Consider the following 288,358-nt stretch of genomic DNA (forward strand, 5'->3'; position numbering starts at 1 on the left):
TTTTTCCGGCATATTTCCCAGGAGCTGGACAGACAGACAGCGTATTCAGTTCGTCACTGGCTTTATTTCTGGTGATGCAGCATTATGGGGAACGGAAATGGTAGACACGTGTAGGAATTATGAAGAGTTTGAGAAAATGTTCTTGGCAAAATTTTGGAGTAATGGGGTACAGCAACGATTAAGGAAGGAGGTGTATGGTGCGGAAATTTTCAATGAGAAGCATGGAAGTCTCCGGCGATACTTTGAGAAGTATCTAGCAAAAATTAAATTCTGGGATTCTCCGATTTCTTCCAAGGACGTAATTATGATTCTCAAAAGCAAACTCCCTGTGTCTATTAGAGAGAAATTAGTAAATGTGTCCGAAGAAGACACGGATGTATTCCTTTCTGTGCTGGATTCCTTAGATTTAATTAGCGAGGATGTGCGCTCCAAGGTTGGCAGCGGCAAATTCTTCCCTGGCAGCCAGCAGAATGCATCGCACGCGGACAACAATGCGCCCAAGGAGAGAGCGAGCTACTGCGACCGCTGTTGCCAACCTGCCAGCGGTTATCAAAACGCAAACGGCAATAACTTTAAACGGAAGCAGAAAACCAATTACAGTAATCAGCAGAGATACCACCCAATTTACAACCACCAGGTACAACATCAGTACGGAAACCCACCCTTTAATTCTGCGCCTGAGCAGCATGGAAATTCTCCACAAACTAGTGGTAATTTTTCAAATGGACCAGTGTACAATCAAAGTTATAGGTCGAAATATAGCAAGTGGCATGGGCAAGGCGGAGGCCACCCAGCACAACATAAGAACAACTATTCACAGGATAGAGGACCGCGGAACAATTTTCAAATGGCACCAAATGCGAACTTTCCTTCACAAGGAAATGGTTTTGCCGGCAACCAAAAGATCGGGCGACATCAGCCTTCTCAAGTATTCTATTCACAAGTGAATGCACCCAGTGGATTTTACCCCTTTACACCGGCATTTGTACCACATAACCAGCACCAATATGAAACGGAACAAACACTTAAGGCCACAGGTTAAACATCCTGCGGAAAATTAGAGGCAGCACCTTTCAGCCTCCTAGAGGTCGCTGCCGGTTCCAGTGGGGGTACTAACGAATACTCTGATTCTGAGTATGTTAATGCGATACGGTACGACCATGAGACCGACTTACGAGATGACCTTGCACCTGACCTAGAAGCTCAAGACATTAATGACATTTATGATGAACAGGTCCAGGCTTCGATTAAGATTTCTATTGCCAACATTCCTGTCACAGCCATTGTTGATACAGGAGCAAACATCAATGTGATGTCATCATGTCTCTTCAGACAGGTGTCTTCTGTTTCAAAAGTTTTATCATTGCCGATTCAGGGCTGCTCCATATCGGGAGCGATTGGTCCATTGAAACAGAGAGTTAGTTTACAGACGCAGCTTCAACTGCAGATAGAATCTGTTTTGGTTTTTTGCCACTTTCTAATAGTAAAGAACTTGTCAGTTCCATGTCTCTTGGGGATGGAGTTTCTTCGACAAACAAAAGCAGTGATAGATATTGAATCTGGAATGTGTACCTTTATCGTAAATCAACAACAAGTTGTTGTTAACTTGTTAAGGAGTAAAGTGAAGGCAGTGTTGACATTGCATCAGGTTTGGAGACGACAGAGGACCGCCAAACCGTGCTTTGATCAGACAAATGACCTGAGTAAATGGGATGACATAAATGACAATGAGTATGAAGACTTACTTCCTGACACAGACGAGATCGATGCTAAAGCCAAGGAATCGACTGAACTCAGGGGGGAGCAGAAATATGAGTTGTTCCATTTATTAGTAAGTTACAAGAAAATCTTTTCAAAGAAACCAGGAGTAATAAAAGGGTTCGAGTATAAAATGGAAGTGCTTCCCCACTCAACGTTCTGCAAAGCAAGCTATTCAGTACCCTACGCCCGACGAGAAGCTGTAAAGCATGAGATTAGGAAAATGCTGTGTTGGGATGTTATCGAGTTATCGAATTCGCCGTACTCAAGTCCCTTGTTGTCTGTACTTAAACAGGACGGTAGTGTCAGACTAGTACTGGACGCCAGATCAATAAACAAAATAATTGTACCGATAAGGACTCGGCCTGAAGCACTTGAGGAGCACTTGCAAAAATTTCATGGCATTAGATTTTTGAGTACACTCGATTTAAGAAGTAGCTATTGGCAGGTGAAATTGGCCAAGGAATCCAGAAAATATACTGCTTTTATATTTGCCGGCCGCTCATATCAGTTTAAGGTCATGCCTTTTGGTTTAAATGTAAGCTCGGGAATATTTATTTCTGCTCTCGATTTTGTGTTAGGACCTGAACTTCTGGATGAGGTAACTGTTTATGTAGATGACGTGTTGATAGCCACTAAGAACTGGGAAGATCATTTAGCTATTCTACGAAAGGTGTTTCAGAGATTTCAAGAACATGGTGTTACAGCGAATCTGAAAAAGTCAAAATTTGGAAAACGTGAGGTAAAGTTTTTAGGTCATGTGATTACACCTGAAGGGATTAAACCCGACCCGGAAAAGTTGTCTGCGATTAAGAATTTCCCTACGCCGGTAACTAAGAGGATTTCTCGGTCTTTCGTCTTTCTTTCGACGATTTCTGTCTGGTCAAGTAATGAACAATCCCGCTTTGCACAATCTTCTGAAGAAAAGTACGCATTGGATTTGGACACCAGAGTGTCAGAAAGCTTTTCAGGCAATTAAAGATGGTCTTGTAAACAATAACATTCTCTGTCATCCACAAATGGACAAAGAATTTTGTATCACCTCAGACGCTTCGTTTGTTGGAATTGGATCTTGTTTGTTTCAGATTGAATTAGTAGACGAAACAGAGCAGATCAGAGTGATTAGTTTTGCGAGTAGGGTCTTAACAGAATGTGAAAAGTCCTATTCAGTTACTGAGCTGGAGGCACTTGCAGTTATTTGGTCCTTCAAGAGGTTTAATTATTACATTTTTGGCAGAAAGATAAAAGTGTTTACGGACCATCAAGCACTTTCGTATCTTTTGACCTGTAAATTACAACATCCGCGTCTGACCAGGTGGTGTTTATTTCTGCAAGAATACGATTTTGATATTGTGTATATAAAGGGCAAGGATAACATTATTGCAGACGCACTTTCTCGTTCACCAGAAGGTCTGCCTGAGACAAGTGAGTTGGTAGAACAGATGTCGAATTACAAAGTTCTTCTTATGCAGGATCCCATTCATAGAAAATATTTCTTGGAACTGTGCAAGCAAATCCAGACACTACAGACCACAGATCCTAAGTGGGGAAAAGTAATCAGACTTCTTCAAGAAAATCCAAACCATAAGTTGTCCAAATTCTTCAAGATTCATAATCAGGTATTATTTCATCGTACCTCTGTGTCATCAGACAACTGGCTTGTTTGTATACCTAGCAGTTTTGTCGAACATCTTTTGTGGTATACCCACATTTCTTGGGGCCACTATGGTCCAGAGAAGTGTAAAAAGAAGATTGCTACTTACTGTTATGTGCCCAACCTACATCGTCGGATACACAAGTTGCTAAAATTCTGTGTCATCTGCCAAAAGGCGAAAGCTCTGAATATTCCTACTTTAATTCCATTGAATCCGATCATCGCAGAAAGACCTAATCAGCTCATTAGCATTGACCTGGCTGGCCCTCTACCGATGGGTAGGGGAGGTGTCAAATACCTCGTTGCTGTTCTCGACAACTTCACTAAATACGTTCGAATGTATGTTATGAAGACATCTTGTGCTCCGCCTATTATACGCTGTCTTGAAAATGACTATTTCCCTCGATTCGGAGTTCCCGAATCTATACTTTCAGATAATGCATCCAACTTTACTTGCCGCAAATGGCGTGAGTTTTTGGCCCATCACAATGTCAAGCAGATCTTAATATCACGTTTTAGGCCTCAGTCGAATTTGACTGAGCGGATCTTCAAGGAGTTTAACAGATTTGTTCGGACGTACATTCCAGACAAGCAAACTCGTTGGGTTGATTTTGTGACACCTTTTGAGGAGATAGTTAATAATTTGCCACACACTTCCACAGGTTTTACTCCACACGAGTTGATATCTCGAAAGAAGGAACAGAATGAGTGGGTTGATCCTCTTCCCAAGATACCTAGCCCTGAGGTAGATCTAGATGTCAAAATTCGAGAAGCTTTAAGTTCCATTACCACCAATGCTCAATTAAGGAAGAAAGGCTATAATAAAAAAGTAAACAAAGTTGTAAATTACCATGTAGGTGAAAAGGTATTACTTAAGACTCATTTCAAGCCATCATTAATATGTAAGAAAAATCGCAAGTGGCAACATATGTACCAAGGTCCTTACCTTATTTTAAGGAAACCGCACATAGGGAGTTATTTGTTAACTGACCCGGCTACGGGGAGAGTAAAAGGCTTATTTCACCATCAAGACTTAAAGAAATTTTATAATGGTAGTGGTTAAATACTGTCGTGGAAATGAATTCTTGCTTACTGGAAATTTCCTTGTGTGAACTGTTAATGATAAGTATTGTGTTGAACAGCGCACTGACTACATGGTAACGGCTATTACATGTAAACTTTAAGTATTAAATGCTATGTATGAAAAAATTGTTTATAGTGATGGACATGAACCGATATTTCTTCAACAAGCTGAAGCAGGAAACTGGGGTTGCACCAAGAATTTCAATTTAATTTTAAGTTAGTATTAAAAAAAAAAAAAAAAAAAAAAAAAATGCTTGCGAGGCGATTGCCCGGAGCTATATAAATATGTAAAGGTGAGAAATGGAGAAGGATGCGTAAATAAGCACTTCTCTCAAGGTACAAGAATATTTATAGATTTATTTTTAGTAATGTAAGTACTTGAAGTTCTGTAGTAAAAGCCCAAATTACCTGCTTAAAAAAAAAAGGTACATGGTCAAACAGTCCAGACAGTGGACAGGAGTAGAAGAAATAGCTTAAAGTTCAGTTAAAGCGTGCTGTTAAATGGAAAAACAAGTGGTAACCCGCATGTGTTCACGCAAGGAGACAAAAAGCTGTAGTAAACTAAGTAAGGTGAAATACAGTACAAATGGAGGCAAACCATGAAGCATCAATAATGTAGCGTAAGTACTCCACGAGGCCATTAATTGCTATGAAAGTAAACTATTTCCCTGTGATCGGAGCCCAAGGTAAAGAGTATATGAGGAATGTTAGCTGACGAATTGATTTCAATAGAATCGAGGTACTAAATAACCACACAGCAAGCCACCTGTATCATAAATAAGTCCAAGTAAAGATCTTCAGAAGATCTGTAGTGTAATCTAGCGACCATTCAATACCCTAATTGAAGGCTAATCTAAAGAACAAGCAATGCAGTGATATTTAAACTTAATATTGACTATAACCTGAGTAAGACGTAGAAGTAGCAAAGCATGCTGTAAGGAAGGAGGTTGAAGTTTATATATGTGCCTATGTTTATTAAGATAATTTTATTTACATGCAGATTTTATTGCAAAAATGTCTCCTAAGACACTCCTCTTATGAAATCCATTTTCCTTCTGCCCGTTCCTTTTGATCCTGGTTCATTAACCCAGACCAAGGGTCGACTTGTAAAAGGCACGTGTGCTTCGAAGCAAAGCAGTGCTTATGAGAAATGAGACACGTAGCGTGATGAACTTCGCTAGCTTTGGTAATGTTTGTTATGGACCGGTTGCGTAAACCCAGTGAACTGTCGGTAATTCCATTCATGCAAAAAAAAAAGTAGACACGCGTTACCCTATTTTTTTTTTTTAACAGAGAACGATTGCTGAGTACATGAAGCGAAGAGGGAGACCTATTGTTATCCAGTCTGCCCTCAAATATAAAAACAAATTTGGCAAGCAAAAAAAAAAAAAAAAAAGATTCAGCGTTAAATGCGTACTCGTTATGTAGTAGATATGCTGCGTGGCAGTAGAAAATGATCTTGGGTGCACTAAAGAATAAATGCAACGAGTGTTGCGAAACCTGTAGTTTTCATAATGAGGAGATGAGCACTTAAAAGAAAGTTTGAAAGAATATTTTTAGGTTCACTAGTGAAAGCAAATCTTGAGATATAAAGAGTCCATTCATAAAGCAGTTGTTCACTGGACTTAACAAAAGGAGTGACCATTAATTGTAAATATTAGCTCGTAAGTGATATTTTGTAAATAGTAGAATATAAGTCTTTCTATACCAGTGGAGGAAACGTGCAAAATTGGTTGTTTTGTAAATGAACTCTATCGGCGAAGGAACTAAGCACGAATGCTGTGTGAAGATGCACACTAAAGTGCGACGTGCATAATAAAAATAACTGTTCACTGTATACTAGTGGTAGTGTTGTACTGCAAGTGTAAAAAAAAGAAGTCAAGGCTACGACAACAGGTGCAACGCAAAGTTCAGTGTTGTTCTAAGTGCAGCGACAGCTAAAACATTCGTCGTCACTTACCTGTGAGCCTCATGGGAGGCAGTTGACAGAGAAGTATGGAGGCAGCTTCAGTGTCTGGCTCCTCCGATGGAAAACGCGCGCGAGGTGTTTGTATCGATGCACTCGTGTGATACGAAGTTCACAAAAAAAGGGAGCACTCGACGACCACCAGCTCTGTTACAGCCTTAGCGCGAACGGATACTGAGTATTGGAGCTCACGCAACACTGTGCAGCCGCTGTGAGTGGCTGACGTGTGGGTGACGAAACAATCCAAACTTTAAACTGCTAACCGCCATGACTTCAATCGTACATACTGGAGGAAAGACATTTGTACACTTGTGTGACTACATTTTCATATGTAAATTATGCAATTTTCTTGAGTTAAAGTTAAGATGAGTGAGAAGTAGATTGTTAGATTACTCAGACCTTAAAGCCATTAATACCGGCACTCCTGAACACTGCTAAAATGAATTATAATCCTGTCTCTTGATGGACAAAGAAAATGAATGTGCACTATAGGAAGACCCTAAACTCCAGACCAGTTCCGATCCTTAATAAATGTATCCAGTAGCTTGTAAGTCATACTAATAATTTTCCACTTCTTCTGTTTCATATTGTAAATAAAAACCCGGGAAGCCACTTGAATTCCTGGCACCACAGCGGAAAGGACAGATGTACTGCATGATGAACGCCGTAGACAGCTAACACAGAAAGTGAAAGCATCACGAAGTGTAGTGCAACGTTATTAAACTGTAATTGAACCACAAGGAGTCAACAGATGCTCGAACATTGTCCACTCTAGTTTAGTGAAAATAAGCACTCACTGTACTCATGTATTAGTTGTTAAGCTCAAGAGAAAGTAATTCCTGAATTCTATCCCCTGAAGTGCGAAATGAACGTTCACTTATTGTTATAAGCAAATATGGACCAAACTTAAAAATGCACATAAATGTTAATCTTGGTATTATGGAATGAAGTGACTGATGAACAAAGAATGAAAAACTTTATTTTGAAAAATGATAAATATCTGATATATGTTTATAAATGTGATTTCAATTTATGTACTTTGTACGCCAGTAACGTTATGTAAATGTCACACCAAAAATCACGAATATCTCATGAGGACATGAGGATCGAGGTAATCCTTCGGCATTCCCTCTCTCCTCATGGGAGGCAATGTGATATTCGCTATTTTTGGCTTAATTAAAACAGCAAATTCAGCCAGAAGGCAAATACTTGTTTATAAAGAATGATTAATATATAATAAGGCGTCGCATAGCGACGGTGGAATTTTCTAGTGATGTAATTTGTCGTCTTTGGGCGGCAATAAAAACAGAAAAATACGGATAGATATACGATCCTTCACTATTTTGTTCGCTGGAGAACAAATGAAGCCTTCAGCGCTAAGAAGACTTGTACTGTTTTTCTGAAGTAAGACGGACGCAGATTTGTGGCAGTCTGATCTAATTTTTTACTAAATGTATAAAAACGTGTATGTCTGAGTTGAGTGAAGTGTAAAGAACTGTTATAACTTACCGTGACGAAGCACGAGCGACTCAAGAGGACAATGGCTATATAAAAGAGCGCTCAATGGACATGATATGGACATAAAAAATCTACCGTCATTGTAGTATTAAGCTTAAGGTACGATATATGTTTAGTTATAATAAATATTTGTTCTGGGAATACTGAATCATTTAGCAGTGCTCATTCCTATTATCTCCTCAGTATTATTTTCATTTTAATTATGCATTTTGCTAATATTACAGACTCCAAGATCAGCAGTCCAATGTGCGTGTTACATTGATAAAAAGAAAACTGTTTTATCGTCTTCTTGCATCAGCTTTAATATTGAATTTCTCTTTTGTGTGATGTTACAGTTGTTTTTGCGCCCTTAAGAACTTTCTGGTCCCTTAGGAAATTTTTTTTGTCATAACAATAACTTCACAACCGGGTATGATCGCATCTACGATCATGAAGTAATTAGAAAGACGATAACGCAATTTCTTATTCAACAGCACGCTAGTTGTGACTGCCTCAAGCCACGCGAAACCGCAAGTAAAAACTATTCACATCTCATAATGCAATATTTTATGACAATGGTCAATCCATGATTCTTACGCCAATTGTGATTGATAAAACAGTTAGTTAAATCTCAATTTCCAACTTTCCATTGAATAGCAACATCACTTCTATTTTGTAACATCACAAATCGTACCCAGGCTACCGTGATCTGTAGTCAGTAACGGTAACCACTTTTTTTTTTTAATCATTGTTATTGATCTCGGCATTTGGTCTGGGCGGACGTCACATGACAACTGTTCGTGATGGTTGTTGAATACTGCACTCAGTTTTTTTCTTTACAGAGGACAACCAGCCCTCTGATCGAACACGCTGAGCTACCGTACCCGCTACCACTAGACCACGAGCTGCTGACGATGGGAAAGGAACTCGATTGTATCCTTTTGAAAGGAACCATTCCCGCATTTGCCTTAATCAATGTAGGGAAACAATAAGCAACCCAAATCTAGGTTCTGGGACGTGTGTCTGAACTCCGCTCCTCCCGAATTTGAATCTAGCTTGCCTCGCCCGTTAAAGATAAAGTTAATCAAAATAATGAAAATCTCTGGACGTGACTGGGCATGTGTTACACTCTCCGTCGAATATGCAGAATAACTGGCCCTTGATCTAGGAACAGTCTATTACCGGTCGCTGGACCAATAGGTCGCTCCCCGTTATTAGAAAAAGGTAGGATAGGTTGGACAGTTAGCTTGTTGTGGTATTCTTGTCTTCTCTTCTTCTTCTTCTTCTCCTTCTTCTTCGTAGCCATTACCCCATATCTTCACAGAGTCAGCAGGTTCCCCCCCCCTCCCCTCCCCCCCATCACACATCAAAGTGTGTGAACGTTTTCTGAATGTTCCTTAATCGTCTAACTCAGGTGGGATGTGGAAAAGTCCTTAACATGAATGAAGACGCGTCGAAAGTGAAAGTTTACCACGGCGTTAGTTGTAAGTTTCCATTTCATGTGGTTTCCGATAGGGGTCTACATGGTGCAGCTAGCTTATGTCGATGTGGTGATGATGCAGCAACGAAGGACATTTTGTGTTCTCCGTTTCAGAAGGTGCATTTCTGTTTGATGTCCTCCCTCATGGTGCAACGATTAACTCAGAAGTGTATTGTATAACCCTCAGGAAATTGAGGAAACGACTTTAGCGTGTCCGTCGCCACAAAAATGCAAACGAGCATCTCCTTCTCTAAGAAAATGCAAGGCCTCACACAAGTCTGCGCTCCAGAGAGGAATTCACAAGACTTTTTTGAACAGTTCTCCCTCTTCCACCCTACAGCCCAGATCTCGCACCTTCCGACTTCCATCTGTTTGGCCCAATGAAAAATGCACTCTGTGGGAAGCAGTTCGTGGTTGGTTGGTTTTTTCGGGAGAGGGGACCAAACAGCGAGGTCATCAGTACCATCAGATTAGGGAAGGGTGGGGAGGAAGTCAGCCGTGCCCTTTGAAAGGAACCAACCCGGCATTCACCGGAAGCGATTTAGGGAAATCACGGAAGACCTACATCTGGATGGCCGGACGTGGGTTTGAACAGCCGACCTCCTGAATACGAGTACAGTGTGCTTACCATTGCGGCACGTCGCTCGGCAAGCAGTACGTAGATCATGGGAAGGTTACGGATGCAGCAAGACGCTGGCTCCGACGTCGACCAGTGAAGCGGTACCATTCTGGTGTACAGGCCCTCTCAGTAAGATGGCATAAGGCCATCGCATTGAACGGAGATTATGTTGAAAAATAACAACCAAACGAAAGGGGAATGATATGGTGGATTAGAATCCTGAATAAAATCAACCTGTTTAAAAAAAAGTGTTGCATTACGTAATAAACGCCCCTCGCATTTTTTAAACACCCTGAGCTGTCTGAGGCCCTTCACAGATGATGCAGTTACGTGCTTAAGAAATAACGTTAGAAAACTGATGCAAAATTCAGAAAGAGTTTCAACTAATCGACATTTTATGCAGCTGACGTTAACAAATGTAACGTAATGTGGGGAAATACAGTAGATGATGGAAAGCTATATAGTTTCACTGTATGATCAGCGATGAGGCACTGTAAACGGATACAGCTGTCAAGTATCTACCAGTACCTAGCAGCAGCAATTTAATATGCAATGACCACACATCTCTAGCGACGAGAAGGGCAGATACCTGACTGAGATTTATTCTAAAAACCCTAAGAAAATATAGTGCATCCACGAAAAGAGGTCAACTGCAAAATCTCCAGTCCACCTATTCTTGTGATTTAAGAATCGAATTTCCATGTACAAAACAACTAAAAAATTCTGTTCACAAATGAGTTAAATATTTGCTTTAAACATGTAAGGGAGAAAAACTGTGGAACGGTTTGAAATTATGCTTAAACTTTGTTAGAAGTCACAAAGTGCCTTCATTATGACACACTGGACGAATATAAACTGGGTAATTTGCGCTGCATTTTAATCAAAAGCTAGTTTATCACGTAACTCAATGTTTATGACGTCACATCTCCTGAATTATGTTTCGTACAATGATATAATTTTACAGACACATTCAGTGGTATACATGGATACTGTCTGCAAACTGTGTTAGGAATAGAGTTAGTAGCAAAGAGGTAATAAATTAAAACGTCATTCTTGATGCTGAAGTTTTACTACATGAACAGCGGAAATGTAGTAAGCGATAATTTTTTCCCCTCTTATCACTTGGGGGGGGGGGGGTGAGGGGGTGGATTTCGGCGAGTAAAACTGAGCTGTGGCTCGCTCATGTTATGCGTTGGATTTAACCTTGGTTGCTATTCTGTGTTTAGTCTCCCGCGGTTATCGCGATTATGCTGTTATCCTCTCTCTCTGCGAGTGGCAGTAGCGATGTGTATCGATATTCGCACTTTGTACTATCTTTGGCCTGGCGCTTATAGTTTCCAGCTGTGCTGTGTGCGACCAGTTGGTCGGTTGGCGTGGAGCAGCGAGGAAATCACTGCGGCGCGTGGTTTGGCCAGGACCGCTGGTGGCGTCTACTCGCGGTCGGAGTGTGTGGTGCTGTTCCCATTGCTATGAGGTCTGTGGATCACCGATCCTGGACACGAAAGCTGAGTTTTGACTTAATCTACCAGCAAGTCACGACTGTTCACACTGTGTCGTTTGGATTTCGTTGTTGGCTGTTGGGACATATCCGCAAGCAACAACGTGTGTTTTCAAGTTGGCAAATTTTAGCCACCCTCCGATGGAGTTTAACTGTATTTGGTTATCTTGAATTGAAGTGCACCAGCGGAATCTTCTGCCTTGTGGCCGTTAATGTTCCGGTTACCTGCCCTCGCCGTTGACGTAAATTCAGGTAGTGTATTTTCCTCATCGTGTTGTCGCTGTCCAGCATGGTGTAAAGTTTGACAGCTCAATGTATAATTGGTTGTGGGCGCCAATACCTTCTACATAGTTCCATTGAACTTCCTGTTGTGTGCTGGTCAGGTGGAGCGGAAGTTATCTTGTGGGTGGGTCCGTTGACTATCTGTCGGTTGAGTTGTCGTCGGATCGAGAATGGTTGGGCCGACTGCCTGTCTCACCTAAGTGAGCATTAGTGTTTGTATTCCAGGCCGATCCTTGGATACTTCTGAGCGACATTGGGTGTACTGCTTTTCTTATTTGTTCTTGCTGTTTGTATTTGTATGGCTTCTAGCCGATTTTTAAATTAAGGCTGTTTTGTCCTTAAGATGTAAGCCACGGTCTCCGAGCTGATAGTCCATGCTGCTGCAAACGTCGTCAAACTGTTTGTGCAGATGGTTGTTATCTTGCAAACGTCCTCATCTGTTGACTCAGGGATCAAGACGTGGCTGCACGATCCATTACAGCCATGCGGATAAGATGACTGTCATCTCGACCGCTAGTGATACGTGGCCGTTGGGATCCAGCACGGCGTTCCATATTACCCTCCTGAACACACAGATTCCATATTCTAACAGTCATTGGTTCTCAACCAACGCGAGCAGCAATGTTGTGATACGATAAACCGCAATCACAATAGGCTACAATCCGACCTTTGTCAAAGTCGGAAACGTGATGGTACGCATTTCTCCTCCTTACACGAGGCATCACAACAATGTTTCACCAGGTAACGTTGGTCAACTGCTGTTTGTGTATAAGAAATCGGTTGGAAACTTTCCTCATGTCAGCACGTTGTAGGTGTCGCCACCGGCGCAAACCTTGTGTGAATGCTCTGAAAAGCTAATCATTTGCATATCACAGCAACTTCTTCCTGTCAGTTAAATTTCGCGTCTGTAGCACGTCATCTTCGTGGTGTAGCAATTTTAATGGCCTGTAGTGTATTATCTCAAATTGTTCCCCACCGGGTGCAACAGGTGTCTAAAATGTGTTTTAAGAATCTTAAATTTCTCATTAAACTACATTCCAAATATTACACATATTGCTATGACATAGTTCTGCAAGATTTGTTGACATTTTTGAAAATGCAGTTGGATCAGACGCAATGTGAAAAATTTCTGTAAATGGTATTTTTTGCTTTAGGGCAACCGAATTTGATTTGGTATGGTTTTTGCCGTATTGCTGTAGATCGAAATCATTTTGGTCGTGGGCTACCATACTACAAGGTAGGAGTGCCCCAGATATGATAGTCAGTTAAGTGGGTGGAGGTTACTATTTGTGCTGCTACTATCCCCAAAGGCTGTCTGCGGTAGAATATTAGAATCAGTTTTCTGGGACCTATTCTATGGGGCTGGCATACATTCATCCTCTGGCCCACTCAGCAGAGTACATCCCTGGAGGTATCCTTGAGGTGGGGTTTGGGTCATGAATCTGTCTTTGGCCTCATTGCCTTCATTTCTAACATCCGTGTTCTTTTTTTCCTTTACTGTTCCACTCCCTTAGGCATTCTGTAGTTTACGCCGCAGAAACTCTTCTCTCGCCAGTTTACTTATGCCTATTATCACAGGATTGCTAGAGACATAACATACACCCCAGTAGCTTTCACAGAAAGTTCAGGTAATCCTCATTTATAATACTAAAAGGTGGTGAACTGTTGGTGGGGTTGTAAGATTTTGTCCATGTACATTGGCCTGGCTGGACACAGAACGTCTCCAAGGTGGAACGCCAATGGCAGTTTTGCTACGTGTACCTGTTGGTTGAGCAATTATTTCGTGCTACAACATCCCAGCTCAGAGAAGTGAGGCAAGCAACGGAACAGTGCATACTGTGCCAAAGGAAGCAGTGTCACAGAGGGGGAGATGTAGCTTAGCTTTTAGATAGTTCAATGCTGTAATTTTTCCTTGTCATACAGATTCAACTCCACAGCAAACTGATAAACATTAACAAATTTACACAATGTTTTAACTTATTGTAATTGAAGGACCATTATAATCATATTCAGAAAAAGGACTTTCTATTACTGGTAGAAAGTTTAAGTTATATAACAAGTTTTCAGGTTCCAGCACAGATGATGTTGCATCTGAAAAGAAAAGTTCACCTTAAAAATAAAATACAGTATCTGAATGTAGAACCAAAAAGCAGCAGTTGACAGTAACAGCAGTCATAGTCTAAATACACTGTTGTTTCACAGAAGTTAAACACTTCAAGCTACAGTAAAATTAACCAGGCTTCTGCTGAGGAACATTGACAAACTTTCTTCATGCCACTCACAAATGAAAAGGAAATTGGGATTAATTATTCTGGTATGCTGTGTACAATGCACTGCACATTTCACCATGGCTTGTGGAACACAGATAGGCTTTGTTGTAATCACATACAGTTATGCCTCACACTGGACATTGTCTTATGATGGTCAATTTTTTTAAACAGAAGTCATCCATGGGTCTGGCTGCCCTTTAATAGCAGTACTCTCCACTGAGACTTCTGCATTTAATTAAAATCCAGATAACCCACTTCAGTAACCTCACTCATTGATGCTTGCTAGTGTATACTCACTCTAGTACCCAGTTAAGAGTCCTGAAGAGATTTTATCATCAAAATTTAATTGGTAGTGGGTGGTATAGTTTCTGGTCACCAGTGTTCTGGATAGCACCCCAGAACTCTTCACACTGCACATTGGTGTGCAAGTGACACTGTTGATAATACATCAGTTGGAGAAGGATGAACAGCTCCTTGTCGCTACTAAGTTGTGGGTTATGAATTGGTACATTGCTTTGGGCTTTCCTTCCATTCTCACAATAACAACGAACAACACTAATACATTACAAATGAAACTTATCACAGTAAACCACACGATGTTGACACACTACTGACGTTCCATTAACAGGTATTATGATGACACTTACAAACCTTCTTTGCTAAAAACTTAGTGCATGGTTCTCAGGGCAACTGCAGTTATGATATTACATTCTACTTGAAGACAAGTTTTTGCTTCACTATGTTCACTTGTTTGTCTGCCAGTCTCCCTAGCACATCCGGCATTCTTGTTCAGCATCTAACAAGTATGGTAATAACGAGCAGTGATTTTTTAACTCAATGTGAAGTATAATTTAAGTGATGTGAAAAGAGAACTTCAGCGTGTCAACAAACTAATGAATCGTATCAATTCATATCCATCATACAGTATGGGATCCAGAACACGTTATACCTGAGTTAAATTACACCTAAAACACAAGCTGATTTAGTATTTATGATCTGGATAAAGGAAAAAGATTTCTGCTGAACTCATTTACATCATAATAAACTTATTATATGTATGTAGGCAACTTCATGTGTGGGTTAACATACTTTTAATTGTCTAGTATATCAACAAAAACAATCAACTTTTGAAAATATAATGTAATTGGAACATAAAAAACTTATGCTCACCAAGTGGCAGCAGGAGAAAAAACATATAAAGAAACTGAAATCTGCAAAAATTTGGAGCTAATGGCTCCTTCTTCTGTCAGGATTGAAGTGGAAGGAAGAATGGTGAAGGAGGATGACTGGTGAACCTTAAGAAATGGGGAGAGTTCAAAAAGAGTCATCCAGAACCCCATGTCAGAGGAGGCATCCCATCAGTAAGTCTATCAGGCTACAGTTTGGTGTATCAACTCCTTTATTAATCTATTCCTTTCTATAAATGGAACATTCTGAAAACATCTCAATCAGTAGCATTTGACAATCTTCACATATAATGTGACTCATGGTCCATGATCTTTCTGAAGAATCAGAAATATGCCCCAACACTTCCTCGTACTTGTACAAGGAAAAGAACTAGAACTTTCATCTTCGTTCCGCAACATTGCTGCTGCCTTTATTTCACCTAAGAGGTAACTTTATGTACAATCTCTATAATGATGCTCAACTTACCAAGTGAAACTGCTTTTCCAGTCTACTTTGGACATACAATGTGTCACAATTTGTTACACATCTTTGCTTTATTATTAAACAAAATTAATAGTTAAAACTTCATTAACAATGTGAGTGTGACTGGTAAGTATTGTCGGAAAGCCAGTAACGTGAAGCAAACAACATAATAAGATGAACCATAAAAGAACAAAGAAATGTTCTCTGTAAAAATGGGCCTTCATCCTTCTACTTTAGCACCAAGTGGACCTTGATCATTTTTCACAAATGCATCAACACTTCAGCACAGACTTTCAGACATCTAGATCATTTTTACAAAAAACAAACACACTGTAGTACTTACATTCCTCTATAAGATGGTGGTATTAACCAAATTTCAAGTTTTGATGGACCTTTATCATTACTCCATGTACCCTTAAAATCTATTAATTTATGAAAATATTTCACTGGTTAGGTTGTATCTAATACTATACCGTACAGCCACCAATCATTTTGGTATGCCTGTATTTTAGGTGTGTAATGATTTATGCTTTTTTATTAGATATATCAAATGAAATGTACCTTTCAAAATACATGACGACATTTTTTTTAACATACTGTGTTTCATTACATTTTCTGAGTAAGAATTTATAACCATACCAACCTGCAGAGTGAATGACTGTTTTTCCAATACTATTGATTACATTAAATCCAGGATTTGCAACTATCACATTTAAATTATAAAAATGTTGGTTCTTTTTTCTCATTTTATTAAATCAACAAAAACTGTTTTCATACACCTACAAGAATAATACGAACATTGCACCAAGATTTTTTGCTATTATCTGCACATTAATGTTTTTGACATATTAAAATGGTATCGAATAATTTGTATAACGGTTAAATATACACTAAAATACAATTTTCTTTTATTATTATTCTTGTAAACTCATACTAACATTTTTGTAAAAGGATGTGTAATATGCTGCAGTCTTCCATTGCATTGACATTATAGGGACAGAAAATTTACATTTACAAAAGTGTTACACAATTGTTACTGAAATTTGACTCAAAAATATGAAAACGAGTGCCAAAGTAGATCTGTATTAACCGAAAATTACTTCATTGTCACTATCATTATTGCAACCACTTCCACATGCAGCAACACTGGTCTACAGATGTAAAGAACTTATCAATTTCATTACAAATGTAAATGCATACAAATTTCTTTTTCAGTATAAGAGACCAGTACTGTAGCAATAATAGCAAAGGCAATTAAACCCTTCTTGTTTTCCTCTCATAAATAATATCAAAATTTTGTTAAGTATTAATTAGTACAAAATTACTTGATACAGGTATTTTCCAAATTCAGGCATCCAACCATGATTTCAAGAAGGGTAAACGGGTGTGTAATGTTTTCAGCACATTTTGAAACCATTTGCATTTCTAATTGTATTTGCTTAACAGACTTATAATTTCATGCGTAAGAATACACTCACTGTAAAAACAAATCAGTTTGAAATGAGGGTGCATTATTTTATATTTCTAAAGTCAGATCTTTTTCCACACCGTCTCAACATCAAAGTTTGAAGGCAATATGACAATTGTGTGTTACTCAAGAAACATTTTGCAAGATAGGTGAAGAATTCTAACCCTGTAAGAAACACCAGAGGATGCTACATAAAGAAAGACACACAGAAGTGTCAGATACTAAACAGATTTTTATACAACTTGCATCGTGGAATTCCCATTTCAGTAACTTTTTAAGGAAAATTTTCCATCTTTCCTCTCCTTACATCACAAAATGAAAAAATAACAATTTACAAAAAGGTTTTTTTGTATTTATTGTGAATAGGAAACTGACTGTTACAGCTGAGAACATTAAAAATGATAATATCCTTATAAAGAAGATTTTATACATTTTGACAAATAGGTGAAATTAGATAAATGTCCTACAGCCATTTATTTGAATTCCATTATGTATCTCAGTAATAGTCTGTTGATTGTGCTGCATAAGTTAAGTTTCACAGTGAGGAATTTCATGTAAAAACAACCAGTTTACACAAAGCCTAACTCCTGATTGACTTGCCAAAATGGTCCCCTTCGACAAGTACAAGCACAAAATTCTATATGGCCCCATTTGCATTTTTCAGTAGTTTGTAAAGTCCTCAACTTGCCTAGTCAGTTGACAATAAGGGAAGCGATAAGTTATGATTTATCTTGTTCATAATTCAAGTGCCATTGTTCACATACTAAAAATGTAAATATTTTTATAGGAAAGTATTGTCAGCCACATAATTTCTGATATTTAGAAATTAATTCTGATTTGATTGTAAGTTAAGGCCTGTATCCTCCTCATATTTTTGTGGTAATGCAAATAAGCAACATAAACACAAGTGAAAAGCCACAATGCTTATTCAAGATGTACAAATTACCAAATATAAAAAGCACTGCAGCAAGCGTATCTAATCACACTGTGTGTAATGGGCAGCGTATAATTATTGTGCCACGTTCCAGTAAAATAGAGATCACTACAGAACCATCAATGCAACTCGCATATGGTCTGCCATGCACGGCAATAATTTATCCTGAGCACATGCAGCACAATTAATATATAGAGAAAGAGAGAGGTGGGGGACCAAGTATGGTGAAGATGAGATTTGCTTACACTGGACAATAGAGGGAGCTCTTGTTGTGAATAACAATGAATATAACTTTGCAGCCAATGAAGGATGGCCATGTCATAGGCTGGAAGGGAGCAGTTACTGCCATTCAGTAGTCTTGACAGTAAGTGTCCAAAATGGGACAAACTCACTGGGCTGCTGCTTCAAAATTGTGCCCTCTTCCAATGTGACGTGAAATGCACACTGTCATGACATTAACTTCAGATGGGTAAGGACAGATTTATGAAACTCAGAGCTTTCACGTGTGAAAAATGTGTACTGCAACAAGGGAAAATGTGGCAGGTACTTCAGCTAACCACAGTCAAAGCACTACTACTGTCACAAAGTACCAATCAAACAATTAACCATCATCTTGTCATAAGGCTGTTTCCTTCTCTTCTAGCAATCTCAGCATAAGAGAAAATTATAAAAAGGTAATTAGGTTAGAGTTAATATCCCATCAACATCAAGGTCATTACAGATACTCACAATAAGGCAAAAATCAAGCATGAAACAAGTTCTGCCTAGCTGGAGGAACAATCCTGATATTTCGTTGAAGTGATTCAGGAAAACCATGGAACTGGAATCTGAAAACCTCAGCTGTGTGTTTAATCTAACTTCTGAATATAATGTTCTACATTAATCATTGCACCTTTTACCAAAGGTTAAGACAGAACATCCATCTGTACATATATTGTCCACAGATAAATTTGCCCTACCCACTCTCCAAGCACAAAATCTTGTCATTGATGGGTGCTCCTGTGATACTGTCCCTAACAAATGTAGCATAGTGGCTTTCATGGGTGGAATTAAGGTTTTTGAATTTGTAACTGCAGTAATAACTTATAAGATGGAAAAAATTAATCATTTCTTTAAAGAAGCCTGAGATCTGTACCATCACTTTTGTGTTATTGTAATTCATTTATGAATAGAATACATTGCAGTCATCAATAATTATCTGCAAAAGGCTCGCTTAGTGACTGCATTCAGAACAGTGGCCCTTAATAATTTTTACTGCCATAGGTGCAATAAATCCTATAAATATTCACCCAGAGTTTCTTTCTACATCACGTTCCACTTTCTTGAACCCTTTCCTCTCCTCCTTTTGATAGATGAAGGATATACATTTGTAACATCAGTGTATCTACGGGCTTCCATTCCCTTTGTACATGTCAGTTTTCTGTTACCTGGTAAAACTACTCTTTTATCCTTATATACTTAAAAATTCTGACATTGTATTATACACATTAAGAGCGAAGTCAGAAAGATGTTTCCTCAGGCTAATGTTTTAACAACTGCACAAAATAAAACACTTCAATAATTAAGAATTTAAATCTCTGCACTTGCCATGTAAGTCTTTATTATCCAACAGGAAATTAAGTATGTTTTAATTTTGCACAAACAATTAGGATTAACATGCTATCAGAGCTCAAAGTAGCATCAAGCAAGCACAGGAACAAAAAGCAGCACTATAAACGATAAATTTCAAAAATAGGCTACTGTTAATGAAGTGATGGGCACAGTGCTGCTGATGGCTCACAAAGCTCAAAATGCACTGTTACAGATGAGGTAACTGAGAAGGGAAGGATATTCAATTGATTGGCGACAGTGAATTGAGAATTTTTTGGTAACCACGGAGAGAACATAATTTGGTACTTTGAGGTACCACTACTGAACTGTAACAACATCAATTCTTGTATAAACTGCTTCTTAAGTAGTAGTTTTGACAATGCTGTAGAATTATCATTCACTCCAAAGGAACATATTAAACGATTTCCTTTTTAATGCCTAAGATAGTATCTACTTCTGCCAGACTCTCAGAGCCAAACCCAGTCTGAATGTGTACCAGAATGCTATGCTATAGCACTGGATTCATTAAGGCTGAATTTTCACGTAATTTTTTTCATAACACAAATTTAAACTGTCAGTGATAATAATTTATATATCAGTCTCCAATATCAGAATGTTTTTCCAGAAAAAAAAAAACAATCCTTGTTCTACAAGACAGATGTAACCACTTGCTAAAAGACATTGTACTGCCACTCCCCACAACCCTTACTTAAATCACGAAACTTCTTTTCTTATGATACAGTATGTTGCCAGTCTGTGAACAGAAGGGCAGAATTTCAGATATAACATTCATAAGAAACTCATCACAGATGTTATCACTGACAATCATTTATAATAAAACGAAGCTACACTATTGGTTTGAAGTCACTAGCTCTCTTGCATCACAATCTTGAATAATGCTATCATAAGCTTCTCATAAACAATCCACAAAACACACTCACAAATAAGACTGCAAGGTTTTCAATTGGAGTAGCATGACATGTGTGTGGACGGACACACACACACACACACACACACACACACACACACACACACACACACACACACGAGAGAGAGAGAGAGAGAGAGAGAGAGAGAGAGAGAGAGAGAGAGAGAAGGAAGGAAGATTCACCGCCTGTCTCAAAGGGTAAATCATATGCCAGTGCAGCTAAATGGTGCCTTACAAAACAATGTAAGTTCCTAAAAGCCATGAATATTGTGTACTTTTTGTAATTCTATCTGGGCATTTTTCCATGTAGGGTGTTGCACATGCTAGTTAAATTATGGCATTCTAGAATGAAACTGTTGGCTTTAATCTTAGAGATAGTAAACAGAGTGTTGCTTTATAGTTAAATTGAGGGTACAAATCTGACGGTGGTTAATACAATGTAAGAGTGGATTATCGTAACTGATCATCTCCCTTTATGTATTATTACAAAATGGTTTGTAATTTTCAGATAAACTTCATGTAAAATTTTATAAAGTAAGAACTTTTATTAAGTTAGTTTTTTTTATGGTCACAGTAAAGGAAGCTCACATTTAAATCCATTTTTATTGTCTTCAGCATTACATGGATGCAGTACAATTGGAAACTTGGCATATGGTTGGAAACATTGTGAAACCAGTTTCTTTACAAAATCATTGTGTAATAGCCTGAGGTAACTCAGTTTAGAACAAATGTGGTTCTGCATTGCAAAAGAAATAAGCCAGTGAAAATGGGGTACTGACTGCAGAGCATTTGTCAAGTTATGAAGTGATAGTGACATTTACAATGAAATGAACACCCTTAGCTGCTTACAGGCATTGACATACGTCAACACCTGTAAGCGGCCAAGGATGTTCATTTCATTGTAATTTCATTCTAGCGAGCTGCATGGTCACCGATGGTATCTGTTCTTTCGGACATGTCTGAAAGAACAGATACCATCTTAGTATATAGACAGTGACACTGTAACGCATTAATCATTTTACAAAATTAGTTACTATGACAAGAAATTTCCCAAAAAGAATGGTATGCACATGAAGTTACATGTTTAATTCTGGTAATGTGAAGATTTCTCTTATCACTTCTTTTGGGAAGGAAGGTTTGGAAAAAGCGACAAATCAGCCTACGAAGCCAAATGTGGAGTTGTTTGATTATGTATGCCAGTGCATTTGCATATTTAATGAAAATAATATAGAACTTCAGTGCCTTGGATTCAGTAGTGAGCTGAACTACATTTATAATAAACAAATTACAGCACATAAAAATGAATATTTCTTGGCTTGTGCAGAAATCACACATCGAATTATTAAGCTCTGTATCAAAATTAACAATTAATCATACTTAATAAAAGAGAATGTATATCATACCTAGCAGCCTTGATTTCAGTTAAGGACTTTGAAGTAGCTCTAAGTGCAATGATTGTTACAGCCATTCTTGCAGTTAAATGACTCATTTTTAATCAAGACCTTATAGTTTCCCTTATCATTTTCCCCATACAAACACAATAAGAATCACAATCATAGGCTCACAATTATGGAGAGGATTGGATTAGGTGAACAAGTACAATGAAATCACAGGAGGAGATGCCAGGAAGAGCATGCATTAATCAAAAACAAATCTGATGAACAATGTAACTGCATGGAAAAAATTTAACACATGCAAAGATATAAGTATGTCAAAATTTGCTAATGAGAAACAAACAGAAATACAGAATTTCACACTTTCTAGAAGTGACTAGTGAGTTAGGACTTTTTTGTCATTTGTTTGAGTGTTGTGTAATGTTAAGCAACATAGGTTTCCAATTAAAATGATATTTCCATCTCTGTACCGATTACCAGCAAACAGAGAAATAGTTTGTTTCATTAAAAAATTAACAGCATGCTTGTAGTTTAGCACTAGTTTACATATCTGTTGGCAAGCTACTCTTTATAAGCTACAGAATAACATCTGCTCTAGGTCATTACTAAGCATTATATGAGGCTTGGGAAAGTTCCAGAATTATTTTTTGTTGTAATACTTTGTGTGTCTAACATTGTGTTGTTCTCCTACTGAAAAACAGGAGCCAAATCTTTACGAAAAATGTCACGAGCTTCAACCTGATAACACACTTCCATCAATAAGGTTTATAACAACAACTGAAGTTTATAAAAATTCAAATTCTGCACATCTGATTCACCAGTGGTTGAAGAGGTGCAGACAGGATAAAGGGTGGGAAGGATTTAAACTGCAGAATAATCGAAGGTTCACAAAAGAAGCAAGTCATAATTCAGTGCATATCTGTTTACAAATTGAAGTTCAGCTGCATTAGGGGGCTGAATGTTCTTTACAGTATCAATCCGATAAAACTCAATTATTTTAACTGTATAACAGGCTAATATTTTAAATTTCTCAGCCTGTAAATAGATGATAACTATTTGTTGTGCAAGTAACTATTCATTATAAAAGTAAGCTAACTGAGGAACTACAGATCTATGCTAATGTTTCAGTAAGGGAAGTTGTAATAAGCAATTTTTGTCTACAGTACACACACTTCAACTCACATTGTATTTTATGAAAAATTACATTTTATCTCCATATCGTTCACACCTTTATAAAACATGTTAACATTGCAAGAAGTTCACAGCTGCATGTTACTTTATTTTGTATGTTACACTAATACTGGTAGTTCTATGAACACATCACTCTAAGTGCAATTAATAATACTAGAAAATGTCAAACTACACAGTTCATTATGGAATAAACTATGTGTTTAAGACATTTCAACAATGTCTTTGTCTGGACAACATGTGCAAGGCACTCCTGTACTGGTATTGTGAGATATGTTGGTGTCGCTGGTGGACGAGCACACATGAGAAATTGAAGTTCTATAACAAAGATAAAACATTCCGAACTGCTTCACACTTTGCTGCTGGCTACAGAGCAATGAAGTTACATGTAATATTAAAGCCAAGATTATTTAGAGGCAATAATGCATCTATTTATCTGCATCAAACCATTGCTTCAGTATAGCAGATTATGAGTAAAAGGGAAATTAAAACTTCTTTATTGGTTTCTGACAACTTCATATTCTCATGTGCATCATGCAGTGACATTTACTTTTTTTTACAAAAGTGAATAAAAATTTACAAAATAACATAAATTCATATTATCACATCGTTACTCTTTAAAGAGTTAGTTGCATGTTAAAAATGTACAAAATTATTACAAAATCCTATAAGATCAAGTAAAAACTATTTTTCACATGATCCTAAGGCCTCTGTTAGGCGGCAGTAAAGAAGCAACACCAAATGTGAGAATGCAGAATTATAACTCTGACACTGTCTCACGAATATCTTTCAACGCCTTTTGGACACAATACACAATGTTATAAAATTTACATTTACAATTATTTTCTGGCAGGTAAAATGTCACTGGTATCCAAAGTAATCTACAGCATCCATGACAAGGACGTACTTTAAAAGTACAGTCATATGACACACACAATTCACAAATTTACAACATTTAATGCACACAATTAATAGATTTAAAATGGACAGATGTTTCTCTGACCAATTCACATTCACTGCTAACAATGTACACAGATTGCAAAACTAATGTACTCTATATAATCGACACTTGGCAGTAATGCTACATAGCTTCAGATTTAAGTCTGATGCCGGCAACACAAAAGCGATATAAAACAAATAATGGTCATTCCAGATCACACAGTTTATATCACAAGTAAGTGGTAGTCATTGCCCAATATCCAGGTAATGACTATGAACTGGACGGCTGGGGGGGGTTATATCCCCAATTGCTGCTGGGAATTGTTTCCTCACACCTGTACTACCAGGACGGATCCCCAGGCGCATTCAGCCTGACTGCCAAAGACATTCACGTTCTCTGCAGCTGAGAATAAAGCTAGCAGCAAACTGCTACTGGCTATACTAACTGCAGGTAACTAACTTAAAGCCATATAAATCTCTCAGAGATTCAAAACTGGTAGTAAGATAGCCCTCTTTTCTCATGTGAATTATAACACTATTTCACTGACAGACATATCAACCCAGAAGCAATAGGGTGGCACACACTTTAGAGGCAGCTACCCTAAAGGTAGTGGCAAATTGTTACGTAACACAAAGTATAAATATTTTGTATCAAATTACGAATAGTATATCTCAATGGTACAATCTCACACCACTTCAGATTACTCTGTCTACAGTGAATATAAGTACAACATTTATCTTACTCCAAGCACCTCACCTCTGAAATTCTTCTAAAGGTTTGACAAGGCCTTCGCTATAAGCTCGATGAACACTCTCACAAACAAATCTATACTGGGCCTGCAAAGAAATGATAAACAAAAACAGCTTGTTTCATTTGAGCAACTGATGTTTGTTTGCAAGAGAAAAAAAAATCTTCTTCATATAGAAGTAGAATTTACAAATTAATGACTACAAAGAGGAAAAAGAGACTGGGAAATTAGTAGCAGCACTATAATAACTGGAAACAAAAGCAAAGCTCTGCATACTGGCCCTGATGGGCCAATCAGGAACAACGGATCCCCATGTGTCCTCTGCCAATGGCATCACTGCATGCAGTATGGAGAGGCATGAAGTCCGCACACCACTTTCCCGGCCATTGTCTGCTTTCTTGACCTTGGTGCCACTAATTCTCATTCAAGTACCTCCTCAATTGCTCTCACAAGGCAGAGTGAATCCCATATCAGTCCCACTAACAGAAAACCCCTGGCAGTACCAGGAATCAAACCTGGGTCCTCAGTGTAGCAGCCAGACATACAAACCACTGAGCTATGAGATGCACATAATAACTGTAAGATGAACATTAAACAACAGTTATTGTAATCATGTAATTTCCTAATCAGTTCTCTACACATGAAATGTATATTACAGTGCAACAGGGTAATATGCCAGTTATTTAACATATGTTTATATTTGAATCCAAGTAACTAAATATACTTTCATCAGTTCAAACACACACACACACACACACACACACACACACACACACACACACACACACCTTCCTAGTGGAGATGTTGAAGAACCAAGCTCAGCTATCAAACCTGGCAAATTCGTTTGTGTGAAAATATTTTATTCTCTAGTCAAGATATTTGAACTTATTATAGTCCATTACATTAGTACCACAAACAATCCTAGCATTGCACTAAATGCTTCAATTAGCGATACTACCCTTTACAAGATTGACTGGACTGCAGGATAGCATTTGAGGCCAGTCAGCAACAGTATGAGCTATGTCGCACAACCTGCCCAAAATCATTAGGTTACAAAATAAGATCTACTCAGCGCTAACATTCTCCACATTTCACAGTACTCTTTCACCTCAGATTACATGTCTCATTTGGGCGTAACTCAGCTTCCTGTGAAGGTAAGTCAAGAACCACTATTGTAGCCTGCTCAGAAAATCCAGAGACCTCATGTGTACTTGTGCAAATAATATGGAAGTGGATCACAACTAGATAACATCACACGCTCGACTACATGAAAATCTAATAACTTTGAGAGTACAGCTCAATATTAAAAAGAATGCCAGCTTGTACAGACTGTGTCTACTGTCCACCTGAGCACAAGATAGAACCGAGAACATTCCACGCATATGGAGAAATGTAAAGTGGGTAAAAACGAGGCTTCTGAATATCTAGCCACATGCAGCTTCACTTGATTGTTGCCAGTCACCGGTAAAAAATCAAATTACTGTATATGGACCGGATATGAGATTTCAGAGCCAGAGACCCAGTTGTGTAACCTTGATGAGCGCACGACACAAAGCTTCACGCCTCACCTGGGCCTGTCAGCACCTACCATGGACTGTTGATGACTGGAAACATGTTGCCTGGTCCAACGGGTCTCATTTTAAATTGTATTTAGTGGATGAACATGTAGGGGTATGGAGACAAACTCATGAATCCACAGACCCTGCAGGTCAGCAGGGGACTGTTCAAGCTGAGGGAGGCTCTGTAATGGTATGGGGCAGGTGCAGTTGGAATGATATGAGACCCCTGATACATCTAGAAAAGACTCTGACAGGTCAAACGTACATAAGCATCCCGCTTGATCATCTGCATCCATTGATCTCCATTGTGCATTCCGACGGACTTAGGCAATTTCTGCAGGACACATCCAGAATTCCTACAGAGTGGCTCCAGGAACACTACTCCAAGTTTAAATACTTCCACTGGCCACCAAACTCCCTAGACGTGAACATTATTGAGCACATCTGGGGATGCCTTGCACTGTGCTATTCGTAACAGATCTCCACCCCCTTGTACTCTTACAGATTTATGGACTGCCCTGCAGGATTCATGGTGTCAGTTCCCTCCAGCACTACTTCAGACATTAGTCAAGTCCATGCCCGTCATGTTGCAGCACTTCCGTGTGCTCACAGAGGCCCTACATGATATTAGGCAGAGAGTGTGTGTGTGTGTGGGGGGGGGGGGGGGCGCAAAAAATAAAAAAAAGACTAGGAACCCATTAACATTAACAACCATAGGCCCTGTATACACTTTTAGTATAGTGCAGACACACTAATTGCACTGTGAAGTCTGAGGCCTGCAAACAAATATGATGGATCTTACAATTTAGGCATTACTTTCAATTACATTTCTGCAGATTCTTTGTATTAACTGACAGTATATATTTGGCAATGTTTGTACCACGAAAACCAAACATAGTTTTTGTTAATGAGATGAATTTTCGAGGAAATTGAGTAAAGAGAATCTTCCCTGATTTACTTTGAACTCTGGAATACCAGGTGATAGGTCTGCACACGGTCATTGAGCTACAGGAAGAATGCTATACAATGTCAAGCATAAGTGGAAATAGATGAAGGGGGTGGGGTGGAGAGAGAGAGAGAGAGAGAGAGAGAGAGAGAGAGAGAGAGAGAGATACTTCAAAGGATACATATCTTCTTTGGCAAAGAAGATAACTACAAATAGTACAATAGTATAAGTGGGGTTGGGTTGTTTTGGAGGAGGAGACCAGGCAGCGAGGTCATCGGTCTCCTACGATTAGGAAAGGATGGGGAAGGAAGTCAGCCGTGCCCTTTCAAAGGAACCATCTCGGCGTTTGCCTAGAGTGATTTAGGGAAATCACAGAAACCCTAAACCAATATGGCCGGACACGGGACTGAACCATCATCCTTCCGAATGCAAGTCCAGTGTGCTAACAACTGCACCACATCGTTAGTGTAAGGGCTACAAGGTACGGAGTGGTATTTATCACAGATGGAGGCAATCTTTATTCTTCTCAACAGTGATGTTATCTATTCTGTAGCAGTAATATCTCCCTTCACTAAAGAGTGAACGTTTTCCTTATAAACATCAAACACAAGGGCCATACCCAATGTAAAGTGCATTAAAAAGAATATTCACTCAAGAAAACTAAAATTATGAGATGGCCAAGAGGCCAGTATTGCTGATACACACATGTAAAAGTACAAACACAATGAAGTTTCAAGAACTAACAGTTCGGGAAGGTTAAAAGGGGAGGATAGGTCACTCAGACCCTAGGATGAGACAGATCCACCTGTTGTAAGCACGAGAGACCCTTTACTTTACTGTAACCCATTATTTTTACACTGAAGAGCCTAAGAAACTGGTACAGCTGCCTAATATCCTGTAGGGCCCCTGTGCGCACACACAAGTGCCACAACACAGCGTGGCATGGACTCTACTAGTGTCTGAAGTACTACTGGAGGGAACTGACACCATGAATCCTCCAGGGTTGTCCATAAACCTAAAGAGTATGAGGAGGTGGAGATCTCTTCTGAACAGCACACTGCAAGGCATCTCCGGTATGATCAATAATGTTCATGTCTGGGGAGTGTGGTGGCCAGCAGAAGTGTTTAAACTCAGAAGAGTGTTCCTGGAGCCACTCTGTAGCAATTCTGGATGTGTGGGATGTCACATTGTCCTGCTGGAATTGCCCAAGTTCCTCAGAATGCAAAATGAACATGAATGGATGCAGATGACCAGACACAATGCTTTTGTACGTGTCACCTGTCGGAGTCATATCTAGATGTATCAGGGGTCCCATATCACTCCAACTGCACACGCCCCACACCATTACACAGGCTACACCAGCTCTAACAGTTCCCAGCTGACATGCACAGTCCATGGATTCATGTGGTTATCTCCATACCCGTACACATCCATCCGCTCGATAAAATTTGAAAAGAGACTCATCTGACCAGGCAACATGTTTATAGTCACCAACAGCCCAATGTCAGTGCTGATGGGCCGCAGTGATGTTGGAGATTTGATGTTTTACTGGATTCCCGATATTCACATTACACTCGTGAAATGGTTGTACGAGAAAATCCCCACTTCATCACTACGTCGGAGAGGCTGTATCCTGTCGCTCATGCGCCTACAATAACACCACGTTCAAACTCACTTCAATCTTGATAATCTGCTATTGTAGCAACAGTAACCAATCTAACAATTGTGCCAGACACTCATTGTCTTATGGAGGCATTGCTGACTGCAGTGCCGTATTCTGTTTGTTTACACATCTCTGTATCTGAATACGCATGCCTATACAAGTTTCTTTGGCGTTTCAGTGTATTTTACCCAAGTAATTGGGACACATTTAACAAAATCAAGTTATTTGGAAGGGCTACATGCTGACAAAATCCATGATGAGCAACTGCAGCTCCACAGACTTAAAATAACATATGGACACCTCTCAAGCACAAATTTCTGACTTGGCAACAGTACTCACCCCACATCCAATCCCAGAAGAGTAAAACAGAAATGGATGCAGGGTCACATTATCTTCTATGCATGAATCAAATTCAGAAAAGTCTGAAATTTTTAATACTACACACAGTGTTATCGTCTCCTGGGGGAGCCTTAACCCTACAGAGCATATCACTAGGTGGTAGAATGGGATGTGTCAGCAGCAGCTGCCTGTTGAAGTATAGAAGGGAAATAAAACACCTTCTCTGCTGGACCAAAAAAAAGCTAGGTAGAAAACTACAACAACAAATCCAGCTACAATCGGCCTAGCAAACCAGTAGTGGATAAAATACACGGTTTCAAACACGGAACAAGTCTGGGAAACAATGCATATAAAGGATGATACAGTTATTCACAAGGATTAATATTTAGCACAGTGAACATACAGAGGAAACAGGGAGGGGTGCTGGACTTCAGGATCAGGAGGAGACTGGTGGTGGTGGTGGTGGTGGTGGTGGTGGTTGTTGTTGTTGTTGTTGTTGGGATGTTTAAGGGGGACTAAACAGCTAAGGGCATCAGTCCCCCAAGAGGAGACTGGATATTCTAGCTTCGTAACTGAAAAGTCGGTATACGCTGTATTAGAATGGGAATGAGGAAAACTGAGGACATGCAGTGGCAGAGGAACACTGAAAGAGGAGATGATGAGAATATGTGACAGAATGATTGTCGTCACAGGTAAAGTGAGGAAATGGAAATTCTTCAAGTACATGCATAGACAACTGGCTGGACAGATCACGATATTGGCAGACCTAAATGCACATACTGACAAGGAAAGACAAGAGTATGAGGAAGTTTTAGAAATGGCATGATGGGGAAGGAAAAATGAGGGAGAATGAAAACTGTTAGAATTTTGTAAAAGGAATGGACTAGCAGGCCGCAATAACTGGTTTAAGGATGAAAGTCATAAAGTAACGTGGTACAGCAATCAATTTGTTGAATAAATGTGTGGTAGACTACATAATATGTGAACAGAACACAAAGAGAACAGTCACTGATGTCAAGGTAACACCTTCCAAAGCCCTAGATGGAAATCAGTATCTTTTTGCAGTAAATGTTGTAAGTATTAAAGAGGAGAAAGGAGGGTGAGGTGGGCAGAAAGACAGAACAGAATGTTAAGGGTGCGGAAATTGAAAGAAGTGAAATGCAAAGAAAATTTCAGACAACAGTAAAGAGCAACTTACAATGGGATGAAAAGCAGACAGCAGAGGAGGATTGGGAGGGTTCAAAACAAAGATTATGGAAGCAGCAGAAAAAGTGTGCAGAAGAACCAGAGATTAAGAAACAAGGAAGTTGCACAGAAAAAAGCACTCTGTATATGGTTTCAACAGAGAACACATAAAACAAGAAAGGAATACACTGAGAAGAAGGTGGAAGGGGAAAAAGAAGAAACGGATGGAAGACAACATTATTAGTAAAGCCTGCAACAATTTGAATGATTTTTTTATTGTGATTCAAAAAGCTGATAGGTCAGAAAAAATAGTCATTAGATGTTAATGGAACTGCTTTATTTTCATAACACTATTTGGGCATAGCCCCTCATCAGATGACCTGCTAAATATTTTATGCCATAGTTTGTATAAAAAAATTTGATACATTCAGTCATACTGTTGTTAATAGCATTAGATGTGGGTTCTGTGACAGTATTTACACAAGCCAAATGGGAACAGACCATGAAAGAAGGAAAAGATCTGGACTGGAGAACAGTAGGGAAATAAGGGAGGACCATAATGACTGGAAAAATGGAATCATACTGTCAATTTTTAAGAAGAGTTGCAGGAAACTGTCAGAATTAAAGGGATATTACACTGACGTGTCATGCTATCAAGGAATTTGGGAAGGTCTTGGAAAAGAGAGTATGGAAGATGATAGGAAGACAGAGAGGTAGACAACAAAGGCTGTCAGTGGATCTACTTTTTACCATAAGGCAGCTACAAGAGATACATTAAAAATATGATAAGGACTTAGTATTGTTGTTCCTGGATATTGAAAAGGAGTGTGATAGTGTGAGGAGAGGCACGATTTGAAAAACATTCAGGAAAGGCAAATCTGAAGACTGACTAGGAGAAGAATGAAGGAGATGTATAAGGAAGTGTGAGGCGTGTAAAAGTAAGAGAAGGGAAGACAGACTGGTTTGAAAAGAAAATTGGGCTGAAGCAACGGAGTGCACACCCCCCCTGTACTTTTCACCACCATTAAGGATGGCATAATGGCGTGAGTGGCACAGAATGAAAATATGACAGCAATGGTGTTTGTAGATGATGGAATAGTGTGCGGAAATGGAGAGGTAGAGGTATAAGAAAGGCCAAATGTATTGGTGGTGGGACATTATGGATTAAATTTAATGCAAAGAAGTGTGAATTGAGGGTGTCAATAACAAATGAGATGATAGTAGTAATGGATACAAATATTAGAGGCCAAGTACTAAAGAAAGTGGGAAGTTTGAAGTACCTGGAGAGCACAATTGATAACAGTGGGAGCAATGATTGGAGATTAAACGAATTGGAAAGCAAGTACACGAGTTCCTGTGGAGTATATGAAGCCCAGTATGGAGTAAGGATACACTGCCAAAAATTAAGTAAATTCTATACTAAGCATGTTGTTCTCCAATATTCACATATGCAACAACAACATTGATTTTTTTGAGGCTTGCAAGATGAAATTTCAAATATGCAGAATTGGACATACTAGAATGGATAGAATAAGGAGTTGGACAGCGAGAGAAATAGTAAAAGAGGACCCCATACAAGATACCATAGAATATACATGATTAAAATGCAAAGGGCATGTTACAGGAGTGTGAGTCAGCAATATACTGAAACAGGCTCATGAAATGACAATAGGAGGCAAGATATCTAAACGAAGACCAATAGATAGATGGATCATTTGGATGTGGGACAGAGTGCAGAAACAATTGGGAAGGGGGGGGGGGGGGGGGGGGGTATGTTCTAAACTGATCCCGCCAGAGTGTGGGAACTGTGGATGATGTACTACAGTCACAAAGACTGCTTTGATTGATCAAGAAACTCTCACCCTGTAACATCATGTGACCAGAAGACATAAGGAATCCCTTCAAGAACACATTGTGGTACTGTGGTAGAGATGAAGCCTCAGAGCAGGGCAGAATCTGCATAAATAGCTTATCGACTGTATACATATCATATATGTTGTTTATTTTTGTGGTATTCCTACATATTTCTGAATAGAGATGAGCAGTAGCCGATTATGTAATGGTTTATAGTTGTGCTATTTACTTTTGTTGTTAAGAGTTTGCATATTTTTTCATTGCTTGTGTTCAGTGAGTTTAATTTTTTGCTTTACTGTTGCATCACTTGCAGTTCAGACAATAACTGATCAAAGATGGATAGGGACTGTGCCTGATGTGCAAGGATGCTGGGGTAATTGACCACTGTTCATAAACAGCTAAACACTGTGTGGCCATGGTCAACAGGATTCAGGTTGCTGCAAAGGCTGCACTGAGACATCCAAGATGAATGGTTTGCCACCTTTGGAGCCTGTAGTGTCATTTGGTATCGCTGCTGCTGCTGCGTCGTCTTCCGACTCCCATATCCCGGCCGGTCGACACTTACTGACTGCCAAACATTGAGAGGTTGCAAATCTCTGGGCGGAACGTGAAAGTGGGTATCGGGCACACTACTGTCACTTACATCTTAAAAATTCTACTGCTGAACATACATCTGACCCAGCACAGGACACCTTGCCTGTTGGGACTGTGGCCAATCTTCCTAAAAGGTCTGGACTAGTGCAAAGGATAGGAATGCTTGTCACTGTATGGTCCAGGAGGCTCTGTCGGCAGTGACTGAGGGTGTATGGTACACCTGGTTGCAAATGATGGCTGCTGCCTGGGTTCAGAAGTCATCCTTGGTTCCTGCAGGCAGCTGGCCGACTTGGTGAAGATAGTTTGCCTCACCCGTGGGGTGGAAGCAGAGCTATCATTCTGCAGTAGCATTACCAAAACCAATCACGATCCTCTGGTTTGGAGCAGAGCGGAAGATATAAACCAGAGGCTCAAAACGATTCTGCCCTCTGCTGCCAGGTGGAGAACTGTCGTCTTCTCCTTAGTAGGTCAGACATGAACTACAAGCAGGACGTATATGTGACTGTAGGCTTTCCCGGCGTAAACTATTGATGAAGGTTTCTCGGGTCTCCAGCCGGATAGTAGTGTTGATATCTTGCGACATTTCGGGAAGTGTCATACTACCCATCTTCTGGCGAAGTGTCAAGATTCGCGGATAGCGGGCTATTTATATGCGCGGTCAACCCCCCTCCACTGGGCCTCGGGTGGCTGTGGTTGACCAGCGGCGTGCGCGCGGTGTTGGGGATGGCGAGCGCCCCCGGCGGCAGCATTCGGTTCTCAGTGTAAGCATTCTGTCTGCGTCCGCGGCGGAGGACGTTGACGGGCGCACTCCCAACGGATTGCCGCTATCGCAGGGTTCCATGCTGCGCTGAGTTGGTATCCCTCATCTCTATTGACCAGATTGTCGTGAATCCTTATTTCTATGGATTCTTTGATAACGCTTTCCCAAAAGCCAGATGCTCGGTACAGTACCTTCGTGTTTTCGAAGTTGAAGGTGTGTTGTTAATTGATGCTGTGTTCTGCTATGGCCCACCCGCAGCTGCTCAAACGAATCTAATGTAAACAGCTGCCACCCACATCACACTCATCGGAGGAAATTTGTTGTTAGGAAGCGTTGCATAGTCTTCTTAAAGCCTTTGAGACCCTTTCCTGTTGGCAGACGCTTGTAAGAGTACTGTGTTTTGTTGTTGTATATGGCACATTTCCTTTGTGACTTAAGTTTTATTTTCGTAAGGCTTCTGCTTTAGCCTTTTCCGTAAGATTTTCCAAACCATCGGCTGTGGTACGTTTAGCTCCCTGCTTGCTTTATTCGTCGACTTCCGCAGGCTACACGTGAAACTTGCCCGCACGGGTTCAACTGTTTCTTCGCTCACTGCAGGCTGACCCATTGATTTCCCCTTACAGAGGCATCCAGAAGCTTTAAACTGCGCATCCCATCGCCGAATGGAGTTAGCTGTTGGTGGATCTTTGTGGAACTTCGTCCTGAAGTGTCGTTGCACTGTTATGACTGACTGATGTGAGTGCATTTCAAGCACAACATACGCTTTCTCGGCTCCTGTCGCCATTTTGTCTCACTGCGCTGTCGAGCGCTCTGGCGGCAGAAACCTGAAGTGCGGCTTCAGCCGAACAAAACTTTATGAGTTTTTCTACGTATCTGTAATGTGTCGTGACCATATGTCAATGAATGGAGCTACAGTGAATTTATGAAATCGCTTCAATCATTTGTAATAGCCCTGTACATTAAAGTAGTATTCATTGTCGTTTTGCTACTCGCAATATATTATCTGATTATATCAGACAAATCACGTTTAGTTGTTGATTACTGTGTAATCAGTAAATATACTGTTTTCATTAACATTATCAGTGAATTATTCTTTATGAACTTTCACACACTGCCTGATGACTTTTTAATAAATAAGAACTACACCCAGACTTATTACTACCATATGTATTATATTAGAACCTGAGAAATTCACCGAGTTTTATGTTGTGTTCTCAGTTTTCAACTGGGCCGTTTGGTTTAGGACTTACATATTATTGTGACTGATAAGAAGAAGGGAAAAAATTAACATTACTCTTAATTAATGTCTTAACTTCAGGCAGTTCACATAGCTGCAGACAGTTACTGCTATTTTGATATCTTATTTCACACTGCCGTGATAACTATTATTTTTTCAACTTATATTGACTTAAATTAGTGATTGGTCTTCAGAATCAACTTTCTGGTTCTGCAAATTATGATCATAAAAACAGAAAAAAGAAACAAGTGCTGTCGAAGAGTGCTGCACGAGGTAGGCAGTTCCAGCTCAAGAGCTCACTTGGGGGCAGCCGAGCAACAGCAGGAAGAGATAGACAAGTATGAGGAAACTGCTCACATGTAGCCAGTCCACACTTTGTACACAAGAGTACCGGCTTGTGAAATGACCAAGACTTAGCAAACGCAATTGTAACAGGATGTGTTTAACTGAAAAATTCTACCAAGCAATAAATGCTAACATTTTATTGCATTTGTGGAACACATTTCTTTTCAGTCAAAAGTGACAAAAAATTCTGCTATTGACCTCTGGTCTGGATAGTCTAGTTAAATGTGGTGCACAGTGATCTGTACGCAAAGAGCACCCACATATCGAATGGTCCTCTCGCTGGAGCAAGATGCCATGCGTCAAAGGGCTATGCCCTATATGAAGAACCTCATCCTCTCTGTGCGGTGAAAAGGAAGTACACCGTGAGCACGTTGTGAGCTTTACCAGATGCAGCTTAACGTCTGTCACTCCAGTCATTCTTCTTCCCACCTATGTGTGACTCTGTATCTCAACAGTTAAGTGTTAGCAAGTACAGCTGGGGCACACTGAACTAATTGAGGGCCACAACATGCCTTCTTGGCAGCTACATCTGCCATTTAATTTCCTGCAATACCCATGTACAATTTCATCCAGCAGAAAGAGACCTTCTTACCCAGCCTTTGTAGCTGGAGTAGGCCGTCCTGGAAATTCTGGACTACTTTATCTGGCGGGGACAAGTGTTGTAAAGAATGAAGGGAACTCAGGGAATCTGAACAGACCAGGAATTTAGCACTCTAAACATGTCTCATCTGCTTCAGTGCCTGCAAGGTCATGTATAATTCTGTGTTGAAGACAGTCAAGTCTTCAAATCCTGAGGACACAATCAGATAAAACAGAGCAATCAACAGTGTCCCCTGTTTAGACCTATATGTAAACACAGCCAAAAGTTGGGGTGTTCACTTCAGATGTCATAAATAAATGCACTAAAAACACATGCATGAGTTCAACCTCTCCTGTATTGCATTAAATCAAAAATTACTCTGGGTTTCAGCAGCCACCAGTATGGCAGGTGGCTGAAACCCCAAATTTGGTGTGCCACTTGATTCACACCAAGGGACTTCAGCACACAATTTGCACACATCCCAAATGGCCTCGTTGCCTATCAATGTATGGTAAAGGGCATTACACAGCTGGACAAGCAATGGTATGGCATGATGGTGAATTGGGAGTAGTGAGAAACTTCCAGGTCTGACGCACCATTAGGAGCTGCCACCCAACGGCAAGTGGTGATTCATCAGCCTCAGCACAAACTGGGTTTAAGGCTGGTCCTGTAATCGCCCATGACCAGTGTAATCCCCCAATGGTGTATAGGGCCAATGATCTTCAGGTAAGATGGTCTCGCTAACCTGTACACTGCACCCATAATCCAGTCACGATCCCATGAAGCCACTATAAATCAGGGGCAGACATGCCATGTCAACTGCCCAAGACCTGTGGCTAAGGCACTTCAAAATATTCAGCACCTTCTGGGCCCTGGTCTTTATGCCCTTGAGGCGTGGTAACCACAACAGTTTGGGGGTCAAAAATGAGGCCCAAAAACCTCAGACAGTTTTTGTTGATCATTATCAAAGAAAGCAGCAGTGTCCCAGGTATATCAAAAAGATGATGAGAACAATGAAAACACAAACACACACACACACACACACACACACACACACACACACACTTATCTGTAGAAAATGTAGAACTACCGTATTTACTTGAATCTAAGCCGCACTTTTTTTCTGGTTTTTGTAATCCAAAAAACCACCTGCGGCTTAGAATCGAGTGCAAAGTAAGCGGAAGTTCTAAAAAATGTTTGTAGGTGCCGCCACAACTAACTTCTGCCCTCGAATATATATATAGTGCTACACAGGGGTGCTTTGCAGGCACAAAGATAAATACTGGCTCCAAAACCTCTGCGATAAAAAAAAAAAGGGAGGTGGAAGACGAGTTTTTTTTCTCCGCCACGAGTTTCGACCACTGCATTTGGGTAAATACAAATTAAGAATTGTGTATTCTTTCGTGTTTGCTGCTATCTCATTTAAAACCTGTCTGCCTAATAAACTACGAAACTAGAGTGAGACAACAGCAAATGCGGAAGAATATACAGGGTGTTTCAAAAATGACCGGTATATTTGAAACGGCAATAAAAACTAAACGAGCAGCGATAGAAATACACCGTTTGTTGCAATATGCTTGGGACAACAGTACATTTTCAGGCAGACAAACTTTCGAAATTACAGTAGTTACAATTTTCAACAACAGATGGTGCTGCGGTCTGGGAAACTCTATAGTACGATATTTTCCACATATCCACCATGCGTAGCAATAATATGGCGTAGTCTCTGAATGAAATTACCCGAAACCTTTGACAACGTGTCTGGCGGAATGGCTTCACATGCAGATGAGATGTACTGCTTCAGCTGTTCAATTGTTTCTGGATTCTGGCGGTAGACCTGGTCTTTCAAGTGTCCCCACAGAAAGAAGTCACAGGGGTTCATGTCTGGCGATTAGGGAGGCCAATCCACGCCGCGTCCTGTATGTTTCGGATAGCCCAAAGCAATCACACGATCATCGAAATATTCATTCAGGAAATTAAAGACGTCGGCCATGCGATGTGGCCGGGCACCATCTTGCATAAACCACGAGGTGTTCGCAGTGTCGTCTAAGGCAGTTTGTACCGCCACAAATTCACGAAGAATGTCCAGATAGCGTGATGCAGTAATCGTTTCGGATCTGAAAAATGGGCCAATGATTCCTTTGGAAGAAATGGCGGCCCAGACCAGTACTTTTTGAGGATGCAGGGACGATGGGACTGCAACATGGGGCTTTTCGGTTCCCCATATGCGCCAGTTCTGTTTATTGACGAAGCCGTCCAGGTAAAAATAAGCTTCGTCAGTAAACCAAATGCTGCCCACATGCATATCGCCGTCATCAATCCTGTGCACTATATCGTTAGCGAATGTCTCTCGTGCAGCAATGGTAGCGGCGCTGAGGGGTTGCCGCATTTGAATTTTGTATGGCTAGAGGTGTAAACTCTGGCGCATGAGACGATACGTGGACGTTGGCGTCATTTGGACCGCAGCTGCAACACGGCGAACGGAAACCCGAGGCCGCTGTTGGATAACCTGCTGCACTAACTGCGCGTTGCCCTCTGTGGTTGCCGTACGCGGTCGCCCTACCTTTCCAGCACGTTCATCCGTCACGTTCCCAGTCAGTTGAAATTTTTCAAACAGATCCTTTATTGTATCGCTTTTCGGTCCTTCGGTTACATTAAACCTCCGTTGAAAACTTCGTCTTGTTGCAACAACACTGTGTTCTAGGCGGTGGAATTCCAACACCAGAAAAATCCTCTGTTCTAAGGAATAAACCATGTTGTCTACAGCACACTTGCACATTGTGAACAGCACACGCTTACAGCAGAAAGACGACGTACAGAATGGCGCACCCACAGACTGCGTTGTCTTCTATATCTTTCACATCACTTGCAGCGCCATCTGTTGTTGAAAATTGTAACTACTGTAATTTCGAAAGTTTATCGGCCTGAAAATGTACTGTTGTCCCAAGCATATTGCAACAAACGGTGTATTTCTATCGCTGCTCCTTTAGTTTTTATTGCCGTTTCAAATATACCGGTCATTTTTGAAACACCCTGTAGATATCATGTCATGTTTATATTCGTATTATTCTTGTGCCTAATAGTGATACAGTCAGAAATGAAGCACAGCAATTGACTAGATTTTTAAATCTAAGATGACTCTAGTTTCTGTGCAGAATGTAATGTACTAAAGAGGCGTCTGTAAAGATTTTCAAATGGAGAAAAATTTTCGCTAAACTCTCGTTCAAAACATCTTCTATCATACGCATTCTATTATTTGGTTCTTGTTGATCATTATCAAAGAAAGCAGCAGTGTAAGTAACTACAAATAGCAGTCTCTTGCCATTGTTTCGCTAGTGAGACGATTCCTCTCTCTCTTTTTTTTAAATTGTAAGCGGCAGTAGCGTGCACAAAAGCAAGCCATGCCACGAGCGGCGACAGGCCATAAACACAGAATGCAACCAACAATGCATGACACAGTATAGTAATACATTTTTAGCTTAGAGTGACGTAAACACCTGTAACAAAGAGAACGGCACTTATCATATCACAGAAAAATAAGCAATCAATTCAAACCAGACGAAGCACGTGAAAAAGGAAGGGTACCCGTATAAATACAGACGGAGTGCCTGATGCTTAGCAACGGCTACCTGGTATAGCTAAACTGCTAAGCTTACGACTCGAACCAAACAACTGTAGCTGTATCGTCATTCATTCGACCTAAATTGTGTCTCATATTACAATGGACCAACATTGTTTCGATTTGGAAGCGCGGCCTAAAACTTTTCTCTCCCCTTGAATTTCGAGTCTCAAATTTCAGGTGCGGCTTAGATTCGGGAAAAATTTTTTTTCCTTGATTTCGTGTCTCATTTTTCAGGTGTGGCTTAGATTCGAGTGCGGCTTAGATTCGAGTAAATACGGTAGTCTTTGAAGCCCATTTCTGCAACCCTCTTCACTGCAAGTTGCTTCTGATAACTCACTGCTAAATGCTGCAGTACTTGAGGAAGAGCAGAAGACCACAAAATCATCCACAAATAATGAGCACCGGACACGACTCCTTACTGTGGATGTTATGCCGTTAACAGCTATGGCAAAGAGTGTGACACTTTAAACACAGCTCTGTGGAACACCACTCTCCCACATAAAACTATATCACAACATATCACCAACTCTGTACCTAAAAAGGCATATTGACAGGAAGGACTGAATATAGACGGGGTAATGTCCATGAATGCCCCATTGATGTAGCTGACAGAATACTGGGCCTCCAAGTAGTGTCATACGCCTTATGTCAAAAAGGACATCTACACAATGCTGATTACGGAGGAAAGCCTGCTTGATTTCTGCTGCCTCTAGCAGGGTCAGGTACTTGACATCTCCTGAATTCACACTGACAGTGGGTAAGAAGCTTGCTGGTCTCTAATAGCCAAACTAGACAACAGTTGAAAATGCACTCTAGGGTCTTTCCCACATAGCTCATTAAGGCGATGCTAACCACTCGGACTTGTCTGGTCCTTCCCAGTTTGAGGAGAGGTATCAAAAAACTGCCTCTCACCACAAGTTGGGAAATTGGCCTGTCAGCCATATTGAATTAAAACATTGTAAGAGGAGTTTATTTGACACAGTTTGCAAGTGCTACAGCATGCTGCACCAGATATGGTCATGACCATGAGCATCAGACAGTCTACTTGGCAACGGATGAATATGAAGGAGCAGAGTCCCCCCAGTGTATTCAGGAAATCGGGATGAATGCTGTCCTTTGCTTTCATATCTTTCTTTACAAAATACTTAATCATTGCTCCAATCTCGATTTTTTCCATTTTCGCAAATCACTACGCAGGAACAACAGAGCACGTCACCGCCACAGCTCTCTTCCAAGAACACTGACGTGGCACAAGTTTACAGGCAACAGCCCACTGAATATCACTTGAACAACTCGTTGCACTAGTGCTGACCTCTCGTGGCGATTCCGAGAACTTTTCAAACCACCCTCATATATTGAGCAAAACAGTGATCCTCTAACACATATGAATTTCAACAGCAACTTTTTGCAGGTCAGTAGCTAGGAAAAGTGAGCAAGGGAGTAGTATGCATTACTGATAAATATGGTGACCCCTCCCTTGACTCTTTCCCCAGTCAGGTCATGTTTGTGATGGAGGGTACAGCCCCATAGTAAAGGAGCATCAGATGCTTTACAACGACTTTCCTGCAAACACAAGCACAGGGGACAGTCCTGTTGTAAGAGTTCCAATTCCGCCACATGTGTCCTGAACCCATCAATGTTTTGCTGCTGTAGAAGTGCTCTCTGAATTCCATGCTGGAGGTTACTTTTGTTACAGCTGTACTTCTCACCAAATGCTGGTCGCCAGGGCTTAGAGACGGTGTTCTGACTGAAATGCAATAGCTATCTGACTTTGAAAAAAATATTAGGTGAAGAAATTAGATGTCTGTACATCTTACAGTCCCATATCTTCACTCAGTAAAAATGTGAATTTCTCTTTGTTATCCATCATACATACTGCACTGCATCAAATTAAGTATAGCACAGCAAAAGAGTTTGTAGAGGTGAAAATGCACTATGTAAACTTTGTGTATGGATTTTAGCTCATACAGTGCAGTGCACGACGTGTGGATAAGCTATCAAAATTTTATTTATAACTGAGAGCAGAAAAATCTCATTTCATTCTCGAGTTATCGTATTTTTTATCTGACAGGCAGCCGCACGCAGCACACCCATTCACATTCTTGTCAATCGCAAATCATTGCAAATGAGGCACATATGTTGCATGATAAATAATCGAAACTGTTTCATTCTTCAAGGTATGGAATTTGAAGGTACAAAAACATGAATATAATTCAGGAGTTCGTAAAACACCTGTGTCAATAACAGGTGATATTATTGAGAAATCATGGTTAATTGGTAGGCAATTATGTTTAAGTTAGGACATTAGGGTTAGTTCAAGTATACAATTCTAGGTTTGTTGAGTCTGGATTTTTTGTTAGAGGTCCTCCTGGGGTGTTGAGCGGTGGAGAAATACCGTCTTACAATGAGCCTGTATGATCGCAAGTAACCACAGGGTCACCAGCACAATGCGTTGCACCATGGAACCCCTCCATGATGAAGTTCCACAAGATGGTCAACGCTGACCTAAGAGTGTTGAATGAAATGAAGAAGGATTCTATCAACTAATATTACTAATGAGTTGTAACTTAAGTTGCGAATTCAAGCATTTTTTAAATGTTGCAAATAAAACCAGATAATCTTCCAGAACAGTTGAATTTTTGTTCTTTGTAAAAAGCAATTTTCAGAAGGAACTTCTGGAAGAAGTTGGAAGTTCTGCTAGCTGAAGTTTTACCTTCAGCTTTCAAGATTGCTAAATCCTCCCATGTGGTGAACATGGGTCTTTGATAAAAAGAGAACGGCAATATGGAAATGATGTCTTGAACCTGACACTGTAAGACAACAATATTACACAGGAACATGTGTGTGGCAGCCTTTCAAGAGGTGACTGCATTAGTAACTGAACTGATAGAATTGATAATGGCAGTGGAAATTTAGTAAAAACAGAACAAGTGTTAAAAAGTAGAAAAAAGTGATACAACTCTCAAACAAGCATGATGCGCGTGCATTGATACCAGTAACAGTGTTGCAGTGTTAGTAACTGTGCAACATTATTAGTTAAGGTTACAACAACTGCATATTATACAGTGAATTATTTGCCTGAACACTGAGTAGGGGTTGATCAGAAGAAGAAAAAATTGGCAATAAATACACAAAGTTTCACATGGCAACAGCAATAGAATTCCCCGGCAAATAAACAAAAAGGCAAACCATTGATACAACATACTGAGAAGGGTTTATGCAAGATTAATTCACTGGACACGACTGAGAAATCTTCCAGAAGATTATTTTCACAACAATAAATATTATAATTGCATTATTCAGTGTGACTGCTGTCAAACCAAATTGGTGATTTCGAATTTGCCAAATTGGCACTATAATACACAACTACAGTGACAATAAACATAGGTTAGATCATCGGTTGGACATTGTATTCAAGCATATTGCAGAAATTGACACCAAACTAGAAATAGTATAGTATAAACCAGAAATCAAGCTAGAACATATACATGCCATTCAGTTGACAGAAAACAAACACCTTCAACATACTAATGTGTTAGCAGGAGAAGTTACTTCACAAACAAACTATTACATCACACTTACTAAAAATAAGATTGATAGTTGAAGCTACAGTATAGCATAAAACTACGAACCACATGATAAATAAAGAAACCAGACTAGATCAAGCGGACACTGATAAATAGTTTCACCTCCTCACTAAATGGTAAGATAAGTAGTGATAGTGGAGGAACTGATCATTATAGAGATTTGTTAGTTAATATGTTAATATCTTCTGTTACTGCTATAAATTTACCTCTTTGTATTGCTACTGAAAACCTACCATCATCTGTAACTACCGATACATTACTAACATCTGTTACTACTAATAAGGTACTATCTGCTGTTACTAATGTAAGTTACCATCATACATAACTGTTGCACAAGTTGAGGTATAAACCTCACTGCATAATGAGGAACATGAGAGTTCTTTTATGCACTACTCACACAGCAATATTTACTTACACTTTGAATATATCAGACATGAGATAAGCAAACCATTAGAGGATTTAATATTTTGGCACAAGGAAGTTTATGATGCAGATAAAGGAACATTATTTTAAGATTATGTTTACTATTATAAGCAAAATAATGACAACATGCAGCCCATGTCATAATAATAAGGGACCGTTACTTTAAGAATGTATATTTCAGATAACAGCATACAGTTTAGGGTCTATCGGTTTTGGGAGTTCTTAGCCTAGGGAATATGGACACAAACACTTGTCATAAGTTACCATTTTAAAATGTTACTTCTTTATTATATCAGAAGCTTGTAAGATTTCATTCCAAGAGGAATACATTTATTGAGATTGTATGGACGACATGTAATTATGCTATAGTAACTACACTTAGTCCCAATTACCACAATTATTCAATTATGGGGAGGGGGTGCAGATGTGATGTTACAAACTGATAATTCAACAACAAAAACAATTTTTGACAGAATAATTGAATTGGTTAGATAAAAAAATTTACTTTCCAACTGGCGGCAGAACACACAAACATAAAAGAAGGTTGTCATTGAGCATGCTTTCAAAGCCAGTTGCTCCTCCTTCAGGGAGAAGGGTTGAAGGGGAAGGAAGAGGGATGAAAGAAATGAACTGGAGAGGTCTAGGAAAAGGGATAGATTTCAGGAAAGTCGCCCAGAACCGGAGTCAGAGGAGACTTACCATGCGCAATTACAAGGAAAGACTGATTGTTGGGGACTGCCTTGGAAGAGATTTGAAAACCTGAGAGCTTATAGGTGGAAGACAGGGTACTATGCAGGATATAGATTACTGTTTAAACATCATGTATGAGTTAATAAGAGTAAAAAGGCGCTGATGACCATGCTGTTTAGCGCCCGAAAACCTCAAACCCACACAATAAGAGTAAAAAGCTAAGTGCATTGAATGTAACAGAGGTGGGCGGAGCAGTGAAAAATAGCCGATAAGACAATGAAGGATGCAGAAAACTAAAACGGAGCGAAGAAAATAGTTACTGTGAAGAAATATTGAGACGAAGAAACTAACGTAAATTAAGGCCAGAACCAAGGACATGTTGTAGTGCTAGTTCCCACCTCCTGAGTTCTGAGAAACTGATGTCTGTGGGAAGAATCCAGATGGCGCGTGTGGTGAATATGCGCCGAGGTCATGACTGTCATGTTGTCGAGCATGCTTTGCAACAGGATATTGCATGTTGCCAGTACACACCTTCTCTATGCCCATTCATCCTAATTGATGATTTACTGGTAGTCATGCGGGTGTAAAAGGCCAAATAGTGTTTACATAACAACAGCTGGTACATGATGTGTCGTTTCACAGGTGGCTCTCCTTTTGATAGAATTTGTTTTGCCAGTTACAGGGCTGTTATAGGTGGTGGTAGGAGGGTGCATAGGGCAAGTCTTGCAGCAGGGACAGTCACAGGATTAGGAGCCATAGAGTGGGGAGATGAGTGCAGAATGAGCATAGGGTTGGACAAGAATATTGTGGAGATTGGGAGGGTGATGAAAAGCTATTCTAGGTGTGGTGGGCAAAATTTCAGACAGGATGTATTTCATTTCAAGGCATGATCTTAGGAAGTCATGGCCCTGTCGAAAGCAGCCGATTAACACATTCCGGACAAGGAAAATACTGGGTCACCGATTGTGTGCTCCGAAGCTGTTTTTTGGAGGGATTAGCAGTATCAGGATTGGATGTGATGGCCCAGGAAATTTGCTTTTTAACTACGCTGGCCGGGTTACTACGTGCAGTGAAGGCTGGAGTGAGAATGTATTGTATTGCTGTAAGGAATCTGCATCCGAACAAATACGTTTGCCTCAGATGCCAAGGCTGTATGAGAGGGGACATTTGACATGGAAAGGATGGCAACTGTCAAAATGTAAGTACTGTTGTTTGTTGATAGGTTTAATGGGAACAGAAGTGTGTAACGGGCCTTCGGAGAGGACGAGATCAACATCAAGGAAAGTGGCATGGGATTCAGAATAGGACCATGTGAAATTTAACTGGGAGAAGGTATTCAGAGGTCCAGGAATTTTAACAGGTCAGTCTCAGCATGAGTAAATATGGTAAAAATGTCATCAATGTATCTAAATCAAAGCAGGGGCTGATGATTTATGGATCCCAGGAAAGGCCCCTCAAAGTGATCCATGAAAAGGTTGACATAGGAAGGAGCCATCCTGGTTCCCATGGCTGTATCCTGATCTGTTTGTGTGTCTGCCGCTAAAAGGTGAAGTGGTAGTTGGTAAGTATAAAGTCGTATAAATAAGTAAGTATAAAGTTTTTACCATATTGACTCATGGTGAGGCTGACCTGTTAAAATTCCTGGTATCTCTGAATACATTGTTACTTTCAATGCATTTAGCTTTTCACTCTTATTAACTCACACATGATATTTAAATAGTAATCTCTGTCCTGTAACTTGCCCTGTCTTCCACCTTTAGGCTCTCAGGTTTTCAAATCTCTTCCAATACAGTCCCCAACAATTAGTCTTTCCCTGTATTCCTGTGCATAAGTCACCTCTGACCCACATTTCTGGGTGATTTTCCTGACATCTACCCCTTTTCCTAGACCTCCTCAGTCCTTTTCCTTCATTCACCCCTCTTCTTTCCCCTTCAACCCTTCTGCCTGAAGGAGGAGCCACTGGCCTTGCAGACTTTGCAAACAACAAATAGAAACAGTAGATCACATCACAAGCGGATGTACAATACTAGCAAATACAGAATACCCCAAAAGACATGACAATGTAGCAAAAATAATACATCAACAACTTGCCATACAACATACACTAATAAAACAACACGTTCCCCACATACAAGTATGCACCACAAAATGTATTGGAGAATGATGAATACAAATTATACTGGAACAGAACCATTATAACAGATAAAACAACACCACATAACAAACCTGACATCATACTCACCAATAAAAAGAAGAAATTAACACAACTAATCGAAATATCCATACCCAATACAAAAAATATACAAAAGAAAACAGGAGAAAAAAATGAAAAATACATCCAACTGGCTGAGGAAGTCAAGGACATGTGGCATCAGGATAAAGTAGACATTATACCAATTATACTATCAACTACAGGAGTCATACCACACAATATCCACCAGTACATCAACGCAATACAGCTACATCCAAACTTATATATACAACTACAGAAATCTGTAATTATTGATACATGTTCAATTACCCGAAAGTTCCTAAATGCAATGTAACATATACCGTACAGTTAAAAGGAAGTCACGCTTGATCAAGGTCCGCGTCACTTTCCATTTTTGACCAGACATAACGTCTGAGAAGAGAAAGAATAATAATAATAATAGAATTAATAATTCATAAAACATCTGTCCCAGCAATAGATGATAAAATCACGGTATTTGGTAGGCAATTAAGTTTAGGTTGTTATTACGGTTGGTTAGAGTATTAAACCAAGTCTGGGTTCATTGTGTTTGGACTTTTTGTCAGAGGTGTTCCAAGGATATTGTGCGATGGAGAAAGACCATCTCATCACGAAACCAAATCATCAAAGATAGTCACAGAGTCTACAGTGCCATGCGTTGCACCATGGAGTCCCTTCATGAGTAAGTTCCATGACAATGGTCAATGCTGACCTAACAGTGTTTAATGATGTAAAGGAGGGTTCTGTCAATAGCAATGGAACAGTTCAGTCATACCTGTATTACTAAAGATTTCGAACTTGAGTTGTGTATCCAACTCTGTCTATAATCTGGCAAATAAAGCCAGATAATCATCCAGAGCAGTTGAATAGTTGTTCCTTGTAAAAAGCAATTTTCAGAAAGAACCTCTGGAAGGAGTGGGGAATTTTGCCAGCTGAAGGTAAATGTGTGCATCAAGAAGACAGGAGCCTTGCAAGAAGTAACTCATCCACAGCAGAGAGAGGTCACCAGCTCAGGACATATAAAGACATCTGTAGCACTGCAGGAAAACCCAAGCAGTGCACATAATCCACAGAAGAAAAGGGGTTAATGTTTCAATACTGTGGGAGCCATGTATCATGGAGGTTGCACTTTCATCCAGTCTTTCTGACAGATGGGGGTGCCCACAAGGCACAGTCTTGGTGCGAGATGAGTGCCCCAGGCCAACATAAAGGTCCACTGGTTCAACAGACTAATTGTGAGAGACATCAGATAGGACATCAACATCATCACACTCTTTACTTCTCTCTCCGTCAGCAGTTGACACTTTACCTTTGATTTTTTGGCCTGGGAGGCCTCAGAGCCATAACTACGGCCGTGGTAGCGGTAGCAATGGGCAGTGGACCAGAACGAACCTTTTGATGGCAATCAAGGCCTTTCCTTATGTGCTGGGGGAAGTTATGGGCTTTGAAATAACTACAGCAGCACAAGTGCATTGACAAACACAAACACTAGTGCTGACACCAGCAACCTCTGTTTGTGTAGCAGCATTAGTTTTCTGAACAGGCTCTGTAAGTGCTGAAGCGAAAGAGGTAGTGAATGTGGAAGACAACACGGTCTTACACCTCCACACCTTTTTGTCCTCACAAAATGGACTGTGCTGCCAACGGCCTTGCCACAGTAGTAACACTGGTTCCCGCCAGATCACTGAAGTTAAGCTGTCACACTGGGCTACCACTTGGATGGGTGACGATCCGGTCTGCCGAGCGCTGTTGGCAAGTATGGTGCACTCAGCCCTTGTGAGGCAAACTGAGGAGCTAGTTCATTGAGAAGTAGCGGCTCCAGTCTCAGAAACTGACATATGGCGGGGAGAGTGGTGTGCTGACCACATACCCCTCCACATCCACATCCAGTTGACGCCTCTGGGCTGAGGATGACACGGCAGCCAGTCGGTACCATTGGACCTCCATGGCCTGTTCGGGAGATTTTTTTTCTTTTTTCTTTTTTTTTCGTACAGAAAATGGACTGTGCTACATAGTTTTGAGTTCTTTGTGTCTTCCGTTCTTTAAGATATACGCTGCAGTTCCTACTCCAGACAAGGTGACCCCAGAGCAATTCACACTCTTCAAAGGAGGTGAACAAACGACTCCTTGGTGAATGGCCTTACCACATTTGTCACAAGTGGCTTCTCCCTTACATCTGCAAGAAGTGTGCCCAAAGCTCTTGCATGCACTCACATTTAAAACAGCTTATTGGATTGGGGCTATAGGGGCACACATTTAAAGAAAACCCTGCCCTCACATACTCTGGTATCTTCGTGCTAATGGAAGTGAGAATGAATGAGTAATTTGATCAGACAACCATACCACCCTTTTCATGATATTCCATACATCAACAAAGCCCATTCAATGTTCAGTTCTTCTTTGGTAATGTCCACCAGATCCCTGCATGACAACACCTTTGGTTTAGTTCAAGGTGGTGCGGAGCTCACTTTCAATGGCATATTCCCAAGACTTTTCGTTTTCTCCAGTTTTGTCACTGCGTGCAGTTTTTGACCAATAATGTCTCATTGTGCAACCAGCTGACAGACTTCAATATATCTTCTACGTCCTCTACGCTATCTGGAATGTAAAAAAAAAAGGGGGGAACTTTCTCAAAGCTTCCATCCCTTTGTTTAACTATTAAAAATACATTCTGATCTGCAGCACGCATTCTGTTACTGAATGTCGTAGTGACCCCTTATCAGTTAGTGGGCCCACACAACAGACAAGCAAGTTGCTGGCCCTTTATCAGTTAGAGGGCCTGCACAACAGAAAAGCAAGGTGGGCTGCTGACCTCCTTTCAAGAGCTCAGATTGAAACATCACCAGTGGATGTAAACAATAACAGGCTTTCCGCATAAACATGGAACTGCTTCGCGAAAAGCCATGTGGCAGTGATCCACCAATTGGAACTCAAGTGACTGCATGTGGGACTCCGCCGAATCAGCATTATAAGCATGCCAGGAGATTCAGACCGGCAGTGTGTACCTACAGCTAGGACAGCTCCAGCCAATACTTACACCAGCTCTAGCATGGTATACATTCGCTGTAGCATTCAGTAGAATGTTATACCTTTGTAATTGCTAGAGTAGTATTTTGGTCATTATTTTCTTTTCATTGTTTTGTACTCTTATCTTGTTTTGTAACCACAAGAATTGAGGAGTTTCTTATTGTTATTGAATTTGGGATTTAGAGCATGCCATGAAGGCTTTTTTTTATTATAATAAAGTGTGTTCAAACTAGATTGTTAGTTTTTTCCTGCTGACCGCAGGTCACTACACTAAAGACGAAAATACCCTGAATAAATCCAGGACTCTTCACATGAGGCTTCTCGAGAAATAGGTGTTGATACCTAACAGCGGCACATCCATTCCATTAGGAGGTGGAGAAAAAAATTTCGACACTACAATTTGTAAAACACCATGCCCTAGACAACAATCTGGATTTCTGGCTGCTTGGTGCACTGCCACCTCAGTGAAGAACTAAAATGAGCATGAGACAATATATCTTAAACTGTGGTATTACTTTTATTTTCATCGTAAACACTTTAGAGGTGCAGGAAAGTACTAAATTGGCAAGATCAAGTAACTCTTAATTCTCTGGTGTTAATAAGTGTCTTGCATACCACAGTACCAAATACAATAGGAGATATCTGAATGTGAAGCAAATTATTACTTTCTAAAGAAAAGCTATAATGCAAACAAAAAATTGTTAATCTCAGCAACAGAAGTTCTACACAGTTACACAATCTATTAACTTAACAGAAACTGATATTTTTAGTTTCTTACCGCTGTTTGTATCATCATCCCACGTTGATCTCTCATAGCTCGTACAATATCAAGAGGGTAAACTGGTTCATTAGCTTCAATGAGGCACATTGCAGTTTCCATGAGAATAAGAACTCCAGTACGACCTATCCCAGCAGAACAATGGACAATGGTGGGCTCAACCATTCCAGTCCGAGCTTTGCGCACACGCATTGTGAACTCCAGGAACTGAGTGGGATCCTCAGGAACACCATGGTCTGGCCATGCCAAGTACTGCATGTGGCTGATGTGCCGCTCCTCTTCAGTCTGTTGCCAAGTAGTATCAGTACACAATGATCTATTTCAAAATCATTTATATTCTAAGCTAGTGAGGAACGACATTTTATATTACTCAACATAATGAATTCAGTAATGGAAAACTGTATGCGAAATATAAAAATACAATGTCTGGGTGCCTGTCTCATCACCAAATGACTGCCAAATCTTTCCTCTATCATTATTATCAGCATCTTTATTCCATGAAAAAGATTACGGAATTCATATTTGTCTAGTTCAGTTCCTTATCAAACACTTATAAGCATTCTAAATTTGTTTCTTAAGTAATCTAAATACGTTTTCAGGAAAGAACCTTCTAAGGATACATACCTCCCTTAATTGCAAAAATTAATATTACATAAATTATGCACTCTTAAATTACAACTAGTAATTCCAACTGAGTAAACATTGTGCATGTGTGTGCAAATGTGTTTTACTTCTATGCGGTGGTGTAGGTTTAGGTCTCGGTTATCACACCCTGCAGCCATTCACCCTGGTGAGCCCTTGTTTGCAAGTAATCAACGACATAAATTTCGAAATTTTGCACGATATTCTATGGCTGTGATTATGAAGTATGCACTACATCAGTTTCACAGCATAATGTTTAAGGTTTGGCCGCCTATGCAAAAGGTGGTCGGCACAAAATGCATTGGCTGCTATCAGTTTTTATTTTTAAATCCTTATCAAAATGACTTAGTTCATTATTTTTATTCAATTAACTGGGTTAGATGTAATTTTTTGATTTCTATTCCTTTATCACATCATGGTATTAACTTGTTCATTTGCTCTCATTTTTTTCTTCTTTTAATTTTTTCTACTTGGAATCTTTGCCCATGTTAATTTAATTCATTCTTATTTACCTATCATAATATTTATTTAAATGTTTGAAACTGCTGATGTATCGATTAAAAAACAAAAGATGAAAAATAATTATTCATACTGACTGTGCAATGGTGTCGAAAATGTATGTTTCCTTACAGTATATACATTTTTTGAATTGCACTATGGACAAAGAAATACATATGAAGATTCAGACAAAATAAATGATTTTAAATAAAACAAAATTAGTGACACAAAGAATGAGTGATGTACGCAGAGAATGAGTGCAATTACATGGTCAAAAATATAGGGTAATAAAATGGTAGAAATGAAATCTAAAGATTTAAAAATACAAAATTTAGACAGCACCCAACGGGTTTCAAACTGACAACCTTTCGCATGGGAGGCTGACACCTTAATCATTATGCTATGCAACCGATCTGCTGAAATTTACTTTTTCACAGCTATAGAACATCAAGCATAATTGCAATTTTTTTTTCCTCCTTTAATTACTAATAAACAAGGGCTCACCAGGTTGAATGGCTGCAGGGAGCAGTCCTTGCGTCCTTAACCTTTGCAACTGTAAAGACGATTTCAAAAAGTCTATCACGCCACTAGGGACCTCTCCCTGTTAATGGGGAATTCCTTAACACCAGCAACACCACCATTATCTCCAGTAGACAAGCCCTCTCACCTGATCGGTACACAAGGCAAAATAGAGCCAACTCTGCCACTTCCTCATTGACATCTCAACCTGACACTATTGTTGCAAGTGTACTGCTGACTTGGATTCTCCAATGGCAGCTATTTGGATCAGCACTTAAACCTGATAATGACATTGTAATTCCCCATGACTTCCCTCGTTAAATTTTTGAGAGTGACAATTGTGCTGTTCGTAATGACCTGCTTGTTACTGGTTGCACTGTCACTTCTTGTATAACATATTTCTGCAATAACTGGCAACTGAGCCAGTAAAGTTGCAACCACAGGTTATGGAATTCTGTGCATTTGCAACATTAGTTGATATGGACTCTGCTTTGCTGAAGTACTTGGAACAGCAGGCTGAACAACTTTATCAAATCTAGGCACAACAGGAGCAGTTGCCTAGACATTATATGGAATTACTACATCAACAGCTTCCTCAGGAACTGGTGCCATGGAGCAGCATGTCCCAGCCTGCATTCCCACTCTTCCCCAAGACATGGGATGTTTTAAACTAGAAGATTCACTGGCAGCACCAGCATTTTGCTGCACTCAAGGTTAACAACCCAAATCCTCAGATAGTGTTTTAACCATGCTTAGACTGCAGTTTGCTTTAGGAACAAACTTCCTTATTGATAGACTCCAATATATGGAATCCATAGCCAGCCAGGAACACTTTTAGTGAAAGTGCCATGTCATGTTACACCACCAGCATAAAAAAAAATAGCCAAGAAATCTTATTTAACCCTCCAGCTGCAGGCAATGTGGATGTGTGCATTCAGCACTATTATTTTCGGACAAGTTCACAAGCCCAATGACTTTTGCATTGGATGTAATTTCTCCTGTTTTCATGTCTGAAGTCAAAGTATTCCTGTTGAATACTTTTCTTTTGCTTTGGATCATCCTAGACAACAATTTTCCTGTCAAATCTTTTTCTGTTGCTCCAGAACTACGGAAAGTCACCAGAGGTTAAAGGGTTAATGTGGGCAACTGACATTTGCAGCCTCAGCCAGGAGGGTAGTTTTCACTGTAAACAATCCTATGCAGAGTGCCTTATTCATGGAATGATTACCTGATTTGCTCTGACAAGGAAACCTGCCACAAAGCATTCTTTTCTGCCAAATCTACTTTCGAGTAAGAGATGTCAATAGCACAGGCATTTGAATTAATTACGACCAGAAGTTAGCATTTACAGCTCCCTAAAAATGTAGCAACAGTACAGGTTTCGCAACGTCTGAGTTCAGTTCTATTCACAGATTCCTCCTCTAATTTAGCACAGTAGCATCTACACACTGCTAGCTCAGGTATTACCTTCATAACAGAACTGTTTTACACATCGTGACAGAACAGACAGCAGCAGCATTACTCGATAGCCAACAACTGAGTTTTTGGCTTAGATGACTTCTTGTTTTTTTTTTTTTTTTTTTTTTTGCAAATAATCCCTTTTCAGCCTACAAGTACCCTCTGCACACAATTTTAAGGCCTCTTTTCCACTGGGTCAGGGTTGAGAAAAATTCTAAATGATTCCTTTAATATCTAAGACCCTGACAACTTTTCCTTGTATAGTCTGCTCCAACTTTTTGGAAGTATGAAATCTGAGCTAGACCAGCCTGACAAGAATATGTTATCAAACCAAGCACGCCAAGAAAGGCGGCACACTGTTGGTTATCATCAAGAAACCCAAACAAACTACCCCTCTCCCCCTGGTGACTTCGAAGCAACTATCAACACGAGCCTGTAGGTGAAAGCTCTTCAAGACCGATCTAACCAATGCATACTTACAAATACCTCTTGATAAAGGCTCACAGTGTTGGAAATGATCAACACACCCTTCAGCCTTGCCATTTCTAACAATTAGTATTCAATATTATTAGCACCCATGGATTGTTGCAATATATCTTAAGCAACTCGGCCTATTCCTTCATGTATCAAGTATATATTTTTAGCCCCCACTGACAACTAGCCTATACCACAGAACTTCTGTCCTCCTCGAAGAAAATACATTATTGTGCAAAATTCCAGCCACACCTTCAAATGGATCGCTAGTCACACTTTAACTATTTTGGGTCTATTGCAACATAGTAAATAAAACGAGATCATGTCACAGCATCTACAATTATGAGATTCACTTTTCACCAACCAGTGAACCCACAAATGTTGACACGATGTCACATCTCTTTGTTGCTCCGTTCTCTGCATTCAAGCAGCTTGACAAAAGTTTGTTCCTATTTCAACACCAAGTAAGTTTTCTCATCACTATGGCAAAGATAGTACAGGAAATTAAATAGAATGGCATTCTACTGCAGGTCTTGTGGTTCCTGCCTCATCAAAAGCTCACGTGGGTGATGTGTGTCATCTCAGGCATAGGTCATGTTTGGTACTTTTCGTATGCTGAAGCCATATCCCTGCTTTATATAATTTTTTTTTCATTTATTTTTCAAGCATAGTAAACTATGGTGTCTGTTGGCACAGGTCCATCTGCAATGTCTGAAAAGCAATTTCTGTGCTTGGCTTGCTTGCATTTCTCCACTTGGCAAGAAATATTCTCTTTCACCCAAAACACTGTCCCTACCAACAATCAGAAGTAATTATGCCAACAGCACCTTTCCTTATCCATTCTTTTGCATCTTTTATTTAATATTCATACAAATCAAGCAGGATTCTGCCTTACAGATTCCTTCTATTGATCTTTATGATCCCACAGTATTTTTATTCTGGCCTTCCTCAAACATGGTAACTCATTTAATTCTGTTCATGAACACAGACTGAAAAATTTTTCTACCAAATTTAAGTACAGATTATAGGGTAACACATTCAATGCATCTGACATGCACTCACTTTCACATTAAGATACCCTACTATTGTGCTGCCACTGAAGCAACTGGCTAACAAGTGAATGGACAAATTTACTTTACCTCTAGATTGGTGAGTCGAAATTCTCTGAATATGAAGCTGCCTGTAGGTTCAGTCTCCTCTCGTGTACATGTGATGTGTAGATGAGATAATTCCAAAGTTTGTGTTAGGGCAGGCCAGTATTTGTGACACTTTATGCGACCCCGTTCCACAACTGGAGTTACCATCACAATTAGAGTGCTCTGAGCTTCCACAACCATCTGCCAAAAATCAGCAACTGTTCCTGGCAAAGGACCTGAAAGAAATCGCTATATTTAGTTGGTATTTAATGAGACATGCTCATTGTAATTCTCAACTTTCCTAAAGTGTGTGAACTGGAGCCAATACATTTATTCTATACTCTGAAACAAACAAACAACAGTGAAACAAAAATTCAGAAACACAACTGAATAAGAATCAATTTTTCACTGAGCACCTACTTACTTATATAAACAGATGCTTCTACTGATTCAAATGTGCAATTTTGCTCATCATATTTTACATTTACTGCAATAAACATTCTTTTGGTTGACACCATAGAATATAAATTTTGTCACGATACATGCAAGATAAAATGATCCAAGTCTGTCCACAAAGGTAATCCAAACACCACATCAAAGACTGCAAGGGTACAAGCTCAGGCAACAGTTTTGTGCTCCCAAGATCCACACAGTGGTACAGTAGTTAGCGAGGGTCAATATATTTTATGAACAAAGGGAACTTTTATTTATTTATTTTTTCATTTTCAGTGACAGCTGTCTATTCAAAAAGAACACTTTGCGTAAAACAGTTAGCCTGACACTCGAATACAGGAGTTCCAGTAATGGAATTTTTCAGTTACAGGCATATAATTTGAAGTTGGGTCCACTAGCAAACTTCTACAGCGAACTAAATGTCCCTATCTTCTGTAAATGAAAGTGAGGTAAAAAATCATTTGTAATTTACACACTGGTCGACAGGCCAACATATTTAAATAAAAGTGGTGTGTTTGAAAATGGTTTGGAATACCATCCATGAAGAAATACAAGACAACAATGTTTGGCAACAGGTGAGATTCAAAATTACATGCTTAGCAATGTTGGGGGAACTTCAAACACATTTTCATAGCTACAGATTCTTAGACCCTATCGACAAGGAAACTAGCATTCCAGAATTAATGACTATGTAAAACAATTTCAGAGACAATTTTTGAATGGACTCTACGAAACTCTCAGGCTGGATCACAATTTTTATGTTATTGTATTCCGTAGTATTTCCTGTCAGAATTAAAGGGGTCCCAAAGCTCTTTTTTTTTTCTTTCAAAAATGAGCATCGATATGACTCACATAATTTTACTTTTCTAATCTTATTTTGTCTGTCCTAGGTAGCATATGACCCAGTCAAAATGACTAAGTGGGCTTTTGTAGACAAAAACTGTATTCAACTGAAGAAAGATATCAAAATGAAGTATACCTCTTATCAAAATTTCTCATATTTTGTCATCATTGCTCAAAATGTTTCCTGTTGGAAGAAAACACCACCACACATTGGGGGGGGGGGGGGGTGTTTCTTTCATGTTCTCTTCACATCTGTTGTTCACGCTAATCACTTACGATAACAAAAATAAATGTTATGTGATACAGAATGTTACCCTCATACGCCACCAACTAACTACAATTTTGTTTAGATTCAATTTACTTAAAAAGCGCCATTACAGGTTTCTAATTTAAAAATACATCATCACAGAGAGAATTTGGTTTATCAAAACACATGACCATGCCATGTTATTATAAGGCAGCATGAAGGAAAACAGGTCTACTAATACTCAGGCACTAAGAGAAAGCACACACATTTCTCACTGCCAATCCTTATGAAATGTTGTGGTGCAAAACTGAATGAAATCTGGTTGACAGTATGTGACACAACAATGCGACAGCTGGAGGCAGCCAGCGCGAGCCATCTAGCGACAAAAAGGTGACGCTAAGCGGTAGTATTAATATAAAATAATGTCGAGAGAGGGTAGCAGGGAATGGAGACAGCCAGAGAGAGGCATCTAGCGCCTTAAAAGAGAAATGGTACTGCTAGCCTTACCCGGGAACAGTACATCCCCCTTTGAAAATGTAAATAGTGTATAAGGAAAATAGATAAGTAAATGAGTAAAAATAATAATTAAGATGTACTGATGGAAGAAAAATAGATAAAAGTAAATAGACTATCAGTAAATGAACCAGTAATTTTACAAGAATAACAAGACAAAGAGGGGATGGAGGCACTGTTCAGCAGTGGAGAAAAACACTAACAAAGCCAAATAAGAAGAAATACAAGTCACTGATGCAAACTGGGGTATCTGCTACAGAAGTCAGTTACTCTAAACAATGTTCAAAGCTTCATTATTCATGACATTCACTGTTCAAAATTATCAATTTTGCTCTGTTATTCTTTGCTAAAGGAAGCATAACATGGTACAGCCAAATAAACACACAGATATAACAAAAATTCATTATCTTCTAGGCTATTATGATGTATATCAGTTACAATATCTGAAAACACAATGTAAATGGATAGGTAAAAAGAAATCTGCTCACCATGTGGTGACAGGAAAAAGTATTAAAGTTTGGAAGCTTATGGAACCAGTGACTCCTCCTTCCAGCAGAAGGGTTTAAGAGGAAGGGAGTGGGTAGCAGAAAAGAACTGGTCAGTTTTAAGAAAAGAGGTGGAGTTTGGAAAAGTCACCCCGAACCCTTGGCCACAGGAGGCTTACCAGACGGTACGAGGAGGACAGACCTCCCTTCTCATCCCGTCCAGTAATTTTCCCCCGACTCAAGGTTCTGGGCAAATTCTTCTGGACTCTACCCCTTTTCCTAAACCTCACCAGTCCCTTTTCCGTCACCCCTCTTCATTCCCCTTCAACCCTTCTACCAGAAGAAGGAACCACTGACTCCAAAAACTTGCAAACTTTAATAACTTTTATATGTGTGTGCTCCTCCCATTGCTTGGTGAGTATTTTTTATCTGTCCAATTACATTATAGTTACAATATCCAGGTTCACTTCTTTGAACATGAAGAATGAAATTCCGAAGTGGGTCAACAGTGAATAATTTAATGGCTTGACTTTAGAAAATGTATTGTATAGAAGTGTGAAAATTACAAGACTCAGAACAAAAAATTTTATATTTTCTAGCTCTCCATACTCTAGAATTATTGACCCACATGATACTGGGAACTTCACTCAATTTAATGTATGTGGTAACCTTTAACTTCATTATTGGTAGCACTAGGGGGGTAAACACTTGGCAGCCCTGCTTAAGCAGATAATTGTTTTTTTAGTGGTGCTGATTTCATGGTTGTTGCTATTTTAGGGAGAGTTTAATTCGTTTGGAAGATGCTCTGTGTGTGTTTTATCTTAAATTCATAATAAAATGTGTGTATATTCGTATTTTAGCTGTACCACACAAAACTGCCAACACAATGTCCTGAAGCATGAAGAAGTTCGTTACCGCTTGCCGCGTATCCTCATGTGAGAGGAACTGTTGACACTTCAACACATTTTTTTAAGGGACCAAATGTGTGATATTCAGATGGCTAGAGATCAGGGCTACAGGACTGGCACTCTAGTGTCCCCCACTTGAGGCTCTCCTTCCAGATTGACTGGTGTCTTTTGTCTAATCACTACCAGCATCACCATATCTATATTTCTTCATTATTTCATTATCTTGTTAGCCAGTTTTTTAATGAATCAGAGAAGAGACCCTTTGCGAAGAAAAGTTGTGACAATAAAGTTGTTACTGTATTCAAAAACTGTACACAGCATTTTTCAGGCAGCAAAGCAAGGTCTTAACTTCAGTGATGTACAACAAGGGAAATGTGGATGCAAGAGCAAATGAAATCAATGCAAACTTATTCAGATGACCAAAGACAACAGAAGAGCTACCAGTCAAGACTTGAAGAAGTCCCCAGAGAAGTATGGAGTGGTTGTGCCTCCATGGTTTTCAGGCTTATTAGCATAGAATTAGTTAGTTACTCAGTACTTAGGTAAGCAATGAGAAAACTTTTCCATGGATTGGAAAAAGCTCACACATGAAACTTATGCAGAATCTATAGGCAATTGCCAAACAAAAGTTGAGGAACAGTAACATTTCAACAAAGTAGCAACTCATCATGCAATTTATCCAAATTCAGGCATCATGGTGACGGTATCATAACTTCATGCTCATGACTTATACAAAACATGCCAAAGCATGTAGAACTGCTCATGATGATTAAAGGCCTGAACACAAATTCTACTGCTTTGTTCAATTGATTAAAAATTACTCTTAAACTATAAAAAGAGTTATTTTAAGGAACAAAAATTTTCACATCTCTGAAACAATTCCGCATATAATATGGACCATGTACTATCCTAAAGTGTACTACTTTCACACACCTCAATGAATAAAAACGGAACCTTTTCAGGAACAAGTAGAAGTATGAAGATGAAACTGATGTCAAATACTAAGGCCTGTGGTCCTTTGGCGATGTAAAGATTGAGCCATGTATGTTGTCCTCGATGGCAAGTGTTCAAAGACAAGGGTACCATCAAGAGTGCCAAGGGAAGTGTGATAGGAACATTCTTATTCTCTGTACACATAAATTATTGACAGATGGGTTGAGCAGCACTTAACAGCTGTTTGCTGGTGATGCTATGGTGTATGGGAAGGTGTCGTTCAGTGGTTGTAGGAGTAAACAAGATTACATAGCCACAATTTCTAGTTGGTGTGATATAATTCCAGCTTGTCCTAAATGTAGAAAGATGTAAGTTAATGCAGATGAGTAGGAGAAACAATCCTGTAGTGTTCGAATACAGCACTAGTAAGTTGCTGCTTGACAGAGCCCCATCAATTCAATATCTTGGTGTAACTCTGCAAAGCAATATGAAATGGAATGAACATGTCAGATTGGTAGTACATTGGACAAATGCTTGACTTGGTTTTCTTGGAAGAATTCTGGAAAAATGTGGCTCATTTGTAAAGGTGACAGCATGTATAATGCTAGTGTGACCCATTCTTGAGTATTGCTCGAGTGTTTGGGATCCCCACCATGTTAGATTAAAGGAAGACATGGACACAGTTCAACACTTTGCTGATTGGTTTGTACTGGCAGGTTTGATCAGAATGCAGATATTATGGAGTTTCTTCATGAACTCAATTATGAATGCCTGGCGGGAAGACGACACACTTTTCACAATATGACACACTATTGAGGAAATTTAGATAAACCAGCATTAGAGGCGAACTGCAGAGCGATTCTACTGCTGATAATGTACACTTTGCGTAAGGCCCACAAAAGATAAGATGCGAGAATTTAGGGCACATACAAAGTGTTTTAGACAGTCGTTTTTCCCTCTCTCTATTTGCAACTGGAACAAGAAAGGACATTACTTGTAGTATGTGGTACCCTTCGCCATGTAGGGAATAGTGACTTTCAAGATATGGATGTAGATGTAGATATTTTGATATTCGCAAATTCACTCATCAAAACCTATATATCAACTATCTACACAAATAATTAAGTTTGTACAGAACCCTCGGAGCATAAGTATTAAAGCCTACTTGCACTTTGAAACCTCCCTCCCCCCCTTTCTGACTGTATCTAAGTAAGAGTGAAATCTCATTATCACATTTTTGAAGGGACCACGGCATTCAAACGACATAATAAGAAAAATGAACTACCAGAGAATACTTAGTGGTATCGATTTGAGTTTTTTCATTAGTGAAAATGTAGAATTAATGGTACCCTATTTGGGGAACTTGTGATCTCTAAATGTCATACTTCATGCCATGCTATCTCAATGAATTATAGTTCAAAATGAGCCTTTTTGGGAACACGTTCAGAACATCCACCCAGCAATTCTCAAAATTATGTGTTAATATACAAGTAGCAAAAATGTGTTAAATGTGGTGACATTGGCTAAATCCAATGTGTTGGATGTGTGCACTTCTGTCATTGGCACAAAAATCACATGATGTCAGAGTGTAGCCTCTAGTGTCCAAAATACAAATCTGGCCCATGATGTAGGAAAAATAATAATACACTAAAACTGCAATTTCAGTAACATTTCTCAACACAAATTAATGTCATTCTTTTTTTGTCACTCCATTAGTGAATCACAAATGGTAATAGAACAGGGGTTGTCATTTTAACAAACTATTGGTGTATTGTACATCTTAGCCAAACTATACCACAATGTAGTACAATACACTACATAGTCCTGTCTTAATAGAGGTTTGAAGAACATAGCAATAGCTGACACTTTATTCTGTCCTAATTTTAGTACAATATTGTCTATCTCATTTAATATGTTCTACTTAAAAACTCAACACACATCGCTCAACTGTGTCCATTGCTTCAAAAGCTTTTGATATTGTACGAACTGGCAAAGGTTATGGTTCATCCTCGTCTTCAATTTCTTCATGTTTCTCTCATTTATTATAACAAGACTTCATCAGTTGTCACAGACTGACTGACCTCAGCACATGTGCCACTTTCAACATATGCATAAAAGGTAAGGTAGCTATTATTTTTCTTCTTGCCCACTATATGCTGCTACTGTTCAGCTGAAATTCCTTTGTTTTTTGGTGTGATATCTTCTGCAAGTATCTGATGAAAGCTATAGTTGAATTCTTTTATCTTGGCGGCTCGCGCATGCCCGCCCAGACACGGGAGATTGCTGCGCTGCCAGTTGCATGCGCCAAGAGAAGCAGCACCATAGTATAGCATATAGTTCACAAGCTTACGTTTAGGGGGGAGCGCACAGTTTATGAAGTAAAGCCACCATGGCCGCATTAACCCTTTCGCTGCTACAGAGACGTGCTCCCCGCATTCCGCGCTGTGCGCGATTTTGTCACTGCACTGCCCACCTGTGCAGACACATGGTGTTCCCACTGCTTTGACACACTTATCATTCGATTCCACAAAAACTATTTGGCCCAAAAATTTGATTTTTACACATCTTCTTGACTGGTACCTTCCCCCCATAAATGACTTAATTTTGTTTCAATGTTCAACGCAGTTATTATGCAGCATTAAATGTAGTAAACCATTGCACGAAATTTTGAAGAGTTTGCAGAGGTAAAAGTGCATAGAGTATACTTTCCGTATGGTCGATTTTAGTTGCCATGTTGAAAATTAAATGTGGACAAGATACCTAAATTTCATATAAAAATTACTGTATAACAATATCTCATTTGATTTAAGTACCACAGCGGTGTCGTATGTAATATTGAGAAATATTCCGTCTTTTGCGACTGTAAAGTTTTATTTACACCAGGCTCGTTTGGCTTTATTTTAAAGCACTTCAATCAATCAAAAGGAAGTAGACCAAATACATTAAACAAAACTGTGGACTTACAAAAACATTAGGACTTGAATATACCGTCTATCAGTGAAGTGCTCAGAGCTATGTCAAATGTAATTTTTGTGTGTGGCACACACAAACAGCATTTATTTGCTAAAACACTGAACAGCCGACACAAATGTTGAATATTGTGTTACCGCAGCACAAAACTACGAAAGGTGACTTGGCAATGGAGACAAACTACTGTCTACTGAAGATGCTTCAAAAGAGAGAAACGCGTCTGGTCTAAATAAGTCGCTTATTACAGTTGCAGAAGAGGAATATATTTCAATATCATTGGTAAAACTGCGACTGTGGAACAAAAACAAGAAAGAGAACATGAGTACCATTGTGTATGTACCATACCTTTCATTGATTGGCGTGCTTTAAAATAAAGCCAAACGCGCCCGGTGTAAATAAAACTTTTATTACAGTCGCGAAAGACGGAATATATCTCAATATTACATAAGACACCTATGTGGTACGTAAATTAAATGAGATATTGTTATACAGTAAATTTTATATGAAATTTAAGTACCTTGTCCACATTTCATTCTCAACATTGTGGCAACTAAAATCGACCATACGGAAAGTATACGCCATGGACTTTTACCTCTGAAACTCTTCAAAATTTCGTGCAATGGTTTACTACATTTAATGCTGCACAATAACGGGGTTAAACATCGAAACAAAATTAAGTCATTTATGGGGGGAAGGTATCAGTCAAGAATGTGTGTAAAAATCTAATTTTTGGGCCAAATAGTTTTTGTGAAATCGAATGATAAGTGTGTCAAAGTAGTGGGAACACCATGTGTCTGCACAGGCGGGCAGTGCAGTGATGACAAAATCGCGCACAGAGCGGAATGCGGGGAGCACGTGACTGCAGCAGCGAAAGGGTTAATGAAGAGACAAAGCACTAGAAATTTCAAAAAATTGCATTCAAACGAATAAAATTCGTCAAGTAAGACACTTCGATATTATTTTTAAATGAAGAAAATATTTAGCATCGCTCAAGGTTTGAACTCTTTACCTTTCGCTTACTAACCCAACGCCTTAACCGTTATGCTAGCGCAGCTCGTCCTGCAATGTACTTCCAGAAGGACTCTAATATCTCACGCAAAATTCTGACAAACACTGTTGGTATGCCTATGAATTACTCGCACATCGTCGAAGTACAATAGGAAATAAACAATTACCGCTGTTCTTTATTGCGAAAAAGCGGTTCGTGAAATTGATACAAACACCTTTCCTTGCTATCGCCTGAATTAGGAGTCTTATTGCTTGTTTGGTTTAATTAATTAATAGAATATGAAGCAATTGGTATAAAGCATGGTTTTTCCAAACTTTCTATAAAACAAAGTCTGCTATCAAGACATTGCTTTTGTTCTATTACTTTATTTACGACTGAACGTTTCTAAAACTGAAGACACTCGTCCGTGCTCTGCTCTGCAGTCGAGATCTGGCAACGTCGTTCTCTGTTCATTGGCTGACTGTATTTTTTGACGTCAGACGCGCAGAACGAACCTAAACTCGGCCGCCAACATAAATGACGCGCACTTTAGCATTCTTGAAGTAGTTTTTGACTGTTTTCTTGCACTGAATCCCAGACACGTTTTACAAAATGCATACCATCCAAGATTTTTACCTTTTTCATTGTAGTATTATGACAGGCCAGCCTCATGTGTTTTGTAATACACTGGTCAAAGGTCTGAAGGTGGTTTGTGCAGTTGGGAGGAAGAAACACTACACTTATATTAGGTACATATGATATATCTTGGGGATGCACTGCTCATTGGTCAATGAACAGGATGGTTTTTGTAACACCAACCTTGTATCCCAGGAACACAAGAACTGTTAGAAAAAAGTTGATGTTACCCATAATTTCACATATGATGTATATTTACATGAAAATATATGCAACTTTTTAAAGCATTGTGAACTTTTTACCTTTCCAATTATTAGTGGAACAAACCATTCTGTTTCACTTTCATTGTTTCACAGCAACATAATAAGACAGATAGCTTCTCTTTATTAAATCTTCCACTGTGGCTTTTCACTCCTCTGAAGTTATGTCAGGTCCAAGGTGAAAGAAAAAGCCCTTTTCCTCTGCATTAAAAACATCACTGGTGCTGTACCTTCCTATGACTGTTCAGTCATGGAAAAATACTCTCCATCAGTCTCAATGTTTAAACTTCCAGTCTAATTTCGAAGACATTTATACATTATGTTGGTTCTTGAAACTTTCAATCCAACTACTGGATGCTTTGAAATTTGTGGAGTCCCATATTTTGTGCCAAATATACCACTTTAGCACAAACCACAGTAGCATTACTTTAAGTATTCTAAGCACAATGTTGTTCTATCCACTTCAACAGCAGTTTTCCCCACTTCTAGAAACTGACAGTCACACAATCCTCCTTCCAAATGTGCTGCTTCAATTACTTCTCAGATCACCACTATTGCATTTATTGTTGATGGAAGAATGTTCAGTTTAAAAGCAATATCAACACGCTTCACGTGTCAATTTTTGCCCACTTCCTGAATAATGTTTCACTTTTCTTTTGTTAACTGTCTCACTGCATTTTTGTTCATGACATGTAAACCATTGAACTCAAAACAATCACGGACTGAGAGTCAGTCAAACACTAAGCACGAACAAAGAACACCAATGACTGAGCTATACACCAATAAACATTCAGTTTATCGTCTGGCCACCACAACTTTGCTCCACCCTCCGATCGATACTTGGTGGAAGTCTACTGCCACCTATATTAACTACTTCCACACATCATAACTACCATAGCAGACAATCTGAGTAATGCATAAAGCTGCCAGCACTGAACAGCACTGTCTTCCTGCATTCTTCCACACCCCAGAGATGCAAATGTCCAGCACCCACCACTCCCAGAACTCCTGATGGCAAAAATTGCAGCCAAATAGTACTGATAGCGCAAAAATTGAAAGTGCCATTTGGGGAGGGAGAATGTACAAACAAGTCATTTTAACAAGCATTTAATGCAATTGGGACTGGGACTTCCAAAAATGGAGGTACTTTGCAGCAAAATGCTGTAATGAGGGACGTATTAATGCGATTCCACTATACGCACATTACCGAATTGTCATTTGATTTTAAAACTTAGTTTACAGAATTTTATCTGTACTCGGCTCTGTTTAGCCCAACACGCTCATCCTCTACTGCTCCCTGTAACCCCCCCCCCCCCCCCCGGAACAAATGAGAAATGATAAAACACAACATAAGGAGAAAATGGTGATAATATTCAAATTGTATGACCTTCACCATAGATGGACTCCAGATCAGAGGCAAAAAGAGGAGTTTGAAGAGGAATTAAAGAAGGCTGTTGTGCCTAATTCACCATGCCAGTGGATGTCTTCTGCTGCCACATGCTGAGATAAGCTAGCACCAGCACCCTGAGACAACACGCCATACTGGGCACTGATTACTATCATCATATTAATTCTGTTAAATCTTATTGTTATTTTCACTGCCTATATGATTCCACAACAGCTGAGGCACTGGTTCATCATACCTGCTGCCCTGTCTACCATCCTGCACCATCATCTTGGCCTGTAATTATCTCAATAAGACTAGGCATTCCTGACCCCATTTCAGCTTCTAGCACTTTCTCCGAATAATTTGGTCTGAATTTTGAAAAAAAGCCTTATTAAACTGACAGTCTGGTAATATTTACACCTGTCAGAACCTGCCTTATTTGGGATGGCATTATTACATTCTTTTTTAATTCTGAGGTTATTTCGCATGTCTCATATCTTGTACACTGGGTGCAACAGTTTTGTCATGAGTGGATTTCCCAAGAATCTTAACATTTCTGTGGGACTGTTGTCTACTCCAGGGGTCTTGTTTCGAGTTGGGTCCTTCAGTGTCTTGTCAAATTTTATTGTAGTGAAGATCTCCTATCTCATATTCATTTACTACCTCTTACATTTCTATAAGCTATGCCTTTTCTCCAGAGGTCCCTTTAATTTTCCTATAGGCAGCATGAATCTTTCCACCAGTCAAGCTGGCTTCAAGAGCCTTATATCTGTCTTTCAGCCACAGCTTCTTAGACATTTTGTACTTTTCTGGCAATCATTTATCAGAAGTCTGTATTCCAATTAATTTTTATATTTGCTTCTTTCATCAATAAAATTCAATATCTGTATGTTTTTATCCAAGGACTTCTGCTAGGACTTATCTTTCTATTTGATTCCTGCCTCCCCCCCCCCCCCCCCCCAAAAAAATCCCCCGCTTCACCTGGTCGTTGCCTAATGCTCCATTTCAAACTATCAACAGCCTCTTGTTCTGTCTCCTTTCATGTTTATCTTGGCTATGATGTGTTCACTGATAGCTTACACACATTACTATTTTCCCATTCATCTTCAGTCCTACTTCTGCATTACCCTTCCTTGATTTTGTATTTGTAACCCTGTATTCACCTGAACAGAAGCCATGTTTTTCCTTCCACCACACTTCACTAATTCCTACCATATCTGAATCAAACAGTTTCTTGACCATCTGAAAATCAACCAGTTTCTTGACCATATGAAAAGGAGATCAATAGTACAAATGTCACTTCCATCAACGCTTTATGACCTGTCAATGATACAAAGAAGGGGATCTACTTTACCCCACAGTGAGCAATATATGAGCTCAACATACTACCTGACAAATTGCCTGGCATCTCTTTCAAGCCCTTTGGTATGTAAATGTGAAGATCGCATTCAGAATTCAAAGGATTTTATATGACAACTAAAGAACCTGTGGTATACGCCAAGCAATTTATTAGAGATTTTGGATATGACCCCTTTGCTCACAGTTAATCTGTAAGAGGACATGTTACATCTTTTCAAGGAAGTGCTTCCCTCAACTTACTTTTCATTTAATGACCAATATTTTGAGCAAACTGGCAGTCTTGCTATGGGTTGCCCTCTAATTTTTTGTTGAAGACTTCAAGGATAAAGCACTTCATTAGGCAGTTCTGAAACCTAAAGGTTTTTGGAGGTATGTATAGAATACCCTTGTTGTACGGCCATATGGGTCAGCAACACTACTTCCATTTTTAGAACATCTTTACGCCCTTGAGCGACTGCTCCACCATGGAAGTGGAGAAAAATGGAAGCCTCCTGATCCTGGATGTCAAAGTTCTTAGAAAAGATGACGGCTGCTTGGGTTACAGTGTGTTTCATAAACATACACAGACCGACCTGTATCTACGAGGCACTTGCTGTCATCACCCAATGCAGTGGTGTATTACATACTCTAATACATAGGGCTCGAGTTATCTTAGATCCTAAGAGCTTATCAGAAGAGCTTATCAATCTCTGCTCTGTGTTTGTCCAGAACTGGTATTTGCAATGCATTTTGACTAGCAAGCACTAAACCTCAAGAGCAATCAGAAGAAATGGAGTACTCCATGATTATTTTTTTTCTACCCTATGTTCACAATGTGTATCCTTTAAGATTGACATGTTATTCAAACAACATTGAATAAAGTGTGTCTTCCGCCCTAAACTGTTATTGCAAATGACCTATGTCTATAGAGATCAAAAATACATAAAATTCTGTAACTGTGTGGAAAATCTTACATAGGCCAGATACACTGCACTGTTAAAGACAGATGTGATGAATGTAGACATTACACCAGATGGAGCAGCCAGAAAAAAATCTGCTATTGCTGATCACTGTCCTGGCACAGAACACAGCAGGAACTATGGAGATCATGTGTGTGTATAATTACGTGTGTGTGTGTGTGTGTGTGTGTGTGTGTGTGTGTGTGTGTCAGGGGCATCCAACAATGAGGTTTTGAGTGCCCTTATGAAATGAGTAGAATTAAATGTGGTTAAAATGGAGGAGATGCGAGGAGAGAGATAAAAACCAATCCGAGATAAAACTGCATTCACTTTCACCCAATCTCACCCATGATCACCAGCACAATCACATCACAATGGAAAATGGCTTTAGAAGTGTTCTCATGTTCACAAACTGCTATGTAAAACTCAGGAATATGAGATGAAACCTAAAACAGAGTCACGTGAATGTGTGGCTGGCTGATCACTTACCAAAAACACAGATGAGCCGACTACACCAATAACACATTAAAAATGTCGCCATAAAATTTTAGGAAACAAATAAGACAATTCACAAAATTTTAAAAGTCTTATCACATTCGGTTAATTGTTAGCAAAAATAGAGGGCAAATCTGTCAGCAAATGAGTTGCCACAGCTCAACAGGGAAGCGATAGCATGCATGGGGATGCCACAGTGAACTAACTGAGGATCATGACATACCTCCTTGGATGGTACATCCTCTCTTTCATTCCCTGCAATACTTTTGTGCCCTGGGAACCAGCAGAAAGACACCTCCTTCCACAGCCTTTGCAACTGGAGGAGGGCGACCTAAATATTCTGGACTACTTTATCTGCTGAGTACAAGTGTCATCGAGAGTGAAGGGCACTAAGGGAATCTAAACAGACACATCTCGTCTGCTCCAGGGCCAGCAAGAGTGTGTATGATTCTGTTTCAAAGATAGTAAAGTCTTGAGGCAGTCAGACCTTGAGGACATGATCAGGGACAACAACAGAGTAACCAACGGAGTCACCCTGCTTATACTCATCTGTACAGCTACAGAGTAGTGTGGTAATAAGCTAGAATGTCATAAAATAACGTATTAAAAACAACAAATGCAGGAGTGCAACATCTCCTGTACTGCACTCTAAAATTACTCTGGACCTCTGCAGTAGCCACAGTGGCAGGCAGTTAAAACCCTGGAGTTAGGGTTGCACATCCTCTACACCAGGTGAATCCAGCACCCATTGCACCAGACCCCAAGTGGCCTTGTTGCTCACTGATGATTCGAGAAAATGACAGACCAATGGACAAGGAAAGACCAATGCAACAGCATGGTATGCAGTGAATTCAGAACAGCGAGGAACTTACATGCCTGACTCACCAGGAGCGGCAGCTGCCGGATGGTGAGAGTAGCGGTTCCCCTGCCTCAACACAGAGACTGGGTATAAGACTGGTCCTGAAATCACCCATGGCCAGCCTAATCCCCTCCACAGTAGACCGTGACAATAATCTTCAGATAAGAAGGCCTGTTGACCCACACACTGTGCACCCATAGTCTAGCCGCCATCACATGAAATTCCTATAAAACTGGACCAGATGCACCCTGTCCACTCCCCAAGACCTGTGGCTAAAGCATTTTAAGTTGTGCAGTGCCTTCTGGGTCCTGGCATTCAGGTATGGCAACCATGACAGATTACACTCATAAAATAAGGTCTATAAACCTCACCGAGATTAAAATGTAGAATAGCGTCCCTCTGCAAATCAGGTCTATTAGAAATGTGATGACAATGATTAAAACGAATGAAACAACACATGAATGAAAGCATACACACAAACACACACACACACACACACACACACACACACACACACACACACACACACACACACACCAGCAGAAAGCTGATAACCCACCTTTACAGCCCACTCCTCTCACCTCTGCACTGTAAACTGCAACTGACACATCATCACTGTTGCAGCAGTGGAGTAGGAACAGAAAACTGCATTGTACAGCACTCCTTACTACATATATGATACTGTTTATGGCTATGACAAAGAAGATAACACTTAAAACACTGCCCTGAGAACACCATTGTCCTGCTCATAACAATTCGACAACAAGCATTTAAATAGGAAAGACCTTATGAAGATGGGCAGGTAGTAGGAAAGCCCCACTGGTGGATCTGCCCTGGAAAACTGTTGACTTCAAGCAGTGTCATATGCTTTACTGATATCAAAAGAATATACCAAGACAGTGATGTTTACATATGAAGGCTGGCTGATTAGACACCTCAGGCCTCAGGTAGCCAACAGTAGGTCTAAATCCCCTGAATCCACACAGAGCAACTACGGAGCTGCCCAGTCTCTAAACATCTAGACCAGATGTTTGTTGACCATTAGTTCCAGGGTCTTTCCTACACATTTCATTAAGGATACAGGGTACTTATAAATAAATAAATAAATAAATAAATAAATAAAATAAGAAATAAATAAAAAATAGATTTTTCCACCATTTATGACTATTAAATTCTATAGTCTTTTCCTGATTACAATATACACATTATAAGATTTCAAATGAAAAATGACCTATATATACCAAATTTTAAAGTTACAGTCGTGTATGCCGCCAAGCCCCCTTTATTTCTGTTACTGAAACCAGTATCATTTCAAAAAGAACCGTGAACTTTCGGATTCCAGCGATTATGCTTATGATACATTGAATGTGTCAGCAACAGTGCAGGTTTCTAGTGTCTGTAAATGATTATCTTTGCTAGTATTTACTTTTTTTCGCTGAAGCAGTTTGTTCACGCGTTACTGAATGTTTGTTGCCCAAGTGCTACATATATTTGTGGGAGTACATATCCTTTAGTGTGCAATAAATATAAACTAAGCTACGCATCAAGAAATTCAATAAAAGGAAATTCCGTGGTAACCAGTTCACAAACAAAGCAAGCAACACTTTTGAAAGTGACCTATGTATCAGACCTTCAGAGAAGAAACTCCCACATGGCAAGCCTCCTGTTGATTCAAATTTTTGTGTTAACAATGATGCTGTTTAAAGTGGATTTGTTGTTGTTGATATGGGTATCTTATCTTCTCTGATAAAGGAAGTGGCGAAATGTAAACAACGTGATGGTGTAGGCTGTCTGGAAATAACTGAACAACGAAGTAGCAGGTAGGGTTTAGTGTCAAAATTAGTTGTTCTGTGTAGATCCTGCATATCTACCTCAAAAATGACTTCGAACAGTGTGCATAATTCATATGATGTGAATTTGAAGTTAGTGTATGCAATGTGTGCAATAAGAAAAGAAAAAAAGGCTGCTCAAACATTTTGTGGCTTGATGGACCTTCCTCCTCCTCCCAGTAGGTTCAGCAAGTACATAAAAATACTTTTAGGTGCCTTGACGGTTGTGTGTAAAGCATCAATGAAATGTGCAGTAGAAGAAACTGTAAATATTAGTGGAACCAAGGACATTGCTGTTCCACTTGACGGGATATGGCAACATTGAGGATATCATTCCTTGAATGGTGTTTTAAGTGCTACTTCTCTGGAGAATGGAAAAGTAGTTGATGTTGAGTGCAAGTACTGCCACACCTGCCTTGATAACACTGAAGGACATATTGAACATCAGTGTTCTAAGAATTATGATGGTTATAGTGCAGGTATGGAGTGTGATGGAGCACTAAAACTATTTCAGAGGTCAGTGCCCATTTATAACGTTAGATATACAAAGTACCTAGGCGATGGGGTCTCTAAAGCTTTCAATAAAATTAACGAGTTCAATGTTTATGGTGATACCTTGGTGACAAACAGGAGTGTTGTGGACATGTGCAAAAGAGGATGGGTGCTAGATTGAGGAAGCTACAAAGAGAAATGAAAGGAAAGTTGCTATCTAATGGAAAATCTCTGTCTGTCCTGAAATAGACGTCCTCAGTTATTATGGGCTGGCGATTAGACGAACTGCACCTCTGAATAATTTTACAGCAATGAGAAAAGCTGTATGGACCACCTACTTACATTAAGTTGTCCACAGATGACCACCCTCTTCACGGATTTTGCCCTAAAGGAGCAGATTCATGGTGTGGTTACCAAAACACAAAAGAAGGTGGTCAAATATACCATCATAAATTGCAAGGTAGGAGACGAGATACTGGCAGAAGTAAAGCTGTGAGCACCGGGCGTGAGTCGTGCTTCGGTAGCTCAGATGGTAGAGCACTTGCCTGCGAAAGGCAAAGGTCCCGAGTTCGAGTCTCGGTCGGGCACACAGTTTTAATCTACCAGGAAGTTTCATATCAGCGCACACTCCGCTGCAGAGTGAAAATCTCGTTCTGGATACCATCATAAGCATTTTCTTCCAGAGCCTGTTATGAATGAAATAAAATCAATTTTTAGAGACCTGAATGACCCTGTTTTCCTTAGTAAATGTCATCATGGGGGCACTCAGAACACAAATGAAAGTTTCAACCATTGCATGTGGGAAAGATTACCCAAGAATGTTTTTGTAGGTCTAAATACATTAAAAGTTGGTGTACTAGATGCAGTGCTATGTTTAAATGATGGAGTGATAGGAAGGTTGGAAGTCCTGAGAAATTTAGGCATAAAATGTGGCTCTAATATGGAAGATCAATTGCCTGCATGTGACAGACAATGGGTGCATGAAGCTGAAAGATTCACTCTTCTAGCTACCAAAGAAGCAATAAGTGCTAATAGGAATGCCAAGAGGAAGCTTGAAGATGATGAAATGCTGCAGGATGAAGACTATGCTTCAGGAATGTTCTGACAAGGGAACCTCCCCATCGCACCGCCCTCAGATTTAGTTATAAGTTGGCACAGTGGATAGGCCTTGAAAAACTGAACAAAGATCAATCGAGAAAACAAGAAGAAGTTGTGTGGAACTATGAAAAAATAAGCAAAATATACAAACTGAGTAGTCCATATGCAACATAGGCAACATCAAGGAGACGGTAGGTGCAGTAGTGCCGTAGTCCATTGGTTAGCGTGAGCAGCTACGGAGCGAGAGGTCCGCAGTTCAAGTCTTCCCTCGAGTGAAAAATTTACTTACTTTATTTTCGCAAAGTTATGATCTGTCCATTCGTTCATTGACGTCACTGTTCACTGTAATAAGTTTAGTGTCTGTGTTTTGCGACCGCACCGCAAAACAGTGCGATTAGTAGACGAAATGACGTGCCTCTCCAATGGGAACAGAAAACATTTGATCGCAAGGTCATAGGTCAACAGATTCCTCCACAGAAAAATACGTCTGACATATTCTATACGACACTGGTGACGGCATGTGCGTCACATGACAGGAATTTGTTGTCGACCCACCTAACTTGTGCACTTGGCAAATGGGTAAAAAGATTCTTCTACCTTGCCCGATTTAAGTTTTCTTGTGGATGTGATAATCACTCCCAAAAAAAACTGATGAAAACATAACAGTTTGTCACATAAACTGAAAATAAAAAATTAAACTTTTCACTTGAGGGAAACTTGAACCAAGGACCTCTCGTTCTGCAGCTGCTCACACTAACCACGGGACCACGACGCTCCTGAGCTCACATTGTCCTTGATGTTGTCTATCTTCCGCATGGACTACTCAGTTTATATATTTTGCTCATTTTTTCATAGTTCCACACAACTTCTTCCTGTTTTCTCAATTTATGTGTGTTCAGTTTTTCAAGGCCTATCCACTGTGCCAACTAAATCTGAGGGGGGTGCGATGGGGAGGTTCGCTTGTGAGGCACAGTTTAATTGGACTAACATCTTTATTCGCAATTTCCCGCAAGTTGTATTTTTCAGAATTCAGGTACAAATATTTCCTAAAATTTATAAAGCATTGCTCTAATTTTTTCTGTAACTTGCAACAGTCTATACTTATGGTAGACCTAAGCTTTAACGCAGAATCAACTGAATTATAGAAAAAAAGAACATTTTTATTAGGAAAAAATTTATAAAAATTAAAATGTAAGATGTATTTTTTATCCTTGTAATATATATATAATGGGTGGAATTCAATAGGTCTAGTACCTCAGCCATCATGTCATGCATATCTGGTAAAAATTTGTTCTCCTTCAAATGTATAACATTGGATTAAATGGTACCTCAATTTGAGAAAGCACTCTGTAAAAAGAAATTGCATCAATTTCTTTGTAATTTTTTTAATAACCTTAATCAGGTTCAAAAATATTCAAAATGCTTCTAATTTGTTTAGAAAGTGTGCTGCATTACCTGATATCAACAAAAAATCTGTAAAACATATACATTATAAACAGTGCCTGAAAGAAATAGGTATTGATTTTTACATAATATTGAGCCAGAAAAGTACCCTGTATCCTTAAGGCTACACTCCAGTAGCTACGGGGACATTTGGTCCTTACCTGGTTTGAGAAGAGGCGTCAAAACTGCCTCTTTCCATGGGTTCGAAAAGTGGCCTGTCTGCCATATCAAATTAAAATATCTGAGGAGAATTTCATTTGATGTTGCTGCCGAACATTGAAACAAGCTGTACTGTGTGTGGTCGTGATCGGACGCATCATTACGGGCCTCAGGCAGTGACAAATCCTGCTCCTACATGGAGGAATGGCAGTTATAAGACTCAGAATTGTTGGATATGGTCACGCAGTAGCAGCAAAATGCCATATCCTGGCTGGCAATGACAACCGTCATTGCAAATTGCTCTGCCATCATCTGGCCAATGTCCCGAGCATTGTTTGGAGACAACTTTGTTTCAGCACTGCTGCTACAGTTAAATGACTGTTTACCGGAAATCAACCTAATGGCTTCCTGTTGTTGTTGTGGTCTTCAGTCCTGAGACTGGTTTGATGCAGCTCTCCATGCTACTCTATCCTGTGCAAGCTGCTTCATCTCCCAGTACCTACTGCAACCTACATCCTTCTGAATCTGCTTAGTGTATTCATCTCTTGGTATCCCTCTACGATTTTTACCCTCCACGCTGCCCTCCAATGCTAAATTTGCAATCCCTTGATGCCTCAGAACATGTCCTACCAACCGATCCCTTCTTCTGGTCAAGTTGTGCCACAAACTTCTCCCCAATCCTATTCAATACTTCCTCATTAGTTATGTGATTGACCCATCTAATCTTCAGCATTCTTCTGTAGCACCACATTTCGAAAGCTTCTATTCTCTTCTTGTCCGAACTATTTATCGTCCATGTTTCACTTCCATACATGGCTACACTCCATACAAATACTTTCAGAAATGACTTCCTGACACTTAAATCTATACCCGATGTTAATAAATTTCTCTTCTTCAGAAACGCTTTCCTTGCCATTGCCAGTCTACATTTTATATCCTCTCTACTTTGACCATCATCCGTTATTTTGCTCCCCAAATAGCAAAACTCATTCACTACTTTAAGTGTCTCATTTCCTAATCTAATTTCCTCAGCATCGCCCGACTTAATCGGACTACATTCCATTATCCTCGTTTTGCTTTTGTTGATGTTCATCTTATATCCTCCTTTCAAGACACTGTCCATTCCATTCAACTGCTCTTCCAAGTCCTTTGCTGTCTCTGACAGAATTACAATGTCATCGGCGAACCTCAAAGTTTTTATTTCTTCTCCATGGACTTTAATACCCACTCCAAATGTTTCTTTTGTTTCCTTTACTGCTTGCTCAATATACAGATTGAATAACATCGGGGACAGGCTACAACCCTGTCTCACTCCCTTCCCAACCCCTGCTTCCCTTTCATGCCCCTCGATTCTTATAACTGCCATCTGGTTTCTGTACAAATTGTAAGTAGCCTTTCGTTCCCTGTATTTTACCCCTGCCACCTTTAGAATTTGAAAGAGAGTATTCCAGTCAACATTGTCAAAAGCTTTCTCTAAGTCTACAAATGCTAGAAACGTAGGTTTGCCTTTCCTTCCTATACTTCTGTAAAACAAGTGGAACAGTTGACAGACCCCAGAAACACTTGCCATGATCTTTTCTTGACCCACATTACTGAGCGGCACTCATCACACCACCAAGGTACAGGCTGCCTCAGGTACAGGTTGCCTCCTAAGACGACCTGAGGACTTTGGGATGGATAAGTCACTGCCATGGTGGATCACTTGTATGATGGGGTCCACCCATTCCTGGACACTTGGTGTTCAAACACAGCTAGCTTGCTGAACGATGGGAAGTGGTCACTGGAATGAAGGTCATCAGTTACTCCCACAGACCAGAGTCTGCAAGAGAAAGAGCGGAAAGAGAGGTCAATGGCTGAGGACAACACAGTATCCAAGAAATAAGTAGGATTGCCGGTATTGAGGATGCACAGCTCCTGAGACAAGAAACTCTCCAAAACTCAACCCCTAGAGCAAGTTGAGTTCGAGCCCCACAAAACATTATGGACATTGAAGTCACCCAGCAGGAGGAACGGGTGGGGGAGTTGTCTGACAAGGCCCAAATAGTATCTATCACATCCTATGGAGGTAAATACAGTGAGCAGATAGTGATCTTCTGACCCACACGAACTTTAACTGCTACTGTTTGTAGGTCAGTAACCAAGAAGAGACCTGAGGAGTGGTGCAAGTTATTGATGAACACAGTAACACTGCCCTTTGCTCTTCCCCCAGGCAGTGGAGGGTACAGCCCCTTAGCATTGGGGTGTCAGTAGCTTTAAAATGTGTTACCTGTAAACACAAGCACAGGGGATGCGTCTGCACTAGGAGTTTCAAATCCTCTACATAAGTCCTGAATCCACTCATGTTCCACTGTAGTATTGGAGCCATTTATCATCGGCCTTGCACTTTCACCCCGTCTCTATGTCAGGATAGGAAGCCTGCAATAGACAGAGGTTCGGTCTTGGGACGAGATGATTGCCCTGGTCAGACTTCACATCAACTGGATTCTGAAGCAGAAACAGTAGAACTGTCAGGTCTAATGACATCGACCTTGTACAACGGTTTGTTTTTGCGTCTGGTGGAAGCTTCTCGTTTGCTTTTTTGGCCTAGAAAGGCTCAATAGGATCTACCGCAGCAATGGTAGAGGCAGTGCTGGATTGTTTATCGCACTCTGCCTTAAGAGGTGCCAGAAGCTCTGTAAAGTTGGCAACTGTGTCTTTATATGATTTTCTTGTGGCGGGGGGGGGGGGGGGGCGGCTATGGGCTCTGAAACAACTGCATTGACAAGCACAGGTGGTAGTGCTGACACTAACAACCCCCTTTTGTGTAGAGGCATTGGCTGTTGGAATAGGATTTTTAAAGGCTGAATTGAAAGATTTTGTGAATGTGGGAGATTGCATAGCCTTCCAGATCTTTTTGGCTTCACAAATCGGGACATGTCTCATTGTTGTCAACTGTTGTATCTTTCATTATACAAGGAAGACACGGCAGTCTCTACTCCATACACAATGATCCTGAGAGCAATTGACACACTTCAGGGCAGATGAAGAACCAACTCCTTCGTGAGTGGGCTTACCACATTCGCCACAAGTTGCTTTGCCATTACAACTGAGAACAGTATGCCCATAGTGCTGGTACTGTAAAAGCTCACTGGGCTAGGTGGAGGAAATCTGCCTTTACGTGTAAGTTTCATGCCGTCGAAAGAAAGAATAAATGAGTCTGATTTGGCCTGATCACCGTCCAGCTTTCTCATTAAATTTCACATCAACAACCCTTCTTGGGTTCATTCAGCTTTCAGTTCCTCTTTTGGAATACCTACCAGATCTCTGCTTCACAACACCTTTGCTGCAGTTCAAGGTGTTAAGGCACTTTATTTCAATGTCATTCCCTGAAGCATCTTGCTTTCTAGAAGTTCTTTATTTGTTGGGAACTAACATTTAAACCAATAGTGTTCCATTTCACAATTGCTTGGCTGATTTCAAAGTGCCAGCGATGTCATCTAAACCTTTTAGAATATAGAAAGTGGAAATTTTCATGAGGCTGCCCGCTTTCCCTTTTACAATCAAAAATCCCTCTTTCCTCTTTACAATCCAAAATATCCAGTATGAGATTTTCACTCTGCAGCGGAGTGTGTGCTGATATGAAACTTCCTGGCAGATTAAAACTGTGTGCCGGACCAAGACTCTAACTCGAGACCTTTGCCTTTTGTGGGCAAGTGCTCTACCGACTGAGCTATCCAAGCACGACTCACGCCCCGTCCTCAGCGCTTCACTTCTGCCAGTATCTTGTCTCCTACCTTCCAACTTTACAGAAGCTCTCCTGCAAACCTTGCAGAACTAGCACTCCTGAAAGAAAGGATATTGCGGCACACAGTTTTTATCTGCCAGGAAGTTTCATATCAATGTGGTGGGGGAGCACCACTTAACAAATGGCGATGGCTGAAGAGACAGTGCCCAATACGCAACCTAGTTAAAATCACAAGAGGGATGAGAGGTGGTCATCCAAGCCACTGAGAGAGGCTTAATAACCCGGAGCTGGTTCCCATGAAGGGAGGACCAGTGGTGATGCCAAAGGACCAGCACCTGCTGACAGAAGGCAACACAAGAGACCATCGGAGGCTATGTAAGAAACACCAGGCAGAGGTATGAGGACTAGAGCCTTGGCAGCAGTTTCAGCAGCCTTGTTTCCCGTCAGACTGATGTGACCAGGAATCCACATAAATATCACAGTGGCTCCATCAAGTGTGAGCAAATGACAGTTATCCTGGACCCATTGCATTAAGGGATGGACAGTGTGCAGCAAACAGAGGCTTTGTAGGGCACTGAGAGTCAGAGTAGACGACACAATTGAAAAGCCTGTGCTGCCGGATGTACTGCATGGCCTGATACAGGGTGAAGAGCTCTGTTTTAAATACTAAGCAGTGTTCTGGAAGCCAATACCGAAAAATGTTGGTGCTCACGATGAAGGTCCACCCAACACCACAGTCAGTCTGAGAGCATTAGTGTACACAAGCATACTAATGTGGAATCCCATGTGAATGTCATGAAAGTTAAGGCGATATAGCAAGGCTGGAGTAGCGTCCTTAGGAAGCAAATGTAGGCCAAGGTGAACACAGGCCACTGCGTGGAGCTAAGGTGGTGAAGGATTCAAACCCACTGGAAAAGCTGCATGAAATTAAGCTGCATGAAATTAAGCTGCCGGAGCAAAAACTGAAAGCGAACTCCAGGAGGTATCAAAGAAGGATGAGCCCCATACTGGCGATCAAAGGAGTCATAAAAGGAGGCATAGAATGGGTGGCCACACATGGCAGACACACAGTATGCATATCTTCCAAGGCGAAAGTCATGGCATTAGGACAGTGGTAGTTCAGCAATTTCTGCATACAGACTCTCAACCAGGCTAGTGTAAAAGGCACCAGTGGCCAAACAGATGCCATGATGGTGCGTACTACTGAGATGGCACAAGAGGGACGGACTTGTAAATGCACAAATGAAACACCCATAGTCTTGCTTCGAATAGACAAGGGACCGGTACAAATGGAGGAGCGTGCTTCGATCTGCTGCTCAGGTAGTACCACTGAGGACACGTAGGACATAGACTGACACATACAGCGGGCTGCCATGTAAGACACGTGGAAGGACCAAGGGAGTTTCCTATGGGGCATAAGCCCCAGGAATTTCATAGATTCAATGAACGGAAGAGCAACAGGACCAAGATGTAAAGACGGTGGAAGAAGCCAATTGTGCTGCCAGAAATTCATAAAGGTTTTGACAGTGGAAAAATAAAAACCACTGTCGAAGCTCCATGAGTAAAGATGATCGAGACATCACTGAAAATGCCGCTCAATGAGAAAAGTTCATGGAGAACTGCAACAGATCACAAAATTGTCAATACAAAGAGAGTTGGAGATGCCCAGCAGGAGACAGGCCATTATGGGGTTTATGACAATAGCAAAGAGAAAAATGCTCAGGACGGAACCCTGAGGCACACCATTTTCCTGGATAAAGGTGACCGACGTAGGACCCACACACCTTGGAAACTCTGTCTTTTAAAAATTCTTGAAGGAAACGGACCATGTGGCCACAGAAGTCCCACGTGTGTAGAGTATGAAGGATACCAGCCCTCCAGCAGGTGTCATAGGCTTTCTCCAAATCGAGAAACATGGCCACAGCCTGGGATTTCCACAGAAAACCATTCATGACATGGGTGGACAAAGTGAAGAGGTGGTCAACTGCAGAACGCCGTGCTCGAAATCCACACTGTGCAACAGTTAGTAAATAGTGAGACTCGAGTGACCACGCCAGCCGGGCAAGAATCATATGTTCCATCACCTTGCAAATATAGCTGGTGAGAGAAATGGGGCAGTAGCTAGAAGGAAGGTGTTTGCCCTTACCGGCCTTAGTTATGGGTATGACAGTGGCTTCATACCAACGTCTGGGAAACATACCCTCTACCTAGATGCAGTTGTATGTATTAAGCAGAAAGTGTTTGCCTGCAAGGTGCTGCAACATCTGAATGTTAATGGCGTCTAGCACTGGGGTGGTGATTGGTACAAAGTGAGGGCATAATCCAGCTCCCTCATAGTGAAGGCCGCACAGTAGCACTTCTGAGCTGAGAAAGTTATCACCTGAGCTGCTTACACTCGTTTTTGATGGAGGAAAGCAGGGTGATAGTGGAAGGAGCTCAAAATCTTCACAAAAGGGCAGCCCAAGATGGAGATAGCAATAGGGTCCACGATGGCATTGTCTGGTACTGTCAGGCCGGAAACTGGGGAATGGATCTTGGTCCCAGAAAGATGTCTGAGGGTGGCCCACATGACAAAAGAGGGTGTGTAGCTGTCAAAAGAACTAGTGAATGAAATCCATCTAGCTTCTTTGCTGTCCCAAAGAAAACGACACTCCGCATGCACCTGTTTATAATGAATGCAGTTTGCCTTCATAGGATGATGGTTAAAAACACAGAGAGCACATCTCAATGTGTGAATTGCATAGTAGCACGCCTCAGTCCACCAAGGGACCGGGACATAGTGTGGTAAAGAGGAAGTGTGAGGAATAGAATCCCCTTGGTGTCTGGGTTTTTCTAGCAAGACAGCACATAAATCAGAAAACCACAACAGTAATGCATCAGTAGCATCTGTTGAAGACAAGCAGTCATCTCGCGGAAATATTGTGCAGTTTAAAGAACACTATCTGACTTAATGCCCGGGATCCAGTCAAGCAGTTATTACACACGGAAAGCATCAACAACATAACTGGTGTTTCACTGATTTAGTCAGTCTGACGTAGACGATAAGAGGGTCTTGCCACATATGCATTACATGGCAATGAAGTTGATTAGTTTCTTGGTAAATTTACTGGCAAATCTATGCTACTGAAGTAATTCACCAGATAGAGGGGCTATTTCCATGCAAGGCCTGCTGCTCCCAATACCCATAAAATTCTCTGTGGTATGTTTAAGGTCTTTAACTGTATTCTTTGTCGACAGGAAAGTATTCCCTCTTTTCTTTTATCTTCTACAAAGGGAAGAAACTCAGCTTCAAGTTCAAGATATTTCTCAGATTTTGTTCCTCTGTAGGATACCCTTGACACAGCAGTTTGCAGCTTATTTTCCAATGCAATACAACATCACTCATTAGACTGTCCAAACCATACTTCTTGCCACAGCTTCTCTATTATGTGTACTCTTCATATAAACAACATTGGAGTTTAAAACAGGCATTTCAAGTGTTCTGGATTCCGAGATTCCTTGACATTCTTTCAATGTTACCACTCATTGGTAAAGACTTGATTTGTATGCACAACATTGTATGGACATTATCAAAAGGCTAAAGTTTCAAAATTACAATAACAAATATGTATGTTCTTACCTTGTGTTGCAATATATCTATTAATTATACCAGATCCAGGAATTTCCATATTAACATAGTTGGCATTTATGTAATCACCAGTGGTCCCACCTTGTAAAATTACCCTTGTTGCATCATCTGCAAGCAGTAAAATATTCAAGATATGTAACTTAAATTACACAATCTACATAATATTTTTTATATTCTACTGTTGCCAACAGAAAGAAAAGATGAAAGATTCAGTGATATAAAGAAAATTCACAATGCGGGTTTAACCAAATAACTCTCACTGTTAACATATTTATCACAAATTCAATTAACTGAAGATTTCCTACAACAAAGTAAATTCAATTCACATTTTACGTTTCAAATGGCTTTGTTTAAATCTTTATATAGCCACAAGTGGAATAAGTGAAACAATGTATCACAAAATGGTTTGAAATAGATGAAATACCTGTAAAAGTTGTGCATGTATGAGTAAACCTTCACTAGTTGAACATTTTAACTTTTTGATGTCACATTCACTAAACTTACATCACTCGTCAATGGTCATGGAAATACCCAATGTTACACACATTCATCTTCCATCACTCAAATTTACAGTACAAAATCATAATAAAAAGAAGGATAATACAGATGTGAGATAATTTTCTGAAATAACGTAAAAGCTGGGATGAAAGATACCATGTAGTACAGGATAGGTAACTGCTAACCAAATGGACATGCCGGGCAGCAGGTGCTTCCAGCAAAATATCGATAAATGAAAAGTGAGATGTAGAATGTGGAGGAATAGGACAGGTTCAGTGTCATGAAAGATCATGCTGCGCTGCAACAGGTAGCTGCAAGAGGGAGCAAATTAGAGAATAAGTATAATGGGCCAATATAGGAATAAGAAGGGTATAGCAGGGAAAGGACACAAATCAGGATAAAGAGACAGGAGACAAAGATTCAAAGGAGGGAGCAGGGAGCACTGTAGAATGGAGAAGAAACAGGGTGGAGTGAGATCCTGGTGAGAAAGACAGGGAGGTGGGATATGGTGAGAGGGGGAGGGGAGGGGAGGGGAGGGACAACAAGGTTAGAGGGGTGGGAGGGGGGAGAGGAGAGGAAAGGAAAGGAGCACAGGAACTAATTGAGATCGCAATGGGAACAAAAGGTTTGTTACAAGATGAGGACCACATGCACAATACGGAAAAGATAATAATGATGAAAAGAATTCTAATGGCAAGGATTGTTAACCAGCCATTGAAATCAAACTTACATGGTGAAATATCACGGTATCTATTTTTGTTTACATTTTCTTGTTTCCTGGATTCATTTGTTGTCAAACCAGGCTTTTTCCTGTACAACTGCTCAAACTGTGCTATGAGAGCTCCACTTGCAAGTCCATCGGCAAGTAGCAGCATGGATTCAGCCAATGCATCAGCCTGGTCTATTCCATTTGTATGTGGTCGATCAGGAACATACTGATATGGAGGTTCCTCGATATCCTGAGCTTCATAAACCGCTAAAAAAATAGTTCAGTTAAAAGTCAGTACAATTAGTATTAGTATAAAGAAGGACAAAAATTTATTACTGAACATAAATATTTTAGTGTCAGTAATTTCTGAGAATACTTCTCACAGAGATGGACTAAAAAGTCTTGACTACAATAAAATATTTGCAATGGTAACTGGTTTGTCAGAATTTAACTCTTCAGACCATTTACACCATGATGGTCGGAAATGGCGGCAAACAGAGCAGCTGTCGCAGCTCCACGAATATCAACTGCTATGAGCAGTTCTGACCAAAACCAATTAAAAAAGGGAAATAAATATTGTATTGTGGCCAAGACTATTTTTAATATGTTTTTGAAGTATTTTGGAATCACACTGAATTCACCAAAGAACAGCCGAAAAAAAAAAAAAAAAAAAAAAAAAAAAAAAAAAAAAAATATCTTCTCCAATTGCAAATACCGCTTCTAAACTGACAGACTGTAGTTACTAAATCCAAATCAAAACAGATAACCTAAATTCAAATAAAGAAGCATTATCTATGAATTTCTTCCTAAAACACTACAGGAGCATGGATGATCTGTTGAAAACTTGTACAGCACTCTGTGCCAGAAGAAATATAAATTTCCCTCAATGTGAGGAAATGAGGAAGCTCATTAACAGCCTGCTTATAACAAGTGCCCTAGAAATGGAGCACAAGCTACAATACAACTATGAGATGAACAGCAATAGGTCACATCCTTTTCAAAAATCATTCTGGCCTTCCTCCTTGGAGCAGAAAAACTGCAGAAAATTCAAATCTGAATGACCAGATGGATATTTGAACAGCACTCCTCAATGGATGGGAAACAAGCGTCAGAACCATGGCACCATGGCACCATCCCACTCAGTTCTACTTTATAGACAAGAAGAAACGTCTTAATTAGCCTAAAACTGGTTGTCATTTCACACCCACGTATAGCTTCTTTATCTATCCTAAGTGCCCTAATGTTCAAGTGATAGGTGTTAGAAGACTTTAATCAAATACTGTACCTGTGCTCATAATTACTAACCTTAACCTCCACACAGTATTTTAATACTTTAACAGTAAGAACACAAAATCAGTGTCAAACATCAGTATCTTTAATTTCAAATTTTTGTAAAAAAATGTCTAGCCTCTGAGGCCTGTATGAGCTGTGATTGCGTAAATATGTGTGTGTGTGTGTGTGTGTGTGTGTGTGTGTGTGTGTGTTTGTGTGTTTTCAACTTTAGAAGAAGATCTTTTGTCTGAAAACTAAAATGTATAGCAGTCTTTTTGTTATGCCTGCCTACAACTCAAGATCTCCATTATATGAGCAGTAGCAATCTATCCTTTTTATAATCATGTTTACAATATTAGCATTACATACCACTACATACATGTTAATTTATGAAGAAAATTCAGTTCCTTCTATACAAAACATTTAGATTTGAGCAACTTGAGGTGATGAACATTATATTTCAAAAGTGCTTTGGACTATTATGAGCTACAACCCTTTTAAATAATAATAGTAATAATAATAATAATAATAATAATAATAAAGAGAGAGAGACACAGAAAGATAAAGAAAGAAAGAAAGAAAGAAAGAAATACAACCGACAGACGCCCAAAAACGAAAATGCCAGTTACACAAAGTTGGATTCTGCTTTCACTCGAACTGCGCAGGCAATATACTCAAGTATTGTTTGGAGGCATTTCTCAGTGTGAATATGGTAGTTATTGGGCAATTACTTTTCTGTAACAATTAGTGGGAAAGACTTCCCACAGCTTTGCAACACTACTGAAGCAGCTGATTAAGTCCATAAACTATCACCCTCATTTGCTCTTTCAAATCGTCCATTGCACGCTTGAATACACAACTGCAAGGCTGTGGCATTCCAGGAGGCTGCTGACATTCCCACTGTGTAGACACACTAGCAGGGAAACAACACTTGTCATTCTGCTATAGGACAAAATATCTTATGGTTTACTTACTTTTTTTTTCAAATTTGTGTCATGAGCCCTCAAATCTGTTATACGGTTAACGCAGCTCCAGCTGGCATGTCTGTCCAAGGAGCAGCTAGTTGCACGCGCGCACACGCACGCACGCACGCGCGCGCACGCGCACACACACACACACACACACACACACACACACACACACACACAAAACTGTGCACAGGTGCAAACACACACACACACACACACACACACACATGTGGGCAATCTTAAAGCCGGGCCATAGCTTATGTGATCACACTCTGCTGGCCAAGTGCCGAAGGGGCAGAGGTGGCTAAGCAGCATGTGCATGCACAGAATACATGCACTATGGCTGTCTGGCAGGTAGACTAAACTACTTCTGCCTGTCAGTGAGCATAGCTGTGGGTAAGCACCAGCACCCTCCCCCGTGCGGCAGTGTTAGAAAAGCCTAATATAAACACATACATATGCATAGAAGTGATATTGTAAAAATGACAAATCCTCTCTGCAGCCATCATACACTTGCTGACAAATGCTTTGGAGATCAATGGTATTTGGTATGCTTTTTTTTCTAATCACATGAGAATATTCATGTGAGAACATTCAGGAAAGTTCCGTTTTTCTTCTTCTTTTCTTATCCACAAATGACACATTTTCCTGTACCCTCCAATCTATTAAGTGATTTGCATGTTGCTGTTGTCACACCACCACCACCACCACCACCACCACCATCACACCACAGTAACAGGTATTTTCTGAGTTATGTATTATGTCTTAGTTCTCCATTCTATACTCCCACTAGTTTTCTGACCAGCCAATTTCATTAAATATTGAAGTGTGCGAACTGGCACTTTAATCATCTCAGGGGGGTTTGAACTGTAGTTGTGCAGAATTCATATGTTTAATAGTTGCATACGTTAGTGACTTGATATAATCTGTTGCAATGGGGTACTCCTAGCTGTTTTGCTTGCAGAAGATAGCCTGTTACACTATTGTCGTTGTTAGTCCCCATTGTATTATTCATTTTCCAAACAAATCTCACAGGGATAGCCAGTCCTTCAGTATCATTTTGAATACAGAAAGGTGCCACTACCTCTCAAGTATCAACTTACCTTTTAGTGCTAATGAGTACATTATGACATACAAGATGCATCCTGTTACAGACTTTAGATGCTATATTTATACTCTGCAAATCCGTGAGAAGCAAATGGCAAAGAGTATTTCTCATTGTACCATGTATCCGACTTCTTCCTGTTCCAGTCCTGCACAGAGGGCAGAAAGGACAACTAAAATGTCTTTATGTGAGGAGTAATTAACCTAATCTTGCCTTCACAGTTTCTATGAAAATCATATGCAGAGGGCTGTAGTACACTCCACACTGGTTCTCGAAACTTTTAAGTTAGGTTTTTACGGTATAGTTGTCTATTTGCAAGCATCTATCAATTCAGATTCTTCAGTGCTTCTATTATGCTCTCTTGTGGGTCAAACAAACCTGTGGCGATTTGTACTGTTAGTGTAACTTTGTACAGGTCCAACACACTTGAGTAATATTCTGGGTTTGGTTATGTGAATGATTCGTAAGGAGTCTCCTTTTTACAATGAATGCATTTTTCCAGCATCCTACCAATGAACCAAACTCTGCCACTTGTTATACCTATGACTGAGCCTTCATGTTCATTCTATTTCTCATACCCACAAACTGTTACACCCGGATATTAATATGAGTTACATAATTTAAACTGAGACTCATTCATACTGGAACCATAGCATAGATTTTTGTATTTTGTAGAGTGCACAATGTTACATTCCTGAACATTAAATGTAAGTTGCTAACCTTTGCACAACTTTTGAAATATTATCAAGATTTCACTGGATGTCTGAAATTATACATACAAATTTTCCTTCAAAGCAGTCCCATATCAGGCTATAGCCCACCACCCACATTTGGTGCTAGATCTGGACCACATTGGCAACACGAATAATTCATAAATTCTACAATCCATTCATGACAACAGATAATCGTTACACCATTCCTCAATCGGCACAGTTCATAATGGACCTAAGAATTCAGCTGACAGTTCGGAAAAAAAAAAAAAAATCCAGCTGTTCATAAACAGCAGTAAAGAAACCAAGTTCCCACAATGGTCACTTTCCCTATCTGTGTACACTGGTGGGAGTTACACATTACCCTAACTCTTGAAATAAGAAAGACATTGTCAACAATATTACATAATCACAAACTAACTGTTTATGTACACACACAAAAAAGTGATTGCATTTATTTAACTCACCACTAGGTTTTACAGTCAGTATCAGTTCTCCAGAAGCAGAATCTCTTGTTTCGCGGATCAAATTAACTACCTGTTCATGTAACATACCACTGATGTTTTGGCCATTAATGAAGAGTACCTACAAGGAAATAAATAGAAAATTTATATAAACTTCACACTTACATCAACTTTTAGTTATAGCTAAAAACACATCAAAATAGCTAGTCTCCAACTCCTCTTCTCAAGAGTAAATAAAATTTCTATGCAGCATACAAGAGACGTTGAAGCTTGGTGGCAAACAATCTGGGAGACTTAAGTCATTGTACAGTGGCCGAAATTTGCAATTAATTTATTACCTATATTAAGAGAGAGAGAAATAAAGAAACTATTTTATAACTACTGTGTAGAAAAATCCATTGACCTGTTTCTATGAACAGGTCTGTTTAACACACTTTTTATAAGCAAGAAAATGTTGTCACAAAATAGACTGCCAACTGATTATTTACCCTGAAAGTATTTACACGCTTCTGTTAATATTCAGGAATTATTTTCCTTAACTGTCTTTCATTTATAATATTTAAAAAAGGAACATGTAATACCATGACAGAGGTGGTACAAATGTACACCCAGTATGTACACATTCCAGTCACATTAATGTGATCACTGCCTATGGTTGACATCAATGTGCAATAACCATTCACAGACGGCTCAGGGCAGCACTAGCAGTGAAGGGTGTATAAAGTGAGAAACAGTGAAGACATTGTCATAATGCAGAAATGGAGTGATTTATATTATATCCAAATGGACATGATCATTGGCTTTTTGCCAAGAATTGAAGTATTTCCAAAATGGCTATGTTTATAAAATGTGCGTGTGCCACCATGGTTAAAGTACATCTTGCATGGCAAAATGGCACTATGCCAAACTGGTGCCACGGCAGCTGTGATGCACTACAGACCATATATGACAGGGGGCTGACGATGGCTGTGGCAATGCATATAGACATACAGACTGGCAACTGTAGAGCAACTGACCACCCAGATGAACCAACCATGTCTCCTCAACATTTCAGTGAACACTGCAGTGTATGGGCTCCTGCAACAGGCACCTGGTCCATGCAGCCATGTTGACTACTGTTTATTGGTGACCAAGAATGGAATTTTCAAGTCAGGACCACAACTGGGTATCTACTGAGTGGCAACAGGTGACCTTTTCAGATGAATCATGATTTATGCTCCATCAGACATATCGCCATTGGAGGGCACAAAGTGAAAAGCCTGGAAACAAACACCCTGCAACAAGGGAGGGAGTGTTGTGGGCTGGGGAATGTTTTGTAGTATTCCTTGGAATGATCTCATCACTATGGAAGGTACAGTGCATCAACCCAAGTATGCATCTATCCTTGGGGCCCATGTCCTTCGCTACAGGAAGCTTGTTTTTTCTCAGCATGATTGCATCTACTAACAGGACAATGCAATGTGTCTCTCAGCTCACAGCATATATGAGTGGTTAAAGAGCACCAGCATGAGTTTACTGTACTCCCCTGCCCACTAAACTAGTCAGATTTAAAACCAATCAAGAATCCATGGGACCATTTGGTTTGATAGAGTCATGCCATGAATCTTCAACCAAGAAATCTAGCGCAGCTGGCTACAGCACCAGGGTTGCCATGGCTCCATGTGCCTGTCGGAACCTTCCATAACCTCACTGACACTTCCTGTACTTGTGTTTACACAAGATTCTCATATTTTAAATGAATAATTAAAATTTGCTGAATATTATGAGTAACATCAGTCACAGACTTTAAAATGTAACAGGTTACTGGTTTTATAAAGTGAAGAAATTCTGTCATTTGCAATTTGCACAGGGGCAATGCAGTCCAGTTACTGGGCTATCTACACTCCCCTCCTTCCTCCTGCCTTCCGTATCTTTATAGTACTATTAAGTATTATAAACTATTGTTGCACGGAACTTCAGATGAGAAGCTACTTTTGCCCGTATGATGCTTAAGTGCCTAGTAGGAGATTAAACTTTATTTTGAAGCAATTTATTTTGAAAGAAAATAAACTACTGAGTAGTAGTATGTTCTTTCCCAGTGTGATCAACTTTTATTCTGTAGAATTTCTTCAATCTACTTGCCAGAGGTTATCTCAAAGTATGAACATACTCACCAACTAAATATAACTGCTTGCAGAAGTGATCAACAGAATTCATTTAAACTTGGAAGCTACACACCACATCAAACATCCCTCTGATTAATGTTTGGCGTTTCTCTCAGTATTTTGCCAATGCATAACATGACACACAGTTGACAGTTAAAAGCTAATTAAGAAGGTTGCATTATGGTGTTCTGATGCATCATTTTATAACATTGTGCACACAAATAGGGAATCTGCTGTCACAACAAGATGCTACCAGCAATGTGCAAGAAAATAGTTTGCACACTCACACAATTACATGGCGCAAGGATGTGGACAACCACCTCAAACTACAAGGAAAGGGTTTATGTATTTTCTGACATTTGCAGGCAACCATAATTGCTACAACCAAGCCAGAGTAAATGTTAACAAGTCACAATGAGTTCCACTTTCTCTCTGTGACAAGGTAGCTATATATTTACTACTGGAAGTAATGTGGATAGCATTAATATGTAAAAATATGTGATTTACTTTTGCATAATTCATGATCACCACCAGTTTTCACTATGCGCAGTTTGACAATCGCAACATACTCTGGTACCTCGCGCCGTGAAATTTGAATCTGCACCAGATGTCATGGACGTCAAAGACCCATAGAGGTCTCTGCATCATCGCGCCGTAAGCTGTGGCGGCACGTGCCTCCTGGTCTGCATTTAGTGTGAGGGCGCCACAACGGAACACGTGGTCCCAGTGGCCAATAGTGGCGCTCCCGATAGCGTACTTAAGCGCCTGCCTTGCGCTGAGCCAGCGAGTCTAATCTCGTGTACGTCGATTTATACCTCGCTTCATGCTAGACAGCTTACTTCCTTGTTCTGTGTACAAGTGGACGTGTTTGTTTCCTTGTGACTCCATTTTTCGATTGTGTTGTATTCGTTCTTCCCTTCCTTGGTCGTGTCTGTCCTCTCCCGTTGTGTTGATGTTCATGGGCCTCTACGCGGGTCCCACCGCACTTTCCATCATTGGTACCCCGTGACCGTCCTGGTCGCAGTTACAACATTTTGGCGACGAGGTAAACAGTGGTCGTTGTTGGTATGGAGGCGAAGTTATCCTGTCTACTGGAGCAACAGCAGCAGCTCCAGTTAGACATCTTACAAAAGTTGCTGCAGTTGATAATGGACAAAGTTGATGCCAGGATGTGTTACCGCACTGGCTACAGAGTTCTCGGGTGTCCGATGCTTTCCCGCGTCCGCCATCGTTTCCACCCTTTAATGATGCTAAAGAGGACTGGGAAACCTACTTACAACGGCTGAAACAACATTTCACGGCTTTTCAAGCCACGGACGACTCCTTGCAGCGGTCATTGTTTTCGTCATGGGCCTCTCCCGACACGTTCTTTCTTCTCCGAAAGTTGGCACCGTTGTCCGATCCTGTGGTTCTCTCTTTCCAGGAGATCTGCCTTTGGCTGACAAACTATTATTCCCAACGCTACCATGTAGTTGGCTCTCGGCTGGAGTTCCACCAGTAACATAAACAGCCTGGTCAATTGTGTCGTTCCTGAGTCATGGACTTGCAGGGTCTCAGCCGTCGATGCGATTTTACATGCACCAATCAGCAGTGTAAGGCTTCGTATGCGGACTCCCTGAACCGGGATGTGGTGGTTCAGCTGGCTCCCGACCCTGAGGCCCATACTGCGGCATTGAAACTCGATAACCCCTCCTTGGAACAGATTCTCCGCATTGCCCACTCCTTTGAAATTGCTCAAGCGGCTAACGAGCCTCTTATGGTGCGCCCGCAGATGGCAGCGATCGCGGTGTCATGGCGCGACATCGACGTGGCCCGGTCGACAGGGGCCTCAAGATACCGCCATGATCTGCAATCGGTCGTCCCAAATGATGACCCATCAGCATGGAAGCTTTTCCTCAAACTCTGCATTTTCATAGAGGATGTCAGTTTTCAGGTCGACACTGGGGCCAGCGTCTCCCTGATTAATATGGCAACACATACGCAGCTGGACTCTCCTGCGTTGTCGCCTCCCTCTCGTCGTTTGGTCACCTACGGAGACGGTTCCATTCCCCTTCGTGGGCAGTTCGTCATCCAGGCGACGTACAAGCATGTTCCACGGCTCCTTACCCTCTTTGTCGTCAACCATCCATCGGCTTCGAATATTTTTGGCCTGGATGTGTTTCAACTGTTTGGCTTTTCAATTTCCGATGAAGTTAAGGTCGTTTCCACGGCTGTTCCCTTTCAGGACTTGGACGATCTGTGCTCCGCTTTTGCGTCTTTGTTTGCACCGGATCTCGGATGTGCTTCCAGCTTTCAGGCGCACATCACCCTACAGCGGGATGCACAGCCTCGCTTTTTCTGGGCCCGGCCCCTTCCGGTGGCCTTACGGCCAGCAGTCAAGCAGGAACTTGATCGGCTCCAGGCCGCTGGCGTGCTGGAACCTGTAACTTACAGTGCATGCGCAACACCACTGGTGGTCATACAGAAACCCAATGGGTCCCTTCAGCTGTGTGGGGACTTGAGCACTACAGCCAATGCTCAGTCCCTCGTTGACACTTACCCCATTCCCCGAAAGGAAGACCTTCTTGCCAAGCTTGCCATGGGAGAGTATTTTTTCAAGATCGACCTGGCTGAAGCGTACCACCAGTTGCCCTTGGATGCTGAATCTCAGAACATCATGGTTATCAACATGCTTTTCAGATTGTATAAGTACAAGTGCCTTCCACTTTGGTGTCTCTTCGGCGCCGGCCATTTTCCAGCGATTCCTGGAGCAGCTTACACAGCCTATCCCTGCATGTGTGAATTATCTGGATGACATCTTAGTCACCGGGCATTCCCACCAGGAACATTTGCAAAACCTCAGCGCCTTATTTCATGCTCTGCAGTCTGCTGGTCTACGCTGTTGGCTGGACAAGTGTTGTTTTTTTCCAGCCAGAAGTGGAATACTTAGGCCACTGGCTTAGCAAAGATGGCATTCACCCTTCGGGTTGTAATGTCGCAGCATCGAGGCCCTTCCTCGTCAAGGACTTATCTGAACTGCAGGTGTTTTTGGGCAATGCTGCCTCCATTGCTCAACCCCTCAATCACTTGCGTCGCAAAGGGGTACCTTTTGTTTGGACTCCTGCCTGTGACCAGGCTTTTCTCTGTTTAAAGGTGATGCTGAAGTCCGCCCCTTGCCTTACTCCCTTCTCTCCGGACCGCCCCTTGGTTGTGGCAGCTGATGCGTCAGCATACGGCACTGGGTCCGTCCTCACGCACTGGGATGCCGATGGCTCCGAACAGCCCATCGCTTATGCCCCTAAGACGTTGACCCCAGCACAACGGAACTACTCCCAGATTGAAAAGGATGCCCTGGCGATCGTATTCACCATCCAGAAATTTCACACCTATCTCTTTGGGGCAAAGTTCACCCTCCTGACGGACCATAAACCCTTGGTTACATTTTTCGGACCCCACTCTCACCTTCCCAAGTAGACAGCTCAACGTCTCCAGCGCTGGGCACATTGTTTTTACGTAATTACGCTTACACCATCCGGTATAAGCTCACCGCCCACAATGCTAATGCAGACACTTTGTCACACCTCCCAGCAGGCCCCGATCCTGCCTTTGACCAACAGGAGGTCCTCTGCTCTGATTCCACCCACCGGGATGCGCTGGACAGTCAACCTTATTGCTGCTGACGTTGCTGCAGCTACCCGCTGCAGCCCTGTCTTGCGGCAGGTTCTCAACTACGTGGCCCACAGGTGGCCATCCTATGTTACTCGTCGGATGCAGTCCGATTTCAGCGCCTGGCGCCACCTGTCCCACAGGCTCTCCGTGGTCAATAATGTCCTCCTGTTGGCCATGGAGTCTGATGCCCACCGGGTGGTCATCCCTCTGGAATTGCGGCTTCGAGTGCTCAGTTTGTTACACTGCGGGCACTGGGTTATGTCCCGTATGAAAGTTCTGGCTCGCCGGCATGTGTATTGGCCCGGCATCGATGGCGATATTGAGTGCCTGGTCCGTGGGTGTACAGTCTGTGCGCGTCACCAGGCAAGCCCTCCTCAGTTGTTTGCACCCTTGCCTGTGCCTCGCCGGCCCTGCGATCATATCCGTATCGATTTTGCGGGCCCATTTTTGGGGTCCATGTGGTTACTCAAGGAAGAAGGAATAGGATGATAGGGCATCTGTTAACAGATCAGGGGACAACATCCATGGTACTAGAGGGGGCTTTGGCAGGTACAAACTGAAAAGAAAAACAGATTGGAATACATTCAGCAAATAATAGAGGACTTAGGTTGCAAATGCTACTCTGAGATGGAAAGGTTGGCACAGGACATGAATTCCTGGTGGGCCACATCAAACCAGTCAGAAGACTGATGACTCAAAAAATAATCTGCACAGACTTTCAAAAAGTCATAGTAAAGTGCTTGGCAGAATGTATTTCTTACCAATGTCAGTTGCTCAATTTTTTTTTGTTTCATTAACAAACAGAAAAACATTAAAAGTTAGAAGAAACACATCATGAAACTAATTCTATTTATCGTTATCTTACAGGCAAAATAAATACAGAAGATAAAACAATCTTTAATTCTAAATGAAATACTAGTTATCTGAATATGTCCGGTTGTCTTGTCACTTTTCTTTTAGCAACCCTCATTTAAGTTGCTTAACCATCTATATGGCAATCTAACCTGTTATTGGTTGTTACATCACACCTCTGAATTCACTCTACTGGTCACCTTCTCAAGAAATCATAGGATGCATATGAAACGTAACTGATAACTACATTAATGAAGTTGTAATTTCACTTACCTACAAATTACAAACTCTACACACATTTACCATAATTACATAACAAAATTTTTTGACAGTTTGAAAGATAGAGACTAGACTTCAAAGCAAACTGCAAAAAATTCTCTTATTAATCCACAAGTAAATTCATTATCTAGCAAAATAATCAATCTGTACTGCACAGTTAAAATCATTTTAGGCTTCTAGTGAAGAAGGTTAACATTGAAGAATCTCCATATGACATACCTGATCTCCCTCATTCAGTTTTGGACAGCATCTGTCAGCTGGTGTATTAGGAACCACTCTGGATACAACAATTGGCATATTTAAATTGGCACCTCCTTTAACATTGAACCCAAATCTTCCTTGTTCATCAGGTGTAATTCTTATAACAACCAGACCTTCTTCAGAAATCTAAGAATAAAATATTGCAAACTTAATATCTTTCTTCAGGTAGTCATTTTAAACTTCCAGTAAATACTTAAATCCATAGTCCAGACTGAAATTACATGCAACTAAATCCAGAAAGACTCACCACCCAGCAGCAGACAAAAAACAATCTCTACATTTATGAGATTAACAACAACTAATATGGAGCCTAAGATTCCTCATTTTTTAAGAGCAGATAACAACTGTTCATTTCTATTTCACCCAGTTTCATTGCATCTAAGTTGACTTACTAACATTAGTTAACTTTCTTAGTGTGGATTTCTTCTGAAGAGCTCTGAAGGCGAGTTGGCACTTGTCTCATACAACACAAATACTTCAAGAATGTGTCTAGATAACTTGATGGGTCTCTACTTCCAATCCCAGACTGTCTCATTTAAGTTACCTAGTAATGAAATTTATGAATTTGGTAGTGCCTCAGACGCAATTTTCGTCATTATCACACAGGGGAACTGTGAGAAGTTACAGAAGAAAGCAACTGAATAAACAGCAAGTGAAAAGGATGTCACAAAAAAAATTTTTTTAAAAATAATAATAATATCAGTAAAGCTATAATTATCCAAAAGGTAATGTCAACTGCTGGAGATGAAGTATGCAACTCAATATTTTCCACTGAAATTACTTGATCTCAACAGGCTGATAGTAGCCTTCCACGCAAGTAACTTCAATAGATTGTATCTGCATATTTCATGTACCGTACTTCAATAAGTATGGAGGTGGATTAAAAAATGAAATACATTTTAAAATAAATTAATAATAAACTATGACATACATTTACACTTGAGTTAAGGACATGCGAGGCACTCTTTTACCACCTCTTAGCAGCTGCTCAGGGTGGGGGAAATATAGTGCCGCAATCTGTACCCAGAGAAAATGTCACTATTCCCCTCAAAATGAATAAAATAAACTCTCTGGGCATGCTGACTTCAAGTAACATTCTTCACAGTCCACACTGCATGTCAAACCTTTTACTTTTCATCATTGGCACAAATTTGATGCTCACTAAAACTGCCACCACAGTTATCAATTCTTAACAACATACAAAAGCTACATTGCTGACATACCATTGACTAAGGTAAATGTAACTGTGCCCTCACTACAAATTATTTCCATCATACTCAAGTTTGTCTGGAAAATCCTAGGCTGCAATTGTGTTTTTAAAACAATGGAGCCAATAGTTTGAAGAAATCAAAAAACTAACTATAATTAGCGCATTCTGATAAATAAGAGATCCGACATTAGAGACCAGAGACAGTCAACTGCAAATTACCAGAGATATTTTTTGTTAATAAAAACATGACATATCTGAATTATAATTTGCCCATAACTTGCTGCTGTTTCTGGCAATATATTGTGTATTGGAGATCTCGCCAGTGGTTGATGAAAATAACGTATTTCATTTTACCTCTTTTGCATGCTGTCCCATTTGTGTACATTAAATAGTTGCTTTAGTTTTTCATAAAAGCTATCTTGAGCCTTCAAAATCAGTCAAGTACCTGTTTTGCAGTGCTATAAAGTAGGTACGAAGTATCAAAAGAACAAAGCAGATATGAAGTATGACGAAATGACGACTTACAAAGTTATGCATAGAAATACAACATCAGGTGTACTGGGTGAATCATCTACAATTTCAAGCCTTTTATTTCACAAATGGTTAGACATCAAAACGTGGCCTTTGGCAAATGATAGTACACAGAAGGGTACGTCATTTAGTTGCATGGGTGTTATTCTTAATTCTTTTATCAAGGAAGATATTGAAGCAAATATGGCCTCTTTTTTTTTTTTTTTTTTTGGAACAATTTACTGTTCATGGAAATTGAAAGCTCTTGAAAGGCAAGTACAGTTTTGTAATACCTGTTAATGTTTACACTGAAACTTTTGCAAGAAGTATCCAGGAAATTTGCTAAAATTGAAAGGCAAGGCAGCTAAAGTAATCTACTTCAGTGTAAAGTCTGCCAAGTGGAGCACTCGTCGCATGCTCCACAGCCACATGAAGTCTTTCGACTGTTTGTTTCCATGAAATCTTTTAATTGAAACAAGAGTACTTAACACACATTTGAAATAATTTTCCCATGCCATTTCTGGTAAAGTGGAAGTCAACATTCAGTTTCATTAACAACAATAATATCTGACCCAAAACCTATTCTGCATAACATAGGAGCAAGAGAAGATTCATTTTATCCTAGTAGTGTAGGCCTATCTCCGTGTGACATACAATGATGGAGCCCGACCTGACAGCCCCAATGGTGAAGTTTACACCACAGTAGCTGTTTCTGACCACCTTGCCTTTCAAGTTTAGCACATTTCTTGGATAATTCCGCAAGACGTTTTAACACTTTGCCGTCCGGGGACACAACAGTGATGTCATGCGCGAAGTAGGGGTCAGCAGCCAGCGACACCACAGTGGTGTCGTGCAGGAAATAGCAGACAACCGTCGGCGACACCACAGTGGTGTTGGGTGCATAGTATCACTCAGTGGCTGGCAAAACCTAAGTGGTATTGTGAGCATAGTATCACGCAGTGGCCAGCGACAGCACTTTAGTATCTTTTGCATTCTGTTGGCGTTTTGTTTCGGTAACAATAAGTTACGCACATCAACAAGTTTTTTTGTTTTTAAAGTATTTGTGCCCTTTCATCTTGGCAGATGAAAGAGATGATACAATTATTTACGATGAATGTGTGGACGACAATTATTTACGATGAATGTGTGGACGTCTTGTCTGATGTTATGGACGACATGGCCGATTGGGAAGAGGACATTGGATATCAAAAAAATGAAAGTGAAGCAGAATCGTCGCATGATAGTGAAACACGTCCACAAAGAATTCAGCGAACACTACAGTTGCCAACTGATTCGGATGAATCACACTAGGAAGACAGTGCAATGTGGTCAGACGTTGATTTACCAAGGACCAATAATAAATTTGAAGGATCTCTGGGTCCAAACATATTTCCCAAAGATACACAGAGGTTGATGATGTCTTAGAATCATATACTGGTAATTATCTATTTGAATACATTAGTAACAAAACCAACAAGTACTACAGTCTACATTACAATAGAAGGAAACTGGATTTTAAAAAATGCCAAATTTGTTGACATTACGGGACCCGAACTTAGAAAATGGTTTGGGTTTGCTATCCTTATGGGGAGTGAAAAAAAAAGCAAGGATCGATGATTACTGGTCAATGAATCCATTGATGGACACACTGATATTTCGCAAAACAATGTCCCGCAACCGATTCAGACAAATATTACCATTAGTACATTTTTCTGACAACAACAAACCAGATAATGCCGACTGGCTTTTGAAAGTGCAATTTGTAATTGATAATTTTTCCAAAAAGTTTAAAGAAACTTTTAATCTAAGACAAAACATCTCAACTGATGAAAGAATGATACCGTGGTGTGGACAGTTAAATTTTAAAGTTTATAATCTGCCGAAAATTACAAAATATGGTAGACTCATTCAGACGCTGTGTGATTCTAGTACGAGATACATTTCCTCGTTCAAGACATATTCCAGTGCTGGACAGCCTTCAGCAAAAACAGCGATGGAACTATTGACGCCTTCTTATGGATAATTATTATAACAGTGCAGAACTTGCAGAGACGTTACTTGAAAAGAAAATACGAGTTTTTGGAATGATAAGGCAAAATAGAGGAATTCCGGAAAAATTAAAACGCGCAAAAGTCAATGTGTTTGAATTTCGTCATCAAGGGAAAGGTGAAGTACTCGCACAGGTATGGAGAGCTTCGAAAACTAAAATGATATAAATGGTCTCTACAATACATAACACCACTTTAACTGACACTCAAAGAAAATGTAGAAAAACTAATTACACAATTAAAAAAACCATGAAAGTATATTAGACTACAACAAATACATGAGAGGAGTGGATTGGGCAGACCAATATTTGAGTTATCACCCTCTATACAGAAGAACTATAAAATGGTCAAAAAAGGTTTGCATGTACCTCTTTAATTGCACATTATTTAATGCATTCCATACATGTCAAAATTTCATTACAGAACACAAGCGTCTCCGATTTCACAATTTTTTATTGATAGTGTCTGATTCATAGATAAAAAAAACCATGTACTTGCTTCTGAGCAAAACCTGGAGATTGCCAGTACATCGCGTATGTCTCATCATGATCCGGTTGACAGAATTTCTGGTCACATAAAGCAACACCAACTAATACTTATTTCTGTAACGAATAAATGAAAATGAAGAAACTGCCATTTGTGTTCCAAAAACAAAAAAAGAACCACAACCAACTTAATGTGCAAGTCTTGTGGAGTTGCGTTACATCTTTGAGACTGTTTTGCTGTGTTATCATATGAAAGACAAATACTTAGTACCGAAGACAATGCAAATAAACAAATACATGCAACAAACGAATTTTGTATTTATTTACAAATGCACATCTTCGAAGTTTCATGAAAGAAGGGGAACAGGGTTGAGAGCTTATGAGAACTAATTATGAGATTAGTAAAACGTAACAATTTATAATCTCCCGATAATGTCAAGAACTGCCAGCGACAAGCCAAGTAATACGAATTAGCACTGCCGGCACCAAGCAAGACGTGCAGACGGCAAAGTGTTAATACCAACGTTAAAAAGCGTTACATCATAGTTCGATCTTTTCAAGAGCTTTTGAATGCCATTAAAAATTATATCATTCCATTTAAAAAATATTCCTTCAATATCAAGGTTAGTAAGAGATTTAATTAGCTACACAACAAAATAAGTGCCTCCCTGCCTACTATCATTTGCCAAATTGCTGCTTTAATGTCTTGACGCATTCACAAAATTATACAATTCAAGTTTTAGATGATTTACGTTGTATACTTTATGTTATATTTGTAAGTATAAATCTGTACATCCGTTCCTTGTTTCGAAGTATATTAGTGTGTGGCTGATTTGTGTATTTTATAGCACTGACCTTAAGACGATTTTGAAATACATCATGAATATGGCATAAAAAGATCTGCATCGAGGCATTCCCACAAATCACTGGGTGCCAATCTGCGATGGCCACTTGACTCTGCAAAGAGTTTCTTTCTTATGTCATGAACGCAAGTATGGGAAGAGGGTAGGCCAGGGATAAGTTTGAATAGAGAAAGAGGGAGACACCAGAGAACAATATAGGTGTAATTTCACTTAGGTGGGAGGTACGGCAGCAGGGCCAATGTAAACTGAGGCCACAAGGAATATGGGATAGAAAGTTGAGCTGTAAGAATTCACATCTACACAATTCAGACAAACTGTCAAAAGAGGAGGGGGGAGGGGGGAGGAGGGAGGGAGCGAGAGAGAGAGAGGTGATCCAAAGACTAGCATCCTGTGCTCAGTGACACATTCTGCCACTGGCTGGACAACTTGGCTCCTGGCAAGTTTGGTAATGGTTATTCATGTGTTGGATAGCTAGGGATGTGACTTCTTTCAAAGGTGGCCCTGCCTCTAACATAGCAGGTTGTACCTGTGACAGGACTATTCATTTATCTCAATACAACAACGCTTCATTACTTTCTTCACAAGACTTATCTAATCCCATCCCAATAGAGAAAAAGAACAGTTGTAACTAATTACTGTAAGACTTTTATTCATGCAACAAAAAAAAAAAAAAAAAAAAAAAAAAAGACAGCAGTATTTTCTTCGAATGGATGCATTCAACCTGCTGGTTGAGTAGTGACCAGCAAGACAATAGCTACTAGCCAATTCCAAATGCATTTTAAATCAGTTCCACAGCACTGTGTACATTACAATAAAAGTCTTAATATATTTTCCTTATTCCAGAGTTATGCATTACCTTCCGAATTTAAGTACTTCCTTTTTAAATAACAGAAACTCAAACTTCCGAAACTTTTCACAATTTTCATCTGTTGTTGTTGTGGTCTTCAGTCCTGAGACAGGTTTGACGCAGCTCTCCAAGCCACTCCATCCTGTACAAGCTTCTCCATCTCCCAGTACATACCGCAACCTACATCTCTTGGTCTCCCTCTACGATTTTTACCCTCCATGCTGCCCTCCAGTACTAAATTGATGATCCCTTGATGCCTCAGAACATGTCCTACCAACTGATCCCTTCTTCTAGTCAAGTTGTGCCACAAACTTATCTTCTCCCCAATCCTATTCAATACTTCCTCATTAGTTATGTGATCGACCCATCTAATCTTCAGCATTCTTCTGTAGCACCACATTTCAAAGGCTTCTATTCTCTTCTTGCCCAAACTATTTATCGTCCATGTTTCACTTCCATACATGGCTACACTCCATACAAATACTTTGAGAAACGACTTCCTGACACTTAAATCTATACTCGATGTTAACAAATTTCTCTTCTTCAGAAACGATTTCCTTGCCATTGCCAGACTACATTTTATATCCTCTCTACTTCGACTATCATCAGTTATTTTGCCCCCCAAATAGCAAAACTCCTTTACTACTTTGAGTGTCTCATTTCCTAATCTAATTACCTCAGCATCACCCGACTTAATTCGACTACATTCCATTATCCTTGTTTTGCTTTTGTTGATGTTCATCTTATATCCTCCTTTCAAGACACTATCCATTCCATTCAACTGCTCTTCCAAGTCCTTTGCTGTCTCTGACAGAATTACAAAGTCATCGGCGAACCTCAAAGTGTTTATTTCTTCTCCATAGATTTTAATACCTACTCCAAACTTTTCTTTCGTTTCCTTTACTGCTTGCTCAATATACAGATTGAATAACATCGGGGATAGGCTACAATCCTGTCTCACTCCCTTCCCAACCACTGCTTCCCTTTCATGCCCCTCGACTCATAACTGCCATCTGGTTTCTGTACAGATTGTAAATAGCCTTTCGCTCCCTGTATTTTACCCCTGCCACCTTCATCTGTTAATGGATTATAAATCAGCATGGGTAAGTAGATATAGTATCTCACAGAGAAATCAAAATCACACATAAATAACACAATTCACTACAATTAAAATGCCATGTACGAGATATAATCAATATTGCAAAGGACAATGTCGTTGTCTACAGAGGTAAGAATTATATATAAAAACAAAGATGAGGTGACTTACCGAACAAAAGCGCTGGCAGGTCGATAGACACACAAACAAACACAAACATACACACAAAATTCAAGCTTTCGCAACAAACTGTTGCCTCATCAGGAAAGAGGGAAGGAGAGGGGAAGACGAAAGGAAGTGGGTTTTAAGGGAGAGGGTAAGGAGTCATTCCAATCCCGGGAGCGGAAAGACTTACCTTAGGGGGAAAAAAGGACAGGTATACACTCGCACACACGCACATATCCATCCACACATACAGACACAAGCAGACATATTTAAAGACAAAGAGTTTGGGCAGAGATGTCAGTCGAGCCAGAAGTGTAGAGGCAAAGAAGTTGTTGAAAGACAGGTGAGGTATGAGTGGCGGCAACTTGAAATTAGCGGAGATTGAGGCCTGGCGGATGACGAGAAGAGAGGATATACTGAAGGGCAAGTTCCCATCTCCGGAGTTCGGATAGGTTGGTGTTGGTGGGAAGTATCCAGATAACCCGGACGGTGTAACACTGTGCCAAGATGTGCTGGCTGTGCACCAAGGCATGTTTAGCCACAGGGTGATCCTCATTACCAACAAACACTGTCTGCCTGTGTCCATTCATGCGAATGGACAGTTTGTTGCTGGTCATTCCCACATAGAATGCATCACAGTGTAGGCAGGTTAGTTGGTAAATCACGTGGGTGCTTTCACACGTGGCTCTGCCTCTGATCGTGTACACCTTCCGGGTTACAGGACTGGAGTAGGTGGTGGTGGGAGGGTGCATGGGACAGGTTTTGCATCGGGGGCGGTTACAAGGATAGGAGCCAGAGGGTAGGGAAGGTGGTTTGGGGATTTCATAGGGATGAACTAACAGGTTACTAAGGTTAGGTGGACGGCGGAAAGACACTCTTGGCGGAGTGGGGAGGATTTCATGAAGGATGGATCTCATTTCAGGGCAGGATTTGAGGAAGTCGTATCCCCGTGTACACGATCAGAGGCAGAGCCACGTGTGAAAGCACCCACGTGATTTACCAACTGACCTGCCTACACTGTGATGCATTCTATGTGGGAATGACCAGCAACAAACTGTCCATTCGCATGAATGGACACAGGCAGACAGTGTTTGTCGGTAATAAGGATCACCCTGTGGCTAAACATGCCTTGGTGCACAGCCAGCACATCTTGGCACAGTGTTACACCGTCCGGGTTATCTGGATACTTCCCACCAACACCAACCTATCCGAACTCCGGAGATGGGAACTTGCCCTTCAATATATCCTCTCTTCTCGTCATCCGCCAGGCCTCAATCTCCGCTAATTTCAAGTTGCCGCCACTCATACCTCACCTGTCTTTCAACAACTTCTTTGCCTCTACACTTCTGCCTCGACTGACATCTCTGCCCAAACTCTTTGTCTTTAAATATGTCTGCTTGTGTCTGTATGTGTGGATGGATATGTGCGTGTGTGCGAGTGTATACCTGTCCTTTTTTCCCCCTAAGGTAAGTCTTTCCGCTCCCGGGATTGGAATGACTCCTTACCCTCTCCCTTAAAACCCACTTCCTTTCGTCTTCCCCTCTCCTTCCCTCTTTCCTGATGAGGCAACAGTTTGTTGCGAAAGCTTGAATTTTGTGTGTATGTTTGTGTGTCTATCGACCTGCCAGCGCTTTTGTTCGGTAAGTCACCTCATCTTTGTTTTTATATATAATTTTTCCCACGTGGAATGTTTCCTTCCATTATATTGAGGTAAGAATTAGGTTTGTTTGTAATGGATTCCAATACATTAATTAAAATCTCTCTATCTATATCATTTAGTCAGTCTCTACTTTGAACTATTTATCTCTGTTGCATTTATGTTAGCTAATAACAAAATTTATTAATTTGCTAGTGCCTCAGATTCAGTTTTCATCATATCACACAGGGGAACTGTGAGAAGTTACAGAAGAAAGCAATTGATAATTCTAACAGCAAGTGAAATGGATGTCACAATAAAATTTACTACAACAACAAATATCCAAAAGGTTACTTGAAATGGGGAAGATGAAGTATGCAATTCAAAATGATCCACCAAAATCACTTGATGGCTCAACAGGCTGAAAGTAGCCCTCCATTTAAATAATGTCAGTATATCATTTTAATTGCATATTTCTACTGTGCTTGAGAGAGTATAGTGATGGTATAAAAACGAGAAATATATTTTGAAAATCAATTAATAATTAACTGTAACATACATTTACACTTGAGTTAGGGATATGTATGGCACTGTTTTTATCACCACTTAGTAGCTTCTCAGAATGAGCTAAACATTGTGCCAAATGCTGTACCCAGAGAAAATTTCATTCTACTCTCCTCTCAGAGAATAAAATTAACTCACTGGGCATGCTGACTTCAAGCAACATTCTTCACAGCCCACACTGCATGTCAAACCTTTTACTTTTCATCACTGGCACAAGTCAGATATTCACCAAAATTGCTAACAGTAGTCCATACTCAGCTACATATAAAAGAAGCATTGATGATGTGTGTGTGTGTGTGTGTGTGTGTGTGTAATAGAGGGAAACATTCCACGTGGGAAAAATACATCTAAAAACAAAGATGATGAGACTTACCAAACAAAAGCGCTGGCAGGTTGATACACACACAAACATACACACAAAATTCAAGCTTTCACGACAAACGGTTGCTTCATCAGGAAAGAGGGAAGGAGAGGGAAAGAGAGGGAAAGACAAAAGGATGTGGGTTTTAAGGGAGAGGGTAAGGAGTCATTCCAATCCCGGGAGCGGAAAGACTTACCTTAGGGGGAAAAAATAACAGGTATACACTCGCCCACACACATATCCATCCGCACATACACTGCCCAAACTCTTTGCCTTTACTAATGTCTGCTTGTGTCTCTAAAACATTAAGAGTGGAAAAGCTCAGAACTTTGAACTCAACATTTATTGTCCTTCAGAACAAAACACTGCTCAAAGACAGTGTGTCATAGAACAAAACAGCCGAATTCCAATATAGCAGATGGGTCCTACACAAATTATACTATAGTGATCCAACGGTAAGGCAAAAATAAATGAAAAACTGCTAAGACTTAATTCTGGGCCAGAAAGAAAAACCAAGAAGTGGTTGCCCCAAAATTGAGGCATGTTCAATTTGAACCAAACACATAAATAGCTATTTCCAGAAAAGCAGAACCTAAATACCCCACTTACAGCTTCTCCAATCGATACAGAATCATGAACAGGGGGACGCAGCCACATGCTGTGTCATACTGACGGCAGGAAAGTAAACAACTTGCCTGTGGACGGCTCACAAATGAGCTGAGGATATACCGGCCCGACCAAATGGTTGGGGGTCTTTTGGGTGATACAATAATGGTGAATGAGAACAAGGAATATTGGTGTAAAATGTAAATATATATACGTATATGTGTGGATGGATATGTGCGTGTGCGCGCGAGTGTATACCCGTCCTTTTTTCCCCCTAAGGTAAGTCTTTCCGCTCCCAGGATTGGAATGACTCCTTACCCTCTCCCTTAAAACCCAAATCCTTTCATCTTTCCCTCTCCTTCCCTCTTTCCTGACGAGGCAACCATTGGTTGCGAAAGCTAGAATTTTGTGTGTATGTTTGTGTGTCTTTCGACCTGCCAGTGCTTTCGTTCGGTAAGTCACCTCATCTTTGTGTTTTTTTATATATATATATATATATATATATATATATAAATACAAAGATGAGGTGACTTACCGAACAAAAACGCTGGCAGGTCGATAGACACACAAACAAACACAAACATACACACAAAATTCAAGCTTTCGCAACAAATTGTTGCCTCATCAGGAAAGAGGGAAGGAGAGGGGAAGACGAAAGGAAGTGGGTTTTAAAACCCACTTCCTTTCGTCTTCCCCTCTCCTTCCCTCTTTCCTGATGAGGCAACAATTTGTTGCGAAAGCTTGAATTTTGTGTGTATGTTTGTGTTTGTTTGTGTGTCTATCGACCTGCCAGCGTTTTTGTTCGGTAAGTCACCTCATCTTTGTATTTATATATAATTTTTCCCACGTGGAATGTTTCCTTCCATTATATATATATATATATATATATATATATATATATATAAAAAATTAAAAACCACCTGTGGAATAATAACATGACACTGACAACTGACTATTTTTTTTCTTAATAACACCCATCATAAAAGAAGATTGTATACATGGAAGAAGCCTGGAGATACTGACAGGTTTCAGATAGATTATATAATGGTAAGACAGAGATTTAGGAACCACGTTTTAAATTCTAAGACATTTCCAGGGGCAGATGTGGACTCTGACCACAATCTACTGGTTACGAACTGTAGATTAAAAGTGAAGAAATTGCAAAAAGGTGGGAATTTAAGGAGATGGGACCTGGACAAACTGATTAAACCAGAGGTTGTACAGAGTTTCAGGGAGAGCATAAGGGAACAATTGTCACAAAAGGGGGAAAGAAATACAGTAGAAGAAGAATGGGTAGCTCTGAGGGACCAAGTAGGTAAAAAGACGAGGGCTAGTAGAAATCCTTGGGCAACAGAAGAAATATTGAATTTAATTGATGAAAGAAGAAAATATAAAACACAGTAACTGAAGCAGGCAAGAAGAAATACAAATGTCTCAAAAATGAGATCGACAGGAAGTGCAAAATGGCTAAGCAGAGATGGCTAGAGGACAAATGTAAGGATGTAGAGGCTTATCTCACTAGGGGTAAGATAGATACTGCCTACAGGAAAATTAAAAAGACCTTTGGAGAAAAGAGAACCACTTGCATGAATATCGAGAGCTCAGATGGAAACCCAGTTCTAAGCAAAGAAGGGAAAGCAGAAAGGTGGAAGCAGTATATAGAGTGTCTATAAAAGGGCGATGTACTTCAGGGCAATATTATGGAAATGGAAGAGGATGTAGATGAAGATGAAATGGGAGATATGATACTGCGTAAAGAGTTTGACAGAGCACTGAAAGACCTAAGTCGAAACAAGGCCCCGCGATTTAACAACATTCCTTGGGAGAGCCAGTTCTGACAAAACTCTACCATCTGGTGAGGAAAATGTATGAGACAGGCGAAATACCCTCAGACTTCAAGAAGAATATAATAATTCCAATCCCAAAGAAAGCAGGTGTTGACAGATGTGAAAATTACTGAACTATCAGTTTAATAAGTCATGGCTGCAAAATACTAATGTGAATTCTTTACAGACGAATGTAAAAATTGGTAGAAGCTGACCTTGGGGAAGATCAGTTTGGATTCCGTACAGATATTACAACACGTGAGACAATACTGACCCTACGACTTATCTTAGAAGCTAGATTAAGAAAAGGCAAACCAACGTTTCTAGCATTTGTAGACTTAGAGAAAGCTTTTCACAATGTTGACTGGAATACTCTCTTTCAAATTCTGAAGGTGGCAGGGGTAAAATACAGGGAGCGAAAAGCTATCTACAATTTGTACAGAAACCAGATGGCAGTTATAAGAGTCGAGGGACATCAAAGGGAAGCAGTGGTTGGGAAGGGAGCGAGACAGGGGTGTAGCCTTTCCCAATGTTATTCAATCTGTATATTGAGCAAGCAGTAAAGGAAACAAAAGAAAAATTTGGAATGGGTATTAAAGTCCATGGAGAAGAAATAAAAACTTTGAGGTTCGCCGATGACATTGTAATTCTGTCAGAGACAGCAAAGGACTTGGAAGAGCAGTTAAACGGAATGGACAGTGTCATGAAAGGAGGGTACAAGATGAACATCAACAAAAGCAAAACGAGGATAATGGAATGCAGTCGAATTAGGTCGGGTGATGCTGAGGGAGTTAGATTAGGAAATGAGACACTCAAAGTAGTAAAGGAGTTTTGCTATTTGGGGAGCAAAATAACTTATGATGGTCGAAGTAGAGAGGATATAAAATGCCGACTGACAATGGCAAGGAAAGCGTTCCTGAAGAAGAGACATTTGTTAACATCGAGTATAGATTTAAGTGTCAGGAAATCGTTTCTGAACGTGTTTTTACGGAGTGTAGCCATGTATGGAAGTGAAACATGGACAGCAAATGGTTTGGACAAGAAGAGAATAGAAGCTTTCGAAATGTGGTGCTACAGAAGAATGCTGAATATTAGATGGGTAGATCACATAACTAATGAGGAGGTACTGAATAGAATTGGGGAGGAGTTTGTGGCACAACTTGACTAGAAGAAGGGATCGGTTGGTAGGACATGTTCTGAGGCATCAAAGGATCACAAATTTAGTATTGGAGGGCAGCAAGGAGGGTACAAATCGTAGAGGGAGACCTAGAGATAAATACACTAAGCAGATTCAGAAGGATGTACGTTGCAGTAGTTACTGGGAGATGAAGAAGCTTGCACAGGATAGAGTAGCATGGAGAGCTGCATAAAACCAGTCTCAGGGCTGAAGACCACAGCAGCAACAACCACACCCATAAGTTATGCTAAAGCTAGAGCATGTAATGACGTAAAAGAGGATAATCATATGCATATATTACAATAACGAACCAGATCTGCCGGCAGGATCCACTGAATCAACCTTAAAACTAAAAGACTTCAAGAACTTTAAAGTTATAAAAATTGTTTCCTAAAAATGTTTTAAAAAATTCTTCACTTTGACCATGAAAAGCATCCAAGGCTGTAGTGAATTTGTTACTTATTAAGAGTACATGAAACTTAAAAAAAAAAAAAAATTAGTTTGGAGAAGCAGTAAGGGCAGTTTTCAGGTTCTGCCTTTCCATCAATGGCAATTTATTTGAGAGGTTTGATCTTACAACATCCCTCCATTTCACGGCAACCACTTCTTGGTTTTCCATTCAAGTCCAAAATTAGGTCTTAATTGTTTTTGATTTATTTTCAAGTTACCAATGGATCACTATAGTACGATTTGTTTAGGGCCCATCCACTATATTGGAATTGGCTGTTTTATTCTGTAACACACCACCTTTAGTGGTTTTCTGTTCTGACAGACATCAAATGATGGGTACAAAGTTCCGAGCTTTTCTGATCTAATGTTTTAATTATGTGAGCACTAACGTTTTGATACTCTAATGCAAAATTTTTTAATATTTTTAATTTTTTTTAAATCTTAAAATAATTTACCTAACTGGTGTACATCTTATGGTTGTTATTCCTTCTGGATTTATTGTTATGCAGATGTTTACCTGAAGGTGTGGCTCTTAAGATCATGAAACTGGCAGTGATACAATAATAAAGGACTAAATACAGCTGAAGTGGTTTATTGATACCCAAGATGACTATTCAGAGCTGTGGTTGCCCTACCTACAAGACTGTTTCACTACAAATTATTTCCATCATAGCCAAGTTCAGCTGGAAAATCTTACGCTGCTGTTGTGTGGTACCAATAGTTTGAAGAAATCAGAAAAATAACAATCAGCTCATTCTGGTAAATAGAGATTATGCACTCTACAGTGCAAATTACCAGAAAGATTTGTTGTTGATAGAAGTATGACACATCTGAATTGGTATTTGACCATAACATGCTGCTGCTTCTAGCAATATATTATGTGTTGGGGATACTGTGTATGATTGACTAAAATAACATACGCCACTTTACCTCTGATGTTTGCTGTTTTGTTTGTGTATATTAACAGAGTTGTTCATTTAGTTTCCAAAATGAGACAAGTGTCTTGAAACACTGGAAGTAGATGCAAAGTATCAACAGAACACAACTTCTATATTTAAAAATTAAAGGAAATAAAGAAAATCAAAGATAATCTAGAAATATCAAAAGGACTATTGCAGTGCACCTATTTTGCAAGAGTCAGAAACGGCAGTGTTATGAAATTGCATACACCATGACAGATGTCAACAGAAAACAGTATTCACACTATATTTCGAGTATTAGCTCTTTTTCAGCAATAGCACACAGACACCCAAATACATACTCAAGTGCCCACTGAATATTTGCATCAGCATTGGAATACCACAGAATGAACAAGAAAAAATTTATAGAGAAGTGGTGACCACTGAGACTACAGCAACAACAATGTACTAGGACCCTAACAAGCCACTGCTGGGTTTTTAGTATCAAGCTGAAAAATATAAATCTTGAAAACACACACACACACACACACACAGTGTTATAAAAAGTGCAACTGGAAAACTGGGTATATCATAACATAAATGCATTATATAAGAGGAAATACAATGACAATCAAGGACCTAGAGAATGTAATAAGCAATAGTAATTAAAATAAACTGCTACTGTACAGTAATGACAAGTTTTATTACGCCAAGAGAATACGAACAAAGAATGTTACACTGCTCCCCTTGGAACTTGCACTTAATTGTAACTTCCAGCTTAATTCACATACAAACACAAAAGCACAAGTAATACTATACAGTCAGTGGAAATTAGTTTCAGAGGCCAACAACAAAACCTACAATACAAACTAAGGCAGAGTGGTGAGTCAACATCTAGTTGATAGCAAACACTGTTAACAAATTAGGTGAACAAATGTTAGGCAGCCTGCACAAAAGCTGAAACTGTCATGATGGACCCCTCCCACCCCAGTTTCTTCTCTTTGCACATCAGTAAGTATTGTATGTATGAAGACCAAGATTGTCAGGTACAACAAGCCAATGTTCGTTAATTGTTATGGTCTTAAATCAAGCTTCAAACTGATAACTGTTATCCTTCATCTTTTGGTTTCCATTTTAATCTTTGTTGTTATCAGCTGAAGAAGCAAGCCAACCTATACAGTTTTTTTTTATTTGTTTAAATTAAATATAATACTTAATTAAGTCTTTTGGTTCATTGGAAGAAAAAAGTAAGGAACACACAGTTCTTTCAATTTATATAGTTGGCTGGTTTAACGATTAAAGGGGCAAACTACGAGGTCATCAGTCACTCCCACCTGCAACAGGTAAGTCGAAGAAACTACACACCAAATAAGGGCCTAGTGCATGAAACCCAAGGAACGAAAACCCCAAGGTCAACGAAGCCTATATAAAGGAAAAAGAAATGGGGGTAAAAGAAAAAAGTGGGCAAAGTGCCACATCCAGGGAGCAGCTGGAGGCCTCCAAAGGCAGACTGTGATGGGAGCCATACTGCCCACCACTTACCACAGGCACCCCACCCAGCAATACTATGAAAAGATTAGCAAAATAGACAGTGCAAGAGAAGCACAGGAAAACAGAGGAAGAACACCAAGTCAAACAGAATATGCAAGAGGAGGGAGAGAAGCAAACGAGCAGGTAAGGTGAGGGCTGGGGCGGACCACCAAGCCCAGACTGCTGGTGCCCATTCAGGGCAGATGACACAACACCATGTCCCACCAACCCCTCAATGCGCCAAAAAGGCTGAGGTGCCATACCTTAGAGGGAGTGGTAGAAACCCCTTCACAAATAAAATGTAAAACCAGGTCATCCACTGATGCATTGTCCACTAACACCAGGAGTTATGAGTCAGGAAGGTTAAGAGTCCATTGCACTATCGCTAGGTTAGGACAGTCCAACAAAATGTGGACTGCCATCAAATGGGCATCACAACAACAGTGTGGTGGATCCAGGCAATGGAGGAGATCACCATGGGTCAGCCGAGTATGTCCGATACAGAGCTCACAAAGGACGATGAGTTTTTGTGAGAGGCCCGCATGGAGGTCCTCCACAAATTCATTACCTACTTTATTGCCCGTAGGTGGTTCAGCTAAGTCAGAGTATGCCATTCTGTATTCCTAATTCTTAGAACTTTCGAAGGTCCAATTCTGGGATACTGATTTCAAGAAGCTGCTCACTGGTAGCAAGTTTGGCCAGCATGTCAGTGAGTTCATCCCCCAGGATCCCAAAGTGACACACGTCCCACACACAGACCACCAAGTGGGAATCCTGGACAGTCAGGACCAAGGAATGGCAAGGGTAACGACGGTGAAGAGCTTGTAAACTGCTGAAAAGGTTGCTATACATGAGAAAGGACTCACTGATGCAGGAAAGGATATGCTCAAGAGCACAAGAGATAGTTAACAGTGCCAACTACGCAGTGAAAACACTGCAGCCATCTGACAAGGAGCAGAGTGCATTACATCCTGCACGGACATAAGCAAAGCCAGTGTGACCAGTAACCATTGAGCTATTAGTATAGACTACTTCTGAACCCCGAAACATGCCAAGAATGAAGAAGAACTGGTGGCTGTGGATTTCAGGATGACCAGAGTTACTCGGACCTTGCAATGAGTCAAGACAGAGGTTGGATGGAGGGTGTCCACAAAGTTGTACACGAAAAGGCCCGGAGAAGAGGTGCAAGAGGGGAAAGCTGGAGTTTAGAAAACAGGGAATAGATGTGCATGGCAATTGTAACCTCAAACCTGGAGACCTGGGCTACCACTGCAGGCGGATCTTTGTAACTAGAAAGAAGAGACCACAGTAGCACCGGGGAGCAACATATGCATTACATACATAAGCGATCGACTATTGTCAGTGCAGAACTCTCAATGGTGGAACCCCTGCCTCCACAAGGAGGCTGATCATGGGGCTAGTCCACAATACACCAGCAGCCAGTCCTACTCCACAATGATATATCGGATCCAGCATCTGTAATATCAAAGGTGACACTGAGCTGTATGCAAGACTCAACACGTCTTCTAGATGGGACTGCATAAATGCTGTGTAGAGCCATATCAGAGTAGAGTGGTCCCCACCCCAGTTGGTGTTTCTGAGGTATCAGAAAGCATCGAGGTGTGACAACATGTCCGCTGGAGTTTACAACGACAGGGAAGCCTTCTCAACCACACATCACAGACCAGTCCCTAAAAGAATGATGAGAGTCCACTAGATTGAGGGACTGGCTATCGAGGTACAGATCTGGATGCACGTTAATGACAAATGTGTAACGCAGGTCTTGGCAGCTGAAAAATGGAAGCAATGAATGAGAGCCCAAGAGTACACTCGGCATATAGTTCCCTGCAGTCTGTGTTCAACAACGATCATCACAGATGAACAAAAATAAATGCAAAAATCATCAGCATACAAAAAGGGGGATACCACAGGCCCCACAGCCACCACAAGACCATTGACAGCCACTAAAAAGAGAGGGACACTCAAAAAGAGAACCCTGTGGAACCCCACTCTCCTGCAGAATGGAAGTGCTATGGGAGGTGCCAATCTGCAACTGGAAAGTGCGCCATCAAAGAAAATTCCAGATAAAAATTGGGAGCACGCCAGAGAGGCAATAATCGTGTAAGGTGGCAAGGACGTGGTGGCACCATGTGGTGTCATAAGCTTTGGGCAGATCAAACAAGGCTGCAACAAGGTGTTGACCCAAGACAAAAGCCATTTGAATAGCAGACTCCAGGTGACCTAAATTATCTACAGTAGAGTGGCCTTGGCGAAAACAACCGTGGGTTGAAGTCAAAAGGTCCTGGGATTCAAGGATCCAATAAAGCCTTCCACTCACCATACATTCAAGTAACATGCAAAGGGTACTGGTTAAACTGACTGGACGATAGCTCAGTGTGTGAAGATGTGGTTTACCTAATTTAAAAACTGGAATAATGACACTTTCTCACAATTGGGAAGGGAATTAGCCCTCACTTTAGACATTGTTATAAAGGGCAAGTATATGACATTGGTTAGCCACCGATAAGTACAGGAGCAGTGTCCGGGCAGAGAGCAAGGTTTCTGGCAAATTCCCAGTTCCCCAGTTGGCATTGTAAGGCTCCAGGCAGTGGGGAATGAAAAATAAAGGGAGTCAATCCACGTGGTGTTTGAGAAGACTGAACAACTGAAATGTTATATTCTTTTGCAATCTCTCTGACAGTCAGTCTTTTAGTGGCACGCACAATTTTGTTGACGTTCCTAACAAGCAATTTTACAGGTTCCACAGTGGGACAGTCTTCTGTTGGGGAAAACCTGAGGAAGAAGGAATTGCTGAAGTAGTTGCTGAAAGAATGTAATCGGTCAGACTCCATACAGGCTCGTCAATGCTGTCACGGTGGTGGAGCAGTTGGGATGGCAGTCGAAGAAAAGGCATCCCACTCTGCATTAGCAAAGGCTCACGTGGGAGGGCGTCCAGGCGAGTAATGCTGAAGAAAAGGTAAGAAAATCAGAAAATGATTGTGTTGCACAAATCACCATTAACTCCCCATTGAACAGATGAGCTAAGAAGGGAAAATCAATGGCCAAAAAAGTTCCACATGCCACACTAAAGCGTTTGGGTGCTCCAGTGCACGTCCTGCCAGCAGGCCTTCAACAATCCTGCATCAAACAGCAGTCATAGTGGCACCAAATAGAGAGTTACGGGTGTAAAAATCCACAAGGAGAAGGGAGGGAGCTTCCAAAGGAGAGCAAGAAGAGCAGGAAACATAGGAGGGAGGAGAGGACAACTGCATACTGTTACTGCTGAGTCTAAATGGGTCTGAAAGGCCACTGCTTCCAGCACAGCATGAAGAGCTAACAAAGTCCATGTGGACCAACAGACAGACACCATAGGATGCTTGCAAAGGACCAACCCAGTTCTGGCAGAAGGCCTGGAAACCACAAAGAGTCAGCAAATGAGTATCCACAGAACGAGATTCCTGCAGTACAACACAAGCTACAGAATAGAGAGGAGGAAGAAGAGACTGCAATTCTGAAAGGTGATGATAGTAACTATTACAGTTCCACTGGAGAGTAGTACAAGAGGCTAGATGGAGGTCAAACAGGCCAGAATCGATCATTGTGCCGAGTCAGTGTCTGTCACCAGTAAGGATAGACGACATCCATGAGATGGCAGCACTGTACGCTGTACAGACTTGAGGGACAGTGATAAGACTGTTTTTGATACTTAAAATGGTGATGTTTCCATTACAAGAACAGCATGTAAACATTAGTTTTCTCCATTTGCACAGTGTGACACCTATTGAAATTCATTGCCAGTTGAATGAGTCACTTGTCCAATGATGAAAATTTTTGGCCAACGTATATACAATAGAAATGCTAGTCCCACACTGAACTTTTAATACCCAGATTTTACAAGAAATGATCTGGTATATCTTTCATTCCTGACACTCTAGCACGTGATAAAAGTTAGCTATGTGCTCTATAACACACTGTAACAGTAGAAAGATAAAAAGACAAATATTTCATATTGCCAAAGACAGTCTTACATGTATGTTAAGCAGAATGTATTAAGGTAAGTATCGACACTAGAGAGAGAGAGAGAGAGAGAGAGAGAGAGAGAGATATACCTGTGATTGTGTATCTACATATCCAGGTATTTCATACACTCCAGTGCTCACACTTCGATCGGTTTCAGGCTCATCATCTACATAACTCAATGTACGGCTTGCTGAGAGAGGTGAGAAGTGAGGTCTTTCTTCAGTGCGATCAATAAATCCACCCTCACTGAAAAAAATTATATTCAGTTTTTAATGTCTGAATTATATTTTCCTATTCTACTTCCATGATCAAAGGTACTTACTCATCTGAAGGGTGGGAGGCTTCACCCCACGCCCTGCGTGGTTCTCTAGCACCCAAAGAGGTTACTTTGTTATCGTATGAACGAGAAGGTCGTGTAGAAGGAATAAGTTTTGATTTCTCTTCAGCAATTACTGGCGCAGGGACTGTTTGGCGAATAAGCCGCTTGCTGGGAGAAGACCTGCAACAGTACATAATATCTCAGTTTTCAAGTGACAAAAATTCTACAGTGTCTAAGGGCCACTGCAAGAGTGTGGCATTGTTCTTGTTAACGCAGAGGCATATTACTGAATGGAGTACAGTTTTATCAAAAAATTTATTAAAATTTGGAAATAGTGAATGAAAACAATGTACAAAAGTGAGAGGAGGATTCCAATCAACTGCAGACAATTGGTGGATGTGTCACAGGCACAGAAGACTCACATGAAGACCTTTTTAAGCTTTTGTTTTCCTAATAACTTTAGTCACACACACCTATCTTTTTCTTTTTAAGTGACAACACTATTACAACAAACAGCTATCATAAAACAACTGCAACAATAAAACCAGCGAAAACTCTTTCACTTTCATACAGAAATGGCTCTATGTGAACATTTAAAATCACAACAAAAAGCATAAAACATGTTATTACTGTACCTGATAAAATGTCTTTCAAGCCTGGCTCTGTGTCTTCCTTCTTCTATTGTCTGGAATTCTGTGCGGCCAGAATATGCGAATTTAGAGCCAAGAGAGAGGTGAAACCTTCTGGTTCGAGTCTGTGGTGAATGCAGCCTAAAGAATGTGTGATACTCAACACACGATTTCCATAAATTTTTTGATGATCGGTACGTTGTCATATTGAAACCTAACAGGGTATCATAATCCTCAGACTGTAACAAAGATGACATTAAATACTAAAATATGCCTTTTTCTTTACAATATTATTTCACTAATTATTAACTAATAGAAACAAATTTAACGTGTTTATATAAGGGCACTACTTTTTTTTAAAATTACAAATAACTTACTGGCTCCCTTCGAAGTTGGATGAAGAATTGCTTCCGTTTGAAAGATATCTTAACTATCTTGGACCATGAAAAAATGTTAATTCTTAATCCATTGTGGAATACTACAAGTCCTAAAGATGTAACTCCAAGCTGTATATCTTTATTTGTTGAATCCTGTGTACACCATCGAAAAGCAGTCAGAGACAGGATATAAAAGCAGATTTATTAATACATCTAATATATTTCTTATTTGAAACACTATTACACACAAAAACAAATATGTAACTTCTTCACAGATGAAGCTCAGAGTGTGCTAAATCTATATTAGAAAAGATCATTTATTGATGTATATCATTATGGTACAGAATTAGTAAAATATCAAAGTTCAATCAAATGAGCAAGGACAATTAACAGTAATAGCACAAAATATTTTGAAAATACTTCACAAGAGACAGACTTGGGCATCGTAAACAAAAAATAAATAAATAAATAAAAACCACCACCACCACCACCACCACAACCTCGATGTAATGCGCGATAAATTCCTGAAATTATCTGACTCCTGCCTAAACCAGTTGACAATGACATCTGCAAGGTCTCTAAACTTTAACTGAAGTTTCATAGTATGCAAGTTTTCAAACAAAATATGACACAAAAACTTCTTGGAACACATGCTTTGTTTAAAAACAGGTTAAAATGGAACTACACCCTAATCTCTCCGAGATACAAGAAAATCCAACATCCTCCTGGCCATCAGTCTACAACTTTCATGATATGAGCAGTCACGAGTTTAAAAAAATTACTTTTTTCCCAAATCCCTGATGATTAAAGGACAGACATTTATATATAATTTGTATTTAAGAAATCTGCTCCATATGTGTGTTAGTGAAAAATGTATGCAATGGTGTGCAAGTCTTAACAAGTGTTCTGAAAAATGACACACACCATCTGTCTTCAAGACTCTTGGGACATACAGGTACATTAACGACATACGAGAAATGTCAACCAACTACTCTTCATTCAATTTTAGGAAATGCAAGAGGTAAATAAGTCAGCAGCTTTAAAGGTTCTTGATTATTGCAAACATTTTTACATATTCCATCTTTCTCACCTGCACAACGGAACTGGCACATAACCTGATGTCTACATTTTCTTTCAATAGTGCCACACTGCAAGAAGACTTTAGTGATATATCAAATTTATAAGAAATAAACCCAAGCTTTTTGTGAGCCACCAAACGGCACTGATATGATACAAAAGAATGCCTGACTGTGCACGTTAAACATTCTCTGCTAGTACGACTGTTAGTGTGAAGGAACACACCAATTTTCCATCCAGTTGCTCAGCCAATTCTCTAACAGACTTGGAAAAAAAGCTCAATTTTATATAAATGTATTTTTAAGTTTCCCCTATGAATTCATCAGTTTCAGTTGAAAACCATCCAACCATCGTCAAGGAATGTTGATGACAATTCGGGACTGAGCACACGTCGGAGATAGCAAGAATAAGGAAGGAAATAAGACCCGTTCTTTTCAGTGGAACTATCCTGACATTTCAACTGATTCAATACAAAACACCACACACAATCTCACAGTGATGCTCAGACAGCGTTTTTAACCCAGCTTTTCCTGAATGCTATTCCAACATGCTAACCAATGTCCTATCTCACTCAGTATCAAAAAACAAAATAATGATGTCCTAACTGCACGTTCCTTATGAAAAATATCAAGCCTGTATTTTCTGGCCAGTTCAGTAGTACAGAATCCCAAAGATCTTAATGCTTTCATTACAGGAGCAATATGGTATTTCACCATTTGAGAGAATCACTACAGGGAATAAAAAAAACTGGCCTTAGAAACTAAGTTGAATCAAATAGTGACAGCTTCATCAATTGCTACAGACAGCTCCCACCAACCAAATGTAATCTGGTTTTCTTTCTTTCAATGATTGCTGTATCTGCATCACAGCAGAACATGACAGTACATCTCCTCCTCAAGAAAAAGAAAGTGAATTCGATTTCTTCAATATTATACTTACTCTAGCACGATGCAAGTCCACACCATACATATCCAACCTCTTTGCATGTTCAAGGAAGTTGAATTCAGCATCGGCTGGTGACTGGCGCCTTGTGGAGAAAAACAGTAAGCATTATAAAAATTGTGATAAAAACATAGCACTAAAAACAAGACTGGCTTTAAAAAATTGTAAAACACTGAGAAATAATGACAGTAATAGTAAGTATAAGAGACTCTGATGAACTTTTAGGCGAAAGTAAACCTCTTATACAAACATCAACACTTATTTTGCGTATAACGATAATCACTTTTTTTGAGAGAAGGAAAACAAAGTGCCAACCAGCAAACAACAAATCGGAGTATGAACCATCAACACTTTCACAGAAAATATATCAAATTCCATTGATGCATTGTTTCTTCACACACAGCCCTCCTCCCCCTTAAGTGTGGGGTACTTGGGGAGTATAAGCATAATGAACCTAACTTGACATCCGGCTCTTTTGTGAATAATTGGTTGCAGCACCAGAGAAGCCATAGTTACGGTCCCGAGCACAACCCATACTGAGCAATTGGATGTAGAGCTTGTAGTTGAGACCTGCATGGATGTGTAGAGGCATTGTGTAACCATGGTTGTCATATGCTATCCAAAGGTGGTGACAGCATAGTGCTTCACTCTCTCTATTGACACCTTGCTGCATTTAACGTTTTGCAAGGTGTGTAACACATTGTTTCCATATCGCAACACTTGGAAAGGTCCAGCGTATCAGGGGTGACAAGGGGCCCAAACTAAATCAGTGTAGAGCACAACACAGGAGCAGTCCACCAATGCTCTGCATGAAAAAACTGCATGTTCATCATGGTGCAAAGCATGTGGCTATTGGTGCTTTGTGACATGTTTCTAAATTTGCTGTATCAATGGTGGTAGTTCCACCTGATCTGGCAATGGTGCAGATGTGAGGTAGTCAGCCAGAATCCTCAGTGGCTTCCCACAAACCATTTCAGCCAACAATGAATCACATGTCAGATTAATAAGCCATCTGTAGTCCTGAAAGGACCAGAGGTAGTGCTTCCATCCAGTTCTCTTGATGACACTTGTGAGTGCCCTTTAAAGCTCCTGTCACAAGTGGGGCACTTTTGTGGTTCTTCTGTGGGAGGTTCTGGGTTTGAGGGGATGAGGAAGTGGCTCTGGTTATTTGCTTCTGTACCAGGTCGGGAGGGTAGTTGCGGGATGAGAAAGCTGTTTTCAGGTTGTTAGTGTAATGGTTCAGGGATTCCGGACTGGAGCAGATTCGTTTGCCACGAAGACCTAGGCTGTAGGGAAGGGACCGTTTAATGTGGAATGGGTGGCAGCTGTCATACTTGCCGGGACTGGATCAGACTATGAATGTGGCTCTCCAGCAGGGATACGACTTCCTCAAATCCTGCCCTGAAATGAGATCCATCCTTCACGAAATCCTCCCCACTCCACCAAGAGTGTCTTTCCGCCGTCCACCTAAACTTCGTAACCTCTTAGTTCATCCCTATGAAATCCCCAAACCACCTTCCCTACCCTCTGGCTCCTACCCTTGTAATTGCCCCCGGTGTAAAACCTGTTCCATGCACCCTCCCACCACCACCTACTCCAGTCCTGTAACCCGGAGGGTGTACACGATCAAAGGCAGAGCCACGTGTGAAAGCACCCACGTGATTTACCAACTAACCTGCCTACACTGTGAAGCTTTCTATGTGGGAATGACCAGCAATAACTGTCCATTCGCATGAATGGACACAGGCAGATAGTGTTTGTTGGTAATGAGTATCACCCTGTGGCTAAACATGCCTTGGTGCACGGCCAGCACATCTTGGCACAGTGTTACACCGTCCGGGTTATCTGGATACTTCCCACTAACACCAACCTATCCGAACTCCGGAGATGGGAACTTGCCCTTCAATATATCCTCTCTTCTCGTTATCCGCCAGGCCTCAACCTCCGTTAATTTCAAGTTGCCGCCGCTCACACCTCACCTGTCTTTCAACAACATCTTTGCCTCTTTACTTCCTCCTCGACTGACATCTCTGCGCAAACTCTTTGCCTTTACAAATGTCTGCTTGTGTCTGTGTATGTGCGGATGGATATGTGTGTGTGTGCGCGCGCGCGAGTGTATACCCATCCTTTTTTCCCCATAAGGTAAGTCTTTCCGCTCCCAGGACTGGAATGACTCCTTACCCTCTCCCTTAAAACCCACATCCTTTCATCTTTCTCTCTCCTTCCCTCTTTCCTGACGAAGCAACCATTGGTTGCGAAAGCTTGAATTTTGTGTGTATGTATGTGTGTGTGTGTCTATCGACCTGCCAGTGCTTTCGTATGGTAAGTCACATCATCTTTGTTTTTAGATATATTATTCCCACGTGGAATATATATATATTTTGTCTATGCCCATAGAGATTTACACGATAGTGTGGTGTTAAGCACAATACTGTGCACTATGTACATAGGATCCCAGGTCCACCTGTTTCACAGTGCACCTACAGGATTGCACCAGAACACCTATTAGAGACTAAAGCAGTCTTTGAAGAAATGCTTCAGTTGGGAGTCATATATATATAACATTCCACGTGGGAAAAATATCGACCTGCCAGCACTTTCGTTTGGTAAGTCACATCATCTTTGTTTTTAGATATATATATTGAAAAGATTGGACTCAAATTGCTGGTCCTGGTCTGATGTAATGCAAAGAAGAGAGCCATAGCATGCTAACCAATCTGTAATGAATGTTTTTGCAAACATCTCAGCCGATACGTCAGTAGTATAGCTGCTGCCCATCTGTCTACTGCTGTCATTGGATACTTGTTACCTTCTGAAGACAGTAGAGGGCCCACAAATGTTTATGTTTAAGTGACCAAACCTCACTAGGAACTGGGGATACATCCATACCTGCACCAAAACAGTATCCCACCTTGCACCTTGCATTGCCAACACTGAAGGCACAAGCAAGCCCAGACGAGAGCATCATTTTTTACTGATGGCCACACAACATGGTCAGTTAATAATTTAGTCATAGCATTTCACCTGAACGTGCCAAGTTGTACACACTTTTCAAAATTGCAATGAAATGTACGGTGGTCACTTCCAATTTGAGACATCACACCATATTTTAGAACTGCCACCTAACACCCAGCTTACAAAGGCCATATGATCAACAAATCTTAACACCCAAATCACTTTATGTTTTTGCCGTGGAAAACATAAAAACTTTGACTTTGAATACTGCGCAACAGAGGATGACGAACTGACCAAAGAATACTTACTTCCTCGGTTTAGTGACTCAAAAGCGATTGTGGGAACAGAAAAGTTTCACTCATAAAACCCTGCACAGAGAGTCAAATTATTGTCAAGCCTTATCATTTTAGTCTGCATGAGTCTCTTGAATATGTGACAATACTGAACCAAATAACACCGTCACATATGGAAAATATTACTGCTGGTTTTGTGACAGTAGCATATGATGACTCTTGGTGGCTAGGATGCATTGAAGAAAAATACAATGACATGTACTGAATAAATTTTTTACACCCAAAGGGTGTAGCCCAGTCTTTTTACTACCCACAACCCAGAGATATATTAGATGTTCCAGGAAATACTCTTTACCAAACAGCGAATCCACCAACAGCTACGGGAATAACCAACACTTTAAGTGCTAAAGAAATCAAGTTGTCTTCTCTTGCTTTGAAAAAATATCTTAAAAGATCATAAAAGAAGCATGTTTAAATTATGTTACACCTACCTTCACTAAACACAAAGTTGTATAGATACCATATGTATTAACTTTGTAAATACCAATTGGTATTAGAAATACAGTTCTATCCATGCAGATATCAACAAGTTAATTTTTTTCCCAAGTGCAATTACTTATATGTCAATTTCTAATATGAGGAACATGTTGTAAATGATTACAAATAAGAGGTAATGTTGCATAAAAAGGCTAACATAATAATTTAAGTTTGTTAGAAATAGTCTATTTTTCACCTCTCTAGTGTGTATTGCGGTAGTAAAATATTATTTTATACAAGAACCCATTGAGATCCCATCTTGAAATTTTGCATGCATGTAGTCAGACTGGACAACACATATAATTTTTATAAAGAAATCCAAGGGTACATACTTTGGAAATTTCAAAACATGTTTTTTTTTTTTTTTGGAATAGTTTAAAATTTTCAGATTTGGGTAGCACAGTCATGTTACATATCAAATTGAAGGGAATTTTTAGAGGAAAACAATGGTGCAATTTTGAGCTCTCTAGGTTGTATAGTATTTGAGTTACAGCATTTTAAAACAATCATCGATTGATCAAAAACAGAGGGTTTTTGATTTTTAAACCCTTGAAACTCAAAAGCCAAAGATCAGAAAAATTTGAAATCTCAAATTTAAACTAGTGTTAGTGTGTACATTACCTGAAAAAAAATCATCCAAATCTGAGGGGTCATGGTTCAAATCATGCAGTACAATTGGTTGATTTGACATGGAATGACCCATATGTTTGCAACAAATGCCAGAGGTAGTAATGGTCGAGTTATATGACCAGGTGCTATACTGTTATAAATGGTTTATTTGCCACTATCCTGCTGTCAGTAACCAGTTGTGGGACTACACTCCTTTCCCTGGCGGTGCTGTTTGTAGGTGTGGCAATCTGTCACACCTAATCCAAACTGGTCTCAGTATTTGAGTAACCGCATGGCTTTGTGCACTTCGCAGCTTGAGATATAAAACATCTATGATACCAGAAGATGTTAGTCAAGTTAGCTCAGTACTTGCTGCAATCTTGAAGAACAGAAGAACATCGTGAATGTGACCTTTTATTAGGGCCAGTCAGCAGCTGCAACACCTGAAAACGCTTGGTCATCATCTCATCCATGACACACAGACTTCTGATTTATTTGGATAAGCTCACCGAGTGTTGGTACAAGGTGACAGTGCACTGAGCAGTCATGTCTTTGGGTGAGCACGGTGTTTGTGAGCTGTGTTTAGCTGAAACATTGGCAGCTGCCGCTGAACCGCAGTCACCATAGCAGTGGAATCTAGCACTGCACACAGCCTATCGACAACTTGCAATAACTTATAAAAACATTGTCCTCCATGCACAATCGAAGCTAGCTGTATCTGTGGAGGCAGCTGCTGGTGCCAGACATGTAACAACAAGTCATCTGAAACCACAATACTGTCAACCATAGCAGATAAATGTCTTCAAAATTCCAATGGGATTTTGCCATCACATTTTTCATGGTACAACATGTTTTTAAGCTTTTAGTCAGGGAGTTTAGTGTAATGAGCAACTAAATAAGTTCTGAGAGCGTAAAGAGAGCAATGAGAGAAGCATTTAACGAATTCGAACATAAAACATTGGCAAACAATCTAAACAAGAACCCTAAAAAGTTTTGGTCATATGTAAAATCGGTAAGCGGATCTAAATCCCCTATTCATTCACTCGTTGACCACGATGGCACCGAAACAGAGGACGACCGAAGAAAGGCAGAAATACTGAATTCAGTGTTCCGAAACTGTTTCACTGCGGAAAATCGTAACACGGTCCCTGACTTCAGCCGTCGCACGGACGCCAAAATGGAAAATATTGAAATAAACGATATTGGAATTGAAAAACAACTGCTATCACTTAGTAGCGGAAAAGCATCCGGACCAGACGAGATACCCTTAAGATTCTACAGTGATTATGCTAAAGAACTTGCCCCCTTTCTATCAGCAATTTATCGTAGATCGCTGGAAGAACGTAAAGTACCTAGCGACTGGAAGAAAGCGCAGGTCGTTCCCATTTTCAAGAAGGGTCATAAATCAGATGCGAATAATTATAGGCCTATTTCGCTTACGTCAATCTGTTGTAGAATAATGGAACATGTTTTGTGTTCTCGTATTATGACGTTCTTAGATAATACAAATCTCCTTCATCATAACCAACATGGATTCCGCAAACAGAGATCATGTGAAACTCAGCTCGCCCTATTTGCCCAAGAAATTCACAGTGCCGTAGACACTGGCGAGCAGATTGATGCCGTATTCCTGGACTTCAGGAAGGCATTTGATACGGTTCTGCACTTACGTTTAGTGAAAAACATACGAGCTTACGGAATATCGGACCAGGTTTGTGATTGGATTCAGGATTTCCTAGAAGAAAGAACACAACATGTCATTCTTAACGGTTCAAAATCTGCAGATGTAGAGGTAATTTCGGGAGTACCGCAGGGAAGCGTGATAGGACCTTTATTGTTTACAATATACATAAATGACTTAGTTGACAACATCGGTAGCTCCGTGAGGCTATTTGCAGATGACACGGTTGTCTACAAGAAAGTAGCAACATCAGAAGACTCGTACGTACTCCAGGAGGACCTGCAGAGGATTAATGCATGGTGCGACAGCTGGCAGCTTTCCCTAAACGTAGATAAATGTAATATAATGCGCATACATAGGGGCAGAAATCCATTCCAGTACGATTATGCCATAGGTGGTAAATCATTGGAAGCGGTAACGACCGTAAAATACTTAGGAGTTACTATCCGGAGCGATCTGAAGTGGAATGATCACATAAAACAAATAGTGGGAAAAGCAGGCGCCAGGTTGAGATTCATAGGAAGAATTCTAAGAAAATGTGACTCATCGACGAAAGAAGTAGCTTACAAAACGCTTGTTCGTCCGATTCTTGAGTATTGCTCATCAGTATGGGACCCTTACCAGGTTGGATTAATAGAAGAGATAGACATGATCCAGCGAAAAGCAGCGCGATTCGTCATGGGGACATTTAGTCAGCGCGAGAGCGTTACGGAGATGCTGAACAAGCTCCAGTGGCGGACACTTCAAGAAAGGCGTTACGCAATACGGAGAGGTTTATTATCGAAATTACGAGAGAGCACATTCCGGGAAGAGATGGGCAACATATTACTACCGCCCACATATATCTCGCGTAATGATCACAACGAAAAGATCCGAGAAATTAGAGCAAATACGGAGACTTACAAGCAGTCGTTCTTCCCACGCACAATTCGTGAATGGAACAGGGAAGGGGGGATCAGATAGTGGTACAATAAGTACCCTCCGCCACACACCGTAAGGTGGCTCGCGGAGTATAGATGTAGATGTAGATGTAGATGTAGAGTGTGGTAGACTCACTGTTGAGTGGGTGTCCAAAGCTAAAGTGGTCACTCACTGGTCCAAGTTGCTGTGTAAATTACTCGTGGTCTTCAGTAGCCTGTTATGTGCGAAAATGCTTTCCAGAACCACAAACCATATTTCAGATTGTGCAGGCATAAACAACATGGCTGACAAGGAAAAACCACACAAGCCTGTGGGCGGGAAGTCTGACGTGAGTGGTCACAATGTGGATGAGAATATTGGAACCAGTAACCTAGTTATGTCTATATTTGATGTCGCTTTTTGGCATAGCAGGGTTACCCAACAGGGATGATTGTATTTGGTTCGAGTTCGGATTTACTGATTACACTGAGTTCATCGATTGCTGTACAGTCGAAAGGAGCTCCTAAATCTTTATCTCTTGCTGCATTTTGCTGCCAATGGTGTGAAACAGTTTATGCATGTCCTCCATGTCAAAATCTCATTTCGCAGGACGCAGAAAATACTTATATACCGTGAAATTAAATCGGTGTCACCAATTATGTAGGCATAATTAATACCTGTATACAAATATCAGTGCTAATTCTGTAATATTTGTAACTTCGTGGCGTGTTAACACATTTCTTCCCTTTCCTCAGTATAAGTGATCATCATAATGATGGGAATAAAGGGAAGAAATGTGTTAACACGCCATGAAGTTACAAATATACTTATACCGATACCTTCCTTGTAAGTTTAAAATGGGGAAAAAAGAGAATCCATGACACACACACACACACACACACACACACACACACACGCACACACACGCACACACACGCGCGCGCGCGCAGACACAGAGAGAGAGAGAGAGAGAGAGAGAGAGAGAGAGAGAGAGAGAGAGAGAGAGACAGAGAGAGAGGAGGGAGGGAGGGACAGTGGAAGGTAAGATCAGGCTCACCACAAAAACATTGAAGGCAATTAAAAATTAGTGTGAGGTTCAGCATCAATGCTATATACAAGGTGATAAAAACAGACAGAGATTTGCACTAATACAAACACCCCCCCCCAACCCCCACCCCCCTAAAAAAAATGAGACGCCAAGGAAATGGTGAAAGACATTAAAGTCACCTTGTAGACAAGTATTATGTTAGGTCAGGAATTTCTTTTACTGCACTTACATGTGTTGCCATTAATCTCAAATGACATCATAATGGCCCATTTGTCAAAACAACATTTTTAGTGAATCACAGGAAAACAAAAACAGTTCCATTACTGAAATTACATCACATTTATGTGTTTACAAACTTCAGGAAGGATGACAGAATTGCTTCAGCATGTCTCATAATAAACTGCTTGTACAGAGAGATTTCAAACAGGGCTGTCGACCCACATTCTTGTATGTAGTCCAATGTGTTGACTGAGTAATCAAAATATTAACCCAGCAAAATGAAGTTCTCATTAGAATGATGATACCACACTGGTAGCTGTAATTCCAACAAACTATTATGCTGAAGAATTTAGACAGAAAATTTCATTAACAACCCGAAGGTTATGGTGCATCACTGTTTGCTTTATCTGGTTTTCACGCAAATTCTACATCCATAGTGTCATGGAAGAACTCCAATGGTGTATGGACAGAAGAACAGGAGCTAGTGGTAAAGTAAAGCTTTAAGACTGTCTTAAGCATGCAGCTCAACTGAAAAGAGCTCTACCACAACAAATATGTTTGCATAATAGTCTCCCTCCATCAAACAGTTCCACATTTTCTCATATTTTCTGTGCTTCAGGTCATGATGATCACTTGTAGATAGAACAGCACATGCTGCTGCAAAGCAGGAGAATCATCATTCTGCTGCAAAGCAGGAAAATCATTATGAAGACACCATTTTCCGCACGATGCCATATCTTCTGTGGAGTTTTGAAAGGTATAATTGGGAACTTACAGGGGCTACTGTTTGCAAACACCTCAATAGGTAGAAACAATACATATGATTAAACATTCTTTAACACATTTATCAAAATCTAATGGTATTAATCTATGATGCAACTAAATCATGGGCAACAAAATCATACACAAAGACACCCTCACTTTGAAGCATTTGGCTAAGTCAACTACCGAATTAAAAATTTGACCAGCATTTACCAACACAGAACTGAACAAATGAATGGAATTTCTGAAATTTTCAAATCATGAAATCCCCCCCCCCCCCCTCTCTCTCTCTCTCTCTCTCTCTCTCTCTCTCTCTCTCTCTCTCTCTCTCTCTGTGTGTGTGTGTGTGTGTGTGTGTGTGTGTGTGTATGTGTGTGTTTTACTGGTTGTGCTTACTTTTATACAGTGTCCGAAACAACAGGAATTGAATTTTAAATTATTTCACCAATGTTTTGAGGAAAAAAAAAAAAAAAAAAAAAAAAAAAAAAAAAAAAAAAAAACCTGGTAATTACATAATTTCCAGATGCGGTTGGCACATGTGATAAAGATTAGCAAATTCTATGATATTTGACAGAATTTCGAAGTCAATGAGAAGACCATAGACAGAGGATACTGGAGAGGCTATTTCAGAAGGAGTAATCACAATGCATAAGATTAATTGCGTAAATTGCACTTACAGTGTCGGCATCTCTTGCATTGTGTGCTGGTGGAAATTTGCTGATGCTGCTTGAAAGCAATCAGGTGACAGTGTATGGTAGCCAATGAGAACTGCTGAATCTAATGACTTTTGGCAGAAAATATGAATCGATTACATTTGTTCTCAGACCAAGAGTATGACTTACTGATCCGTTTATTATGACTTAACATACTATTTTGTACACAGTATAGTCACAAGTAAAACAAGTACACTGTAAACATTTAAGAATATTCAAAACCATTTTTTACTAAAGAAAAGCTCTTACGAATTAATGGGATTCACAGTGAAAGAAGACTCTCCAAGCTGCTTTCACAATTTTGTAGTCCTATAGTGGTAACACTACTCGTTTTGCACCATTACAAGTACACCCTCAGGTGAAGCACTGTTTATTAAAATTAATTTTCTAAATAAGGTTTTATAAAAATGAAAATAATTTAATAAAATTTCTTAAGAATATTTGTCAAACATGCATTACCTAAACAAGTTTTTAATTTTTTAAAAAAAACCTTCACTCATATGATAGCCTTCAAATAATCAGAAGATCCGATGTCTCATGATTGTTGTAAATCGAAAATGGTAATCCATTATAGGCTGTCATTAATGGTAAAATTGGCATTAACCATCAGCAGGTGAATGTCAGACTGAACACACAGAGCCACAAGATCTAGAATAAAAAATAATTGCAGCCATTAAAATTTATGGCTGAAGCACGTAAAAAAATTTTTGGACAATGCTTATGGTCTGTGAAGTTTGCGATTTCTTTAAAAGTAAATAGTACCACCTACCCAAAGTACTAAATCATTGAAGGATCACTCCAATTAAGCAAATGTGAAAATGGCGAAAGTTTGTCATGCCAAAGCTATGGATCGGTAACTGGCAGTGGTGTACAAGAAGCTCATATTGGCAAATAATTTATACCAAGTTCGAAAACACAAGTTCCATCCTGTGATGGAAAATATGAACATCAATGAACCTATGGTAAAGAATTAGTTGCAGTATATGTGGCCAACCAATATCATAACCTACTGGTTCCATGTCTGCAAGAGCAAACACCTGTTATAGGAATGTGTTTAACTACTTTTTGCTTTTATCAAGGTATCTCAGCAAAAGACCTTCGGTTAGTAATGTCACTTTCATTTTTTGGCACTTGCCATAGGTCTACCATAACTGTCAGCCAGATATACTGCACTGGTAGCTTGCCAAAGATTTGCTCCTTTTCATATTTTTTCATTACAGATAATAACATGATTTGTGGTGTCAGACTCTGAATAAATGTTTGCCAATGTGAGCTTCTATAACAACACCAATTACCAGTCCCTTGCAATAGCACAACAAACCACCCCGTTTTCATTTCTGCTTAATGATCCTTAATTGCTTTTGTATTTTTGGTAAGTGTTATTATTTACTTCTGTAAAACCCAGAAAAATTACATACCAAAAACACTGTACAAAAATTTTTTACATACTTTAACAATAAATTTTTATGCCTGTAATTATTTTTTATCCCGTGTGGGGTTGCTAGTCCCCCATCGGGCGCCTCCCCGGGTGGCGGATCGGGAAATGCTCTCCAGATATGGGGGGTACCGGGCAAATAAAATACTCGGGGTGGACCAAAACTAGCACGGGTAGGGAAGACTCGTTAAGCCATGAAGGCAAATCCCTAGGGGTAGAGTACCCCAAAATCAAGACTCCTGGTCCTCCAGGTTGGGGGTTGTGCAGAGGGCTACCAATCCACTCATGTAAAACAATGGCCGGTCAGGACACTCAAGGTATGCCTCGGAAACAGGACAGAATTTACTGGAACAGAAATTGGCAAAGTTACAAGGATTTCTCTTTTGGTTCGTGGAATGTCAGAAGTCTATACCGCCCAGGAAGCGCACAAATACTAATAAACGAACTAGGAAAATACAAGGTACAACTGGTAGCGCTCCAAGAAATAAGATGGCAGGGAACGGGATCAATGAAAATAGGAGACGGGACAATAATGTATGGAGACTGCGGTCAGCGCCATGAATTTGGAACGGGCTTTTACATTCATAAAACAGCAATTGACACAATAAAGGAATTCAAATCAATTAATAACCGAATATCACACATTACAGTTCAGGCTCAGTGGTTTGATATTACATTTATAAATGTTCATGCACCCACAGAAGATAAGGAAGATGACGTGAAAGAAGAATTTTATAGTCAACTGGAACAGACATATAATTCAATAAGTAGACATAACGTAACAATAGTGTTAGGAGACTTTAATGCCAAAGTAGCAAAAGAAGAAATCTACAAACCAACCATTGGGAATTACAGCTTACATGATGAAAGTTCAGAGAATGGTGTGCGACTCATAAACTTTGCAATGGCAAATGGTCTCACATTAAGCAGCACAAAATTCCAACACAAACGCATTCATTTAGGGACATGGATATCACCAGATGGAAAAGTAGTGAACCAGATTGACCATGTCGCCATTCAAAGACGATTTCAAAACAGTATTAAAGACGTTAGAACTTTTAGGGGAGCAGATTGTGAGACAGATCATATGTTAATCATAGCTCAAATGAAAATAAAGCTAAAAAAGAAACAAAGTACAAATAGGGTTGAAATTAAAAGGTACGATGTAGAAAATCTGGCAGAAGAAAAAATAAAAGAAAACTTTAGGAAAGAAATGGAAATTAACCTATCGGAATCTAGACTGACACATAGTGACCAGCAAGACGTGGAAAGTAGATGGAGACACCTCAGAAACAGTATCCAAGATGTAGCTTCCAAAACTATAGGTAAAAGAAAACGAACTAACTAAATCTGGTTTAATATAAAGTGCCAAGAAAGAGTACTGGAGAGGCAAAATGCGAGGAAGGCATGGTTACAAGACATGGACAATATTACACTAAAGGAGAGATACTATAAAATCCGCAAGGAAACACAACGAACTCTAAGACAAGAGAAGAGAAAACACTACAACAAATGGTAAGAGAAGCGGAGGATGATTTCAAGCATCACAGAGCAAGGCAGATGTACCAGCATATAAAAAAGTCCTTGGGAAAATTCACTAAAAGGGAACAGTTTATAAAGGACCATAATGGGAAAATACTTACAAACAAGAATGACATACAAGAAACATGGAAGACATAATTTACACAGCTGCTCAACTGCTATGATCCACAATATTACTTTACATTTGAAGAACCAGATACAGTTGATATACAAGTCACCACACCATCAGTAAATGAAATAAGACAAACAATAAAGAAATTAAAGAACAACAAGGCCTGTGGGGAAGACCAGGTATATGCTGAGCTTTTAAAAAATGGAGGACCACAATTGGAAATAGAACTACATTCCTTAATTGAAACAATTTGGGAGACAGAAAACATACCGGCCGATTGGAAAACTGCAATTATATGCCCCATCTTTAAGAAGAATGATCCCCTTGTCTGTGATAACTACAGAGGAATTGCCCTACTCGATGTCACGTATAAAATTTTGTCGATGTGTATACTACACAGACTGATTCCCATAACCGAAGAACTGATTGGGGACTACCAATGTGGTTTCCGCACTAACAGATCCACTTTGGATCACTTATTCACATTGAGACAAATAAATGAGAAGGCATGGGAAATTAATGTAGATATCCATATTCTATTTATAGACTTCAAGAAGGCCTATGATAGCATACACCGACAGACACTCTTAAACACCATGAAAGAATTTGAAATACCATTAAAATTAATCAAATTAGTTAAAATGTGTTTGGAAGAAACCATATGCAAAGTTAAGACACCTGCAGGAGAGACTGAAAATTTTAAGGTGTACACTGGACTGAGACAAGGGGATGCCATCTCACCTATTCTATTTAATATTATCTTAGAGAAGATTGATAGAGAATTCACCAAAACTAATCCACAAGGGATCCAACTGCAGGGACAGAACATTACTAGACTTGCTTATGCAGATGATGTAGCCTTAATAAGCACTTCAAAAGCTGAATTAATCAGGATGATGCAAAATTATTACAAAATAGCTGAGAAAGCTGGACTTCATGTGAATGAAGAAAAGACAGAATATCTAGTCATAAGTAAAAAACTCCAAAAGAATACACCACTGACCGTAAATGGTCTCACTTTCAAGGCAGTTGACCACTTCAAGTACTTAGGGAGTCTTTTTAGCAGAGACAATAGAGCAGAAATAGAAATGGACGGCCATCTAGCAGCAGCTAATAGAACTTTTTACAGCTGTATCAAAATTTTAAGGATGAGATCACTTAGTACTGAATTAAAAATCCGTTTTTATCAGTCAACTATTGTACCAGTAGCATTATATGGATGTGAAGCTATTACATTCAGGAAAAAAGATGAAGAAAAACTGTTGATATTTGAAAGAAAAATACTAAGAAAAATATTTGGACCAATCTTCGATGAAAATGTCACGGAGTGGAGGATAAGGAAAAATGAAGAACTACGGGAGCTGTACAAACATAGTACCATTGTGGAAATGTTAAAGAAGAGAAGACTGAACTGGGCTGGTCATGTAGCAAGGATGCCGGAGAACAGACTACCCAAAATAGCATCCACTAAGAAATTAGAAGGAAAGAGAAGAAGAGGAAGATCTCGAATTAGGTGGATGGAGAATATCCGGGAAGATGCAGCTAGGATGGGCATCAACTCTGATTGGACAACAATTTCCCTGGATAGAAATAATTGGAAGAGGCTCGTAGAGCAGGTGTATGGTCGATAAGGCCTTAGCCACGTGTAAAGTAAAGTAAGTAAGTAATTATTTTTTATATTACGTCTTGTCATCTCGTGTGTCCAGTTTGGAATTCACCAACGGGGGGTGGTGGTTAATGCCAACTGTACTACAGACAGTAACCTATGATGGATTAAAACTTTTTATTTACAAATGAACTATTGGACACCGTAGCTTCCCAACTGGTTAAGGACTATCATGTGAGTAAAATTAAAAAATTCAAAAAATGCATGTTTAACAAAAAATTTTGAAAGTTTACAAAAAAATTCCTTTTATAAAATCTTATTTTAAAAACTGCATTTTAATTAACAGTGGACCACCTGAGGATGCACTTTTAACGGAGCAAAACTGGTAACGTTCCCACTAAAGGGTTACAGAGCAGCTACAGCGGTTCAAATCCTATTAATTCACATGACCTTTTTAGTAAAAAATAGTTTTGAAGATTCTTAAATATTAAAAGGATGAATTTTAAAGTTTTTTATTGATTTTAATATTTATTTGGCAAATGGAAAAAAAAACTAGATGTGCTGACAGACTGAGCTGCAGCTACGCTCAAAGCCATTATGTTAGAATGTGACAGTCTGCTCCAGTCAGCGAAGCTAATGAATTTGAATGGAAGGAAATTAGATGTGCTGACAGACCTAGGTTAGATTGGAATGTGACGATCCCCTTGCGAGGTGGTGAAGTCAACGAACTCAAAATGAAAATATGATTGCCATAATAGAATGTTGTTTAGTGTAGCCCAAGATGTACATTCGTCATTGCAAAATCCTATTTGTATGTCTTACTTCTGACTTTGGCAAAATTTGCGACAGTGGGATTAAATTCTAACCTACTAGAATAAAATATCAGCTAATTTTATTTATGAACAGGCATTTTGAACTGCTAGCAACAACTGACTCACAATTCTTCGTATTCTGTTCTCATTGTTCATCATACGAGTTGTTAACCTCAGCATGCAATGCACCTGCCACCAACATCACAAGCACACTTTTGCTAATAAATTAAGTTCTGTAGCGCCTCAAGACTAACACACTCCATTTTGAAGGTTCACTTTGATGATAATATGCTGAAAACTTGCATTTACATACTTGTGTAATTTATGTAGCTCTGTGATCTTCTTTTCCATCTCTTCTGTTTGACCAGGTATCAACTGTAGCCCAGAAAGATATCCAGGAAGGTGTTCATCAGGTTGATAGTCGCCCAGCTCAGCTGCAAAAAGCATAAAATCATTCTTGTGTGTGTCTCCAGAATAGGAAGTAGCGAAGTTAGTTAGTTAGTTTCATGTTAAATGGTTCCTTTGCACAACAAATCATTTGATGTGGAGTGAGTCATTTTATGTGCACAATGGAAATTAATTTTTTAATGCTGCTCTATCCTGAACATTTATATGCAAGTTAGTAATTCCTACCTACAGCCTTTGTTTTCCAGTAAGAGGAAAAATAGCTGTGAACTATACAGACTGCCTGAATACAACATTAATTTATTACCCACAATATACCCTCAGCTTCATTATAGCTGTTGATCTGTGAAGCAACCCACCTTGGTGATCAAATTATGAATAGCAGCTTGACATTTCGTTAAAAGAACAAGATGTAGTTGTAGCAGCTAGCAACTGAAATTATCTAACTTGGCAAAAAGAAAATGTAATAAGAGAAATTTCTGATGTTCAGACAGAAAAACTGGGAAATAATAAAATATCCCGAAACTGTAATGCAGCTGTCCAACACCTCTCTTATTTCACGAGTAGTGCCCTATGCTCAGAACTACTGTTCATCCTGTATTTTCCATTGGTTTACTTTCATTTAGGAAGTACACCATTTTCCATCATCTACATTACATTCTGGTCATTACTGTTCTACTTACCTGTATAGGACACTAAATGTCACATTAAACAAGTTTCTTACTGGAATCCGAGCTTAATCACTTGAATCTCACATTATGCCAGGACAAAGCAAAATTAATGACAGTTGCCTACAGAAAATGTAGTCCGACTGCAATCAGCAGTACACGACATTTAAATTTTGCTTTTATGTGCATAAAATTGTCATGGAATCATAAAAATGTTAAACAAATGCACACCTTAAAGACAACCATATTTTGGTAGTCCTGCAACAGTACCAGGTTTTGACTACCTCAGTGTGGTCTGGAGCCAACACAAGTAATGGTATCACAAAGACTCATCTGAACACTGCACGAGTGTATCACTGAATACACTGGTATCATTGGATACACTGGGAGTGTGCTCAACAGTTGGTCAAGCTCAGCTCACTTGTGAATGACATATAATTCCATGTTATAGGTAGACACACTGCATAAACTAAATGAAACAGATGTATGTCGAGATTATATGACATTTTCTGTGACTTGATTGAGCACCTCTGGGTGGCTCTGAAGCAGGCAGCATTATTGGGTCACTGAAAGTAAACTTGTAAGAACAATACAATAATCAGCCAGTTGGCCAACATCATAAATATATCGGGTTTGTTAGAAATGCAATTTTATCTGCTTTTGACTCCTGTTGATAAGGTTATCAACTTTAAACTATCCACCACCATGCAATAGTCTGTTATGTATAAATTTTAAGATCCTGCTAGCCCATATTTGATGTAAATTAACTGAACTGTGAAAAATTTACCTAATATCTACAGTAAAATAGTACACAGCCTCCTGTTGCCAATAGTTTTAATTAGTATTGGCCAAAAGGAAGCCACTGTGATCATCATCCTCCATACAGTTTACATCTTACCCTGTAAGACTTTTCTTTTCACCTATCTGAAATTAGAGCTCTTAGACAACTGTTTTGTATCAGTCTAATAGAGGCAGATGCATTTCTGACGACAGACTGATGAAATCCAGTCTTTCCAATCACTTGATGCAGCCTGCCACAGATTCCTTTCCTACACCAACCTCCATCTCAGAATAGCACCCAGTGTCCTCAGCAACCGGCCACAAGTACAGTTTAAAAAAGTCTACTTTATTCAACTCCTACCAGTTTCAAATTTTTACAGACCCACCTTCAAGTGGCTTCTTATAGTTTACCTTTCTTTCCCACTGGAGTCTTCTTTTGTGTTGTGATGTACTAAGACAAAAGATTTTTCATTCACAATACAGTAAAGTTATGGTACCTTTTTTCTACCTTCATAGAATCATTTCATTAATGTTTCCATGAAGATAAAAAACCCTAACTTTATAGTATTGTAAATGAAAAATCTTTTGTTTGTCTAGTGCACCACACCAGTAACTAGTACTGAACAAAGATCCAGCAGAAAAAAAGGAAAGCTATAACAAGCCATCTGAAGGTGGACTTGTAAAATCCAAAACTGGTAATAGTTTGAGTTAAATAACCCTTTCAAAGCCACACTTCTAGCCGGTTGCTGCATAAACTACAAAACTTACAAATCAATTCTCTTTTTTCTGTAAGCAGTTTCAATGAAACATAGCAATACTCAGTAGTTATTACAATTCTTCATCTCCATTTTTTAAGATAGGAATGACAACTGATTTAGTCAAGCTCTCAGGCACCAGATCATATTTAAAATGTATAGGAATCATTTGCATACAGACTTGCTTATATAATATAACAGCTCTTGATTGATTTATCATATTTGATGAACTCTAAGACACACTTTTTTCTTCAAAAAATTGCGTCCAAAATTCAGGTGCTTCTTATACTCTAAATTAATTTCAAAATGTCCAGTGTTTGATTTAAAATTCCCACCAGTCTTAAAAATAGCCATATATTCAATGCTGCAGGAAACCTATCTCTGTCTGGCAACACTGTATTCAACTGGTAGCAGCAGTGCACCAATACAATGAACGCGAGTTGCGGGGATTCATAAGTTTGCTAACACTGTTTGCCTCCTGCCCCAATGTCACAAACCCAGAACACTGTCTAGCCTACGACGTGTCACTGAAGTCTAAGGTGCCAGTGATCTTGAATTTAAAGTGATTTGTGTTATCGGTAACAGTACACATTTTTTTAGTAGCAAGTTTCGTATTAGGAAAAAAAAATTAAAGTTATTCATATGATTTGGGTTTAAATTAAAAGTAATGGCATATGCAGAAGAATATGGAAACAGGGCAGCTGAGTGGCATTTCGGCCCTCCACCAACAGAAAAAGCCATTTGCGATTGGTGTACTAGCAAAGAAGAAGAAGAAGAAGAAGAAGAAGAAGAAAATGAAGACCAAATGTGTAAACACAGGACTGAATGCAAAATGCCAAAACTAAAAGATGACATATTGAAGTGGATTAGAGGCCACTGTCAAAATGGCATTAGAATTAATATAAAAATATTCAAATACACACTCATAACTTAGTGCTGCAGTGTCATGGACTTAACATGCAAATCAGAACTAAAATATCTCACAAAATGCCACAAGGGTATGAAGAGAAAATATTATTTTTCCATTGCTTTATTATTCAGCATCGAAAGAAAACCAGTGTCTAACTAAGACAAATAGTGAATATGAACAAAATTCCTCCGACATTCGATGCGCCAAGTAACAGAACTATTGCCGTGAAAGGTGATAAAACTGTAACTATAATACGTGAATATGAAAAAAAAATGCACTACACTGTTGTCCTTTCATGTTGTGCTAACTATACTACACTTAACCAATGATCATTTTCAAGTACAAAACAATGCCAAAACCTTCTGAAATACTGCCAGGTGGTGGTGGTGGTCTTCATGTACATGACAACGGTTTGGAGGGACAAGAGTGGTATGAAATTATGGATTAACAGAGTGTTTGTGAGAAGGAAAGGTGCTTTACTGAAGAAGAGTTCTCTTCTTGTGTTGGATCAGTTTAGTAGTCATCTGAAAAATGCTGTGAATGAGAAATTGAGACAGGAAAATGCAGAGCTTGCTGTTATTCTGGGAGGACTTACTCCACAGTTGCAACCTCTTGATGTCTCGATAAATAAACAATTTAAAGGATATATGAGAGAGGAATGGAACAAATGGATGAAACCCAACATGAAATCAAACTGAAGGGAGCTTTAAAACAATCTACTATCAAAAAACAAAAATAATTATTGACAGTATAATGTAAATGGTTAGACAAAAAATTCTACTCACCAAATGGTGGCATGAGAATACATACACAAAGTTTAACTTTTACAAGCTTTTGGAGCCATTGCCTCCTCCTGGTAGAAGAGTTGAAGGGAAAGACTGATTTTTGGGAGACACTCTCCTCATCCTGTCCAGTAAGTCTCTCCTGACACGTGCTTCTGGGTGACTTTTATGAACTGTACCCCCTTTCCTCAACCTCTTCATTCCTTTTTCTTCACCCTTCTTCCTTCTCCTTCAATTCTTCTGACAGATAAAGCAGCCACTGGCTCTGAAAGCTTGTAAAAGTTAAACCTTCTTTTGTGTGCATTTCCTGCCGCCGCTTGGTGAGTAGATCTTTTATCTATCTACCTACTATCAGACAAATGTGTCGGTGGATAGTCAAGTCATCACCTGGAGTGAGAGAAGGCACTATTGTAAGACCTTCGAGAAGCGCGGCATATGTAAGGCTCTCAACAACAGTGAGGACCATCTCACATACGAAATGGAAGAAGAAGTAGTTCAGATGACAATTTTCAGGGACTTTAAAAAGTCAGTTTGGTTTTATAAATGAAGATTTTTTTGGTCTGGCTTTGTAACCAAATAATGAAAATGGTAAAAATGTTAATTTTTTTTTAAATTATTTAAAAGTTAAGGTGCGTCTTCTAGTCTGTAGCATCTTATAGTCCATAAAATATGGTAATCTTCTTTGGGGACACTTTTTATTTCATTTAGTACACCATTTAGTTCACAATTAGGAAATGTTGTCTCTTTAATAGTTCCCTGTGATTTGGATTGTAAAAGATTCATGTTAGAAACCATAGATTCTGAAAGTACTCCAACCATTTAGGTAAAGAGATGGGCTTAATTTTCACATTCTCTTTTATGAATAATGGCTCAACAACTGTAGTCATTAGTAATGACTTAGTTTAGATCATGTGTTAAATTCACTCTCTACCAACATTCATTAGTTGCCAAAGACAATAGAAATTAGTCTATTTCTTTTTATAATTGGTATATTTTTAAGACCAATTTCTTGATGACCTGTCCTTTCTTCCTCATATTATTCCAATTTTCTGCTGTATACTGTAGGAGCATAACTTAGAATTAAATTTAATGTCTACCTGCAGTTATTGAATATTTAAATTCAAATGATCGCCTTTGCAATCAGAGATGTTTTTGACTGTTCCCTGTCCTCCCAATTCTTATTTATGAAAAGAGAAACAACACAAAGTTCTTCGAGGGAATCAATCGAAAGAAAACTTAGGATATCAATTAAGAGAAACATGACTGCCCTGACAAGGGAATAAGGAAATTGACAGTGTAAAATGTCAGTTTTTCGAGAATGCTTTTTCCATGAAATATGTAAAAGGGTAAGATAAACAGAAATAAGAACATAAGTTACGAGGAAAATATACTGAGAATCCTGAACAGTACAAATACACTGAAATTAAACCACGAATTTGGAAGTAGAATGGAAGACACAATGAACATCTCCCTTGAACAACAGTACATATACTAAACAATTATCTATGGATTTGTGTGTTTGGGTGTAGGTAGTTCAGTTTCACTCCCCTTTTTCTTTCTCCTCACCAACAAATTTAATAACGCTAACAACAAGCAAATATATCCTTACACGAGGACGATTTCTGCAATCGCTGCACTGTAAGGTAAGAGACTACTTTCAATTGAAGCATGCCTATACTTTATCAAGTAATAAACCTTTAATCTGGTAGACACAACACTTGCATCTAGTCTACTGGCAGAAGTTGATGGCGCAAGCTGATACTAGAATGTAGTGTTTTTTTTTTTTTTTTTTTTTTTTTTTTTTTTTTTAATTGCTATCTCACAGAAAATTGTTTGTCAAAATTTAATGAAATTTCCATGAATTGTTAATAATAAATCTTTAGTATATTTAAAACAGGAAGGTAGATTTGAGTTTAAACTCCTGCCGACAGCAAGGTCATTGGAGCACAGTTAAGATTACGAAATGATCGAGAAGGAAATCATCCATGCCCTTTGCAAAGGAATCACCCAGCCATTTGCCTGGAGTAATTTTAGGAAACTAAAGAAAACTTAACTATTAATGGTCGGACAGGGATTTGAACCATCGTCCTCCCAAATGGGAGTTCGGTGTGCTAACCACTTTGCTCAGTTACACCTGAAACATATGTGATCACATAAAATGAACTAATGTGGTATACCAGGTGATCAAAAAGTCAGTACAAATTTGAAAACTTAATAAACAACGGAATAATTTAGATAGAGAGGTAAAAAATAACACACATGCTTGGAATGACACGAGGTTTTATTGGCCTCCAAGGTCCCCAGACCTCAGTCCATGCAATTATTGGCTTTGGGGTTACCTGAAGTCGCAAGTGTATCGTGATCGACCGACATCTCTAGGGATGCTGAAAGATAACATCCGACGCAAATGCCTCACCATGCTTTACAGTGCTGTTCACAACATTATTCCTTGACTACAGCTATTGTTGAGGAATGATGGTGGACATATTGAGCATTTCCTGTAAAGAACATCATATGTGCTTTGTCTTACTTTGTTATGCTAATTATTGCTATTCTGAGCAGATGAAGCGCCATCTGTCAGACATTTTTTTAACTTTTGTATTTTTTTGGTTCTAATAAAACCCCATGTCATTCCAAGCATGTGTGTCAATTTGTACCTCTCCATCTACATTATTCTGTGATTTACTCAGTTTTCAAATTTATACTGACTTTTTGATCACCTGGTACTTGAAAGCAATCTTCAAAACAAAGTACTACACTGCAGTCTCTTCTTGCAAGTTTCCAGCAGTTTGGGTACAACGAAAAGCTTGAAATTTATACATGCAAATTCATTCGCCTTTTCACTGGCTTGATACACAATGAAAGCATTGTGCCTTGTATTCTTTAGCAGCCTTCTAATTGTATTCATATGCAAATTTATAATTTTTTGTTTCTTTCCATGAAGAGAGTTTGCAGTTACTGATTTCTTTCAATTGGCTCACTTTACAACAAAGATCTTAACATAAGTATCTCTCTGTACTGTGGTTCCAAGCCTGAAGGAAAAAGTTAGTTCCCACTGTGGCCGAGTCCTCATTTTGCTTTGTATTCCTATGGTTTGAGGTAAAGAGAGTACATTATACAAAGCCACATTAACACAAAGAAAAAAGTTTAAAATATGTTTTCAATATCTACCCATTTACAAGTTAAAAAAACTCAAGACATACACTATTTATCAATCAGGATGCCTAAAAAAATTTATAGTACCAATGTTATAGAGATGAGGCTCTTTCCCACACACACATTTTTTGTGGGCAGGTTTAGAGGCCTAACTAAATTTAGCCTCTTCTGTTGTTTAACACACTCATTCTCCATTCTTATTGCTACATTCTCTCTTTCTTACAATCTTTTATTCCTATGTATTGTCTGCACAATCCCAGGATCAACTTCGTAAGATGTATTGTGGATAAATTTATTTGCTCATTTATTTCTGCTTGCTAATCATCACTATTTCAACATTACATGACCATGTTGTTGATATTCAGCTATTCATTACTAGCTGAGAAACTAAATTAGTTTCAATTATTTATTGAACCAATCTTCATTTTCTACAACTATGGGCTTTGTATTTAATTTTATACGCTGTTTGAATACTTAACCACTACTTAACTGCAATAACTTACACTGAACAATGTAACTGGCGAGAAGACATGCAGTGCTTGGTGGTAGCTGTAACCGTCCCTGAAGAATGTCCTGGCGAACTTGAAGAAAGAAATGGTAACGTGTGTACTCCTCCTGTAACTTGCTAGGATCTGATACGTAGAACTTAACACGAAAGTAGAAGTTTCCATCTGCAAGCAGTATAAAAATTCACATCAGAAAACTTGTCTAGTCAAGGGCAAACATCAAAGATTTACTACTTGTAATTATTAATATTTCTACTTGCAACAAAATCCAATCATCTTTAGTGTCAACTAAATATGCAGCAACTAATAAAACCAATTTTTATATGCATCCTCATGCCAGTCACTGTTTACCATCCTCGTAGTCAGAGACAACAATAACCAAATCAGTCTAATACACTTACTAGAATGAGTACCAGTAGACCAAGGTGACATCATGTGAAACATTGACTTTGGAGCATTAGTACACATTGTCACTCTACAGCAACCAGTGTGTTGCTTATGAGATGGTTTAGGAGATGGTTTAGCACCAGATGAAGCTTGACAAATAGGACCAAGACACTTTCTTACTCAAAATCTTGTCTAATTTCCTATTTTTGATGGATAATAAAATTTTTCAAGTCGTAGTTTCATTGATTTATTGAAGTCCAGGAACGGTATTTTTTGTGTCCTCTTAAGCCTTTCACACTGGCTTGCTTCAATGAAATATTCTCAGTTTACAGGCTGCACCATTTCAAATAAAACACTCGAGCTATCGACAGCTGTCTCAACCATCAAATCAGGAGCTGAAATTACTGACTGTCTAGATTAGCACAGTGTTTTGTTCACATAAATGTAAAAGCAGTGTCTGGAAGCTTCCAGAAAGGGCTGGAGTTGCGCAGGTTGGGCAGCTCTGAACAAGTGCATTAAATGCTGAAACTCAGTCTCTAGACGGTCGTTGTCAGAAATAATCTTCGCCTTTTGTACACAAGAAAGTGGTACTGAAAATGTTAGTACACAGAAGAAAGATTATTTCTGACGAAGACCATCAAGAGTCTTAATTTCAGCATTTGAAGCACTTGTTCAGAGAAAATGGTTGCAGCATGTGAGAAATTGTTAAAGCTTTTAAAGTGCCAGCAATGAAAGATGCTTCGTGAGTCAACAGGCCAACCCAGCTGAATTTTTTCTATACTGTTGAACAAGATAGGGTGCATGCTGAAGATACACGGACTGAGACCAGTGTTCTGGCCTGCCTCCAAGATAAGAGATAAGTTACATCTCGTTAAAGACAACACAGCTCTTCGAGAGCCTGGCTAGTGTGGTGTTTCCTGTGGATGTGGTAGTATTTATGGTAGTACTTACATAGGTCAAACCATTTGCACTGTTTTCTTATCATTGTGCAGAGCATTCACGACATATCCAATAAAGTAACAACGCCTAGAAAATGGGCATAAAAACAATTTGGGAAAAAAAGGACTCAAACAATAGAATTCTGGAATCTGTTATTAAAGAAGTTGCCAAAATTAGAATTAACAGCAACAATTTTAACAGAGACCAATGGTACACACTTAGTAGGGCATGGAGATGGGCTTTGGATATTGAGTGAAAGCAAAGACACAGGCTTGACACTTGCAGAGATGCAGGAGCATCAATTTCAAACATGGCACCGACTGCTCGCACCCCATGATATCACTCAGTCCTGTAGTGGGAAAGAGCCACTAGGATGTGCCCAACTTGCCATCCGTGCATTTGCCGCTCTGGCCCTCTCTGAAAGGATTCAGACACTGCCACACAAGTAGAACACCATGCCAACCCCGGCAGTCAGTGATTTCAACTGATGGTAATGATGATTATTATGATGATGATGAATATGATGATGAAGATGGGGACAGCTGTCGTAAGCTCTAGTGTTTATTCAAATTGACCAGCTTGTAAACCGAGAAGATTTTATTGCTGTTAGTTTTTTGAGCATCAGTTTACTGACTGGTTTGATGTGGCCCACCACAACTTCCCACCCCTTCATCACAGATTAGCACTTAAAACCCAATGTCCTCAATTATTTGTTGAATACATTGCAATCCGTCTTCTCCCAGAGTTTTTACTTTCTATAGTTCCCTATAGTACTATGGAAGTTATTTCCTGCAGTCTTAACACATGTCCTATCATCCTGTCCCTTCTTGATGTCAATTTTTTCCACATTTTTTTTTTTTGTGATTATGTTTTGGATCTATTCATTCCTTACCAGTCAACCTAATTTCAACATTCTACTAATTTTCAAAATCCTTTCTTAATTTTACAGTACACATCAAACAGTCCGATTCCCTTCTTTCCCTTTTTTCTCAAAGTCCATGATTCATTTCGATACAATGTTGTGCTCCACATACACATTCTCAAGAACCGATTCCTCACAATGTCCGATGTTTGATGAGAATACACTCCTTTCAGCCAGGAACACCTCCTTTGCCTGTGCTAGTCTGTCTTTTATGTCCGTCTTGCTTTGTCTGTCATGGGTTAGTTTGCTTCCAACATAGCCGAATTCCTTCACTTCATCTACTTCATGATCATCAATTTTGATATTAAACTTCACGTTATTCTCATTTCTCCTACTTCTCATTACTTTTGTCTTTCTTCAGTTTACTCTCAATCTACATTCTGTGCTCAGGAATTGTTCATACCATTCATTACGCCCCATAATTCGTCCTCACTTTCACTGAAAGATACTGATGTCATCAGCAAATCTTGTCATTGGTATCCTTTCACCCTGAATTTTTATCCCACTCTTGAACCTTTGTTTATTTACATCATTGCTTCTTCTATGTGTAGATTGAAGAGTAGAGGTGAAAGAATACATCCTTATCATACACCCTTTATAAACCAAGCACTTTGGTCTTGCTCTTACACTCATATTGTTCCATCTTGGTTCCTGCGTGTATTGCACATTATCTGTCTTTCTCTGTAGCTCACACCCATTTTTCTTAAACTTTCAGACATCATGCATCATTTTACATTGTCAAATGATTTTACTAGGTCGACAAATCCTAAGACAATGTCTTTATTTTTCTTAAGTCTTGCTTCCTTTATCAAGTGTTTGTTACACTTTCCTATAGCCAAACTGATCATCATCTAACAAATCCTTAATTTTGTTTTCCATTCTTTGTATATTTTTCTCATCAGTAACATGGATTTATGAGCTGGCACTGGTAACTGTAGATGTGTAGATGATATGTTTCCAAAGTCTGATGGTACATCTATAGAGTCATGATTCCACACACCAACATGAATAGTTATGTGGTTGCCATTTCCCCAATGATATTACAAATTCTGAAGGGATATCATCTGCAGCTACCATTTATTTGATCACCAATCCTCCAAATCTCTGTCAAACTGAATGTTAACAGTTAACCCCTATGTCTTTGAAATTGACTTATTTCTTTTTATATCACATAAACAAGAAGTTTCTGGCCCTCTCACAGATTTTCCACCTTTCTACTCTCTCCTCTGCATTTAACAGCAGTATTTCTCCTATGCTGTTAACACTCACACCTTGCTTTTAATTTCACTGGAGACTGTTATGACTTTCCTATACGCTGAATCTGCTCTTCAGACGACTGTTTCTTTTTCAATTTCTTCACATTCTGCCTGTAGCCATTTCCTTGCACTTTTAACATTACAAGCAGCTGGTTTGATTGCCACAAGACAGACTAAATCTGACAGGTCAGCTGAGAGCTGGCGTGGATGTATGTTGGGGTGACTAGCTGACAAACAGACTGTGACAGGTGAGCTGAGTACAGGTAAAGGCAGCTAGGAAGCCATGAGGCCCAGCAGGCAACCAGGTTTTCTCAGGCGGAAAGAGAGGTGTGTTCCAGTGGCATGGTTGCAGGATAACCTAAGATGGAGGGGCCTATGACTTTGAATGTCATCACTACTGTAATTTTAATAAAAATATGTAAAATACCTAATAAACACAGTAGAAAGAAACCAATGACATGTTTGGAATCAAAGTAATGGGACAAGCTCTCTAAACATAAATCCATATTTGAAGCTTTAATAGTTAAAAATTATTGTTATTATTACTGTTATTGTTTATACCAACTCTTAACAACTGAACCCATCACAAAAGTCACTTATGACACACTGATGAAAGAGGTATAATCACAGCAATATAATGAATAGATCACTTTTTCTAAGTAAACAAACATGCAAAAATGTTATAAACAATTTAGTTTATTTATGTTAAAAGTACCATAACTATGGAATACTTCACAGAGAAACAAATGATCTTATCAGCATGGGTTCCCTTCTTTAATGATCTGATAACTTTCGATGTATATTTACACTACTGGCAATTAAAATTGCTACACCACGAAGATGACGTGCTACAGACGCAAAATTTAATTGACAGGAAGAAGATGCTGTGATATGCAAATGATTAGCTTTCCAGAGCATTCACACAAGGTTGGTGCCAGTGGCAACACATACAACTTGCTGACATGAGGAAAGTTTCCAACCGATTTCTCATACACAAACAGTAGTTGACCGGCGTTGCCTGGTAAAACGTTGTTGCGATGCCTCGTGTAAGGAGGAGCAATGCATACCATCACCTTTCAGACTTTGATAAAGGTCGGATTGTAGCCTACCGCGATTGCGGTTTATCGTAGTGCGACATTGTTGCTCGCATTGGTTGAGATCCAATGACTGTTAGTAGAATATGGAATCGGTAGGTTCAGGAGGGTAATACGGAACGCCGTGCTGGACCCCAATGGCCTCGTATCACTAGCAGTCGAGATGACAGGCATATTATCCGCATGGCTGTAACAGCTCCTGCAGCCACGTCTCGATTCCCGAGTCAACAGATGTAGACGTTTGCAAGACAACAACCATCTGCACGAACAGTTCGACGACGTTTGCAGCAGCATGGACTATCAGCTCTGAGACCATGGCTGCGGTTACCCTTGACACTGCATCATAGACAGGAGTGCCTGTGATGGTGTACTCAACGATGAACCTGGGTGTACGAATGGCAAAACGTCATTTTTTCGGATGAATCCAAGTTCTGTTTACAGCATCATGATGGTCGCATCCGTGTTTGGCGACATCGCGGTGAACGCACATTGGAAGCGTGTATTCGTCATCGCCATACTGGTGTATCACCTGGCGTGATGGTATGGGGTGCCATTGGTTACACGTCTCACTCACCTCTTGTTCGCATTGACGGCACTTTGAACAGTGGACATTACATTTCAGATGTGTTACGACCCGTGGCTCTACGACCCGTGGCTCTACCCTTCATTCGATCCCTGCAAAACCCTACATTTCAGAAGGATAATGCACGACTGCATGTTGCAGGTCCTGTTCGGGCTATTCTGGATACAGAAAATGTTCGACTGCTGCCCTGGCCAGCACATTCTCCAGATCTCTCACCAATTGAAAACATCTGGTCAACGGTGGCCGAGCAACTGGCTCGTCATAATATGCCAGTCACTACTCTTGATGAACTGTGATATCGTGTTGAAGCTGCATGGGCAGCTGTACCTGTACACGCCATCCAAGCTCTGTTTGACTCTCTGTTTGACTCAATGCCCAGGCGTATCAAGGCCGTTATTACGGCCAGAGACGGTTGTTCTGGGTACTGATGTCTCAGGATCTATGCACCCAAATTGCGTGAAAATGTAATCACATGTCAGTTCTAGTATATTTGTCCAATGAGTACCTGTTTATCATCTGCATTTCCTCTTGGTGTGGCAATTTTAATGGTCAGTAGTGTAATTATATTTGGTATTTATAAAATAGGTCAAGTCAATGTTTTGACTTGAGTGCTGGGTGCCAATTTATATCTTCACGATTTATTTAAAGCTGCTGAAGTAAAGCACAAGTAACTTTATTAAGAGATCGCAAACTGACCGCAGAGACCTTCTATATGTTTTATCACTAGTATTTACATGAAATGATAATGAAAATTATGAATAGTGGTCAGGACAAAAGTATCTACACTGAACTCAGGAATGGTCATGTGACAACCTCTAAAGAAGTGTGCAGGGCAGAGTTCATGGTTTTTTGTCTGTTGTCTTGGGTCTGCAGTTTCTGGGGAGGTATTTCTGTCTTTGTTTCATCTGGAGTTGGTAAAGTTTTGGGCGTGAAGTGAAACTTAGCATAATCTTGGGCATGTGCAATAGTTTGTAAATCTCAAGACTCTGATTTGAATCTACAGACAGTTTAGTTAGTGACAAGATCACAGATGAATGACTTTAGTTGCTATTGTACTTCATTGCAATTGTGAATTTAAAAGGGCTAGTGGTCTAATGGATTTGCGTTGTGATGGACTAATTGATTTAGTTGGAACAGCTTTGATGACTATGAGATTTAGATTCACCGAGGATGATAAAGCTTATGCTAACAAATGTTGAGAGTGAGTTTAGGTTTTCTGGAGTTCATTGCACCGATGTACTTAATTATTTATTGCATTCTGTTGGTTGTAAAAGCTATGGTTGCACAAAATACTTCCAAATTTTGCACTGCTGACACATACTAACAACTAGTTATCCATTGAGTTGTTTTTATGTGGCCACCATTCACATACAACGTGCATTTCTGAAAAATAAAATGGATTTACATCAAAGTTGAAATCAGTCTATTTTGAGCACCATTGTTATCCTTCGGGATTTCAACTAACAGATTCAACTTCAGTTCCTCTTTTATTAAATTATTCGCTAATGTGTCTTGCTGCTTGTGTAAGGTATTGATATAAATATTTTTATGTTAAGTTGTTGGGCTAAAGAGTGACCCCCCCCCCCCCCTCCCGGTCCAAATGATAGCAGGTCACACTCAAAGGTAATGGCCATACATTGCCAATGCCCTGGCGGAAGTTACTACTGCATCATAATTGTTGGAACTGAAAGGAATGTGACATGAGGAGTAGGAGCAAGATCCCCGAAGGGACATTGTACACTTCCTTTTTACTTTGATTGTAAGTGACTTTTATTGCTGTATCCCTGTCTTTTCCTGAACTTTTTTGTAACTCCTCATTTCACTGATAAAGCTTCCTTCATAGTTACCTATCTTGTAACTATGTTAAACTATCCAACTTCGGCAATTGTCATTTTTTGAAATACCCATCTCTCTTCAACTGAAAAACCAATTGTAGCACTCATTATTGAATTGTCTACAGTCTTAGAGAACTTGAAAAAGCATCTTTATCATTCTTCAGTATTTTGGTATCCAACTTTACTTTGGCATCCAAATTCTTCCAATACTGATTCTTCCAGACGATTTCCTTCAACTTCAGTCTAATCTTCATCATTATTAAATTGTTGTCCAAGTCTACATCTGCTGCTGGATACACCTTACAATTTAGTATCCGATTTCGGAATCTGTCTCACCTTGACATAATCTGGCTGGAATCTTCTTGTCTCCCAGTCTTATACATGTATATCACTTCTAATGGTTTTTAAGAAGTGTATTCACTATTACCATCTGAAATTTACTGCAGAATTTCATTAGTCATTTTCCTAGTACTTTTCCTCTTACCTTCCAAACTTCACAGCTCTCCTGCAAAACCTGCAGGACTAGCACTCCTGGAAGAAAGGATATTGTGGAAAAATGACTGATTCGTGCTTGGGTAGCTCAGCTTGCAAGAGCACTTTCCCCCATGATTGACTAAGGTCCCCAGTTCGATTCTCTGTCAGCACGTAGTTTCAATGTGCCAGGAAGTTTCACATCGATGCACACTCCACTGCAGAGCGAAAAATCCATTCTATTAACAGACCCAATTTTTTCCAAAAGCTGAACTGGTGTTATGTCACTGACGCAATTTTATCGAGAAATGCTGTTATTAAATTGAATATTACTTTCTTGATTAGATACAGCTGGGCACGTGGAAACATGAGGATGAATACTGACATCATGACTGTTTGCCTTTTTAATAATGGGATTCAAGCCATTAGAACTTCACGGAAACATCCTCTGCTTATTAAGCTGTTAATCACATTACATGTAGGCAAACAATCTCCACAGAAATATTCATTTTAAAAAATTTAAATACTGTCAACTCCAGATGAGAAAAATAATGATGTGGGCTCTTATGATTTTAATACCTATTGTTCAGTTACTGGGATCAGGAAAAACGACCTGTCTTATGTTGGGAAAAGTTCTGTATGATTCTACTGATACAATGATTCCTGATGAGAGATCATAAGCTATCTTTGACAACAGCAAGTTAAACAGTTCATTCAACTGTTTTGCATATGAAATTCTTGTTTCATTTAGCTGAAAGTATTCTGGTGAGCCTGTCTGATCGATTTCTACAGTAACTCTGACAAGGGCTTTACACATCATTTGAGTTAACAATAAACCCATAGTTTGAGATTGCTTTGCTTCTGATATGACATTGTTGAGGGACCTTATTTTTATAGTTCTTAAAGTATCTTTGGAAATTTGGATTACTGTTAGTTCCACTCTGTGTCTTACACAGGAAGTGATTATTCTGTTGGCAGTCCATCCTTTGTAGCCACCGTTTCTCACAGGTTGTTCTGTGTGTCTTGTGAAAGGAAGGCTATGTTAAAATAGTGGCAGATTCCCAACAATTATTTTTGCTTTCCTCCAAGTATCAGCCTCACAAACAATTTACCAGATTCCATTCCCTAGGTGTTTTACTATACGGCACCTAATTAACATTAAGCTGTTGATACATCTAATGTACGTGTTCTGCGGCAATGGGGTTTGTTTATCCTGTATATGTGTTTTTAAGGATGACGTCTTCACAGTCAGAAAGCCCACTGGACAAGTGTCACAAAGTGAGCTCTTGTGTAGACACAGGATTAATAAATATGGCTTCAATTAAGCTGCAGGATGTAGGTGTTACAATCATATGCAAATTGATCATGTTCCATATAGAGAATGTACTCAGTAGATTATTTCAGTCAACGGAGTCACTTAACTCAGCTATAAAGTTTACATTAACATCCCCACACAATATAATTGTGTTGCAATAGGTTATGTAGAAGTTCACAACTTGCTCCAATTTATCCTGAAATGCTGACAAATTACGACCTGGTGCCCTGTAGAAAGATTAGGTTTTGTTGCCGAATCTCTGGAACATAATGCTCAAAGCGTTTCCCAACATTTATGTAGCAATTAGTTTTTTTTATTTGTGTGTGTGTGTGTGTGTGTGTGTGTGTGTGTGTGTGTGTGTGTGTGTGTGTATTTTAACCAAACTGGGTAGCTTCCCTACCAAACATCAAGCAGCCACCAATTGTGCTGGAAGTTCTGCTATAGTATGAGCCAATATTATAATTTGTAATATGAGTTACTGTAAGCTAACCAGCTTTAAGTCAATGTTCCATACTGCACAAACATATACATTCTTAAGTTCACTTAAGCAGTGCTACTGGATTTCCAGAATTTACTTTTTATAGATTGTACATTTTGATAGAAAATACAGAGAGAAGAGTCGGTTGACTCTTTAGCGCATTTAGGTTCAGGAGTTGTTACACATTTAATAACAGTGTAACCACTTTGCTACCAGCAATGCTTTGTGGGCACATTAATGTGGATGGTAACTCTTGCTTAATAGTTTTCAATGGATAGAGTCACAGGCAGTTCTGATTATTAATACTCTGGATTTTCCTGTACTTACCTGTATTACTTGTAGAAAAAATCTCTCTTAATATCCTGTTGGACTTCCTTTTGCCTGGTGTAATACATCAACTCGATGTGGCATGGACTCAACAAGTCGTTGGTAGTTGTAGAAATACTGAGCCATGTTGCCTATACAGCCATCCGTAACAGCGAAGGTGTTACCAGTGCAGGATTTTGTGCACAAACTGCCCTCTTAATTATGCCCCATAAATGTTTGGTGGGATTCATTTTGGGCAATCTGGGTGGCCAAATCAAGTCACTTTAACTGTCCAGAATTTTCTGACATGGCATATTGGCATCCATGAAAGTTTCATTGTTGTTTGGGAGCTTAAGTCCATGAATGGTTGCAAATGGTCTCCAGGTAAGTGAAACCATCAGCACACTCTTGACACTGTTGATATTGGAGTATTGAATTCCCAAATGATTTCTGAAATGGAATATCCAATGCATCTAGCTCCAACTACCAGTCTGCGTTCGAAGACTTAAGTCCCGTTGTGTGACCATAACACTGTCAGAAACCTTTTCACATGAATCACCTGAGTACAAATGAAAGCTCCACCAATACACTGCCCTTTTACACTTGGTATATGTGATACTATCGCCCTTTCTATATGTGCACATCACTATCCCCCAACTTGTCACCTCAGTGTAATGAATGTACAAATGATTCTTTCTAAGACCACTGAAATGAAGCCCAAGGTGTGTGTGAAGGCCTGGTCCAATATTATTTGCATCTAAAATAGTAACATTTTTGCATCAGTTGCAGGTTTTTGAGAAACAAATACTCGTATTTTTACTTTTTGATTTACACAAGATTCTGTCTTCGAGGTCATAATTATGTGATACAGCAAATATTGAATCTGTATGCATATATTTACTTAGACACAGTTTCAATTCAAGTGATGCCTTCCCTGCCTTTCTGTTTGTGCAATGACTGAATAAATCAATGAATATGGATGAATAATTGATAACCAAAAATAATGGCAATATAATACAACGTGTGGAACAGAAAAACTGGAACAAGAACAACTGAAGTAGCCAACAATAAAATTTTGGCAGCTTCTTCAAGGAGCACAGAGCAGAAAAAAAAAAAAAAAAGAAGTATATATAATCGTCGGCTGGGAAATACATCTCCAACTGGAGACAAAAAGCTTCAGGTTAATAGTCACATGCAAAAACAAATTATTAAGAGCCAAAATGCTAATAACATTCCATGATACATAGCAAACTTACTTCCATTATTTTTTTTAATATTCTAGCTCACTTTTCCTCTCAAAGGTACTACTTCTATAGTCTGAAAGCACATGAGTTCTACTCCTGACTACAACATCTCTCAGGCCTTCCCAAGCTGTCCATGTTCCACATTTCAAACTCTGGTACATAAGGCGGCCCCCTCCTACACCACACGTGAGTTCAACTGCTTTCTAGCCTTTGATACTTTTTAACAACAGTACATAAATTTTAATACTCACTGTTTCTTATTTGCTTCTTCACTGGCTTTGAAGGATCAAGCCAACGCTATAAAGGAAATTTTTCTATTAGTGCCTTTTCATTTTTGCTTTGTGTAATTTACTGTCTAAAAACATATAAAACAGCTTTGAGTATTACAAAGTGGCATTTTACTAATTCATAATTGCAGCGATCAGTCACTATTTATATAACAACTTATTTTATTATTCTTTACTGGTTTCATGCCCATCCACAGGAGGTGCACAGCTAGGTGTTATACAAACAAATCACAGATCTGAAGTACTTGTTCTCAACACTCACTCACATTTTCTTCTTCCTTTCCACAAATGTGGCTACGAAAATATATAAACGTGTGTGTGTGTGTGTGTGTGTGTGTGTGTGTGTGTGTGTGTGTGTGTGTCACAGCTGTCAAAGTGGAGGTAATTTTTTTGTTAATGGATTTAGTATAGACAGAAATTTTTATGGAATGATAAGTGATGTGGACAGTATGGTGAACAGAACACGACTGAAGATTATACGGGTAGATAAAGGAATTAGTGAAGAAGAACTGAAATGAACCAGAGTGAAAATAAATTTATGGCACAACTTGACTAAAAGAATGGATTGGTTGAAAGCACACATACTGCGACACTGAAGAATAGTTAACTTGGTAATGGAGTGAAAGTTGGGGAGAGGTTGTAAGTAAAGAGACTAAGGCCTAATTACAGCAAGCAAGTTCAAATGCATGTAGAGTGCTGCGGTTATCCATAACTTATGAGACTTACGCAGTATAATTAGCATGGAGAGTTGCATAAAACCAGTCTTTAGTTTAGATATAATGACAATAAGTTATGCAAGGTCAATGTCACGGTAAGTGACACTTGGAATAGGCCAAAAGAAACAAATTCATCAAATTCATTTTGGTGTATCATCTTCCTCTGTCTCAACTTTTTTAGCATTAAACACTAATATTGTAACGGTCACTTAGATATACTAAAATGAATTATGAGAGATTACAAATTCATAATATGTTTTCCCTTCTAGTAAACTTTCTTATTTTCTTTAAGAGTTATTTTTGTGAATGTCCTTACCACAAGATCAGAGTTGCTGGGTGTTGGTGCTGCTCCATTTTCAGAATACTGGAGACCAAAATAATCCTTCTCAATAAGCTCTAGATGTTGAAAAACCAGATCAAGGAGAACATGACCTTTCGATCGCTTCTGAAATGAAATTAAAAAACAGTAAAAATAAATTCTCTATTGTGAAAATATACATACTCAAAATGTTCCTGAAATTTATTACATAAACAGAAATACCAATCAGGAATTTTTTAAAGAAAAATTAACAAAAGAATATTTTGTAAGAGTGACGATACAGGGTGATACGCACACCACATTCCATGATATATGTTACTCCTAATGGAGAGGGCAGCGGTTGCACATAGAACTATGTTAAGGTTTGGGTTCAGTCATCATATGGAGAGAATATGCAACGGATTTTTATCACTTGTTGAGAATAGCTATTTATGCCTTTACTTCGAAATATTTGTTACACAACAGCTACACTTTCTATTCACATTGCATAAAACTTCAACATTTGATTACTGAGAAGAATAGGAAAGAAAAGAAGAAAATATCTTTACAAGAATGTTTAAAACAATACAGCATCAAATATGAATTGATTTGAAACCATTTTCCTCAGGCAACTGAAAGAGCACTCCAGTAACCACCTCTCAAAAGTTTTCTAATTTACTGGTAGTCTGCTCCCCCCTTCAAGTATCAATATTCATCAATAACCATCCCACCACCAGTGACCACTTCTTCCTTAGGAACTCCTCGTAGTATTCAGATCAAGCCTTGCTGACCTTTTACATTTACCACATCCTGTGAAACTCCCTCCCGAAGTTCTATCAAACCCAGAACCGCAACAGACTCCTGCTGCTGCCAGACATACCTTGCCATCGACCTCAAGCTGCTTCAAGGACATGCTGCAGTCATCTCAGTGTTTCATCTGCCACACCACTAATGGCCTGGAAAACTGCACGACAGCTCTCTCACCGAAGTCCGCCTGCCAGTTCCTTTTGTCACAGGCCAACCACAATTTTAAACACTCTGAGAATTTTGAAACTGATAATAGGCAAATTATAATCTGTAAATTTTATTTTAATACCTATGGTCCAAATGCACTTTTGTTTCTAAAAGTAAATAAGTAAATATTGGTGACTAATCTCTTCACATTCTTGTGGCTGGTGCTCCTAATCCTTTTACATATTAATTTCCCAAATTAGTGAGACACAATTCTCAAAAAATATTGGGGAGTGGGGGGGGGGGGGGGGGGGGGGGGGGGGGGGGGGTGAGGAATCGCATTTGTACGAAGGTTGGAACTTAAATAGTGGCAACTATTTATTCACAACCGACGATACAAAAGCGTAACATGTTTGCACCAGTTACTGTCCTTCAAAGTACCCACCAGCGTTATGTAGAACCCATTGCCAGCGATGTGGAAGGCGTAGTATACCGTTAACAGAGCCTGTTCTGTTGATGGTGCGAATGGAGTGGTCTACTGCCTGTCAAATCTCTGGAACAGTTCTGAAGCAAATGCCATGGGGTGGTTCCTACACCTTCGGGATCAAATCAAAGTCACAAGGACTGAAGTCCAGGGAGTAAGGTGGATGGTACAGTACTTCCCAGTCCCACAGACCGAACAGAGCAGCCACAGCTTGCACTGTATGCACCCGTACATTGTCGCGCAAACTGATGGGCGGGTTGCGCAGAAAGTGTCGCCGTTTCTTTCGCAAAGCTGGTCACAGGTGATGCTCCAAAAATGAACAGTAATACTGTGCACTGACAGTCTGCCGCAGAGGAACGTAATGCGTTTGGATAACACCATCACAGTCGTACACGAGGATCATCATAACTTTAGGCTGCAGAGCAGGTGAGTTGCATTTTGGCCCTCCACCAACAGAAAAAAACATCCACAATTGGCTGACTAGTAAAGAAGAACTGAAAACCAAGGAAGACTAAATGAAGAAATCGGGGACTGGAGGCAAAACGGCCAAAACTAGAAGAGGACAACTCTCATGGATTTTTGTTTTTATAAACTAAGATATTTTCTTTTAGTCTGACTTTGCAGTCTAATAATAAAAATAGTGAAAAAAAATTTTTTTAACATAACTGCTTAAAAATTATGGTATGTCCTATAGTCTACAGCATCATAGTACGTAAAATACAATAAGTGTCCTTTGTGTATTGGTGACCATCTGTGTTTCTATTACTCGAAAATCATATAAAACAGTATCATTAGAGATTGATCTCTTAATGGGCATCTCTTATTCCTGCGGTGGCAGTTTGTAACCCTTACCCAACACACTGAGCATAACAGACATCAATGTGTGAAGCACGTGTGGTATGTTATCAATATGTATCACTACCACATAGGAGGAATAACAAACGGAAGATACACAGGAACCAAACAAATCAAATATGATAAAACACAGGCTGAAGTGTGGCATAAATGCCGTAATGACACTATACAGAGGAAGCAAGTATTGGTAGGTCCTGCTACATTGAGCAGATTGTCAGTTAAGGAAATACATGTCACTATTCACACGGGGAAAAAAAAGAGACTCATCTTGCGAAAATATAGTCACTATAAGACAGACAGTTAGCTATTGATGTGTTCACTCGGATGATGCTTCTTAAAGATTTGCAGAATGCTATTTGTTACATGCAGAATGATCAATGAAGTGTCTGATGGTAGTTTCTGCGACAGTTGGGAAAATAAAGCTTTAGCCCTCATAACTAGATGTGAAATTTAACTGGCTACCTCCTAACAACATTGATGTCAGCCATGGAAGTTAAAAAATAGTTCTATCATGAAAAATACCAACAGTTTCTCTCAAGTTAACTACGATCCATGTCAATTTTATGTTTAAAAAAAGCCCACCTATGTTGCACTGCATAATCACACCAGTGTCCTCTAATACTCACACCAATGATGAGTGTCATATTTCATTCACACTTTTAGGATAGTATACAGGGTGTTACAAAAAGGTACAGCCAAACTTTCAGGAAACATTCCTCACACACAAAGAAAGAAAATATGTTATGTGGACATGTGTCCAGAAACGCTTACTTTCCATGTTAGAGCTCATCTTATTACTTCTCTTCAAATCACATTAATCATGGAATGGAAACACACAGCAACAGAACGTACCAGCTTGACTTCAAACACTTTGTTACAGGAAATGTTCAAAATGTCCTCCGTTAGCAAGGATACATGCATCCACCCTCCGTTGCATGGAATCCCTGATGTGCTGATGCAGCCCTGGAGAATGGCATATTGTATCACAGCCGTCCACAATACGAGCACGAAGAGTCTCTACATTTGATACCGGGGTTGCGTAGACAAGAGCTTTCAAATGCCCTCATAAATGAAAGTCACGAGGGTTGAGGTCAGGAGAGCATGGAGGCCATGGAATTGGTCCGCCTCTACCAATCCATCGGTCACCGAATCTGTTGTTGAGAAGCGTACGAACACTTCGACTGAAATGTGCAGGAGCTCCATCGTGTACGTACCACATGTTGTGTCGTATTTGTAAAGGCACATGTTCTAGCAGCACAGGTAGAGTATCCCGTATGAAATCATGATAACGTGCTCCATTGAGCATAGGTGGAAGAACATGGGGACCAATCAAGACATCAACAATGCCTGCTCAAACGTTCACAGAAAATCTGTGTTGATGACGTGATTGCACAATTGCGTGCGGATTCTCGTCAGCCCACACATGTTGGTTGTGAAAATTTACAATTTGATCACGTTGGAATGTAGCCTCATCCGTAAAAAGAACATTTGCACTGAAATGAGGATTGACACATTGTAGTATACCCATGGATGCCAATCAGCTGCTGATAGTGCCTGCACATGCTGTACATGGTACGGAAACAATTGGTTCTCCTGTAGCACTCTCCATACAGTGACAGGGTCAACGTTACCTTGTACAGCAGCAACTTCTCTGACACTGACATTAGGGTTATCGTCAACTGCACGAAGAATTGCCTCGTCCGATGCACGTGTCCTCGTCGTTCTAGGTCTTCCCCAGTCGCGAGTCATAGGCTGGAATGTTCCCTGCCCAATCAATTGCTTTGAACGTCTTCCTGTTGGGACACCTTCGTTCTGGAAATCTGTCTCGATACAAACGTACCGCGCCACAGCTATTGCCCCGTGTTAATCCATACATCAAATGGGCATCTGCCAACTCCGCATTTGTAAACATTGCACTGACTGAAAAACCACATTCGTGATTCACACTAACCTGTTGATGCTACGTACTGATGTGCTTGATGCTAGTACTGTAGAGCAATGAGTCGCATGTCAACACAAGCACCGAAGTCAACATTACCTTCCTTCAATTGGGCCAACAGGCGGTGAATCGAGGAAGTACAGTACATACTGACGAAACTAAAATGAGCTCTAACATGGAAATTAAGCGTTTCTGGACACATGCCCATATAACATCTTTTCTGTATTTGTGTGTGAGGAATGTTTCCTGAAAGTTTGGCCGTACCTTTTTGAAACACCCTGTATAATCTTTTATGTACTAGACCAGTACAGAGGTGCAAAGACTGAAAATTGACAAGTAATTGGCTAAACAACTCTATTTACAAGAACAACACCAAAAATAAATACCTCAATTTGGAAACAATGTTGAGTATCATCCAGAAATACCACTGTAGCACTAAGGGTCTTGAGGCGCCTATCACGAGCCAGCTCCGAAGCTCGCACATTGTATGTGCCACTTGATCCACTAAATGCACGCCGTGAAACACTTTCAATCATTGTACCAAATCAGCCAGCCTCCCAAAGTTGTTCAGCATCCTGGAACAGAAAATAAGAAATGTTCAGGATTTCTATCACTCTTATATGGAGTTAGCAATGCTCTTAAACTATTCATGATGGAAATATGAATATCCGGCATTCCCAGGGAAATGTTATAGGTCGTCTATTGTTCCTGATCTTTATTAATGATATAGGAGACAATCTGAGTAGCCTTATTAGATTGTTTGCAGATGACTGTCATTTACCATCTTGTAAAATCATCAGATGACCAAAACGAATTGCAAAATGATTTAGATACGATATCTGCATGGTGCAAAAAGTGGCAATTGACCCCGAATAAAGAAAAGTGTGAAGTTATTCTCATGAGTACTAAAAGAAATCCACTAAATTCCGATTACATGATAACTCGCACAAATGTGAAGGCTGTAAATTCAACTAAATACTTAGTGATTACAATTACAAATAACCTAAATTGGAACAATCACATAGATAATTTTGTGGGTAGAGCAAACCAAAGACTGCGATTCATTGGCAGAACACTTAGAAGGTGCAACAGATCTAAGTCCACCTGTCCACCCTATTCTTGAATATTGCTGTGCTGTGGGAAATCCGCATCAGGTGGAACTGACGGATGACATCGAAAAGTACAAAGAAGGGCAGCTCTTTTTGTATTATCGCGAAATAGGGGAGATAGTGCCACCAACATGATGCATGAATTGGAGTGACAATCATTAAAACAAAGGCCTTTTTCGTTGCGACGGGATCTGATCATGAAATTTCAAACACCAGTTTTCTTCTCCGATTGTGAAAACATTCTGTTGGCACCCACCTACATAGGGAAAAATGATCATGATAATAATGTATGAGAAATCAGGGCTCACACAGAAAAATTTACGTGCTTGTTTTCTAGCTCAAGAGTGGAATGGTAGCGAGACAGCTTGAGGTTGGTTCATTGAACCCTCTGCCAAGCACTTTATTGTGAATAGCAGAGTAATCATGTAGATGTAGATAAATAAAAATAAATAGCTGTTTTCTCTCCCAACTTGATTCAGCAATCAAGCAGCAACCATTACGCCTACAATTGCTTCCATTTACTTCTGAACTTGCAATAACGGTTACATTTCTTGCTTTTAATTTACGGATTTACTAGAAAAATTTTACAGATCAGAATCTCCAAACCTCATTTGGTCTCTGTCTGGGTCTTCTGCTAAGATAGTTTCATTAGTGTGATGATACACTCCTGGAAATGGAAAAAAGAACACATTGACACCGGTGTGTCAGACCCACCATACTTGCTCCGGACACTGCGAGAGGGCTGTACAAGCAATGATCACACGCACGGCACAGCGGACACACCAGGAACCGCGGTGTTGGCCGTCGAATGGCGCTAGCTGCGCAGCATTTGTGCACCGCCGCCGTCAGTGTCAGCCAGTTTGCCTTGGCATACGGAGCTCCATCGCAGTCTTTAACACTGGTAGCATGCCGCGACAGCGTGGACGTGAACCGTATGTGCAGTTGACGGACTTTGAGCGAGGGCATATAGTGGGCATGCGGGAGGCCGGGTGGACGTACCGCCGAATTGCTCAACACGTGGGGCGTGAGGTCTCCACAGTACATCGATGTTGTCGCCAGTGGTCGTCGGAAGGTGCACGTGCCCGTCGACCTGGGACCAGACCGCAGCGATGCACGGATGCACGCCAAGACCGTAGGATCCTATGCAGTGCCGTAGGGGACCGCACCGCCACTTCCCAGCAAATTAGGGACACTGTTGCTCCTGGGGTATCGGCGAGGACCATTCGCAACCGTCTCCATGAAGCTGGGCTACGGTCCCGCACACCGTTAGGCCGTCTTCCGCTCACGCCCCAACATCGTGCAGCCCGCCTCCAGTGGTGTCGCGACAGGCGTGAATGGAGGGACGAATGGAGACGTGTCGTCTTCAGCGATGAGAGTCGCTTCTGCCTTGGTGCCAGTGATGGTCGTATGCGTGTTTGGCGCCGTGCAGGTGAGCGCCACAATCAGGACTGCATACGACCGAGGCACACAGGGCCAACACCCGGCATCATGGTGTGGGGAGCGATCTCCTACACTGGCCGTACACCACTGGTGATCATCGAGGGGACACTGAATAGTGCACGGTACATCCAAACCGTCATCGAACCCATCGTTCTACCATTCCTAGACCGGCAAGGGAACTTGCTGTTCCAACAGGACAATGCACGTCCGCAAGTATCCCGTGCCACCCAACGTGCTCTAGAAGGTGTAAGTCAACTACCCTGGCCAACAAGATCTCCGGATCTGTCCCCCATTGAGCATGTTTGGGACTGGATGAAGCGTCGTCTCACGCGGTCTGCACGTCCAGCACGAATGCTGGTCCAACTGAGGCGCCAGGTGGAAATGGCATGGCAAGCCGTTCCACAGGACTACATCCAGCATCTCTACGATCGTCTCCATGGGAGAATAGCAGCCTGCATTGTTGCGAAAGGTGGATATACACTGTACTAGTGCCGACATTGTGCATGCTCTGTTGCCTGTGTCTATGTGCCTGTGGTTCTGTCAGTGTGATCATGTGATGTATCTGACCCCAGGAATGTGTCAATAAAGTTTCCCCTTCCTGGGACAATAAATTCACGGTGTTCTAATTTCAATTTCCAGGAGTGTAGTTTCATTAGTGTGAAGAACTGGTCTCTCCACAAAGTGCTGCCAGATCCATTCCATGAAGTTGTCATTGGTGAGACGTTTAATGAAAGAGGTCTACTTGGACAGAGCTGACACTGAATTTCAATTGGTGCTCTGTTACATGCACCTGAGTATTTTTTCACAGACTTGACTTTCGTTTCAAAAATTTTGTAAGCTTTACTTTTACAGACTATTTAGAGTAACAAAACACTTGGCCTAACACTGACTGTTGATGAATTACATTTGCAACGTCAAATATCTGTAAAATTTCATGGTTCATTGTGATTTATTAGCAACTGAATGTGTGTGATATACTGGGTTAGGTGTGAAGATGAAGTTCTTTGGTAAGACCTTAAAAATATACTTAGCGATGCAGTGTAAACGGTATATATGAAACTTAGTATACAGAATTGTAACTGAGTCCGTAAAAACACATGAACGGCCCGGAATTGAACACAGGACCTTTTCTTCACACAAAAATTATGTACCAATCACGCTACCGCTGCACCACAGCTAGCTCCTGATCGTTCATATCACTCTGTGTACTTATATTTGGATTCAGCATGGTTAGTCACGTAATACTCATTCCTCCACATTTATTGGCTGTTAAAAGTTCTTGATCATGTAAAAAAACATTCGTATTTAATTTATTCATGAGATAGTCGATTACTCCTCTGCTCATTCATGTGTATTCAAAGAACTTGTCTGGTGATCTTCGTAGTTGACGATACTTATGAAATTCTCCATGGAGATTCCTCCCTTTGTAAATTTCAGGCACAGCATTACTTTTCACTTTATTTTCTTAAGTAAAAATAATTCTGTAGCCTTACTCCCCAGCTACAGTATTCTACAGGTTAAGGACGCCGTATTATAGAAACAGCTGGTTGGCTCTAAGCAGCCATCTTGTAGCACGAGAGTCGCTCGCACGCAGGACACCCAAGGTTTTCACCTGATGATGCTGCTTGTCGCTGGAGTGTCGTGTATCCAGAAGTCACTCGCTGTCGCTCGCTTCTGTCACTCATGTAGGGCATGGCCTTATAGTAAAATTAATGAAACCTTCGCAGGAAACAGAAACATTAGTGTGGATATCAAGAGATCAGACAGCACGCCAACACCAAGCAAAGAAGGGAAGGCTGAAAAGTGGAATGAATGTGCAGAATGGTTACACAAAGGAAAGAACATTTAAGGCAATATCTTTGAAAGGAAAAGGAAGTAGAGAAACACGAGATGCTGATGCAAGAAGAATTTCACATGGCTCATTAAGATCCTAGTCGAAAAAAGGCAACTAATAAGAGTTCACAACACCCAACTACAATCTTTGAGACACAGAACCATGAGAGAAGTGTTACAGCTGCTGCGTGCAATATATGAAGGTTCTATAAGAGTGTAATAATCTCAAAACAAATGAAACCATGTACTAACAGGTGTGAGTACTACAGATCTCATCAGTTTAATAAAGATAGTAAAATACTAACACAAATTATCTACAGAAACTTGAAACTATCTGGAGAAGCTGACCACAGAGAAGATCAGATTGAGTTCCAGAGAATCATAGATATGCACAAAGCAGCACTAACCTATGACTTAGCTAAGAAAATCAGAAGAAGAAATGAAAATCCACATAATAACATTTCCACATTTAAAAACAAACAGTGACAATGTTAACTGAAATATGCTCTTGAATTCTAAGATGTCATGAATAAAATACAGGGAGCAATACTTGATCTTCAGTTTCAACAGAAACTTAGTTGCATTTCTAAGAGTCAAATGAAATGAAAGGGAGGATATAGTTGAGAAAGGAATAATCTAGTTTTGTAGTAACCCCTATGTTACTCAGTCTGTACACAAAGCACTAATGAACACATAAAATTTTTTGAGAAATCAAACCTACCTTGCATGTGTACAAGCACAATAATGCAAAATGAAATGACACAGAGAATTCACCATTGGCTACTACAGCACTATACCATTACTTGACAGTAAAGACTGGCGCTCCCATTCCAAAGTTCTCAGGATGGACTCTGAGGTCTAGAGAACCTTAGCTCACAGGCAGTGTGTGGAAAATAATTTGTTTTCTTTTCATTGAAAATCACTATTTAATGGTATGTAAATATATTTCTAAAAATTTACACACGCAATTTCAAACGTATTATTCCAGAGAGGGAGAAAGAACACTGCAAGTGATACGTAATAATGTATCTTATTCTTGAAGGTCAGTCTTTTTAATTAGGTGGCACTTACACTCATTATAACTCTGAAGCAGCTGCAGCAATTCCCAAAAACCTGAAACAAAAATGCAAAATTGAGACAGTCTAAGTGTGAGATGAGAGCGGGTTGGGAGCAGTCACAATCATTCACCAAATATTAGATCTAGAAACTGCTGCTATCAGTGGAAGAACGTACAATAATGAAAATGTGTAGGACCTATAGTTAAAACAAAATCATTCTGCACGATATGGACTAGTTGAAAGCTCACAGAGCTCAACATAGTGAGATATGGGATTAGTCTGCTACAGTATACCAATACCAGGCACTAAAGACTAGGACAAGTAACAGTGTTTATTCAAAGCAAGGAGGAGATATTACAGTAATGAAATACAGACATTGAAATTATCTCTGAACTATATTTAATGTTTCCAACATTTTTGCAAAGGTGATCACATAAAGACTGACCTTTTATATGACACGAAACAGCCTGCACTTCGAGAAAGTACACCTGAATCTTCAAAGAAGAATACTTTTAATCACAGATTAACTGAAATCTTCAATACTGTTTCGGCAATTTGCAACCAAACTGTCTCCTTCCCAGCTACCCTGGAGGATGAGCTATGCTGCAGCTAAGTATATTACTAATAGGATTTTGTATTCTCCAGTGAACTGCAGACCTGGCAGGATGGCTTGCACGCCTCAGTGATACATATTGTCATATACTGTAGGTGCAACCCCAACAGAGAGAGATTTGTTCAGATGACAAACAAATGTGTGGTTCTGTAAAAGGGGCAGAACCCCTTTCAGTAGATGGAGGAGAAACATCTTGGATTTTTTTTTTTTTTTCCAGCACAAAAACAACTATGGTTATATGTGCCCATGTCAGAACCGTAGAACACAAAGGAAGAAAGGAGTTAAAAATGACAATGTTAAGCCCCGCTGAAGGAAGTGAAGACAGCTAAAAACAGGGACTTGGATAAAATTCCATAAAATACGACAGAAACAGAGGTCCTGAACTAACAATTAAATGTGCTTTTCCATATTGATACAACAGATAAAAAGTAAAACACGGTCGATAGCCTGCGCGTCGTTCGCTATAACGGTTGAGAATTCAGACGGCAAACATAAATGAACATGTTAAGTGGTGAAAAATGGGCAGTCCACCACAAAATGGCAAACCGTCAAAGATTGTGGGCAATGAGCACAAAGTGATGGGGGAGCACCACTTAACATACGACAATAGCTAAAGAGACAGTGCCCAATATTCAACCTACCTAAAATGATCTCCTGGCAAGAAAGATGAGAGAAGGTTGTCCAAGCCATTGAGAGAGGTTTAATTCCGCAGAGCTTGTTTCCATGAATGAAGGACCAGAGGTAATGCCAAAGTGACACCATGACACCACCTGCTGACAAACAGCCCCACAATCATCATCAAAGGGAATGGAAGGACTACTGGGACAAAGTACGAGGACTGCAGCCTTGGCGGCAGTGTCAGCAGCCTCGTTTCCTGTCAGACTGCTGTGACCAGGAATCCACATAAACATTACAGTGGCTCCATCATGTGCGAGCAAGTGGCAGCTTTCCTAAACCCGTTGCATTAAGGGATAGACAGTGTGCAATACACAGAGGCTTTGAAGGGCACAGAGAGAGTCTGAGCAGATGACGCAATTGAAAAGCCTGTGTCGCCGGATGTACTGCGTGGCCTGATACAGGGCAAAGAGCTCTGCTGTAAATACTGAGCAGTGTTCTGGAAGCCGATAGCGAAAAACGTCGAAGCCAATGGTGAAGGCACACCCAACACCACAGTCACTCCGAGAGCCATTAGTGTACACAAAGGTACTATTGAGAATTCCATGCAAATGTCGTGAAACAACAAAACTTGCAATAGAGTGAGGCTGGAGTAGTGTCCTTAGGAAGCAAAAGAAGGCCAAGGTGAAAATGTTCGCAAAAGTGGCAGATAGTGTGAAATTAAGCTGCCGAAGCAAGAGCCGAAAACTGACTCCAGGAGGTAACAGAGAAGATGGACGCGCCCCACACTGGCGATCAAAGGAGTCATCAAAGAAGGAGGTATATGATGGGTGGCTAGGCAGCTGAGGAGAAAGTCACAGCCATATGACAGCAGCAGTTCGGAAGCATCTGCATACAGACTCTCAACCACGTGAGTGTAAAAGGCAGCAGTGGCCACCCGGATGCCACGATGGTGGATAGTATTGAGATGAGGTAACAGGGTCGGACGTAGAGATGCATAAACAGAACAGCCATAGTCTAGTTTTGAACTGATAACGGATTGGTACAAATAGAGGAGGGTGATCTGATCCACTCCCCACAAAGTACCACTGAGGACACACAGGACTTGAGGGAATGCATACAGCAGGCAGCCAGGTAAGTCTTGTGGGAGGACCAAGAAAGTTTCGTATCGAGCATGACTCTGGGAAATACATAGTTTCAATGAACGAAAGAGCAACAGGTCCTAGATGTAAAGACAGTTGAAGAAACAAATTGCACTGACAGAAATTTATACAAACTGTTTGTTCACTGGAAAAGCAAAACCCATTGTTGATGCTCAATGAGTAAAGATGATCGAGACATTTCTGATGAAGATGCCGTTCAAGGAGACAATCTGTGGAGAACTGCAATAGATCACAAAATGGTCAACAAAAAGGGAGCTGGCAATGCATGGCAGGAGACAGGCAATCATAGGGTTAGTGGTAATAGCAAAGAGGACGACACTCAGGACAGAACCCTGAAGCACACTGTTTTCCTGGATAAAGGTTTCCAACAAGGTGGAACCCAAATATACTTTGAAAACTCGGTCTTTCAAAAATTTCTGAAAGAAATGTATCATGCGGCCATGGAAGACCCACATGTAGGAAGCACTGAATACCAGTCCTCCAGCATGTATCCTAGGCTTTCTCCAAATCAAAAGGGCTACAGTCTGAAATTTTGCAGAAAATCATTCATGACATGGGTTGAAAAAGTGATGAGATGGTCAACTGCAGAGCGGTGCACTCTAAATCCACACTGTGCAGCAGTTAATAAATTAGAAGATTCGAGTCACCATACAAGCTGGGCATCAATCATATGTTCCATCATCTTGCAAACACAGCTGGTGAGAGAAATGGGGTGATAACTAGAAGGAAGGTGTTTGTGCTTATCGGGCTTGGGTATGGGTATGACAGTGGCTTCACGTCAGAACCTGGGAAACGTGCCCTCTGCCCAGATGCAACGGTACATATGAAGGAGACAGTTCTTTCCCCCAAGGGAAAGGTTCTGCAACATCTGAAAGTGAACATCATCCATTCCTGGGGTGGAGACGTCGGAAGTTGGCCCACACAACGGAAGATGAATGGAACTGTTAAAAGAACTAGTAAAGGTAATCTGGCTAGCTTTTTTGCTACCCTGAAAAACATGGCAACACTGCATGTAACTGTTTATAACGAACACAGTTTGCCATCGTAGAATGACGATAAAAAATGCGGAGATCACATCTCCACACGTGAATTGTGTAGCGGCACGCCTCAGTCCACCAAGAGTCGAGGACACAGCAAAGTAAAGAGTAAGTGTCACCAGGGAGGAGTAAAGCTTCCAGTGAGCCTTAGGAAGCTGCCATTTGGGTGTGCACATAGGTGGGGTAGGAGTCAGCAAATGGATAGCACAAGGGAAATGGTCACTTGAGTAGGTGTCACAGAGAACGGACCACTCAAGCTGGACAGTGCACAAGGAGAGGTCCAACTGGGAACAGGTGCGCATGGAGTCTGAAAGGAATGTGGGTGCTCCCATGTTAAGGCAGATGAGGTTATGTTAATTGAGAATGTCAGCCAAGAGGGCACGTCTCAGACAGGTTCTGGGAGAACCCCAAAGGGGCTGGTGCATATCAAAGTCGCTGAGCAGCAAAAAAGGGGTGAGGCAGTTGCCCAATAAGATGGAGGGAGTGCTGCCCTGGTGACACCAAATGATGGAAGGATGTAAACGGTACAAAGGGAATAGGTCAAGTGAGGAAAGAAAATGCGGACTGGAACAGCTAGAAGCCGGGTAGTCAGGGAGATGGGTTGACTATGAACATCATCCTTGATGGGTTGCATGACTCTCCCATGAGATGGGATGCTGTCCTCAGGGGCAGGAGGGGGAAGGGGGGAGGGAGAGGAAGGTCAAAGTGGTCGCGAGGATGCAATTTTGTTTCCTGGAGGCAGAGAACAAGCAGACACTGCATTCCAAGAGCAGCCATAAGTCTACATCTACATCTACATTTATACTCTGCAAGCCACCCAAAGGTGTGTGGCGGAGGGCACTTTACGTGCCACTGTCATTAACTCCCTTTCCTGTTCCAGTCGCGTATGGTTCGCAGGAAGAACGACTGCCGGAAAGCCTCCGTACACGCTCGAATCTCTCTAATTTTACATTCGTAATCCCCTCGGCAGGTGTAAGTAGGGGGAAGCAATATATTCGATACCTCATCCAGAAACGCACCCTCTCGAAACCTGGACAGCAAGCTACACCGCGATGCAGAGTGCCTCTCTTGCAGAGTCTGCCACTTGAGTTTGCTAAACATCTCTGTAACGCTAACACACTTACCAAATAACCCTGTGACGAAACGCGCCACTCTTCTTTGGATCTTCTCTATCTCCTCTGTCAACCTGACCTGGTACTGATCCCTCTGTCAACCTGGCCTGGTACTGATCCCACACTGATGAGCAATACTGAAGTACAGGTCGAACGAGTTTTTCATAAGCCACCTCCTTTGTTGCTGGACTACATTTTCTAAGGACTCTCCCAAAGAATCTCAGCCTGGCATCCCCCTTACCAACAATTAATTTTATATGATCATTCCACTTCACATCGTTCCGTATGCATACTCCCAGATATTTTACAGAAGTAACTGCTACCAGTGTTTGTTCCGCTACCATATAATCATACAATAAAGGATCCTTCTTTCTATGTATTTGCAATACATTACATTTGTCTATGTTAGGGGTCAGTTGCCACTCCCTGCACCAAGTGCCTATCCACTGCAGATCTTCCTGCATTTCGCTGCAATTTTCTAATGTTTCAACTTCTCTGTATACTACAGCATCATCCACGAAAAGCCACATGGAACTTCCGACACTATCTCTGTTGGATCGAGGGGTTGTGAATGCTCGATTGGAGAAGAGTCATGAAGAGGAAAGGGAAATAATAGAGGGGTGTCACCTCAGCAGCTCCTGAGGGCCAGGCTTCGAAGACACACTGCTACAGGGCACAGAGGCTGGAGGATCCTGCTCCATAATATCTACAGAAGCGTCAGCATGCTCCTTCTGTCTATCTGTGGAGTCCAGGGCAGAAAAACAGTTGGCAGTGTGCACCAGCAACATGGAGGTCGCCCAGGTGAGGGTATCATGTGGCGACATGGTCGAAGAGGATCTTTGAGTCAGCAAAGGAGAAGACCATTTGCCTTTGAGTTCTTGGAGACTTCCTGGTTGGCAGAGGAAGACTAACATGTTTGTCGGCTGGAGGGACATAAGAAGTCTTCGAAAGAGTATTCCTTCTGTCCTTTCCGGCCTGCCAGTTGTGTAGCAGGTGACTTTGCCCCATGAGGCGAAAGTCTGTGGCTTCTTGTGCTGGTGCAAGTTGTCACCAGTACACTAGTCAGCATAGATGTAGTACTAAGATCTATACTAGGCGTTGGATACAGTGCGCCTATCACAACAGAGGCCAGAGACACATCGACAAGCAACACACTGCCAACGCCCTCTAAACAGCATGTATTTAGGCCGCCACCTCTGATCGGAGGGCCTCAATGGCTCACTCATCAAGTTTGGCGTCTGTCAGTACATTTCAGAGCGGGCGCAGTTCACATTGCAAGTTACGACAGTACACAGCAACAAGATTAGTGTTTCTAGCAGGGCTTGCAGTGAGACTAAAGTTTTTAATAACAAGATTATTGATACTGTCTGCGAGAGGACTATTACTAATGAGCTTGTACCATAACACATGGGCTCCATTCAAGTTAAGTAAACATTCAATATAAATAAAGAACTGTGTTAATCCATGTGCATTTGTGTTGAAGAAAGAGGATACCAGCCACCTGTAACATCCTTTCCCTTGCTTCCTTGCAGTACAAGACTCTACAGTGGCGAAGATGATGGGATTCAAACCCATGCATGCATAGCACCTCATTGCTTACAATGGACAGGAAATTCCAGTGCTTGGACTGTGTAGTTTGCCTGCCACTTACAAATCTCGCACTAGGACAGTGAATTTTACTGTGTTGAAATCATGAGACAGTGAGAACATATTTGGTTTAGATACCTTTGATTTCTTTGGACTTAGTACCCAAGACAACGTAGTTTCGGTGACTGCTTTTAATCCAAAAGCCAGTGTAGCTAGCTTTCTTAGAGAACTACCTGAGCTATTTTCAGACAGAATGGGAAAAGCTAATAACTTTGTAGCACATGTTACATTGAAAGACAATGCACAACCTAAGTTTTTCCGGGCCCGCCCTGTTCCAATTGCTTTAACCTTCCGGCGTGCACGCTGCAGCATACACACCGCAAATTTTAGTTTTCTGAGTGTCCACTGGTTGGCGCTAGTTGTCGGTTTCCATGGTATATAGTATGCAATTTTCATCATAGATGGAGTGTGTGTAAGCTCATTTGAAACCAGACCTGGCCATTGTTCTGTTGTAACAGCACTGTTAACTTCAGTTACACCTCTGCGGTGCAATTGCCACAACGTGCCTAGTCATGTAAGTATTTGTTCAACATTATATGCTTATGATTTGTTACACACATTTTCATCATTTATGCTTGTTTAAAATGTTAACTTACTGTTTTATGGGTATACTATATTTATTTCCTGGCAAAGTGATATTTTAAGGAATCCTGAAGAGATCCTACAAATTCTAGCAGAAATTTCGAAAGATGAGTTGATGTGAGATGAATCTAAAGAAAATTTTGATGGGGAAGAGAAAATTCTTGTTGCTGACAACCACAGTAATAAATCAGAACAGTCTCAGGAAGAAGATGACAGTCAGGATTTTTCTTTTTTTTTTGTTTAGGGCACTCAACTACTAAGGTCATTAGCACCCAGTCACAAACGTTAGTGCACTAATAGCGTAGAAAAACGCAAGGGGGCAACACCAGAAAGTACTTACAAAGACGCAGAGAAACAAAATAAAAGAGTTAGATCTTTTTGGACAAGTCCATCAATGTAATAAAACTAAGGACATGAGCAGCTGCTCGTGCGTCATCAGCTAAAAGTTCCTGTAAGATAGACGGCAGACACAGGACAACATGAGAGTGAACAAAACGGGAAGGGCGTGAGGAGGTCGTCCAAGCCGTCGAGATCGGTTTGATAGCCCTAAGCTTATTTTCATGGAGAGCCTCATGCCACAATGACGAAACGCGCCAACAAAGAACCCCACTAACATCAGTTGATGGGACACAAAAGGAAGTTGTCCGAGGCAGGACGACAGCAGCCTTGCCGCAGCATCAGCAGCTTTGTTCCCAGGCACACCAACGTGGCCAGGAATCCACAAAAAAAAAAAAAAAAGGACACAAGCACCGGTATCAACTAGTGACTGAAAGGACCATTGAATTCGTTGCATGAGAGGGTGGTCCAAATATGGGTTCCAGAGACTCTGAATGGCACTCAAAGAATCAGAGCAGATAGCATAAGGAGAATGACGATGGCGGCGGATATACTGAACAGCCTGATAGATAGCAAAAAACTCAGCTGTAAAGCTTGAACACTGGTCAAGGAGCCAGTATTGAAAGGTGTCATCCCCAACGACAAAGGCACATCCAACGCCAGCAGTAGTCTTGGAGCCATCTGTGTTAATAAAGATATTGCCAGCCTCGAACAAAGTTCAACAAACCTCGGTATATTGAATCCGCGGTCCTCTCCTTTGGGAGCGAGCTGAGTTCAAGGTGAATGCGAACCTGAGCCTGGAGCCAAGGTGGCGTCGGGCTCTCACCCACTCGAAAAGTTGTAGGGAGGGTAAATTCAAGTTTCTGAAGCAGGCGACAAAAACGAACTCCAGGAGGTAACAGGGCAGAGACATACGGGCTGTATTGGCGGTCGAGAGAGTCGTCAAAGAAGGAGAAATATGACGGTTGGTTGGGCATTGACATCAGTCGGCAGGCGTACCGATAAAGCAACATATTGCACCGGTAGTTTAGCGGTAATTCGGCAACTTCGGCATACAGACTCAACAGGGCTGGTGTAGAATGCTCCAGTCACCAGACGTAACCCCCGATGGTGGATAGAGTTTAGACGGCGTAAGATGAACGGCCGGGCAGAATAGTTGACAAAGCTCTTTAATTGGACAATGGACCAATATAAGCAAAGCAGGACCACTCGGTCTGCTCCCCATGATGTACAGCTGAGAACACGGAGGACATTTAGGGAACGGGTACAACGAGCAGCCAAGTAAGACACATGTGGAGACCAGCAAAGTTTCCTGTCAAATGTAAGACCTAAAATTTTTGTTGTCTCTGTGAATGGGAGAGCAACGGGACCAAGATGTAAGGATGGTGGAAGAAACTGTTTGCAATGCCAGAAGTTGACACAGACCGTTTTCTCACCAAAAAAAAAAAAAGTGAAACCATTAGTGACACTCCAGGAATATAGACAGTCTAGACAACGCTAAAGACAGTGCTCCAGGAGACATGTTCTCTGAGCACTGCAGTAGATCGTAAAGTCGTCCACGAAAAGGGAGCCTGAAACGTCAGCTGGAAGGCAATCCATTATTGGATTGATAGCTATGGCAGAAAGGGCCACGCTCAAAACGGAACCCTGGGGCACCCCATTCTCCTGGCGAAAGGCATCTGACAAAACAGAACCCACACGTACCCTGAACATTCGATCCATTAAAAATGCATTAATAAAAAGAGGGAGGCGACCACGAAGGCCCCAAATGTGCATGGTGCGGAGAATGCCCACCCTCCAACAGGTGTCATAAGCCTTCTCCAAATCAAAAACACAGACACTGTCTGGCACTTACGCAAGAAGTTGTTCATAATGAAGGTCGACAAGGTAACTAGGTGGTCAACAGCAGAGCGGTGCCTACGAAAGCTACATTGGATATTGGTGGCGTCGAGATTCAAGGAGCCAAACCAATCGAGAATTTACCATGTGCTCAATCACCTTGCAGACGCAGCTGGTAAGGGAGATGGGGCGATAACTGGAAGGAAGGTGTTTGTCCTTTCCTGGTTTGGGTATGGGAACAACAATTGCTTCACGCCAGCGTGTAGGAACATGTACTTCAGTCCAGATGCGATTATAGGCGCAAAGAAGAAAGCCTTGACCTGCAGGAGAAAGGTTCGTCAGCATCTGAATATGGATACTATTGGGCCCCGGAGAAGAGGATCGGAACCAGGCGAGTGCACTTTCGAGTTCCCGCGTGGTGAAGGTGACATTGTAACTTTCACGACTGAAAGACTGGAAAGAAGGTGGCTGTGCCTCCTCTGCTTGTTTTTGGGGGAGGAAGGCAGGGTGGTAATGAGCAGAGCTCGAAATCTCCGCGAAAAGCGGCCAAAGGCATTTGAGACATCCTCAGGATCCACAAGGACTTCATTCGCTACACCTCAGGCAAGAAATCGGGGAGTGGACCTTGGTGCCAGATAGCCGGCGCAGGCCACCCCAGACAACCGAAGGAGTAAAACTGTTGAATGAGCTGGTGAAAGCCACCCAGCAAGCCTTTTTGCTTTCTTTGATAACACGAAGACATAGAGCACGGAGTCGTTTGTAACTGATACAGTTCGCCATCATAGGGTGGTGTTGGAAGGTGCGTAAAGCACGTCGCCGAGCACGAGTAGTGTTGCTGCATACTGTAGTCCATCAGCGGACTGGGACTCGATGTGGAGAAGAGGAAGTACGAGGGATGGAATATTCAGTAGCAGTGAGAATAACATCCATGAGGTATGCGACCTGACTATCGCAGCTGGAGAAGTTTTGATCATGGAAGGTCGTCAGGGAGAAGAAAAGCCCCAGTCGGCTTTAGAGATGTTCCAGGTAGTGGAACGTGGAGAAGGGGTGTAATGCCGGAGATGGATTACGCAGGGGAAATGGTCGCTCGATCATGTCAGACGGAGCATACCACTCGAACCAACGTGCAAGTTGGATAGTGGATATTGAGAGGTCCAAGTGGGAATAGGTATGCGTTGCGTCCGAAAGGAAGGTAGGTGCACCGGTATTTAAGCAGACTAGATTGAGGTGGTTGAAAAGGTCTGCCAAGAGGGAGCCTCTCGGGCAGGATGCTGGAGAGCCCCAAAGGGGATGGTGGGCATTTAAAGTCTCCAATCAACAAAAATGGTATAGGAAGCTGAGCAATCAGTTGTATCATGTCTGCCCTAGTACAGGCAGATGATGGAGTGTAAACAGTACAAATGGAAAATGTGAAAGTGGGGAGAGTAATTCAGATGGCAACTGCCTGCAGATCTGTGTGCAATGTGATTGGATCATAGTAGACATCATCCCAAACCAGCAACATGATCCCTCCATGAGCTGGAATACCTGCCACAGGGGGTAGGTCAAAAAGCAGGGAGGTATAGTGTGCCAGGCCAATACGATCGCATGGGCGTAACTTCGTTTCTTGGAGACCTACGACAAGTGGACACTGCATTCAAAGGAGCAATTTTAGTTCCTCTCGGTTGGACCGAATGCCGCGAATATTCCACTGAAGAAGTGCCATTATGAAAACGAAAAGAAAAAGAAGAAACAAGAAAGGGTCACCTCAGTGGCCGCTGAGGGCCTGGCTCTGAGGGAGCACTGCTGCTGCAATCGATAGGTGGTGAGTCATGGTCCATCAACTCAACAGTTGCTTTTTTTTTGTTATGGTTTTAGGGCGCAAAACTGCTACGGCCATTAGCGCCCGGTCTGTGACTTAGGAAAAGGTAAAAAAACGAAGCTGGAAACCAGCAGCAATGGGAACGAAACTCAAAAAATTGGAGAAAATAAAAACAGAAGGAAAGCTTAAAAAACCACTATAGAAGGGGGTTGGTTGTCCCCAAAAGGAGTGTCAAATGACTGACGCCATCTCACTGGCACTAATAAACTCGAGAACGCGATCGGCTGAGCGCGTGTCATCTGCTAAAACGGAAGATATATCAGGCGACAGCTGTAGACGGGCGCGTAATGGAGTAAAATAGGGGCACCAAGTAAAAGGTGTCTTACCGTCCACAGCTGAGAGCAGTGGTGACAGAGTGGGGGAGGATCGCCAGTTAAAACATGTTGATGGCTAAAAGGACAGTGCCCTATCCGGAGTCTAGTTAAAATTACCTCCTCCCGACGACGCGTTAGGGAGGAAGAGGTCCACACACACAGGGAAGAGCTTTCACGTCCTGCAATTTATTATTGGGAAGTGTCGACCAATGTGCGTGCCATAAAAGAGCAACACGACGACATAAAACACTCCATAGATCGGCGAAGGGAATCGTGCGAACAGCTGGCCGAAGAAGATAGACTGCAGCCTTGGCCGCTATATCGGCCGCCTCATTTCCACAGATACCAATGTGTCCTGGGATCCAGAGGAACGCCACAGAGACGCCCCCCCCCCCCCCCCCCCCAAGTGGAGCAAGTGGAGGCAATCCTGAATCCGGTGGACCAGAGGGTGGACAGCGTAGAAAGCTTGGAGACTGAGGAGAGAGCTGAGAGAATCTGAACAGATAACGTACTGTATCCGCTGATGGCGACGTATGTATTGGACAGCCTGGAGAACAGCGTAAAGCTCCGCAGTATAAACCGAACACTGGTCGGGAAGCCGAAATCGATTTGGGGTGTCGCCAACAATATAGGCACTCCCTACACCAAACGATGTTTTTGAGCCATCAGTGTAAATAAATGTGGCTTCCTTCATTTGTGCACGTAGAGCAACGAACGCCCGACAATAAACAAGTGAAGGGATACCATCCTTGGGAAACTGACAAAGGTCACGGAGCAGGCAGGTCTGGGGATGGAGCCAAGGCAGTGCTCTACCCCAAGTTGTCAAGAGAGTTTTAGGAAAGTGGAAGGAAAGAGAATGGAGCAGTTGACAGAAGCGGCCTCCTGACGATAGTAGGGAGGAAGGGCGGCCTGCATACCCTAAATCCAAGGAGGCGTCAAAAAAAATGCCATGAGCCAGATTAGCAGACATGGAAGACAGATGGCTAGCATAACGACTCTGTAGGACAGCTCGCCGATTGGACAGCGGAGGTTCAGCAGTCTCAGCATAAAGGCTTTCCACAGGGCTGGTGTAAAAAGCTCCAGACACTAAACGTAATCCACGGTGGTGGATAGAGTCGAGACGCCGAAGAATAGACGGCCGAGCAGAGGAGTAAACTATGCTTCCATAGTCCAATTTCGAGCACACTAAGGCGCGATAGAGGTGGAGAAGGACCACTCTGTCCACTCCCCAGGAGGTACCATTCAGGACACGGAGGGTGTTGAGGGATCGCAGACAGCGAGCCGAAAGATAGGAAACGTGGGAGGACCAGGACAGTTTTCTGTCAAACTTAAGACCCAAGAATTTAGCCACGTCCGAAAACGGAATGTCGACAGGTCCTAAGTGTAAGGAAGGTGGAAGAAACTCCGTACGACGCCAAAAATTAACACAAACGGTCTTACTGGGAGAAAAGAGGAAGCCTGTTTCGATGCTCCAAGAGTGGAGGTGATCGAGACATCCTTGAAGACGTCGTTCAAGAAGGCTGGTCCGTTGAGAGCTATAGAAGATCGCAAAATTGTCCACAAGGAGGGAGCCCGAGACATCAGGAAGGAGACAATCCATAATTGGATTTATGGCAATGGCAAACAGTACAACACTTTGCACGGAGCCCTGGGGTACCCCGTTTTATTGGGAGAAAGTACGGGAGAGAGTAGTGTTCACCCGCACTCTAAATCTGCGCTCTCCCACAAATTCGCGAAGAAAAAGGGGCAGCCGACCTCGAAAGCCCCAAGAGAACAGTGTGCGGAGGACGCCTGTCTTCCATCAGGTATTGTATGCTCTCTCTAGATCAAAAAATTTTGCTACTGTTTGGTGTTTCCGGAGAAAATTTTTCATGATATAAGTGGAGAGAGCAACAAGATGGTCAACTGCAGAACGATGCTTTCGGAAACCGCATTGGGCAGGTGTTAAAAGACTGCGGGATTCCAGCCACCACGCTAAACAGTAATTCACCATACGCTCCAAAACCTTACATACACTACTCGTGAGAGAAATGGGGCGATAGCTAGAGGGGAGATGTTTGTCCTTTTCAGGTTTCGGAACAGGAACGACGATAGCTTCCCGCCATCGTCTGGGAAAAGTAATGTCGGTCCAAATTCGATTATAAAGGTGAAGGAGGTAACGCAGACTATGGTATGATAAATGCAGCAACTTTTGGATGTTTATACCATCCGGTCCTGGGGCGGAGGAGCGAGAAGAAGAGAGTGCATGTTGGAGTTCCCGCATGGAGAAAACAGTATTATAGCTTTCGCGATTTTGAGAGGAGAAAGCAAGAGGTTGCACTTCCGCTGCACGTTTCTTTGGGAGGAAGGCTGATGGGTAATTTGAAGAGCTCGACATCTCATCTCAGCAAAGTGTTGACCCAATTAGTTAGAAATTGCGACGGGGTCCACTAATATATCATGCGCGACAGTGAGCCCAGAGACCGGGGAGAAACTAGGCGCGTCAGATAACCATCGAATCCGACTCCAAACTTCCGAGGAGGGAGTGAAGTTGTTAATTGAGCTAGTAAAGAAGTCCCAGCTTGCCTTCTTGCTATCACGGATGACACGACGGCATCACGCATGGAACTGCTTATAGCGGATACAGTTGGCCAAAGTAGGATGGTGTCTGAAAACGCGAAGAGCACGTTGCCGCTCACGTATTGAGTTACGGCATGCTTCGTTCCACCAAGGAACCGGGGGGCTCCGGGGCAATTCGGAGGTGCAAGGTATTGAATGTTCCGCAGCTGTAAGAATAACGTCTGTAATATGAGTAACCTCATCGTCGACGGTAGGAAAGTGACAGTCATCGAATGTTGCAAGAGACGAAAAAAGTGTCCAATCAGCTTGGGCAAACTTCCAGTGTTGCGGGCGCATATATGGAAGTTGTGGCTGCAATCGAAGGACACATGGAAAGCGGTAACTCGAGTGTGTATCAGCAAGGGCGAACCAATTGGAAGCGCCGAGCTAGCGGAACAGTACCAACCGAAAGGTCCAAATGAGAGAAATTTGTCGTGGAGGCAGACAAAAATGTAGGGTCCCCAGTGTTGGGGCAAACAAGATCCGCTTGATGGAAGACGTCTATCAATAGTGAGCCACATGGACAACCAGCAAATAGGGGGGTGGAAGCTGACCAAGAAGATGAAGGAGATCAGCTCGTGCCATTGGTGTGGATGATGGATTGTATACAATACAAAGAGAGAAGGTAAATCCAGAAAGGGGAAGATGGACAGCGACAGCTTGGAAGGAAGTGTTTAAGGGGATTGGGTGATAATGGAGAGTATCATGGAGAAGAATCATGAGTCCTCCATGAGCTGGAGTGCCTTCAACAGAGGGGAGATCAAATCGGACTGACTGAAAATGGGGGAAAACAAAGCGGTCGTGCGGACGCAGCTTTGTTTCATGAAGACAGAAGATGACCGGCGAGTAGGATCATTTGAGGATCGACAATTCATCCCGACTGGCTCGAATGTCGCGGATATTCCAATGGATAATGGACATAGGGTGGGCAGAAAATGGAAGAATGTGACCAAGGTTGCTGTCAACTCAACGACTGCTCAGAGCCGGCGACCGACAGCGTGGAACGGCATTCAGCCGAAGGCAGAAGATCCTGATCCATAAGTTGTTCGGGAGCAGCTCCTGCCACCAGCGATCGGCCGGTTGATCGGCCGCCAGCAGTGCGCCTCGGCGACACAGAACATGGCCGAGGGCAGCTACCGCCAGGTGGTGCTGTAGATGAGACACGCCGTGGCAGATAAGGAGAGGAGCTATTAGCCTTCTTGAAAACAGGATGTTTGGATAGAGGAGGACCGATGGTTGTGAAGTTGGAGTACGTAAAAAATCTTCATGAGTAGGCTCTTTTTTGGAAGTCCGGGTGTCTGACTTTTGGGCTTGTGATTTAGCAGAACCCGATGAAGGGTGAGCCATAGAGTAAGCAGGCGAAATTGGGGAGGTTGAACAGGCGATCTCTGCACTGGCCGATCTGACGACCGTGGCACTAAAGGTGAGATCAGAAGTCTGCGTGGCCGCCTCCTTTGTTGGCCGATGAGAGGCAAGGACAGTGCTGTATTTACCTATCTGATGCACAGTGGGCTTTCGACTGGCGAATAATTTTCGAGCAGCAAAGGTCGACACCTTTGCCTTCACTCTGATTTCCTGAATGAGTTTTTCGTCTTTAAAAATGGGGCAATCTCTAGAGGAAGCAGCGTGGTCACCCATACAGTTCATGCAACAAGGGGATGGAAGTGGACAAGCACCCTCATGGGCATCCTTGCCACAAGTAACACATTGTAACAGGACTGGCTGGTACGATTGAACCGCTGACACCGATAGCAACGTGTAGGGTTTGGGACGTAAGGGCGAATGGAAATTATCTCATAGCCCGCTTTTATGTTCGATGGGAGTTGAACTCTGTCAAATGTCAAGAAGACAGTACGGGTTGGAACGATGTTCGTGTCAACCCTTTTCATGACTCGATGAACAGCCGTTAAACTCTGGTCAGACAGGTACTGTTGAATTTCCTCGTCGGACAATCCGTCGAGGGCGCATGTATAAACGACCCCACGTGAGGAATTTAAAGTGCGGTGCGCTTCCACCCGGACAGGGAAGGTGTGTAGCAATGAAGTACACAGCAATTTTTGTGCCTGGAGGGCACTGACTGTTTCTAACAACAAGGTGCCATTTCGCAATCTGGAACAAGACTTTACAGGACCTGCAATTGCGTCGACACCTTTCTGAATAATGAAAAGGTTGACCGTGGAGAAGTCGTGACCTTCGTCAGACCGAGAAACAACAAGGAACTGTGGCAACAATGGAAGAACTGTCTGTGGCTGAGACTCATTGAACTTACGCTTGTGAGCACACATAGTAGAAGATGAGGAAACCATTGCGTAAGTATCCCCCATGATGACCGGCGTCTCCAATTGCACGCTCCTCCCTGGTGGGGGCCCTCTCTGAGGGCACTCCCGCCTTAGGTGATTGTTCACACCTCAGGTCACACCTGCCGAGAAACGGACAGAGGGACCAATCGGCACTTTCGGCAGGTATCAGCTCGGGTAATCACCCCTCCCTGGGCCTGGCCGTTACCAGGGGGTACATAAGTGTCCTACCTGTCTACCCAGGGCGGGGAATTACGCGTTACCCCATCACCGGCTACGCATGGAAATGCATGGGTTGGCCTTCAGACACGCACAGGGAGGAAAAAAGAGAAAAGGAAAAACAAAGAAAGGGAAAGGAAAGAAGAGAGGTCTCAAACGCCGCAGCGGAGAAAAGGGGAAAGAGAAGAGGCAAGGAAAAGAGAAGGACAAAGGAAGGACGAAGACTTGCAAGCAGAGAAAGCGAAGAATGTGTTACATTTTCGAGCGTCTGTCTCCGGACGTAGGCACAAAACATACTCCCAGAGGGGGAGAAAGGGAAGGAAAGAGGCGGGGGTGGGGGGGGGGCAAGATGGGGGATGGGGAAGGATGCGGAAAAGGAAGGTATGCAGCCCGGAAAGGAAGGAGGGCCACATTAGCTCGGGGTCCCGTGCTCGCTACGCACGTATCCACAAAAGAGTTGTGGACCCCCTGGGGGGGGAGGGGGGGGGGGGGACTCAACAGTTGCGTCTGCTACCTTCCTGAGCTGGTCAGGAGGGGCAGCTTCCTCCACTGGTGAAAGGCCAGATGATCGGCTACCAGCGATGGGGCCGGGCGAAACTGAAACAGCCGGGGACGACAACCGCTGGGTGGCGCAGGAGAAGAAACGCGCCTCGGCAGAGATGGAGAACTCTTTTTCTATGACCCTTCTTTGAAGAATTACATTTTGTCAAAAGAACAGTTGATGGCTCTGAAGTTTGTGTACGCAAGAAACCTTCACATGTCTGTTCTTTTTTGAAGGTCCGAGCATCTGATTTAGATGTCCTCGTCTTATCAGTAACAGATGATGATGTTTGAGCCTTAGGGCTGCTGGGAGGAAGAGGAGATGTTGATCGGGCGATCTTAGCGCTGGCCGATCTGATAACCAAATCGCTAAATGTTAGATCGCATATCTGTGTAGCTACCTCCCTGGCAGGCCGAGGAGAGGCGAGAACGGTACTGTATTCACCTGCCGGAAGCACAGTGGACTTTCTGCTATTGAATAACTTGCAAGCAGCCAAGGTCGACACCTTCTCTTTCACTCGAATTTCCTGTATACTTTTCTCATCTTTGTAGATGGGGCAGTTGCGAGAGGAGGCTGCATGGTCGCGCATACAGTTGATGCAACGAGGGGACGGAGGTGGACAGTCACCCTCATGGGCGTCCCTGCCACAGGTAACGCATCTAGCCGCACTTGAACAAGACTGGTTAAACCGCCGACATTGGTAACACATTGTAGGGCTGGGTACATACAACCGAACAGAAATGATCTCGTAACCCACTTCAATTCGTGAAGGCAACTCCACATTGTTGAATGTCAGGAATATGGTTCGGGTTGGTATGAGGTCCTTGTTGACCCTTTTCATGACCCGATGGACGGCCGCCGCTCTCTGATCAGAGAGGAAGACAGAATCTTCTCGAGTTAGTCCGTCGAGTGACCTGGTATATACCACGCAACACGACGAATTCAAGGTGCAGTGGGCCTCCACCCGTACAGGAAATGTGTGTAAGGGAGTGGTTCGAAGGAATAGTGGTCCTGGAAGGCGCTCTCTGTCTCCAACAGCAAGGTACCGTTGCGCAACCAAGTACAAGATTTCACTGGTCCTGCAATCACATCTACACCCTTCTGAATGACGAAACGGTTGACTGTTGTGAAATCGTGACCGTCAGATCTTGTGACAACAAGAAACTTTGGTGCTGGTGGTAGAATTTTTGGAACAGGAATTTCATCCAGCTTTCTTTTTTGGGCAGAAGACAGGGAAGAAAAAGAAGAAGAAGAAGAAGAAGAAGAGAAAGCCACTGCGGATGAATCCCCCATGTTTGCCAGCGTCTCTGATGGCGCGCTCCTTCCTTGCGGGGGACCTCTCAGAGGGCACTCCTGCCTTAGGTGATTGTTCACATCTCAGGTCACACCTCCTGAGAAACGGACGGTGGGACCAATTGGCACATTCGGAAGGAAACAGCTCAGGCAATCACCCCTCCCTGGACCTGGCCTTTACGAGGGGGTACGTGCGTGCCTTAATTGTCTACCCAGGGCGGGAAATTACGTGTTATCCGTCACCGGCTACGCGTGCGAATGTGTGGGTCGGCCTTCAGACATGCATAGGGAGGAAGGAAGAGAGGAAAGAGAGAAAGAGAAGAAAGAATCTAAAACGCCGAAACGGAGAATAAGACACGAGAAAGAAGACAAGGAGAATAGGGCAAAGAGGATGAGGCAGAGATAGAAGTAAGGGTATGAAAGCAAGGAGAAGAGTGAACATATGGAAAGACCAATAGAGGAAGAAAGCGTGAGGATGGAGAAAAACAAAGGAAACAGGATCCTGGAATTTTGAAACATACGTCTGCGGACGAAGGCTCGATACATTACTCCCAAGAAGAGGGAGTGTGAAGGGGAGGTAAGGGGGGTGGGGGAAGGATTGGGGACAAGGAGGGAAGGGGAAGGGCAGCCCGGAAAGGAAGGAGAACTGCACCAGCTTGGGGTCCCGTGCTCGACACACACGTATCCACAAAACAGTTGTGGACCCCCTCGGGGGGGGGGGGGGGGGGGGCAGTCAGAAACAGCGTCACATGATGTTATGGAAGGTAACTATACATTTTATATTTGAAAAGACGGTGAAACTCTTTGGATTAGTCAGCCCCTAATTTCAGAGAAAACAAGTGGTAAAAACATTATCAGAGCTTTGCCAGGCCCAAAAGAGATTGCCAGAGACGCACTTACACCTTCACGTGCATTTTATCTATTTATCACCAAAAATGAGAGAGACATCGTAGCTCATACCAACAGATGGATTGGGAAAAGCTGTAGTGACACCAACTACTCTAGAGCTTGCAATTGCAAAGACACTTCTGCAGAAGAAATTCATGCTCTTTTTGGTGCACTTTTTTTGATTGGTATAAAGAAAGGACATCATGCCAACTGCAGTGAACTGTGGACACCTGATGGTACTGGCATGTCTATCTTACAATTGCTTTACAGTTATAAACATCTCTGTTTTCTTCTTAGAGCAATTAGGTTTGACAATATTGAAACAAGAATTGAACGAAGGTCTACAGATAAACTGGCTCCTCTTCGTGAGTTTCATCAAGAATTTGCAAAAAGCTGTATTGCTTACTATTATGTCAGTGAATTTGTGGCAATTGATGAAATGCTGTAGGCTTTTAGAGGCCATTGTGGGTTTGTACAACACATTCCAAATAAGCCTGCGAAGTATGGTATCAAAATATATGCCCTTAGTGACGCAAAAACATTTTATTTCCTCAATTTCGAAGTGTACTGTGGCAAACAGTGCACTGGGCCAATCCTAAAATCAAATAAACCCGAAGACGTTGTCGAAAGACTGGAAACTCCCACTGAGGGCATGAACAGGACTGTTACGACTGATAACTATTACACCAGTTATATTCTAGCTCAGAATCTACTAGATAAAAAGTTGGTCACCGTTGGCACTTTGGGGAAAGAAGGAAATTCCATCTGAATTTCAGGCTAGTAATACAAGGGAAAGCAAATCAACACTCAATAGCTTTCAGCACAATTTCTGTTTAGTCACTAAAAAAACAAAGCTGTGATCCTCCTCTATACGATGCATGATACAGTTGAAATTTACGTCAAAAGTGGGAAATCAGCATTAAATTTGGACTATAACAGAACCAAGGGAGGAGTGGATACTGTGGAACGGATGCATGCACCATATACAACAGCCAGAATAACCAGGAGATAGCCGCTGGCACTGTTCTATCAACATCTTGATATCGCAGGAATAAATTTGATTATCATCTTTAGCCACAATAATCCAGACAATAAAGACAGATGGCAGGTTTCTCCAAAGAGCGAAATTAACGAACTTTCTGAAAGATATACAAATATTTCTTGAAAAGTTCAGAAAAGGAGGCCCAGTTCATGACGAACCTAAACCTGGAACACATCACATTTGTGGACGAAACAAAACTGTCAGGATGACGAAATTGTGCAACAATTGTGGAAACAATGTCTGCAAGAAGCTTTCTCATCAGAACATTGTGTTTCTCTTGCGATGCTAATGACAAGCAGATGGACATTAGTTCTGACTGAAGATGTTTATTTAAGTAACCTATTTTAATAGAGTTGACTGATTTTCTTCTTTTACTTTTATCCAAAATAAATAATTAATGCAACGACATGCTGTTTTATTTCACTTTTTACCCTTTGGTTTACCTAAAAATGATGACAATGTGAAGACGAAATTGCAGTGTAAATGCCACGGCACACCCACTCATGTGACATAAGAAGGCGTGCCCAGCAGAGGGTTAAGAGAGAAAGTAGCCAGTATTGGAAGATAATGGTGTAATTGCTCCCGGCATAATCAGCATCACCTCAGGCAGGGGAGTTACGTTCATTGTCTTGGATGTTATTGAATTTAATGTATGTGAAAATTCAGGAGCACGTAAGAAACACGTATTTTTTGTTTTCTCCAAAAAATTCCTGCTTCGAGATACAGGCCTCTGAAGATGACACTGCGAACACCATTTCGAAGATGTGAATTTCGGAAAAAAAATTTTAAATGCTGTATCTCTGTAACAGTTCTAGTTATTTTGTTTAGATTTTTTTTATTTGAAAGATAATTTATTTATGATTACAATGGTATCCTCCGTTTGGACATATCTGTCAAATTTCTTTTACTGTCACATTTTGAATTTTCTTTAACTTTCAAGAGTATATATACCTTCACTGAAGTTGTTTCTTACTAATTTCTTTGTTACAATGTTTATTTCTAGAGTCTTTGTTGCAGTTATTTCTTATCACTTTCTTTGTAGCAGGTATTTCTTACACTTTCTTGTCAATTTCTTTGTCGTGGCTGTTCATTGCAGGTTTCTGTATTGTTGTTGTTCAGTGCTAATTGTATAGTGAGGAGGCTTCTAAGAAATCTGAGACATCCAGTAAGTTCTGTGATTTCGTGAGGAATCTGCCAGTTGACGCAGTTGCAGTGTGTTTTTCGGGAAAAGAACTGTTTGAAATGTTTTCTGACTGGGGCCACAGGAGAGTGAAATGTGCTGACTATTTGCATATCCATGAAAGAGTGATATATAAGACAAACAAAAAAAAACAGACTTTGTTCTGGCTAGGAATAAGTGTTCTCATTTGAAGACTCTGTTTCAAAGTGAAGATGTTTCCAGTGACAACTTTTTTTGTTCTAAATGTTTTGACAGAATAACAACAGTGATAGTATCTGAACAAGGTGAAGCCTCCCATGGTGCAGATGATGCAGATTTTGCATCATAGAGGAAGAATTAAATACCCTGAATCAGTCAACTACAGAGGTAGGTGTTAGTCCTGTTAAGAAACTATGGTCAGTGAAGTCAAGTTGTAAGCTCTATGCATCAAGAAAGCGCAGAGATATTACTTAAGTTATGGATGAAATCTGAAGAAATTGCAGCAACAACACATCGCAGAAGTGAAAGAGTGTGTACAGGACAAAGAACTATGTTTAATACCTTTACTGTGATTTTGCTGAAAATTGGTCTGTAATTCTCCTACAAGAAGTACAAGGGTATCATTGGAGTAATGACCCGGTTTCAATTTTTACAGGAGTGACACATTTTCAAAACAAGACCACAAGTGTTGCAGTTATAAGTGTTGACACAGGAAACGACTCAGCACATGCTTTGCTAGTAATGCGCAAAATTCTTCAACTGCAAACAGGGGCAGAGAAGATCATCATTACTTCTGATGAAGCTCCCAGTCATCTTAAAAATAGTTACCAGCTGTTTGAATTGAGTAAGTCACTTGTGTCAACTGACTGGGTATACAGTGTTACTGGTCACGAGAAGGGGCCTTGTGGTGGTTTAGGAGGCCTGCTGAAGCACCATGCTACATAACAATCTTTCCAGACCAAATACAGCTGCTATTCAGAATGCTGAAGATTTTACAAGAGTCGTGAAATCTTACACATCCACAGCCCTCATTCTTTTGTCCAAAGAGGAAATCGAAGAATTCCATGAACAGAAAAAAGAAAAATGGTCCAAACAAACTACTAGGAATTCAATACAAACATTTTTGGACTCAAAGTGATGGGCGAACTCATATTGGACGCACTTTAAAGAGCAAGAAAGAAGAAATTTTGTTTGTTCAGCCAACACCTCAGAAACAGCAGGATAATATTCAGATTCACAACCTGAAAAGGGAAATGTTTGTGGCATGTGTGTCTGACTGACTGGTGGATTACAGAGATTATAGGCACCAGTTATGAGTTAAATGAAATTGTAGTGAATTTTATGCTACCAAATGGACCAGCTGCTGGATATAGGTTTCCAGCTGAAGGACAGCAACAACACCATCAGTGCTCACTTCCTCTTTACAATGTTTTGAAGATTGGAAGTGTTCCAGTTCCTATTGGTTCAACAGGAAGGCATCACTCTATATCAAAGGAAGATACTGAAACAGCGGAACACATTTTTAGTTCATTGACTGGTTAATTTCAATACAAAATAGAATGCACAGAAGTTGTATAAATCGAAACCTTTATGTCTTTAGACCTTTCACATACATTTTGGAACCATTTAAAATGCTTGAAAAATGAGCCTCTTACTCATCTTTCAAAACAAAAATTATGTTAAATAACGTTAGGTTTTGATTTTTATGAGCCTGTTGTGTGATAATGTGGTAATAAAAGAAGGTTTTATGTATGGCAAAAATTTCAATTGTTTATAAAATCTGTTCACCCTAAAAATGGAAGCTCTCCTTATCAGGTAATGTAAAACTATATGCAACCAATCAACTAAAAAAAAAATAAAAAAAAAATTCAAATCAAAATATTTTATGGATTGGCATTTTGGAAAAAAAAAAAAATCCATAAATTATATAAAAGTTCAGAACTTTGACACAAGTCCAAATGGAGGATTTCTTTGAAAAAAAAAAAATATATATATATATATATATATATATATATATATATATATATATATATATATATATGGGGTTATAATAGAGGGAAACATTCCACGTAGGAAAAATATATCTAAAAACAAAGATGATGTGACTTACCAAATGAAAGTGCCGGCAGGTCGACAGACACACACACAAACAAACAAACACAAACATACACACAAAATTCAAGCTTTCGCAACAAACTGTTGCCTCATCAGGAAAGAGGGAAGGAGAGGGAAAGACGAAAGGATGTGGGTTTTAAGGGAGAGGGTAAGGAGTCATTCCAATCCCGGGAGCGGAAAGACTTACCTTAGGGGGAAAAAATGTCTGCTTGTGTCTGTGTATGTGCAGATGGATATGTGTGTGTATGCGAGTGTATACCCGTCCTTTTTTCCCCCTAAGGTAAGTCTTTCCGCTCCCGGGATTGGAATGACTCCTTACCCTCTCCCTTAAAACCCACATCCTTTCGCCTTTCCCTCTCCTTCCCTCTTTCCTGATGAGGCAACAGTTTGTTGCGAAAGCTTGAATTTTGTGTGTATGTTTGTGTTTGTTTGTGTGTGTGTCTGTCGACCTGCCAGCACTTTCATTTGGTAAGTCACATCATCTTTGTTTTTAGATATATTTTTCCTACGTGGAATGTTTCCCTCTATCATAACCATATCATTAATTTGAACCCAACAATTACGTTTGTTATTGTCGCTGTTGCATTTCGAAATCTTTCCTGTCGTCTAATTTTCTCTTTATTTTCTCTTTCTGTTTTTACCAGTAGTCTCACTTTGTATTCACCTTCCCCTTTTTACCGTAATACAATTTTATCCTGCCTACATATACTCAATAATACATAACCCACTTCCAAAGCATAACCAAAAAAATTTTATTTTCCGCTTTCAACACTACCGCTGCTATAAAATCCACCGTTTCTAGTTCAATAACAGCTGCTTTCACGTATTAAACAACCATTTCGGCCAGTTCTGATAACTTTCACTTTATTTCCACTTCCGTTTTTCGCACATCACTGATCATTTTTAGCCGCTCCCCACAGGTTTTAACGTCATTATTTCTTCGTCATACAATTGTTAGCCCCATTTTCGTAATCTTTCACCACAACACCACTCCTTTTAATACATTTACACATTTTTTCAAAATTTTCCCAAATTTATCCGTCCTTTAACGTGTTCTAGCGGCAACACAACCACCTAACCTTCATGCACATCGCTGTCTACCAACCAAAGTTCACCACAGGATCAACTTAACCGACACTTTTTCGCCTTTTTTCATACCAGATCTCCAGTTACTTTCCAGTTCACCCTTATCTCTCCCAATATATTTTTATCTTTCATTTTCATTTCAACCTCATGTTACACTTTCCACCTTCTAATACCATGTCACCCTCACAACACCCCCACAATGACCCCATTAAGTTTTATTTACATTCCCTCTGCAAACATGCCTTCACCCTAGCCAGATTACGAACGCATATTTTATTTTCTCAGGCTTGTCTGACATTTGGCATAACCCCCAAAGGCCTCACACTTAAAGTTCCCATCTCTGGCTGCAACCCTTCTTTCCATCAGTCCCTATACCAGTTCCAAACTGAACAATCCATTGCCCTCACCCACCTAATCCTTCACCTACACATCAACTCAGCCAATGAACACACCCGTCAACTCCTATCCTTAATAAAAGTCCTCAATCTTTCCTCTCCCACATCCGCACCGGCTATTCAGAGCATCCTCCTACAGGCCAACCGCAAATCAGAACAGCATGCCACCCTTCACCTCAAAAAACTATCCAATCTCCTGATTTCCCACCTCCGGAAAGGCAACTCACTCACCCTTCACAACCTTTCCAGCAAACCTCAACCACCTCTCATTGCACACAAACCCAGTCTACTCAGTCTCCCACTTCCAGCTCCACTCCCTCCAAAACCTCAAAATTCCAATCAACACAATCTGGCACCACAACACCCTAACTCAGTAGTTAACCTTTCCTCCAAACCTCTCTCCCAATCTGAAACCTCTGTCCTATCCAAAGGCCTCACCTTCAGCCCCACTCCCAGATTCAACCAAACAGCCCTCGTCAAAGATTTACTGTCCTACAATTGTACTCTCTGCTGGAAGTATCACTTTGCCACGAAGAAAAATGATCCTAATCCTACCCCTAATGATCCAACTCCCCAAGACACTATCCAAATTGAACCCTGCCTGGAACAGTTCCGTGCTCCGTCACAGCGGGACCCACCTCCTCTTCCTCAAAATCACCCTCTCCAAACCTTCCAGGAATTTCTGACTTCCAGCCTTTCCTCTCAATCCTTCTTAAAAAACCTTAATCCTACTCCCAACATCACCACTGCTGAAGCCCAGGCTATCCGTGATCTGAAGGCTGACCGGTCCATCGTCATTCTTCCGGCGGACAAGGGTTCCACGACCGTGGTACTTGATCGTCGGGAGTACGTGGCTGAGGGACTGTGTCAGCTTTCAGACAACACCACATACAAAGTTTGCCAAGGTAATCCCATTCCTGATGTCCAGGTGGAGCTTCAAGGAATCCTCAGAACCTTAGGCCCCCTACAAAACCTTTCACCTGACTCCATCAACCTCCTGACCCCACCGACACCCCGCACCCCTACCTTCTACCTTCTTCCTAAAATTCACAAACCCAATCATCCCGGCCACCTCATTGTAGCTGGTTACCAAGCCCCCACAGAACGTATCTCTGCCTACGTAGATCAACACCTTCAACCCATTACGTGCAGTCTCCCATCCTTCATCAAAGACACCAACCACTTTCTCGAACGCCTGGAATCCTTACCCAATCCATTACCCCCAGAAACCATCCTTGTAACCATTGATGCCACTTCCTTATACATAAATATCCCGCACGTCCAGGGCCTCGCTGCGATGGAGCACATCCTTTCACGCTGATCACCTGCCACCCTACCTAAAACCTCTTTCCTCATTACCTTAGCCAGCTTCATCCTGACCCACAACTTCTTCACTTTTGAAGGCCAGACATACCAACAATTAAAGGGAACAGCCATGGGTACCAGGATGGACCCTTCGTACGCCAACCTATTCATGGGTCGCTTAGAAGAAGCCTTCTTGGTTACCCAGGCCTGCCAACCCAAAGTTTGGTACAGATTTATTGATGACATCATCATGATCTGGACTCACAGTGAAGAAGAACTCCAGAATTTCCTCTCCAACCTCAACTCCTTTGGTTCCATCAGATTCACCTGGTCCTACTCCAAATCCCATGCCACTTTCCTTGATGTTGACCTCCACCTGTCCAATGGTCAGCTTCACACGTCCGTCCACATCAAACCCACCAACAAGCAACAGTACCTCCATTGTGACAGCTGCCACCCATTCCACATCAAACGGTCCCTTCCCTACAGCCTAGGTCTTCGTGGCAAACGAATCTGCTCCAGTCCGGAATCCCTGAAGCATTACACCAACAACCTGACAACAGCTTTCGCATCCCGCAACTACCCTCCCGACCTGGTACAGAAGCAAATAACCAGAGCCACTTCCTCATCCTCTCAAACCCAGAACCTCCCACAGAAGAACCACAAAAGTGCCCCGCTTGTGACAGGATACTTTCCGGGACTGGATCAGATTCTGAATGTGGCTCTCCAGCAGGGATACGACTTCCTCAAATCCTGCCCTGAAATGAGATCCATCCTTCATGAAATCCTCCCCACTCCACCAAGAGTGTCTTTCCGCCGTCCACCTAACCTTCGCAAACTCTTAGTTCATCCCTATGAAATCCCCAAACCACCTTCCCTACCCTCTGGCTCCTACCCTTGTAACCGCCCCCGGTGTAAAACCTGTCCCATGCACCCTCCCACCACCACCTACTCCAGTCCTGTAACCCGGAAGGTGTACACGATCAAAGGCAAGGCCACGTGTGAAAGCACCCACGTGATCTACCAACTGACCTGCCTACACTGTGACGCATTCTATGTGGGAATGACCAGCAACAAACTGTCCATTCGCATGAATGGACACAGGCAGACAATGTTTGTTGGTAATGAGGATCACCCTGTGGCTAAACATGCCTTGGTGCACGGCCAGCACATCTTGCCACAGTGTTACACCGTCCGGGTTATCTGGATACTTCCCACTAACACCAACCTATCCGAACTCCGGAGATGGGAACTTGCTCTTCAATATATCCTCTCTTCCCATTATCCACCACGCTTCAATCTCCGCTAATTTCAAGTTGCTGCCACTCATACCTCACCTGTCATTCAACAACATCTTTGCCTCTGCACTTCTGCCTCGACTGACATCTCTGCCCAAACTCTTTGTCTTTAAATATGTCTGCTTGTGTCTGTATATGTGTGGATGGATGTGTGTGTGTGTGTGTGTGTGTGTGTGTGTGTGTGTGTGTGTACCCGTCCTTTTTTCCCCCCTAAGGTAAGTCTTTCCGCTCCCGGGATTGGAATGACTCCTTACCCTCTCCCTTAAAACCCACATCCTTTCATCTTTCCCTATCCTTCCCTCTTTCCTGATGAGGCAACAGTTTGTTGCGAAAGCTTGAATTTTGTGTGTATGTTTGTGTGTCTGTCGACCTGCCAGCACTTTCATTTGGTAAGTCACATCATCTTTGTATATATGGGGTTATAATAGAGGGAAACATTCCACGTGTGAAAAATATATCTAAAAACAAAGATGATGTGACTTACCAAACGAAAGTGCTGGCAGGTCGATAGACACACAAACATACACACAAAATTCTAGCTTTCGCAACAAATGGTTGCTTCAACAGGAGTGAGGGAAGGAGAGGGAAAGACGAAAGGATGTGGGTTTTAAGGAAGAGGGTAAGGAGTCATTCCAATCCCAGGAGCGGAAACACTTACCTTAGGGGGGAAAAAAAGGACAGGTATACACTCGCATACACACACATATCCATCTGCACATACACAGACACAAGCAGACATTTTTTTCCCCTACGGTAAGTGTTTCTCGCTCCCGGGATTGGAATGACTCCTTACCCTCTCCCTTAAAACCCACATCCTTTCGTCTTTCCCTCTCCCTCCCTCTTTCCTGATGAAGCAACCGTTTGCTGCAAAAGCTTGAATTTTGTGTGTATGTTTGTGTGTCTATCGACCTGCCAGCACTTTCGTTTGGTAAGTCACATCATCTTCATATATATATATATATATATATATATATATATATATATATATATATATATATATATATATATATAATGTCTGAGTACAAATTTGTTCTGGGGGAAAAAAAAAAATTGTGTTCCTTACTTAGTCCTTCATTTTAACATATGCTAAATTCAACAACATCCGAGACTATGAAGGTAAGATTTTTTCCCTAGCCTGCCTTAATTGATATGGACTATGCCTCCATTCAAGCTAGTCAATGGGCAAGTCCTCTAGTTGTGTTGCCTATGCCTTCTGGTTGCATTCGCATGTGTGTTGACTTCAAGTCTACAGTCGAACACACAGCCAGTAGCTGACACTTATCCGTTACCTCGCCCTGTGGAGCTATACCCCGACACGTAGCATTGTCCTCCATACTTTGCATAGAAGGTTTGACAGAAGTACTTGTGTCGGACAACAGACCACAGTTCACACCATGTGATTCTTAGGAGTTCTGAGAATGAAATGGCATTTGTTATCTAACAAGAGCTCTATTTCACCCCCAGTCCAACGGAGAGGAAAAATGCGCCGTACGCACTTTTAAACAACAGATGGCCAAGCTTTGCACTACCCACACACAGGAACAGGGGCTACAACTCTTTCTCGCCTCCTATCACTCCCACCCATGGACCATCATGGCAGAACTTCTGCGTAGTCGCCGCCATCAGACACTGCTTCACTTACTACACCACTGCAGCATCTGGTGCTGCCTATGGCCCGCAAGTATCGCTTTGCACCATGCCATCTTATTCTTTTCAGGATTTATGGCAACTGTGGGCACTGGGAGAGAGGTGTGATCGAGGAACACACTGACTCTTTTATGTACTTGACTGCAGGTCCCAACAGTTTGAAGCCAAATTCGAGCTTGCCATTTGCCCATGCATGATTCTGCTGCTTTTCTTCTCCCAGATTCATGGCTTCACAGGACCGCGCAGCCTTCACAGTCACTCACTGGTGCCACCAGGGCACCCCAGGAGGAGCAGATGGATGATGTGCCCTCGTCATCGTCCCAGGACATGCCTTCAGGCCTGGATGGGTGGGTGCCCTGGTAGCAGTTTCCCGGAGGATGCTCCTGTTGCCTCACAAGCCAGATGGCGGGGTACGGTTGGGAGTACGCCGTCCTCCAGTCTCTACGTCCAGTGTTCTGCCTCCTTCCTCATTGTCATTCGCATCTTCCCTACACGAAAACGATGCGGAATTTTTTTAGGGGTTGGGGGGTGGGGTCAAGGGATAAGGAATGTGATGGTATAAGCTGTCACCAGCACACCACTCAGCAAAGATGTAGTGCAAAGATCGATAGTAGGCGCTAGATAAAGCACGCATATCATGAGAGAGGCCAGAGAGACATCAACAATCAACACACCACCAATGCCCTTTCGACAGCATGTATTTGTATTTAGGCCACTGCTGCTGACTGGAGGGCCTCACTGACTGACTCACTCATCAAGTTTGGCATCTGACAGTACATTCAGTTTGTATTATGGACAAAATGTGCTCTGAAGTACAATTGCAGTTTGGATAAATCAAATGCTCTCAACTCAAAATTCATTAAAAACCAGTTATTAAAGGTTTGAGGGAAATAAAACTTGAACATTTGTTCTTGTTAAGTGCAAGTAAAACAGCTTCACAGTGAAACTTAATGTGATTCTTGGAAATTCACTGTGCCCAAATTGTTACTCAAAAATATTTATCATGATACAGAACACAATCACACATTCTTAATGGCATTTATATTCGTAATGAGGAAGCTATTAGCAAATGGGATTTTTCTTGTTCTAATTTAAAGGTATCTACCGCTTCGAAAATAAGAAAATTGAGTAGCAGAAACAAAAACACAGCTACTGAAAGCAAGGGACAACAAATTTCAGCCAAAATTAGAAAAGACAGAATCACGCTTTAATAATGCAGATACAAACAGCATTTCTAAAAAAGAAAAAAAAAAAACATCTAAATGATCATTCGACACTGAATATTGGAGCTAAATCGAGAAATTACGAAGTAAGTGTTCAGTGACACCTAAAGAGAATAAAGGTAAAATTTTAAATTTGCTCCCTAACTCATGGTCAAGAGAGAAAACAGTTCACTAGTTCAAATGTTTCTGATGATTTGGTTAGACTAACCAGAAAATTAGTGAAAGAGTAAGGCATTCAACCAGCTTTAAGAAAGAAGAAAGGAATAGGTATAAGTGAAGAAACAATGCAAAACTCAATTATGTTAACTACAAGGAGTTAGGGGCTATTAGATTTAATGGTCTGCGACACTAACGGTTATGACTGCATGATGAGTTTGTGTGATAAATGCCATGGTAAAGAACCTGCTCTTTGATTGTTTAACAACTCTGAGGAGGAAATGTCCAACAATGTTACCTTCAGACAGTGGGGTCACAACCGACACAGCAGGAATGATAACAGAGGTTAAATCCCAGGAAGAGTACTTTGAATCTTTAATTGATAACTTAGAAAATATCAGAAGTCACCACTATGTTTCTAACACGCAAAGCAAATTTTTGAAGCACAAAAAAGCACAACTTTACAAAACTGAATGCATAGTCCTAGCTGATTTTACAGAAAACTTTTCATCTGTGGTTCAGGATGAAATACAACGTTACCACGGTATCAATGATCAGGCAACAGTGCACTTATTTGTTCTGTTCTTCAAAAATGAGAAAGAGGAAGTTTGCAGTTCTTCAATTTGCATTCTAACTACTTGGAGCACAGCACTTCAGTTGTACATGTGTTTCACATATAAGGAACAAATTACACGAATTAAAAGTTGCCCAAGGTTGAGAAGCTCATACACTTTTCAGATGGAAGTGGAAGTCAATGCAAAAACAAAAAGAATTATCCGAATCTTTGCAACCACAAAGTAGACTTCAGGTTGGAGGACGAATGACAGTTTTTTGCCCCTTGCCATGGTAAAAATGCCTGTGATGATGTAGGAGGTACCACAAAATATGAAGTGAGTAAAGCCAGCCTACAAAGAATGATCAAAGACCAAATTCTTACCACCAAGGAAGAAGAGCCAGTTGTTCATATCACAACACTTCAAAGCAGATTTGAAAACTGTACAGCAATAGAAAGAACAAGGCAATTCCACAAATTCTTTGGCACTGCAGAGAACATGGTTCAATGTTATGCACCACCAGAAACTGAAATTTACAAGGATCATTGTGTCAGTAAAATTACATGTCTTTCTTTAACACTGTATGACATAGTGGCACGTATGTATGATAGGCAATGGTGGCTTGCACAGGCTGAAAGAATAATTTTAGAAAATAATGACGTTTTTGTGCAGTTTTACCATACTGTTGACCCAATAATGTCATTCAAGAAATCTACTGGTGACGAAGTCTGAATACCAATGAAAAACTTATTGAGGAAGCTTTCAGTGCTTGAACTTAAAACAGCAACTGGGAGGTCTTATTGTATATCACAAAAGATGTCTGAAGGAATAAGTGTTCTTAACAGTCACCACTAGGATTAGGAAGCATTGCATCTCGAAAGTATGTTACCTGGAAAAATAAATATGTCAAGATAACATAAATGTTTAGTTCAGCAATTTTTAAAGTTTTTGTATGTAATTCAGTACCTTAACTGCAATAATAATTGATTACATCTAGCAAGAATGAGATTTTCACTCTGCAGCAGAGTGTGCACTGATATGAAACTTTCTGGCAGATTAAAACTGTGTGCCGGACCGAGACTCGAACTCGGGACTACTGCCTTTCGCAGGCAAGTGCTCTACCAAGAGTTTTGTCATTTTGACGTTATTGCAGTTTTTTCTGTTCGTTGTGTGTGAATTTTGGTAAATTGCTTTTTTTTATGTCTTTGGCAGGTATGGATATGACTGACAAGGTCAACAGTTTTTGGTTGTCGGCAATGATGGGGGACAGTGCGCTGTCTCTAATACAATTTCTTCAACTGTTCGGATTTTTCGATGAAGTCGTGAAGTGTTCAGCATGTCATGAAGAAATGAGGCTCACTAAAGTTCCGGCATCTCGGCTCGGACCAGGGATGGCTGTATGTGGAGATGCCGTAAGGATAACAGGTCAAGGGAAGTGTTCGATTCCAATTTTGATGATTTGCTGTGTTTTTTGAGGTAGTGATGATTGTGGACGTGGTTGTAGTTTTGGGTTTTATGATTTGGTATCGGTAGTTTCTGTTGACCTACATAGGTCAAGGGAAGTGTTCGATTTCAATTTGTGGGATCAGGAGCTGCTGTTAAGCTATATAGGCCAAGGGAAGTGTTATTTGTGGGATCAGGAGCTGCTGTTAAGCTATATAGGTCAAGGGAAGTGTTATTTGTGGGATCGGGAGCTGATGTTGAGCTACATAGGTCAAGGGATGTGTTCAATTCCCATTTTGTGGGATCGGGAGCTGCTGTTGAGCTATATAAGTCAAGGGAAGTGTCCGATTCCAGAGGATGTGTTGAGTGGAATTTGGGGAGTTTTGTGTTGTGTGGTTTGGTATGGTGGCGTGTGTCTAAATTTGTTTATATTTACTTTGACCCCACCCAAAAAACCCCAAATTACCACACTTGTACTGTTAGTTTCATCAGGTTTTTTGTGGACTGTGTCTGTGTGTTGGTTTTTCAATGTATTTTCGTGTTTGTGGTCATGTTTACATAATGGTGTCTTAGGCGCCATATTGGAGTCGTAGTGTATGGTTGTTTCCGCCATATTTGTGACGTCATGGGTCAAAGCAGACAGGTGGAATCGGATGCTTCTGTATTTCTGTTTATATAGTACTTTATAGGCATACAAAATGTGGAAAAGTCAAAGTTTTATATTCAGTCCAACCAGAAATAACTAGCCCAAACTTAAAAAAATAAAATTTTTAAAATTTCAAAAATCTACTAAAAAAATTAAGGAAACATTTGTCACTGTTCTTGCTCTATGTAAGGCTAGTAGTTTATGAAATGTAACTAGAGAGGGGGAAAAAAAACCTCTCCGATAAATCACTCCTTGACTGGTATTTTAGAGTTTAAAAAGAGTATTTTCTAAATTTTCTATACCAAACTTTGGAGATCTTTTGACTATCTATTTTTGAATGTAAGGTATTTTAGGTAATAAACAATTTTGTAGAGGAGACTTTGCTTAAAACAATCATGTCAATTGCAATGCTGTAACCTAATCCAGTGCATAAATATTCAAATTACCAATAATGTCTCCTAATTCAAAAATGTTGTGTGCTTACAAGTAAAAATGGCCACCAAATTCAGTACTGGTGCACGGTAAAATCTTTTTAAAAACTGTTTTGAACTTCTCAACTATAGGGTAATCACATAAAAAAACAGAATTTTTAAAAATGGTCAACTAACTAACCTAATTTTTAATGGATCACTTCACTTTGATTGACCCACACATTTATACGCCAATTAGCTCTGCAGACAAAGAAATTGAAGAAATGTATGACTAGATAAAAGGAATTATTCAAGCAGTCAAAGGAGACAAAAATTCAATTGTGATGGAGGACTGGAAATCGATAATAGGAGAAGGAAAAGGAAAAATAGTAGGCAAATATGGACTTGGGGTAAAGGAATGAAAGAGGAAACTGGCTGGTAGAAGAATGTAACTGTGGTGTCACCGCCAGACACCACACTTGCTAGGTGGTACCCTTTAAATCGGCCGCGATCCGTTAGTATACGTCGGACCCGCATGTCGCCACTATCAGTGATTGCAGACCGAGTGCCGCCACACGGCAGGTCTAGAGAGACTTCCTAGCACTCGCCCCAATTGTACAACCGACTTTGCTAGCAATGGTTCACTGACAAAATACGCTCTCATTTGCCAGGACGATAGTTAGCATAGCCTTCAAGCTACGTCATTTGCTACGACCTAGCCAGGCGCCATTACCAGCTACTACTGATATTATGAATAATGTACTGTCAAGAGCGACATTCACCATTTATGGATTAAAGTTAAGTATTCCACCACCTACGTCCGTTTTTTCTAAATTCTAATTTCCTTGTCCTGTTCCAGACCTCACGCCAGCCTGAGTGAGCTAAAACGTGTGCCTTTCGGCTTCTTCTAGTAACCCGGTGTTGGCTCTCCTGCCAATCCACAACATTTGGCGATGAGGCCAAACCGCGTTCTTATCGATATTGCCCTGATTTACTTGTGTAATGGTTTCGCCACCATCTCCAGATGTACTGTCCAAATTTTATCACTTACAGAATCAGCAGACACAGGCATTACTGGATGCCCTTGGACAGCTCGTCCAAGGTCAACACGCAATGCAAAACGATGCGGCAGCCGCCGCTCCACTGATAACGCAGCCACAACACGCTGTTGCACCAACTTTTCGACCTTTTGATGCTGCACTGGAAAGCTGGATGGAGTGGTCACGCCAATTTGGATTCCATCTTGCCGCCTACAGAATTCAAGGTAACGAGCGGCAGCCCTTTTTGTTGTCCTCAGTAGGGGTGAAAACGTACCATGTGATAGTCAAATTATTTCCCCGACGCGACGTAGCAACTATGTCCTATGACGAAATTTTGTCTGCATAAGATGCATATTTCAAAGAATCAGTCAATGTAGTTGCGAAGCGGTATACCTTCTTTCGTACAAAACGTGCGGCAGGTCAGACTAATAGGGAGTGGGTTGCAACCTTGCAAGGCCTTACTAGGGATTGTGCTTTTGAGTGCCAATGTGGACTCCCTTATTCAGATACTATGGTACGTGATGCAATTGCACAGAACATTTCTGATGTTCGTATAAGGGAACAGATTTTGAAACTAGTCAATCCCTCCCTTCAACAAGTGATGAACATATTGGGTCGGCAGGACACACTTGACTTTGCTCGGGAATCATTTGAAACTTCACCAGCCGTGTGTCAGGTTAACTGGCCCGCCGGGCGAGCTGCACGGAGCAGTAAACAGCCCTCGTGCCCAGCCGCGCCGCTGCCGCCAGGCTCTCAGCCACGTGTACCGCGCCAGCAAGAAAATGCAGTGCTAAAATCATGCCCGCGGTGTGCTACTAGACATTCGCGTGAGAATTGCCCGTCACGCCAAGCTATTTGCTTTTTCTGTAATAAAAAAGGACATGTTCAGAGTGTTTGCCAGAAAAAGCTCAGATCGGACACTCACAACCATTCCAGGCCCTTTGCTTCACGCTGAATTCGAACCAAGGATACTCAGGCTCGCGAAACTTCGCCCATGGAAATTCATCTAGTCCATTCCACTCCGCCTAGTGCAACTCTCTCTAACAGTGACTGTGTTCGTCCCACAAATAGTGTGCGTCGACATCATCGGCAATCCCGTCAAGTCGCAAGTGATTCTGTACCAGTGTCAGATCACATTACACGAGACAGTCACTCTTGTCGTCAGCAGGACAATAAACTTTTTGTAGACTTGGACATTATCGGCAAAGTGATACCATTCCAGCTCGATACCGGAGCTGCAGTTTCACTGATCAATCAAGACACGTACAAACAGCTGGGCACACCTCCGTTGCGTGCCGCAAATGTTAACTAGTTATTCGGGTCAAAATATCCCAGTGTTAGGACAGTGCAGCCTTCTTGCAACATACAAAGGACAAACAAAACTTGTGTCATTTTACGTCCTTCGTTCTTCTTCTGCAGTGAACTCGTTTGGTTTCGAATTATTTCAGTTGTTTAACTTGTCTATAGTGAATCAGGTCCTATCAGTGAACCAGACTGTGCCTTCAGACAGTGTTTCTCGTCTATGTGAAGAATTTGCAGACATTTTTGCACCGGCCCTTGGTTGCGCTAAGAACTATAAAGCACATTTGGAAATGAAACTAAACGCGCAACCGAAATTTTTCAGAGCGCGCAATGTTCCCCACGCATTGCGTGATGAGGTCGCAAAAACATTACACGATTTGGAATCACACGGTGTAATCGAATGTGTGCAGGCTTCTCTCTGGGCATCACCCTTAGTAATTTTGCCAAAACCTTCGGGAAAACTGAGACTTTGTGTGGACTTCAAGGCAACAGTGAATCCACAACTAGTGATTGCAACTTTTCCTTTACCCCGCCCGGAAGATCTTTATGACAAACTGTGCCCAGCGAATATTTTTCGAAGTTGGACCTAGCAGATGTGTACTTGCAAATACCGGTGGACGAAGAGTCCCAGCGCGTTTTGGTGGTTAACACGCATCTTGGTTTGTATTGCTTCAAACGACTGCCATTCGGGTGTGCATCCGCCCCAGCATTGTTTCAGCAGTATCTACAAACTGTTTGTGCGTCGGTCCCTACTGCATAAAACTATCTGAATGATATTGTGATCTCCGGAAAGAGGGAAGCAGAACATTTAGCCAATCTCAGAACATTATTTCAGGTCCAGAATGAGATTTTCACTCTGCAGCGGAGTGTGCGCTGATATGAAACTTCCTGGCAGATTAAAACTGTGTGCCCGACCGAGACTCGAACTCGGGACCTTTGCCTTTCGCGGGCAAGTGCTCTACCAACTGAGCTACCGAAGCAAGACTCACGCTCGGTACTCACAGCTTTACTTCTGCCAGTACCTCGTCTCCTACCTTCCAAACTTTACAGAAGCTCTCCTGCGAACCTTGCAGAACTAGCACTCCTGAAAGAAAGGATATTGGTAGAGCACTTGCCCGCGAAAGGCAAAGGTCCCAAGTTCGAGTCTCGGTCGGGCACACAGTTTTAATCTGCCAGGAAGTTTCATTATTTCAGGTCTTGCGACAAAATGGTCTTCGTTTGTGGAAGGACAAATGTGTGTTTTTTGCCCGGGACTTGCCCTACCTGGGACATGTACTCAATGCCCAAGGCATACATCCCAGTCCCGAGCACCTCTGTGCCATCTAAGACTTGCCTTCGCCGCAGAATTTGAAGCAGCTACAGAGTGTGCTGCGAAAAATCAACTATTATCATAACTATGTGCCGCACGCCTCTTCCATTTCAGCTCCGCTTCATCGCTTACGCCGTAAAGGTGTTCCGTTCTTCTGGACGACGGAATGCGAATGTGCCTTTCGCCAGTTGAAATTGGTGCTGCTTTCCAAAACTTGCCTTACGCCATTCGATCCCTGGAAGCCCCTTTTGTTGATGGTGGATGCATCGGATTTTGGGATCGGTGCTGTGCTTGCACACAAAGATGGATCGCACGATCGCCCTATTGCCTTTGCGTCCAAATTGCTCTCGTCTGCGCAAAGAAATTATTCACAGATCGAGAAAGAAGCATTGGCTCTCGTATTTGGTGTTACAAAGTTTCATGATTTCTTGTATGGTCGTCACTTTACCATCATCACAGACCACAAACCTTTGACGTGGCTTTTTCATCCGACCAAGCCTGTACCTCCACGTACAGTGCAGAAATTCATTCGCTGGTCTATTTTCCTCTCGCAGTACCGCTACGATATCTTGTATCGGTCCACTGCTAATCACGGAAATGCCGATGCGTTGCCCTGTTTGCCTGTTGCTGAGGATAGAGCATTCGATTCCTCCGAAATTGCTTGCATGTTCATTGATTCGGAAACCGATGACGTGGTCAAATCGTTTCCGATTGATTTTCGTCGTGTAGCTACCGCCACAGCTGCCAACCCTGTCCTTGCTACCGTTCTGCATTTTGTTGCTACGCAACGGCCCTTGTCAAAGTCACAGATCGGGGATCCGTTGGTTCGCCGATTTTTTGCTCACAAGGAGAGACTTTTTGTTCGACGTGGTGTTTTGTTGTTGCGTTCTGATAATGATCAGTCCAGGGTCATGGTTCCATGTTCGTTACAGTCCTCTGTCTTACAGCTTCTCCACCAAGGACATTGGGGTATAGTGAGAACGAAACAACTTGCTCGTCAGCACTGTACTTGGTTCGGAATCGATGCCGTGATTACGAATACTTGCTCATCTTGCATGGTGTGTGCCGAACAACTATCAGAACCACTGCGGAAATTCTTTGCATGGCCAAAAGCCACCTCCCCTTGGCAACGCTTACACATCGATTTTGCTGGTCCATTCTGGAATGTTCAATGGTTGGTTGTGGTAGATTCATTCAGTAATTTTCCTTTTGTTGTCCGAATGTCTTCCACGACGTCATCTGCCACCATCCAAGCATTATTGAAGGTCTTCCACAGACTATTGTTTCCGACAATGGCCCACAATTCATGTCCGCAGAATTTCAGTCATTCTGCAAGGCCAATGGTATTCAACATCTGACGTCCGCGCCGTTTTCACCACAGTCAAACGGTGCTGCTGAATGATTGGTCAGGACTTTCAAGTCACAGATGTTGAAGTTGAAAGAGTCGCATTCTCGGGAGGACGCGTTATTGCTCTTTTTGTCCTCGTATTGCTCTCAGCCCTCAGCCCCGAGATGGTCGCTCGCCGGCTGAGTTGCTCCACGGTCGTCATCATCAAACCTTGATGTCTTTGCTACATCTGCCGCATCAGGTTCCTGTGCAGCGGCAGACACCTGCTTTTGTTCCAGGCGACATTGTCTACTATCGTCACTACCGAGGTACACGGCGTTGGCTCGAAGGGCGCATTTTTCGCAGCCTCGGGTCGCGCTATGTATCTGGTTTTGGGGGCCTCTGGTGAGGTGCGCTGGCATCTCAACCAGCTGCACCTCTGCCGTTGCATGGGATCAGCCGCTCGTCGTCTGCTTTCAGCGACGGCGCCGTCCGGTCAGCATCCTGGGGACCCATCTACTGGCTCGCCTCAGCCCCAGGTGTTACCGACGCTGCCTTCCATTTTGCCCCATGGCGACGCACCGCCGCCTGTTCTCCCGCCGGTGACGCGTCGCTACAATCGCCGGTCGCCTCCCTGGGTCACGCACCGCTGATCGCTTTCCATGACCAGTTGTCCTCCGACTTGGAACTCTTGCCCGCTCTGGACCGTATGTCGTCTTCGCCCGTCAGGTGCCCCGGCCCGATGCAGGTCGACCCTTCGGCCCCTCCTGTCTCTCTGCGGGCGAATAGACTGCATGTTGGCGTGCACCCTGGAGCAGGTTTTCAGGTGTTTCCTAGCTCCCCACGGTCCAAATGGCAGGGTGCGGGTGGCACAGCCTCACCTATTGTTAGGCTCCCCACCTCGTCGCATACGACAACATGGGGTCCTCCGCACGGCGGGCGGAAGCCTTATAACACAACCGTACGCCGATTTGCAGGGGAGGAATGTGGTGTCACTGCCAGACACCGCACTTGCTAGGTGGTCCGTTAGTATGCGTCGGACCCGAGTGTCGCCACTATCAATGATTGCAGACCGAGCGCCGCCACACGGCAGGTCTAGAGAGACTTCCTAGCACTCGCCCCAGTTGTACAACCGACTTTGCTAGTGATGGTTCACTGACAAAATATGCTCTCATTTGCCGAGACGATAGTTAGCATAGCCTTCAGCTATGTCATTTGCTACGACCTAGCAAGGCGCCATTACCAGTTACTATTGATATTATGAATACTGTACCGTCAAGAGCGACATTCACCATGCCTTTCGGCTTCCTCTAGTAACCCGGTGTTGGCTCTCCTGCCAACTCACAACAGTAACAATTCCAGTTCCAAATAAAGCAGGTACTGACAGGTGTGAACAATGTCTAACAAAGTTTCATAAGTCATGGCTGCAAAATACTAATATGAATACTTTACAGAAGAAGAAGAAGAATGGAAAAACTGGTAGAAGCTGACCTCGGGGAAGATCAGTTTGGATTCCAGGGAAATGTAGGAACACACGGGGCAATACTGATCCTACGACTTCTCTTAGAAGATGGATTAAGTAGAGTCAAACGTGTGTTTATAGCATTTGCAGAGTTAACTTTTAACAATACTGACTAGAACATAATCTTTAAAATTTTGAAGCTAGCAGAGGGAAATACAGGGAGCAGAAAGCTATTTACCACTTGTACAGAAACAAGACAGCAGATGTACGAGTCAAATGGCATGAAATGAAAACAGTGATTGAGAAGGAAGTGAGACAGAGTTGTAGCCTATCACCATTGTCAGTCTGTATGTTGAGCAAGCAGTAGAGGAAACCACACAAAAATTAGGAGTAGGATTTAAGACTCACAGAGAAGAAATAACTTTGACGCTTGTCAGTGACATTGTAATTCTACCACACAACAGAAGACTTTGAAGACCAGTTGAACAGAAAGGGCAGTATCTTGAAAGGAGGATGTAAGATGAACATCAACAAAAGCAAAACAATGACGATGGAGTGTAATCGAATTAAATCTGGTGATGGTGAGGAAATGGGATTAGTAAACATGACACTTTCAAGTAAGAGATTAATTTTGCTATCTGAGCAGCAAAATAACTGAGTATACACAAAATAGGGAGGATATAAAATGGCATGAGAAGTGTTTCTCAAGAATAGAAATGTGTTAAAACTTCATATAGATTTAAGTATTAAGAAACCTTTTCAGAAGGTATTTGAGTGCAGCGATGTACAGAAGTGCAGTACAGACACAACCAGAATAGTCACTTTTGAAATGTGATGCTACAGAAGAAGGCTAAAGATTAAATGGGTGTATCGACTAACTAATGAGGAGGTACTGAAAAGAATTGTGGAGACAAGAAATTTGTGGCAGAGGTTGATTAAAGGAAGCAAGACACATTCTGAGATGTCAAGGTCTCACAAGTTTAATACTGGAGGGAAGTGCGTGTGTGGTGGTGGTGGTGGTGGTGGTGGTGGTGGGGAGGGGGAGGCAAAAACTGTAGAGGAAGAAATACCAACTTGTGAAATATTTAATACTAACGAATTTGAATGCAAAATTCGTTATTAGGTTGCCGATCAATACAAACACAAAACTCTTAACGAATTTCTTGACGCAGAAGTACACGACACTTTTCTATATTGTATATAAAACTGGGTCAACAAAGTGATTATGAAGAAGGCATATGATAATGCCCCATTAAACAATCTTTGGAAGAAACAAAACAATGGTCACTTACAAGAGCTTATCACCAGTATCAGATCACATTAGTGGGCCCATAGGCAATGGGGATGAATACGAAAGACGAAAACAGGTATTTCTGACCCACTTTTAGTATGCTAACAGAATCAAATGCAACCAGTAAAAACTAGAGTCTATAGTTATAAAGACAAGACTGAGTGGTATCAATTTCAAACACTCAAAACACCTGAACTCTGAAAACAATAATTAGCACCACTAATAAACAACTGACCATTTTGTACTTGCAAACACCTGACCATTTTGTACTTGCAAACACCTGACCACTTTGTACTTGCAAACACCTGACCACTTTGTACTTGCAAACACCTGACCACTTTGTACTTGCAAACACCTGACCACTTTGTACTTGCAAACACCTGACCACTTTGTACTTGGAGAGTAGTGGGTCTCGCACTTTCTCTTACGCACTGTGGCAGAAGGCTTTATCCAGAGGATAAAATTCTACAGCCTTGCATCTCGCACTAACATAGAATCCTTCCAGTTCTCATAGTTAAAAAAACTTTAACCCTGCATGTAATATATCATTATTCTAACAATTTATGAGAGCCAAACATAGGATCAACTTGAATGAGCTGCACACACTAGCAACAAACTTCTACATAAGAATACAGAACAATCCATGAAACCATTCCTCAATCCAACATGATAATATTTTCATAAAAATAATTCTAATAAAACTGTAGTAATGATAGGAATATGTCAGTGAAAGGAATTTAAAACAAGTTTTTGACTGATATACTTGGCTGAGAGCATTAGCCCATATAATGCCGGAAGTAGAAGATCGCTAAAAGAAAGTGACATGCAGTGACTGGCACATCTGAAAATATGATGAACACCACCCACAAACCTGTATTATGGAGCCTATTCTTATGCTCTACTTTGAAATAATTTAAATAACCTGGTAACCAGCTTTGTCCCAACACACTTATGTCAAACCCTATAGCCTAATAATACAATTTCACAGAAAGCAGTTTTTTACTGTCTTTACTCTGAACCCCTTTGAGTGTGTATGAATATCTGTAAGTACGGCTTGTGTTACCAGAGATGGCATAGGACATATTTATAGGTGTAAGACAGCTGACTGAGCTGATAAAGACAAAAACTAGTAGTTACATCGTGAGTGTGTGTCCACATACATCATTTCTTCGTCCACCTGCTTTCTGTGTCAACCACATCGCGCACTAATTAACAACCCTTACGGCAATACTATAATATGTTCAAACAACCGGTTCCAGTGCAGCCTATAAATGAAAATGATTATACGAGAAACACTATTTAATAAGCTTACGTGCCATGTGTGAAACGAACATAATTCACTCATGCGATCTGAACCATAAACACAAAATTCACATACATCAATTTAAACCGTGGCATATTTCACTCACCTTATACGCTACTTGCCTTGTATCTTCAAAGTCTTGCAAGCATCAAACGCTCAAGTCCACTCAACATTATGTGTTTCTTAAGGCTCGCCGCCGCCAGAAACGTTTCAGTTCACATTGTTCATGGGAGGGTAACGATTAATACTTTTCTCTTCCAGAGACTTATCTATGACGCCACACTTCAATCTCCCAATTTTCAAATAATAAATACAACTTCTAAAGCGCATTTTAATGTTTGCATATGTCAATGAGCGATTTACTCATTTTAAAATATGAATGCACAACTGGATGAAGGAAGAGTAGATATTTTTATCACAGCTGTCCTGTGGCATTTGTCACTCGCCTGTAAATGGATGAAAAGTCGATGAAAGTACACGCACATTTTCTTTCGTATCACCTGCTCACGATCACACCTGCACGCAAACTTCAACACAATACCTTGTTATTTACTTCGTATCACAGCATACAAAATCACATTCTACCAACGCTGCCTCCATCACAGATACTTGACAAACAGTTCAGTCATCTCTGCGTTCGCAACGCTGCCTCGATCGATTACTTCTCGCCAACAATTTGTTCCACTTGAGCTAAATTTTCTATATAGAGTACAAATACATTGTATTCTGTTTCCGCTATACAATCACTAAGGCTGCACTTACGGTATAATTGTCATCCTCAGTGCAACATAAAACACGTAATATAGTTGTTCCGTAACTCGCCTTCTTACACAATTACTGCACTAAATTTCCTCTACACATTTTCTTCACTAAAAAATGTAAGTCGAAGCAACTTTCTTGATATAGTTGCTTAAAATTTCCTTTCTTCTCATAGTGCATTCAAAAAGATATATTATCAGTAGCTCCTATCGCTTTCCGAAGATTCGATGACTGTGTATGTAATGGACTCTTCAGTATGAATATCAAGGAACCTCGACAAAATTAAATAATTTCTCTCTAACAAAATTATTTTGTAAATTTTATAAGATTGTTTTCTTTTTCTTCTTCCAGATTCACTTATAGTGCCTTAAACAGAAGCAAGACATCGGGGAAAGACTGAGTCTTCAGTAAAATATTTCGTAACGTTTGCCCCATCTCGTTATAATGAACAACAGTGGTTACAATTCGAATCACTCATTTATGCAAATTTAGTTTTTGTCATTAGTTTGAAATTTCTGAAGATGCACGTTTATTTTGTAAATAAGCAAATTTCTTCTTAAATATATACTCGTAGTTACAAAACTTTTCTTCTAAGTAAGTCGTTCAGAATCATAATTCGTTCACCTCCTCGTTACCGATAATTGCTGTCCACTGAACTGCTTCAGTACAATGCACTATGAACTGAATCTTTTGACAGAAAGACGAATTCGAACATTTTCTTCTACAGCACTTACAGAGTTAGTTATGAATAGAAATTATTTTATTTTTTACTTTTATAACAAAGAACAAAGGGGTCTTGACAATATTACTGTGATCTTTCTCAGGGTCCTGGCCGCCTGTTAGCAGATCGCAGTGACCAGCACTACGAATGTGTACCTCAAGTGAAAAGGACGGTATCCCGTTGCCTCCAATCCCGTTAATTCCAACTGAAACAAATATAGACATATGTGCATAGATTTAAAGGCAGTTGTATTACACATATGAAAACATTAATTTTTACCTGTCGTCACTCATGTATCAAAGAGAGCAACGTTATCTGCGGTAATATGTGAAATAAAATGATCGGTTAGCACTTTGGTGCAGAAACCCCGTCTTGAGTTGTTTTTCCACTTGCTGCAAGTCCTTCTATTTAACGCCACTTCGGCTACTTGCGCGTCGACGAAGAAGAGATGAAATGATGAAAGTGACACAAACAACCAGGCTCCAAGTGAAAAGAAATCTCCAATCCTACTAAAAATCAAACCTGAGACCTCGCCATCTAGAGGCAGCGATGCTGACCACTAGACCACGAGCTGTGGACGCAGTGATCTGTAACACTACACAAATGATAGATTTCTACGAAAACTGTCAAAGCTCATACCATGTTCCGATCACATTCGATCACATTGGTAATTTATAAATAGTGTCTAAGTGTTTGCTAAGTACACATGTAACCTAACGATCTCAAAATGTGTCCAAGATGTCTCTTGATTATGATAATGGTAATACAGTGCTTTAGAGAATCACTAAATTTTGTTCCAAATTTTTGTCCTATGTATAATCACTTTCTTATGTGTTGATCAGTTTAGATATCAAAGTGTAACAACTGAAGAATTTAAGAGATGCAGCAAGCTTAGTTTAAAGTAAAGTATGTAATGTTCGGCAAAACATTACACCAGTGACAAAAGTCCAACTGAAACTGCCATTCTTGGGCACTGAATGAGTTAGTTGCTGTATTGTAAACGGCTGGAAATAACACTGACTGCTGGAAAACGACTGTAATGGCTGGGCTTCAGAGATAAATGTACCAGAGGTATCAAAAGTACCTTAGCTATTACCCTCTACTGTGAACAACAATGTCTCCTCATCCAGAGATATTGGACATATCATTATTCTTCAAGTTGGTTGTGACTTTGGTGTCAGTGGCAGGTCTAGAGGGCTTCTACTAGGCAACCAGGGCACCTCCAGGTACTTCACCTTGCTCCCTAACTAACAGTTTTGAGGAGCAAGGTCAACATGGCAGGGGGATCTGTTAATCATCGGTTGTTCAAGCAATAATGCTACCTCTCAGGGAAGTTGCAGTAAGTAATGGGAAGCATCATCTTTGGCAGCTAATGAGCATGCCAGAAGGCATCATTCACCATCGTCAGAATACTAGATGGTGGTCATGTTTGGCGTGCTTACACAAAACACCATGAAATTATTAAATTATAGTGATCCTGCTTATACAGAAAAGCATGCATTTTGAGCACACACTATGATGTCACACACACATTAGTAATGTAAGGGTGATGTATATATGGTATGTAGCAAGAGTTTATTTGTTTAAATATCATGTTGTGGTTGATTAATTGTACTTACTTGTCTCCTACTGCTGGTGCTTCATGATGATCCTCTCACTTTGGTGAACTGAACAAGAACGGCACTGTCCACAAATATTCTATAGTAATAAATGTGGGAGGGGGAGCTTGATTCTTATTGGTCCAAAGAGAAAGGGGTGAGAGGAGGATTTTCTTGGGTGATAGGGGCATGGCAGAGTTTTTCATATTTTGGCAGCCTCTTGTCACGTTTCCAAGATACAAATAAACAGTAACGGAGGGATGTGATCATTTGTCAGTGTCCTTGCAGAACGTATAAGCAGGAGTGTGTCTGACTTTAAATATTTTTCGTTATGCCTTTTGCTGACACAATATGATTAACAAGTTGAGCAATATGGTAGTTTCATTACTAGAACTACATTATCTTATTTGTTTCAGTTGTAAATATTTGTCACGTATTATTGTTTTTCTGGCATGTTCTACATCCTGGAGGACCTCCTCACTATGTATAAATTGGAATGAAAATAAATCTAATCTATTCTAATCTAACTGTGCCAAATCTCCCTAGGCTAACCTTACATAGGTGATGGACACTGAAAGATTAACAGAGACATTCATGAAACAACCACAAAAAATCCAGAGCATTTGTTTCGTCATAACAATAGTTTATTTTTTGCACAGTGTCATAGTTGGAGTAGATATTTGTGCAAAAAACAGTTAATATCATACCTAACATTGAGATGTGGAGTGCTTACAGAAAAATGGCCAATACTTTGGTGCTAATTGTGTTAATTAAGACATTTCAAAGCTGCATTTTTGGACAGTTAACTATGGTAAAATTGGCTACAATTTTTAAGTAGGGTAGCACAAATACACAATTCACTTAGAGGAGTGAATGGTGTAACACTTTCCGACATTTTGTAGAATTTGAAATGAAGAAACCTAGTAACTCATAAAAACCCAATATAGGAATAATGTCCTGCTTTGTAATGAGTGTGTTGGATTCTTTCTCCTTACTGGACCAGATTGTCAAAATTATTAGCCATTTTGCAAAATATCCCATTATGTCATTGATTTACTGTGTTTAACTACACACTGTAACATCAGAGTATCTTACGTTAATATGTAGGTTGGAACTTAAATAGTGGCAACACTGTTGTGGAGACACTATACAGTGGAATATACTATTGTCGCTGATAGCACACATTGTTGACATACCTACCTTACCTCTGAGCAAATGGACTCGCCCGTTCCGCGTCACAGGCGTGCGCACAATCGAGGGACACACAGCCACTTGTGAGCGAGCGGTCTAATGTAATGGTGTCACTGTGTTGTCGAAACAGGAACAACGAAGTTGGATCAAAATTGAATGTGCCAAAGGTCGTACAGCACGACAGTGTCATCAAGGTCTTCAAGAGGCGTTCAGGGAATCGGCATTGCCATACAGAACAGTGGTACACTGCGTAAAAGCTTTCAATGAAGGTCGGCAAACTGTGGCAGACATGCATCGAGCAGATCGTCCTAGCGTCTCTAAAGAAGAAGTGCATGCTATTGGCATGACAGTGATCGACGCCACACGATTCGTGAGCTCGCCCATGAGAACGGATTAGGGCAAACGACTGTGCTTCGCATCCTGAAGGAACGCCTGGGCATGCGAAAAATTGCATCACGATGGGTTCCGCATGACTTGACGGAAATGCGGAAATGGATGCGTTACGACGCTGCTCAGACGCACTTGGAGCGCTATGAGCGCGAAGGAGAGGCTTTCTTATGTCTTGCACTTTCTGTGCAATCCACCCGTCATTTTGCACGACAATGCACGGGCGCATACAGAGCAAGCTGTGGCTGCTCTGTTCAGTCGATGGAACGGGGAAGTACTGTACCATCCACCATACTCCCCGGACTTAAGTTCTTGTGCCTTTGATTTGATTCTGAAAATGAAGGAACCACTTCATGGCATTCACTTCAGAACTGTTCCAGAGATTCGACAGGCAGTAGACCGCTATATTCGCACCATCAGCAGAACACGCCCTGCTAACGGTATACTACGCCATCCACATCGCTGGCAACAGGTTCTACACAAGGCTGGTGACTACTTTGATGGACAGTGACAGGTGCAAACATGTAACATTATTGGAAAAGTAATTAATCAAATTCTTTATTATTATTATTTATAACAATGAATAATAATCCTGACTTCAGACAAACCTGATGCTCTCACTGTGGTGCACAGAACAAGAATGATGCTGCCCACACGTTTGCTCTATTAATCAAAGGGTAAGGGATGAGATAGAGCATGTTTCCTATTGGTCCAGGAGGACGAGAGAGAGGAGGGGGATGGAGTTCGAAGGCGTTGGGGGAGGGGGAGGTGACCTTAAATAAAATTCGCTAAGTTGCCTCACGTGTAACATGATACTTCCTTATTCTACCACTGAAGTCCATATCTTACATTATTAATAATGTGTTACCGGATGGTATCTCAGCCAGAACTGGTAATACAGCACTGCTTGTTCATTACCCCATATGGACATCGTCGACAAGTATGGGTGCAACCTGGCGATAGGCCCCATTCATTCAATGTTTTGGAGTGTTGCAGCAATGTTACTCCTGGTGCCAGAAAGTGAGGAGGGATCAGATCACGGCTTGTAATAACTGAGGGAACCCTGACAATACAGGGGTACATCATGTTCATCCTGCATTCTCATGAGTTGCCTCTCATATGACATTATTGTTTTGCCATTTTTCACCAGGACAATGTTCGTCCACACATGGCACGTGTCTCTGTGAACTGTCTATATGATGTTGAGGTACTCTTACATGCAAAAACAGCCCCAAAACTGTTTCCAGTAGAACAAGTGTGGGACCAGGTGAGATGTCACCTCTGCCCTATTCCACTATCCAAGGAATCAATGACTAGCTACAAGGGTTGTGGACCAGCTTGTCTCATGAAAAGGTGCAGTGACTTTCTGAGACCTGTTCCAATTGAATCAGTGCCTGAATCCTGGCCAGATAGGGTGCAATGCCATACTGATAGAAGGTCATATTCCCAAGTTCTTCAAAAGTATTTTCTCGATTTTGTAACCATTGAAATAACATCACATGCGCTCCCAAACGTGAAGTTTCATTTCGTTTCCTCCTCCCCTTCTGGGTCCTTCAATCTTTTTTGTCAAACAGTGAATTCCCAACCCTGAGTTGACTGCTGAATTATCTGTTAGACCTGCTTAGAAGCAGTTTGCAGAGAAAGTATTTAGCCACATTTGATAGGATGCTTTGTAAGAAGGAAATAAGTTTAATTTTTGATGGGAAAGAAAATCGCCCACACCGTTGTCTAATGAAATAAGCCGGTATCTTGCATTTGACAATTTGTGCAGTGTGGTGCCGTCTAGGTATATGTCACTGCCACTGAAAATGAAGCAAAAATCAGTTAAAATCTGAGTCGTAGATTCTTCGTCAACGTTCCAAAAACACAAACATAAATACAGGACTAAACAATTATCACACTGCAACAAAGATTAACACACTGTGACAAATACATACCAAGTCTTGTCCCAACATTATTAGTTTATGTCATCACTTTAAGGATGCCTTAGACACGTTTGACACTATAGGATTATGTTATAGTCGTACATATTTTACTCAGGCTTATTACCAGTAGTGTAGCACAGTGAAATTCCAACAGATACTGTTTTGTGTTTATATCACACAGGCAATTAGTAACAATGGGCGAACTGTCTTGATTTGTTACTAATCTTGTCTTATTTTGAGTGTGCTTACATTTAGCATCAGAGGTCCTCTTGCTAGCAAGACAGTCAGGTCTCTCCTTCATTACCAGAGATGTATAGTTGTTCTTTGCATTCTCAGGTTTGCTGTCATGAGACAATGACTTATAGTTCTCACAAAACTCCGCTAGGTAATTTTTGGGGAATGTACATTTCACGTGGGTTGCACAATAATTATAGACCACACAATGGTATACAACTCATGTATTAATTCTACTTGGTATGGATCGCAGGCTGACAGGTGATTACCATAACTTGGCGTATTTTTGGGTAATACACCACAAGAAACACACTTTATAATCCGAATCATTAGCCTGAAATGTGTTAAGCAAGTAATAAATAATTATAGATTAGATCGATCAAGAGAGATAATTTACAACAGCATACTGACATTAGCACAGCATTGTGGAACTGTAACACATTTTCACTTCTACTGTTATTTGTTGTAGCATTAGAGCAGTAGGACAGGAGGACTTAACACACGACAAAAATATCACTAGCAAGCAATCACATAACGCAATATTTGTCAGCAGTGTTAACATGTATTCTAATATTAGCGCCAATAACTAGAAGTGACTTCATAATCACGTGACCAATTTATAAGTCCATATTTCTTTCCAGAAGACAAAATTGTAGAATGAGAGCTATGTTCCATACTGTATAACACTTGAACTCTTTCATATGGAATGGCTTAAGTCTGCTCGACACATTGGTCCTTTTAGGTACTAACCAACCTGATACAGAATTTTTCAATGTGTGGTATATCACTTTAATAGGTGCATTTTTCTCAACACCTATAGAATAACAAGACAAATATTTAGATTCAATGAAACTACCCTCTTTATGCAGATTGAAGTAAGTGCTTCCTAATATTGTCGAAAGAAATATCTATACCATGTAGACTTCGCCCTCTTCACCAACTGCCAAATTGTAAGGTAAAATTTATAGAAATAGAACTGCTGATGATAATATGCAAAATAAGTAAGTTCAGCTAGTTAAGCCTACAAGTTTCTTCTGAAATGCTAATCCCTCATCACAAAACACCTGTTAACAAATAGTGCAGAAATGCATGCAGTATTAACATTCAAACACCATGACTGTCATTACACAAAAGATGTTGGGCAGCTCTATGTTACATCTTCTTTGCACTTGACTGTTAACTGATACCAGTCACACCAGTACAAACAACTGTGATAGCTATGGACCAGAAGGTGTTGATTTCGATCCCTCATCCGTTAAATACTGCCATTATAAATCGAAGCTTAATACTTTCCTCTCTCTACCATTTGTTCATTCATAGTCCTATACTTGGCAATATGATCAGAATGCCTACCCCCAGCAAATGCTATTTGTTCTATTGAAAATCTAGTCTTCTGTAGCAAATTGGACTCTCTCCTGATTTTGAAATATAATTTGCTTTTGAATAATATAGAGGACTGTATAATTCTGTGTGTGGTACTCCCTCCTGCCATTAACAAATATGCATTAAAACTATAAGCTTCTACATGATATACTCATACATGCTTATACATCCCATACTGAGTTTGAAATGTAATTTGCTTCTGACATTCCCACCCCCCACCCCCCATTATCAAATATTCTGTTAAAAGTACAGTCTAATATGGTATATACAGTCTCTCCTGATTTTGAAATGCGATTTACTTATGTAGGATACCCAGTATTCGAGCAGAGAAATGGAACTGTATGTATAACATAGATTACTGCATACTTTACATACAAATAACTAAAAACTGTACATAGACAGAATACGATTTATGTCCTAGGTCTTGTTTGTCTGGAAGGTGTGTGCTTCTACACAGCTAACTTTTGTGTGCTCATATTACTGAATAGCAATAGCGCTACATATATGTTTCATACTTGGAAGGATAACTATATCACCTTTGTTAACAATATCCTCCTCCTAGTTTATAGGTATAACATTAAAAACAGCCATAGCCAGACAGAGAGTTCCCCCAGGAGACAGAAACTGCAGAATGACAGAAGTGTCACATATGCACCATATGGCCTAAAGACATGGCAGCACTTCTGGTCGCATGATCTTCCAGTTACACCTTCTAAATTTGCTTGTACTTGCAATCCAGTTCTAAACTCACAGTCCAGTTACACCACTTTCTGTGTGCTGTGTTACGGATACCTGAGGGTCAGGGCTAAGGTGGGAGAGTGGATCCATCAGCAATGACAAGCAACTTGCATGTGTGTTTTTTGTATGTGTAGTGTTACTCACCACATAAGAAATGAATACAAAAGAAGGTAATTTAATGGCATATATTTATTTAAGTATCAGCTCACATATCTTATAAATGTGAGGTGTCACTCCCAAGTGAATATTACATACAAATCTGGCAAGTCTATAGAAGAATGTATGGATGACTTTGATATCGTTTTAAGTGGAACTAATAACATTATATTGACAAAATAATATTGAAAATCTCGGCTTTGGTACAAAGAAACAAAAAATAGTGCATTAAGATCAGTTATATTCTGCAAGAAATGATACCACCACCATTGACACTGCAGCATCTCGATTTCCACATTAAATAATTAAAACAATAGAGAGCCAGATAATAGTTTGCACTAGATCTCCACCTGTCAAACGCAACTTAGTCATAAGCAGTAATTCCTTTACAAACTGTGGTGCGATATAGACAGAGCTAACATATGTTTCTCCTGCTTATTAACAATAATTTGGGTCTTATGAACAATATACATAACATCTACTCTAAGCTGTTAAAATATTCCAATAGTACACTCATTTCAACGTCGATCCTTTACACTTGGTAGCAAGAGTGTATTCATTTATTTGAAAAATTAATAATTCATTATGTAATCGCTAAACATTGAACCATAAAACACAGACAATCACTCACTGGCTGTCAGAAAGATAGCACTGCAGGGTGAAGGTATCTCATGTCTAGCATACAATGATTCATTATGGGTGGTGTCGGTGTGAAGACACACACACACACACACACACACACACACACATGAAGTACTTCTTATTAGAACCTGTTTTTAACCAATAGCACCCTGCAAGGAATGAAATGATGTCTTTTTAACCATGCACAGTAACATCCAAGTCAACAAACGTTGCCATAAATGGTTTCCAGTACTTCAAAGCAAATTTTTTCCAATTTGCCTATTCCTGATGCAGTACGATCCACTTGTAGGAGAATATAGCAGTTTGTCTTGACAACATGTACCTCTAGAATGTATCGTCTTTTCACTATTAAACCCCATACACAGAATGTCCCACAATGGTGTTTACACTTTTTTAACTTTCCACTATTGAAAAACATATACAATGAGTGCCACAAAGGGGTTTACACTGTTTTAACATTCACAAGTCGAACAAAAAAGAAAAAGGCTATGAATTTTTGCGTCACATTGATGATCATGACATTACTGATGATGTTTTACTGTTGAAGCTGTTCGAAATGTCCTCCATCAGCGATGACACAGTATCTGCTATGCCTTGGAACAGATCAACACAAATGTGTTATAATTGCCACTGGAATGGACTCACAGGCAGTTACAGCTGCCTTTCGCATGTCATCCAGTATAAGTAGCTTTGTGACATACATGGTGTCCTGCAGAGTTCCCCACAGAAAGACGTCCAAAGGTGCTAGATTGGAAGATGTGGCTGGAAACTCAACACTTCTTTGTCGGTATATCTGCCTCTCAACAAATGTTTCATCCAGAAATTACTACACGACACTATGGTAACGTGACAGTACACTGTCTTGTTGGAAAGAAACAATATTCATCACTGTAGTTGGGGAACAGCTGGTACAAGTCGTCCCTACAAAATGGTAAGATACTTTATACACCTGTTACTGCCCTTCAAAAACGAATGGCCCTACAAGTCCTCTGACTGAGACACCACACAGCACCACACTAATTACCCACGAATATTAACAGCTCATTTCTCGATAGTATGGGAATTATTTCTCGCCCAGTACGCACAGTTAAGACGATTGGTGGTTCAACTCAATTTAAACATCACCTCATGAGAACAAACAATGACATCATAATGATGTTACTTGTAAAGCAAAATAGTTAGTAACAGTGTAATCATAAAAATGACAATGAAGTGATTTGCATTTGGAACAAAGCGCTGAACTAAATTATCCACAACTGTTAACATTAAGTTGACAGAAAAATTTAAAATCCATTTAGCAAAAAATGAGTTGCCTTTTTTAGTTGAGATATAAAACACCTGTGGAACAATGTCATGTAATGCGAGGCGAGAATGTTTGACTACAGGCAAAGTCAAACGCAGCACAGAGGAGGATGAGTAGTTACAGACCAAAGGGCAGACTCAGGGAGTAAATAAAGTGATTACTTTCTCTACCAACAACCCAAAGATATGACAAAAATCAGCAGTGCACATGAGGGCAGACTCAGAGAGTTGAATTGTTTCCTCCACTGACAAGCCAGTAATTGTCAGAATAACAGTAATACTGGCTCTTCCATCATTTTCTGTCAGCTGTGTCGCATGTAGTCCATATTTGATAAAATGCCAGGCAGTAAGACAAAGCAGGGAATTTACATTGTTGTTGTATTTCCATAGTGGAAGACTTGTCTTGGTGCCTAGGCAAACATCTGTTCATCCAGTGAATCAAAAGGGAACTTCCAATCTTAATACCACCCATGTAAGAGTGCCTTTCAATGCAATCTGTGCATGCATTTCATACTTGTAGTACTAATTGCCTCCCATACTTGTTCATGATACATGTAACATAACAATAGTTAGATTTTATGTTAAGTAAATTTACATTCCATACTGGAACAGATGATTAACTGGATATATATGCACATTTAGTTAAGTATACTGAGAATCAGCTGTCTCATAAAACAGAGTTTGCTTATAATACCTTGTGTTTTGTGCATAAGGCATAAGTATGGAAATAGTTTATATGTGTAATGAAATACAGAAAAATCTGCAACTTGTGTTAAAGTTATTTCGTAGCTAAACAAAGCAATATGAACAGCCTTGTGTACCTACAAGCTGGTATCTATGTATATTATATAGAGACTTCAATTAGGAAACAATCATAAAAGAGGAAAGGTACCCTTTAATGCATCTACTTACAAACTGATTCTAAACTATGCTTTCAAACTACAACAAGTATTAAACACAGTTATGGAAAAGAAAGGGTGATCACTATGACTTTGGTAACTACTATGTGCACAGTTGTGCACAGTTGCAAAAAAGTCAGTCAGTTGTCAGTCATTATTCTTATTTCTGAATTGATACTATCTTACTGCCCAAGCATAGTATCATTTTATGATATCATAAGAAAACCTGTAAACTATAAGTGTTCTCCAGAGTGAGATTTTCACTCTGCAGCAGAGTGTGCGCTGATATGAAACTTCCTGGCAGATTAAAACTGTGTGCCCGACCGAGACTCGAACTCGGGACCTTTGCCTTTCGCGGGCAAGTGCTCTACCATCTGAGCTACCGAAGCACGACTCACGCTGTGGCTAAGCCATGCCTCCGCAATATCCTTTCTTTCAGGAGTGCTAGTTCTGCAAGTTTCGAAGGAGAGCTTCTGTAAAGTTTGGAAGGTAGGAGACGAGATACTGGCAGAAGTAAAGCTGTGAGTACCGGGCGTGAGTCGTGCTTCGGTAGCTCAGATGGTAGAGCACTTGCCCGCGAAAGGCAAAGGTCCCGAGTTCGAGTCTCGCTCGGGCACACATTTTTAATCTGCCAGGAAGTTTCATATAAGTGTTCTATTTGTGTGATAGTGGAATGGCCATTTGCACTTTGGCAATTTGTCTCTTACATTTGAAAATTTACTGTGAAATTCAGACCTCTTTGATTTATTTAGTTATACACGCTGAATCTCTCTCTCTGACTTTCGACATACCTAGTGCTTTTTATTCTTTCTTGTCTCATATAGAAATTAGCAGTACTGCTACCTTATTCTTCTTAACATATACACTCTAAGACAAAAAACAACTCTCTATGAGGGACTTGTCCAAATGACACTGTAATTGGTAGATCTGATGTACAAGTACAGACAAACAAAAGATTACAATTGAAAATTAGATGATTTATTCAAGAGAAAAACTTCTAAACTGAGCAAGTCAATATGTGTCAGTCTACCTCTGGCCATTATGCAAGCAGTTATTCAGCTTGCATTGACAGAGTTGTTGGATGTCATCCTGAGGGATATCACGCCAAACTGGCGAGTTAGACAGACAAAATTCCAAGATGGTTGGAGAACCCTACCTACAATGCTCCCACTACTGTCACAGGTTCGAATCCTGCCTCGGGCTTGGATGTGTGTGATGTCCTTAGGTTAGTTAGGTTTAAGTAGTTCTAAGTTCTAGGGGACTGATGACCTCAGCAGTTAAGTCCCATAGTGCTCAGAGCCATATAATGCTCCAAACGTCCTCGACTGAGGAGAGATCCAGCGACCTTGCAGGCCCAGATGGTGTTTGGGAGGATATTATCTTGTCGAAATGTAAGCCCAGGATACTTGCTATGAAGGGTAATAAAATGGGACACAGAGTATCATCGCTGTACCATTGTGTTGTAAGGGTGCCATGGATGACAACCAAAGGCATCCTACAATGAAAAGCCATGGCACCCCAGACCATAACTCCAATTTGTCAGTTTGTATGGCAGGCTACAGTCACACTGATATCCCACCACTGTCCATGGTATATCCAGACATGTATTTAGTGGTCATCGGGACTCTTCGAAACAGGGCTCATCAATGAAGACAATTCTATTGCAGTCAATGTGATTCTTATTCTTTTTCACACCTTTCACCAAGCTGTATTGCCTTCTCTCCTCTTAATCTGTTTTAATTTCATAATCATCTGAATATAACAAAAACTTATGTTCTAGTATCCTTAACGTTATGACAATAAATTCTCCTATCGAACAAATATGTAGCTAATTGCAATGCATGTACTGTGTGGACTCTTTCATTTTTCTAAAACAGTAACCATAATTAGCAAATATTCCAAACACAAATATCATCCATTACAAATCAAGAAATTTTACGTCATCTACTATCGCACAAGAAAAGTGCTGGAGGATAAACATATGAAACTATCATTAGCAGAAGAAAATACAAACATCATTAAGAGTTTCATATTACTCACTGATTCTAATCCCATTTTTTAATTTATTTACAATTATTTACAATTACTATTTAAGTTATTTGGTAAACAGCTTTATGTTAGACACATGGTGTAGATTCGCATTTTCTTTAGAATTTCCACCTCTTCTGCATTCATATGTGCAATTCATCAAATGTATACTGGACCATTATACACTAAGAGAATTTTGTATCTAGCAGTTTCCCTATATGGGATAACTGGTCAGATTTACCTCATTTGTAAATCACTCACATTTATTGTACCGCTTTACAATCTGTTTCTTTTCTCTTAATATGGTTAAACTCAAAGTCAATTATATCACAATGGAATAGTCGTCGCTGTGGTGACAAAGGCAATGTTTCCTTTGTATGATCTGGTGGCTGCTCATTTTTCAGTACTAGAAGTGTGTGGTAAAGAGTAGAGTCATTGGGTAGTTCATTTATTATGTTCTGGAATAAGCTTAGATATATGTCCTAAGTTCTGTGTTGGCAATAGCAGTACACTCTGCTCAGCTTTCCCAGTTCTTTCTTAATAAATTCGGAGGGATCTGGCCTGGGATGATAGTATGAGATACAAACTTGTTAAATCTTTCTCTGATGAAATGTATGTGATCAGTAACATGACCAAAATTGAGATCCACTGTCTGAGATTACTTCGTCAACATGACGAACTTTCCTTAAAATATGTTAACTGAATGCTTCCGACTCTGACTTTGCAGTTGCTTTCTGCAGAGGAGTAAATGAAACTAATTTTAAGGTAAGTTCTACTGCTACAAACATGAAAGAAAAATCTTTGTTTGTTGTAGGCAGAGGCCCGAGAATAACAGTGGCGGCTAGTTCTTTTAATTTGCCTGGAATAATCGAAAATAATAGAGCACAGTGTGAAACAATAGTTTGTTTCGCTTTCTGGCAACGTTAGCACTTCGTTAGAACACTATGAATACTTTCTTGCATGTTACTGAAATATCATATATCACATAATTTATTAAAGCCTTTTTTGGGTACATAATAAGAGCAGCTAAGGCGTACACACCAAATACGTTTGTTCATTATCTCATAATGTATGCAAACTGTCCAAATAGAACTGGCAGGATTTTTACAACAGAAAAGAACGTTATTTCATGTCGCATTTGTCTTGTCATGCACTTCTCTTTCACTTCTTTCCAAATGAGGTCCTTATCTCGTTCTTTTTCAATGTCACAGTGTGATAACAACATGTAATTTTCAAATGATACTTTCAGAATGTACCTTAAGCTAAAGTTGTTTTCTTAGCAATCCGCTTCACTATCTCTAACGAACCCAATAGGAGCATTTGACAGAGTGTCAGCAACATTGTTTTGAGACCCATGAATCTACACTACAGTAAAATTGAATTCATGTAAATGCAAAGCACATTTTGCCAATCGTTATGAGTTAGCTTGATCATCATTAAAAATACCATTTCTCAGTGGCCTGCGTATACTCAAATATGTTTTCCTCAGAATACTAACGGAATTTAGTGAAAGCCTAGACCGTGGCCAGTGCTTCTAGCTTCGTAACAGAATACTTTCTTTGAGACTTGGATAGTTTATGTCTAGCAAATGCTATGCTTATTTGGGTAATAGTGATTTCTTCCTCAGTTTCTTGGAATCGGTCTGTGCCAATACTCAGTTTTGAGCAGTCAGTTGGTTGGGTGGTTGGTTTGGGGGATTAAAGGGACCAGACTGCTACGGTCATCGATCCCTTGAGCAGTCAGTGATTGACCTAATTGATATAAAATGTCTACTGCAAGGGGTGCATCCTTCAAACTCTGAAATTCAGACAGAGTTGTATCATCCTGGCACCAAGCTGTGTTTTTTCCTGTACATTCACACAATGTAGGTGTGGCTAAGGCCTTCAGATTCATTGAACAACGATAAGAGTTTGGTTGGATACCTCCTGCTGAAACAATGTGATCAAGGAGCCTAATTTTGAATCTACCAAATTTCAGTTTCTCAATTACAATGCTGAAATCTGAAAAAAACCCTCTAACAATAAATTTATTACACGACTGTGCTCTTCTGCAATTGGTATGTAATCAACAGAAGGTGTAATTTGTTCATTCAAAGTATTTGGTAGAAAAGTGTTTAGCCCTCGGATAAAAGCAGCAGACGAAATATTGAGTCCAAAAGTTAAAACTGGAAACACATTCCAGAACACAGAAAAGCAATCAGGATGAAAGTTAATTTGGCAATAACCAAATAGTAAATGTATAATAACTGTTCTAATGTTTGTGGTCGACCTGTTTCTCACACAATGATAGTACCGAATTGTCTCGAATAAAGTTCCAATCTTATAGCTCCATCTTTCCTGTTCACAAGATGGAATGGATTATTGTATGAGCTTACTGCTGGTTCAATAATTCATTGATCTAGCATCAACTGCATTTTTTCTTGTGTTATCTTTTTCCTATGCACAAGAGGAATAACATGAAAAACTTTGTGTGTTCCTTCACTTTGAATTCGTACAGGAAATTTTTTATCATTCCTGTTCTATTAGTGAAAACATCAGACCAAGAATGTAGACATTCAGTAAGATCTCGTTGGTCTGCCTCAGAAGAACCCTGAAATTTATTTACTTTATTTTGTATCATTTCTTGAGAGTCTAGTGATGGTTCACATAACATAACAATGCATCGCATGTTGCTACAAACGGATTTAGTCGAACTTTTCGACTTAAGTGGAGAAAGAAACCCTGAGCAATTCATATCCTCCTCTTCCCTTGTAATCCAATCTTCAAACTTCACATCCAGTATAGTATGATGCACAAACGATGGCGGTTCGCGGATGTCGAGGGACAGACAGGCATTGCATTGTTCACTATCCCAAACGACAGTTGCGGTACGAGCATGTGCGTGCTTTACGCTTGAAGAAAGCTTGCTTCTGCAGAATCACTTTACAACCACGGTCACTGATGACAACTTCCAACAAGTGGAATAGAAATTCATTAAACATCTTGTTACGATCACATTTAATGTTCACATTAGCTACAGCATCAACAGCAAAGCCCTCACAATGCTACTGAACGTTCATTAGCTTTTGGAGAACGCGTGACATAGGTGTGCAGAACAAGCCTAAACTCGACTGCGATTGTTTATGACTACAGCTATAATCAAAGACCTTGTAAAAAATAACTAGACTCACTGATGGCGCTGCAGTCGCGGGATAATTTGAACCTTCGGTTGGACGCCATTATAGTGGTTGTAATCTGATGTGTTGTGTAGTACTGTTGTTTATGAAAACCCTGATTCAACGTTGTATATTTGTTGGGACGTACATACAGTATTTGTTACTCGTAATTCTACTGTCTATACGTTCCAACCAAAAGAAGTACAGTGGTGAAGAGTCGTGCAGCGATTAATTGTACAAATAAATTCGAGAAAGGAACGAATATTACATTTCACAGGTAAGTGAATATTTCAAGTTCTTTTGTATGTCAGTGCACTTGCTTAATAAATGTTTTGTAACATGGTATTAGTATAATGTCTGTGCCTCTATTTGCAGGTTTCCTTTCTCAAAACCATAGCTGTTACAAAAATGGTTTCACGCTGTCAGGAGGCAACATTTCCGACCGACAGAATACCATTTTATATGTTCTGATCATTTTGAAGAAAGTTGGCTGATCTGGAGTGTTTTCATGGTCTAGGTTAGGTTGAAACTTGATAATTTGGTCGTGAGTTGCCAAAGCACTATGCCATCTATAACGCACTTCTCGTCATAAAATCTAAAGCAAGGTAGAGTCAGAAAATATCTATTAATATAGTGGGCAAATCTTCGAGTATTTTAATGCATTTTGCCTACATCTATCGTAAATGAACTACGAAAAATGCTAGGGGTCCAGTACGTAACTTTTAGCTACGGCAGATTCCATGTAGTACGTAAGATAAATTCATAAACAGTGACTAGTTGCTGTTTGTTCATAAATTAAAAAGTATATTGTAGTAACGTATTTAAATGAGGCATTATGTTTGTGACCTATCTCAAGGGAAGGCATTTTATAACCAAAAGCGATGTATAAACATCCGAACTCCGCGCGTCAGTTTACCACTCTAATGGCCGCCGCCCAGCTATTCAATTTGTCCGCTCTTCACAGTCGACCACTCGTGCGGTTGTGGGGGCCTGGCTATAATACACGATTAACGTTTATTTATGCCTAAGCGCTTTTAAAATTTAAAATGGGTTTGCACTCACTCAGGAAATCAATACCTAAAATTATCTCTGTAGTAAGTAGAGATATTGTTTAAAAAATTGGCCAAAAATTCATGGCCTTGACATATGAAATTTAAACGTGTTTGGTATCTCATATCACGCTCTTGACAGTGATAGCTCCTTCTCTCTTTGCCTGTTATGTCAGACAAACTGCTTCTTCCTCACTTTTACTAAATTATGTGTCGCTAATAACCGTAAATGGACTCCCGGAATCAAAATGGCCGATAACGAGATGTTTGCAATAGATATGGTGAAGATTGAGTGAGCTAATGTATTTTGTGTATTGTCGTTCTATTCTAACAGAGTATCTCTAATGTCTTCCATGACCCTATATTTATTCTGAAGTCGAAATGTTGTATGTGTCGGCAAACGTATTTTTTGTGGGCTCCGGCGCCAGCCATTGTCCTGATGTCTCACAATGTTCTTGTCATCTTGACTGTAATCATTATAATAAAATCTCTCTCTCGAATGCCATTGTTGTGGCTGGTCTCGCTGTGGTCGGTAATTTGTTCTGCAATTACCATTATAGCGACTGTTACTCGGTGGCATTTCCTCATTATGCTGTAATTGTTGTAATGGTTACTATTCGGCTGTCGTTCCTTGTTATCAAATTCAGTTTCAGTTCTGGACAACAACTAATACCGTGTGTCTTAGTACGAATAGATATCTTTGTCAAAAAATCATATTAGTTCTGAGGGACTGTAGGATTTGTCAACCGCGATTTCGAACAAGCGTGCAGGACTTCCAAAATCAGAATAGTCATTGTTTTCGAGCATAGTAGCACTGTGCTTAATGTGGCCCAGTGTTGTCTCTGTTCAATATGAAGACAAGAATGTTTGATAGAATTCGTCGTTTGACGTCACGTATTTGTAAAAGCATTCTTGTAGATAGATTAAACAGCAAAAATTGTTTAGAATTGGCAAAGTGGGTAGGCTGAGTGTCATCAGACTGTTTACCTGCATTTGTCGACAAACATGCCATACTTATATTAAGTTTCTGAAATTGCTTTGTGACGATACTGAAATGCAGGTTAATACACACAGCAAAAAAATTTTTGCATTACCCCAGATCCCAGAACTCCTGAAGACAGGCGTTGACTGTGAATACTGTATCACAGACACAGTCCCTTCACCTCTGAAGGTCTCACTGTGTGGTGGTACAACATGCAATGTGTGGTTTCCATGAGCAATAAAAAAGGGCAGAGATGATGTTTAGGTTGATCTCTACTCCAATTTTCTGTACAGGTTCCGGAAGTCTCGGAACCAAGGTGATGCAAAACTCTGTTTCTAATTGTTGTGGGCACATGCGATGCTGGCTCTCTCGTTCTTACAGTTATGCAGTTTTGACAGTATCGAACCATTCAAGTCTGGACTCTATTTCATTTATCACAGACATGACATCTTCAGTCACTTCTTTCCTAATCTGCTTTGATAATTCATTAAAGTAAACTACCAGTTCCTCTCTGAATTGTTTGATATTCCTTTCTAGGCTTTTACCAATGTTAATGTCTTGTTTTTTGATACACTCTTCTAACATCTAACCAATATTCTCTTCCTGTGCTTTGAAGTTCCCTTTGTACTTTCTATGATTCTCTTCCTATACTGCCATTTTCTGCCACTTGTTTCCCAAGCTCTTTATTGCTTTCCTCCTGTGCTTTACTACTTTTTGTGATCTGTCTAAGCATGTCACGTATACTTTGCAAAATATTCCCATGACCAAGTGTAGAATTACTATTTACTGAGAAGAGATTAGATCCACCTGTGTAAATTGCAGGGGTTCATTCCTACCAAGTTCCATGTTATTACTGGAAGACATTAAATCTGCATCAGTGTGCACTTGTGTTACAGTGTCAAAAGCTAGGTCTCCGATGGTGAGGTAACAAGGGATACTGTAACAGTATAACTAATTTGCTGGATGTGGTTATGTTTACTGTGGAAGAACAGTTGGGGTGCAGCAAGCACAAGTCAATATATTTATGGAGTCACCTTTTTAAGAGAGGAGGCAGCATATAACAGTTTCACATTGAATACTATGTCTCAGTGCATAACTTGGAACATATGTCAATAATGTAAGGTGTGCTTGTCTTGCTAATCATTGGATTTGTTAGGTATCTGATCAGTGAAACAGGAGTACTCCATAAACATAAGAGCTCTTCAGAATAGTTCAAAACTCAAATTTAAAGCATAGTAGCAGGGATTATTTTGTGGACATTAAAGAACATGTTTTATATAAAAATTAAGTTGTAAGAATGTTTGAGAACTTCTGCATAATAAGTTATTGTCTTTTATTGTGAAGGTACTGTTCAGTTTTCGATCTATGTAGAACAAAAAGAGTATTTCCTATGCCACACCTTGTAGGCAAAGACGTGATTAAACAAAAGAAGAGGGGTGAAACTGCCAAAAAGTGGAGTGCCCTGAAATGTAAATAATCTGATGATTGTCTACAAAATAATATAAGGTACTCAGTTTTACGTAGTTTAATGTCCTAACATTGTAAATGGATGATAGCCATGTTTAGAAATAACATATTTGACTAACGTAGTGTCATGTGACCGGACACAGGACAGAGGATAGGGGACAAAGGTCGCGGGCTTTTGATCGTGGTCCGTCGGTGCGGTAAGGTCGGTGCGGCTAAGAGCCGCCGACATAGTATCACGCGGCCATCAGTTTGTTTTGTGGATGTGATTTAGTAAAATAAAAACGTTTTCATTCTAAACTGTTGTTGGTGTAAATCATTCACTGCTGTACTTAGGCTGGCTATTTACTCAACATAGGGCGCGAATGCAACTGTGCATAACCGAACCCCTTTTGCAGACGAGTCATGATAAAAGGTTGTGTACAATCGTGAGTGAAGTTGCAATTGGGGACTCGTCCGGGATAGGACTGTTCTGTTCCATATTATTTTGTGATCGAGTATTCCAGCGAGATTTAAGGGCTATGTATAGTCAGTGTGGGGGCTCAGAGCTACAGGCAGAGCAATAGTAGCAGCAGTTGCAGTGTACCATAATTGATGTGCATAAGTGGACTACGGATAAGACTATAGTGCAGACAGTACCTGGATGTGTGCTTAAAGTCGGAGCCGCCGCGTGTCTCATAAGATTTGAGAACTGTCGTGTTTGTGTCAATGCCACCACAAGACCATGCCCAATAGTAGCGGGACATTGCTAAATACACCGCTGCCCGCCTTTGTTTAATATTTTCATCGTAGTGCCACGGAATTGACATGCTACACCGCTGTTTGTTTGCTGTGTCGCTGTTTCCACGTGCCACGTCCCGACAACAGTAGCGGGTCGCTGTTAAGCACACCGCTGCCCGCCAGTGTTGCTGTTTTCATTGCGGTGCCACGACATTCACGTGCTACACCGCTGTCCGAGTGTCGCTGTTTGTTTCCTGTGTCGCTGGCTTCACGTGTTGCGGCCCAGCCGACTCTGTCGCGACACAAACAACCGCATCGTCGTCACCTTCGCGTGTCGCGGCCAAACCACGCTGCCATGGCCCAGCCGCCTCCGTCTCGACGCAGCCGTCGCATCATCGTTGTAGCGTCGCCACGGCATCTCCTCACCGCAGACGGCGATTACTGACGTCGCATCTGGAGTACATCGTGCAGCAGCATCAAGCGAGATAAGTAACAGCAGCAGTTGCGTAATTTTATTAGTGTTTCAAATCATCAGCCATGGCCAAGGAAACTGAAAATTCGCAGGGCGAATGTGAGTGAGAAGTAGGGAGTGATATTAGTAATCGTGGAATACAGGAAGAAATCGGTTGGGTGTCAGGAAGTCAACTTTCTGAATTTTTTGATAAATTGAATAAAAAATTAGAAAATATGGATTTCAAGAAAGTAGTATGAACACAAAATTTCAGGAATTAAAAACCGTGCTTGGGAATGAACTAAAAACTGTATCTGACAAAGTTGGTCAATTACAGGCCATATTTCTAGATATTGAGAGTAGACTTGACAACAAGGCTAAATTGGTAGTGGGAGTTAGTGACAAGGTTAAGGAAGTAAAAAAGGGGCTAACTGATAAAATTGAAGCTGTACAGAGTGATCTGGTGAGGCAGGTTCAGGTACAGGAACAAGGGTCTCGTTTATATGAAAAGCAAACAGATACAGAATTCAAGTTAATTAAAACTGATATACACCCCTGGAAATGGAAAAAAGAACACATTGACACCGGTGTGTCAGACCCACCATACTTGCTCCGGACACTGCGAGAGGACTGTACAAGCAATGATCACACGTACGGCACAGCGGACACACCAGGAACCGCGGTGTTGGCCGTCGAATGGCGCTAGCTGCGCAACATTTGTGCACCGCCGCCGTCAGTGTCAGCCAGTTTGCCGTGGCATACGGAGCTCCATCGCAGTCTTTAACACTGGTAGCATGCCGCGACAGCGTGGACGTGAACCGTATGTGCAGTTGACGGACTTTGAGCGAGGGCGTATAGTGGGCATGCGGGAGGCCGGGTGGACGTACCGCCGAATTGCTCAACACGTGGGGCGTGAGGTCTCCACAGTACATCGATGTTGTCGCCAGTGGTCGGCGGAAGGTGCACGTGCCCGTCGACCTGGGACCGGACCGCAGCGACGCACGGATGCACGCCAAGACCGTAGGATCCTATGCAGTGCCGTAGGGGACCGCACCGCCACTTCCCAGCAAATTAGGGACACTGTTGCTCCTGGGGTATCGGCGAGGACCATTCGCAACCGTCTCCATGAAGCTGGGCTACGGTCCCGCACACCGTTAGGCCGTCTTCCGCTCACGCCCCAACATCGTGCAGCCCGCTTCCAGTGGTGTCGCGACAGGCGTGAATGGAGGGACGAATGGAGACGTGTCGTCTTCAGCGATGAGAGTCGCTTCTGCCTTGGTGCCAATGATGGTCGTATGCGTGTTTGGCGCCGTGCAGGTGAGCACCACAATCAGGACTGCATACGACCGAGGCACACAGGGCCAACACCCGGCATCATGGTGTGGGGAGCGATCTCCTACATTGGCCGTACACCACTGGTGATCGTCGAGGGGACACTGAATAGTGCACGGTACATCCAAACCGTCATCGAACCCATCGTTCTACCATTCCTAGACCGGCAAGGGAACTTGCTGTTCCAACAGGACAATGCACGTCCGCATGTATCCCGTGCCACCCAACGTGCTCTAGAAGGTGTAAGTCAACTACCCTGGCCAGCAAGATCTCCGGATCTGTCCCCCATTGAGCATGTTTGGGACTGGATGAAGCGTCGTCTCACGCGGTCTGCACGTCCAGCACGAACGCTGGCCCAACTGAGGCGCCAGGTGGAAATGGCATGGCAAAACCATTCCACAGGACTACATCCAGCATCTCTACGACCGTCTCCATGGGAGAATAGCAGCCTGCATTGCTGCGAAAGGTGGATATACACTGTACTAGTGCCGACATTGTGCATGCTCTGTTGCCTGTGTCTATGTGCCTGTGGTTCTGTCAGTGTGATCATGTGATGTATCTGACCCCAGGAATGTGTCAATAAAGTTTCCCCTTCCTGGGACAATGAATTCACGGTGTTCTTATTTCAATTTCCAGGAGTGTATATGAGTGCAACAAATGGATTAGAGATAACAATAATAAATTGGAAGGGGAGGTGAATAATTTAAAAGAAACCATAAACAGCGTAGCTGCTGGACAAGGAAGTGTATAATTAGGGTCACCTATGGGCCAAGGATACCCCACTAAACCTTTAGTGGAGAGGGCAGATGTCATGCAGTGGATTTCATGGCTGCCTGCAAAGACTGTTTTATACCTTGTATGACTGAGTGTGTTAAAATAAAATACATAAAAAGGCAGTTAGAGGAGCAGCTCAAACCTGGGCTAATCAACATACTGAACAATTTGAAGATTTTAAGACATTTGAGACAATGTTTTTGAATAAGTTCTGGGGACAAGCGAAGCAGTTGAGGCTACAAAATGATTTTTTGAATGGGCCAGAGTACAAATTTGAGAAGGAAAGCATGAGGGAGTTTTGTGTGAAGAATTAAACAAATTGACTCATTTGGACTGGCCATTAGCTGTGTTGACTGAGATTTCAACTATGAAGAGAAGGCTGCCTCAGTCTTTACAGTGGGAGCTGATTCATAGTCCAAACGATTCTATGGAAGAATTTCTCAATTTCATTGAAAATATGGATAGAGCTCTCTGGTACAGGCCCTTGTATGTTGCACAGAATGATAGAAATCAGGATAAGGGAAACTATAATAGCTTTAAAGGAAGCAATGGTAATCGATTGAGGGATGACAGAAATGGCCACAGTAATCATGACAGAAATTGGAGGAATAGACAGCCTGGAGGGAATATGAATTTTGTAGGAAGGAGGGATAGCTTTGAGCAGAGAAGGAGTAAATGATGAACAGGGGGAAAGGCATGAGGGACCACCAAATGCTAATTTCGAGAAAAAACAATTGGAAAACTAACTGAAGCCTCACTCAAGGTCTGCAGGGGGGGCTGGTGACACTGCAGGGAAAAGGACCAGGCAGGGATGCAATAAAACAAAGAATCAGTATCACAGGGAAAGTGTAGAAATGGATATATGTCACATGGATGCTATTATAGGAAGTGAAAGGTTTTGGGGGGGATACAATACAGAAATTCGCATAGAAGAGAACAAGATGGGCAGTGGAATAAAAGCAGATTTTATGATCAATCCAATTTACACATCAAGGAAATGTTTGATAGATACGAAGGGAATCAGCCAATAAATGTTGAAGATAATGTAGGTTTATGCTCACAAAAATCTGTTAAAACAATGGAAGAAAAGACAGTAATGGTTGTGGGTGCAAATAACAAAAATATAAACAGCAATGAAGACAGTTGCAAGGAGGTAGTAGACATGGGTCTAAGTGCATTATTTAATGATGAGAAAGTTCATGCAACAAATTAGAGAAGGGGGACTAGAAAGAAAGAGAAGGCATGATGGAAGATATAAAGTAACAAAGTTCAAACGTGGAGACAAAGTATTGGTCAAAACCAAAGAAAAATCAAGTACTCTGGATGGAGACATTAATATATGATTGACCATTTGTGGTGTCTGAATGTCCTCACCCAAATGCATATAGACTAGTATATCCTACATCAAGGAAACCATTTCGCTTAAGAAATGTAACCGAATTAAAATTGTATGTTGAAAAAAAAAATATTCAGATGTATAAAGTACATAATGATTCGCCATGTTTTGTGTGATTGTTGTTATTGTGGGGCTATTATGTCAAATGTATATTTATAACTGAGGGACTGTTTGATTAATATGCCTATGAGAGTTGCACTCTGAGCTTGAGACAGGTGCTGGGGATGGTGCAGGTTATGAGATGGCCAAATTTAAAGTAGTGTTACAATTAGTCTTACAGTTTTCTTAAAATTTATGGCTGCATCAGTGGCACCTGGAGTTGAAACTGGTGCGTGGGGGTAGGATTGTTGCTGCTATAGTCACTTGGAACATTTATTGTAAGAAGACTAGTGGGTCTAAACAGATGTTTGTATTCATATATTATGTATTTTGTGACTGTTATCTGGAGGCTCCACTCGAGCAATGCACAGCAGACATTTGCTGACCATGGGAAGGTTTACTTTGACTGATCGCTGGGGAAGTTGTGGGTCTTTTGTTTGAGCGATCACTCATTGGGGTAACTGTTTGAATTTTGATAGAATGGCTTGGCTGACGAGAGGAGACACAGCACTGCTGGCTGAGATGTTTGAGAGCTGTGTTCCAATTAATACGGTTATGGACGCAAGGAACTAGTTGAATCACACTGGTACAACTACAGAAACAACTGTGTAGAAGTGGACGTGTTCTTATGTGAAATGTATCCACCCTACAAAGACTAACATGGGCATTTATTTGATATAAATTTGTGTGAGTTTTCCAGCCCACTAAGACTCAATATGAAACTATCAAATTGCATGTTAATTTTAAATTGTATGTTTATGCTAGATACAGTGTTCAGTAATATGTTTGTGTGTTTCTGATAACAGTACCCACATCGATCATAGTAAAATGGGATGCGAGTGTTTGGTGCTATTTCATGTAGCCATTACTAAGGAAATGTCTCCATGAAGTGGGGGTATGTGAGGTTACAAGGGATACTGTAATAATATAACTAATTTGCTGGATGTGATAATGTTTACTGTGGAAGAACAGTTGGGGTGTAGCAAGCACAAGTCAATATATTTATGGAGTCATCTTCTTGATAAAGAGAGGAGGCAGCATATAACAGTTTCACATTGAAATACTTAGTTACATAATTGCCTATATCTCAGTGCATAACTTGGTACATATGTTAATAATGTAAGGTGTGCTAGTCTTGCTAATCATTGGATTTGTTGGGTATCTGATCACTGAAATAGGAGTACTCCATAAACATAAGAGCTCTTCGAAATAGTTCAAAACTCAAATTTCAAGTATAGTAGCAGGTATAATATTTTGGACGTTAAACAACATGTTTTATATAAAAATTAAGTTGTAAGGATGTTTGAGAACCTCTGCATAATAAGTTATTGTCTTTTAGGTCGTGGTCTTTGATCATGGTCCATTGGTGTGGTAAGGTCGTTGTGGCTAAGGTCCGCTGATATAGCATCACGTGGCCATCAGTTTTTTTTGTGGATGTGATTTAGTAAAATAAAAAAGTTTTCATTCTGAACTGTTGTCAGTGTAAATCATTTGTGAACGACCGTGATTTATACAAATACTTGAATTCATTCACTGCTGTACTTAGGTTGGCTGTGCAGAATTACTATTTACCGAGAAGAGATTAGATTCACCTGTGTATATTGCGGGGGTTCATTCCTACCAAGCTCCATGTTATTACTGGAAGACAGTAAATCTGCATCAGTGTGTATTTGTGTTACAGTGGCAAAAGCTAGGTCTCCAATCTCTGAATTTGTATACTGTCACAAATCACGCACTAGAAACATATTTTTGAGTATGAAATCTCTGATCATATTCTCATGATCATGTATAATTACTGATGTATTACTACTCCTATCCTGTATGCCTGTCATTATCACGCCTACCTCATTTGCACTGATAATCTGAGCAGGCCTCTGTCTCATCAGAAGCAGCTTCTTCCAGACCTTTAGCATTTCATTTGGATCTGGTAGTCATCAATATAGTAACACAATTGTAGACGACAACACATAAAAATCTCAAAATATTCCAACACAGCCAATGGGTAATTACAAGGCACAGATAATTATTTGACTGCAGAAATGTTTTGTAGTGCAGAGGCATGTTATTTGTGATGCATGAAATAGATCCAAACAGGTCAGTTAATTTAAATTGTGAATACAGTTGCAGAGTAGAGTGTCTTCATCTAACCACAAAGCCAAAAAAGTGCAAAGGAATGTATCCTGAGCAGAAAGGCTGAAGGTGAAAGTTGTCTGTAGTTTGTGAGTTGTATACTGAAACTGTGTGTGCTGAATTTCTCGTTAACGACCTGAAAACTATTTGACTTCTAAAATTCTGATTACAGATTCACATCTAGAACTAGCAAAGCTTCCACACATTTGAACATGAACTGATTTAAGCAAATTACTTTTTTAGGAATGTGATTTTAATTAATCTGAAATGTACCTAACTCTCTGTAAATTAAATTGCATAAAGGAATGATTTACAAGAATACTCACAATGACTAACTGTTATGTAATTTAAATGTGCCCTACTACAAAAACGTATATGTTGAATTTACTGAAATTTCATTAATTGGAAACTGTTACTAATATTCTGTCAAAGGTGTTCGCTAAGGCCCTACAACAAATTCTTATCTTCCAACAGATAATTTGACTCTCCTCTGGCTGCACTGCAATTGATGATCTCAAATCAATCATTGCACAGCAGTTTGCCTCCTTATTCTTATTTTATTTAAATTGCTGTTTTAGCAAATAAGTTTCTGTTTTCTTTTCAGAATTATCAATTATTGTCACTCAAAAGTGCTAGGCATGGCAACGCAAATTTTACCAAGCATGTTTCTTTGAACAATGGGGATACACTTTGTGTGAGATTTGTAAATGACAAAGAAAGTGGTTTGAAACTCAATCCTTTGCATGACACAAAAGTGAATTCCTACTAATACGAATAACCAGCATTCTCTGCCTCTATATTGTCATGCCAGATAATGTTGTGTCTACAAAATATTTCTGTTACAAACATTTCCTTTCTTGGCTTTGTAATATGACATTATTTATCTAATGTTAACTGGGGATGACTAATTAGAATACTGAAACATGATTGACAGTTCTTCCAGGTTGCCATCACTTTGATGTTATTGGACACAATGAAATCCTTGCAGAACAACAATTATTAAACTTGCACTTGCAGCTAACTGCGCTGTCTCTTAATACAATGACTTTAAAAATCATTTCCCTTCCTCAGATTACACATCATGGAGTATCTCAAATAGTAATCTCTGTGTGCCACCTCCACTGTTCAAACTGCTTATTCCCCCCTGATTCAGCACCCTCTCTCCAAGACTCCACAACTGCTACTGTGAAGGGCTGTGACTCGATTTGCCTATTACCCACTAGCTTGCTCACACTTTTCTCAATAATGCAACCTCCGTAAACCATAGGCTGTGTACCGCTCATGTATTCAGCATGCAACAGTATTTAAAGTATCAATATTCTGAATAAACAGATGATTTTCATTATATTTGCATTAAAAGATGCACCAAGTGGTAATACACCATACCAACTGTTATTTACTTCTATTTCATTTAGTGAATAAGCCTTACAACATGGAGGAATATGTACCTCCATATTTCGATGTGTGATGCACCTTAACACAAGAGCGTGTGTAAAATTAATGCCTCAGAATGTTTTATGTGAACTCTCTTAAAGTTTTTAAAGAAAGAAAGAAAGAAAACAAACGCTATTAACATTACATATTCGCAGCCCACTGCCACTAGACTGCTCTGAACTTTAGTATATAAGAATAAAAGCAGAGGTGAGATTGTGCCTCCATCAACAAAGTCAATCATTCTACAGTAATTATATCATCAAAGGGGTCTCTCATTGGGAGAAATATGTTCATTACCATTTGACTGTGTTGAGAAATAAATATGTAGATATGAAGAATAAAGAAGTGGAATGTTAATAGCGTTTGTTTTTTTTAAATCTTTAGAGTTTTCACATGATAAATTTGGAGGCATTATTTTTCATTAGACCCTCATTTGCATGGGTTTATATGATTCAGGCATAGAACTGCCATTTTATTTGAGTGTATATATATATATATATATATATATATATATATATACCCAGCTACATGTAGAAATAAATGAAGCGTGTATATGATACCAGTGTTCTTTTTTTCCTTACAAATCCTCCTGTATGCTAGTGTAGTCTTATAGTATTCATGATGACTGGATTAACAAAACAGCCTCTTCACTAGGACTTGGCAGTAACTGAATGGTCCGAGGATACTTTGGAAAAGCAGAATAACAAGAATGGGTCACTACTGCGAAGCAGTTACAGTTTGATTGTCGTTGGTTCACGACTGCAGGAAGAATAACATTCTCACGTTCCTGCTAGTGCTTCCAGATCGTCTTCAATTCGAGAATGTATACATATAATTTCGAAATCAACGTTCCAACCCAAGTACCACCTACTCAATGAAATACTTTCAAGTGTTGATGGTATTACTTATAAGACTTTCATCCAACGTCATGGTGTCCCAGTTCAAAAAATGGCTCTGAGCACTTTGGGATTCAACTTCTGAGGTCTTCAGTCCCCTAGAACTTAGAACTACTTAAACCTAATTAACCTAAGGACATCACACACATCCATGCATGAGACAGGATTCGAACCTGCGACCGTAACGGTCGCGCGGTTCCAGGCTGAAGCGTCTAGAACTGCTCGGACACTCTGGCCGGCATGGTGTCCCAGTACCTCAAGGATTAAAACCTAATACAGTGTTCATATTCGACGATGTCATAGTGAAAAACGACCACCATATACATAAATATTTCTGCTCCAGCCGTCAAAGAGATCTTTTTTTTAATCTATGCCAGAATATTCAAGGATCCCAAAGTAAACGGTAGAAGATTATCTAAACCTCAATATTATCTTAAACAATTTAATACGAATTTAAAACATATTTACCTTCCACATATAAGATCTGACATTACATCTGATGAATTTACAACTTTATGTAGAGATCTATAGGATCACTCATAGTATAGCTTTTGAGTTATTGATAATGTAATGCAGTTTAATGTAGGTCCACAGCGTTGGAGCTTTCAGGATGTTTTTAAAAAATAATTGTGTGTTTGTGTGTGCATAGACCACACTGAAGCGCCAAAGAAATTGTATAGTCATGCATATTCAAGTACAGAGATATGTAAACAGACAGATTACGGCGCTGCGGTCGGCAACTCCTATATAAGACAAGACGTGCCTGGTGCAATTGTTAGATCAGTTACTGCTGATACAATGGCGGGTTATCAAGATTTAAGTGAGTTTGGGCGTGGTGTTATAGCCGGTGCATGAGCGATGGGACACAGCATCTCTGAGGTAGCGATGTAGTGGGGATTTTCCTGTACGACCATTTCATGAGTGAACCGTGAATATCAGGAATCTGGTACAACATCAAATCTCTGATATCACTGCGGCCAGAAAAAGGTCCTGCAAGAAAGGGACCAGCAACGACTGAAGAGAATCGTTCAACGTGACAGAAGTGCAACCCCTCCACAAATTGCTGCAGATTTCAATGCTGTGTCATCAGCAAGTGTCAGCGTGTGAACCATTCAGCAAAACATCATCGATATGGGCTTTTGGAGCTGAAGGCCCACTCATGTACCCTTCATGACTACACGACACAAAGCTTTACACCTCGTCTGGGCATGTCAACACGGACAATGGACTCTTGATGACTGGATACATGTTGCCTGGTCAGATGAGTCTCATTTCAAATTGTATAGAGCAGATGGACATGTATGGGTATGGAGACAACATCATAAATCCATGGACCCTGCATGTCACCAGGGCACTGTTCAAGCTGGTGGAAGCTTTGTAATGGTGTGGGGTGTGTGAAACTGGAGTGCTATGAGAACCCTGATATGTCTAGATACGACTCTGACAGGTGACACATACATAAGCATCCTATCTGATTTCCTACCTCCATCACGTCCCTTGTGCACTTCGACAATTTCAGCAGGACAATGTGACACCCCAAACGTCCAGAATTTCTACAGAGTGACTCCAAAAACACACTTCTGAGCTTTTAAACACTTCGGCTGACAACCAAACTCTCTAGACATGAACATTATTGAGTATATCTGGAATGCCTTGCAACATGCTGTTCAGAAGAGATCTCTGCCCCCTCGTACTCTTCTGGATTTATGGACAGCCCTCAGTATTTATGGTGTCAGTTCCCTCCAGCACTACTTCAGACATTAGTCGAGTCCATGTCACATCGTGTTGTGACACTTCTGCATGCTTGTCCTGGACAGCATTAGGCAGGTGTACCAGTTTCATTGTGTCTTCAGTGTATGTATACAGAAATGACAGACTAATTATGTCATTATTCTTTATGTTATGAAGAATTTTGTAAGATCGTCCTCCTACAGTCCGTCTAAGAGGGAAACTCAGAATATTCGTTTATACCATCACATGAAAATAAGGACACTCAGTGACAGTATTAAACGTAATACTCTTAGACCTGAAGCCATAAAAAAAGTATCACGCGGCTAAATACCTATTCCCAGGCCATTGTGAAACTAATCAACGAATTAACTGCAAGGTTTGATGCAACTGAAAAGAAGACAAGCAAGTTAACTGCACAGATTAAAGTAATTGAAAAGAAGGCAAACAGGAATGTGTTTGAGTTGTATACTGTTCCAAAGTCTTCTTAGTATAAAACAACTTGTCAATAAAACATAAAGTCGATAAACCACATATGGCTAACCGAGAGAAACTGTGAATGCTGAAATTAGGTATTTCGGAAAGAGACCAATCGCTCAGAGAGATATTTAGTTTTGAAACTTCCTGGCAGATTAAAACTGTGTGCCGGACCGAGACTCGAACTTGGTCCCGAGTTTTAATCTACCAGGAAGTTTCATATCACTGCACACTCCGCTGCAAAGTGAAAATCTCATTCTGGAAACATTTAGTTTTGTCACAAAACCTGTTGAATGAATATTGGCGGCTGAAGAAGAGGTGGAGGAAGATGCCAATGGTGATTTCATTAAACATTACAGTGATAGTCAGCAAGATAGAACTTACAAAATAAGGAAAAACCATATATGCTGGACACCCATAGTTCAACCAAGAGTGCAATACAGATTGGTGACTGATCATTCATAAGAATGCCTGGGCTACTGAATCTAATATTCTTAAAAACTAGAAACTAGACAGCTATTCTCCAAAATTTATTCAAAATTATGGTCAGAAGTTACATATGATGGAGGGATTTAAGGAGGCCAAAGGAGTATCAGCAAAATTCATGAAGAGTTGAAAATAGAAAAACGTTATTAAAAGTATCTAAGCAGACGTACTCGGCAGTGACATTAACGACTTTCAGAATAGGAAAATTAACCACGGATCCCAACAAATACACTTATTACGACGAGCCCAACAAAATAGTTGAAAGATTGTAGCTGCTCAAGCATCGTCTGCAACTGAGAATATAGCACATCTGAATGAAATCATTTCTGTAATTTCTGCATTTCAGAGCACAGAGAAAGACATATCGTCAAATAATTATGGAGACAATTGTTCAAGAACTCTATAAACCAGCATGCAAGGAGTTCTCACTTAGGCAGGATACAATTTGAGTTTAGGATGACTTATGGCAAGGGGATCTTGTAGATCATGGGGAATAAAGATTTCAAATACATTTTGGTGGTCATTGATGTGTACTCGAATTTTGCCTATGCTCTACGCATCAAAACAAAGACAGATAAGCCATTTGCACAGATGTCTGAGAAATTGCTGCAGACAGGAAGCAGCCACATCCCTTATAATCTACGTACAGACCTTGGTGGCGAGGTCTATAATAGATATTTCAAGACAGAAATGGAATAGTATGGAATACATCACTACTCAACATTCTCTTAGTTGGAAGTATGTATTATGGAGAATTTGAACCAAATGACAAAAGGGCAAAAATGTGGATGTGTTTTAAGTAGTAGGGCAACTGAGTTTCTGAGACAGTTCGTTATTGCAGGTTGCATACATTCAGGGGCAATTACTCGGCTATGTGGTTTATGATCCCCTGGTGGTTGATTTATGGCCTCCTAGGGATAACCTGTTCTTCTGAGAACCCATTCCCCCCACCTTTCTGCCTCCCACTTCTTCTCTCCTACTCCTCTCCTCCCCCTCGCCAATACAAGCACACCTTTGATATAAAATTAACTGACTAATTAATTAATTTATCAATCTATAAAGTTTGCTTCTGCATGTGTACTTCCCCCTGAATATATGGAACCTACACTAACCAATTGTCTCAGAAACTCTGTTGCCCTACTACTATCATGACCTTGTGGCGGCAGCAGGGCAACTTGCTACATGGGACTGGGTGGTCTCCATCACATTCCAGCCAACAGTTTACAATTATTTTATCCGATGAGTTCAATTCATGTTGGCAGTGAAATAATTATATGGTACAGTGTAAAACGATAGTGTGAAGTGTTATGTGTGCTTAACAAATAGTTGTGGGTATTTTATATTACATTATAAAGAATTTGAACCACTTACTTTACTTTACTTTTTCGTGTCCGGAGATTTATTTCAATGCCTTTCAGCCCAATGTCGGGCCGAGTCCAATGTTTCTCTCTTCTCAAGCCATAGTTCATCAAGGGTACACCTTGTGGGGCAGATGGAACACTGTAGAAGGTGTTCCATATCCTGAACTTCACCACAGTCGCATTTGTTGTCTCCTTCGTCCTTGAAGCCCCATTTGACTAGGTTTGCTTTAACTGGTGCTACACCTGTTCTGATGCGGTTCAGTGTTCTCCAAATCTTCCAGCTTGATGTACTGCCACTGGGTATTTCTCGTGAGGCAGGGTAGTCCTTCGGAGGCTCGTTCAATTCACTAGTGCGAAATCTCTTGCGGGATTTAAGTCTGCTACGTCCACATGAAGAACCATCCATCGGGTGGCGCTCGTCGAAAATCTGTTTAAATTTTTCTGTATGTTCGTGCGCAATTCTTCGGGATTCAGGAGATGAGAATCCAGCTGCTTTGTATATTTTCCCAAGTCGAGTGGGTTTCATGCATCCTGTTGATAGCCTGCATGTTTCATTAAGGACTGGAGTGACTTTTTTGGCATGTGTGGATCGAGACCATACAGGGCATGCATATTCTGCCGTGGAGAAGCAAAGTGCTTGAGCAGTTGCTCGTAATATAGTCGGACTAGCTCCCCATTTACTATCCGTCAGTTTTCTTAAAATATTGTTCCTGGCAGCACCTTTTTGGCAGGTTTTTTCACAGTGATATCTGTACGTCAGTGATCTATCCAGCACGACACCAAGGTATGTTGGTTTGTCCATATGGTCCAGTTTGTTGCCATTCCAGGTGACGTTCAGCTTCCGGTTTGCCTGTTTTGTGCTGAGGTGGAAAGCGCTAACCTGTGTCTTAGATGGATTTGGTTTGAGGGAGTTCTCTTTATAGTATTCAGACATTACGTTTAGCGAGCTTTCTAATTTCCCTTCTACTTCCTCGAAGCTATTTCTTTGCGCTCTAATGGCCAGACCATCGGCATAAAAGAAATGGGTAGTACGTTCCGGTGTTGGTTGATCATTGGTGTATAGGTTAAATAGTAGGGGGACCAGCACACTGCCCTGGGTGGGACAGTTCTTTTGTCGACGCCATTGGCTTTTTTTTTCCGTCCAGCATTACATAGAACTGTCAGTTTTGCAGCAGAGATTCAATGATTTTTGTGAACTGATGATCCTTAAATGTACAGTACAGTTTTTCCATGAGCTTTCTGTGGTTGACGGTGTCGTATGCAGAACTTAAGTCCACCAATGCTACACCTGTTATTTGTTTGTTTTCAAACCCTTCCTCTATGTGTTCTGTGAGTGGTAGGATTTGACTGGTGCATGATTTCCTGGGTCTGAATCCAGCCGGTTGGGGAATGAGCTTTTGGTCTGCGATGTTTGCTATGCGGTTTAGTATTATTCATTCGTAAAGTTTGTACAGATGGCACAGGAGTGCTATTGGGCGGTAGTTCTTCGGTTGACCTGCGTCTTTCCCAGGTTTTAGTAGCGCCACTGCCTTTGATTTCCTCCACATCTTTAGGATCTTACACGTTTTTAAGCAATGATTAAAGAGCTGCAGGATCCATTGCTTGGCACTAGGTCCAAGCTGTTTGATCTGTTTCAGGCATATATCGTCGACTCCCGCTGCTTTCCCGTTTTTCATTGAGTTCATTCCATGATTAAAATCTTTCATGATAAATGGTATTTCGAACATGCTTGACTCTTGACTCTGAATTCTGCTGATTTTTATTTTCTGACATTTCTTGTTGGGTTTTCCATTTAGTAGGAGCTGATGGGCAATATGATTGGGTGTTACTGAAGAGCATTGTTTAGCTGTCCCAGAGTCACAATTAAGTTTGTTTATTAAGTTACAAGCGACTTTGCTGCTGTGGGTCGTATCCATTATTTCCAGAGTTTCGACCCATTTCCTTTGTCTTGATTCACTAATCATTTCCATTAGTGTTTCTCCACATTGGACTACTTCTTCACTAAAAGGGTCCTGTTCGAAAAGCATTTCGTACTCCCTCAGGATGTTCTTTGATTCGTCAGAGAGACCTGGGATGAAATGCTCTCTGCAGCCTCGGGGTATATGTCTTTGAGAAATCTTTTGGAGGGTCTCTACGAAAGTTTGATAATTTTCTGGAATTGGGTGTAGATTTTTTTATTTCTGCATCCAGTTCCACAGCATATTCTATCCATTTAGCTTTTTTAAAGTTGAAGCGTCTGCGGAATGGTATTTTCGTTGTTCTCAAAGCAGCGTATATTTGGATTCTGATAGGTCGGTGTTGTGTTTTAGGAAGAGGTGCGTATGCAGTTTTTAAGCATCGGTCTTCCTCGTTTGCGCTTACAAAACAAATATCAGGGTTGTATTCGCGCCTCCAGATTTTGCTGCTGAACGAGCATAGTAGCTTGGGATCATGGATCAGGGATAAGTTATTTATTTCCGCCCATAGCTCTAATTTATGTCCGTTGTCGTCTGTATGTTTGTAGCCCCATGATGTGCTGTGGCAGTTGAAGTCTCCTAAGATGAAATGTGTTTTCTGGTTGTTGAAGTTTGGCGCCAAAGTCAAGTTGAACTTCTCTCCGGGCGGCTTGTATACTGACGTTACGGTGAAGGTGCTACACTCGACAGTCAGTAATTCTATGTTATTGTATGTAGTTCTGTTAGTTGATATTATGGCCATCTCAGGTTTTGTGAAGACAGAGCTGCCATATTTAGGATGTGGATTTTCTATGGTTAATTTCATTCCTTCTATTTCTGGTCTTATTGCCCCTTCTTTATTGTGTGTTTATTGTATACACAGTATGTCCCATCTGTGCGTGCAGCAAAGTTGTGATATGATTTGTTGTTTTTGGTGATACCCTCTACGTTTAGGCTTGCTATCGCCAGAGTTGGCTCTGAGAAGGGCCCATTCTTTTTGCTTTTCCGGTGTTGGAAGTATTGGCCGTTGCTTTTTATTGCAACGTTTCCGGGGGATGCCGGCATTATCTGACAGATGATTCTCGGTCTCTTATCTCAGATAGTGCACGCGTGGAGGCTCCTTCCTTGTCCCCCTACTTGAACTACAACTACCTATTGTGTCTGACGAAATTTTTGAAAGGAGGATGCGTCTTTATGTGAATCCTTTTGATATAAAAATAGACGGTTTGAACTCATAGTTAAATAGTTCATAAGTTGCGAATACAAAAGCGGAATTGAAATCTACAGATTGATAATCTCAGTGCAATGGTATATAGTGTTCATGCTAGAACTGAGAATACGTATTCACAATTAGAAATTCATATTCGCTTAACATCAGTATATATATTTTAAAACTCTAAGTTTTCGCTTAACATCAGTATAAGTTCCAAGCGACTTTACTGCTGTGGGTCATATCCATTATTTCCAGAGTTTCGACCCATTTCCTTTGTCTTGATTCACTAATCATTTCCATTAGTGTTTCTCCACATTGGACTACTTCTTCACTAAAAGGGTCCTGTTCGAAAAGCATTTCGTACTCCCTCAGGATGTTCTTTGATTCGTCAGAGAGACCTGGGATGAAATGCTCTCTGCAGCCTCGGGGTATGTGTCTTCGAGAAATCTTTTGGAGGGTCTCTACGAAAGTTTGATAATTTTCTGGAATTGGGTGTAGATTTTTTATTTCTGCATCCAGTTCCACAGCATATATATATATATATATATATATATATATATATATATATATACTGATGTTAAGCGAACACTTAGAGTTTTAAAATACAAATGAAAGACAAAACTGACAAAAAACAAAAAACAATAAGAACAGAGTTTTTTGACCAAACTGATATAGTTCATGAAGAGTTTTTGGAGCCTATCAACGAAGTATTATCAGATGCTGAAGAGGAATAGGAAAAACAGAAAATGGGATTTAAAACTATATTTAATGATACAGAAGAATGACACAAAGAATTTAAAATCCAAGGTACAAGAAAATTCTAGAATTACTATATCTAGGGCATTTCGCTGAAATATGGGCAGCGTTTAGGAAATATATAGAGTGACACTTGAACTGAAGAAAGTATTTTGACGAACATATTAGCGAAAGTCACCTCATCATGGTACTTATTAGTAGAATACCCTTGTACGGTAGGTAAAAAATGACGGAAAGAGAATGATCAAGGGCTAGTGCTATACCTGTAGCAATTAAATATATTTGATAACACTAGGGAAGTTGACAGGTTAGGAGTAACAGAGAAGGGTACCGTAAGGAAAGTAACTCAGAGCAAAGGAAGAGAAATAATTCTCAGCTCAATAGACAAAACCCTGATCCCTTAGCAAGAGGAGATAATGCACATGGTTCAGAAATGCTTAGGGCACAGGAGAATCAGTTTGTAAGGGAAAACCCACATCCCACAGGGGAAGTGATTATTGAAAATTCGGGAAACTAATGTTGACCCGAGGTAAGGGCCGATATGTGGGACATGAAACAATGAATAATAGTTAGCCTGTAGTAATAAACTTAATTTAATATGATGAAATAATGAGTTCACAGCATAATTTGGTTTTGGAAAACATTAAGGTTGTAAATACCATTTATAGGGAAGCCATAAGCAAGGGCATGATTTAGGAGCCGTCAGTGAACGTTTTTCTAGATTCTAGTAGTGATGTTAGATAATTGCCAAAGAACTTTACAGATCTAAACGTAAATAATGGGACTGTCCCATCATAATGATTAAAGGACTCAAAGTTGAAGGTATCACAGTGTGTAAAGCATTTTACTATTATTATATATCGACCAGCTTCGAACATATAATGCACAAAAGATTTAAAAAGCTCTCTTTAGCCTACAAAGCTATGATAAAGGCATGGCTGTTTCATTTGTGAATTCAGAAGAAAAAGAACAGGGTATGCTAAATGCCCATGTTTAGGTAGTTGTTTCAGGAAACTTACTGCACTTCACACTGCACTTCACACAGAGGAGGGAATAGTAAACAAATAGAACAAGGGTAATTCACGAAACAGGGATGAAAGGAACGAATTAAAAGAACTGTTCTTGGAATTTAGCACAATGTTCTTGGTGAACCTGAGGTTATCAGGGAATACAAGTGTAAATTAAAAATCAAAAACCCAGATTTGTTCTTTAAATGTGTATCCCCTATACCATTAACTTGAAGAGAAGCAGCTGTGAGTGAAATCACGAAAATGATAGCTCATGAAATTGTTGAAAGATCACAAAATATTTTTCATAATCCATTATTAGCAGTAAAGAAACCAGGAGGGGGGTGTACATTTCGTTGATGCTATGGCATTAAACAAAATTATCGAAATGCAAGAGTTCACTATATCTGTATGGAAGATATTTCAGTTGAACTTGAATCGTCAAAGTATATTACTGCATCGATCCTAACGTCAGATATGGATAAGTGCCTTTGCAACAGGATTAAAGAAAGTATGCAGCATTCCTTTTTGAAGGTCCCTCCAATTCGAGGTGCTGCCCTTGGGTTTAAGTATTTTGGCTGCTGTTTTTATTTGAGCATTAGACATAGCTCATAGGGAAGCTGTTACAAAAATTGGTTGCTGATGATTAATAAGAAATCAGACTTCGAATGAACATATGGTAGCATTAAAGGAAGTATTTGTGAAGATGAAAGAGAAAGAATCAGAATTAAGCTGTCCAAATCATTTTTGTAAATGCATCAAGTGAGATTTCTAGGTTATATTATACGCAGTAGAGAGCCAAAGGCTGACCCATCTGGGTGTGGTGGCAATTTTCCAATGCACTAGTCCAAGAAACAGAAAACAGGTAAAGTCATTTTTGGGAATGGTAGAACTTATTAAGTGATTTTTACCGGGAACTTACTTGAACAGTCCTATCACTAGACTTGCAATGTGGCACTGCAGGGAGGGGGACACAAGATGAAAACATTTATAATAGTATAAAGTGAGAACTAATAAATGCACTAATTTTGTTCCATCCCAGTTCTGAGTAGGTGTTAAAGTTGACAACAGATAGTGCAGATTGTGGGACACCGTGTGAAATTTTCCATTGGCAATTATGTGATGAGCTATATTTTCACCATACAATTGTTTTTACAACCTGTGTTTTTAATAAACATGAGAGGATCTATTACCCAATGGCAAAGTATTTCAAAGGTTGTGGTGTGTACTAACAGATAGAAAACAATAGTTTACATAGATCATGTAGCATTAACATTTCTGATGGACAGTCACTTTCTGCACCATACATTGATGTGATGGAAGCTATGTCTTCAAGAATTTCAATATGAAGTGCATTACATGAAAGCTTCACAGAATGTTGGTCTTCATACCACATCTAAGGTTCCTATGGGCATAAGCGATACAAAAAACACCAAAGGACTGGGAACCATATAGGAACTATATTTATAAATATTGGAAATCACTTCCGGTGGGTCACATAGCTTGCTGCTGCCATAAAATCTGAGCAAATGAATGATTCACAGTTAGAAAAAATAATTCAGGCAATAATGGAAGGGCAAGACATGAACAATCCACTTAAACTATGGGTGATATATAAAGATGTGCTTTATTGGAAATTTTCCCATCTAGAATTATCTTATAAAATCTGTATATCTTATTCAGCAGTTCAAGAATTTATTATAAAAAAATACATGAATGCAGGCTATGACCATTTTGGAGTGAGGAAATATGTTAAACATTTGATGAAATATTATTATTTTAACAACATAACAGGAATCGTGAGATCAGTATTAAACATCTCAAAAGGTGCAGTGTAAGCTATAATCTATCATTCCAAAATTATTGTGAGATTAAGTAGCAGTGTATTATTTTGGACCACTTCCCAGAAGTCTGAGAGGTGTTACATACTTACTTTTTACTATAGAATCATGGTCTAAGTATGTGGAGTTGTATAAATTAAAAAAAGCCATTGTGCAGGGAGCTGTTTGAAGTTTAACTCATGACTACTTTATACATTAGCAAGTTCCTAAAAGATTACTATGTGGTAACAGCAGTGTATTTTTAAGTAACCAGTTCAAAGAGATGTTCTGTCATATGAAATTAAACGTATACTAATATCCAAATATCATCCACAAACAAATCCTGTAGTACATACAACAAAAGAATTTGGTCATCTCTGTAGAATATACCATTGCTCAAAATATTCTAGGTGGGCCAGCTGATTGTCAAATTTGAGAAAACTTTGAATGAGCTGCCTCACTTGAATGTAGGATTGGCCCTATTTTAGATAGTAGGTGAAAAGGTAATAGGGCAATCATTACTTTTATTAATAGCCTGGTTGCCTAATGAAGGTAATCAGATGATAATACAAAGTAATCTAGTGCATGTTTTGGTTCAAAAAGCTGTACAAAGACTGTCTAAACACAACCAGCATGCTACAGAACCAACATTTCAGACAGGCGATTTAGTAATGGTCAAAATTCACTCTGAACGTTCAACATATAGTAAATAACAAAGCATAGTATTACAAGCTATTTATTCTGGGTTAGAAATAACGCTCACTTACGATTGTGGAAATCTGTTAAGAATTTAATTAATATAATGTGTTTGAGTTCTATACTATGGCTAAACGAATTTATGTATTAATACTACGAAAGGTGCTTACTTAAACTTTACTCCAAATGTTGTCATTTCAAAAGAAAGTATATAGTGACAGTTTTGTGACCTGTAATGCTAGGATTGCCAGTCGGAAATGTGATGTAACAGACTATCCAAAGCCGCCACACTGCCGTTCTTACTGCCTCAGAAAATACAGGTGAGAAGACGGCAAAATTAAATTTAAAGCATGTAAAGGTAATTCAAAGCAAGTAAAGGAATTCAAAGCCATGAGCAAGTATCTGTCATACATTACAGTCAAGCAGAAGAGCTATGACAACACCATCATCAATATCCATCTCCTACTGAAGACAACACAGATGACAATAAAGATGACTGTTAGGAAGTGCTAAATAGCATTATGAAGAAGTCCGAATAAGAAACATACAGGAACTTCTAACTGCTTTTGTCACTGAAGCAGGAAAAGAAAATATTTATTCTCTGACCACAGTAAAGTACAGCTTATACAAACTAACCAATAATAACAGCTTCAGGATGATTACATTTTCCGCTACAACGAATATGGTTATCAGCTCAACAGCATACCCACACAAGAAAATTCATCTAAGAAATGGTGCTCACTGTATGGTAAAATCGTATGCAAGGGCGTACCCAGGATCTGAACGGGGGGGGGGGGGGGGAGGGGGGCACGTCATACTAGTCTCAGGAAACATACAGCACTTCTTATTAAATAAAACAGTAAACCAATGAAAAACTGCTTTTAAGAAACATTTTAATTACAAGAATGCACTTGTACAATCCGAGAAAACATGCAGCATTTCTTATTAAATAAAACAGTAAACTAGTGAAAAACTGCGAACATCTTCTGGGGGGGGGGGGGGGCAGCTCCCAAATAATGAGAGATATTACAGTGCCAAGAGGGTGGAGTGTAGAACTGACGATTTCTCGAAGCAAGCAAGACTAGGCTAGCAATAAGATGCTGCTCTGCCTGTGTTGTTCAGAAGTACGATACAATGTGTCTTTGGACATGCATGGATGTCCGAAGAAGCATTGTATCATTCTCCTTACCAACACAGAGATTGCAATATCGTGTTTATCCGCCAATGTAATGTGTCCTGCACGCATGTCCAAAGGATCATTTGCAACATGCTTCTTAACAAAATAGGCACTGCAATATCGTATTTATCTGCCGATATCAGCAGCGACTCTCAACTAAAATGTCCTCCCCTGTACTAAGTCGTGCACAGATAGCCAAAGTTGTTAAGAGAACTGCCCACATAAAGTGGGAAATCTGTGCTCAAGTCCTTGTCTGGCACAAATTTAATTGTCATCATTCCCTTTTATAGCCGATGGTTTTCATATTAGTAACTATGAGTGCATTTCACATAGACTTAGAAAAGTTCTGTTTTGCTAAAAACAAAGAATGGAAACCCTGAGTTTCATGTAGCAAAACTAAAAAGTGAGAAAAATGTAAAGAATTTTAGCTAGAAGTAAACAACCATTTAGATGTGCTACAAGATGCAGATAATGAAGAAGATGTGGAGAAAGTGTGGCACAATGTGAAGACAGCAATGACAGCAAATGTGAATTAAGTGCTGCTTAGGAAGAAAAAAAAAACAGGGGAAAAGATGATGGTATAATGAGCAAAGTGGAGATGCAGTTAAGAGGAGCAAGAAAGCGTGTGAGCTATGGCTACAGGATGCAGGTAATGGGACACTGATTGTAACGTATCTAGGTGTGAGCAGTCTTGTGAAGAGTACTGAGAAGTGAAAAGAGAAAATACCTAAAACAAGTTCTTGAAAATGTGGAACTGCGTAACCGAAAATCAAATTGTAGAACATTATTTCTACATGTGAAAACAGCAAGAAAAAGGTTCGACGTAAGAAATCAGTACATCAGTCACAAAAATGGAAATGTGATCATGGATACTGAATCGGTCTTATAGCGATGGAAAGAATATTTTTACGAACTATTCAACTATACTAACTGAGAGTTACAGTTTAGTGAACATAAAAAGAATCTAATTAGACAGAGATTGACATTAGATATATGACATAGTGAAAGCTATACAGAAGATGAAAAGCAAAATAAAACGCCTGATAAGGATAAGGTCTATGCAAAAACGTTGAAGTACAATATGAAGGAAGAAGACTAGAGGCTGAGCTGTGCAAACTCATTCACTTCATTTGGAAGATTGAAACGCTGCCCAACAGATGATAGATAGCTGTCATTTATCCAATACACACGAAAGGAAGCAAGATGAATTACTCTAACTACCAAGGAATGAGGTTACTTAACGTCGCGTTAAAGATCGTTTCTGCAATTATTTTAGAATACTATAACAATTCGCAGAAAATGTCCTGGCAGAATAACAGACTAGATTCCGGGTAAGTTCTTGTGACATATTGGGAAAAGAAAAACCCAGGTACTGTTCATAGATTCTGAAAGACCTTACGGCAGTTTTCATTGAGATTGCCTCTATAAAAATTTGAAGGGGTTCCGAATACCAAATAAACAATTTAAATGATTAGAGCAGCATGAATCAAGAGAGATATTAAGAACTGGAAGACCGGGCTCAGAACATCTTCACATTTGAACGGGATTAAGACAGGGAGATGTACCGTCATACATAATGTTTAATCTCATCCTGGAGAAAGTCGTAGTGGGAGCGAAGTTAATGGGTTGTGAATGGAAGGCGCCACGTTTCAGTAGCTTACGTGGGCGACATAGCGTTAATCAGCGAGAGTGAACACGATCTTCGGGAGATGTAAAAAATGTCGCCATATCAGCAAGTAAAGCAAGACTACTCATTAAACAGAACACATGCAAGTAGGCAGAACTAAATATGAACAAGAGCACCTCACAGTTGATGGAGACAAGCTCAGGTCTGTTGATCAGTTCAAGTAGCTAGGAAGTTGGTAAATTGTTATAATCAAATACTGACAGATGTAAATAAAAGAATTTCTGCTAGCTCCAGCCGGCCTGCATGGCCGTGCGGTTCTAGGCGCTTCAGTCTGGAAGCGCGTGACCGCTACGGTCGCAGGTTCGAATCCTGCCTGGGGCATGGATGTGTGTGATGTCCTTAGGTTAGTTAGTTTTAAGTAGTTCTAAGTTCTAGGGGATTGATGCCCTCAGATGTTAAGTCCCATAGTGCTCAGAGCCATTTGAACCACTTTGCTAGCTCCAGATGTCTGTGTGCTCTCAGAGATATGTTCAAGTCTAAAGCCATATCTCATGCCGTGAAAATGATCTACAGTGCCATTATTCACCCCATTGTGTTCTACATTTCACAAATCTGGACACTAACTATAATGAAGATGCAAAAGCTTCTAACATTTTATAGAACGTGGAAGAGAAGTATCTGGTGCCCAGTGAGAGACGGAGATACTCGGAGAGCAAGAAAGAATCATGAAATTTATGAGATCATGTACCAGGCCAAAGTTTTGCAATATCAAATAGAGTAAATGACTCCAACTCCATATTACAGTGGCCTACTTCTTCAACAAGCTTTCATTGCCCACATTACAACAAAAATACTTCTTGATAGGCCAAGAAAGAGATCGGAATGCGATGTAAAGAAAAATGTGGAGACTCTGAATGTAGGTAATTGGTGGGAAACAACAACAGACAGAATGCAGTGGACACTGACTGTTGATGCAGAGCATGAACAACAGGGTGGGTGTTTACTGGATATGTAAATGAGTAAAGGCAACTAGTTTAAATTTATGTATTATGAATGATGAAATATATGACAGTGGTGTAATATTCTACAATATTTATTATCTTACAAACCATTTCTCAGTTGTTATGCCTTCTTTAGGTACAACTCTCCTAGAGAATGGACTCGAAGGAAAAATGAAATATGTGTCTGTTTCTTGACCTCATATCTGCCTTTCAATCCATTTCGGAAAAGGGTCTCCTACAAAACTCAGCAAACTACATCATGTTACAAACACACTCTGACAAAAACGTCTGCTTAACAATAGTCCTTCTAAATACAGCAGCAAAATTCCGTAAACTTAACACTCACTTGTCACAGGGTATTGCCCTATATCAAAGCCTTTTCAACTAGTACATTTTGGACCTTCCAAAAATCATAGTTCATGAACTGATATAGACTGACGAAATAGTCACTCTGATCCTGGGGCGTCCGCAGCTCGTGGTCTAGTGATGAGCTTCGCTGCCTCTGGATCATGGGATCCTGGGTTCGATTCTCGGCCTGGTTAGGGATTTTCTCTGCCTGGGGACTGGGTGTTTGTGTTGTCCTCATCATTTCATAATTGTCATCATCATTCATGATAGTGGCTAGATTGTACTGTGTAAAAACTAGGACTTTGTACAGTTGCTGAAGACTGCGCAGTTTAGCTCCCCTCAAACCAAACATCATCATCATCATCATCATTATCATCATCATCATCATCTGATCCTGGAGTAATGCCTTAGTCTTGGATCCGACATAGCCACTGGTTAAATTTTGTATAAAAGCGTCAGAATGGTGTCCAAAAACTTCCAGTCAAAGAAGTCACACCCCATCTGCCAATAACCTTGTCAAAGAGGGAGCAGGAGTGAATAGTGGCTCAGGACGTTCTCTTACCCTTGGCATGGGACAATCCTCCTAAAAGAAAGAAAAATCAGCAGTGATCAATGGCATCAATATCCAGAAGACTATGGAAACCACAGCATTACAGACATGTAACTTGTATCATCAGGATATATGACTTGTATTTGAAAAAGTGTCATGTTGCCCTCTTCATCACCAATACATTCTGGATTTGTCACACATTCATATGTCCAAGGGGAATGTGACAAAAAAAGATTAAATAATCAACGAAACCGTAACACTGTACCATTTATAGTGTGGTATGTCACAAGTCTGAATGTGGTAAGGAAGCTAGAAAACTAAAAAGGAAAATCCAGGGGTCAGTGAAGTGAAACGGAAAAAAGATAATGATTTCTGGTCAGAAAAATATGGGGTAACATCAACAGTAGCAGAAAATGGTGTGGTGGAAGTAGAACTTGTGATGAATATAAAGGTAGGGCAAAAAGTGAGGATAGGATTATTGTCATCATAATCGATAGCAAAGCGACACCAACAACAATAGTTCAGGCATACAAGTTGATGTCACAAGTAGAAAACTGACTGCGAAAAACTAACTGAGTGCTTTAAGAAATTTCTGCAAGTAATAACAAACACATTGTTCAAAAACCACAAACGGAGGAGATACACTTGAAGAAGGTCAGGAGATACAGGAAGATTTTAGCTAAATTGAATGATGGTCAGACAGAGATTCCAAATCAGGTATTGGATTGAAAGGCATACCCAGGAGAGATATACCCTATGATCACAATTTAGTCATGGTTAAGAGTAATCTGAAGATTAAGAAACTCGTCTGTAAGAATCAGTGAGTAAAGAAGTGGGATAGAGAAGTATGGAGCAATGAAGAGATGCAGCTGAAGTTCTCAAAGTCTGTAGATACTGTGATACTGAATACCACAGCAAGTAAGTCAGTTGAAGACGAGTGAACACCTCTATATGGGGCAGTTGCATAAGTTGGACAGACAGAGATAGGTACAAGGAAGATAACTACAAAGAAACTTTGGATAGCAGGAGAAACATTTCAATTGATGGACAAAATAAGGAAATATAGAAATGTTCTGGAAAACTCATAAATATACCAATATGTTTCTTAGGAATGAAATCAATAGGAAGTGTACGAAAGACAAGGCGATATGGCTACAGGAAAAGTGCAAAGAAATCGAAAAAGAAATGGTCAACACAAGGACTGATTCAGTATATAGAAAATTCAAAACAACCATAGGTAAAATTAGAAACAAACGTCTCTAATTTAAGTGTGCAAGAGGGATTCCACTATTATGCATGCAGAAGAGAGCAGATAGGCGGACGGAGAATGCAGAAAGCTTCTATAAGAGGGAAGAACTGTGTGATGTCATGATTGATGGAGAAATAGAAGTCGATACATAAGACATAAGGGATCCAATGTTTGAAGAGCTTTGAAATACTTACAACCAAATAAGGCGAAATTTACAGGTAACATAACTTCAGAATTTCTGTAATGATTTGGAGAAGTGGAAACCAAATGATTATTCAAACTGATTTGGAGGCTTTGTGTGTCTGCAAAAACACCATATATACATCAGATTTTCAGAAAAATATCATCCGCACAATTTCGATAAGGGGAGAGAGTTGCGAGAATTATCGCACCTAACAGCTCATCCATCCAAGCTGCCGACGAGACCAGTATACAGAAGAATGTAAAAGAAAATTGAGGATATGTGATGGTCAGTTTGGCCTTAAGGAAGGTAAGGGCGCAAGAGAGGCAGTTCTGATGTTGCACTTGGTAATGGAAGCAAGAATTAAGAAACAATAAAGCATGTTCATAGGATCTGTCACTCTAGAAAAAACGTTCGTGATTATAAGATGATACAAGTTGTTCGAAATTCTCTGGAATATAGGTGTAAACTGAAGGGAAAGACAGGTAAAATGCAATATGTACAGCAACTTATCCGGGAAAATATGAATGGAAGACCAGAAGAAAACAAGTATGTTTTGTACACAACTGAGAACTGATTTGGTAGAAATTCAGCTGCGAGTAGGATCATGTGACTTAGACAGCATGAACATTTTCATGGGTGGAGGCATAACAGTATTAGAAATGTGACTCATTTGAAGAGTTTCGAATGACATAGACATATTAAATCATCCAACCCCTTCCGAAGTAGTATGGGTCAAATCCTCAAAGAAAAAATGTCAGAAATAAAATGAAAGATCGTTAGTGAGAAAAAATTCAGAGTGAAAGGATGTCAGTGGTAAGATTTGCTGATGACGTTCTATCCTTACAAGAAAATGAGGAAGAACTGCAAGATCTGTTTAGTGGGATACATGACCGCAGACTGTGGAATTAGAGTAAATTGAAAAAAAGGCGAAACTAATGACAAGAAGCAGATATGAGGTTAAAGACAAATTTATTATCAAACTGGAGATTCACACAGTATATGAAATGCAGGAATTCTGTTGCATTCTAAGAAAAATAACGCAAGATGAACAAAGCAAAGAGAACATGAAAGAAAAAAAACAGCACAGGCAAAGAAAGACTTCCTGGTCATTAGAAGTCTACTAGTAGCAAACATCGGCATTGAATTGAGGAAGAAATTTCTGAGAATGTCCATTTGGTGTACAGCTTGCATAGGAATGAATCATGGGTTGTGAGAAAACCAGAAAAGAAGAGAATCGAAGCGGTGGAGATGATGCTGTAGCAGGATGGTGAAAATCAGATGGACTGAAAAGGTAAGAAGTGAAGAGGTTCTCCTCAGAGTCAATGGCGAGGGAAGCATCTGAAAAAATTGGCAAGAAGAGGGGACAGAATGATAGGCATTTGTTAGCCATTACGTGACCAATGGGACATATATTTTCTATATTGTGATTTCCTGTGTTCACAGGGATGTGAAAGTCCCACCTCTGTGTGGTGTTGCAAACTAGTGTTGAATATATCAACCGTGTGGAGTTAACAGGCTCGTTGTTCGGCTCCTAATGCGCGAGGTATCGCTCGATTTGTTGTGCATTTTCACCTTTTCGCGGAATAATGATTGTCTCGTCTTGCGACTCACCCTGAGGGTGGCTGGACGATTCTTGGCCCTAAATATCAGTGGAAGAAATTTTATTTGAGTGGCTGCAATCCCGAAAGTTAATGGAATATGGCTTAATTGTTTCAGTTGTATATTGTGTGCCTTGGGTTTTGGCTGTTTGACGTAATTTTTTTCCTGTCTGTAATGGATAAGCTCGGTAATGTATTTATTGTGTTTTTTACACTGTTTGTCAGGAATATTTAAATTTGTGTATATATTTAATGATGAAATACTTTTAAATTCGCTTCACCTTATCGCCAGTCTGTGTAGCGAACGTCTACCTGTGGCTTTTGTTCAAATTTGAGTTTAAATTTTTACATTTATGTAGTTTATTTGGTGCTGTAATCTTATTTTATTTTTCTTCGTTTGATGTGAAATGGTAAACTCCACGAACTTGTAGTTAGTTTTTTGTTTGATGAATGCTTATGTTCCTATTTTCTTTAGATTTATATCTTACAAAATCAATGTGAAGAAAAAGTTCCGCACATTTTCCTCCATGATTACAGATCCACATAATGAATCTGTTTACTATTGCAATGTCCAAAAGAAGAAAAGAAAGACGATGCCACCATTTCAGTGACCTACTGTCAACAGCATATGTTTCTCTACACTGGTCGAACCGATCTACAGCTTTCATTACAGCTGTGTACTCTACTATGGATGCAGAGCAGGATGAAGTCGATGCTGAACCATTTCAATTTATCTTGTGACGAATATTATATTTTTCAGGTAGTGAGCAGTTGACAAAACTAACTGGTTTATTATCTTGGAAATTGTTTGATGAAATCAAAATACTTACTTTCTTCCTTTTTTAGAAATTAATCTCTAGTAAGAAAATATTTTAAATGGAGACATACATGGCTCACTGGACTTGAGGAGGAATAAATTTAGGGAACCATTAATTCCTCCTCGAGTCAAACGAGACATACACATCTCACTTAAATAATTGTAAAACTATATACAACAATCGAAATTTAGAAACATGACCTCACTTCCCATCCACTCCAAAGGCAGGAAACCAATTCAGAGAGCAATTTTACACGAAATCTTAACTAATTTGCGCACGGAAATATTAAACAACAAGCAATGCCTGTAAGTAGGCTGTTTAGGTTTTCTTATTGGTAACGCCACGTAGCGCTCTGTGTGAGAATCACTGGCTGTGCTGTGTGCAATCTGTGGCTGGTTTGCATTGTTGTCTGCCATTGTAGTGTTGGGCAGCTGGGCTGTTGACAGCGCGTAGCGTTGCGCAGTTGGAGGTGAGCCGCCAGCAGTGGTGGATGTGGAGAGAGAAATGGCGGAGTTTTGATATTTGTAAGAATCGATGTTATGAACTCCTATACATATTATGACTTTTGATGATATTAAGGTAAATACATTGTTTGTTCTCTATTAATATCTTTCATTTGCCAACTATCCCTATCAGTAGTTAGTGCCTTCCGTAGTTTGAATCTTTTATTTAGCTGGCAGTAGTGGAGCTCGCTGTATTGCAGTAGTTCGAGTAACTAAGATTTTTGTGAGGTAAGTGATTTGTGAAACGTATAGGTTAATGTTAGTCAGGGCCATTCTTTTGTAGCGATTTTTGAAAGTCAGATTGCGTTGCGTTAAAAATATTGTGTGTCAGGTTAAGCACAGTCATGTATAATTGTTCAAAGGGGACGTTTCATATGGCGACCCTGCCATCTGTTGTGACTGTGCAGCCAGCCGGCGCACATGGGTGCCTGCGGCGCGAGTCATTGTCTGTCTCTTTGTTGGCGCGCGTTGTTATTGGGATTAGGAGACCTAACTTCTACAAATTCGCCTTGCCGAGAGGGCCCAGCTCTGTTAGAATCCCGCCAGTTCAGATGAAATTCACGTCCGTCGTTTTGTCGGTAGTTTACATAGTTTCTTGTTTGTCGGTCATGTGGTGGAGAATTTCTCCCTACATATGAAACGTCCCCTTTGAAGAATTATACATGACTGTGCTTAAACTGACACACAATATTTTTTAGCGCAACGCAATCTGACTTTCAAAAATCCCTACAAAAGAATGGCCCTGTCTAATATTAACCTATACGTTTCACAAATAACTTACCTCACAAAAATCTTCGTTACTCGAACTACTGCAATACAGCGGGCGCCACTACTGCCAGCTAAATAAAAGCTTCAAACTAAGGAAGGCACTAACTACTGATAGGGATAGTTAGCAAATGAAAGATTTTAATAGAGAACAAACAATGTATTTACCTTAATATCATCAAAAGTCATAATATATATAGGAGTTCATAACATCGATTCTTACAAATATCAAAACTCCGCCATTTCTCTCTCCACATCCACCACTGCTGGCGGCTCACCTCCAACTGCGCAACGCTACGCGCTGTTCACATCCAGCTGCCGCTGCCCAACACTACAATGGCAGACAGCAATGCAAACTAGCCACAGACTGCACACAGCACAGCCAGTGATTTTTATACAGAGGTGGCGTTACCAATAAAAAAACCTAAACAGCCTACTTACATAGCCCCCATGCTCCCCAGAAAAAATTTTACAAATTGTTTTGGGCAGTGGCCAATAATGATTTGATAAAATTTTTCATAATTACAATAACAAAGATATCAAATGCACACACTTATTGATACAATGTTGGTCAAAAGCTACACTTTCTCACAGTCCATAAAGACAGTCCTGATCATTCATCACAGTAAAACTGCCGTTTCTTTTCTCAAAGTCTGAGCAGTAAAAGACAATGCATACGGAAGTAGTGGGTTTCCATGCAGTCTTTAAGAAGTAGTGTTGTCCTTCCAACGGAAAGACAGTGCTTACTCTTGGCATGCAGACAGGTAATGGGCCACAACAGAGCAAACCCACAGCAGAGTCAGTCCAAGTTTAAGAATATTGGTAGGTAGGTCACCACAAAGCAGACCCACTATAGTCCTAGTAGAGAGTATGATATTGGTGGGCCACCAGAGGTGCAGACCCACTGCAGTCCTTGTAGAAATAATGGTATTGGTGGGTCAGCAAAGGTGCAGACCCACTGCAGTCCTTGTAGAGATAATGGTACTGGTGAGTCAGCAAAGGTGTAGACCCACTGTAGTCCTTGTAGAAATGGCCAGCGGCCATCTGTTGTGACTGTGCAGGTGCACAATCACCATTGAAGAGTCTTGCGGATAATATAGCAAGTCTATAATCCACCACTTGTGTACGCACAGAAAAATTTTTTTGAAATGCCCTTAGAACCAGCAATGCTGTTAACCAGTCCCTTGCTGAGTTATTAACACACGTGCAAACACTATCAGTCTCTACTTCTCACATATTGTCCATATCTATGACCAACAGAAATGTATGCAGTGAAATGTAACTTACAAGTTAATAATATGATGAACTGGTGACAATTACAATTTTATAACATGAGAATACAATTACAAAGATACAGAAAACATCATTAAAAACATAGCAATACAGATAACATTTGTAGTAATACAGGCTTTACAAAAGAATAAAAATAAACATATACATAATTGTTACAGGAATTATGAGTACCTACATAAAAGATCAGAATAACTTTTGAAACATCAACTTCCCACCTAAGCATTAAAACAGAACAGAATAAATAATGTCTAAACATCTTTACAAAGAAAATAACAGATTATAAATGCAAATTATATTTGAGGATAACAGTATTCCTCATCATAGTGAATGTAGCTTAGTACTAGAACAGAAAAAATTTCTATGAAACAGTACACAGAGACAGGAAGAAAAGAAATACACAAGGGTAAACAAACACATAGCATAATAATACAAAAGGAAAGGACATGGTTTGTTTTACTGCAGTATTTTGCAAACAAAACTTTCTTTACTTCTTGGAGATCTCCCTTCATTCATCATTATTCCCAAAAGTACTATCTAAGCCTTCTTTCTGTATTCTGTTCACATCCTCTTTCAAAATAGTTTTTCTCCACTGTACACTACTTTTTTTTTGCCAAACCATTTTCTTATATCTTCTCAATGCATTTCTTCCAATTCATCATAGTTAGTTTCTTATATAGTCTACCCCCTCTTAAGCTAACTTAAATCTACTGAACTCAGATGCTAAACTAAGGGACGAGGCAATGCAGCAGCACATAAAACAATTAATACAAACAGCAATGACAAAAAAATGCAAATTGGCAAAGCAAGCAGCAGTATTACAACTAATATAAGGCACTGTGCAGCAAACAAGAAAAATAAATCCGTAGTAAAACTGGCTTAACAGAGTAATGTAAAGTGAAATTTAGTAGCACTATGCCTGGCAAACAGCAGCAGCACATGAAATAACTTATATCTAAACATGTCATAGCTCAAGCAAAAAAAAAAACATTACACTAAAGACAACAATGCAGACAAGGGAAATGTATATTCACATCTTAATGTCAATGTAATTAAAGTGGTGCACCACAACTATTTCTACAAAAGAAATTACCAAGTACTTGAAAAGAAAATTATGAATGCAGTTCCTGTGAAGCTAAATGTCTTTTTGTGCTCCCTCATTTTTTTGAAAAAAAAATTAGTGTTTACTCGATCTGTAGACAGATAATATTTATATTAGTACATCTATTAAAATCTTATTTTAACCAATGCTGCAGTGCAGCTAGAAACTAGATATTAAACAAAAAGAGTAAATAAATACATAAAGCAAGCCATATGGCATTTCTCTCAATTAGCAAGCTCCACAGAATAATCATATGTTTTCAAGTTTGAGTGTGTCGTATTTGCGATGCTTTCTACAAAGGAATGTCAATGGCGAGGATAATGGGCCCTTTTTTCTCCACCTAATGGCTTTCTGTTGTCAGACGCCTACCTCTCAGCTGGGCCCCCACAACGCATTACGTCAAGGTCACTTACCTTTCTCACTGAAATATTTACGACAGCAGTTTCCGCTACAGTGACAGTCTCATATAAAAATATCTCACAGGTCAAGAATTTGCGTTACAAATCTGTAAAAACAAAATCCTATTGATATAACAGAGTCCAAAAAATTTTCAGTGGCATTGTAATACATTCACGCATGTACACACATTTCATAATTCTTAAAGTACGATTCTTGGTTTCCAACATCCTTTTTCACAAGTCAGAGTCCCTAACCTCTGTTCATTACTCCATACCTTATTACACATATAAATATTCGTCGACACTTCTTCAATATTTCATCATAACAGATACGTAGCATAATCAAATTCCTCATATAGCATCAGCTTATTGGCCATAAACATACCTCAGCAGCATAATACACATCGTCGTCGTAAAAAACACATCATAGCACCTCAGTCAACTCTCAAAATCGTCGTAGCTTCCTCCAATAATTTCAAAACCTAAAAAAATTCTCTGCTCATGTCAATAGTGTCATCTGCCTCAAACGCACTTTAAAAATCATGATCCCAAACCAAATACATCATTCAAAGCTCTCATAGTATCACAATGGTACCGAAAAAATATGAACAGTTTACAAAGTACAGACAAAATACAGTTTCATAAGTGTGAAGTTATCCAACTGTGTAATTGCGTAAACATGTGTCACTGATGTAGTATCCATACGCAAAGCATTTCACTTTCGTTTATGATGAGGTAAGTATATTGACTTCAGCAGAACTTTGCTTACAGAGGACGATAACTACAACACTTCCACAGAATTATCTTACAGCAAGACGCACATTTAGCGCTACAGGAGACGCATTTGAGAGATTAATTTTGTACATAAGCCATTTATTTTTCAAGATTTTTGAATTACAAAGAAAATTTTCCATGATACATTTCATTTCATTGCTGTAATCTGTAACACCTGAGGGTATAATTACATTAATCCTCAGGGGGGGGTACACGCCTACTTTGTGTACCATGTGTTTGGCAAGCACAAGGAGCCCTAGCTAATATGGTATTTGCTTATACAACTTTACACATCGGTACCATATTTCTGTAACACACAAATTACACAGCTATCTGATCATTTAACTGAGAGATAAACATTTTTTTACTGCAATACAGCGAGCACCACTACTGCCAGCTAAATAAAAGATTCAAACCACGGAAGGCACTAACTACTGATAGGGATAGTTAGCAAATGAAAGATATTAATAGAGAACAAACAATGTATTTACCTTAATATCATCAAAAGTCATAATATATATAGGAGTTCATAACATCCATTCTTACAAATATCAAAACTCCGCCATTTCTCTCTCCACATCCACCACTGCTGGCAGCTCACCTCCAACTGCGCAACGCTATGCGCTGTCAACAGCCCAGCTGCCTAACACTACAATGGCAGACAACAATGCAAACCAGCCACAGATTGCACACAGCACAGCCAGTGATTCTCACACAGAGCGCTACGTGGCGTTACCAATAAGAAAATCTAAACAGCCTACTTACATAGCCCCCATGCTCCCCACAAAAAATTTTACAAATTGTTTTGGGCAGTGGCCAATAATGATTTGATAAAAATTTTCCATAATTACAATAACAAAGAAATCAAATGCACACACTTATTGATACAATGTTGGTCAAAAGCTAAAATTTTCTCACAGTCCATGAAGACAGTCCTGATCATTCATCACAGTATTAATTACAATTTTATGCACAAAGTCTGAGCAGTAAAAGAAAATGCACACGGAAGTAGTGGATTTCCATGCAGTCTTGAAGAAGTAGTGTTGCCCTTCCAACGGAAAGACAGTGCTGACTCTTGACATGCATGGGCCACAACAGAGCAAACCCACCGCAGAGTCATTCGACGTTTTGAAGAATATTGGTATGTATGTCATCACAGAGCAGACCGACTGCAGTCCTGGTAGAGATTGTGGTATTGGTGGGCCACCAGAGGTGCAGACCCACTGCAGTCCTGGTAGAGATAATGGTATTGATAGATCATCAAAGGTGTAGACCCACTGTAGTCCTTGTAGAGGTGGCCAACAGCCATCTGCTGCGACTGTGCAGGTGCACAGTCACCATCGAAGAGTCTTGCGGACAATATAGCAAGCCCATAACCACCACTTATGCACTCACAAAGTTTTTGGAACTGTCCTTAGAACCAGAAATGCTGTTATCCAGTCCCTTGCTGAATATTAACACACGTGCAAACACTAACAGTCCCTACTTCTCACATATTGTCCATATACTATGACCAACAGAAACGTGTGCAGTGAAACGTAACTTAATTTGAAGAAGTGGTGTCTATACAATTATAAATTTACAACATGAAAATACAATTACAAAGGTACAAAATACATCATTAAAGAACATAATAGTACAGATAACATTTGTAGTAATATGGGCTTTACAAAAGAATCGAAATAACATATACATCAGTGTTACAGGAATTATGACATAAGTACATACATAAAAGGTCTGAATAACTTTCGAAACATCACCTTCACATATGAGCAACAAAACAGAATAAATAATGTCTCAACATCTTTACAAAGTAAATAACATAAACACAAATACACAAGGGTACACAAACATATAGAGGGATGACACTAAAGGAAAGGACAGGGTTTGTTTTACTGCAGTATTCTGCATGGAGATCTCCCTTTGTTCATCATTATTCCCTAAAGTACTATCTAAGCCTGCTTTCTGTATTCTGTTCACATCCTCTTTCAAAATAGTTTTTCTCCACTGTACACTACTTTTTTTTTGGCCAAACCATTTTCTTATATCTTCTCAATGCATTTCTTCCAATTCATCACAGTTAGTTTCTTATATAGTCTACCCCCTAACTAGCTAACTTAAATCTACTGAGCTCAGATGCTAAACTAAGGAATGAGGCAATGCAGCAGCATAAAACAATTAATACAAACAGCAATGAAAAAAATGGAAACTGTCAAAGCAAGCAGGAGTAAAATAAATGAGCAGAGCAACTGCAATATTACAACTAATATAAGGCAATGTGCAGCAAACAAAAAAAATAAATCAGTAGTAAAACTGGCTTCACAGCGCAATACAAAGTCAAATTCAGTAACACTATGCCTGGCAAGCAGCAGCAGCAATGCAGAAACTTATATCTAAACATGACATAGCTCAAGCAGAAAAAATATTACACTAAAAATGGCCATGTCTAATACCTATGTGACATCTTAACACTAGAGTGATGCATCACGAGAACTTACACTAGCAGATAAGTTACCAAATCATAAAGAAATTTTTTATGCAATTCCTGTGAAGGGAAATGTCTATTTATGTGCCCTCGTTTTCTTGGAAGTAGATCATAAATTTCTTATTGACTGGATCTGTAGGCATAAAATAACTATATTAGTACATATATTAAATTTTATTTTAATCAATGCTGCAGTGCAGCTAGAAACTAGATATTAAAGAAAATGAGCAAATATGTACAAAGGACGGCATGAAACATCATTCATTAGCCATATGGCATTTCATAAGGCAGTAAAAATTCTCTCAATTCTCGAGAAAGACGCTTGTCATAATCAGGTGTGCAGATGTAAGTATCTTTCCAAGTAATGAGCGTGTCGTATTTGCGGTGCTTTCTACAAAGGAATGTCAATAGCGAGGATAATGGCCTCCCTTTTTTTGTCTTTTCTACCTGTGCCTCTGAAATGGCACACACACTAATGGCTTTTTCTCGAGGCGTCTGACACAGCTGGGTGCCCACGATGCATTACGTGCAGGTGGTCACTTAACTTTCTTACGGAAATATTTACAACAGCAGTTTCCGCTACAGTGGCAGTCTCATATAAAAAATTTCAGAGGTCGAGAATTTGCGTTGCAAATGTGTAGATACAAAATCTTATGAATATAACAGTGTCCAAAAAATTTACGCCAGCATTGTGATACATTCACGCATTTACACACATTTCATAACTCTTAAAGTACGATTCTTGGTTTCCAACATCCTTTTTTCACAAGTCAGAGTCCCTAACCACTATTCATTACTCCTTACCTTATTACACATATAAATATTCGTCGACACTTCTTCAATATTTCACCATAACAGATACGTAGCATAATCAAATAACTCATATAGCATCAGCTTACTGATCATAAACATACCGCAACAGCATAATACACCTAGTCATCGTAATAATAACATCATTACACCTCAGTCAACTCTCAAAATCGTCGTAGCTTCCTCCAATAATTTCAAAACCTAAAAAAAATTCTCTGCTCATTTCAATAGTGTCATCTACCTCAAACGTACCTTAAAAATCATGATCTCATACCAAATACATCATTCAAAGCTCTCGTAGTACCACAATGGTTCCGAAAAAATATGAACAGTTTACAAAGTACAGACAAAATACAGTTTCATAAGTGTGAAGTTATCCAGCTGTGTAATGGCGTAAACATCTGTCACTGATGTAGTAAAAAGAATGTTTGTTTCTCTGTCAAATAATCAGATAGCTGTGTAATTCTGTGTTAGAGAAATATGGTACCGATGTGTAAAGTTGTATAAGCAAATACCATATTAGCTAGGGCTCCTTGTGCTTGCCAAACACATGGTATACAAAGTAGGCGTGTACCCCCCTGAAGATTAATGTAATTATACCCTCAGGTGTTACAGATTACAGCAATGGAATGAAATATATCACGGAAAACCCTTGTATCATCGTACTTCAAATATCTTAAAAAAATAAATGTTTTAAGTGCGAAATTAATCACTCAAATACGTGTACTGTAACGCTAAACTGTGCATCATGTTGTAAGATAATCTCTGTGGAAGTCTCGTACTTATCGTCCTCCGAAAGCTAAGTTCTGCAGAAGTCAATGTACTTACCTCATGATAAACAAAAGTGAAATGCTTTGCATATAGATATCTTAGTTATTACGCTTATTGCCGTGATGAAGAAATTACTGTGCTGTAACGTATTGTTGTGCTACGGAAAAGGCAGTCTCATTGTAGCTATACCACAAAAGTTACTACTAAAACGTGTTTTACTTTCCAAAAGAATTCAGAAAAACTGTGCAGATATAAAACAGATACACCGCAAAAGCAACATTGTAAATTGTCACTCATTAGTAGCGTCATGATAAAAATCGTGTAGCTGTCACATAAACTAACCACTGTGTCATCTGGTATCTCACAGAAAGTACTTTAAAACCAGAATGTATTTTCAAGTAAACCAAAATGTTGCATTAAAATCTCATTAGCAGTACTGGTAAATGTTCTAAGTACGTAAGCCTTATAGTCGTTACATAATCGTGCAACTAACAAGCAAGAATGTACACACACAATAACACTGTGACGTCTGTTCACTATAACAATGCATTCGTAATTTCTGTTTAAATAAGTTCTCTTGGTTCTTGATTGGATACTAGCAATGTAAAGTGAAAAGTTATATGGCAAAGACAAAGTTAAAAAGCAGATTATCTTTCAATAAACGGTTTTACATGTGAAATGTGGTGTAAACCTTTACTCTTCCTAGTACGCAGAGTTTCAACTTCAACGCAATTATCATGTGGTATACGTCGGATTCTGTAAGGTCCATTGTAAACTAGAAAGAATTTGTGACTCAAGTGTTTCTTCTTATGTGACAATGAATGAGCTTTAATGAGAACTTTCTGACCAATATACAATTTCTTTGCATTTGCTTTACCGTGTAGTTTTCTCCTTTTGTCTGCTGCAGATTTTATATTTTTAAGAGCCAAATCAATTATGTCTTTGTATCGAAGTTTACGTGTATTCGGGAAAGGTACAAGCTCTCTGATTCTGTTCGGTGGTTCTTCATTCTTTAGTACAAGAGTAGGTGGTAAAGCAGTGGAATCATGAGGCATTTCATTCAGCACATTTTGAAATAAGTGTAAATATCTGTCCCAATGCTGATGCTTTCTGTGACAATAAAGTCTGCAAAGCTTATTGATTTCTTTCATAATCCGTTCAGACGGGTTACAATGTGGTGAGTACAATGAAATAAAAACAGGTTTGATTTTATGATTCCGAAACATGCGTGACCAAACAGCAGATCTGAATTGCGGTCCGTTATCTGAAATGACTTTGCTAACGTGTCCAACTTCACGTAAGAAATTTTTAACAAAGGCATTGGATACAGACCGTCCAGTGGCTTTACATAACGGTGTGAAAGAAACAAATTTTGAAGTAAGTTCAACAGCGACTAGAACGTACGAAAATCCATTAGATGTTCTGACAAGCGGTCCCAAGAGATCAACAGCAGCAAATTCTTTTAAATTGTGAAGGAATGATAGGAAACAGCGGAGCACGATGGGAGATAGTAGATGGTTTCGCCTTTTGACAAAGTTTACAAATAGACAAGACTCTTCGAATTCTCTTTTCCATATTGTTAAAATAACAAGTCGTTCGAAGAATATGATAACATTTTCGTGGGCCAAAATGTGCATAGCTGAAATGAATGTACCAAATGAGCTTATTGACAAAATCGTGAGGAATGCAAAGTACCCATAGCTTGTCATCAACAGTGCAGCGTTTGAACAGTATGTTGTTTCTAACCAGATAATAATGCCGAATCTGTGTGTGTGTCTTTCCATGCCATTTGCTCTTGATGTCTTTCCAAATCGGATCTTTATCATGTTCATGAGCAATGTCCTTTAAAGATGTGGTGATGAAGTTTTCAAAGGCGACTTTCTGAATGTAAAGAATACTGAAATTTTTTTCGAGGTTGCCTTCTGTGTTACTTTTCTCAAGCCCAGCCGGTGCGCGTGACAGTGCGTCCGCAACAATGTTCTCCTTGCCGGGAATGTAGACTATTGTGAAGTGGAATTCTTGCAGAAACAATGCCCAACGTTTTAACCTATCATGATTAGTTTTGAAGACAGAAGAAATTCGCATTCGGGAGGACGACGGTTCAATCCCGCGTCCGGCCATCCTGATTTAGGTTTTCCGTGATTTCCCAAAATCACTCCAGGCAAATGCCGGGATGGTTCCTCTGAAAGGGCACGGCCGACTTCCTTCCCCATCCTTCCCTAATCCGATGAGGCCGATGACCACGCTGTCTGGTCTCCTTCCCCAAACCAACCAACCAACCAACCAATCACATAAGAAATTGTAATGCACGTTGATCACTGTATACTTTTACGTGCTTACCAGAAAGAAAGAAACGGAATTTGTTAAATGCCCAAACGATAGCTAAAGCTTCTAATTCAGTTACGGAATAATTTTTTTCAGATTTTGTTAGCACTCGGCTAGCAAAAGCAATGGTTTTCTGAACGGTAGTGTCATTTTCTATGGCTTCTTGAAATAAGTGGACACCAAGACCGACTTTAGAAGAATCCGTGCTAAGGCAGAAATCTTGTGATAGATATGGATGAGCTAGTATTGGCGCGTTAAGTAGCGATTCTTTCAAAGAATTGAATTCCAGCTGTGCTTGTTCATCCCAGTTCCAAATAGTATTTTTTCCAGTGAGAGAACAAAGTTTTGGTGTAACAAGAATTTGCATATTCAGAAAACGACGGTAAAAATTTACAAGACCTAGAAAACTGCGGACTTGTTTTCTTGTGGATGGAATTGGAATGGCTCTGATTGCTTCTAACTTTTCAGGATCCGGCTGAATGCCTTCAGAAGAAATAATATGTCCCAAAAACCTCACCTTTGACCTACCGAATTCAGACTTTTCCAAGTTAACTGTAATTCCAGATTCTGCAAAAATACGTAACAGACTGTTGAGGATGCGATTATGTTGTTCCCATGAAGCTTCTGCTATTAGAATATCGTCCACATATAAGGTGATGTGACGTTTTAAGAACTCAGGTAATATGGAATTTAGCCCACGAATGAATGCTGCCGAAGAAATGTTCAAACTAAAAGGAAGTTTCCGAAACTGATAACAAACGCCGAAACAAAGGAAAGCTGTGTATTTTCTACATTCTGGATGAAGTTCGATCTGATAAAAGCTGGATCTGAGATCAATGGAAGACAACACTTTTACACCATTAAAATTTTGAAGAAGTTCTTCCAACGTTTGCGGCCTGTCTGTTGCAGGAATAATGATATTACTGATTTGTCTCGAATCTAAGACAAGCCTGATCCATCCATTTTTCTTCTCAACAACATGTAATGGATTGTTGTATGAGCTTACTGCAGGCTCAATAATGCCCTCGTCAAGCATAGATTGTATTTCTGTTCTAACACGGTCCCTATAATGTGTTGGAATTACGTATGGTCTAACACAAAATTTAGTATGCTCACGAACACGAAATTGGTATTGAAATCCCTTGATTGTTCCTGTTTTGTGAGTAAAAACTGTGGAATGTTCTTGTAAAATCTCAAAAAGGTCCTTCCTATCAGTGTCATTACAATGCTCAGTTGTTTGAATTTTATTCTGAATTAACTCATTAATTTCAAATATGCCGTTGATATCATCCCTGTCAGTACTTGCAGAGTGATTGTTAGTGTCTAGTTCCGTAGAAAATTCCGAACTGTTGTCCAACAGAAGGTAAAGCCGATTAATTTCTTCGTCATGGTTTGAGAGCCAATCTTCAAATTTCAAAGCTATTGACTTACCTTCTTTCTCTAAACTTATTTCAGCATCATGAAAGTTAAAGATTGCTTTGTATTCATTCAAAAAGTCTACTCCCAATATAATTTCCGTCGACAATAATGGAACAATAAGAAAGTTCATAGAGAAGCTGTGACTTTGGCAAAAGAATTCTAAATTGGTTTGTTGGCGTACATCTAAACTTTTTCCAAAGATTGCACCTTGTAATTTAATCTTACGTAACGGAAGTGTGGGGCAATCGTTCGATTTGTTGCATTTTCTAAAAGCTGTTTCACTAATTACTGAAATGGGACTGCCAGAGTCAAGTACTGCCATAAATTTTACGTCATTTACAGTAATGTGAATCACAGGATATGCAATGTTGTTATGTTTTACGTCGTGTTCCTGGAGTAAGATGTCCCTAATGTCTTCCATTTTTACGTAATTACTAGCCACGGCAGTTGCGTCGTCAGTTTCATAAGTACGTTTTGTGGCTGCCAGCGGTGTGAGTCATTGCCTATTGTTTCTTTGTTGGCGCGCGTCGTTATTGGGATTTGGAGACCTAACTTCTACAAATTCACCGTGACGAGAGGGCCCTGCCCTGTTTAAATCCCGCCAGTTCTGATGCAATTCAGGTCTGTCGTTACGATCACATCGTCTGTCGTCATGTCGGTAGTTCCTGTAGTTTCTTTCTTGTCGGTTAAGTGGTGGAGAATTTCTCCCTGAATCGTAACTGCGCGCTGGACTGTTGCGTCTAAAGTTATTCTGTCTCCCGTAATAATAATTATTTTGGTTCCCATATTGTCTGTTTCTCTGATTGTCTCTGTGATAGTCATTACCGCGGAGAGGTGATCTTTCCCTGTAATTATTACTACTCTGCCAACGGTTGTCATACGGGTGGTGTCTGTTTTGGTCACGATTTACGGTATAAGAATAGCCTTGTCGTGTATTATTTCTGTCATCGCGGAATTGTGACAGATGTGACCTGTAATTGTTGTGCTCCTGTTTTCGCGTTCCGCGATTGTCAGTGTCAGTTTCCAGTTCTTGTAACAGTCCCTGAAAAGCTTCAATGTCGTTTTTGCAACGTCCTGCTAAAATAATATGCCGTAAATGTTCAGGTAATTTGATTAAGCAAATGCGGATGAGTTCTGAGGGGCTGTATGGGTTTGAAAGATACTGATTCTTATGCAACATGTCTTCAAAATATTTCATAAGACTGGAAAATTCAGATTGTTCGAAACGTTTCATCATTATGATGCTATGTTTTACTCGGTCTTGTGTAGCTTGAGACCAATACGCTGAGAGGAAGGCATGATAAAATTCTCCTTCACTGTGACAATCGTGAATGACCGATCGCATTCTTACAGCTGGTTCATTCTCCAAGTAGCCACACATAAATTCTAACCTGTGCTCCAATGACCAGTTGGGAGGAAAACAATGAGAGAATTGATGGAGCCACGCTTGTGGATGAATGTCGTTGGCAGAATTCTTAAACGTTTTGAATTTACGTGTAGTAATGAACAGCTTATAGTCAAAATCATCGTGTCGGCGAGTAGCATATCGGTCATTGTTACGTCGTGTCGGCGGTTCCATCTCAAAATCCAATGCGCCTTTCCAATTTCTTTCATAATTTCCGAAGTGTCCTGTGTTATTATTTTGTGGTTGTTCCGTATTTCTAGGTCCCTCTTCCCGTACTGGAGCGCGAGTGTCCTCTGAAATATGTAATTCTTGTATTACCTGCGTCAACTGATCTTGTACTTCCCGGATTTCTCTTTTGTACTGTGTATTCATTTTATTTTGATTTAGTTTGAATTTTCTGATTTGTTCATACTCTTCTGTGTTAGTGAAGGCTACAGGTCTTGTGTCATTCAGATCATCATCTACCTTTGTAGATAAGTTAGTGACCTGATCCGAAAGTTCGGGTACTTTCTCCGATAGTGAACACATTTCCACAGTGTGTTTTTCTGAACCAAGTTTCAGAGTGTCCATTTGTGTTGAAATCGAATCTACTGTGTCCTTCAAGATTTCCTGAGTTTTTGCAAGTTGCGTAACCGAATCGGTAGATGCAACTGAGTCAATTTTAGCCCACAAGGTCTCATGATTTTCATGAACAATGGTTTGCAGTTCTTTTATGGCTGCTTCGTGATTCTGTAATGCATTTTCATGGCGCGAAAAAATAGGTTGAAAATGCTCACAAATTTGTGTTTTTACGAAGTGTGGTGTCTAACTTTTGAAGATTTTGTTCCATTGTGTCTAACTTTTTAAGATTTTGTTCCACTGTGTCTAACTTTTTGAGATTTTGTTCCACTGCGTCTAACTTTTTGAGATTTTGTTCCACTGTGTCTAACTGTTGCTGTGTTTGTCTTTGATGTTGTTCCATTTGACGCCCGCTCCATTTCCCTATGCACAGTTACCAAATTACTACTTTGAATGTCTGTTAATTCATTACACAGCGGTGCTGGTAAGCTACACTCGTCGTCACTATTATTTCTCAGTTTACTTTGGAGCCTAGTGTTACGTTTTTCACACGCCATTATTGTCACAATATTTCACATGATAACACAGAAAAGCACAATTTGAAGAGCAAAAATAAGAGAACACATTAACATAGCACTGAAAATAATATCTCGTTAATTGCAAGCACAGCAGCGAAATACTTGGTGCAAATCTACATGCATGCCACAACTGTTTTACTGTACAACAATGAAAGGCTGCAACTATAAAGGAGATTCTCTCTACAATTACGCGCTAGCAATAAACAATAGCTACACTAATTACACAAACTACAAGAAAAAAATCAGAAGATTCCAGTGAAGTATCCTCGGCTAAGGGTCGACATATGAAACGTCCCCTTTGAACAATTATACATGACTGTGCTTAACCTGACACACAATATTTTTAGCGCAACGCAATCTGACTTTCAAAAATCGCTACAAAAGAATGGCCCTGACTAACATTAACCTATACGTTTCACAAATTACTTACCTCACAAAATCTTGGTTACTGGAACTACTGCAATACAGCGAGCACCACTACTGCCATCTAAATAAAAGATTCAAACAATGGAAGGCACTAACTACTGATAGGGATAGTTAGCAAATGAAAGATATTAATAGAGAACAAACAATGTATTTACCTTAATATCATCAAAAGTCATAATATATATAGGAGTTCATAATATCCATTCTTACAAATATCAAAACTCCGCCATTTCTCTCTCCACATCCACCACTGCTGGCGGCTCACCTCCAACTGCGCAATGCTACGCGCTGTCAACAGCCCAGCTGCCCAACACTACAATGGCAGACAACAATGCAAGCCAGCCACAGATTGCACACAGCACAGCCAGTGATTCTCACACAGAGCGCTACGTGGCGTTACCAATAAGAAAACCTAAACAGCCTACTTACATGCCTTCCATGGTACTTGAGGAAGCTGTGGAGGCTAGAACTGTAGGGGAAGACAGAAAACGGAGTATATCCAACAAATTATGACAAAGGGTGCAAGTGCTGCTCTAAAATAAATAGGATGACAAAGGAAATGAATACATGGTGGGCCCCATCAAATCAGTCAGAAGACTGATAGTACAAAAAAAATCAATTTCGTAATAAAAAGAATATGTTTCACTTAGTTGGAGGACACACTGAAGGACTTCAGATGATGGTTGACTACACCATGAAATACAGTCTTCAATTTAGTTTGCTAATGAAAGAAACAATAACATTCCACATCAGAAACGGGAAGACAAAGAATCACACAATATAATGCAATCCCACCCAAACACCTGGATGTCCCCTTATACAGATCCTTACCTATCAGTAGCATCTTCAGAAACCAGATGCTTAGTTTAAGAGCTGTAACAACTTCCTAACTGGAAATTTATGGAGTACCGATGCAAGGATGCTACAAAGAACTGCCTTACCGTTGATATATCCACAAGCTTAATATCGTTCTGTTGTATGGCTGGATAGCTACCACACTCGACTGTTTGATATCCATTTGAGCCACCTGATGAGAATCGTATCTCTAATCCATTGCTTACCCGTACTGATGAACATGTATGCTGTCAGATTACGATCTGGGATTCTGAAGAATTGCTCACTGCCATCCGTCAGGAAACAAGAGTGCTGCAATGAGACTAAAAGATCGTAATCCTGCATGGATGATGACTGAAGAGTTAGCTGATATGTCATTTACACCTGATGAATTGTGTAGACGAGAATGGGCTTAATTAAATCTTCACACCGTCAACATCTATAATCCTTGTGCAAAACTATCAGAATTCTACTTCATTCATTCTAGCTAGACCAAACTTAACAGGATGTACTCTGTTGTTAAAAGAAGTACTTCTGCTGAAGACTGAAACAAAATATTCACCTATTTGAGAAGAATTTCACACATCTGGTCTTTGTTTGGAGCCACTTTCCATGCCCATCAGCTTCAAATAAAAAGCAGCTACATCATCTGGGAATTAACAATTGGATTAAAGTAACTGATTTTTGCACTATAAATAGTTATAGAAAAAATAGGATAATATTCCAAATTAAGGAGATTAAACGATTTTGAAGTGGTAGATAGGCATCAAATACTTTATAATGCACTTCTCTTCTGGTTGAAAGCCTTCTATTAAATGCAATCTTGAGTGAAAGTAAGGATTTTACTCATAATACATGATACCATAGTCCTTAAAAAACAATAGCCCGATTTTATGAATTATTTTCAGACGCTAGACATCATGAAATTTTACTAGGATGTTGTCAGCCTATATTGTGGGTTCATGCTATTGTAGTGTTGTGCAAAATTTTAACAATTACATTTCACTGACAATGATGTCTTTGTGTAATGGCTGTACTCACTCTCTGCTATATTCATTCCAACTGTTTAACATAAGTTGTGGACCATAAATTTATGAAGGCCCATTTCTAATTGTAGTTATAGCTATTCCTAAATATCTTTGTACGAATATAGTCAGTAATCTGCACTAAAAGTTTATCAGTACTCCAATGATCAACAAGTTCATTTGTTCTGCTGTTGTAGAGGTCTTAGTTTTGATCTCATGTTTTTCACAGGATTGTTCCAGTACTTGATATCTCATGCTTTTCATAGGATTGTTCTGATACTTGATAGGAGTTCAAGTCCTACAGTACTTTGTATTCGCACAAAATGTGCTGTTCCACAAGGGTTTAGACTGTACATTATACTTAAGACCTGTCATCAATATCTAGGTGCTACTAAGTCAGAGGAAGGCAAGTGCAGACCACATCCATTGGCACTATTTAACTTCTCATATAAATGAGTCCATTCGTCTTCCTTTCATCATTTTCTTGTACAGTTAATAATATTGTCCTGTTCAGACAATACTTCAATACTAGTAGGCCATTCTTCTGTACAGTCCTGCTCTTGTCTCAATTCCTCTTCTCTCTCAGTCATGTTTTTAGGAGTCACTGGTACTGGTAATTATTGGCTATGACGAACAGGCATGAGAGAGGATGTCATATTGGGATACTGCGTAATTTTTGTTTTGTCTATGAGGTGATTCTAACCGTTTTTGACAAATGAAAATAACAATACGTTTTGTTATCCACTGGTTCTGTCCAAGTAATGGAAACAACAAAATAATCAGGTGACATGATCTTATTAATCAGCCTGTCAGTAGCATGACACATGGGAAACAGCATACATTTGGAGTCCATTTTATAGAGAAGATTACATGTCTGGTGAAAAGAATATAAATCGTTTTATTACTATTGTTTATTGTTTATTCTTTCAATAGGTTTTTTAAGATTATTAGTCCAGTTTTAATTATTAGGTTGAGGGTGCTCCACCTTAGTTCAGCATCGTGATTTGCGACGGACTGCACTGTATTCTTCTACACATATTTTCATACTATTACATTCATGCATACGTAAACTTACAATTACATTTACTTGCGATGCGGTCTTTTCTTATATTTATATGGTATCTAATATTCGACAAGCATTTATCTTTTTTCTCTCTAAGACATGTCAATGCATCATTCCCTGGATGAAAAAACTTAATACTAACCTAAAACTAAATCTTCATAGATTAGTACACAGTGGTTCGATGGCCACTAATACCTCTTTCATACGTTCAACCATGTATTTACTTACTTCAGTGTGCAGTCAAGCTATCACAAACTCATTGAATATCATGTGTACATCTCTACCTACCTTATAAATCTGAAAGATAAAGTATATTATAGGCATGACGCGACCTCTTATTCATTTGCCACTCATATTGTACTCGCTTGTTTACCTGCATCAAGAGTTTTCTGATCCCTTAATTATAATTAGTACGTTACTTTCAACACTTAAATTTGTAAATACATAGATATAATGTACATAGTAACATAACTTTGCCTTCTGAAGAGATTATGTGACCTAAAAATTTTACCTTTTCCTGTCCAAAATTAGATTTCTTGAGATTTGCTGTTGTTCCATATTCGGAAAAACGGCTCCATACTTGTTCAGTTAATCTTAAATGTTCTACCCACGTGGGTGTAGCGACTAAAAGGTCGTCCACGTATACTGTTACCTTAGTCAAAAGTTCAGACCCTAGCACTCTGTCAAGTGCAGAGATAAATACACCTGCACTTATGTTCAATAAAAACGGTAACACTTGAAACTCGAAGCTTCTGTCCCCGCATATGAAGGCAATGTACTTCCGACTTTCTTTATGTAGTTTTATTTGCCAATATGAAGCCCATGGTCGATTATAGTAAGAAATTTAGCATTGTGAAATTTCATAAGCTGCTCCTCTAAATTTTCTGGACGTGTTCAGACTGGTACAATAATCTTATTAATGTTATGTACGTCGAGGACCAAGCACACCTTGCCATCTGGCTTACTCACAGCCAAGATAGGACTACAATAAGGGGAAAAATGATAGTTGTATTATGTCCCATTCAAGCATCCTGTTAATCTCTTTTCTTACTGCTTCCCTCTTTGTCCATAGTATAGGGTATGAGATAGAACAACAAGTTTCGTGGGGATACACTTCCATTTTGTACACGAAATCCTTAATAATATCTGGTCTTTTTTTCAATTACATGTACATAAGCAAGTATGTGTTCACTAAGTTTTGTTTGCTGTACTTTAGACAAGAACTTCGATTCACTTACCTTTGTGCTTATTGTGTAGAAAGTTTATTTCTTCTGCTGACGATTGTGACAAACGTAACTATGGGATTTACCACTTGAACTTCGAAGTCGTGAGAAACTTCAGTTTTACATCTATTAGTACTTCCCCAGATTAGGTCTATTACAAATAATTGGTTATTAACAGTGAAATGACATTGGCCTTTTCCTATATCAATTTGTACTTAGTATGTCCTAAATGTATCCATACCAATTAAGCAATCAACTATTAATTTATCTATTGTCAAAAAATTGTATCATACAGAAAACCGTCCTAATTGTATGGGAATTAATGCTTTAGATTTCTGACCAGAGGCAGTTTGTACTTTGCAATTTTGCACTGGCAGTGTGACGTTTCTTCAGTTCTTGAAAGAATCCCTGTGACATCAAATTAGTCGTAGCACCTGTGTCAAACACAATGGGTACATCAAGGTCAAATATTTTGGCTTCAATAGTAGCTTGTACCTTGCTCTCTCCCAAGTTTTTCTGCGTACCCTCATTACCTTGATACAGTTCATCTCTCACACCATTACCATGATCGTATCTGATAAAGCAAGTCTCGATCAAGCTCGTTCCCCCACTCCCCTCCAATGTCACAGAACGGGGGCCTACCGTGATAGGTTCAAGTTTTCCGGCGTCGCAGTGGCATCGATCTCTAGGTTAGGCATAACTTCCACTATGTTGACCATTTGTGTTTGATTACGATAATTAGTGTCCTGAGAGGCTCCCGACTGAAAAATTCTCTGGCTTCTGCGTGTTATTCGGCATATGTGTGTTACTTTGCTGGCCGAATTCCGCTGTCTGTGAGTTATTCGGTTGTCTGTTATTGTTTCGCGTTTGCCAAGCGATCGGCTGATTATTGCCGGTAGCTTGTATCTGCACTTGTTATACAGGCTGGCCATACCGCTACTCGCCCATCGTAATTCTTTTTGCTAAATTTTTGCCCATTTCTTTTATATCCACCTTTGTATTTATGGCTTTCTCCACTGCAGTGGTGATTACCGTTACCATTACCATAGGTCTGTATGGGGTAAGATTTCCATCCGTGTTGTACTACGAATCCGTTGTTTACTTGTTGGCCCGTAAATCTCTGTGTGGCTATCGGCATGTTAACAGGCTTCTGTTGTACTGGTCTCTCTTCGTATATTAAATCTTTTGAGTCCAGTACAGATAGAAAGTATTCGGTGTCGTGTCCCGAGATGATAATGAGTTTTTCGCTAATGTGGGCAGGAAGACGGCTCTTTACAATTTCCAGCACGGCTGCTTGAGATACCGGGTTCGTCCAGTATCTGGTTTTATTCAAATATTTTTTGAAGTAGCCCCTTAAGCTTCCATACTTGCTACTGAACGGAGCTGGGTTGAATACTTCACGTCTGAGCCTCTCTTGTACGGCCTCAGACCACTACCTATCCAGAAATGCTCTCTCAAACTGTTCATAATAGTGGCAACGCTCCGCCATATCCGTAGCCCATAGCAGGACGTCACCCTGTGGCAAGGTACGAGGTAAAACATTTCGAAATGCTCTGGTGAAGACCACAGGATGTATTCTTTTCCCTTCAGAAGTAAATATCGGAAATTGTCGATGCCTGAGTAATCTCTCATCTGCAAGTAATGTTGACACGCTGTCAGTGACAGGCGTGTTTATGTGCGCTTGTGGGGTAGCGCATGGCAATTGCACTTGCTCGACAGGTGCAACTACCGGCAAGTGTTGTTGCATTGAGCAACCTTCGCTATTTTCCTTCGACGGGCTAACCCCGTACTGTGGGAAACCAGTGAAGGTATCTAACTTCTCTAAAAGCATAGCTTTGCTTTCTGTCATATGTTGTTTTGGAATGTCAGTAGTTTTAGCAACACTGACTCGTAATCTTTCCTCTTGCAGTTGACTTTCTTTCTCTTTTAGAGCTTCTTCTACTGTATCTACATAAATTTTGCATTATGACACTACCTTTGCTGCAAGGGTGCTGTCCTTATCCAGCATCCCGACTTCGGCTTTTTCAGTTATTTCCTTTACATCTGAACATAACTTATCTCTCTGTTTTTTGGCAAATCCTGACTCTAAACTTAACTGATCTACTCTTAGACTCCACTTGTGTACTGATGTAGGTAGGTTTCAGCATACGTCTTGCAGCTCGCTGACTGTGGTCTTCACATTTCTTACCGACGCATCCACTTGGGATTGCGTCTCCTGAATTTGAGAATATGCTGCACTAAGGTTTTGCAACTCACCTGCAAGTTGTTCCTGTTTACAATATACGGATGTTAGCTTTTCCGTTAACGTATTTATGTTGCGGGACATGTCAGTAATTATTTCTTGTTTTAGTTGTTTACCGAGCTTTGTCAACTTCCCAGACACTTCGTCAGATAACTCAGTGCGTTTAGTTTTGCTCACCTCACTGAACTGTTGACTAATACTATTCTTGAAATCGTTGAAAGCCTGGTTTTGCTGTGTATGCGGTTGCCCTATATTTACCATATTTTTGTGAACTGCTGTGTAAACTGTTGTCCTATATTTTCCTGATGTCTTGTGAACTGCTGTTTTACACTCTTAACCTGTTGTGTTACACTTTCTTGAAATTCCTGTTGTCTTGTAAGCTGTTGTGTTGTTAGTTGCATGAGTTGTGTCAAATTGTGGGTGTCACTGGTATTTACATTGCTTTTTCGAACTGTTTCCTGCTCTTGCATTCGCGACGTAGTGAGCAAATAGAGGAAGTATCGCAGCCGCGCGCTTCAGTTTCACTATTTGGAAAAATGTTTCCCGGTGAGAACTGAGAAACTGCCTGATCGATCGTCATAAAAGTGACATCATGATTAGTTATATTTCCAGTGTCATCAGTTTTTAATAGCGGGACGCTAACCTGGTTGTTTTTGTAGCCATCGGGCAGTCACTTTCAACTGTTCCCAAGCTCGGATTTCCGACATCTTGGCATATTACATTTTGTAATGAGTTTCAACGATGGACATTTCCTTTGACTCCACTGTGAACAGTGTTTAATAAAATTATGAAAAGAAAAAGAAGTGAATTTGCTGGTATCGGTACTTTTCAATTAAGGAAGTTTTATACGCGTAGTAATTAGTGACCCTGATTATTCTCTGACACAAAATCTGAATGTATTATTTTCCACTCTAATGTTAACTTCATACAAATTTCGTCTTTCCTGTAGAGATGCACTTTCCGTAAAGGATATTAATGGGAAGGAAAAGAGGTTATCTACTGCGACAGAGACGGCGGCAAGCGCGGCCATATAAGTATACACCGTAGCAGCTTGCTACCTTAACCGCTGAAATCCGCATTCCCGGCGCGTCTCGTTTGTAGGCAGTATTTAACTTTTGATTTCCTCCTTCAAGTTGTTAATAGTTCCAATCGCACGGACATGTAACATAGGTCTCATTAGTTTCTTGTAACGATAAAATGGATCATTTATACAGAAAAAAAATTATCTCAACAATTGAAAAATCTGTTCATATTCCGTTCGTCGCCGTCCTTTGAACGGTCGCCATTGAATAGTGGCGGGGCAATAAGATGTAATATACATTGGAAACTGATAAATAATTGCTGTTTAAATAATTAACAAAAAAGGAATTTTGAAAGAATAACCGAAAAAAGAATTGGAAGGTACACATATCTGGAGCGAATTTTAACTGACTTTAATATCAACAGACCCTGAATATTCAATACATATATTCAGCATTTAACTTTACGTACTTCTTTTTCTTGTCATCGCCATTGTGCATAGAGCTTGGTATGATAATATATATATATATATATATATATATATATATATATATATATATATATATATATATATATATATCTGTGTGTGTGTGTGTGTGTGTGTGTATCTTATATGTATAAAAAGAAAAGAAAAAAAGAGTAATAATATGTTACATTATAAGGATTATTAGCGCCAAAACTGGGACATCGTTAACTCGCAGAAAATTGTTGAAACTCCCAAGAAAATGAAAATGGGCCGAAACGATCTAAAAATGGTTAGACTGGACGCAGTGTCACTTTTTATGAGGCTGTCAGAACAAGACACACTGGTCTTTAGGCATAAAAGTTCCCACCTGGAATTGTCAAGTTATTTCGTCGTGTTCTAGCAACAATGTACTTCTTGTGCCACAACGAATATTAGGAAATTGTGGGTGGTACAGCAATGGGCACACCACTGTCTCCTGCAGTCGCGAATTTCTTCATGGAGCACTTTGAGGAGCAGGCTCTGAACAATGACGTGTTACGTCCGTCTTGCTTCCTAAGGCATGTCGATTACACCTTCCCGATATGGCCTCACAGTGAAAATACACCACAGTGGTTCGTAGATCACAGGACCATTAAATGTACCATCGAGATGGAGAAGGATGGCAAGCTACCGTTCTTGGATTTTTTGGTTGAGCGGAAGGCAGGAGGCCGCCTTGGTCATTCAGTGTACAGGAAATCGTGTCCCACAATGGTCGATATTTGAACGCCAATAGTTATCACCACCCTGTACACAAGAAAACGGTCCTGAATACGTCAATACACAGAGCCAAAGTTATTTCTGATGACGACCACCTACGTTTTTAATTGCAGCACTTGAGACAAGTGTTCAGAGAGAATGGTTGTAGCAAAAGAGACACTACAGACGCTTTCAGGTGTCACGGAAGAAGGACGCCTCGTGAATCAACGGAAGAAGCCGAGCCGGTGGCTTTCCTGCCATACTGTGGGACAACGAGCAGCATGTCACGACGTGTACTGCAGAGACGTGGATTGACACCAGTGTTTCGGCCCGCCACCAAGATAAGAGAAATGTTGCATTCTATTAAAGACGATATATCTCTCCGTGTCCCTGGTGCGTATGGCGTCCCTTGCGAGTGCGGCAGCACCTATATAGACCAGGCGATTCGCACAGTTGCATAGCGCCATAATGAGCGCAGGAGACATATTAAATAAAGGGAGCCCAACAAGTCGGCCATAGCTGAGCATTACTTGGAAAACGGACACAAAATACAGTTTGAAAACACGAAACTCATGGCTCCTGTGTCAACATACTGGGATTCCGTTATAAAAGAGGCGGCTGAGATTATAATGAACAGAAACAATTTTAACAGAGACCAGGGTTTCACTCTGAGTACGGCCTGGGGGCGGACTTTTGATGTCGAAAGGAAGCGACGACGGATGCTTAACGCTTGTAGTCAGGCAGGAGCGGCAGTTTGAAACGTGGCTCCGGCTCCTTGCGCCACCTGACGTCACTTGGTCCTGTGGCGGGGTGGAGCTGCTAACGAGCTGCCCAGCTGACCTTATGCACACCCATCGTTTTGGCCCTCTCCGATTGGTGCCAGCGGCCGTAATCCTGGGTACGTAAGGGGAAAATCGTGCCAGCCCAGACAGTCAATAATTTTACTACTGTGATGTTTAAAGCTTTCCGGCGTACTGATTGTTCCATGAAAACACGGGAGAACTGCCGGATATCAGTAACGTCCTGCCACGATATTTCGGCGCAGAGTCTTCTGGCCATCTTCAGGTGAGTGCCACTGTAGTAGTGCTGGCGATTACGCGCTGAGCTGAGCTCTGCTATTTAAAGCCATTCTGAGGTGACGCTGCTCAGCGTGCGTGTTCATAACAGCTCCGTGCGCTGCGCCTCGCGCCCTCCACGGTGAAAGCTTCGCGTATCGATATCAGGTCAATTTTCTTCTTTATGCAGAAAAGAGGGTTTAGCTGATAACCGCTATCTCGACTGATGAGAGTCTCGTTGTCAGACAATCTTATTTCCACAGATTCATTGATAATCGAGCTCCAAAAGTTTGATGTATGGGCCAAAATTTTTGTGTCGTTGTAATTCATGGAATGGTCTGTGGAAATACAATGTTCGGCGATTGCGGACTTGGTGGGTTGGAGAAGGCGAGTGTGCTGTTGGTGTTCCACAATGCGTTCCTGCACAGTTCGTGTTGTTTGCCCTATATATGATTTGCCGCATTCACACGGAATTTTGTAAACACCTGATTTACGAGGCCCAGGTCGTCTTTAACGGATCGCACCAGTGATGAAATTTTGGAAGGAGGGCGAAAGATGACTCTCACTTGATACTTTCTCAATATTCTGTGAAGAAATATTCCCAATAAATAGTAGATAAGCAGTCGACCTGAAGGCCTCATCCTCTTCCTTGTTCCGTCGTTTGTAGGTCTTCATCACTCTGTTCACTTGCCTAAGTGAAAAGCCATTCTTCAGAAATACTTTTTGCAGGAGTTCCAGTTCCGCTTGAAGACTGTCGCCGTCAGAGGTGGTATGGGCACGGTGGATCAAGGTTTTGAGAACGCCCATAGTTTGTGCTGGATGGTGGCAACTAGTAGCTTGTAGATACAGGTCTGTATGAGTGGGCTTTCTGTACACCGAGTGACCAAGTGTGCCATCACTCTTCCGTCGCACAAAGACGTCTAAAAATGGCAGACAACCAACTTTCTCTATCTCCATGGCATGTTAAAGAAATACTTTTGTACTTTGCTGTATTAATAACACAAATATATTACTTTTTCAGTGAAAATGTAATGTGCTATTGAAGATATGTAAACATTACAAATTTTAATGGAATTTAAATGCTAATATATAAAGTGTGCGGGCCGGCCGAAGTGGCCGTGCGGTTAAAGGCGCAGCAGTCTGGAACCGCAAGACCGCTACGGTCGCAGGTTCGAATCCTGCCTCGGGCATGGATGTTTGTGATGTCCTTAGGTTAGTTAGGTTTAACTAGTTCTAAGTTCTAGGGGACTAATGACCTCAGCAGTTGAGTCCCATAGTGCTCAGAGCCATTAAACCATATAAAGTGTGCAGCTTTCATATTGACTTCACATTTACCTAATTAGAATTTAACAGTTCAATTACATTATTAAAAGCAAAACATCTCTCTTTGGTTTCAGTTAGTATAGAATAAGAGAATAGTTTATCAAACTTCCAGGTCACAACTGACTACAATAATAAATGTCTTATTCAATTTAAGATTGACTGATTAATGGAAATACTTTTTTTAATGTGGTCCAAATGTTATAGTTAAGTTTTTTTTGGATCATCAGTCTTCTGAATTATTTCCTGCAACCTGCCACGGATTCGTCTCTTGTGTCAATCTTTTCATCTCAGAGTAGGATTTGCAACCTAAGTCATCAATTATTTGCTGGATGTATTCCAATCTCTGCATTCCCCTACAGCTTTCGCCCCCTAAAGCTCTCTCCACTACCATGGAAGTTATTCCCTGAGGTCTTAACAGAGGCCCTCTCATCATGTGCCTTCTTCTTGTCAGTGTGTCCCATAATATATTCCTTTTCTTCCTGATTATTTGGAGTACCTCCTCACTGCTTACCTTATCCATCCACCTAAATTTCAACATTTTCTGTAACACCGTGTTTTAAATGCTCCAATTTTGTTCTGTTCTGGTTTCCCAAAGTCCATATCTCACTACCACACAATACTATGCCCAACACCATATATTCTCAGAAATTTCTTCCTCAAATTAAGGCCCATGTTTGATAATGAAAACTTTTCTTCACCAGGAATGCCCTTTTTGCTAGCGCCAGTCTGCTTTTTACGAGCTTCTTGCTCTGTTGCTTTGTCTGTCACAGTTTATTTTGCTATCTAGATAGAAAAACTCCTTAACTTCAATTACTCTGTCACCGCCAATTATGATATTACGTTCCTCACTTCTCTCGTTTCTGCTACTACTCATTGCCTTCGTCTTTTTCCGATTTATTCTCAAATCCTTAGATATTAGCTAGACTGTCATTTCAGCCAGCAGATTCTTTAATTCTTCTTCACTTTCACTGGAGATAGCAATTTCATCCGCTAATCTTATCACTAATATCCTTGCACGTTCAGTTTTAATTCCTCTATTGAACCTTTCTTTTATTTCCGTCATTGCTTCTTTGATGTATAGATTGAACTGTAGGGGTGACAGGCTACATCACTGTCATACACCCTTTGTAATAAGAGCATTTCGTTCTTACTCTTCCATGCTTATTGTTACCCCTTGGTTCTTTTACATATTCTATATTACCTATCTTTCCCAATAACTTACCCCTATTTTTCTCAGAATTTCGAGCAACTTGCACCATTTTACATTGTCAAATAGTTTTTCCAGGTTGACAACTCCTATGAATGTGTCTTTATTTTTCTTATGTCTTACTTCCATTATCAAGTGCAATGTCAGAACTGCCTCTCTGGTGCCTTAACATCCTCTAAAAACAGATCCTCAGTTTTCTTTTTCATTCTTCTGTATATTATTCTTGTCAGCAATTTGGATCCTTGAGCTGTTAAGCTGATTGTGCAATGATTCGTACACTTTTCGGCTCTTACATTCTTCAGAATTGTGTTAGTGATATTATCCTGAAAATCTAATGGTATATCACCAGTCTCATTCATTCTACACACCAACATAAATAGTTATATGGCTGCCACTTCCCCCAATGATTTTAGAAATTCCAATGGAATTTTACCTATCCCTTCTACCTTATTTTGTAGTACGCCATCAACAGCTCTTTCATGTCATGATTCTAATACAGGATCCCCTACCCCTTCTTGTCGACTCCTGTTGCTTCTTTTTGTCACATCATCAGACAAGCCCATTCATACAGGCCCTCAATGTACTCCTTCCACCTATCAGCTCTCTTTTCTACATTTGAAGTTGAATTTCCATTGATTCTTAAAGCTACCGTTCTTAATTTTAGTTTCACTGAAAGTTGTTTTGACTTTCCTGTATGCTGAGTCACTCGTTTTGACACTCATTTCTTTTTCGATTTCCTCATATTTTTCATGCTGACATTTCACCTTAGCTTCCTTGCCCTTCCTAATTATTTCATTCCTAAATGAACTGGATTTCTGCATTCCTGAATTTACCAGAGCATTTATTAACTTACTTCTTTCATCATCAAGAAAGTATTCCTTCTGTTACCTATGTCTTCTTCACAGTTACCTTCCTTGTACCTAGGTTTTTCTTCCCAACTTTTATGAATGCCCTTTTTATAGACGTCCATTCCACTTTAACTGAACTGCCTACTAGCGAGTTCAGTATAGCAGTATCTACAGCATCAGAAAACTTCAAGCATATCTCTTCATTCCTTAGTATTTTCGTATCCCACTGCTTTGGGTTTTGATTCTTTCTGACTAGTCTCTTAAGCTTGAGCCTACTCTTCATCATTACTAAATTGTGATCTGAGTCTGTATCTGCTTCTGGGTACGCCTTAGAATCCAATATCTAATTTTGTAATCTCTGCCTGACCATGATGTAATCTAACTGAAATATTCCCCAATCTCCTGGCCTTTTCCAAGTTAACTAGAACACATTGTTCTGTTCATTGAGGAGCTGGTCGTAGATTGTGTTCCAAAAATAAACAGCATAGAGACACTTTCTGCATGACCTGACCATCATTTTGCAGGACAATACTCAAGCACGTACAGTGCAAGCTGTTACTGATTTATCAAAATATCCACGGGTATGCTGCCGGTCTATAGTGTCCAACGGGCACAATATTTCGGCGATCAAACATGTCGCCATCATCAGGTGAACTGACGGACTGAGCTCCTGTGAACGTGCCGGCACGGAGATCCGTACGCTATGGCTGCTCAGAGGGAACTGGGTTCGGTCGCGGCGGCGGCCGATTTAAATACCCTCCGCCCGCGGCGCGCTCCCTCCGCCGTCCGCGCCCAGCGCCACGGTCGTGCGGTGGAACAGATTGCGACGGCGTCTGAGATGACGTCGGTGTGATGGCTCTGTCCGCCGTGGTCGTCACAACTATACGTCTGCTCGATTTGTTCTTGATTAACCCGATCGCTGGTTCCCAAGCCTTGCTAAGATTATAGCCACAGTCACGGTTTATGAGGTCGTCATTGGTGCGAATTTCGATGGCCTCTCTAACAACGCTGTCCCAGTATAGACCGGCAGCATACCCGTGGATATTTTGATTATCAAATACGCCGGGAGAAACTCAAGAATCACATGTTACTGATTTGTTTCTCTGATGGGGCTCCTAAGTGCTATACTACCTACTGCACACTCCTGACTTAAGCCTTCGTGAGTTCAATTCGATATCTAAACTGTGAGCTCTATCTGCAACAGCATTGAAGCATTATGCCTCGTCGACGTGTGTATCGTCATCGTCGCCACTGCATGCCAGTTTATAAACACATAATCTGCCTGGAAAATAAACTTGGAGCAAATGGCACTGCACAATCTGGTATTCTTAATGGACCTATATTTTTCCGTGGATGTCGAGTTAATTTTTACTCCATGTCGCAACTGGAGCAGTTGGCAGTGGGTGGTTTACACTCGCAATTGTCCGCTGTGAGAATGTCTCGCTACCTGGTCTAGAATCTTTTGCCGATCAAGATGTCATCGCCTACAAGACTTGGCACTGTGGAATCGACCTGAAGACGCAAAGTAGACCTAATTTTGTTTATAGTAATATGCCTCTTACGTTGTATACCTGTTCATGTCGTAAAGTTTCCAACCATTCACTTCAGAACTGCTACAAATTCTTCAGGCAATGGACCGCGCTACTCGAACTGTCAACACAAGTGGCACTGCTAAGAGTATCCTACGACTTCCACATTGCTGGCAACGGGTTATACACAATGCTACTATGAAGATCAGTAAAACTTTGAAAAACCTATCTATTTTGTACAAGCTGTAAATAAATAGTGGCCACTATTAAAGTTCCAACCTTCGTATCTACATCCTTGGTAAATTGAAGTATGTAGTAATAATAAATACACATTTACAAAGTGTTAGTGTCATACAAAGATTCAAATCTAAAGTTGTATCTTTGTAAGAATTGATTTACTGAATGCTGAAATAAATATGTTCATAGGAAGATTGTTCCAACAATAAGGTGAAGACCCTGAAACCCCACTGAAAAACGATGTCATTCCATCAGCTGCACCAGCAATGATGAACGCTTCTCAGTAGTTATATGCCTGAAGTATAGTGAAAGATCGTCCTGGTAATACTTTGAAGAATAGACCTTGCAAAGCTTGTGTATTTTTAGATTCGATAATTATAAGATGTGCTTCTCTTACAGTTGCTCTTGATGCAAGAAGGATAGCTTTATTATGTAATTATTGTGATTTTGAATTTCTGTTGGTGGTCATAGTATTTCTAATTCAGTAGTTGGTGCTAATATACTTCTGAAGAAATATCAAAAGTATGATACAAAGAATTAAATTTCAGATGCAATAAACAGAATTATTACTCATCATAATTCAGGTGAAGCAAATCTTGTACATAAATCCTTGATGTGTATCTTTATCAGCTGCAGTTCTTCATGAAAGAATTGTTGTAAATAATGTGAAAGGGTACAGGACCGCCCGACATTGAAAATAGGTACAACATACTTCATTATTTTTGTCAGAACAACAAATTTTTTTTTAAAAATAACTCAATTTCAATTAATACAGCGAAGCCGGATACCAGTGGGGGAAAGAATGACAATTTATTTATTTAATTGATCACATGTGCACTCCCACAAAATAAATCCCTACATCCAGTTTGGTGAGATCTGTGAAATGACTGAATGTATGGTCGTCTGCTAACTGCAGATAGTGAATGTGAATATATGATCATCTTTGAGACGATCCTTTGGCCACCTTTGGTGGGACCAAAGAGATGAAATTTACCTGAGCTTTGTGCGCCTGAAATGCGGCTGACCAATATGGTAGCAAGGTGCTGCCCCACTTCGGCAGAGGTGCGAGAGGACCTGAAGAACGGCCATGTTTCAGCACTCTGCGCTGGATCTTGTGCTGTTAAGACCTGTCTTAGTTGTGCTCCGTAAAGACAAAAGAGTGGAGACATGGTATGCATGTGGAATATTTAAGAGTAGTTTGTAATAATAATTTCTCCATTTCAGAAACTTTTGTGGGGAGAATTAAATGTCAGGCAGGTACTATTAATGGGATCGTAGTAATCTTCGGAAGTGACCAACGGTCACAATGAAACCACGTGTAGCAATAAGTTGAAATACTTCCGTGCGCTTAAGTTAAGTTGAATTACTAGCGTGTGTACAATAAGTTGAAATATTTAAGAAATAGCGTGTGTACCATAAGTTGAAATATTTAAGAAATGGCGTGTGCAGGACTTGAAATTAGAGACGAGTACTTCCACGTGGTGAGTACTGTGTGAGTCTCAATCTGTGTATGAGACAAAGGATAAAGAGAAGTACTCGTCCATGGTATCAGTTGAGGACTCGCGTGTGTGATGAATATGTTCTTAATATTACTTTGCGTGATATGATTCCGTGTGATGCTACATTCAAACTCTGAGAGAGAAGCAAGGTGAGTCGGCCGTCTGTCCAGCAACGCCACTTGGCTTGCATTGCACAGGAAGACGTGCATATATCTCCAGAGTTCATAGTAGGAAAGTAGAATTACAAAGTGGGGCAGTGTCGAGTGAAACTGGGATAAATACTAATTGAAGTGGGAAAGCTGAAAGTGATAGTGTTGTGACTATTAATTGTATTGTGTTCCATGTTGTAGTGTGGTGTATGTCATGTAATTTGGGTAGGTGTGGTTTTGCATGGGAGAGTAGCAAGGTAGTTTCAAAAGATTAGTGGTTATGCATGTTCCTTTTGTACCGCTCGGTCTGGAGGAAAGTTTCGTGATGCTGGTTGTGAGAGTCGAAGTGTGAGATATAGCAAAAGATCCACCATCCTATCCAGAAAGTGCACTGTAGCGTTAAATAATTACGAGACCATAATATAGAGATTCACCAATGTAAAGCCATGCCCACTGGGCGGAATTTCTCATGTGTTATTGTTGTAGGTTATAGAATTTGTGTGTTTAGGTTATAGAATTTATCGGGATAAATAAGATAGTGAAAAGAAAAAGATTGGTGGACTTTTCCTTCGAATTGTATGTTGTCATGATGCCCCGAATTTATAATGTGTGCGCCATTCATATTCAGTGCGGTGGCCACGTGTTGATAAAAGCCGTTAAATAAAAGACAAAAAGAAAA

The 288,358-nt window shown here is 40.3% G+C and overlaps 1 protein-coding gene across 3 annotated transcripts; it reads right to left on the reverse strand.

Moving 5' to 3' along the window:
* Positions 1-23,238: 23,238 nt before the first annotated feature.
* On the reverse strand, positions 23,239-206,346 carry LOC126473134 (tyrosine-protein phosphatase non-receptor type 4). Of its 3 annotated transcripts, XM_050099990.1 has the most exons (20): positions 206,283-206,346; positions 205,848-206,187; positions 163,287-163,328; positions 158,220-158,408; positions 153,623-153,751; positions 152,555-152,600; positions 141,471-141,638; positions 133,825-133,945; positions 118,285-118,372; positions 116,269-116,421; positions 115,898-116,130; positions 115,266-115,442; positions 115,033-115,189; positions 94,609-94,776; positions 87,470-87,587; positions 82,969-83,214; positions 81,732-81,848; positions 55,097-55,329; positions 50,367-50,651; positions 23,239-25,035 (listed from the first exon to the last, which is right to left on the reverse strand). In XM_050099990.1, the coding sequence occupies exons 4-20, from the start codon at positions 158,367-158,369 to the stop codon at positions 24,952-24,954; spliced, it is 2,673 nt and encodes an 890-aa protein (XP_049955947.1). In that variant the 5' UTR covers positions 158,370-158,408; positions 163,287-163,328; positions 205,848-206,187; positions 206,283-206,346; the 3' UTR covers positions 23,239-24,951. The 3 variants fall into 3 exon arrangements, with proteins under 3 accessions (XP_049955947.1, XP_049955946.1, XP_049955948.1); XM_050099989.1 differs by having other exon boundaries at positions 205,848-206,339; XM_050099991.1 differs by lacking the exon at positions 163,287-163,328 and having other exon boundaries at positions 205,848-206,339.
* Between the last annotated feature and the right edge of the window lie 82,012 nt (positions 206,347-288,358).

This window comes from Schistocerca serialis, chromosome 4 (genome assembly GCF_023864345.2).
Source record: "Schistocerca serialis cubense isolate TAMUIC-IGC-003099 chromosome 4, iqSchSeri2.2, whole genome shotgun sequence".
NCBI lineage: Eukaryota > Metazoa > Arthropoda > Insecta > Orthoptera > Acrididae > Schistocerca > Schistocerca serialis.

Coding starts and splice junctions, on each gene's coding strand:
- LOC126473134 (XM_050099990.1), bottom strand. CDS start 158,369: ATGATTGAAAGTGTTTCACGGCGTGCATTTAGTGGATCAAGTGGCACA. Junction 152,601..153,622: donor CCAGCAACTCTGATCTTGTG/GTAAGGACATTC, acceptor TTTCCTTTATAG/CGTTGGCTTGATCCTTCAAA. Junction 115,443..115,897: donor CTTGAAAGACATTTTATCAG/GTACAGTAATAA, acceptor GTACTGTTGCAG/GTCTTCTCCCAGCAAGCGGC.